Below are 288358 nucleotides of genomic sequence, written 5' to 3' on the forward strand. Positions count from 1 at the left end.
AAACCTTAAGGTCGAGGAGAGAAAGGCTTCGTCACCTGCTTCTCTGAGACCATGGCTGTCTGCCCGCATCCCTGGACCAGGGGAGATGACTAAGATAGCTCTTCATTCTGAAGGAACGAAGTTACACGAGATTGTCATCGTTTGTCTTTTTTTTTTTTCCTTAAATATTTTTCAGCTGCTGGTAGTGCACTTTTTAGGACAGGCGGCTTGAATTCTGAGTAGAAGGATTCTTATATATAGTGGCTTTTTGTGTGGTGTAAATCAAGGTAATTGAGAGGTTTTTTTTTTAAGTTATCTTTTCTATTTTTGCAACCAAAATTGCTAGCGTAGGAGGAAGGGTTTTGCAGGGTTTTTTCTTTTTTCTTTGTCCTTATAAAGGAAAAGAAAAAGAAAAATGCATCCTTCAGAAAACACCACCAAGATGGCTTCAGTTAGGTTCATGGTGACACCAACAAAGATCGATGACATTCCAGGTTTGTCAGACACCAGCCCGGACCTCAGTTCTCGATCCAGTTCCCGGGTAAGATTTAGCTCCCGGGAAAGTGTACCTGAAACAAGCCGTAGTGAGCCTATAAGTGAGATGTCTGGAGCCACCAGTTCACTGGCGACTGTTGCACTGGATCCAGCTAGTGACCGGACTTCTAACCCCCAGGATGTTTCTGAGGGTAAGTAGAAACACAGACAACAAAATATTTCCGTTACTGGCTTATTTGTCCAGGATGACAATATACTGGGAAATCATTTTTCCATTGTAGAATAATCATCAGGAACCAAGGTACCTCTTTTTGAGATGCTTAGGAACCCTTTGGAATAATGGTTAGCATAGTGGATCTCTGCAATAGTAATTTGGCGTGTGCGAAGGTATATGACAAGAAGGAAAGTAGATGTATGTTTTGACTTCCTCATTCTTGTATTCTTAGAATTGAAATGGGTATTTTGGTTAAGGATGAATATCAAAGAATTTAACAATTTTCCAGCATGGAGAATCCTAAATTGTAAAATTTAGTGGAGAGTTGTCTTTGGGGCTCCAACTGTTACAGTTTGCTTTTAAGGCCAGTTATGAGGAGTAGTTATTGATCATATCTTAGTTACTGGCTTTCCTGTAAAGACTTCAGATACTGTATCACAAAATTCTTTTTAAAAAATTATATTTTACAGAGACAGTGTGGTTCGAGTAGCACAGCTCACTCAGGGTGAGGCTGGGTGGATCTGAGGGGGCTATCCTGTCAAATGGAGATTTCTGATTCCCACATAATTTCTTCACTTTGAAGTTTAGATGGAATGTACTGAGTGCTGAGACTTTGTAGTCAGGAAGTAGCACACAAGCTACTTCTGACTTATATTGACCACTGCAGACGTTCAGCTTCCTAAACCAATTTGTGTCTGCGGGCTTGGAGGTTTTCATTGGGTTTAGTGAGAAAGAGGTGATGAGGTAAAACAGAGAGGTCATAACATTTTTCGGACTCTGAAGTAGAAAAGTTTGAGAAGTGCCGTACTGCTTTATATATTTAGTTTTATGCTATGTTCTAACTAACGTAGATCTGTCAGGTAATGAAAACTTCTCTTAAGAATCTTCAAGTTTCTTACAATGATATTCTACCCACATTTGAAAACCGTAGCTTCAGCCACTGAATTGCCATTTTCCGGTGTCAGGAAATATTGTTCCCCCTAACCTAAAGCGTGCAGGAAACCAGAATGATTTTAGTTCCTTATTTCTGTTTTTTAATGTCTGGAGACAAGGTAGATTTGGTAAAGTTTATAGTCCTGGAATTCACTTATCCTTGACTAATCTTTTTTTTTATGAAGACATTACAGGTCGATTCTTGGACTTGTAACAATTTTCAACTTCTTGACAGACTTTACACTATGTACCATGGTGTTAAAATTACATTATGGAATAAAAAATAATTCATCATTTTCTCTTCTTACAAATTAATTCTAAATTGTAGTTTTAGTTTTTACACATCATACTCTATTTAGGTTGTAAAAATACCAGATAAGACTGTAAGTGTTAATTTTTTTAATGCTGTAATTGTCATTAGGTAATTTATAGTTAAATGTTGTTGGGTTTCTGACTTATATATTATGGAATTGTATTTTTATTCTGTTTTTAAAAGTGGACTTATTTCAGTAATGTGTTAGTTAGCCTTGCAGAAACGGGATCCTTGTCCAGGCTTCTGTCCTTATCTATAAGCATTCTTTAAGGTCTAGAGTGGTATTGCTTTACACCATAAGGTAAAACTGGGGACGTGTGTAGGTAAAATCTATCTCGTTTAGCTGGGTACAGAAGTTAAAGCTTGGTTCTCTACCTAACATCTTCCTTAATGTTTAAATAGTCTCTGGTACTAGAGAAAGGGAAATTAAAATCCAGCCATTAGATCGCACTTTTCCCTAGAGTATTCTTGGGAATCGAGTTTCCTACTTTCCCAATGACCTATTTTTCTCTTATTGTCTTTTAAAAAATTTCTTATGATGATCATCCTGTGATATATTTTCCACACCATCAGAGGGAACTGGTTAGAAATGTAATTATTTCACCTTTGGCCTTGTAATATGCAGATACCCTTACTGGACTTAGATGTTGATCTTCAAAGGATGCTGTTGTCAAGAAAATCAAGGACGTGCTAATCTACATTTGTCTCTGGGTTGGATTTAGTATATGAAAACAACTACTTCCTCTTCTACAGTGGACTCTATCCTTATCCTTAAGTTCATAATGTATTTCAGAATTGTGTTTGCTATTTTACCATTTAGAATTTTGTGATTTTTTTTTTTGGTGGGGGGACCCTTTTTACATCCTTCAGTGGTTGTGACATTGGTATCATTCTCTCTCCTTTCCCCACAATTCCCATGCCTCCCACATTTCTTCCCACCTTAAGTTTCTTATCGTGTCATATACCTTTTATTCACATTACATTGCACAACCAAGGTGGGGTGACACACCAAATTTTAAATATTTATTTCTATCTGTGTTTTAATTTTTTTCTACTGTTGGCCTTTTGAGTAGTAATTATCTTTCTGCTATCAAAGTGTTTATAGTTCTTTTTCATTTTGTCAAGGTTCCATTAGAACTTATGGGACTGTCAAGTTGGTAAATAAAATCAGCGATCTTAGCACTGTACTTGCTTATGCGTGAAGAATGCCTTAAAGGTACAGAAGGAACTGCTGAGAGTGGATACCTCTGGACAGTTATGAAAATAGGGTGGAGACTGGGAATTTTCCTTTATCTAAACAATTCAGTAGGGCATGTACAATCTTTTATATTGAGAGTGTATCACTTTTGTAATTAAAAAAATTTTATGAGCCATAGCATGTTAGTTAGGGAACCTCAGATGATCAAGAATCAAATTCTGGTCAAAGCCCATTTTAATAAATGAGGAAACTAAGGCTTACAGAGATAGTTATTTGTAGATCATGAGTGGCAGAGCCAAGACTGAAATGCAGGCCTCCTGACTTCTGTCCAGGGCTTTCCATTACATCATTTTGCCTCTGCCATGATGAACATCGTTTACATTTGCCTCATAACCATTTGGTTAACTTAAATGATTGTTAAAATAATAATACCAAAATAGAGAAGAGAACATATTTTTATATGTCTTACACATTTTCTAATAACATTTCAACCTTTTACAATTCAACAAATGCTCCCTGAGGCTCTGATGTGTGTGAGGCACTCCAGTAGGAACTATAGGAAATGCTCAGGTAAAATATAGGTTCTGCCTTTGGAGCGCTCATGGCAATAGTGGTGAAAATGACAAGAACACTTGCACCAACATTTACTGATCAATTATTATGGGCCAGGCTCTGTTCTGGGTGCTAAGGATGCAGGACTGAGAAAAAGAATCCAATTACTGTTCTAAGGAAAGTTATGATCTAATAGAGAAAGCAAACAAATTTTCATATAAATTATAATGCTGTATGATAAATGCAGGAATAGAAGTATACGTCAAAATACAAAAAAAAGAAAAATACAGCAAATTTTAGAATAACACAGTAGAAAAATATAGTTAAGGAAAATGATGAACTGAGGTAAAATGGAGACACCGAGAGACTGGAGGACTTGACGAGGTAAAAGTGATAGTGAGTGATGTAGAGGGATTGAAGACTGTGATCAGATAGATGAATGTTAGGGTTAATGGATTCAGAGGTGGGGCAGTTCCAGTGTTAACATGATCGAGTGTGCAGCCTTGGGAGTCGGTTTCTGAAGTGGAGTAAAAATAAAAGCCAGTTGAGTCAGGACCTCTAAGTGTACCAACTTGGAGGCTGGCTGTCACCAAGTTTTACTGAGGGATGTTAACTGGTAGAGATGCAAAAATTATTTAGATAAGCCCCTCCTTCATGGAGCCACCTCTGAAACCTTTTCTCATTCAACCCGACACCCAGATAGATCAGATCAGTTCTTTAAGTCCCTGTATCTCTTATACAGACTACTACTAGAGCACCTATTTCACTGAATTTTGGTTTTTTATTTGTTTGTTTACATATTATTTTCCTCGGTTAGGCTGTAGGTTCTTGAGGACAGGGACCTGAAGAGCATAATGCTGTCGACTGAAAAAAATGCACAACCTAAAAGTTGAGAATTACATTTTACTTGACAGACTTACTGAGGACTTAAACCCTCAGTAAGACAACCTCTCATACAGCTCTGAGGGACTGTTGTGAAGATGTAAGGGAGGAGCCAGGATATACAGGAGTTTTTGCAAAAAAAAACAAGTCGTGGAAACATCAAAAGATTACTGCTAATTAAAGAAAACCAGACATCTCAAGTTATTGAATTTAGTGCTGTTCTGTGTATGAGAAGATTCAGGACTCTGGGCTTATTGAAATTATTCCTTTGAGATGAGCCTTAGCTATCTAGGGCCAGTATCCTGTTTTTCTCCATCTTGAATCCCCTCAGGGTGCACCATTGGGGGTGGCTGCAGTGACTGATGGCTCGATGGCCTCAACGTCCTTTATTCACTGATATGGCAGGCAACATTCTTTGTCCACAGTATTTAAAAGCTCTTCAGCCAGAGTTGGAGACCATAGCTCAGAAGGGAAGAGGGATTAATCTTATATGCATGGGAAGAACTTTCCTACCTGAGGTGGGCTGCGAAGGGTAAGCAGAAGTTCACCAAGTGGACAAGGCCCAGCAGGCTTTTCCTTAAATGCCAGTAGGTCTTACAGAGTATTTATCTGCACTTGGTGCCATTATATTACACATGGACGTTTAGCCCACTCTGCTGGTCTACCAATTCTGTGTGTTATTCATAGGTCACATCAATCTCTCATGCTAGGGTTAAATAACGTTTGACTAAGAATCAGAATAGTGTTGCAAAGCTATCTTTTTATTTTTCATAAGAGCATGTTTCAAAGTACCAAGCAATCTTTTTATACTTTTGGAAAAAAATTCTAGTTTTTTGCCCCAAGCAAAAATAAATGAATTACATTGTATTGCCAATTGCAGGTGACTATTACCTTTCTTTTAAATATACCTTTCATATTATATGGTTATTGAATACTACCATTTCATTTTGACACACTAACAGAGAGCTGTAACTAACATTGTGTAACATAGTAAAATGGATAGTTTTGTAAAAACACTTCTTAGCTTTCCTGATAGCATCCTCTGATAGATTTTTTTTTTCCAAGCTCGATTCCTCCCCCCACTTTTTTCTAAAGACAAGTAGCACTTGTGTGACACGTTTTGGTTACAGACCACATCTGTTTTTTCCCCCTCTTCTCCATACTGCAAAGCCAATGATTAAACTTTATAATATACTACTTTACACCACAAGTAGCAATCAGCTAAATCCAGAATGTGGGAAATTTTATTGAATAACTAGACTTTTCAACAAATAAATGGCATGGAGTGGAGGAGGAGAGAACAAAGGGGGGGGGAGCTGTTACAGATAAAAAGCTGTCAACCAAATGCAATGTGTGGACTTTCTTTGGATCCAGATGTGAACAAAACAACTGTAAAAAGCCACTTTTGAGAAAATCAGGGAAATTTGACCACGTACTTGGTGTTAAAAAATACTAAGGAATTATTGTGAATTTTCTTAGGTATATTTATGACATTGTGGTAATATAAAGCCCTTATCTGTAGAGATACATATTGACATATTTACAGGTGAAACGAAGTGTACTCCACCCTCCCTCCCCCCACGCCACAAAACAGTTGAGGAGAGATAGATACGATTGGCAAACATTTATAATTGGTTGAATTGGATTAATGAGGATTCATTTTACTGTTTTTTCTGACTTTGTGTATATTTGAAAATATCTGTAATACAAGCTTTTAAAAGGTTGGACTGCAATCCAGAAAGTTACGTTATTTATTTATTTAAATAAATTTTATTTATTTATCAATTTTTGGCTGCATTGGGTCTTTGTTGCTGCACGCTGGCTTTCGCTGATTGCAGCGAGCAGGGACTACTCTTCGTTGCGGTGCGCGGGCTTCTCATTGAGGTGGCTTCTATTGTTGCAGAGCATGGGCTCTAGGCGCGTGGGCTTCAGTAGTTGTGGCATGTGGGCTCAGTAGTTGTGGCTCGCGGGCTCTAGAGCGCAGGCTCAGTAGTTGTGGCGCACGGACTTAGTTGCTCCGCGGCATGTGGGATCTTCCCGGACCGGGACTCGAACCCGTGTTCCCTGCATTGGCAGGTGGATTCTTAACCACTGTGCCACCAGGAAAGCCCCAGAAAGCTACTTTAATAGAAAGGAGTTTCTTTTATAGATTCTGTCCTAGAATACTCTAGATATTTGATTAAATATTAGTGATTGGAAGAGTGATTGCTTCAACTTATTGTCTTTTATCTTGGGTGGTCTCTTCTGTATCCTCACTAATTCTTTCCGTGCGGGGCCTCATTCTTTTCCTGTCAGAAGCATGTTTCTTGATTGCAGATTCTCATAAACTTTGCTTTGATATTACCTGTATTGGAATGGAAAAGAAGGAAGAGGACACTCCTGGGTACCTAAGAATCTTATAAAAGTCATGCTTTTCTAATGTTAAGGCTCTTAGAATAAGGGGAATGTTTCTAATGCTGACGTTTAAGGCAATTTGTACTGACCTAGAAGGACGATATTTGCTGTAAACTTTTGAATCGTGGTGCTCCTTTTGCCTCCTCTGCGTAATAAATACTTCTGGACTAGCAAGCTTCACTGGAGACGGGCAAACTGGATTTCAGTCCCCCCAACGCCCTTGCCCTTTTGGCCTGATGTAATCTGCACAGCTGCACTTGGTGGGCTTGTTGACTCAAAATAGTGCAGATTTTATGTGTTTAAGTTCTTGGTGATGTGTTTCTTAGCAGTAGGTATGAAAATTTGGAGAGCCGTATTGTAGGAATTATGAAAGCATTTTATTTTGTGATTGTGTAAAACAATGTATTATTTTAATGAAATTTTATAAGTAAATGGAAAACCAAGAAGATATTCCCCATTAAAACCCTGTTATTAATGCTTTGGTGTACTTTGTAGAATCCCTGCAATTATGTATAAAGATATGAGCACAAGACTGCAGAACATACAATACCACACACACACACACACAGCACCTTGCTTTAACTGCAGAAGTTTAATAGTTGATTAATAGGAAATATTATTACCATATTTGCTCAGTTCTAAGGTGTACATTTGTCATATTTTTAACATTTCTGATATTCAAGTGCATTTTACTTTTGAAGAATTTTAAGCTACTGTTAAATCATGGGTGGAATTCACAGTTAACAAGATTTCAGAATCAAACCAATATTGTACAATTAATAAGTCAATCTGAGAGGCTATGCAAAACTTGGAAATTTGAAATTACCACTGGATGTTTTAACTGAAAAAATGTAAGGTCTAAAACTTTTTTTTGTTTTTCCTTAAAATTTAAGTTTTTGTACTTGGAAAGGACAGAAATAGAAAACAAAAGCTGTATTAAGTTGTTAGGAAATGGCAGGTATACTTAGGTCTTAATCCTAACTTTAGTTTTTTGTTTTTTTCTTTTTAAAATTTCGTATTATTTTAACTGAGAGCTGGGTTTCAGTCTTCTGCTTTGTATTTTTGTTACTGCATTGCTAAGCCTTATTACATTTCATATGGCCTTGAGAAATCCGTGCAAGATATTCAGTTGATAGCATTCATCTGTTTACAGTTGGAACCATTTGGTAGATAGCTTTAATTTTTGGCAAAGTGACGCCTAAATTTCTTCCATTTTACCAGACAAGGCTGTTTTTCCTTTTGGGGTAAGGGTATTCATTTTTCATATTGCTAATTTTACAAAAAGAAAACACTAAGAAGTTTAAAACTCTTGTATACACATGTACATTTTCACTTCGAGGAGCTATGATAATTGAATCCAATTGAAATTTATCTTTATTTTGAGAGCATTTGCTTTTACTATTTAAGCTCGTTTTTTTATATCCAGAAATAATACTTATTTTCACAACAGTTAATTTACATCCCAAGGTGCATGTAAAAAATTCTGCTTTTGATTTTTTTTTTAAATAAATTTATTTATTTATTTGTTTTTATTTTTGGCTGTGTTGGGTCTTTGTTCTGTGCGCCGGCTTTCTCTAGTTGCAGCGAGTGGTGTGCGGGCTTCTCATTGTCGTGGCTTCACTTGTTGCAGAGCACCGGCTCTAGGCGCGCGGGCTCAGTAGTTGTGGCACACGGGCTTAGTTGCTCCGCGGCATGTGGGAATCTTCCCAGGCCAGGGATCGAACCCGTGTCCCCTGCATTGGCAGGCAGATTCCCACCCACTGCGCCAGCAGGGAAGCCCCCTGATTTATTTTTTTTCTAATTTAGCAGTGTTCTAATTTCCAAATAAAATTTTAGGAATTAATAGGAAATAGAGAACAGGCTTTCCTATTAGATTAGGTTAATTCTTTCCTTTGCTGAAAAATCATCAGTTCTGATACTTTTTCATTTAAAAAAAAAAGTCATTTTCTTCTGAGCTAAGGTGGATTTCTTCTCCAGGAAAAAGCTGAAGCTGATAAGGTTAAGTAACCTGCCCAGGGTCATACAAGTAATAAATTGAAGAATAGTGATTTGAACCCAGTGTTTGTGATTCTAACACCAGTATTATTGTCATTACACTTCCTCTGCTAATGGTGGCTGGCTCTGTTGAAACATTTATTCAGCTTCAAATGTATAATAGAGCAAGCATAAGGAAATGCAGTCTTTATCTTCTGGGTACATTTTTGCAATTATTTTGCCTGGGATTGGGGGCATGAAAGGAAATGGTTTTTTTAAAAAAGTAGTAAAATGACATGTTTCCAAAATAACTTAAGGTTCTGTGTTCCTAACAAGAAATCTGGCCTAACAATGTGTATTTTACTGTCTTTTACACAAATGATCTCAGATAACTAGGGCAGTATAATCGTGCTGAATTACATGAACAGTTACTGATTTAGTTACATTAGTCCATCTAAAGTTAATGAATATTCATATTTTGACCCCTGTCTCGGTAGATCTATTTTAAAATGGAGTTTTGTTTCAGGGGAGGAGGGAAGCAATAACTTATAAAAACACTTGTTCTCTGAGGAGAAAATTAACAAGGAAATTTTGTTTCAAATTATGTTTTCATTTTCCTTTCTTTACATTTTTAGAAATATGTCCTAAGTTTTGACAGTATGGTGCTTAACATCAGTGTTATTTTCTATACAGTATTGCTAGCCTTGACTAGAAGCCCATATAGCGTATTTCATAGTTAAAGAATGAAATGTCATACATCAGAAATGAGATTCTGAGTTACTGAGTAGTCCATGTTAGTAGCTGCCAGTGCTTACCTCTGGTTGGTGATTCTTGGGTCCTATCATACCTAGGGTATGATGACATTGAGATGAGCAGTCTTATACAGGGAATTGCAATATTGTGAAAAAGTTAACAGTAGAAGCTGAGGGCTCTAAGTGCTCAGAGGCTTTTGATAATGCCTTCTTTAGAATTTGGATCAGTAACCAAAATGGAAGGCGTAGCTAGCAAATTAGCTAGCCATCAACTATCCTACTACATTCTTTCCTCTAGTGAAGACTCACAACTTTAGGTCCCTGTGGAAGTAACTGGGCAAGGTAGTGCTGTGTTGTGCTCTCAAGATTCTTTCTATGCTTATACTGTATTACAGTATATTGTTTTATATTGCCTTTTATTGGATAAATAATTGGATAACAAGACTGCGAACTCCTTGAGGGCAGGAGCAGTGTCTTGTTCTCCATTGTATTCCTGTTTCCTGGCACATAGTGAACACTCAAATATATATTGAATAAATGCATGATTCCTTCAGCCTCAGTAAAGAATAGATTTTTCTGATGTTTTGATTTGGAGAACTCTTTGTCATCCTTACCCTACAATATTACGAATCCATCAGAAAATAATGTCTTTTATGTATTTACTGTCTTTCAGTCATTAGCCCCCAAATACATTATTCATCATTCATGCCATTTTATAAAAATCTATTCATAGACAATTTTATGTAATTTTGAGATTTAGAAGTTTTAAGTCCTTACTATCCATGATAGTTGGTCCTCATCAAAGTAATTGATTCATTTAAGTCTTTTTATAATTGTCTACATAGTAAGGCAAGATTTAGTTTGTGGTCATTTTTATATTTTAAATTAATATTTACTGTCCCAGTGTCTGAAGGAGAAAAAGGTTTTGCTGAGTACGGTAAATAGGAAATTTGTATATACATAATGAGAATCTGTATACTTTTCAGACTCCAACTATATCTCTAAATTTAGGTAGTGAACTGCTCATTCTCTTCTAGCAGAATGTTTAGATCATTCTCTAACAGAGCCATTCAGAGTGTTGTATGCAGACGGTGCTGGACCATGAGCTATTTATTATGTCTGTGAGGAGATGAGTTCAGAAATTCAGAGTTTTTAGAAACTTGCATAGCAATTTGTTAAAGCAGGTTTATGTCTATTGAATCTAATAATAAAAATTGGAATTTGTGTTTTGTATATTTTTCATTTTCTAGTAATTTTTATTATTATTATTGGGGTTTTTTTCAAAATTTTTAGCCCACAATGAACTGGAAATTTAGAGGAAAATAGTCCTTTACCAGAGATAATTTGCAGTGAGATTGTGTGGTTCTAGATAATTTGCATAGCTTTTGTACAATACAGTTCTCAGTTTCTGCAAACCAAGAGGAAATACATATATGATTTGCTTTAAAATTGAATGGTTTTTAGTGATGGCATATAACAAAATATTAAAAACTGATAGAGAATCCTTATGTCGAAAATAATTTCCCACTGACTTTCCCTTGTTTCAGTCTTTTCACTGAACCTAATTTGATAAATGGGCTGAATAAAATAAAATGCTGGTTATCATGAATTGTTAGCCATGATGAAAAATTGAATTGTTAGCCATGATTAAAAATTCATAATAGAATAGTGTAGAATGGTAAATTTTACTTTCAAAATATTACCCAAAGTAGACACATTCTTTTAAAGAATGGGCATGCTTTTTTAAAAATACAGACATAATATAGTCACAAGTGTTTTAGTGAAACTAATAAAATAAATATAATATGTATAATATTTAGCCTAATGTATAAAGCACTGTGGAAGTAATACCATAAGAAATGCCCTTTTTGCCGTAGCCTGGCCTTATATCTTACTGCTTCAAAATACCATAGATTTTTTTTTTAATTTATTTTATTTAAGTATAGCTGATTTACAATGTCGTGTTAATTTCTGCTGGACAGCAAAGTGATTCAGTTATATTATATATATATTCTTTTTCATATTCTTTTCCATTATGGTTTATGACAGGATATTGAATATATTAATAGTTCCCTGTGCTACACAGTAGGACCTTGTTTATCCATTCTGTATATAGTAGTTTGCATCTGCTAATCTCAAACTCCCAATCAACCCCTCCCTCACCCTCTCTCCCCACTGGCAAGCACAAGTCTGTTCTCCCATGGATATTGCTGTTGTGGTGGTGGGGTTTTTTGTTTTGTTTTTGTTTTTTGTTTTTGTTTGTTTCTTTGGCCATATGCCATGCAGGATCTCAGTTCTCCGACCAGGGATCGAACCTGGGAACCTGGGTCCCTGGCAGTAGAAGCGTGGAGTCCCAACCGCTGGACCGCCAGGGAATTCCTTGGTTTTTTTTTTTTTTTTTTTAATGTGAAACTATAAGTATTTCAAGCCTGTATGATGATTCTCATTTCAAACAATATTCAACACTCTAGAATCAGGAAAAGCATTTATGCAGCTGCCTGAATTTTATGTGAAATGAAATTTGACCATAAGTGACTTGTTTTATACTCAGATCCAAAGTTTTTTAGATTTCAGTAAACTTCATTCAGTTCATTATATTTTTTTCTGACATTTTTTAAATGAAAAATTTCAAACATATACAGAAGTTGAAAGACTGTATGATGAACACCCATATCCATATCCTCCATATGCTACAATTAACATTGTGCTATATTTGTTTTTTTTAAAAAAAAACACATTTTAATTAATTTATTTAATTTATTTGGTTGCACCGGGTCTTAGTTTAGTTGCAGCCGGCGGGCTCCCTTAGTTGAGGCATGAATGTGGGATCTAGTTCCCTGACCAGGGATCATCGAACCCAGGCCCCCTGCATTGGGAGCACCACGTCTTAACCACTGCACCACCAGGGAAATCCATGCTGTATTTGTTTTATCACATATTCATCCCTTCCATTGATCCATCCATCTTTGAAGCATTTCAAAATGAGTTGCAGACATCAATGTGCTTCACACCTAAACACTAAAGTGTGCGTGTAATTAATGTGTGATGTATAATTTCTAATGTTTTTGAGATTCAGCCATGTTGTTGAATGTATCAGTAGTTCATTCCTGGTTATTGTTGGGTAATAGTCTATTGTATGAATATACTATAGGTTGTTTATCTTGTGATGGATACCTAGGCTCTTTCCTGTTTGGGCTGTTAGGAATAAAGCTGCTAAAAACATACATGTTCAAAAGTTTTTTTTGTGGATTTAGCTTTTATTTCTCTTGGGTAGATACCTATAAAAGGAATTGCTGGGACTTCCCTGGTGGCGCAGTGGTTGAGAGTCCGCCTGCCGATGCAGGGGACGCGGGTTCGTGCTCCGGTCCGGGAAGATCCCACATGCTACGGAGTGGCTGGGCCCGTGAGCCATGGCCGCTGAGTTCCGCAACGGGAGAGGCCACAACAGTGAGAGGCCCACGTACCGCAAAAACCAAAAAACAAACAAACAAAAAGGAATTGCTGGGTCATAGGGTAAGTGTATGTTTAAACTTATTAAAAAACTGCCAGGGCTTCCCTGGTGGCGCAGTGGTTGAGAATCCGCCTGCCGATGCAGGGGACGCAGGTTCGTGCTCCGGTCCGGGAAGATCCCACATGCCGCGGAGCCGCTGGGCCCGTGAGCCATGGCCGCTGAGCCTGTGCATCCGGAGCCTGTGCTCCACAACGGGAGAGGCCACAACAGTGAGAGGCCTGCGTACTGCAAAAGAACCCCACAAAACTGCCAGACATTCTTCCAAAGTCATCACACCAACATTCACATCAACATTTGCTCTACATCCTTGCCAACAGTTTTTTTTTTTATAGATTTATTTATTTTATTTATTTATTTTTGGCTGTGTTGGGTCTTTGTTGCTGTGCGCAGGCTTTCTCTAGTGGTGGCAAGTGGGGGCCGCACTTCTTTGTGTTGCGTGGGCTTCTCATTGCAGTGGCTTCTCTTGTTGCGGAGCACGGGCTCTAGGCATGCGGGCTTCAGTAGTTGTAGCACGTGGGGTCAGTAGCTGTGGCTTGCCAACTCTAGAGCGCAGGCTCAGTAGTTATGGTGTATGGACTTATTTGCTCCACTGCATGTGGGATCTTCCCGGACCAGAGCTTGAACCCATGTCCCCTGCATTGGCAGGCGGATTCTTAACCACTGCACCACCAGGGAAGCCCCTTGCCAACAGTTTTAATTGTGATTTTTTTTTGTGTGTGTGTGGTACGCGGGCCTCTCACTGTTGTGGCCTCTCCCGTTGCGGAGCACAGGCTCTGGACGCGCAGGCTCAGCGGCCATGGCTCACGGGCCCAGCCGCTCCACGGCACGTGGGATCTTCCCGGACCGGGGCACAAACCTGTGTCCCCTGCATCGGCAGGCGGACTCTCAACCACTGCGCCACCAGGGAAGCCCTTTAATTGTGATTTTAATTTGCATTTCCTTGATGGCCACTGAGCAGTTTTTCAAGTGCTATTAGCCATGTGTATAGCTTCCTTTGTGAATTGTCTGTTTGAATCTTTTGTTCATTTTCTTTTTTAAAAATTTATTTTATTTATTTATTTTTGGCTGCATTGGGTCTTCGTTGCTGCGCACAGGCTTTCTATAGTTGTGGCGAGCAGGGGCTACTCTTTGTTGCGGTGTGCAGGCTTCTCATTGTGGTGGCTTCTCGTTGTGGAGCATGGGCTCTAGGTGCACGGGCTTCAGTAGTTGTGGCATGCGAGCTCAGTAGTTGTGGCCCCCAGGCTAAGTAGTTGTGGCCCATGGGCTCTAGATCTCAGGCTCAGTAGTTGTGGTGCACGGGCTTAGTTGCTCCGCGGCATGTGGGATCTTCCCGGACCAGAGCTCGAACCTGTGTCCCCTACATTGGCAGGCAGATTCTTAACCTCTGTTCCACCAGGGAAGCCCTTGCTCATTTTCTGTTGAGTTGTCTTTTTATTATTAAGTTGTAGGGGATTATTGTATACTCAAAATACAAGTCCTTTGTCAAGCATATGTTTTTTTGTTTTTTGTTTTTTTTTGCGGTACGTGGGGCTCTCACTGTTGTGGCCTCTCCCGTTGTGGAGCACAGGCTCTGGACACACAGGCTCAGTGGACATGGCTCACGGGCCCAGCCGCTTCGCGGCATGTGGGATCTTCCTGGACCAGGGCACGAACCTGCGTCCCCTGCATCGGCAGGCGGACTCTCAACCACTGCGCCACCAGGGAAGCCCAAGCATATGTTTTATGAATATTTTCTCCCAGTCTTTGACTTGCCTATTCATTTTCATAATGGTGTCAGTTTATTGTATTTTTTCAACATTTTATTATAAAAATTTCAAAAATACAAATAATTGCAAGACTTAGAGTGAACACTTGTATACTCACCACCCAGAATCTATCATTAGTATTTTATAATACTTTTCCTGTCGTATGTCTATCCATTTATCTTAGTATATGCATTTCAAGGTTTCAAGTTTCAAATTGCAGATATCAGTTCATTTTTCCCAAATACTTCAAAATCAGATTGTTAGTTAGAATTCAGTATCTGTTTGCAGCTTTTTTCTTTTGAGTTAAACTTTTCATACCATGAAATACACAATTTTTTTTTTTTTTTTGCGGTATGCGGGGCTCTCACTGTTGCAGCCTCTCCCGTTGCGGAGCACAGGCTCCGGATGCGCAGGCCCAGCAGCCTCTCCGCGGCATGTGGGATCTTCCCGGACTGGGGCACGAACCCGTGTCCCCTGCATCGGCAGGCGGACTCTCAACCACTGCGCCACCAGGGAAGCCCAAATACACAAATTTTAAGTGAAGATTGACTGAATTTTGACAAATGCATATACCTGTGGAACTTTAAACTCTATCAAGATGTGGAATATTACCATCACTCTGCGAAGTTCTCTCATGCCCCGTCTCCACTTCCATTCCCCCAAAGGCAACCATTGTCCTGTTGGTTTTGCACCACATTACTTTTGCCAGCTCTAAAACTTCCTATTAGTGGCTCCATATATTATGTACTCTTTTGTTTAAGTACTCTTAACAAAAAAAACATAAACAAAAGCTTTTGTTTATGTACTCTTCTTTCACCTAGCATAATGTTTCTGAGATTCACCTATATTGTTGTAGGTATCACACTGGTTCATTCCTTTTTATAGCTGAATAGTAATCCTTTGTATGAATATATCAGAGTTTATCCATTCTCCTGTGGATATACACTTGGGTTTCCAGTTTTGGCCTATTGTTAATAAACTGCTGTGAACATTCTTATACTATTTTCATTCAGGGGGGTAAATACCGAGGAGTGCAATTGTTGGATTATAGGGGAAAGTACCAGACCCCTTTCCAAAGTGGGTGAACCAATTTACACTCCAGTAACAATGTATGAAAGTTCCTTTCATTCCACATTCTCACCAAAATTGTCAGTCTTACCAGTTTTAGCCATCATGGTGGCTGTGGAATGGTATACTCTTTGTGGTAGTTTGTTGTACTTTAAATAGCTGTTTCTTACATCCCACCTTCTCTGTCTAACCACTGTTCCTATATAGCACTTACACGTCTCTTCTTTGCCACTTTCCCCGCCCGCAACATTTTCTATATTACTTTAACCTTGCCTTGAATATTTTATGCCCCTGCACTGTTATCTACCGTCCAGTCTAGGAGAGAACTATTGGTAAGTTAGCTCTCTCTCAAGTTGGTAAATAAATTACTCATCGTTTTAACAGGAATTTGTTACATTCCTACTTGTTTAGTTTGGGGGTTTTTTTTAGAGGGGAGAGGTGACAGGATAACATTCGTACATAGGCTTATGTGTACAAGCTGTACATAGATTTATAAACATGAGTCATTGTTTCTGTCCACTGACTATAAAAGATTAGCCACAGTTCAACTCTCTTAATAAATTAAATATGAAAAGTAAGATCCCATTGGAAATATCCAATGGCACTAAGGTATTAATAAATTTGGAACCTAGAATATAATGTTGAACTCTGACAATTTGGTAGACAATTTGAGTAAATCAGCAGAGTAGCTACCTGAGTTGTAAATATGGAAAAATCACCAAGGGCACTACCACACCTGATTTAGTTTCTATCAGAGATAAAAAGCAGTTTCAAAGCCTTCTCAAGTGACAAACGTTTCTCTTGTAGTATTGATAGTTCTCAACCTTGGCTGCCTGTTAGAACCACCTGAGGGAACTTTTACAGGTCCTTTTGCCCAGGTTCTACTCCAGAGGAATTATATCAGAATAGCTGGGATGGGACCAGGCATTAGTTGTTCTAAAATCTCCCCAGGTGATACCAATGGTGCTGCCAAGATTACAAACCAGTGTTAAACAGGAGCCCATGAAATAAAATGAGGTAAGTGTATATGAGTTTTCTTTCTGTGAAACTTCTATGCTGCCTACCAACAAGAGTATTAGAGGTTTTTAAGTGGGGCTTCACCATTTACAAACTCTGTGACTTTGGGCAAGTTCCTAGCCTAATGTTTCTGTTGCTGTGATGATTAAATGAGATCATAACAGAAAGTTTCTAGTGCAATGCAGAGCACAGAGTAGGTCTTTAACAACTATTGGCTTCATTCTCTTTTAGAAGTGGTATATACTGGAATAAATGGGGATTATAAACCATCATTCTTCTTTAAATTTAGTGCAGTCTTGTTTGTCAGGTGTTACTAACAACAAAGCCCTCATATTACATCATTAATGGAAAATAGCACAGAGCTCAAGTTACTGAACTCCCTTGTCTAGGTGCAGAGATAGGGCCTTATACTCTGTAGTTAAAGTCATCAACTGAGAACACAGTTATCTGATAAAGTTAAGTATGTTATTTTAAGTGTGTACTGAAGGAACTGTACACCTCTTAATCAGGGATTTTCTTGTTTTTTTTTTTCCTTTAAAACACAATGTTTAAACTCTGTACAGTACAAAAAATTCTGAACTCTTCCCTTTAAAAATATTTTGCTCTTTTAAACAACTTGGACTTTCGGGAAAGTTAATGTCTCTTCTTGGATGTCCTTGTATACACTATAGCATCTAGAACTATATCTTGTATAAAATATATAGATATTCATTAAATACTTGCCAAGTGAATGTTCTTATCTGAAAGATAAGAAAAAACTTTTATTGATTTGTATGAGTAGTTTCAGTATGCTTTGAAATAAAGCAACAGAAGCTTACAAATAGTTTGATTTTCTAAATTAATGTAAGTGTAAGTCTTTCTTTAAAACGAAAAGTTTACAAAATGAACTGTTCCCTAATCTTCTTTCTCCTGTGAGATATGAGAGCAGAGGTTGAGATCCCGACGTGCAAATAACTTAAGGAAACAGGAGGGTGAGCACACAGTGGGTGGAGTTCCATGCATTCTGCCCACTCTCCAGCCATTGGCAGCTCTGGGAAAGCAGCCTAAACAGTTCTTGGGATTCTTAGAGTTTAATAACAATAAGCAAGAGGTGGAGTGCTTAATCCTTTTAAGTGAATGGTAAACACTGTGGAAGGCGTGTCTTCTAGGTTCCACTCCCTTGGGGCTGTAGGTCACGTGAGCTGAAAGTACTTCCCGATTCCCAGGCTAGGTCTCCTGTGGGCAGTGATCAGAGTCGGAAAGCGCACAGCAAGGAAGAGGTAGGCAGGGAAGGTAGACTGGAAGGAAGCTTAAATATAGGGAGAGCACGGGTTCCTAACTACAGCAATGCCGCACTTCACCGTGACTAAGGTAGAGGATACAGAGGAGGGGGCAGCAGCATCGGTCTCCCAAGAGGGGGAGCCCAGCTTAGCAGAAATAAAAGCCCGGATTCAGCCTTCAGATGAATCAGGTGAGTACTCAATGTGGGAGCATTGGGAAATTGGGGGTTTTCGTGAAAGAAATAGTAACTAAAATATTCAAAATGCCTCTTTTAAGAATGGAGAAAAGGTATTGTGGTTAAAGTACTTTTCAATCAACTGTTTCACTCCCTTGTATATCTGATAACTTATCTTACTTTTTTCACATTCTGGTTTGTTTTTCCCCACAATGAGTTCTGTGTTCATTACCTACAGGTGAAACTGAATCGGTGGCAATGTATGAAAAGCGTTTTCAAGCAAAAAGAAAGGCACAGTTAGAGGCAATTTATGCGGAATTTAGAATTCATCTTTTGCTCAGTTTAAATTATATCTGGAAGAGTACATAAACAGGGAGCCTGGTTCAGTAGTTTTGTACAGTGGACTTTGCACTTGTGACTTTGCAAGTTATTCAGTATTTTGCCTCAGTTTACCAGTTAAACAGTAACTCAATAGTGAATGGTCTGAGAATTCTTTAATGAAAGAACAAAAGTACAGTAGGTCATTATGGTGACTAACATAGCTTCAGGTTAAATAAATTTGACAAATGTGATTATCCCTGTTATTTTCTCTAAATGGTAATGGTTACATTTACTGGGGGGAATTGTGGTTTTGAATTTTTAACATGCCATTAAAATCTGAGTTAACATTATGGTATTAAATACAGCCATAGTTTGAAGCCCTTTATATTTTAAGTCTGTAAGTTTATAAATTGTCGAAAACTCTTCTAGTGCGTGAATAAAGGTTAAGGGAATAAAAATCTCTTACAATTCCTTTGGATTTCATGATTGTAACTGTCCCCTGTAGCAAGTAACATCACAGTTCTTTGCTGTAAACTGCTGTTGACCCTCTCTTGTCCTTGCAAGCATTCATGAATTTTTAAAAATCTCTAACTTAAAGATAAGGCTTATCAAGAAAAGTTCCGTTTGTTTATCTTTTCCTTTTAGTGAGAGAATTTACTAGGGGAAGATAAGAAAGGTTTTGTGGAAACTCTTTGCCCACCAGGTTATTTTTTTTTCCCACCAGGTTATTTTTCATTTTGCTAAATAAATAGGGTGATAAGTTGAAAGTAAGGTTAACCTCAACAAGGACCTAAGGTGTAGCACAGAGAATTATACTCAATATTTTGTAATAACCTATAAGGGAAAAGAATCTGAAAAAGAATACATATAAAAGTGTATGTGTATATATATATATAAACTGAATCGTGCTGTACAGATGAAAATAACACATTGTAAATCAACTATACTTCAATTAAAAAAAAAGAAAAGAAGGTTAACCTACTTTGTACTTGAACCCGATTCTCTGCAAACTCTAGGTTAAAGAAGTTAGGTTCTCTTTTGTGATTGTGTGTTCGAAGCTGCACTTTCTTGATTGTTTGTGTTTGCTGTCCTTAGATTTTAATCCCATTAAGCTTTTGTTTTTGCTGTTGTCTCACTAATCCCACAAAACGCAAACAAGTGCATTCCTTATCACCTCTACTTTATTTTATTATTTCATCCTTACTGGTCCCATAATGTTTGGGGAAATCTGCTTTCTTCAGATTAGAACAGTGTTGAAATCATTTAATCTATTAGTAACCACCTAGAAAACTGGTAAAAAAATTTTTATAGCAACCAACATTGTAATAAGTGACAGTGCTAGGCTTAATTTATTTTCTTTCATAGTAATTGTTTTGGACAAGGAAGAAGTGACAGATATAATCTAACTCGAATTTAATAAGGCATTTTATTTTGACGTTTTCCATGACAGCCCAGAAAGTATCCATTTGAATGAACTATTGTTTGGTAAGTGAACAACTGATGGAAATCCATTATCTAAATTGTATACCATTATTGTAGGGTTAAATTAGACGGGGGGGAAAAAAGGAAGGAAACGTATATGGGGAAAACCTCATTTTTTTTTGTTTGTGTTATTTTGTTTTTGTTTTGTTTTGGTTTGGTTTTTGCTTAGTAAAATGTTCTTGAGGATAGATAGTGGTTTTGGAGCAGTTACTTGAGATGTGATAAGTTGTAGCCACTTGTTCTTCTGAGTTAAAATCCTAAATGGATTGTGGTTTTGTTGCAAGCACTTCTCATACTAGCCAGTTATGGAACCAGTCCCTTTTTTTTATTGTTTCTCCTTTGTGAGGAGAGAAAAATATGATGTACTGTCATATAAATTGAACATATTTAGAAAGCAGATCATCCTTTAAAATGTGTTTTTTTAGAAGATGATATTTATTTGAACTAGACAGGTAATTTGAGATAAAATAGAAATATAAATGTAGACATAATCTAAACTAATTTTAAAAAGATGTACGTTGTGGTGATCCTTTTGTAATGTATAAAAATATCAAATCACTATGTTGTACACCTGAAACTAATATAATATTGTAAGTCAACTATACTTCAGTTTTAACAAAAAGTACATTCATCCCTGCCATGCCAGCTACTAGAATGCCAGTCTAGTAAAATCCTACTTAATTTTGGTTTTGAAGAGAAAAGCAGAAACTCAGACTTAACCTAACATCTTTCTTGACTATATTCCTCCTCCCATCCAGTTTAGGTGCCCTCTCCTATGTTTTCTCTGAAGCCTGTCCATATAAATAGCATGTACCACACTGTAATGCAATCACCTATTCACTAGTCTCTCTCCCAGATAGACTGACTGTAGGCTGCTTGAGGGTAGAGATCTTGTTGGATAATTTTGTACCTCCACGTCCAGGTGAATTACACACAATAGGCAATTCAGTGTACAGACTTGTTCTTTTCCTTTTTTTACTCACTAAACACATGTTCATGCCAGGTGTACTTTTTTCCTAAGGCTACAAAGGCAAAGGAAGTATAAGTTCCCCACCAAAGGCAGCAGAATGGCTTTGGAGCCATGCACCTGACTTTGAATCCCAGTCCTACTAATTATTACTAATTAGGAGCAGTGCTAATATGTATTAATTATTACTTGAGTGACTTTGGGCAAGTTATTTAACTTTTCTAAGCCTTACTTTACTCATTGATAAAGGGAATAACAGTACTACTTACTTCACAGGGTGGTTGTGAATTAATGGGAAAATGAACATAAAGCACTTAACATGTGTGTGACACAACACTCAAAAATAAAAGCTACCATTTACTTATTATATTGTGATTAATGGTTTAATAAAAACAAAAAGAAACCACTTTGGATCACAAATTCTGGAGAGGATTATAATATTGCCCAGAGGGGACCCTGGACAGGTACCTCAGAGGACGGGACACAACTGATTCTTGAAGGCAGGTCTAGACAAGGAGATTGCAAGCAGTAGGAACAATTAGAAAGAATAAGAGGAAGGTGTAGAGCAAGAGGGAAACAGAAGTTTAAAGTAGTTAGCACATTGGTCATGTGGTAAAAAGAGCTAAGGGATGAAGCTACTTAGTGAAGTGTTAATCAATTTTATCCTCTCCGCAGTCTGTGGGATAGTGGGTGTTATTGCCTTTTTTTTTTTAAATCCCTGTTGTGGTGGTTTTATTTTTTTTAATATTTATTTTATTTATTTGGTTGTGCCGGCTGCAAGTGGAGGCATGAAGGCTTCTTAGTTGTGGCTTGCTGGCTCTTAGTTGCAGCATGCATGTGGAATCTAGTTCCCTGACCAGGGATCGAACCCCGGCCCTCTGCATTGGGAGCTGGGGGGTCTTAACCACTGCGCCACCAGGGAAGTCCCTGTTATTACCTTTTCAGAGATAACGAAACTGAGGCTGTTGACAGTAACTTGCCTAAAGCTACGTGGTGAGTAGTAGCAGAGCCTGTGTTCAAAATTACTAAATTTTATGTGCTTCCCATCTCACCATGATGCCAAGTCCTGGCTTTTGAAAAATAAGAGAAAGTTGCTTTATCTCTTAATGTGCATGGGTCATAGGGTTTGATGTAAACATTATGCAATCTGTGATTTTTTTTTTTTTTTTTTACGGTACGCGGGCCTCTCACTGTTGTGGCCTCTCCCATTGCGGAGCACAGGCTCCGGACGCGCAGGCTCAGCGGCCATGGCTCACGGGCCCAACCGCTCCGTGGCATGTGGGATCTTCCCGGACCGGGGCACGAACCTGTGTCCCCTGCATCGGCAGGCGGACTCTCAACTACTGCGCCACCAGGGAAGCCCTGTGATTTTTTTTTACAGGAATAATGCAAGAGTTTTACTGTTTATTGCATTTACTTAATCAGGTATAAATGTTACATTCATTCATTTATTTAAATATTTATTGAGCTTAAATATTTCTGTGTAATAATTGTTCCAGATCTCCCTCACTCATCAGATTTTTTTTTTTTTTTTTTTAACACCGCACTGTGCGGCTTCTGGGATTTTAGTCCCCCGACCAGGGGTTGAACCTGGGCCTCTGCAGTGAAAGTGCCGAGTCCTAACCACTAGACCACCAGGGAATTCCCTCATCAGATCTTATAGTGTCTATGGATTGGGCAGATTTTAACTGCTGGACTTGCCTTCACGTGATACAGATAGTAGATTGAAAGATTTATAGGGAAATTTTCAGAGACGAACCTATAACAGAAAAGAAGGGAACTTTATATTGGTATTGAACAGCATCTCCAAACATTAACTCTTAGTAATCCAAATGGCATGAGTGCATATTATGGAGAGAGATTTCATGTTAAATGGAGTTTAAATTTTATTAAGAACCCTCAAGATGTTAAACTGTTACCTAAACATTAGTTCTGCTTGTTACCCGTGAAAGTTTATGTCCTAAGGAAGGTGATATGTCTACCTTTTTATTTACTAATATTAAAATAAGTTGAAATAGACAACTGAAGAGCTTCTTTGTATTGACAAAAAAATCTTTTCTGTAGTAAAGATTTAAAAGCTTTTTAACTATTCACATGGGTTTTTTTTTTTTTATCAACACAACTAACAGAAATTCAGATCTGCATATTTTAAAATCTCAGGGTCAAAAGTTTATCCTTAAACTCGGCTTCATGAGGCATGTTTTTCTGCCCCCTGCCCCGCCCCCCAATATTCCATCATTGTCAGAAAGACTAACACCTCCCGAAATATCTTCCCAATTCTTTTCACCATGTTTTTTTTTAACTCTAAGACCTTAATACAATACAAATTTGAGACTGATTGCCTTCAGTTCTGTACATCGTAAAACTTTGTTTAGATCGTTAACCCTTCTTTGTCATATTCATGTTATGCACAGACAATGAAAGTGACAACACTTTCGTTCCCCATTTCAATACTGTTGTCACCAATTTTTTGTTTATTTAGGGTTTTTTGGTTGAAGTATAGTTGATGTACAATATTACATAAGTTGCAGGTGTACAATATAGTGATTCACAATTTATCACCGATTTTTTTAGAATCTCTCACTCCCCAGATTTTTCTTGCTTAACATACTGACCCTCTGTGTACTCAGCTACTTGTGCCGCATAAAAAATATACCAGGGATTTCCCTGGCGGCCCAGTGATTAACACTACGTGCTTTTGAGCTGAAGTTCATCTTAGTCAGGCTGGATAAACCTTAATTATTTTCCTGTATTTTCAGAATAAATAGTTATGGAGTAGGTGCCACAGTAGTGACCAAGGAGGTTTTTTGTTTTGTTTTAATTCTTCCTTGTTTTTGAGTATCATTATGGGCTTAAGGTTTTTATTTATATTTTGTATTACAATTAGTTAGGATAGTGATTATTTTCAATATTCAGATTGTTCCCAATTTGTCCAGTGGAAGACAAGAGGTTTTTGTTTTGTTTTTTTAAAGAATGGGAGAAAATAAAAGTATGTTTGTATTCTTTTTTTTAAAATAAATTTATTTATTTTATTTATTAAAAAAAAAAAAAGACTCCATGCTTTGCCCTACAGGAAATATACCAGGGACTTCCCTGGCAGTCCGCTGGTTAAGACTTCACACTTCCAATGCAAGGGGCGCGGTTTCCATCCCTGGTCAGGGAACTAAGATCCCACATGCAGTGTGGTGTGGCCAAAAAAAAAAAAAAAAGGAAATATACCAGAGTAGAACTGGTTTAAATTGATAAAGATAAAATTTCTCCAAAATATATACACATACATATTGCTTAATATTTTTATATTCTATACTCAAAGCAACATTTAGTTTAGGATTATAAAAACTTATTGAGTGTAATTTTAGCATATTGTAAAGTATTCAAAAGGTTTTCAAATTTCCAACTGAATTTGGACATACAGCATAGGTTACAAAATTGATTATAAGCTGGTAAGTTTAAAGACTGTAGCATCTCTTGATTTTGTCAGGTTGAAAGAGTAAACAAGTAAAAATGTCATCAGTACTATAGTAATAATTGTTGACCACCTACAGATGCTTTACAAATATTGGCTTATTTAATCCTCACAACAACCAGGACAGGTAACTATTATCATCATTTTAGAGATGAAGAAAGCGAAGTGCCAAGAAATTTAAGTAGTTTGTTTAAGTGGTAAATGTGGAATTCAAAGTAAGGTCTCTATGACCTTAAAACAGTTTTTCTTGTCATCACACCACACTGTCTCTCTACTTTAAACACACGTTTAAACATGTTATGTTTTCTGAAGTAGGCTGCTCTATTTTCTCAGTAGTTACTAATGCTTCTTAGGTTCTATTTCTTTTGTCTTCGTGGATTTTTCAAAATTAATTGAAAGTTACTTGTTGCTTCTAAGTTTCATGTGTTGGATTGCTTTTTTATTTGGTGTAGAATATTTCCAAATGTAGGATATTCTATCAAACGATGCTAAAAATTGAGAGATATGAACAGGTAAGGAACCTGGCTCAATCTGATAGTCTTTTAGTAGCCCTCCACTCCTTGACTTTCAAGGGAGATGCACCTAAGGGTTATTGGTGGGGAGAAAAACGAGCATATGGAGTAAGTGAAAGAAGTAAATTTTAATATAACTTTAAGAATAAATATGCTGCTAAAGGCATGAAAGATGTGTTTATTTTAGTGTATTAGAAAAAATTGTAGTATTTCATTTCGTGGATCTTATTTAGAATGAATCTAGGTAAAAACACAAGTCTGTTTAAAGAAAAATACTAATATAGGTAGAGCATAGACATGGCAAAGATTGAATGTGGTACATAAATAACATAAATGATTTTGATCCATTCCAAACCCTCATACACTGAACTGGATCTCATTTCCTTTCCTGTGTGTTCTTTACACTGCATCATATAACCTTTCTGTGACAAGAGATTTCCATGGTTGTATTAGAAATGGTGAACCAAGTCCTTTTCAGAAACTATCTTCATTTTCCACCACCACATTGCCTTTGTCCATATATTTTTCTTCATATGAACTCTCTTCTGCTTTCTACTCCCTCTCTGCCATTACCTCTGCCACATTACCTCAAGACTAGGCTCATACTCATTTCCTCCAGGATGACTTGCCTGATCCTCTACCCCAGCTTTGATCATTTCATCATTCAGTATTCATCACCACTCAAATATACGTTGCAGTGTGCTCCAAACGTGTGATAGCTTTGTAAGTATATTTGTATCTCTTCAATTGTATTGTGTATTGTATGAGGGTGAGGGACAGTGTTTTAATATTTTTTTGAAAATTATATGTATTTTTTATTATGGAAAATTTCAAACTCTCAAAAGCTCAGTAACTTTCTGTTCATTTCTCTTACCTGTTAGTGTTTTTCTTTATTTTTAGATTTTCTTTATATTTAGGGATATCAGCCCTTAGTGATGTAAATTACAAATGTTTTTCCCAGTCAGTACTTCTTTTGGGAATTCCCTGGTGACCCAGTGGTTGGGACTCTGTGCTTCCACTGCAGGGAACACGGGTTCGATCCCTGCTTGGGGAACTAAGATTCTGCAAGCCACAGGGCATGGCCAAAAAAAGCCCAAAAAACAAACAAACAAAAAAACCACTTCTTTTAAAGTTTTATTGAGGTATAATTGACATAAAATAAACTGCACATATTTAAAGTGTTCAGTTTGATGAGTTTTAACATAACGCTCCTGTAACAATTATCATAGTCAAGATAACATTTTCATCACCTCCAGAAGTTTCCTCTTACCCTTTTATAACCCACTCACCTAATTCCCTGGCCCCCAGGCAACCACTGATCTGCTTTCTGTCACTATAGTACATTGGTTTTCATTTTCCATAATTTTATATGAATGGAATCATACAGTATGCACTTTCTTTTGTCTGATTGCTTTTATAAAACATAATTGAGATTCATCCATCTAGTCAATATCCTTTAAATCCAACTAACATTAAGGTCTTCCTTATTTCTCAGAGTTTAACATTTAGGACAGTAGCTGAACATGATACAACCCTCTGGACCTCGCAGAGGCTTTTTAAAATGTTGACTTCTTTGCCAAGATTTGAATGTTTTTAGAATTAGTCTGTAACCAGGACTTACTTTTCAGAGAGGGTTCTGGGAAGGTGAAATCTCCCTATCCTTCTGTTACTAATTCCAGCCTGTATCTGCCACTCTTGAGTCAGATGACCCCTGGACCTGATGAACAAGTGAGGCCTGAGCTCTGTGGGAGCTCTATCAGGGAGAGCTGACCCAGGACTTGTTCCTCAAGGGCTGGAAGACCCTCAGAGTGAGGATAAGAATGGCAGATCCAGAAAAGAGCTTGGCTTGGTAGAGATCCATGGACTCCCCTAGTGGGGAGAAAGGGAAAGAGGCAGGGTCTGCTATCTCCCTATCCCTGAGGATGGGAGATGTAAGGAGACCTGAGAGCCGGGAGCCTTCCTCCTGGGCCTCCACAGGGCTGGCAGCTGGCCTGCTGCCCTGCCCATCTACAGGGGTAGAGGCTGCTTTGCCTTTCTGTTCTCTTGAGACTGCTCCTACCGGTGTCCTCCAACAATGAAACCTAAGCCCCTCTGAAGTAACAAAGAAAAAGTACTCATCTGGGGAAGCCAGGCAACCAGAAAGAGAAAAAGCACTTAAACAATGCAGTAGACCAACTAAATAGAAATGCCAGAGGAGACAGTAACTTGAATATGAAAATAATAAACAATAGGAGCACTTAAGGAAGTTCAAGTGAAGTACAAAAAAAATTATGGAGCAAAAGCATGATTTCCTATCTAAATACTTATTACCACCTGACTTTCAATCCATGCACATACACTTAAGAAAAAATCTCCACTAAAATGTAAGCACAATAAGAGCAGGAATTTTTCTCTTGTATACCTGCTGACCTTTTGTCAATGCCCAATGTCTAGAACACAGTCTTGTACATGGTAAGCACCCAGTACATAATTATTGAATAAAGGAATGAATATGATCATTTAATGGCCTGGAAGAGTCGAAGCCCAGAGCCAAAAATACAAATAGATTGAAAAAAAGTAAGAGACTTGGAGAATAGATTCAGGACACCTAACGTGGCTAATATAATTTACAGAAAAAGGAATAAATGGAAGAGAAGCAGTAATTAAATAAATAAATAAATTTTTCCTGAGCTAAAAACAGAGTTCATTATGCAGATTGATATTCCAGGAAAGACCTCAGTGTTGGAAAAAACACACCTAGGCTTATCCTGGTAAGGTTTTTGAACTCCAGGGATTCATTTTGGAGGCTTCCAGACAGAACATGGTATACCTATAAAGTATAAGGCTCACATCAGAATTCTAATCCACAACACTGGGAATTAGGAGACAGTGGAAGAGTATCCACAGATTACCAAGAGAAAAAGGCTATAATCAGAAATCCCTGTTTCCAGTGAAGATATCATCCCCTCTACAAGGGGGAACTATATCATAAATGTAACTTTAGAGAGTGTATTACCCGCTTAACCTCTCTGAGAATATTTAAGAAAGGTTTTTAACCAAATAAAAATGAAAGGGATAGAAAAAGTGGAAAATGACAGACTCTTTGGGAATGTTATATGAATGCTAAGTAAGGACTCTAATCAAAAGGGACATACTTCAGGGAACAATTCAATAATATTTATGATGTAAAAGTACTAAATAAGTCAAAGCAAAACCTCAAAATTGTGGGAGGAAAAAGAGGTAAGAGCTTTCCAAATGGGGATGAGAGGAAAAAGTGCCAGTAAGCACATTTAAGCACATTAGTCATCAGGGAAATACACATCAAAACCACAATGAGGTGCCACTTCACATCCGCTAGGATGGTTCTGATAAAAAAAATGGACAATAAAAAGTGTTGACAAGGATGTGGAAAAATTGAGACCCTTATATACTTAGGTGGGAACATAAAATGGTGCAACCACTTTGAAAAACAGTTTGGCAGTCCTTCAAGAAGTTAAATATAGAGTTACCATATGATCTTGCAGTTCCACTTCTAGGTATATACTCAAAATGAGAATATATGTCCACACAAGAAATAGTACAGGAATGTTCATTGCAGCATTATCCATGATAGCCCCAATGATAGAAACAACCCAAATGTCCACTAAGTGATAAATAGATAAATAAAATGTGGTATATCCATATAATGGGCTATTATCTGGCAGTAAAAACAAATGAAATACAGATGCATTGCTACTATATAGAAGAACCTTGAAAATGTTATGCAAAATGAAAGAAGCCAGTCACTAAAGACCACATATGATTTCATTTATATGAAATGTCCAGAATAGGCACATTTATGGAGACAAAAAAAGTAAATTCGTGGTTGCTGTGGACTGGGCAAGGTGGGAGTGAAATGGAGATTGACTGCTAATGGGTACAGGCATTCTTGGAAGGGGACAGGGGAACTAAAATGTAAAATTAGATTGTGGTGATAGTTGCACAACAATGTGAATATATTAAGAAACATTGAATTGAACACTAAGTGGGTGAATTATATGGTATGTAAAGTGTATCTCAATAAAATGTTTTTAAATAAAGAGACTAAGTACTGGTACATGAAACAACTTGCATGAATCTCCAAGGCCTTATGCTGAATGAAAGCAGCCAGTCTCAAAAGGTTACATACTGTAAGATTCCATATTTATATATATTTTTCAAATTATAGAAGATCATTACACATTTACTAATCAAAACACATATATGTATGTGTTCATGTGTATATTCACATACATACACACTAGAAACAGACTTTTTAAATTGCAGCATGTACAGTAGTTTCTATTTTAATTTCTCTGTATGTTTGAAAATCTAGAATATGTTAAATTCAGCTTGCATTAAGCAGTTGTCCTTTTACCAATGACATAAAATCAATAAAGACTCTTAAAATATCAGAAATGTTTACCATATCCTCTTAGTCCCCATAATGCAAAGCTTCAGCTTCTTAATTCCTTAGCTCTGTAGCTCCTTAGAATTTGAATGTTTGGGTCAATTCCCTTCCCTTTTTGTTAAGGAGGTAGTCTATATGGTCAGGCCTTATTCTTCCAAAACCATCTTTTATTGTAAAATGAAGAAAACATGAAATATGTTTGTCTACAGGGCGTGAAAAATAATTTGGATCATCCATAAAGCCAAAGAAGGATGTAAGGTATCAACGATCTCTTGAATGTTTGCAACAATCCCCAAACAATCTTTTCCTCTTTGTACTTCGTGGTGAGATTTTTCTATGATTTTTAACCCTCTTCTGTCATTTATACTTTTCTTGGCTAATCAGTTTGTGGATTTGGTCTAAGAAACTGTCTTTATCTTTATACTGTGAGCTTCATTAAATCTGCTTTTTGCTATTATTCTTGCTATCTTCCAAGTGTTATAGACTGCATTAAAATCACAATCATGTTCATTTCACATGAGCTCTTCAACTTCCAGTGGATTTACTCCCATATATTTTAGAAGAGTTTTAACAAAACTTATTTGTTGAATTAATAGGTTTGTTAATTAAAAGACAATACAAGGCAGTATATACCCTAAGGAAGAAGAAGCATTTGAATTGAGCCTTTGAAAGATACAGCAGTCAGGTAAGTGGAGACAAAAGAGAGGGAAATTTTCAATGAAAAAGTGATACAAACAAAAATGCATGCGTCTAGAATCAAGGCTCAAAGCATTCCAGAGAGTGTGGAGCAGAGAGTTCATGACTAAAAACAGCAAATGATAAGGTTAGAGAGGAGTAAACTAGTGCTAGATTATAAAGGGACTTGAAAGCCAGGATTAGGTTTTTGGAGTTCATCCTATAAGCCAAGGGATTCAAACAAGTAAACCGGGATCTATTTATGGCTGTTTAAGCCATTAGCCTCTGCTACCACCACCATTACCACCACTACTCCCAGCCTGAAAACTGACAGTAGGAGCGGAGACAGAGCCTGCAAAGGCAACCCTTTCCTTTCTGTGGAGGGACTTGAATCAGTACCCCACACATGATGTCACGATATATATAAACAAGAAGTGAGAATGATCGTCTCTTCACAAAATGGTTGGGCACTCCTGGCACTTTAACTTGGAGATCTTTGAAAGTGTTTATTTTTAAAACAATAAAGCAACCTGATAAAGGCAGAATTAATAGGGAGGAAAATGCAGAATTGTTTGACGATAGGAGAATCGGTGGCAGGGAGAATAATTGACTATTTTAATGGTCCAAGGTGTGAAGAATGAGACTCTAAATGGTGGCAGGGTAATGGAAAGAAGAGTTGGTGTGGAAGCCACAATTGACTGGATTTGATGAATGAGAAAGGGGAAGAATCAAAAGTTGGAAACATATATGCTGACTGGTTCTGCTTCTTATCTTACCCACTTTTTAAATCAATTTAAAAAATCTCCTTTCCTATCAATTAGGTATATATTATATGTTAGGTACAATACATTTATTTATATGTATGGTATTATAGACTAATATAACATTATATACTATTATATATTAGGTATAATATATACCTAATATTGTATACAGGTATATTATTATGTGTATATTTCCTATGTTATCTCCAGAACTTCTCAATTAGCTATGTCCTCATTGTCAATCCCTCTGACTAGAACGTCTCCCCTTGTCCATTTTCTCTCACCCATTCTGCTTTTTGATAAACTACCCATCCTTCAAGATTTAGCTCAGTTATCCCCTTGACATCATCCCTGATCACCACTTTATTTTGTTTAACTTCCTTTTTGATTCCCACAGTATTTGTACCTATACTATAACAATTATTTTTATTTTCATAATTATTTACATATTTCCTCTCGAAATTCTTGAGAACAAAGGGTTACTCTTTTGGTATCTGTAGTGCCTAGCACAGCACCTGACATAGAGTAGGCTTTCAGAGTATTGGTTGAACTAATACTAATAATAACAACCACCTAGAGACAGACCATGCTAGAGATGCGTGTTAGCACATGGAAAAACTACAGTGGCCTAGCAATGATCATGCCTGCTGATCTCTGATAAATCTGGAATTCATTTCATTTGCATATTACACTCTTATTTTCTTACCTAAAATACCACTTTTATTTTTAGACTTCCACACAGAGAATTTTAGTTGTTTTTCATCTCCCTTAGATGTCAAGACTTTTCCTGATAGGACCCAACCCTTCCAAGACGATCCCAGACATGTGCCGTGTTTATTCCTCTCCTATGATTTTGAGTTCTCCATGATTTTTAAGGTTTTTAAAAGTTTTACTTAAAGCTCCTACTGTCTCAGTCCATGTTACTCTTCTCCTTTGGACCCTTGCAGCACTAAAGGCAATACCACAGGTTATCAGCTCTACCACCTTGGGCAAATCATTTCCGTTTTCTGAGCTAGTTTCTTCTGGAACATGGGAATAATTCTTCCTCACAAGGTTGTTGTACAGGTTTGGTATGATGATAGTAGGAAAATTTCCCTAAATTGAGCCACTTAGAGACTATCTTTATAATCTTTCCATTTTTATGTATCATTTTTGCATTCTTTTTTTCCCTACATTGTCAGTGCTTTTCTGCTTTCTTTTATATAAGAAACTTTGTCACCAAATGAAATACCAGCAGTGCTTGCCACTCTATAAATAAAATATAAACTAAAAATAGATGTAATATAAATGATTTTAATCTTGCTAGATACTGTTGCCAAGCAGAGGCTCTGAGCCTGTTAAAAAAGAGATCATTGAGTTTTGAAGAGGTGTTACGGATATTCTAGAACAGACATAAGAAAATTCTATTTGATAAACTGCTTCAACTCGCAGGTAACAGGGTTAATGGTAGGGGTGTAGGGAAAAGGTGGAATCACGTCCTGATAATCTAAAATCACAGTTATAAAAACTTACCAAGAGGGCTTCCCTGGTGGCGCAGTGGTTGAGAGTCCGCCTGCCGATGCAGGGGACACGGGTTCATGCCCCGGTCCGGGAAGATCCCACATGCCGCGGAGCGGCTGGGCCCATGAGCCATGGCCGCTGAGCCTGTGTGTCCGGAGCCTGTGCTCTGCAACGGGAGAGGCCACAACAGTGAGAGGCCCGCGTATCACAAAACAAACAAACAAAACAAACCTGCCAAGATGTTTAGAACAAATGATTTTAATAAACTTTTAGTATAAAATTATGATAAATATTTATGAATGCTTGTATTCTTAGAGAAGTAATCAAAATATAAAAATAACGAAAGTGAAATAGTGTGGTTACTAAACGTTTTCAAATAGTAAAAATGGAACCATATTTACCATCCTAGGTAGGTGATCTTTATCTCTTCCTAATATCTCTACCCTTTCAGCCCTGACTCTGTCCATAACTGCATGGGCTTCTCTTTACTTTCTCATGCCCAGAGTGGGGGAGGGGTTCTTTTATAGTATTTTTAATTAATTAATTAATTTATTTTTAGCTGTGTTGGGTCTTCCTTGCTGCACACGGGCTTTCTCTAGTTGTGGCGAGTGGGGGCTACTCTTCGTTGCAGTGCGCGGGCTTCTCATGGCGGTGGCTTCTCTTGTTACGGAGCGCAGACTCTACGTGTGCAGGCTTCAGTAGTTGTGGCATGAGGGCTCAGTAGTTGTGGCTCAGAGGCTCTTGAGTGCAGGCTCAGTAGTTGTGGTGCGCAGGCTTAGTTGCTCTGCGGCATGTGGGATCTTCCTGGACTAGGGATCGAACCCATGTGTCCTGCATTGGCAGGCAGATTCTTAACCACTGTGCCACCAGGGAAGTCCCTCTTTCATAGTTTTTTATGTTGAATTTGACTCTTCCACCAGATTATGAGAGTCTTAATGTCAGGAAATATAGTCATTCTTTTATTCCTCACAGCATCTAACAGTTTTAGGTATCTTTAAAACTTACTGAATTAAATTATTATTGTTTGAGTTGATGTCATTAATAAACTTGTACGGGGTATGTAGTACAGGCACTCTTGGGTAATTACTATTGTACTTATCTAAAAATCTCAAATCATGTGTTAATGCATATTTAGTCCAAACTATAAATGTATCCAATTTTGAAATAAGTTGGGTGAATCAAACGATTAATACCATGTGCCCATACAATTTTAAGCCAGTGAACCCGAGGTTCACCCGCATTACTTCTATATTTTCCTCAGTACTATTGTACAATTGCAAAATGTTTAAAGTTCCAAGAAATATCTCCAGCTACCTAAATTCTAGTTTTTACCGTGATTATTTGCAGCATTACAATTTTTATTATTTCTCTTGAGGATCATTCCATGGCTCATCTCAGTTATCTTTATAGTTAGAATTTAATGCGTATCTACCGTCTCTAATCCTCACAGTAATTTTCTGTGGTGTAGTTTTATTCCTGTTGCATAGATAGTAAATTAAGGCTAAGAAATTATATCATTTTCCCAGAGTTACGTGAATAACATGTGGTAGAGCTGGAATCTCACCTGAGCTTTATCTGCTTCCAAATCCTATGTTGTCTTTTCTTTATGCCTCGTGTTTTCTCCGGAACAGCTGCACAGCTATCACAGAGGACCTCCTTTCACCACCTGCATTCCTCATCACCAGCACTGCTCTTCTCCCAGTCTTCCACAGCTCAGAAAATGGCATCTCTGTTCATCTAATTGCTTTGGAAAAAACTTTCACTCCTATCTTTCTGCTCTACCCCATATCCAATCCATCAGCATACTAATCTTGTGAATCCTTCCATTGAAACATACTCAGCATCTAATCACTTCTCAGCACCTCCACTACCACTGAGTTGATCCATGCTACCATTATCTTTTCTGGGACCATTGTGAAAGCCTTCTAACTATTTTCTACCTCCTCACTTGCCTCCTGCAATCTATTCTCCAGACAACAGCTAGAGTGGTCATATTAAAACATAAATCAAAACCTTCCAGTGGCTTTTTAACTCACTCAAAGGGAAATGGTAAGTCCCTACTATGTCCTACAAGGCCCCATGTGATCTGTGCCCCTCTGCCAACACACACATTCATCTCTTATCCCACATCTTATCACTTTTACCTTGCTCTTCTGTTTGGTAACTTAGCTCCCTTGCTGTTTATTGAACAGGCCAACATGTACCTGCCCCAGGGTCTTTGCACTAACTGTTCCCTCTACCCGCAATGTTCTTCCTACAGATATTTGTATGGCTAGAGGCCTCACTTCAAGTTTCTGGTCAAATTATCACATGAGCTGAGAGATCTTTTTTAGATTCGGTGTCTAAACTATAAATAGGCATACAAACCATGCCCCCACTAATCCTCTGTCTTCTTACTCTGCTTTTCTTTTTCTGTTTTATAACTCTTATTACTCTTAACACGTATGTTGTTTGTTTATTGTTTGTCTCTTCCCCACTAGCATGTAAGCTCTTTGATGGCAGGGATATTGTTACTGCATTTCTAGTAATTAGAACAGTGTTTCACATGTAGAAGGTGCTCAAAAAAATATTTACTGAGTAAAAAAATGAAAAGAACTACAAATTTTAAAGTAAAATGGATATTAGCTTCGAAGACTAACTCATGAGTTCTCTTTTAACCTTAGTATATTGATATGAATTAGTTGAACATTTCCCAAAGTGTATACCATAGAACACTAATTACACAAGATTTTTGATGAAAAGCAGGGTATCTCTTCTGATATATTTAGGAATGATGAATATTATATTCTTCTTTGGAGATAGGTAGCCTTTAGCATATTGGAGGGTCTGAGAAATTAAACATAGAAATCTACTTGACTATTAAATAGATTTGCCAAATTTATTTAACATTCCTGCTCCAAATCATTTTCTCCCCAAACCCCTATTAATAATAAGGAATATGCACCATACATGAAGTACAGTCCATGGTTCAGTGCTGCTACCCCTGCTTATTCTCTCCATGGTTAGCTGTCTACACAAATCATTTACATGGCAGATAGTTTGGACTAAACTATAAATTCCAGCAGAAACTATCTTTTTTTGACAGATACTTCTAAATACCTTTTAAAAATTATATTCCTATTAAAAGTTCAAATAAGGATCTTTTGACTTTCCTTTATGGCGTAGGCTTGAAGCATAAATAACTAATGATTTAATAACTTTTTGTATGCAGTGCTTTACATTTCCTTCTTATTGCTTAATTACTTTGCCTCAAATTGCCTGATTTTTTTTCACCCATATCTATTTACTTAAACCCAGCTACTCACATGTAAATTTTCTTAGGTCTGTCTAGTCTCATTGCAGTCAGTTCAAAATCTATGTAAAGAGGATAAGCTTTTCTGATTTTACCTTATTTCAACTTGTTTTCCCTCTTAAGTTTCCCACCAAAATTAAAACCTACTCATAATAGAGAGGCAGAATCTAATAAATGTGAATGTTAGAGTAATTGTCTTTGGTTCCATCTTTAATCATCTTTGCCTAATTCCAAGTCACAGTGGCTTCTTATGATGATGCTGCCTTGGTTTTTTTTAAAAGTTGGAGTCCAGAAAATTAGAAATGTGTTAAGACTGGTGATTTCAGGTATTTGGTATCTTTATTTCTTTCTTTTTAAATTTTATTTATTTATTTATTTATTGGTTGTGTTGGTTCTTCGTTGCTGCACGCCGGCTTTCTCTAGTTGTGGCTCGCAGGCTCTAGAGCGCAGGCTTAGTAGTTGTGGCGCACCGGCTTATTTGCTTCACAGCATGTGGGATCTTTCCGGACCAGGGCTCAAACCCGTGTCCCCTGCACTGGCAGGTGGATTCTTAACCACTGCACCACCAGGGAAGACCTGGTATCTTTAAATAGTTTTTGTGGTATGTCTAGATAATATAGACAGTAGCATAATAAGCTAATTGTCCTGGTGTATATGCCCTTGGTCATGCCTACTTCTTTTTCTAAATGTTTAGGCAACAGTTTCCACTATTGATTGCATTATTTTAATGAAATTACTGATCTAGCTTTAATGAAGACTTAAACCTTTTACACTGAGTTTTAGATGCAAGATATAGGCTAGCTTTATTTGCTTCAAATTCTCTGCCAAGAGTAGTAGATGAAGCGATTATCAAAGGAAATTCAGAAAAAGACTATTGCTATGGGGAAACTAAGGGAGATAATAAGGCTCTTCAGAAAAACTATTTATAGAGGCAGTTTTGCAAGTGAATACCACCCACAATCATTTTTTTCTCTCTGTGCTCCAAGGCACATGGCAAGAAATTAAATAAAATCTCTGTTCTTTACCGTTTGCCCAGGATAAACTAAATATATTGAGCAAGTGCCCATTTTGTAAAACTACCATATCATTACTGTTACGAGGAAATAGTTTCAGTTCATTTTTCTGATGACATTTACCTGTTGTGAAAAGGTGTATGTTTCTATTTTTAATTTGAACTACCATTTTGCCTGTAGAGTATCACAGGCTTTTGTATATAATCTGGTTGTATTATGACCTAGGAGTGGCTTAATTTAGGAAGGCCATCAAAGGGTTAAAATAGTCACATTATCGGCACATTGTTCCCATTACAGGAAGTAATTTGGTTAAAACAAGTATCCTTTTGAGTAATATTTAGGACAACACCCAGTATTAGGCAAACTTGGGTGTGCCCTCATTAGTGACACAGGCAGGAAAAATGTTAAATGGGAGAGTTCAAACATAGGACGATAGGGAGGTGCCCAGACACATCTCAGAGCACTGTTATCATGTTGAATACACAATTTGGATTGCGGCCCAGAAACGCCCTTCAACTTAAACCCATTTACCAATTGTGATTTTTTTACAGGCATGACTAGTTTCATCCTGGTGGGTTCATGAGCTTAAATTTGCCCTTGTTTCAGCTTTTACATGTATTAATGAAGCATTTATTTGCAGGTCCTTGAGGTTAGTCTTCATATAACCAAATAAGTATCAGGTAAAGATTGCCCTGCGTTCCTTTAATTATAATAAATGAAAAAACTTGTGAGGAACTATACAGTAGACTTATTTCTACTCATCTCAAATACAGTCGCCCCTCGGAATCCAGGTGAGTTTGGTTCCAGGACCGCCCCCCACCCTTGAATACCAAAATCCGCAGATGCTCAAATCCCTTATATAAAATGGCGTAGTACGGTAGGCCCTCCAAATCCATGGGTTCCACTTCCCTGGAAACAGAGGACTGACTGTATAGGAGGGTGTTCAAGGAAGAGTCCTGGCTTGACTAGAAAATGCACATACATCATGTATGCACAGCTCAGAAGGCAAGGAAATATACAGTAAAGAAGGTGGTAATTCTGGGCTTCCGTGGTGGCGCAGTGGTTAAGAATCTGCCTGCCAATGCAGGGGACATGGGATTGAGCCCTGGTCCGGGAAGATCCCACATGCCACAGAGTAAGCCCATGTGCCACAACTACTGAGCTTGTGCTCTGGAGCCCGTGAGCCACAACTACTGAGCCCGCATGCCACGACTACTGAAGCCCATGCTCCTAGAGCCTGTGCTCTGCAACAAGAGAAGCCACTGCAATGAGAAGCCCGCGCGCTGCAACTAGAGAAAAGCCCTCGCGCAGTGATGAAGACCCAATGCAGCCAAAAATAAATAAACAAAAATTTTAAAAAACAATAGCCCTGAAAAAGTTATTAAAAGAAAGAAAAAAAGAAGATGGTAATTCTTTTTAAGAAAAATAGTCATTTATATACCCCCCTCTAAAATCATACCTATTCTGTCTGAGTTATCTGAGATGTTTTTCTATTTTTTTTCATAGATACATTCCCTGGCAATTCCAGATAACTTGTTTTAGGCTATTGTATTTTACAGCAAGAAAAATTAGAATTACAGAGTATTGAGAAACACGAACATAGGTTCTCAAACATGAAGACTCTATCTCCAACCTTTCTCTTTTGTCAGTAGTGTGATATGTCTTTGGTCACTCATTAACCCAAGCATTCTTCTCAACTTTAGATGTTAAAATCCAAGGTTCTCAACTTTGTTCTGAAAGCACACCTGAGAGATAAAGGCATTCCCATTAGTGACAGTATCTGGGAATCAGAATCTTGAGAAGGGTATAGTTTTAGGGAGAATAGATGATGCTGATAACTCTTCTGCAACTTTGCCTTTGGAATCACTGGAGTAGGTCTAGATGATGACCAAGTTTCTTCTGGTTCTGAAATTATATGATTCTTTCTGTGCTCTTCCTTTCATGTTATTATGTACCTGTTTCTCTATAATGATAGGGCCCAATTTTCCCCCTACATGAGGGGACGGAGAGAGAGAGAGAGAGAGAGAGAGAGAGCGATCTAATACATTAACATGCTATAGAACTGTTAGTCCTACTTTTGTCTTACGTACAAGAACAACCTATATTCTTTATTTAGATAGGAAATAAAACTAGTTGAAATTAAAAACTGAGAATTCACTTTCCTAGTATATTGGCAAAAATATCTTTTAAAAATTTGGAATTTCTTTTTTAAAACCAAATTAAGATGAAGAAAATCTTCTAAAAATATATCATTAAATGTTCACATAGCATTTAAAACTTTAGTTATAGGAATCAGGTTTTTACCTTATTTCTTCCACTATAATATAGACTATATACATCAGAAATCAGAATTTGTTTAGTATTCTGATTGGTTCTTTCTGTCTGGGATGCTTAAAGTGTTAGATTTAATTATATATATTTTATATTTAGAAATACCACGGAAAATGTTATTTGAATTTTGTTTCAAATAGTAATTTTTAATTTTATTTTATTTTTATTTTTTTTGTGGTACGCGGGCCTCTCATTGTTGTGGCCTCTCCCTTTGCGGAGCACAGGCTCCAGACGCGCAGCCTCAGCGGCCATGGCTTACGGGCCCAGCCACTCCGCGGCATATGGGATCTTCCCGGACCGGGGCACGAACCCGTGTCCCCTGCATCGGCAGGCGGACTCTCAACCACTGCGCCACCAGGGAAGCCCTCAAGTAGTAATTTTTAATCTTTTTTATATTTTGGACCTCTTTGGCAGTCTTTAAACCTGCTTAAAGCTAGCAGCCCTTCTCATAACTACCATAATTTCAAAATAGTGTGGAACCTAAAAGATATTATGAGATATATGCAACAACTATAATGTGATAGGAAAATATCAGATATTTGTTGTTGACAAAATCACCGGTACTTTTATGTAATTTGTTGCCTACATCATATTTGGAGAAAATACTAAACTTCAATTAGAGGTTAGTGAAAATGAGAATGAAATTTTTTTTTCTATTGTTCATAGACCCCCAGTCTAAAATTATTTTTATTCCTTAAACGCATTCAAGGAATCCAGATGTAATCCTCAGTATCTCAAGAGATCTACTCTTTTTTAAAAAATTTATTTATTTATTCATTTATTTTTGGCTGCGTTGGGTCTTTGTTGCTGCGCATGGGCTTTCTCTAGTTGCGGCGAGTGGGGGCTACTCTTCGTTGCATTGCATGGGCTTCTCATTACGGTGGTTCCTCTTGTTGAGGAACACGGGCTCTAGGCGTGTGGGTTTCAGTAGTTGTGGCACACGGGCTCAGTAGTTGTGGTTCACGGGCTGTAGAGCACAGGCTCAGTAGTTGTGGCGCACGGACTTAGCTGCTCCGTGGCATGTGGGATCTTCCCGGACCAGGGCTTGAACCGTGTCCCCTGCATTGGCAGGTGGATTCTTAACCACTGCGCCACCAGGGAAGACCGAGATTTACTCTTTGAGGAAAGTGCAGCTCAGAGTCTTTTCCATATTTAGCCCTTAATGGTTTCCAAGCCTTTAAAATAAGCAAGTGATTGGTCGTTAAATGGCGACTGTCAGTATCTCTTGGATTAGGAACTTGGTTTATTGTCACTAATTTTATTATAGATTGCTGAAGAAAGAGATATTTATAAAAGCCAGTTTAGTCATTTTATCTGAAAGTCAAATCATAACATATCTGCTAGTAGTAATGAGTGCTTTACTTATGTCTTGACTTGCAACTGCTCTGGCCACATGTTCCTTTGTCATTAAAAACAAAATGTAATTCATGTCATAGGCCCTGAATCATCCTTCTACTTTATGGAACTAATATTGCTTGGCCAAATTTATGTGATTATTTGTTTAACTTTATATTGTAATAAAATATATATAACACAAAATTTGCCATTTTAACCACTTTTTAGTGCACAATTCAGTGACAGTAATTATATTCACAATGTTGTACAACCATTACCACTATTTCCAAAATTTCTCATCACCCCAAACTGAAACTCTGTTCTCTGTTGACCTAAATAAAGAGGTAAACTGAGGCAAGCTGGAAAAGATGAATTTATTCAGGAATAGCAGAGGAATTGCAATTTGGGACAAGCAAACTGTAGCAAGCTACAGGTGAGTCCGGTGAAAGTTTGGGGTAGGTTGTATTTATGGGCAGGGAATGTAAAGAGGGGAGAGTTCAGTCTGAGTCAGTTAAAATAAAAAACAAACAGAGACCAGCCTTGAAAACTTCCTGAGCAGACAGAATCAGTCTAGTCACACAAACAAAGCTCATTTCAGCCCACTTTGTGAGACTAACCCAACCTGGGCCATCTCTTGTTCATGCTTCTGGCGAAACTTACCAAGTTTGATAGGAGGCAACCTCAGATCAACTCCCATCATCTGAGAAAATTTTGTTTCTATAAATCAGGCATTTATGGGAAATCAGCCTCTTAGTTCAATTTTGTCTTCCTGAGGGCACATGGATGAGACTTGCCATTTTATATCCTCCAGTTCTATTTGAGAAATTTTTTTACAACTTATTAAGCAATAACATCCCACTCCCCATTTCCCCCCCACACTCCCCAGCCCCTGGTAACCTCTGACCTACTTTCTGTCTCTATAAGTTTGCCCATTTGCCTTTTCTAGATATTTCATATAAATGGAATCATACAGTATTTGTTCTGCTTCTGGCTTATTTCCCGTAGTGTGATATTTTCAAGGTTTATGCATGTTGTAGCTTGTATCCGAACTTGATTCCTTTTTATGGCTGAATAATATCCCATTGTATGTATATATAGATCTTCTTCGACTTACAGTAGGGTTACGTCCTGATAAACCCTTCCTAAATTGAAAATATTAAGTCGAAGTGCATTTACTATACGTAACCTACTGAACTTCATAGCTTAGTCTAGCCTACCTTAAACATGCTCAGAACACTTATATTAGCCTACAGTTGAGCAAAATCATCTAACACAAAGACTATTTTATAACAAAGTGTTGAATATCTCATGTAACTTATTGAATACTGAAATTAGAGAACAGAATGGTTGTATGGGTACAGAACGGTTGTAATGGTTGTTTATCCTCCTGATTGCGTGGCTGACTGGGAGCTGCGGCTCGCTGCGCTGCCCAGCATCACAAGAGAGTATTGTACTGCAAATCACTAACCTAGGAAAAGATCAAAATTCAAAATCCAGGGACTTCCCTGGTGGTCCAGTGATTAAGACTGCGCTTCCACTGCAGGATGCAAGGGTTCGATCCCTGGTTGGAGAAATGAGATACCGCATGCTGTGCGGCGCAGCCAAAAAAAAAAAAGTATATATGTGTATATATATGTGTATACATATATATGTGTGTGTGTATATATATATATGTGTGTGTATATATATATATGTGTGTGTATATATATATATACACATATATGTGTGTGTATATATTCACAATCCAAAGTATGGTTTCAGCTGAATGCATATTGCTTTTTCACCATCATAAAACCGAAAAATCTTAAGTCAAACCATCATAAGTCAGAGACCATCTGTACCACATTTTGTTTATCCATTCATCTTTGGAGGACACTTGGATTATTTCCACCTTTTGACTATTGTGAATAATGCTGCTGTAAACATTGTTGTACAAGTATCTGAGTCCCTGTTAGCAATTCTTTTGGGTGTATACCATGGGTCACATGGTAATTCTGTTGTTTAATTTTTTGAGGAAGTTGTGGAATTATTTTTTATAATAGTTCTATTTTTAATATCCTTATGTTAATGTTTCTTGAGCATCATACTTTTTTTTTTTTTTTTTTTTGCTTATTTCCTTGGTTGACTTTTGTTGCTGATTCTTAAGAAATTACTTGTTTTGGTCATTCATTTTTCTTTTCTTTTCAATTGTTTGTTTTTCAGACCCAAGTCAGAACTCCATCACAGGGGAACACAGCCAGCTGTTAGGTATAGTATTCCTGTGGGAACTGACTCTCTCTAAAGTCACCCTTTTCCTGCTTATACTAAGAGACATTACTCCCTTCTCTAATTCTATTTTCTGTACCCATTTTCTACTTTTCACTCCTCAGCTTTTTTTCTTGCTGTTTCTATTCCCAACTTGGTAAGTTTTAGGAATCTACTTCTGCAGTTGATTGTGAAGATTCAATTTAGTTACATTAAAAAGTAATTTTACATGGTCTATGGTTTAAAAAAAGGTCTGTAAGAGTTAGAGCTTCTTTTTTCCAGATAATTTTGAAAAGAAGATATAATATTCTATAATATCTTATGATCACCTTCGTTTTCATTCTTGAAAGTACTTCATAAACAGCACAACATTCAGCGAGCCAAAGAAATTGATGTTCCAGTCCTTATCTGTGAAATAAGTTATGGAAATGAATTGATTTCTTCTAGGTATCATTTATTTAAATTGCACTAAGCTTGTAATTTGACAAGAATTCCACATCTCAGAACTGATGAGTTTTTTAAATATAAAAATAAAACATACTCTGGTGAGGAATTCAGACAATACAAAAAGTACATATAAAAAAAAGAAAGGTCTTCTAAAGTATGTCTTCTCCCCACGACCTCACTTCTACTCCCCCAAGGTACTTGCTATTGACACTTTTTTGTGAATTCTTACAGAAATTTTTTATTACACATTTTTATATTATATACTATGACTATCTTACTTCCTTTTTCTATCAGTGGAGTTATACTATACAGACTGTTCCGTGATTTCCTTTTTTTTCACTTAATATTTTATCTTGGACATCCCATATCAGTACATAAAGATTTGCCTCATGTCTTTGTTTGTAGTAGAATAGAATTTCATTTATTCCTACACTGTAATTTTATTCTTGAGCATTTAAGTTATTTCAAGGTGTTTTACTGTTACAGATTATGTTGCAATGAACATCTTGTGCATATATCCTTGCATTCTCATTGCCAGTATATTTTTAGGATAAATTCCTAACAGTGGGATTCCCTGGTCAAAAGGTATATATATTTTCAAGAAGATATATCAACTTATACCCACCAATGAAGAATGTGGAAGCATACGCAGGTCCTATCATCAAAAGTAGATATTATCAATCTTAAAATTTTTTCTTTAACTAGTAGGTGGAAATGGCATCTCTCTAGTTCTTATTTGTACCTCTTTAATTATGAGTGAATTAAGTACTTTTAAATATATTAACAGCTATTTTATGTGTCTGTCTTTTGATTTGAAGTTTATTTTGATTTATTCATTGTTGAACTTTTGACGGTTAGAATATATGCAAAGCAGCTGTGGGAAATATAAGGTATCAAAAAGTCCAAAATAGAGAAAGTACTTGACTTGTTTGCTTATTATAGGTTCAGAGTATTAGTTGAAGAAACTGGGATATTCCTTTTTTGCTCTTTGTATGTTAAGGACTTAAGTTTCTGGTCTTAATTCTCATTCCTTTGAGTGAGTTTATGTGCTGGAACACTGACACCTTAGGCACTCAATAAATATTTGTTAAGTAAATGGTTTGACATGAACATGTAGCTAGAATTGTGATCACCAGGGTCTTAGCTTTGTGGTATTGAGGCTGTCACTATTCTCTTTTTTATATTTTTATATTGGATAGTTTATTTAAACTGTTCAAAATTCGTCTTCTCTGTATAAAAATTTCATATTTGGACCAGGAATGGTTAAGATTTAATCGAAAGATTTTGGTAGATTTCCCCCTAAACTGTTAAATTGCTTCTGTCTCTGATACATGCCTGATAGGTAGAGATGTTTGGAGAGTGGTTCATCGTCTGAGCAGGAACACGTGTGTAATGGAGGGAGGGAAGGACTTAGTTAATGAAATGGACAGTCAGGGGAGTTGGTACTGTTCCAGTGTTACTAAGCTGGGTTTTGTTTCCAATTAAGCACTTGTAGTAAAAGGTAGTAGATTAACTAATTGTAGGCAAAAAGAAATAGTATGTGATCGTGAAGAATTCTCTCAGTCAGTATTAGCTAAAAACCCTAGTATTTACAAAAAGACTACTCCAGACATTAATCTCATTTGGCAACCTACAATTGCGTTCAATTTTAAATAAACCTGGGGATTTATCCAGTTTAGGTAAGTTCATCCTGCTACCCTGTCTGTCTCCTAGGTTCATTAAGTCAAATTATATTCTTCTTTTTTCTCATGCTGTTAATAACTGTCATCCTCTGTCTCCCATCCTAAGTACATTTAACTACAGCCTCAAAATCCTTACTGGTTTATTTTTATTTTAATTAATCAATTTATTTTTGGCCACGCCATGCTGCCTGTGGGATCTTAGTTCCCCCACCAGGGGTTGAACCTGTGCCCTCAGCAATGAACGTGAGGAGTCCTAACCACTGGAACTCCAGGGAATTCCCCTTACTGATTTATTTTTAAAAATATGGAGTTTGCAAAAGAGTGAAAGATAATTTTTGTTATATTTTCTAATCATCTTATAGTTCCTCAGAAAAAGCTGTGGTAGCTTGAATTAAAATCTTGCCAGATTCTGTAAAAACCTCATTTAGGATAATTTGGCCCAGTAGTTGAAAAACTGCTTCAGTTGCCTTGCCTGGTGAAGGGAGTTTATAATAGGATCTTTTAAACCTTCTAAATGCTTTTCTTTTCCTGTCAGCAGAGTGAAGTTATTTTAATGTGTCTACTGTTCCCACTGACTCATCAGATCTCTTGCAAAACTCAGGGTCAGGCTGAGGAGATGTATAGAAGGGTGAAACTCAGTCATGATAAAGAATTAAGCTGTAGGCTTATGACTTATGAACGCTTATGTGTGTATGTGTGTATAATTTTCAATTTAAAACATTTTAGAAAGCAAGCAAGCAAATGAACAGTGGGCCCTGGCATTTTTACAGTTTTTACCAGACATTCAAGGAAAAACAATTTCACTCTTCTACAGCTTCTCTTAAGGAACAGAAAAACAAGTAAACACTCCCCAACTCAGTTTGAGACTTGCATAACCTTGATACCAAAACTTAACAATGACAGTATGAGAACAGTATAGGCAAATTTTACTTACGAACACAGATACAAATATCCTAAATGAAATATTTGCAATTTGAATCAAGCAATATACAGTTGACCCTTACAATGTGGGTTTGAACTTCACTGGTCCTCTTATACTTTTTTTTTTTTTTTTTTTTTTGTGGTACGCGGGCCTCTCACTGTTGTGGCCTCTCCCGTTGCAGAGCACAGGCTCCGACACGCAGGCTCAACGGCCATGGCTCACGGGCCTAGCCGCTCCGCGGCATGTGGGATCTTCCCAGACCTGGGCACAAACCCGTGTCCCCTGCATCGGCAGGTGGACTCTCAACCACTGCGCCACCAGGGAAGCCCATACTTGTATTTTTTTCAATAGTAAATCCTACAGTACTACACAGTCCCTGGTTGGTTGAACCTGTGGATGTAGAGGAGGAACCTCAGATACGGAGAGTCAACTATAAGTTATACTTCGATTAACCCCCAGCATTATTCAGGGGTCAACTGTATTTTTAAAAATTACTCCTGTGACCAGTTGGGTTTCTGCTAAAAATACATGGTTGGTTTATCATTAAAAATCAATTTAAAAAAAATCAATTTATATAATTTAGTATATTAACATATTGAAGGAAAAACATCATATAATTATCTTAATAGATGCAGAAAAAGGATTTGATTTGAAACATATCCAGTATTTAAATTCATGAGTTCATAAAAAACTGGTCACCATTGGAGTATTCTAGTAAACCAATTTATTATTCTGAGAATCGGTCTAAAAGGAAAGAATGAAGTATTTATCTTGTTTTTAACTATACCAATGGGTAACCAAATAGTAAATTAGAGGGAATGTCTCTTTATAAAAATATTTCAGCTAATAAATTAAGGAAGAATAACAGAATATCACCATTTTGTAACCCCTCATAAATTAATGAATCTAGGCATTAATCATCAACAGTTGCTAATATCTCAAAAAGAAAGACAGCCTGATGACATGTACCTCCTGATGGAAGATCAAAATACCACTTTGAAGGTGTTTTCCTCCCTCCCCATAAAAATACTGAATGTGGCTAAGCCTCTAGACCCAATTACAAATTTATAGGAAATAGAAGAAAACAGAGCAACATGTTAAACAACATCACATGGATGCTCATTAAAATGGAGACCGTCAGAAACTTTACTGAACACATGACATAGGTTCTTCAACAAATAAATTGCAAAGAAAAAGAGAAAGCAGTAGACTTAATTGAGAGATACAGCAACCAGTTGTAGCATGCCTCTTATTTGGCTTTTTAAAAAAATATATATATTTATTTATTTTTGGTTGCATTGGGTCTTCGTTGCTGCATGCGGGCTTTCTCTAGTTGCAGCAAGCGGGGGCTACTCTTTGTTGCGGTGCACGGGCTTCTCATTGCGGTGGCTTCTCTTGTTGCAGAGCACGGGCTCTAGGCACGCGGGCTTCAGTAGTTGTGGCGTGTGGGTCAGTAGTTGTGGGTCACGGGCTCTAGAGCACAGGCTCAGCAGTTGTGGCGCACGGGCTTAGCTGCTCCGTGGCATGTGAGATCTTCCTGGACCAGGGCTTGAATCTGTGTCCCCTGCATTGGCGGGTGGATTCTTAACCACTGCACCACGAGGGTAGCCCTCTTATTTGGCTTTTGATCCAAACTAAAAATCAAAAACATAATTTATAACATTTGAGACAACCTTTCATGTTCACTTAGTCACATAGTTCAGACCCAAACCTGTGCCAAGGGAGATTAAGTACACTTACTGCTCTTGTTCTGCCTAGCTCAGACCAACAAAGGCCATTAGACAAGCTCAGGAGTCTAAGGGAGGAATCTGAGGTTTATCTTAGCTAAGCCCAAGTTGTAGCATAAGTGGTAATTGAAAAAAAGCAACATTATAGAAATAATAGCACCACAACAATAAAATGCTTATAAAGAGCAAGACATTTGGTATACCCTTTTTCAGCTTGCAAAAAAAGTATGCCATAACAAATGGAAATCTGAAATGTTCAGTAGAGCCAATGGCACTCCTATCAGGTTTCATTTGAATTGTACAGTGAAACACCAGTAAGTTGCCCAATAATATCAGCATTATATGGTTGGTAAAATGAGAAAAAAGAAGCACAATAGTGATCTGGTGGGCTGTTTAATTCAAAGCATTACTGAGGCCAGTCTCAGTAGGTATCCTCCAAAGGAATCTTAAGATTCTGCATAATTCTAAAACAGCCCTAGGATATGGGCTTGGTTTTTAGTTCTTGCAGAGTAAGGGTTATTTGCTATTCAGAAACCAGAATTTCCATTCCACTTGGGATTTCCTGGGGTCATAGTAGTGACCCAGACTTCTGAAGGCTGTACATCGGAAGCAGCGTGATTTCCAAGATATTCAGACCAAGAACTGATTCATGCCCTTCAGTATAACCACTGCTGATTTCATACCTGGTTGATCTATGCCTTTCTGTTGAGAGCTTTGCTCCTTGCCTAGAAAACCCTGACCTTTCCTAATTGAGCAGGAGCTCTATTGGACCCTCCCATTCCAAAACACCACCACAGGTAGACCCTGGGTAAGACAATCTGGAGGGGATTACTGGTTTCATAAATGCATGCAAAATCTCCAGGGACATTCTTCCACCCCCCCCCACACCCCCCAAAATTAAGCAAGCAAGTGGAAGTTGGGCCAGAAACCTCCAGAACCAAAGTGTCTGAAAGTTAGGGTAGTTGCACCTGAAACCTGAGACTAGAGAAGCCCCAAACATAGAGGTCCAGGGGCTGCAGCAAGGGAAGCCAGAGCTGTGAGGAGGTGGCTTAGACCAGCAGGCAGTGGGATGGGGCAGGATGTTTATAAAGTCAGATTTTTATAACAACAATATTATAGTGCTACTGAACAGCAGGGAAGTAGTATGCTGAAGCTGGGCCTCCTTTCCTCCTGTAACCCTCGAGAGGGATGAAGTGCTATTGAGTCTGGGATATAACACTATTAAATGTCTAAATCAGTGAAGGATGCAGGAAGATGAGCATGGTACTCAGGAATGAAAGACTGTTTAAAGCGAAGGAAAACAAATAGTTGCTGATATTTTAAAAATGAAGTCTTCGCGGCCCCACACGGGGCCGCAATGTCGTCCTGGCCTGGGTGCGACGACTCGGGGGCTGGGGGCACGCGGCGGCCGCAGGAGCCTCCAGAACAGGAGCTGAGGCGGCGCCGGGAGCAGAAGCGGCGGCAGCTCAAGCACCTGGAGTCCTTTTATGAAAAACCTCCTCCTGGGCTTATCAAGGAAGATGAGACTAAGCCAGAAGACTGTATACCAGATGTCCCAGGCAATGAACATGCCAGGGAATTTGTGGCCCACGCACCAACCAAAGGACTTTGGATGCCACTGGGGAAAGAAGTCAAAGTCATGCAGTGTTGGTGCTGTAAACGATATGGGCACCAAACAGGCGACAAAGAATGCCCTTTTTTTAAATCAAAGGCAACCAAAAGTTAGAACAGTTCAGAGTAGCACATGAAGATCCCATGTATGACATCATAAAAGAGAATAAAAGACATGAAAAGGATGTAAGGATACAACAGTTAAAACAGTTACTGGAGGATTCAACATCAGATGAAGATGGGAGCAGCTCCAGTTCCTCAGAATGTAAAGAGAAACACAAGAAAAAGAAGAAAAAAAGCATAAGAAAAAGAAGAAAAAACGAAAGCATAAGTCTAAGTCAAATGAGAGTTCAGACTCAGAATGACAAGAGCTTGGCTTGTTCAACACTCTCTTCCCAAAAATCAAACACTGTGGCCAAAGATCAGAGGACTGTGGAATCAGCGAGGAATAGGAGAGAGAAATACCAAGAGAGGAGGAGATTTGGTGTCACAGGTGTGAATTCTCACCTACCTTCCAGTAAAGATGTGACCGCCACAGGAGAGTGAGTTGTATCTTGCCAGGTGCTAGCTCTGGACAGCGGCTGATTTCGGGCTGGAAAGCTTTTCTCATTGTTCTCCTCCCTGCAGATCACTGTGGGTCCTGATTCCTTAGAAATGCCTCTGGTAGGGTGGCCAGACTAAGGGAATCTCTGAGGAATCTCTTCCAGGTGCTGCCACAGCTTCTACCCTCCATGGTGGGGCTACTTAATGCCCTTAGATTTCAGGCTTGACTTTCCTCTGTTGCTAAGGATAAAAGCTCATTATTTTATTTATTTAAAAAATACTCATTTATTTTTGAATCATAATAACGTACTTACATGGTCCAAATTTAAAAGGTATATAAGGGGAATTCCTTGGCTGTCCAGTGGTTAGGACTCGGCGCTTTCACCGCTGTGGCCCAGGTTCAATCCCTGGTCGGGAACTGAGATCCTACAAGCCACGAGGTGCGGTCAAAAAAAAAATTATAAAAGGTATATAAGGTTTAATCATGAAAAACTTTCCTCTTCTCTTCCCCAGGTACTGAGTTCCCTTTCCCAATGGCTATCCATTTTACCAGTTTCTTGTGAAGTCATACAGAAACGTTTTGTGTATCACAAGCAAATGTTTTTTCTCTTTTTTAACACAAATACTAGCATACCATACACATTTGTCTGCATTTTTTTTTTCATTTTTTAAATCAGCAGTGTAAAGCATGTTGATCTTTGCTGCACACAGGAGTCTTGAGTTCATAAATCCCTGTCATGTTTGGTGGAGTTTTTTAGGGGGAAGTGCTACCCTATAATAACAATGAACAATCATGTCTATAACTTCCTTAGCGCTTATTGCCATTGTCCCATGATTATTATTATTCCCAGAATAAATTGATTCAGAAAACTTATAAGGGTACAGGAATTACTGTACTGGGTCAGCTACCCACATCCCCAAATCTGTCCTCCTCCTGTTGGCTAAGCACAGCCTGCACGAGAACTTCTGGCTTTGACTGCTGCAGCTGAGGCAGCTCAGCAGGTTGGGATTGTGCCTGCATCTAGGAGAGGGCGTCTGTTCTTGCTGAGCCAAAGTGGAGCCAGATTTTGCTCATGAGCAAGCGTCTTCCCTCTCCACCAGGGTCTCTTGCTGTTTTCATCACTCAGGGTCCCAGGAACTCACTGTTCCCACTTCCTGCCTTTTTTCCTAGGTGTTGGATTCCCCCCTCTTTAGAGAATAACCGATGCGGGCCAGGCTGACTCCTTCCCAGTTCTCCTCAGTAACAGCTCCTAGTCTTGGCCTTGGAAAGTTTATCTCAATAACACAATTGGCTGGAATGGCCCAGGACTTGTTCTTCCTGAAAACCCTAAGGCCATTTAATTCAAGCAATGCCTTACACTTATCCTTGGCATTTCTAGCTCAGCATGCAGCAGAAAATTCTCCTTCCAGGCATTTTCTTTCTCCTGCTGGAGTCCCATTCATGATAAACCTATTCTATTACAATATGGAAGAATAATATCAATGATTCTTGAGCTTATGGTGCATTAAAATGACTTAGAGTGCTTGTTAAAACAGATTCCCGTGCCCTACTCCTAGTTTCAGAATTTCTGATTTATTGTACTAATTCTGGAATGGACTGTGGAATTTGCCTTTCTAACAAGTTCCCAAATGATGCTGATGCTGTCAGTTTGGGGACCAGATTTGAAGAACCACTGATCTAAATGTTTAACCTCTTACTAAAGCCTTTCTCCACTTTCTGCTTTAATGAGAATCTCTCCATCCACTGTAGCCCCTGCAAGTTAACTCCTGTCCCTTCTCCCTCACTCCAGGTTTCTCTGTCTTCTATTTCTGGCCTACATTCTGTGGTCCATCAGTTAAGCCTGTTACCTCCCTTGACCTGTGGTTTTTCTGCCCAGCTTACCCAAAAGAACCTCAAACCAAACTCCTCCTCCTCTGTTCTAATTCCCAGAGTGCTGAGCCCATAACGCTGTCAATCAAATTCCTTCATCCTAAAACCTCTTTCCTCAAACTCAGTACTCTCTACTATTAAGGAAGTCAAAAGAAGCCACCAGACCTCCCTTTACCGAGGTATCTTATCAGCCTGCCATCATGGTTGTGGTAGGCGAAATTATAAAACAGCCCCAAGGTTTCCTACCAAACCTGTAGAACTGTTACTTTAAGGGATTTTACTCCCATGATTAGATTATGTTAAAAGATAGTTTGGCCTTTTAACGGTGACTGTTTGGATGATCTGAACCAAATCACATGAGATTTTTTTTCATATAAATTTGTTTTATTTTTATTTATTTTTGGCTGCATTGGGTCTTTGTTGCGGTGTGAGGGCTTTCTCTAATTGCAGCGAGCGGGGGCTGCTCTTCGTTGCGGTGCACGGGCTTCTCATTGCGGTGGCTTCTCTTGTTGCGGAGCACGGGGTCTAGGCGCGTGGGCTTCAGTAGTTGTGGCATGTGGGCTTCAGTAGTTGTGGCTCGCGGGCTGTAGAGCACAGGTTCAGTAGTTGTGGTGCACGGGCTTAGTTGCTCCGCGGCATGTGGGATCTTCCCGGACCAGGACTCGAACCCGTGTCCCCTGCATTAGCAGGCGGATTCTTAACCACTGTGCTACCAGGGAAGCCCTCACATGAGAATTTTAAAACCAGAGCTTTTTTTCTGACAGGCAGCAAAGTATCCTACCCTGGCATTGGTTCCCACAGAGGTTTCTGCTCCGGTAAGTTTTGACTCTGTATCTGCCCATCTCTCTAATTTTGGGGTCAGCGGTTTGCCCTGTGACCTCAATTCTCTGCTAGATTTAAGAAGATTTGATGATTAGTTTGTTCAGCTTTTTACTGGTTAGGACAGAGTGAAGACTTCTAATCTCTTTACATGCCAGACCAGAGACTGGAAGTTGATGGATATTGCTTTAAGCCACTACATTTGTGGTAATTAGTGCCTGCCCACGTCTGGAAGATTCTTGAGGGCAGAGACCATCTTGTTTCATGTTGTAGGCTCACCTTCTAACACAATGCGTCATGCATGATGGTGTTCAGTGGGATTTTATTAAAAGTATGGTTACATTTAAAAAAAAAAAAAAAGGGGGCTTCCCTGGTGGCGCAGTGGTTAAGAATCCGCCTGCCAATGCAGGGGACACTGGTTCGTGCCCCAGTATGGGAAGATCCCACATGCCACGGAGCGGCTAGGCCCGTGAGCCATGGCCGCTGAGCCTGTGCGCGCGTCCGGAGCCTTTGCTCCGCAACGGGAGAGCCCACAACAGTGAGAGTCCCGCGTACTAAAAGAAAAAAAAAGGAGTTAAATAGTAGATTAGTAACAGGTGAAGGGTGTTTGTGAACAAAAAGAAAACTACACCTAGACGTATCTTAATGAAGCTGCAGGACACCTAAGAAAAGATCTTGAAAGCAGCAGAGAAAAAAAACAGATCATCAAAGGAACGACAGAATGATAGAATTCTCAACAAACAGATAACAAAACTAATGTCTTAAAGTAGTTGCAAAAATTTTATTATCCTAGAATTGTGTTTAGCAAGACACTTGGGATTAAGGGGAAAATACAGACAATTGTAGTTAAGTAAAGCCAACAACGCTTTTTACCGTGAGACTTGCTCTAAACTCTTGGTTTTCAACTAGGGACAATTTTGTCCCCCAAGGGATGTTTGGAGACAGTTTTGATTGTCACTATTGGAGATGCTACTGGCTTCTAGTGACTAGAGGCCAAGGATGCCTTTAAACATCCTAAAATGCACTGGACAATCCCCCACAACAAATAATTATATTGTCTGAAATTTCACAGCACTGAGTTTGAGAAACCCTCCTCTAAAGGAATTCTAAAGAATGTACTTCCAGTAAAAGGAAAATGATCCCAGAAGACTAGTATTCTGAAATGTAACAAAGAGTATTGAACAAATGAAATGGTAAATGTGGACCTTGACCCAAGTCAGTGTTGTCAGTATGAAATAATTTCAGTGTCTTATTTGTGTAGTTAAAAAAAAAAGACTCCTGGAAATGGCAGATAGTAATATTATGTAAGTCAGGAGGAGAGAGTTGGAACTGACTAAAAGAATAGAAATAGAGTGTGGAAACTCCGAGAGAGGAGAGACAAGAAATGGAATAAGGGAAAACAAACCAGAAAATCCAGAGAGAAAATGAGAATGAATCATAGAGAAAGAAAGCCAAAGAGAAATAAAAAGATGGTAGAGTTCAGTCTGTATATATCAATTGCTAAGGTCCATAGACTTGACTATTAAGAAGACAGATTGTCAAATTTTTAAAAACACAGCTACTTGCTGTTTACAAGAGATCCACCTAAGGCATAAGGACCCAGGAAAAATGGAAAGTTGAGAGACAGAAAAGGACATTTAACCAAAAGACAGCTGGTATAGTTATCATTATCTTTTTCCTTCCATTGTCTTAGGATTTATTCTCCTTTCTAGCCTCTTAAAATAGGTACATGGCTCATAGAATTTTTATTCTTTTTACTTTGCTAATGTAAAATTTTAAAGCAATGACTTTCCTTTGAAGTGCTACTTTTGTTGCATCATACAAGTCTCAATAGGTAGTGTTTTCATTGCTTTCAATTTTTAAGGATTTTAATCTTTGATCCTTGAATTGTTAAGTAGTGTGTGGGTTTTTTTTAAAATTTCTAACTTCGCAACGTTTTTAAATTTATTTTTTTGTAATTAAATTCTAACTCGTTGTTATACACCAAGATCATGGCTTATATTATACCTGTTTGAAATTTGTTCAGTCTTCAAGATCTAGTACATGATAACTTTCCATATGTAAATTTTCCACGTATGTTTGATTAAAATGTATAGTCTCTAATTTTGCATGCAGAATGCTATCTCTGTTAAGGCCAAGGTTATTCATTGTGTTATTCAGATTTCTTTACCTTTGCTATTTTGTCTGCTTCATCTATCAATTATTGAGAAAAGTATGCTAAAAACCTCCCTGTGTGATGGTAGATTTATTAATTTCTTGGTATAATTCTGTCCCTTTTGCCTCAAATATTTTGAGGCATGGATGGATTGGTGGGTGGACGAATGGATGGGTGGGTGGATATGGCAGGCAGCATTTCTCCCTGTGTGATGGTAGATTTATTAATTTCTTGGTATAATTCTGTCCCTTTCGCCTCAGATATTTTGAGGCATGGATGGATTGGTGGGTGGACGAATGGATGGATGGGTGGACGAATGGATGGGTGGGTGGATACGGTAGGCAGCATTTTTTTTTGGCTGCGCCTCGGCTTGCAGGATCTCAGTTCCCTGACCAGGGATTGAACCCAGGCCACACCAGTGAAAGTGCCAAATCCTAACCACTAGACTGCCAGGGAACTCCCTAGGCAGCCTTTTAGACTGACTCTGTTGATCCTTTCTTCCTGGTATTCATGCCCTGTGTAATCCTCTCTCCTTTGCGTGAGGGCTGGACTTTATGACTCCTTCTAATGATTAGAATATGGCAAAAGTGACGTCATTTTCAAAAAGACTGTGACATCTGTCTTGTACTCCCTCTCTGGCTCTTTGATGGCTTGCTTTGAGGGAATCCAGCTGCCATGCTATAAGCTGCCCTATGGAAAGTCCCATGTGGCAAGGAACTGAGAAAGGCCCTTGACCAACAGCCTGAAAAAACTGATTCCTGCCAACTATGTAAGTAAGGTTGGACGAGGATCTTCCCCAGGCCTTCCAATGAGACCACAGCCATGACAGGAGACTGAAGCAGAGGACCCTGCTAAGCCATGCGCATATTCCTAGCTCCCACTAACTGAGATGATAAGTATGTGTTGTTTAAGCCACTAAACTTAAGAGTAATTTGTTACACAGAAAGAGATAACTATAAACAATAGATGTATGTTTAAAATTTATATACTTTCTTAGTGAATTAAGTCTTCTGTTATATGGTTATCCTCTCATCCCTAATAAAGTTTTTCTCAAAGAAAAATTTATCTGCTAATAATAAAATTGTGTCAGCTTTATTTTGGTTAGTATTTGCCTGATATATCTCTTTCCTTTACTTTCAGCCTTTGTGTGTGCATATTATGTTTCTTGTAAACACTATATGCCTGGATTTTGTTGTTTAATCCAGTGTGTCAATCTTCATGTTTTAACTTGTAAATCTTGTCTGTTTGCCTTATTATAATTATTGGTATTATTGATATATTTGAACTATTCTGTCACCCTAAGTTGTTTGCAGTTTTTTCCACTTTTTGTTTCTTTTTTAATCCCTTACTTAAGAAAAAATGATGTCTATACCCCTGTCCCCCCCAATAAGGGAAATAACATTGATACACTCTCACATCACTCTCTCCTCGGCCCCAGCCCCCATGGTGGTGGTGTTATGTAGAATAGGTCGGTGGCAAAAGGAGGGACTACTCAACAAATGGATTCGGAAGAGCCATCCATTTGCTAACTACATGATCTGACTTCTTCCTATCTCTCCAACCACTCTGTCCTTTCCTAGCTCTATTTCAGCCATGTTATCTATTTTGTTTTATGAATCCATTAAGATTGTTTCTGCTTTAGGCTCTTTTAAAATTGCTGTCCCTCTGCCTGAAAGGCAGGTTTTTCCTGACCACCCTGTGCCAAGGGTATGCTGCAGCCCGCTAGCTCGTACCAGCTCATGAGAGCCAATTACATGCATCTCTCCCCAAAACCACGTTCAGTGACTTCACATTAGTAGTTTGAAATTAGCATGTGTAAGTATTTGCACCACAGAAATTGGCAAATACTATAAATCAGTATATATGTTTTTTAATTCTGGAGAGCCTGCTTACCAGCACCCTAAAGATCTTACCGAAAGTTGTCTGTTCTTCCCATCCCCAGTCATAATCTATCCCAGTACATGGTTCATTTTCTTCACGGAACTTATCACTTTTTTTTTTTTTTTTTGCGGTACGCGGCCTCTCACAGTTGTGGCCTCACCCGTTGCGAAGCACAGGCTCCGAACGCGCAGGCTCAGCGGCCATGGCTCACGGGCCCAGCCGCTCTCCGGCATGTGGGATCTTCCCGGACCGGGGCACGAACCCATGTCCCCTGCATCGGCAGGCGGACTCTCAACCACTGCGCCACCAGGGAAGACCTCATTGCATTATATATTTTTAATGTTCACATTATCCCATTTTTAGCCAGTGAGAACCCCTTCAGATTGACTCTTCTGTCCTTTGACATGACTCAGTTATTTTGATAGCTTGTTGGCTATTTCCCAAGCTCATCTTACATATTTAAGGTTATAGGACTTTAAATTAATTTCTTTAATTTTTGTATTGACCTCTGTTTCTTCAATATTTAAAATCTTAGGGTTTTGGTGGGGGTTTGTTTTTGGACCGCACCGCGCAGCATTCGGGATCTTAGTTCCCCGACCAGGAATCAAGCCTGTGCCCTCTACAGTGGAAGCGCGGAATCTTAACTGTTGTACCACCAGCGAGGGCCCTAAAATCTTCGTTTTTAATGACATTTACACAATTTTTAAAATTTTCTCTCTTTCTCTTCTGCCAGACAATTAGAACTATGTAACTTTTACAATAAAGAACCAAAGTTAAGAAAGCACTCAAACAACAGAAACTCTACTGTTTTAGGGAACCCAACCTCACTCTCTTTTTTTTTTTTTTCCTCATAGCAGGTTCACCAAATTCTTGTGGGGTGCCTCTTTTAACATAAAAAGATAGGTGGCAAATGTTTGTACAAAAATGTCATTTATAAAAGGTCAGATAGCCCTGAAGGCAGAGGGCTTTTATTGCCATTATCCACAGCAACAGTGTGGAAAGTAGCCCTTGTCTAGCACAGTGTTGTACACTGAGCAGGTACTCAGTGACTATTATTTTTTCATCCTAGATTTGGGTGACATTATTAAGGGTAGGGTCTCTATAGGCTAGGATCTTAAACGAATAGTGTTTCTAGAGGTCTTCATATTGTTAAGAAAAGGAATGACCCATGTTTACTTCTTAGAAATTTGCTTTTGCTCCTGTTCAAGAGGGAGTCACATTCTCCAAGCAGTGCTGGTTGAGTTCTGCCATTCTCAGATGAAAATCTGAATATGAAGATGGGTTCTGTTATTACAGGGGGAACATGCAGTTATTTGGTGCTGATGCTTCTTCAGTACCAATGAGGAACTAACTTGATTTACATTTTTTTCCAGATGATGGACATAAGAAAGCTCGAAATGCTTATCTTAACAATTCCAATTATGAAGAAGGAGATGAATATTTTGATAAAAATTTGGCACTCTTTGAGGTAATATTTGGGAGAAAACTAGGGCAGAGATTTCAGGAACAGAAATTTTAAGATTGCTGTTTTCCACCCCATTTAGTTTTAAAATAGTACAGGTTGGATAATTTAATAACTAACTGTTAAAATACAGTACTTACTATAGCTTGTCATTGTAGTTGATTTAATCTATATAATCTAATTATTGCTAATTAATGAATAACCATTTAGTCAAATTTCTATGAAATAAAGAGGAATGTTGACATCACAGGCATGTGGAGAACCTTGCCGTCTAATTTAACTAGTATTTAAATCTCTGTGTTGTAATAATCTACTAACTACAAAATTTTTCAACTCTGTGTTTGGGATGAATGTCATTTACCTTAGAACTACTAACCAAAAATAAGGGTAGGAAGCAGGCTGCTGGATTAAGAGGACCTGAATGTCTCATCTGACTAAGGTAGCATGGACTCTGAGGGGATCTGTGTCCTGGTTGTTGAAAGGAGCCTGGTTTAGTCCAGCACTGCATTGTCTTACATTGGACAATGATTCAAGGGCCACTTTCCTCAGTGTTCCTACTTTTTAAATGATATTTTCTCTTAACTTTCTTCAAGAAAAGTTCTGAGGTGAATATTTGGTTCAGTCACAAAAGATTTGCATTGACCTGGCCATGCTTGGTGCTATAAGTAATAGCTATAAATGTTAGTAGACTGTTAGTAGTACTGTAGTTAAAGATTATGTTATCAGTGTTCTTTATGAGGTTACAATTGTCTGTAGGGGCCAGTGTGGTTTTGTGTTTTCTGTAAAGTTAAGCTATTAGAAAGAATCATAAAGCTTTTCATTTAAGAATTTTATAAGAATGTGTGTAGCCCTGATTACATATTATAATATGGGGGGAGAATAAAGTCTCATTGATAAATTTTCTTAAAATGTTTACCTGTGAAATTTTTTCTTATTTACTTTGCAGTTTTCTGGTAGAGGGATCATTCTGATGCTTATTCCCAGTGTTCTTCAGTATTTCTTTCTTTCTTATTTCTGGCTCTATAGGAAGAAATGGACACCAGACCAAAGGTGTCTTCTCTCCTCAGCCGCTTGGCCAATTACACTAACCTGACACAAGGAGCAAAGGAACATGAAGAGGCAGAGAACATCACTGAAGGGAAAAAGAAGCCCACCAAGGTGAGGCCTTGGAATAACAAGGACAAATAAAAAGAGCCCCATATACAAGAAAGGAGGAAATGTCCAGGGCATCACTCTGTGCTCAAGAACTACTGAACGCTTGGTATATGCCAGGCACGTGAGGGAGTGAGCTGTGTAATTAGTAGCTGGGAGACAGGCATTCCGGGGAGAGGGAATAGCACTTCAAAAGAAAAGTGTCCACACCCATCTACTGATGCCATCTTTCTGTTGTGAAGCTGTTGGGTTTTTCAAAGACCAAATATCAGTTTTTCTCAACATGAAAATATGGAAGAATATTACAAGTAAGCTTTCTGGTTGTTCAGGAGTAAAATGACCCTCAGATGTATTTTATCAACTACGTTTACCAACTACTATGAAAGATTTATGCCAAATTCTGAAGGAATTCCATCAAATCATTATCCTTTTTTTTTTTTTTTAAAGAAAAAGCTATTGGCCTGAAGAACAGAAAATTTTAAGTTGTTGGGAATGCACTTAAAAGTTTATCTGTGATCAGATGCTTATGTAAAAATATGTGGAGAGCTATGTAAAGTTAAAATGTATATCTCTAGGAATAATAAAAAGTATGGTGATAAACATTTGTTAAGATGGAGATTTTATGTGCCTATTTAAAAATACTGCTTAAACATATCATCTCTGCTTTGCAATTAAAATGATAGGGTACAAGTTTTTATATAAAAGTAAAGGGATGAATCATCTCTTCTAGATGGCTACATGATTTTTTTTCTTTTGTCAACATCTTTCTTTCCAGACCCCCCAGATGGGTACTTTCATGGGTGTTTACCTCCCATGTCTACAAAATATTTTTGGAGTGATCCTGTTTCTACGCCTTACATGGGTGGTGGGCACAGCTGGAGTTCTGCAGGCCTTTGCAATTGTCCTTATCTGCTGCTGTTGTGTAAGTCCTGAGTTGGCCCCTGAAGATCACCTGGAACATTGCAAGAGCTCAAGAGTATCATGCTTAACCTATTTGGGCATAAAAGAAAGAATACGTACTGGGGAAAGACTCATGATCTCAACAGGGGAGATTATTTTGATACTAAAATCTAAAGGATTTTCAGTTTTTTAGTGTCAGTTATTCACTGCTTATATCTGTAATATGATGTACTCAAAATTACAAGGAAAGACTTCTGTAGGAAGTAGAAGATACAGTCCTTGACTTCAAAAAATTCAGAATACAAACCATTTGAACTCGATAACACTAGTGTTGTGACAGAAAATATGTTAGAAAATGTGATGTGCTACTCCAGTGTGGTACCAATAAACAAAGCTGGTTGTTGTTTGGGGGTAAGAGGTATTCGTTTTGTTTTGCAGTCTCATCCGTTATCCCTTCCCCAGAAATTGGGGTGTTCTTTCCAGTTCTTCTTTCCATTATACTGAGAACGTTCTGGTCTTCCTTTAATTTAAACTCCTCTTATCTGTGTATCCCAGCCACATCTCTCAATTTTATTGTAAGTTGATAGATTATTATAAAAATTTTTATTTTATTATTAAGCCGTCTACGGACCTCTTTTATTACTATCACCATTATACACTCCCTGTGCTCAACTGAGTGCCATGTAACGCAGGGTAAGCAGACATAGTCCATATCATTAATAACTTAATGGTATCACCATTTTTTCCCCCCGTTTCTTAGTCTTGAAACTTCAGGGCCGTATTTGGCTCCTTGATTGCCTCTCATATCTCATCAGCTATCAAAGCCAGTCAGGTCTCCCTCTGAAATCTCTTTTGTTCAACGCTGTCTTTATATTCCCACTTCTACCACTGCAGTCTTTACCTCTCACTGAACTACCACAATAGCCTACTAACAAGTCACTCTGCCTCCATCTACTTCCTATCTTCAGTCCATTCTGTACTCTGCTGCTATCAGGTAATGTTTTTAAAATACAGTTCTCATGATCTCAGAAGTCTTCGGTGGTTCCCCTTCTTACTGAATATTATTCTTGTTATTGTAGCCAGTCTTTAGTCAGTTTCCAATCTGTTTACCAAGTTTTTAACTAGGAGACCAGGGTGAGATCAGTGGTTCTTAATAGCACCTAACCTACTGATTATGATGTAGGAGTGTTTTAACAGAGTACTCAAGACACCAGTAGTGTGACTAGTGTAGCGTGTTGAAGCACATCTCATTTGCATACCATTTGGTATGACAGGCAACTCCCTCCATAAAAGTAGGTAGAATTAAATATTTGATAAGTGCTCTGAGGTCCACAGATGGGAAAGTAGTACAGAAATGTCGTCTTTATACAGTAACAGTCTTCTCCTTTCTCTTTCTTTACAGACAATGTTGACTGCTATCTCCATGAGTGCCATTGCCACTAATGGAGTGGTGCCAGGTCAGTAGCTAAGGCTGGATTTCAGGGATTGTCATTGATTACTGTATATTTCTACTATAAAGCCAGAGGTGCAAACTTCCAAGGCACAGAATACTATTTAGTTAGTGGCCACAGGCACTAACACTATTTGACTTCAGAATACCTTCTTTTAAAACTCTCTGTATGTTTTAAGCTAGAATCCGTAATTTCTACTGCATTCTTAGCTTCTTTTACTTAGAATATATATTTTATTCATCTATCTCATGCCTGTAGTAAATATCCTCTGATATTTTTCTAAGTAATACTGACAAATTGTGCTGATTTATGTGGAACATTAGATGTGCAGTATGCAGGTTTCATCTTTTACTCCCTACCAGGAAATCTACTTTTTATCATACTCAGGGTTTTCAAAAAGCCTGAAACATTTATCCTTTTTTACGACTTGTTTACATTCCTGTTACTTACATACTTTTTTTTTTATCCTGTTCACCTTCTGTTTTGCCTTTTAGCTGGGGGCTCATACTTTATGATTTCCCGAGCACTGGGCCCAGAGTTTGGTGGGGCTGTTGGCCTCTGCTTTTATCTTGGTACCACATTTGCAGCAGCCATGTATATCCTTGGTGCCATTGAAATTTTTCTGGTGAGTAATGACTTAATTGTGGTCTAAAGTATAGAAAAGATATAGATTTGGATTTATTTTGCCATTGGATATCAAAGCTTCTGAGAAATCAGCTACAGGAATCAATCAAGTGATTGACTGCTAACCTGTTATTGACCTTGTACTGTGAATATGAGTGAGAAAGGTTGAGGGTATCTTTTGCCTGCCTACTCCTTCCCCTCCACCCAATCACCAGCACCCTGCCACCTCAACCAAAAAGTTAAAGTCTCAGAGGCAAGACTTGGGCTAGTGGGGGAAAAATAAAAGAAAGTTTATCTCTTTTGATGTCTTTATCCCAATGAAACAAAACGTTTTTCATTTATTTATTCACTAGGATATATTTCTTACTATTTAAAGTAACGATAGCAGAAGTAGGACTCAAGATAATCATTACAATTATTTTGTATAACACTTTAAATAAATTATTAACACATTCCTTGTTTTTCCATTTGGGAGTGTAAGTATTCAGAATGGCACGTAGACTTTATTTAATTTATTTATTTATTTATTTATTTTTAAATTTTTGGCTGCGTTGGCTCTTCGTTGCAGTGCGCGGGCTTCTCATTGCGGTGGCTTCTCTTGTTGCGGAGCACAGGCTCTAGGCATGCGGGCTTCAGTAGTTGTGCCACGTGAGCTCAGTAGTTGTGGCTCCTGGGCTCTAGAGCGCAGGCTCAGTAGTTGTGGCGCACGGGCTTAGTTGTTCCGCAGCATTTGGGATCTTCCCGGACCAGGGCTTGAACTCATGTCCCCTGCATTAGCAGGAGGATTCTTAACCACTGCACCACCAGGGAAGCCCTGGCATGTAGACTTTAAAAAAAATCCATGATATCTCATTTCTGTAGGCATTTTAGATCGAAATATGAATTAGGCTATGTCTCCAGTCATTTTCTGCCTCAGTTTTGCTTTCCTTCGTGAAAGTAAATGCAAACTACAACAGCCCTTTTATTTGATTATTTTGAAGTGACCTTATTTTCTGCTTCTTTTGCCTAACAGGTATATATTGTCCCCCAAGCTGCCATCTTTCATAGTGACGATGCGCTCAAGGAGTCAGCAGCCATGCTAAATAACATGCGTGTCTACGGCACAGCCTTCTTGGTCCTCATGGTATTGGTGGTATTCATCGGTGTACGCTATGTGAACAAGTTTGCCTCACTCTTTCTGGCCTGTGTCATTGTGTCCATCTTGGCCATCTATGCTGGAGCCATCAAGTCTTCTTTTGCCCCTCCACACTTCCCGTACGTGTCTCTCTGACTAGCCATCATTATTTGGTAGTCATTAACAGTATCTGGTGATGTGATCATTTCAAGTCAGAATCTCACAGTTTCTCTGAGATTTCCCTCTTGGATAAGCCCAGTTAGCATCTGTGCGGGAAGCCTCCCAGCAAATTGTGTCGTGTTGATCCTCTTCTTTGTGTCCCAAGTATAAAACTGGCAGCCATGACAGTCATTTGGATATAGATAGTGGGTTTTTTCAAAACCTCCTGATAATGATTATGCATATTTGAACTATTCATAAAGGCCTTTTCAAACAGCGTAGTTTTGCCAGCAACCTTTATAAAGTATTTAAAGGTTAGATTCCTTTTATTGATGAAGAATCAAGAGATCAAGGAAACCTAGATTCCTACCTAAATATTTATAATTAAATTTTTTGTTCTGCTGTTAGTACAGTAATGGACTTTCTAGTCATAAAATAAAGGGAAATAAATGTCACATCTTTTGCATATATATCTTTCTATATATATATTATATTACATACCATAAGTAGTACAGGTACCTTAAGGTATATTTTTTCAATTAGCAATAATCGCACCTCAGATAAACCTCATTGGCTACGATACTGCCACTGCGCAAAGCTAAGGTATATTTTTTGAAGTAGAAATGGATTTGTACAGATGCGTGACTCACAGGCTCACCTGTTTTCCATTTGACTAGTGGCATAGGGACTAGACGGCACTGAGTGTTGTCTGTCACCTTATTACAGTGACTGTCTTTGAAGAGTCATCCTGATCACTCAGGGATCAAACTCATCAGTCTTATGTTGATTTAACCTGATTACAGAAAAATAGATTTTTGAAGATGAAAAAACAGGTCCATAGAGGTTAAATGACCTGCCCCAAAGTTAATAATTGTCAGAGCAAGAAATTGGATCCTGTGATTTCCTGATTCCCAGTTCAGTGTTTCTTCTGCTATGCTAAATGATGTCAGTAATAGATTCCATCATAAATTTTCAGTCTGGTTGTCTAGGGGCTGCCAAGCAACTGGAGACCCACTTGAAGGCTACATTCTGCCTATATCTTAACTTGGGAAATTCCATTTTGCCTCAAGTTCTCCTTTGATGCTTTTCCTCTTTTATGGTGGGCAAAAGTTCATGATGTGTGGTATTTTTGTTAAAATATTTCAGCAGAACAAGCCAAAAAACCTAGAGGAATGCATGAAACAGTACTGGGAAATGTTGAGAGTTGTTGAAGCTGAGTAATGGGTACATGGCTTATTGCATATGTATGCTATCATTTTGCAGATTTGAAAAGTTGCTTTTTTCCTCCTGAGAGGTATTTTTAACTGTGGGTGTATTATTCCTTTATTCATATTTATATCTCTGGGTGAATGAAAAAAAATAAAATCAGCAGTTTGTATTTGTATTATCCTTAACTACCCTCACCCCTACTGGGTCTGGGCTTAAGTTCAAAAACAGTTTTTTATTAGGCCATAGACGGATGGCCTAATTCTAGCCAAGCTGTCTTCCTTGAAACAGAAGACAGAAGCTCTGACCTTTAGCATAACATTTTCAAGGGAGTTGTTATGAACATAAGGCTTTTTCTTAGGCCAAAGAGAAAGGGGTAGATGTGTGTGTGTGTGTGTGTGTGTGTGTGTGTGTGTGTGTGTGTGTGTGGAAGAAGAACAAATGGACTCTAAGATTCTTTTAAGACCTAACAATTGGTTAATAACCTAAAAATTCTGGAAGATGACTCAGCACAGCGTCTTCAGACAGTTCTTCTATTTGAATTCTGTCACTACTGCCTACCACCTGTATGACCTCGGGCAGACTCCTTTTTCTCCCTAAACTTCAGTTCCTCCATCCACAATGTAGAAATACTAGTACATATTTTGTGAGATCGCTGTAAGGATTACACTGGCAGAAAATGTAAGACACCATTCACAGAGCTAGTCATTATTAGTTCTTTAACCATCTATGACAGTAAAAACTCTTAGAGATGAGATTTTTTTTTTTCTTGAGCATACCTATATACTAACCTGTTTCTAACCTATTTTCTTTTTTAAAATACTTTTTTCCCCTTGCTTCATCTTTCTCCTCCCTGTTTGTTCTCATTTAGGGTCTGCATGCTGGGCAACCGCACCCTTTCATCAAGGCACATTGATATTTGCTCGAAGACCAAGGAAATTAACAACATGACAGTACCGTCAAAGTTATGGGGCTTCTTCTGTAATTCAAGTCAGTTTTTCAATGCCACCTGTGATGAATACTTTGTTCACAATAATGTCACTTCAATCCAGGGCATCCCTGGATTGGCTAGTGGTGTCATTACAGGTGAGTTGGGAGGGTTGGGGACACATTTTTAAAATTTTTCTCTGAGGAGGGCTTTGCCATCTTGTTGAGCCTTTATTTTTATTTTTTGGTCATGCCATGCGACTTGTGGGATCTTAGTTCCCCAACCAGGCGTCGAACCCACACCCCCTGCGGAGACTTAACCACTGGACCTCCAGGGAAGTCCCGAGACTTTGCCATCTTAGACTCATCTATTGTCCATCAATACTGCCACGGTGCCACTTCCCTTCTTAAGTTCAGCACACAGCTCTTAATTCAACATCTTTCTGCTTTTCTGTTAGTGATTTTATCCTTTTTCGGGACTCCCTTGCAGTGTTGTCTGCTAAAATGTACTGCTCTTGAATGCAGAGCTGAGCAAATGACTTTTTAACTTAAGATAATAAAGTATTCTCTGTGTTATTATAAAATTGCCAATGTTTTCCCCACAGTGACAGCTAGAATTATTTTAATGTCATCACATCCACATGTGTGTTTTCCTAACTCATCTAAATTTTTGAAATTCTCCGTAAGTGACTCCTATTTTAACTGTTTGGCCCACAAATTTCTTTGCACGTAAGCAAGTTTACACTTAGATGTTCAAAATAGCATTGATGCCTAATTTTTTTTTAAATAGGTTTTATAAGGCATTTAGCTTTAGTTCGCTTAACTTTTACTAATCTGCATTGGTAAACTTAGCTGCATTTGTATGTACCAAAGTATTTTGTCAAATTACATTTGAACCAGATGAGAAAAGGCATTAGGTTTTTATTTATGTGTGCTTTGTTATATGATATATATGTGCATATATCTGTGCTCATGTAGAAGCAAACATACCCTTAAAAGCTATATAAATGATGAATCTGACTTAGAATGTTGTTGGCTAGAACATTATCTAATTATGTCCTTTCCATAGTGCTGCTGCTTATATACCCTTTTTTCCCACTGCAGAGAATCTTTGGAGTAATTATATACCAAAGGGAGAGATCATTGAAAAGCCCTCAGCCAAATCTTCTGATGTCTTAGGCAGCTTAAACCATGAGTATGTCCTTGTTGACATTACCACCTCTTTCACTCTTCTGGTGGGGATCTTCTTTCCGTCTGTCACAGGTAAGCAGATGGGCTGTTGCCTATTTTACAAACAATCAGACCCAGGGAGTGATTTTCCTTACACGAAACTATATTCTCAGGATTCCCAGATTTGCCTGTAGTCTTTGATAGCAATGTGAATATCAAAAGTGTCCAGGAACTGAAGAAGTTAACTTGTTCTTTTTTCCTTTTCTAAAGGTATCATGGCTGGATCAAACAGATCTGGAGATCTGAAAGATGCGCAAAAGTCTATTCCCATTGGCACTATCCTCGCCATCCTGACTACCTCCTTTGTTTGTATCCTTTTGATGGATCCAGTCTGAGTCTTTGTCATAGGAACAGCCGTAGAACAAGGGTGATCAGTATTTTTATCCTGGTAATAAAGATATCTGCTTTTTACCACCTCACTTCACATCAGATAATCTACCCACCTCATCTCTAAAACTCAAGAAAGAATTTATGAGATAAGTGAATTTAGCCACTCATTTTACTGATAGAAGAAGTTTCCTGAGTGTTTATGTTCATATTAGAAGGTGAACATCAGTTTCCTTGACTCTCAATATCATAGATTTAAGCAATGTTGTCCTTTTTGGTGCATGTATTGAAGGTGTTGTTCTCAGAGACAAGTGAGTAGTTGATTTCTTTGTAACAATCGTGTGTCTATCTTCCATTATGTCTGATCATCCCAAACAGCCCCAAGACAGTTATAAACTCAAAACCCACCTGAGATATATATCACAACTAACAATTAGAAAATACATGTATATAGGTCCCCAAAAGGGAGCTGTATAATAAGGGCCAGTATGTTGTTGTATAAGATGCAGTGGATATAGGACTTCATAAAGCATTGAATTTGTCTGAATAATGAGGACTTTTCTGTACAGTAAAGAGAGCTGTTGGAAAACTAACAGTAAAGGAGGGCAAATCATAAAAAATAAAAATTTAAAAATTGTTTCTAGCATCTCCTCTATGAGACATAAGTGTCTCTGATTGGCATTCTAAATAAAATCTTGAAACTTACTTTCTTCATTTCCTTCATGAAGGCTGCTGAGTGTTTTTCCTTTCATCTGTGAATACACAAAAAAAGAAATGTTTTGCAAGAGATTTCTAGAAAACTCTTCCTCCAAAACCTGCTATATCTCTTCCCTTTTTCCCCATCTTGAGGAATTAATAGCCTTACCATTCATCCCTTTCTCAAAACAGAAACCTAGGTGTCATCCTAGACTTCTTCCATCAATTCCCTCATCCAGTTGGTTTCTAAGCCCTATAAATTTCACCCTTCATTCTTACTAGATCTCATTCTTTCCACTATTTTTATCCCCATCACTCTGTACAGGCCTTCAGGATCTTTTGCCTAGATTATTGTAATACTCTCCCTTTCAGTTTTACTACCTTCTAATCTTTCTTCTACACTGTCACCAGAATGGTTTTTCTAAAACACAAAATTTGATCATAGGACCTTCCTGCTCAGAGCCGGCCAAAGCCCCTTAATGCTCATTACTTCGGTCTTGCCCTCTCTACCTCTTTCTGATCTCATCTCCCACCGTTCCCTCAAAAACTCCCTAAGCTCCAGCCATAACACAGAGTAAATATTGTTGTTTCAACTCTCCATCCAGCCACATATTTGTGGGTTCAATGTTATTTGCTTAGAATGGGTTACTCCCACCTGGCAGACTTATATTCAATCTCTAAGACTAGACTAAGTGTCCTTTATCCTGTGAAGCTTTCCCAGACTCACACAACAGATAACCGCTCCTCCCTTTGTTCAGCCACTCTACTGAACATATTGTATTATTGCACTTAAAATACTGTATTGCAGCTACTTGATTTCATATTTCTGTCCCCTATACTAGATTGAATTCTTTGAGGACAAGAACTCTAATAGATGCTATATAAATATTGTTAACAAAAATAAATAAGTAACACAGTTTATTATTTCTATATGATTGTGATTGAAAATGGGTTTATAGAGCTTTGGTAAATTATAATATAAAAATTATAGAAAGTGTAAATTAGAATACCACTTCAGAAAACTGTTGGACATTATCTCCTAAAGTTGAACATATGCATACCTGATGAGCCAGCAATTCCACTACTAGGTATATCCAACACAAATGCATACATGTGTGCATTAAGAAGTGTGCACAAGGGTTCTTTCAGTGGAATTGTTCTTACGAGGCAAAATCTGGAAATAGTCCAAATGTCCATCCGCAGTAGAATGAATAAATTATGTATTCATGTGATGGAAAACTATACAGCAGCGAAAATTAATGAACCACAGCTATGTACCAAAAGAAAAAAAGAAAAATTTCACAATGTTGAATCAAAGAAACCAAACACAAAACATATATACTGTTTCATTTATATAAAGTTTAAAAACAGGTAAAACTATATAGCATTAAAAATTAGGAGAGTGGGGAGGGAGAAAGAGCTGGTGAGTGGGCATAAGAGAGGATTTTGGGTGCTGGCAGTGTGTTCTGTTTCTTGACTGGATGTTTTACGTGGATGTTTGCTTTGTGAAAATTTATTGAAATATGCATTTAGTTTTTGCACATTTCTTTTGTGTGCGTGATACATTGTAAAAAATCATTAAAACCATAAATAATTAAACAATGAGACGCCATGTTTTACCCATCAAGTTAGCAGTGACTTAAAATTTTAATACTCAGAGCTGGTGTGAAATAGGTATGTGCCGTAAGACATGAACCTTCATCTACTTCCAGTGGGAATAAATCCAGTATACCCTTTCTGGAAAGCACTTTGGTAGTGCTTTGAAATATTTAACGATGTTGAGCCCTTTTGTTGCAGTTATTCCCTCTTAGGAATCTACCATAAGGAAAAAAAATTTGAAATGTGAATGTGGATATGTGCATAAAGATGTCAATCACAGAATTTTCTGTAGTAGAAAATCAACACTAGAGGAATGGATAATGTAAATTATGATAATGTAAAGAAACGTGTAAAAATGTTTATTCATGAGTTTTTCATGACATAGGAAATTGCTTATAAGTTTAAAAAGAATACAGAAGGATAGGTGCAGTGTGGTCTCATCCATGTTTTTAAAAACATAGCAAACACTAAAATATGCAAGGTATGCAAAATGTTAGCAGTTACGTTATGATTATGGATTTCCTTCCTGATTTTTTTGTATTTTTCTATACTTTTACAGTTTTTCTGCAGAGTAGATATTTTGATAATTTGAGGGGGAAAGCTTTAATTAAAGCTTAGATTATTTTCTGGCCCTACAGGTTATTTTCTTTCTTAATATAGGCTACTAGTGCCTTTTGATCAGATCTACCTACGTTTATATTTATTATTATTCATGTCTATCTCAATTTTGATTCTCTAAAAATTATAAATAGAAAAATTGGGGGAATGTCAGTCTAGTTGTTTCGTCTAAACTTATTTCCAGGCCAAATTTCCTCACTCTGATTTCTCTCCCAGGTTTGGGGATGCTGTGAAAGGTAATCTCGTGGTGGGTACCTTATCTTGGCCATCCCCGTGGGTGATTGTTATTGGCTCCTTCTTCTCCACGTGTGGGGCTGGACTTCAGAGTCTCACAGGTGCACCGAGGCTGCTACAGGCTATAGCCAAGGATAACATCATACCCTTTCTGAGGGTGAGTGACCCTGTCCTATGCCCTCTTCCTGTTTTCCCAGGTTTTACAAGAAACAGTGTGATCTTCATAAGGCCTAGGAATTACTGGATCGTATAATATGAAGACGTGGGTTTTTAGCACAAGACCCTCTAAATCTCTAGTATGAGTTTACATGTGAGTGGGGTAAAGGCATTTAAAAGCTACCACAGTTGTAATACTATTATTTTTCAGAGCTGTGAAACTATAGCATAGAGGAATCAGGGAGCATTGACTCAAACCCTCCCCACACTCCTGTGTCTGATATTTCCCTTCTATGTACAGGTGTTTGGTCACAGCAAAGCCAATGGGGAACCTACCTGGGCTTTACTTCTAACTGCTGTCATTGCAGAGCTGGGAATCCTTATTGCCTCCCTGGATCTTGTGGCCCCAATTCTTTCCATGTAAGAGCCAGTTATTCTTTTCACTTACTCTTGCTTATGTGATGTATAATACATGTTGATTTCCATCAGGCATGTGAGAGTAGTGATAACAGAGAGAACCAAGTATAGGTGTAACTTCACCTAAATAATAAATATTCCTGAGACTTTTCATGTAAGGCTAACTTCATAAGTTGTCATGGTTTCTTTCTACCTGCATAACTTCAAAAGTTCTTTGCCTTCATTTCTGATTCGTTATCAACTGATTGTAGCTTTTACTACTAGTCATTCAACTTATTGACTTATTGATGACTTACTACCTCCCTGGCACTGGGCAGTATGCTGAGAATAAGCATAAGGTGGCTGAGACACAACCTCAGAGAATTGGTGGTAGATAGATAAAGAAACCAGTGATCCCTGTCTAGTGTGATGAGTACTGTGGTCAAGGTGAATACTGAGCACTATATGAGCTCCAAAGACTGAGACTCAGGAAAGGTTTTCTGGAAGAAGTGACACTTGTATCTTGAAGGATTGCTAATCAGTGAAGGGGTCAAAGAGATCCCAGGCAGGGAACGTGTGTGAAGGAACCGAGAGATGAAATAGTGCAGCACATCTGGAGAAGCGAAGGTTTGGCTTTGATCGAGTGGGAGGTTGCGGGTTGGAGAGGTGCAGAGCGGGGAAATAGGTAGAGCCAGATCACAAAGGACCTGGAACTTCTACCTGAAAGTAGTGGGTAATCCTTTGAGAACAAAATTATCATGTTTCTGTTTCATAATGATCAATTCAGTATAAAAGAGAGGTTAGAAGGAGGCCAAAATTGAGCTGGGAGTGCCAGCTGGAAGCTTATTTCACTAATCCAACAAAGAAGAAATGAGAGCCTCAACTATGCTCATAGAAGTAGAGGTGGAAAGGAGGGGGGAAAAGTTTAGAGATTTGTAAATAGGTAGAATCCATAGGACTTGATAAGTGAATTTGGAACAAGGTTGAGTAGTGAAGAGGAAACCGGGATTGTCCCAAGAAGAACTGGGTAAAGAGTGGTCGTGTCTTTCACTGAGAGAGAACTGCGGAGGTTGAGCAGGTTTGCGTGGAGGTTAAGTTCCTCTACACCCTAGTCTTAATTAAACGCTAGTGGCCTAGAACAAAGGCTTAAATATAGCGAATCTCTCTAGTTATCTAAAGTAACCTTTGAAGAATTATTTTACAGTAGTAATCATTCCTCTTACTTATTTTATTCTGCCAGGTTTTTTCTCATGTGTTACCTCTTCGTGAACTTGGCATGTGCCTTGCAAACATTACTTCGAACACCCAATTGGAGACCCCGGTTCCGCTACTACCACTGGTGAGTCAGCTTTTTTTTCTTCTTCTTCCCCACATTTGGAGAGAACCCATCATTGAACTAGAAAACTAGGAGATTCTGAGTTCTCGATACAATTTTTTCTTGGTCACCCATTTCCTACTGTCTGTTGCAACTTCCAGTGCTCACATGAACTTCCACCATCCTACTGTGGTTTTTTTTTATATATGGTTTTATAATAACTTATAATACCCACTTGAGAATAAAGATCAAAACTGTGAAATAAATACTTCCAGGCTGCTGTGTTCTTCAGGTTAAAACAACCTACCCTTTGCATATCTGATTGCCTGTTTCCCTCTTAGCTAAGCACTGGGCTTCATTTCTTTCCATTTATCCTCGTATTCGCATCAGTTTTCATCAGTTTTGATTCTCAGACTCCCTTCCTTAATGTGATTTTATTTAGTAGTTAAGAGCATGAGGGGACTTCCCTGGTGGTCCAGTGGTTAAGACTCCACACTCCTGATGCAGGGGGCCCGGGTTCGATCCCTGGTCGGGGAACTAAGATCCCACACACCTCAACTATTGAGTCTGCGTGCTCTAGAGCCCATGTGCCGCAACTACAGATGCCTGCGTGCCGCAACGAAGACCCAGCCCAGCCAAAATTAATTAATTGATTAATTTTTTAAAAAAAAATTTAAAGAAAGGAGTATGAGCTATGGAGTCAGATGACCTGAGTTCAAGTGTCAGCTCTACTATTTCCTAGTTTGTAACTTTCAACAAAGCACATAACCACATAAAATTTCATTTTATTCATTTGTAAAATGGGACTAATAGTATTATCTATCTCATAGGGTTGTTTTGAGATAATGTAAAGTGCTGAGCACAGTGCCTGTACACTGTGCAGGTACACAGTGAAGCTCTCAATGAAATGTTGCTACAGCTGCTGCTGTTGTGTTCACGTCTCCTCAGTCCTAAAGGAGCCACCACGTTTTTAGCTACCATCCCATTTCTTTCCATTTCTTTTCTGTCACAGCTAGAGGTTCTTTAATATGCCCTGTATGTACCTGTTGCTCCATTCCTCTTTGCTGACTTTTTCCTTGATCCCTTTCTAGTTTCACTTACCAGTGGTGGGTAGTGATGTAACCTTTATCTGGCACAAATTTAGATCTTCAACTGATCTTAACACCTCTAGTCCTCCTTCTAGCTTTAACTTTAGTTAAAAGTTCATTATGGGCCTTCCCTGGTGGTGCAGTGGTTGAGAGTCCGCCTGCCGATGCAGGGGGCACGGGTTCGTGCCCCGGTCCGGGAAGATCCCACATGCCGCGGAGCGGCTGGGTCCGTGAGCCATGGCCGCTGAGCCTGCGCGTCCGGAGCCTGTGCTCCGCAAAGTGAGAGGCCACAACAGTGAGAGGCCCGCATACTGCAAAAAAAAAAAAAGTTCATTCTGAACTTTTTTGTGTTACTATTTTGCTTTTGTTACTTTTTCTCTTTCTCTTTACACTCTATATTTTCATTCATTAGATCCTAATTTTCTCCAGATTAACAACTGTTCTATTTGTTCTTTGAGATTTGTCATACAACTAAGTTCATTCTGTACAGAAAACAACTTCAGTAAGCATAGTTGTCTACCTATTTGATCAAAACAAGAATTTCGTTATTTTCTTCCATGTTCCTTATGTAAAGTAAAGAAACTAATGGGAGATTTTTCCCAGTGGGTTCTGCAGTTGTGTTAATAAATGTTCATGAAGTTTTTAGTCATATTCACGTGAAATACTTTTTTAAAAAAGATCAAAGAGTTATTAATAATTTTGACTACACATCCCATCTTTGCTTTCCCATGTAGGTATTAATTGTCCTCATAACTACAGATGACTTTCATAGCATCCCTATTCATTTATATGTTCTTCCAGCAATGGGAAACATCAGCACTAAGGGTGGTTCAGGACTCAGTGCAGATCTATTGATTGTTGCCAGTCCATGATAAGACAACTATAAAAACTGAGAAAAAGCATTTAGAAACTTTATAGCAATTTGACATTGTCACAACATCCAAGCCTATAATAGTTTTTCTAGTAATTCTTTTTTTTTTTATTTTTAAAATTTTTTTATTTTTTGCGGTACGCGGGCCTCTCACTGTTGTGGCCTCTCCCGTTGTGGAGCACGGGCTCCGGACGCGCAGGCTCAGCGGCCATGGCTCACGGGCCCAGCCGCTCCGCGGCATGCGGGATCCTCCTGGACCGGGGCACGAACCCGTGTCCCCTGCATCGGCAGGCGGACTCTCAACCACTGCACCACCAGGGAAGCCCTAGTAATTCATTTTTTATTGCATTTTACAGAAGTTCTATCTGCAACATATTGGAATTTTTAAAAATAATAATTTCTCATCAGTTTAAGAAGCACCTTTGGCACAGACTTCTTTTGCAGCTGCTTAGAAACACATTTAAAAAAATTCTTTTTGTTTTTAATTTTCTAGGGCCCTCTCTTTCATGGGAATGAGTATCTGTCTGGCTCTGATGTTTATTTCTTCCTGGTATTATGCCATCGTAGCTATGGTAATAGCTGGTATGATCTACAAGTACATCGAGTACCAAGGGTAAGTCTGGATATACAACCTTGATTGCTGCTAAAACTATCGAAACTGGCTAGTTTGGTTAGAGCCAGCCTGGTGAAAATTGCATTAGGGATCCAGGAAACTTCATTCATCTGTACCCAAATTTTGTACCCCTAATTCTCTTAGTCACCTTACAGACATAAGCCATTGATCATAAAGGGAACCTGTTGAGAAAGTATGAATGGATCAGGGAAAAGATAACTAAAAGGATGTACTGAAATAGTAATGATAGTGTTAAAGTATACTTTGCCGTACAGCAGAAACTAATACAACATTGTAAATCAACTATACTCCAATAGAAATAAAAAAAAAAAAATAGCCAACAAGGACCTACTGTATAGCACAGGGAACTCTGCTCAATACTCGTATATGTATAACTGAATCACTTTGCTGTACACCTGAAACTAACCCAACATTGTTACCAACTATACTCCAGTACAAAATTTAAATTAAAAAACAAAGTATAACACAAATATAAATATTCTTGCTTATCTCTTCAGGCAAGGAATTGTGTCTGAAATGGAAAATAAATTAGTCCTGAATTACTTTGTAACAACTAAGACTTCACTAACAACGTCCCAAAATTAGGAATAAATAACACTCTGATCTAGAAGATTACATTGAGTTTTGCTTTCTCTGCAATTATTTTTGAAATAATTTAAACTTGGGATCTGTAGTAATTTCCTAATCCAAATTGCTATTTTACATTATTGCTTTTGAATAGTTACATCGCAGGACAAGTTAAGTGACCCTTCCAGCCTTTATTCTGAACGGCTGTGTAGTGCAGTGTGTTGGTGAAGGGTAGTGTTGATCTGCTTACTGTGGGTTCATTATGTTAATAGAGATCATCATATAAATAATTAATATGAGCTTTAATATTCTACCTTGTGTGTATGTTACTTTTAGATAAAGAAAAAGTAAACTGTTTTTTGAGATTGTACTTATGGTTTAAATCTGTCTCTGCTCTTTTCTCCTCTCTCCCCCAGAGCTGAGAAAGAATGGGGTGATGGTATCCGCGGGCTGTCCCTCAGTGCAGCCCGATTTGCTTTGCTTCGGCTGGAAGAAGGACCTCCACACACTAAAAACTGGAGGTAAAAAACCAACAGAGCTTAGTGGTGTTTGGCACAGAGTTACCACACAGAAAGGTGTGCTTCATTGATTACAGGATAAGGAAATCATGGGGCTCAAGGAATTCATGAAATGGACATGCTCTGACTGATTCTAAATTCTTGATCCTCTGTTCCCTTTTAATCATGTGCTATATGATCTAGACTTCTACCATTTTCATTCTTCCTTCAAGACTGATCAATTTGAGGTAATACTGGGAAAATTCAGAATAACTATGCAGCCGCACCCTATCATTTTCTCTAATCTCTTCCTCTGTCAAAGTACGTGTTTTATACAGATCTCCTGAATTAAAGGGTAGACTTGTCATTCTGTCCCCAGACCCAGAGTGTTTTCTCATCCCACCCCCTTCCCCGCCAACCTCTTGACAGGCCTCAGTTGCTTGTACTGCTGAAACTAGATGAAGACCTACATGTCAAGCATCCTCGCCTCCTCACCTTTGCTTCACAGCTTAAGGCAGGAAAGGGTCTCACTATTGTGGGCTCTGTCATCGTGGGGAACTTCCTGGAGAACTACGGTGAAGCTTTAGCTGCTGAGCAGGTAAGAGTCAAGGCTTATTGACCTCGTGGAACTTAGCTTATGGTTTTGTGCTGTTGAGTCATAAGACCTCGGATTTCTAAATTAATCCCTTTCCTGAGTGATCTAGGAGGTGTCCTTCATAGTGCTGACTTGAATGGTCATATTCTCCCAAATACTACGATGAACCAGAAGATAATAATTTATTCTTCCCATTTAAAAAGCATTTCGAAACTATAAGATTATCAAGGCTAAGCACTATTTCCAAATAGACTCCAGACATTGACTCAGCCCTGACAGAAGTCATGTAAATAAATCATCCCTTGAACTATGGTGATGGTTCCTCTCAATCTTGTGACAACAAGGAGCGAAGAGCACATTTTCTTCCTCTTTGCTAATCTACATGGTGCTATGACCAAGATTCCTTTGCTACTTCTGATTAGCTTACGGGAGATTAAAGTTCTTCCTGAAGAAGAAAGTAGATTTCACTCTATTATAAATGATAGAAATCACCCTGGAGAAATTTCAGTTACATTTCAAAAATTTTACTGGATTTCATTTTGGAATGCTTTGAAACCCTAGAACTAGAAATGCTGAAGAAACATTAGTCCAGAGTGATCACAAAAATAAATAAAAAGCACAGTATTGGAAATCAAGAGACCCTGATTATCCTAGCTACACCGCTGACTTAATCTGTGCCTTTGGGAAAATCATATCCATTTTCCACACCATTATTCTCTCTACCTTTCTACCAAGAGAGTGAAGTAAGACTAAATGAAATATTATCTCCAGACTGGCTTGGATAAATAAAAGAATAGTAAAACAAATACAAGTTTCGCAAGTAATCACCATTAAAATATCAAAAGGGATGTGGAAGTAGCAAAAACAAAAATAGAAAACATACCTGAGATAATTCTAAATTGAAACTGAATCGTCATATTGAATTTCTAGTAATATGAGTCAGGGCAAGACTGGGACTAAGGAAGGAAGGAGATTATGTTCACACTCACCCTGGGCAATTAAGAAGGAATATTGAATATTCACTTTGTGACGATCCCTATTCTCAATTTGTTTGGTATGTTAGAAAGAAAAGCAGAAGAGAGGAAAAGGTAGAGGAACTATCAGTACATGTAGACAACTACCTACATATGTAGTAAGCACTTAGCAAGTGAAAAAGGCAAAGGATAATAAAATTTCATTGGGATAAATTAAACTTTTTGAATTGTTCTGTAGATCTTATGCAGAGTTTGGAAGGGGGAGGGGAATATAATACGGAGAAAGAGCAAGAAGTTAAAAGACCCAGGATGAAGTAATTCAGTGTTGAGATTCTGTCTCTCTTTCAGACCATAAAGCATCTAATGGAGGCAGAGAAGGTGAAGGGATTCTCCCAGCTGGTGGTGGCCGCCAAGCTGAGAGAGGGCATTTCCCACCTCATCCAGTCATGTGGCCTTGGGGGCATGAAGCACAACACAGTGGTGATGGGGTGGCCAAATGGCTGGCGCCAGAGTGAAGATGCTCGAGCTTGGAAGACTTTTATTGGTACAAAACATTTCTCATACTATCCTGAGGGCTCAAATAGAGGATATACCCTAACCCCACCCCCCAGCCTCCTAAAGTAGAGACGATGTCCTTGCTGAAGCATAGTCTCATAAGGGCACCTAAATAACTACTACTAGTAATAACCTGATTCTCTTCACCCCCTCCAGCCTTACATAATGTTCATCAGTTGTTTATCTTGCCAAGTCTTACATTAGGAATTACCTCTGAAATTGCCATATTTCCATGTGTGATCTCCCACATTGACATTCTCACAGGAATTGGAAGAATTGTTCTTCAGCATCAAAATCTCCCCAATTCATGTATCCCCCACTTAGAAATGTAGTAATCAGAATACACCTAGTAATGTAAATCATAGTTCTCAGTCTAATTCTGTTAGCTATTCAAATTTTTCTTAATGATTTTCGTTACTTGATTTGGTATAGCCTACTGTGTAAATAGGACACCTTGCTCAAAGAACTGTCAATGGCCATTATCCTTTCTTTGCTGACATGGTAGGAAGCAAGGTAAGCCTAAGGATTCATCTCTGCTTATCCTGATTCTGTTTTCTCCCTAGGCACAGTTCGAGTGACAACTGCTGCCCATCTGGCCCTGCTGGTCGCTAAAAACATCTCCTTCTTTCCCAGCAATGTGGAGCAGTTTTCTGAGGGCAACATTGATGTGTGGTGGATCGTGCATGATGGGGGGATGCTCATGCTCTTACCATTCCTACTGAAACAGCACAAGGTATTTTGACACCTTTTTAAAAAAGTCTTTCTCTCTTAACTTCTGTCCTGGTTCACTAGACAGAGAGTCTTCCTTTCATTCTATAGTGTTGGGGCTTAGAAAACTTGGGGATTATTCTTGGCTTTCCGTGATTCCAGATTCAACGTTATAAGAAATAGTTTTCTTTGTAGTTGATACCTATTTCCAAGGGAAATTCAGCAAATTAATAGAACTCCATATGAGCCCTTGGAAAAAAACATTAATAAGTGAATTAAAAAAAAAAAAAGACTGGGGCTTCCCTGGTGGCGCAGTGGTTGAGAGTCCGCCTGCTGATGCAGGGGACACGGGTTCGTGCCCCGGTCCGGGAGGATCCCGCATGCCGCGGAGCGGCTGGGCCCGTGAGCCATGGCCGCTGAGCCTGCGCGTCCGGAGCCTGTGCTCCGCAACAGGAAAGGCCACAACAGTGAGAGGCCCGCGTACCGCAAAAAAAAAAAAAGGAAAAAGACGAAAATACTGGAAACCTAAGAGGGTGTGTGTGTATCTTATACATATTTATGTTCATCCTTTGGTAAGACTGAAATTTAAAATAGTAAATATTATAGTCTGCACAGTGTCATCAGTATGCTATCTGAGTAAAGCACTCTCTTAATGTATCATGTGCCATCTTTTCTGTTTTGCCAGTTTTTTTCTTGTCATGAAATAAAAACTCCTTTAAACTATATTTTATGTGTTCCTTGGTCAAGCTTTTGCCCTAACAATAATATAGCAAGTAAGTAAAATAAATGAATAAGTAAATAAATAATAATATGGCAAGTAAGAATCTAGGAACATATACCCTGAAACTGTACAAGATTGTTCTAGGCAAAAGTGCCATTTATTTTAAGAAATAACTCTTTTTTGCCTTCTTGCATTTAATTTTCCATGTATATGTGGTACTTTCTCAGGTGTGGCGAAAATGCAGCATACGGATCTTCACAGTAGCCCAACTAGAAGACAACAGTATTCAGATGAAGAAGGACCTGGCCACCTTCCTGTATCACCTTCGCATTGAGGCAGAGGTGGAAGTGGTGGAGATGGTGAGAAAGCTGAGTTCGAGATAAGAGAGACTACCCTGTCATTCTAGAACCTCTTCTGGTTTGGGAATTTCTTCAGCTGCAAATGTGGATTAATTCCTTAGTTCCAACAAAACTCTCATATGTTGATCTAGATAAGTACAATGCATATGTGATGTGTATTTAGTGGTAGTTTTTAATTTTTGCTTTCCTGTTTGTTTGTTCCATAGCCCTTCTATTTCTGCTAGATTCTTATCTGCTTAATACAGTTTTATTAAGTTTCAGTTCATATATTCGTGCTAAAATCACACATAGCTTTTTTTAAAAAATAACTTGTAAGTATTAAAAAAAAATAAGACTGGGGTTTTTGTTTTGTGTTTCAAGGAAACACGTATGTCATGGTTAGATTGTGGAAAAGACTCAGGGCTCTGGATTTGATCTACAATCCACAATATTATTATATTTACGTAGCTCAATGACTGAACAAAAACTAAAACCTAGGTTGATATTGTGATACTTTCTCTGGTGTAATTTAGTAAGTGGAAATGAAAATATATGGTTCTTTCTCTTTTGTGCTTATTGCCTACTCCGTGTGATATCTACGGCAGCATGACAGTGACATATCAGCTTATACTTACGAGCGCACCCTGATGATGGAGCAAAGGTCCCAGATGCTCCGGCACATGCGACTATCCAAAACAGAGCGTGACAGAGAGGTGAGATTTTGCTGCGCTGACCTAATCCTGGCCCTGTGAAGTCTATCACTGAAAGGGATGATAGTATTGTTCTCAGCATGACAGATTCTTTCCTAATTGCTTTATTGGTTATTCCACTATAACCACATTTCAAAATAATTAAAGATGAAGCATGAGAGAAAATTGGGTATAGAGTCATAGCTATGTTGGGCCTTCCTCAGGCACAGCTGGTAAAGGATCGGAATTCAATGCTACGATTGACCAGCATTGGCTCTGATGAGGATGAAGAGACAGAGACCTATCAGGAGAAGGTGCACATGACCTGGACGAAAGACAAGTACATGGCATCCCGGGGGCAAAAGGCCAAGTCAATGGAAGGATTCCAGGACCTACTTAACATGCGTCCGTAAGTTTTCCTACTCACAAGCTTATCACTTAACATAGTATCCTAGTTAGTGCCACAGATGTGGCACTGCCTGAATACACAGGACAGAATCTAGTCTTCATTTCACCCCAAATCCAGCCATCTTTCTATTGTTTGCCTATGCATATCAGCTACCAGTTAATACTGTACACAAGCTAACCATCTTTCTTCCTGTCCATACTGTGTTCCTGGTATAAAACAAGCAAATGTAGAATGTGAAAGCTATGATATCAATATTATAAGGCAATCAATCATTTGTTCTTTACATCAATCATAGTTAAAGCAAAAAATCTCTAAAATCTCAAGTTTTTTAAAGTTGACGATATGCCTAGTTTTCTCTTTGCCTTAACCCACCTGTTTCTTCCCCACCACGCTCCCCTTCCAGGGACCAGTCCAATGTGAGGCGGATGCATACAGCAGTGAAGCTCAATGAGGTTATAGTTAACAAGTCCCATGAAGCAAAGCTGGTTTTGTTGAATATGCCAGGGCCACCCCGAAACCCTGAGGGTGATGAAAACTGTATCCTTTCTGAGAGCAAAACTTCCAGTAGGGAAAATCTTAGCCTGTGTTTTGTTTTGTTTTTTAAAATTATTTATTTATTTATTTGTTTTATTTTTATTTTATTTTTTTTTTGGCTGTACACCGGCCTCTCACTGTTGTGGCCTCTCCCGTTGTGGAGCACAGGCTCCAGACGTGCAGGCTCAGCGGCCATGGCTCACGGTCCCAGCTGCTCCGCGGCATGTGGGATCCTCCCAGACCGGAGCACGAACCCGTGTCCCCTGCATCAGCAGGCGGACTCTCAAGCACTGCACCACCAGGGAAGCCCTTAGCCTGTGTTTTAGATGGGACACTAAGTAACTGTAAAAGTCATTGTCTATGACTTCCTGTCTTGAGGAGGGAAGACTGTTAAAAGTCTCAGGCAAGGATCCTTACTTAGTAATACTACTCTCCTTCAGGGGAGTTGGGTATAAGATGTTCTCTCTGAACCCTAAAGAGACTTTTTAGGTGGCATATTTGCAACATGACTTTCAACATTCAGTGTATAGAACCCTTACTGACAGTCCTAGAGATGGAACACCCACAGCCCTTCTCCTTTCCAGGCTCTTCCCAGTTTGCAAAGCCTCTCTCTTTTGCATGGAGTTAGGGGAGAGGCAGTTGAAGTGGAAGTTCCCTCTGAGGGGGAAAGATAAGGTTCTTCTTCATACCCTAATTCCAGGATTGTTTTTATGGGACCCCTTCAGCACTGCAATGGCACAGACTGGTCCATTCCCACCAGTACCATTAAGGAAAAGAGGTTAAAAGAACGCGTAAATCAACTATATTTGAAGAAAAAAAAAAAAGAAAAAGAAACTGGCAGAAAAAATCTAACTTGAGCAGGTTCACTTGGAAATTACTGGGATTCTCTCCTGGAATCTTACAGGCTGCCCTGTTGTGGCTTTTTCTTCTTTCTGCCTTATTTGCTGTATAGTAGTAACACATTACTTCTGGGTTTCCCCCATTTTAAAATAACATTTAGAAAAAAATCTAACAAATGGGAGAGAGTCTTGTATTATTTATGCAAAGAGGCTAGATCCCCAGATTACTTCAGAGTTCGATTGAATCCAGAGTTCAGACTTCTCCAGTTCTGAATATATAATAATTAAAACAAGCATGTTGATTTTGCAGCTTTGTAGTCAGATAAACTCAGATTATCATGATGCCAGGTTTTAAATTGTGCTCTTCTGCCTATTTGTCTCCTTGACAAATTCTGAAGACATGGAGTTCCTAGAAGTGCTCACTGAAGGACTAGAGCGAGTCCTTCTTGTCCGAGGTGGTGGCAGTGAAGTGATCACCATTTATTCATAATCTACCCCTGAATGACTCTGCTGGGCCTCACCTTTCCAAAAAGGCTTCCAACCTCCATGCAAGTGCCAGCTCTTTACTACCACTCCCATCAACTAGAGACCTGTGTTCTGTGTACATCACGCTGAACTCTTAATGAGCTGAGCCTCAAGTACTTGTGCAGAAAAGTACAAACAGATCTGCTCTTTGCTACCATATGACCTGCTGTCCTTAAAGAAGAAGCAGATATTCCCTCAACCTCAGAACAATGCTCAAGTCCTACAAGCCATGCCTGTACCAGATAAAGGCAAGTTAGAATTAACAAGCTAAACCAATAAAATGAATTGGCAAAAGGGATGCTAGAAATTCAACTGAAGACAAAAGTACACGTCTAACATTAAAGATGAGTCTCAGAAGTCATGATTCAATGATGACACCATGGGGGTAACAGCCAGAGAGACACAGCCTCATCATACTAAAGAATTCATGGCCAAGTACACAGGGAGCTAACATCTTTGTGGAGACATCCGTGGCAAGCCAAGATGACAATTTTCGTCAGTGTATCCACTGCTCTCCAGGACTCTAATTTTATGTTAGGGTACTAATATATAAAAACGGAAACATGACACTGCAGCCCCTACTTCCTCCAAAATAAAATTCCCCCAAAATATGTTTAAGTACACATACTGTGTTGTATATTTCAGCTGTTTCTCAAACCCATCCTGTGGTTAGGATTGTAATACAGGCACTGTTACCACGGAAACTGTTTTTTAAAAGGTTGAGTAAAAATTATTTCTTTCAGGTTCTTTGCAAATGGACAAACTAAGCGAACTCCAAAAGGTAGCTATCAAGATTTACATAAATGCAGTCTGTGGTTACCTATGAGACATGGGCAAAATATATAAGCTGTTATCTAAGAAATGCAGATGATGATGCATACTAACCAATAGGTTCTCCTTTCCTTCTCCCTTTTATGCCCTCTGGGTTATAGGCACAGATCAAAAATCATAAGAACAAACACACTAGGAAGACTGGCTAAAATCCTTTGCTAAAACCTTTGGATTATCCTTCAAAGGGAGAATCCAGCAGTGGAATTCGAAGTTTATAGCCATATTCCTTCCATAGTGCCAAAGTTACTGAGCTGCTGCTACTCTTCTTGCCTACTTCACTGAAGTGGCATGCAATTGGCATTGGCCTGTTTCAAGAAACTTATTTCATTTGGAAACCTGTGGACTCATTCCCAAAGCCAGCCATAATGAAGACTTGAGGGCATGCAGCTCAGCACTAAGTATAAGCATTTTTTTTCCTTTCAATTTTATTCATTTTGACTGCAGAAACTTGGATCTGAACTAAGAGATTATCCAAGGTAACAGTCTTCTATTTCAGTTTTGTTTTCAGAAAGCTCTAAATGTGTCAAGGAAATGCTTCTGCAAGCTTAGCTTTTTATTTGCTAACTTAATGATCACAAAACACCTGCTTTTCAAGCATAGGGAAACTGCCCTGTGTGACTGAGTGGTAATTTCATATATGTGAAATCTTCATTTATTGTACAGGATAGATAGGGTATTCCAAGAAACTATCTTGCCTGTATTCATGTCTGCTTTTGAATTTCATTTTATTAATGATAAATAGTACCACTCTTTCATTACCAGTAGGATATGGAGCAAGCTGACTTGCTCCATAGTCTGCAGACTATTCATCTGACCCTTATGGACAGAGGAGAAAAACCCTTCAATATGGCTTAAGAAACTGAGTCATTTTGGTTTATTCCCTTTGCTCTTCTCTCAGTGTCCCAGCCCAGTCAGGTAGCAAAGCAGACAAGATCTTTTAAGTCTTTTTTTTCTGCTGCTTCCTGCAGAGGGTAGAAGCATTGTTTACAACTTTCATTGCAACACTCCATTGCTAAGTTGAGTCCAGCAGTAGTGGAACAGGTACCCTAGGACCCAAGCTATTAAAGACCCATGCTCTAAAGGTCAGCTTGCCCAGGAACTCCTTTACATTTACACAAAACCTCTGGCCAAATGGACAGAAAGTAAGGTTAGTTTTAGAAGAGCTTTTTGTGGCTGGAGCTCTGTAAGAATCCTTTAAAGGGATAATGGAATTAGTGGCTACTAATATAGCCCCTACTTTAGGCCCTAAAACACAATCACTGTTACATGGGGAAGTGGCTATTAGGCCAGATTTAAACTCATCTCTGTCTAGAGCATTTCATGTCTATGTGTTGCTTATGTTGTCTGCAAACTGTCTTTTCTCTTTTAATCACTGCAAATAAAGCAATACCGAAAACTTGATGAGAGAATGCACCTTAGGGGAAGGGGCTTTGTGTTTCATGCAGGAAGAGAAAGGAAAGACCTCCTCCTGCCTTTTGAAGAGATCCAGCCTTTAAGTCTTAGCTATGACTTTACCAGGGCAGGTTATGACAATATTCATTTTCCAACTGCTGGCCCTCTGCCTTTTATAGCTATCTTAAAAGCTTAAGTTTGAGTTGCAGCATCTGTCTGACAGATGCCAAGTTCCTTTTGGCAGGGCAAAGACCACTACTTTGTATCTTCCGTTGCCTCAGATTCCTGTGGCCCCTGAGATCCCGCGAATCCTCATTCTCCCTAAACATGCTAAAAATCCATTTTTGTGGATACTAAAGTAGCAATTACACTGTAAGCATTTTATGTGTTTTGGTCTGGTTTATTTTTCTTTTCATCATGTATAATCTGAATTCAGCATTAGTTTCTCACATTTCTCTAGTATCTCCAACAGAATTTTTATGTCCCAGCTTGTGTTAAATAGAAGTGAAATATATCAAGGAGCATAGATTTAAGGGATACTTGTGCAACTTTTTTTTAAAGCACTGTTCTCAACCATTTAATTTATTAAAAGGAGATGCTGCTGTAGCTCTTGATTTATCAGCAACCACTCTTTTGTTTACAGAGTTATGGTTTCATTTGTTGTTTTGCTCTCTACTGGAAACATAAATAAAGTTTTCTACCTTATTTTCAGTCAAGAGTTGTGGTATAGTTTTTTTGTGTTTGTAGTGATATGTACATTGTCTTTCTAGGATTTGTCTCTTCACCATGGAGAAAAGAGACCTTTTGGTCCTTTTCAGTGAGTGATAATGTTAAAGGTTGGTATGCTGAGGAGGAGCCACTGGGCATGAAGGCGGCTGTAAACGAGCTCCAGATACATAGGCACCACGTGCTTCTTTCTCAGGTTCACAAAAGCAGTCCTCCTCCACTGAACTCCATCCTCTGAAAAAAGAAAAAATGAATAAGTTAATGGTGAATGAGAAATAACTGAAATAACTTCCTGAATCAAGTACTTAATACTTTAATCATAAGCTCTACTTTGCTTTATCTTTAAAATATAACAATTTCCAAACTCCTAATGGATCTTATTTCTTAAGAAATGAGCTCTAAGAGCAACTGTGATCCCCCACCATCAAATGGATCAACTATTTACTGTACATTACATCTGCCCCAAATTTAACTTTCCTTTTGCCTTACCTCAGGGGGCTCAATGAAGGCTAACCAATCTGATGCATGTGTAGGCAAGAGTCCCATTGACTGGCACTTATAAACAGCCAATGCCAAACCCATAAGGTTCCCAATGAGATACACCAAACCCTGAAGAAACTTCTGGCTTGAACTTTCTAGCATCTTGAAAGCTGTTGGGGTAACAGAAAGTGTCAAAAACCAAAAAAAACTTTTTTTTTTCAATACGAATCAGGCCATATATTAATATATATAACACAGACAGTCCAGTCCCATAGTAAGAGTACAAATAGAACCATTAAAGGTGAACAAAAACCCACAAGCACCCTTTCCTCCTCCATGCCACCACCACTGCCATCACCACCCTGCACACACTCCTACTGCAACTAGGCAAGAGCTAGCTGTGCCAAAGACTTCCCGTAATGGGTTCTGCTGAAGAATTTGCCTTTGATTCTTAAAGCTTAAGGAGGATTATTATTTCAAGAATACTTACTGGCTGAAATGGCCATAAGTGCTTGAATGGGTCGCCAAGCCATCATACACACCATCATAGTAGGGAAGATGGAGATAGTATTGCCTGCCATGTACATGATGAAGAGGTTCATGGGAATCTGTTTCAGGGGACCCAAGGCAATGTCCCAGCAGCGCTAAAACAAACACAGTTTTAACCTCTGATCACTATCCTCAGTCCTACGTTATATCACTGGCGTTAAAGTCAAATGAACACAATTCCTGACTTCGTGCTTCTGAGTGAGCTGACTCCTCAATTCCACCACCTCTGCCCTTCTCCCACTTTGCCACAGGAAGCTTGCTCTTCTAAAGATAAGGCATCTTCACCATTTCTGTTTTTCCCCATGGGTTTCCCAAATACCATTTTTCCCCAAGACTTGTGGTAAAGAGAAGACTTCCCTATTTTTGTTCTTATACTTCTGCATCTATCACTGGCCCATCTACAACTGAAGAACTAGATAAATCCACATAGTGGTAGATTAGCATACCTCAATAACTAATAGAACAAACAGACAAATCCAGATATAAAAGATCTGAATGATATTATTAACCCAATTGACAAATAGAACACTGCACCCAACAGGTGCAGAAATCACAGTCTTTTCAAACACACATAGGACATTTACAAAAACTGACAACTTACTGAGCCGTGGAGAAAGTGTCAATAACTCTCAAAGAACTCCAATCATACAAAGCATATTCTTTGATTATAATGCAATTAAGCTAGGAATCAATAACAAAAGGATAACTAGAAAATCCCCTATGTGTTAGAGTGAAAAAATGTGCTCTAAATGATCCACTAATCAAAGAAGAAATTTCAGTGGAAAACAAATATTGTTAACTGATAACAAATACCATATATTAAAACTGGGACACAGAGCTTTGAGAAATTTACACCCTTAAATACATATTAGAAGACTAAATAAAAGTAAGCATCTATTTCAAGAAGTAAGAAAAAGAATAAATTAAACCCAAGGAAATGGAAAGGAAGGAAATCAAAATGAGAGCAGAAATTAATGAAATTTTCTTAAAATCAACAAAGCCAAAGGTTTTTTCGAAAAGATTAAGAAAATACTGGTGAGCCTGATGAATAAAAAGCAAAATATTCAACAGCAAGAATGAAAAAAGGGACATCTCTATAGGTCTTCCATATATTAAAGTGATCAATATTATGAATTTGGGGGAAATGGCTAAATTCCTAGAAAATATAACAACTTACCTAAATGGCATAAGAAGTTGGAAATTTAAATAGTCTTATAACTTTAAGAAACTCTATAATTAAGCCCAAATGGTATCCCTTGGCAAATTCTTAACATTTAAGGAAAAAATAAAGCTAATCTTATACAAACTCAGAGAAGAAAAAATGAATTCATTACTGTAATATGGGACCTCATAAATACCAAAACCTGCCAATGACATTATGAGAAAAGTTTACAGACCAGTATCACTCATGAACCTAAATGCAAAAATCCTAGGGGCTTCCCTGGTGGCACAGTGGTTAAGAATCCGCCTGCCAATGCAGAGGACACGGGTTCGAGCCCTGGTCCGGGAAGATCCCACATGCCACAGAACAACTAAGCCATGCGCCACAACTACTGAGCCTGTGCTCTAGAGCCCGTGAGCCACAACTACTGAGCCCATGTGCCACAACTACTGAAGCCCGCATGCCTAGAGCCTGTGCTCCACAATGAGAGAAGCCACCATGATGAGATGCCTTTGTGCCATAATGAAGAGTAGCCCCCCCCCCCCGCTGCAACTAGAGAAAGCCCGTGCACAGCAACCAAGACCCAACACAGCCAAAAAAAAAAAATCCTAAACAAAATATTTAAAGTAAATCTATGTATATAAACAGAATAATATACCCCTGTCCATTTGGGTTTATTCACATAAAGGAATAAATGGCCATGTGTAAACAGTTTCCTTATCTGTCATTTACATAGATCATTTATATGAGAGTTTATTTATAGAATTCTTGTTTTTTTTAAATTTTCTGGCCCTGCGGAGCAGCATGTGGGATCTTAGTTCCCTGACCAGGGATCAAACCTGTGCCCCCTGCTTTGGAAGCATGGAGTCTTTACCACTGGACCACCAGGGAAGTCCCTATCTGAGAGTTTAAATATCAAATCATCCATTCAACAGAATTGCTCTAAAATACATATTTTATAATAATCTGCCTTTAAAATCACGCCATTTTAGTAATACCTTACTATCATGTATTTATTATTCATATTATGCTTTGATGTACCAAGATGAAAAATGACAGGACACTTATCCAGAAAATCACTGACAACAGCTCTGTCATTTTCATGTTGTGAAAATCACTGCATTTCATGAATCAAAGTTCATTTAATATTGAACAATATTAAGGCTGAGAGGAAAGTGCCAGGCACTGTTCAAGGGACTTGGGAGACAAAATCTTGCTCTCATGGAGCTTACAAGAGTGAAAAGAGAGATAATAAAATAAGTAAACTATATATGAATGATATGGAGAAATATATATGAATGAAATGGAGAAATATAAAGTAAGAACAGATAGGGAGTGCCATGAGGGTAGACTTCACTAAGAAGGTAACATGTAAGAGACTGAAAGGAGATGAGACAGCAAATCATAAAGGTATCTGGGGGAAAAGGAAAGAACAAGTACAAAAAGCCTGAAATAGAAGCTTGCCTGGCATATTTAAGGAGCAGCAAGGAGGCCGTTCTGACTATAGGAGTGAACAAAGGGAAAAATGGTAGAAGATGAAGTGGCTTAGACCAGGATGATAGATTACAGCAATAAGAATTAAGATTTTGAATCTATTTTGAAGGTAAAAGCAACGGACTGTTCTGACAGGTTGGTTGTGTGGTATAAGGGAACTCCAGTAGAAAAAGATGACTTGAACTGGAACACATTGCTACCAGTAGCTAATTTTCAACCTACTTCCTTATATCTTATGTTCAAACGTCTTTTATTTTTACAATTATTGAGCACTTTTGGATCTGATATGTTAACTAATGTAACAGTAATCTCAAGCGGTTTAGCTATCAAATATTCGGGATAAGGGCCATCTACAGTAAGACATTCATGTGCTGCGTGGGAGAGGGTGGGTGTGTAGGTCAGGACTGGCCCAAGGACTATAGTGACATCTATACCTCTGTACCTTCTCCACTAGGATCCGGTCTGTCTCTTGCACGCTGGTATCAGGCACTTGCTTGTCCAAGTAACCAACTGGGTACAGCGAGTCTCCCTGGCCACCGCCCCGGTCACTTCGGCTCCTAGAGACCAAAACCAAGAAACTAAGGTTGCAGCCTTCCACACTTCATATTCCACATTTCCCGTTCGAATCACAGGAATAAAGATCCTCAGATGCATCTACCCAGATTAGACCAGCCCTCTCGTGGGTTCGTCAGACCCTTGCCTGTAGGGAGGAATGAAATAAGCATCCTTTGGTCATAGAAACCTCTATGGCAGAGAAGCCGCTAGCTCCCCAGGAGTCGTTTCTGGGCCACCCATCCTTTTCACGGAGTTGGGCCTGAGGGTTCAGGTCCTATTCCTCTGGGGTAGTTCTGGGGTGGGAGCTCTGATGTCGAACTTTGCCCAGGCACCTCACCTGCTGCCTCCTCCAGGTCCGCTCAGCTCAATCGCCCACTTGAAGCGCCGGCCTCGGTTGGCCACCAGGCTCCCCTGGGCCGTCATGGCAACGGCCGCCTCCCAAAGCTGCAGAGCTCGCGACCAAACTTCAGCCAGGCCTCAAGCCCAACAGCGTCCGCGACTTCTGGGGCTCACTCTGCAAGTCCACATCCGGCGCGTAACTATAGACGTCACTTCCGTCCCGGAAATTGTCAAGCGGCTGACCGAAGGGTGTGGTCGGAGGTACAGAAGGTGGGAGGGAAAAGAAAGAATGTAAAGGTACCTAAAGCGTCTTCCGCGCCTTCCCTCCTTTCTGAAGAAGGCCTGCAGGGTGTTCCCTCACCTCTGAGGTGCGTTTTATGGGACAAAGGGAAGTCCATACTGACTCTCCATTAGGGGTTGAAGCCCTGAAAAGCGTCTGGAGCTCTTACCCGTTCCCGGGAGCACAAGATTCAAATAATCTATTTAAATCCTGGCTTCACCACGGATTGTGTGACCTTGAGCGAGTTATTTAGTAGCTTCTGGGTGTTGAATGTCCACCGTGTACCAGGAACTTTATGTCTATTACTTCATTTAATTCTCACAGGAACCCTGCGACGTAGATAGTTCTGTCCCTGCTCCGCAGCAAACCTAGGAGGCAGTGTGGGCATGTTAAGGCTCTTGGGCTCAAGATTCAGACGGTCTCCGTTTGAATTCTGGCTTCGTTACTTAATTGCGTGATTTTGGGCAAGTTAGATTCTTTGTGTTTCAGACCTTTCCATATGTACCTGCTTTCGAGGCTTGTTCTGAGGTTGAATAGAGTGCTCGCCACAAGTGCATGACGTGTTTTTTAATGTCATTAATCTCCAACATTATTCGTGGTGATCGGGTTTTGTATTCAACTGTATACCTATATCATAATTAAACCTATCATTGGGTTTTTAAGTTGTTTACTGTTTTTTTCCCTTTTATAACCAATGTTGCTGTCACTGTCATTCAAATCATATATTCCTTCCCTTGTAAAGTACTCTCCTACTTGCTGTAAAATTTTTTAAGCTATAACAAAGTTTCTTTGGTCGCAAGGGTACTCCAGGTCTTTTATTCCTTTGTTCTAGGAATCCTCATAGTGTTACTTGCTAAAAACGTGTTCCAGAGAAGGTGAAGATGTTGAGACTGAACTGAGGAAAGGTTCCAAGGTCAGATAAGCTTGAGATATTGTATTCTAAACATACATCCCAGAGATTCTCGGTGCTACCGGTATAACATTAAAACCACAAGAAATAATTCAGTAAATAATCTCCTTTCATTTTGTTTCCCAATCTGCCTGAATAACAAGCCTCTTTTTTTTTTCTATCACATCTGTTAATGTCCAATGGAATCAATGTTCCATAGAACACAGAGGGCAACTTGCTATATATGTGCTAGAATTAAAGAGAAAGAAGAAGGCACTCTTTAAAGATCTGACTGATATTTTTTAAAGTTTGTTAGAATATCATTAGAAATAATAGATCCTTTATGGAAATGGAGTTTCAGATTGGAATTAAACTTTTTTTAAGGTTTAAAAATCTATAAAAATGTGTTTTTTTAACATCTTTATTGGGGTATAATTGCTTTACAATGGTGTGTTAGTTTCTGCTTTATAACAAAGTGAATCAGTTATACATATACATATGTTCCCATATCTCTTCCCTCTTGCGTCTCCCTCCCACCCTCCCTATCCCACCCCTCTAGGTGGTCACAAAGCACCGAGCTGATCTCCATGTGCTTTGCGGCTGCTTCCCACTAGCTATCTACCTTACGTTTGGTAGTGTATATATGTCCATGCCTCTCTCTCACTTTGTCACAGCTCACCCTTCCCCTTCCCCATATCCTCAAGTCTGTTCTCCAGTAGGTCTGTGTCTTTATTCCTGTCTTACCCCTAGGTTCTTCATGACATTTTTTTTCTTAAATTCCATATATATGTGTTAGCATACGGTATTTGTCTTTCTCTTTCTGACTTACTTCACTCTGTATGACAGACTCTAGGTCCATCCACCTCATTACAAATAGCTCAATTTCGTTTCTTTTTATGGCTCAGTAATATTCCATTGTACATATGTGCCACATCTTCTTTATCCATTCATCTGATGATGGGCACTTAGGTTGTTTCCATCTCCAGGCTATTGTAAATAGAGCTGCAATGAACATTTTGGTACATGACTCTTTTTGAATTATGGTTTTCTCAGGGTATATGCCCAGTAGTGGGATTGCTGGGTCATATGTTAGTTCTATTTGTAGTTTTTTAAGGAACCTCCATACTGTTCTCCATAGTGGCTGAACCAATTCACATTCTCACCAGCAGTGCAAGAGTGTTCCCTTTTCTCCACACCCTCTCCAGCATTTATTGTTTCTAGATTTTTTGATGATGGCCATTCTGACTGGTGTGAGATGATATCTCATTATAGTTTTGATTTGCATTTCTCTTGGAATTAAACTTTTGAGGATCCAAGTTTTTGCACAAAAATGTGTTTTGTAAGAAAAGTAAAGGGTAACATATAGTTTAATCCTGACTCCAAATGAACTTCTAAGAGAGGTAGGAACTCTCTTGGCCTACATTTCTTCATCTATAAAATAAGGGACTTGTACCAGATAACTTCTTAGGGTACCTTCTAGTTCTAAAATGTATTTTTTTGGAATACATATTTTGCATATTATTCTTTCATATATGGTATATTCATAGAAAGAAGACAAATCATAAACACATTAAGGAATAATGGGATTTCACATCATTTTTTAAAATTGTGCTTTCCCATACTTTTAGTAATTCTCTGCATTATGCGGGTACCACTTTTGGATTTAGAGAAATATAAATGTTATTAATTATAATATGACATGATTCTAAACCTAGAAGTGGAATGGTTCTGTCCTGGATTCAAAGGAGACTCATCTTGGGAGCCCTTAAAAAATACTGATGCCTTGGCCACACCCACAGAGATTCTAATTCATTTGCTTAGGGTGGAGCAAGGTCATCAGTATTTTTGTATGGCTCTCCAGGTGATTCTCCTTTGCAGCAAGGACTGAGAACCACTGACCTGGAGTGTTTGGTTGCTCTAAAATGACAAGGTTTGAATTTACACAAAGTAATTTAAGCAATCATTAGTTTTTAAGAGCCTCCTTTTATGCCTCCCACTGGGATAAACTTGAATTAGAAAATAATAGAAATACTGAAATTGTAAAACTAAATGTCAAACTTCCTTTACTTTGTGGCTTTGAGCAAATATGATTTTAATTAAAGAAACTGAGAAGGCAAACCATGATTCCACAGGTCATATGAGTTGCCTTGTTTGACTTTTACAATTTGTGCCACCTGCGCAGTTTTGGTATTTGTTTTTGTAACTATCTTCCCCGCCCCTGCCACCCCACCCCCCAACCTCTTTAGGAGTCTGAGAAGCTGACTCTTTCTAATACTTCATGCCATTCTCTTCAGAGCAGTTGCATTTGGATTGAAACTTGAACAAAGAAATTTCTATTTCACACAACCAGATTTGCGAGAATGGATCCCTTTAAAGGAAAAAAAGCTTTACAGCTATGTCTTAAGTTTTTGGTCTCTGCCATTTTACAGTGTCCCTATAATAAATCTATTGGGCTATCCTCAGCCGTCCAACCAGTTCCCCCAGCGTGCTCTAAAAGCTCCTAATCCTTTTGGCAGCTTAAATAAAATGGACTTCTATTGCAATCTCCATTTATTTGTGTTATTTAACTCTACTATCATTATTGCCTTCTGAAAAGGAACACCTTACTATTGCACCATTCATGATGCAGTTTATTCCATGTCAGTAATGGGGTTTTAACAAGAGGAAACTTTTTCCTCTGTTTTGTCTGTTTGCATTTTCAAACCTCTTAGTAAGATCTTAGTAAGATCCTACCTTGCTAGCTCTTGGGTATCTGCACTATTTCTATGCGGATTACAAATTTTTCAATTTCTGGTTCATGGCTCTGCAGTGTCATGAACTAATATGGTGCTGGGGAAAGATGTTGGTTAGTAATACCATTCTTCATTAGTAATTACCTTTTTTTAATTTCAGGAAGACTGTTGTGCAATTCACATTTTACCTGCAGTTCACAGGTTCCCATTATAGCACTTCCCTCCAGCACTTGCTTAGGAAGCTGGGAGGATTGCCATTCCCACAGATCCCATTGAAAGCTAAGAATGACAACTATAGCATAAGTCATAATGATATATCACTGATAGCCTAACATGTTTCTTCAAACTTGGTTACTCTGGATTCATGCTGGTGATTAATTTCAGCTGTCTTGGAGGTGGGCTAAACTGTCTCTACACCAAGGATCTGAATGACTAATCCAGGTCCTTTGTGGCATTTTTTCTTATGTGCTAATTTTAAAAAGCCTCGATTGGTTCCGTTATAAAGCATTGTTTTATAGCCTGAGTTTTTTGTAAGGAGGATTGTCCTCACAGAATTCATATGTTGAAGCCCTAACCTGCAATGTATTTGGAGATGGGACTTCTGGGGGGTAACTAGGGTTAGATGAGGTCATGAAGGTAGGGCTCTCATACTGGGATTGGTGTCTTTATAAGAAGAGACACAAGAGAACTTGCTGTGTCACTCTGCATGTGAGGACACAATGAGAAGGTGGCTGTCTACAGCCAGAAAGAGAGGTCTCGCCAGGAGCTGAATCAGCCAGCACCTTGATCTTGGACCTCCCAGTCTCCAGAACTGTGAAAAACTAAATTTCTGTTGTTAAAGCCACCCAGTCTGTGGTATTTTGTTATGGTAGCCCAAGCAGACTAATAAAAGGATGAAGTGGGATTCAGAAGACTTGAAGGAGAACAATAAGTACCTTTTGTGTTTATTGAAGTGCTTTTGAAAGGTAGTCATCCGTTAAAACATAAAATAAATGTAGGATTGTTTAATTTGTAGAAGTTTATTACATAAGTGGAAACATATTAAACACTGTGCACCGACTTGTATTTTCACTTAATCCATCTTGGATGTCTTCCATGTCTGTCACTCAGATCTACCTCATTCTTTTTAAAGGCTACAGGGTATACATGGCATGGATGTACAATAACTTAGTTAACCAGTCCCTAATTGATGGGCATTTAGATTCTTCCCATTTGTCACTGTTACAAAAAAAATGTTACTATGGACATCCCTGGGTAATTTGTCAGCACAGTCCTGTAGGAGAGTGGTACAATTAAGATTGCTTACCACAGAGGTTATACAGTTACAATATTAATAAGTTAAAATAGGCCCTCCAAAATGTGCTAATTTACACTTTTAAGAGTTTGTGGACTAAATTATTTTTAGTCTTATAGTGAGTTATATAGTGTCCCCCCAAAATTCACATCCACCTGGAACCTCAGGATGTGACCTTAATTGGAAATAGAAACTTTGCAGGTGTAGTTAGTTTAGATGAGGTCATATTGGATTAGGGTGGGTTCTAAATGCAATAACTGATATCCTTATCAGAGGAGAGGGCACACAGATAGATACATGGGGTAAAAGTCCATGTGACAATGGAGGCAGATTGGATTACTGCAGCTACAAGATGACGATTGCCAGAGCCACCAGAAGCTAGGAAGAGGCAAGGAAAGAAAGATTCTTGCCTAGAACCTGCAGAAAGATCATGGCCCTGCCAACACCTTGGTTTTGGTTTTCCAGCCTCTAGAACTGTGAGAGACTGTATTTCTGTTGTTTTAAGCCACCCAGTTTCTGGTACTTTGTTACTATGGTCCTAGGAAACTAATACAAGTTTCCTTCTGAAAGAGGAACTCATTCAAATGAATTAGGCTAACCAGGGTTAGCTTAAGTGGGAAATAATAGCAAATACTAAAATAATATTGCCAAGGCTGCCAAATCAAATCCTAAACTTTAAAACATTTGCACAGGGCTTCCCTGGTGGCGCAGTGGTTGAGAGTCTGCCTGCCGATGTAGGGGACGTGGGTTCGTGCCCCGATCCAGGAAGATCCCACGTGCCGCGGAGCAGCTGAGCCCGTGAGCCATGGCCGCTGAGCCTCCATGTCTGGACCTCAACAGGAGAGGCCACAACAGTGAGAGGCCCGCGTACCGCAAAAAAAAACCAAAAAAAACAAAAAACAAAAACATTTGCACAATTTTAATTTCCTAATTGCTGTAAATTAGTAAAGTGATTTTAAAAATTTATTTATTTTATTTATTTTTGGCTGCATTGGGTCTTCATTGCTGCATGCGGGCTTTTCTCTAGATGCAGCTAGTGGTGGCTACTCTTCGTTGTGGTGCACGGGCTTATTGCTGTGGCTTCTTGTTGCAGAGCATGGGCTTTAGGTGCACGGGCTTCGATAGTTGTGGCACATGGGTTCAGTAGTTGTGGCTCATGGGCTCTAGAGTGCAGGCTTAGTAGTTGTGGCGCATGGACTTAGTTGCTCCGCGCGCGGCATGTGGGATCTTCCCAGACCAGGGCTGGAACCCGTATCCCCTGCATTGGCAGGTGGATTCTTAACCACTGCGCCACCAGGGAAGCCCAGTAAAGTGATTTTTAAAAATTATTTTAATTAAAAAAGACATTTATTAGATAAAATGAAAAAATACAAATAAGTAAAAAAGAATTAACGAATCCTACCATGCAAAAAAGTGATAACAATAATAATTTTCGTGGACATTTTGATTTAGACTCTCCCAGATTCTTTGATTTATATTTTGACTTATTTAACATATGTTTTATAACACGCTCTTCCATGAAGGGCCATATTTTTATTTTTGTAAAAGGCAAAGGAAGAAGTCCGGCTGAATCTTTCAGTTTTCAAAAAAACTCTGATACTTCTGCCAGATGTTCAGTTTCTGTTGCTTTCATCCAGCTCTGGCCACAATCATGAGGCACCACCACGATGCCACTCACCAATTTCCGCAGTCCTCCCCAACCAGCCTACAACTGGAGCCACACCCCATTTCCCAGGACTGGAACTAGTCCTGCTACCCTTTGTAGATCAGATTATTTCTGTAGAATATGTGTGCTCTCGCCTTTAAAGGATTCAGAGTTTAGGTCAGTTTGGGCAGCACTGCTCTATCTTTCTATTTGTATTTATTTATTTATTTACTTACCTACCTACCTCGCCACGCAGCTTGCGGGATCTTAGTTCCCCCCACCAGGGGTTGAACCCAAGCACTGGGCAGTGAAAGTGTGGAGTCCTAACCACTGGACCACCAGGGAATTCCCTTTCTTTTAGAGATTCACAATTAATGTTAGTATTTTAAAGACTGAGAAATGCTACAGTAAAGAAATATTTGTTTTATCCATCAGTTACTGAACTTCTTTGGCCAAGGAAGCCTTTTTTTCTTCTCCCTTTTTCCCTCTCTTTTCAATGTATCAACATCTTGCAGAACGGGTGTTCTGAAGAACACAGCTAATTTTGGATAGCCAGTTTAGGGTCAGACTCAATTTTGTTACTGCCAGAGTACTTTGACCGTGTGTCCGGCTCCAAGAAATGGACTTCAGTCTTAGTGATCTTCCTGTAGCTCCAGTCTCCTGAGGCTGTAGACCTCCTTTGCCCTTTCAAGCCCCCTTCCCAAGGACATTATCCTGCTTCTAATGCTTGTTGTCCCGCCCATTTCATTTCCTTCCTGCCTGCACCCTGCCCTTGAACTCCTCTCTGCTATGCCTGTTTGTTATGAGGGCCCCGGAGTATCAAACCCTCAAGCAGCTGCATGACTGGACTTGTTTTGTGAAAGGTCATAACTTTCAGATACCCTGTACTGATTACCAGGCTGTCGACACCACAGCGAGTCTGTCTCCACAGCATTGGCCCCCCTCCTGGAACTGGTCTAGTTCCAAGACTGCTTTTCCAAGGCAGTAGCCAACCAAATTGTGTTCTTCTCTATCTTAGAAAAATCACTGGACAGGTAAAGTTGGGGGTGGGGAATATTTTGCAGAGAGAGAGCCACAATCAGTGTGCTATATACTATTAAGAGTGTTTTACATAGGTTACCCTGTTTCCCAACATCCCCTAAGAGGAGAGTTATCCTCCCTCTGCAGTTAAGGTAAAGATGGTGTAGAAGGGCCCAAAGGCAGTGATCAAGGCTTCTGATAGAGATGAACCTTGCTCCAAAGTTAGTGTTCTTTCCGCTCTAACATGCTGCCCCCTACCATCTTCCAGGTGACAGTGTATGTAATTGCAGGAAGTCTACTTGGGGAAGGAGAGAAACGGTCTCTTTGGCTTCACATTTGAAAATCTATAACAAATACCATCACCTGCTTTCCAGCTGTCGAAGTGCCACAGAGCTGCATCCAAAACAAACTGTTTTTAACAGGAGGATCCGCTACCATTCAACAGTCCCCCCCCAGCCCCCCACCCTCCACCTGCCAAACGAAATCTAGGAAGCTGCTGCTGCTTCCGCCACCAAGGCATCTGTACCGTGGTGGTATTTGAAACGACCGTGAATCTTGCAAACGGGGAGTGAGCTTTGCTCCTTTCCACTGCTACCGCCTTATCTGAAACTTTCTCTACTGCCATCCTTTCCTTCCACAGTCTGCACAGGAAGGTGGGGAAGGGAGGAGCAGAATAAAAGCGATTGACTTCTCACTTTGACTGCCAAAGTCAGCTGGAATTTTCCAAAGGCTCTGAGGCTGAGCAGTAGATGTAGTTAGCTATGGAATGGATGAGCTATTGTGTTTTACGTCTCTTCATGCTCGGTCCTCTACCAGGCCTGGCATCAGTCTGAGGGGATGAGAATGGCATCACCACAGTAAATGCTCTGGCTTCCTGAACCTCCGGCCCAAAGGACAACATTTTCATGCCTAAGGCTCATGGGCTCCCTCCCTCCCACTAGTCATCTTGCATCCTGATGATAGATTAATCCTCCTAAAGTACTGATTTAATTCTCATCTCCCCGCTCAATGCCTATGCCTTGTTGTTTTGTGTCTTAAAGTTTCAACTGCCATTTATATTATTATATGCATTTATAGTGATTGGCATTTCAATTAATATTATATGGATTGATCTATGTAATATGATATTTATCATAAAAATGCAGTTTACAAAGTTGTAAGGATATGATCTCATTTCTTAAATGTAGGTACATTTGCATAGTAAAATGTCTGAAAAAACATATGTTCAAATGGAGACAGTGCTTGTCTGTGAGTAATAGACTTTTAATGGTTTCTAGTAGTTTTTTTCCTTCCCAAACACCTTTGCTTGATTATTCCAGATCTTCACAACCTATCAGGTGACAGTCTTTCCTCCTGCTACTCCCCAGAGCTCTCCCCACCCCACTCAAACCGCGATAGACGGCGGTCCTGGAATTTATTTTGTACTTCCCCTGTCTGTCTGGAACACCCTGCCTGTCAAAATCCTGTCCAGCTTGTCAGGCCCGACTGCAGCCTTCCTGCATGATCCCTTCCCTGACTCTCCACTCAGAAGCATACATACAACTTTGCGTGAGTGTTCTTTTCTCACATGGGTGTTTATAGTCAGGGTTATTCTACACACCATCTCTGATGTCCATACCCCTGTGAGAGGGGGAATGTAGGGCAGAAAGGCTAATTCAGCTGCCTGTTCACTCAGATGGAAGGAATATCTAAGGCAGTCAGAGGAAGCAATGAGGGAATGGCTAGAGGGGTGCACTCCCTTGGAGACTGTCCACTGTGAGGGCTGGCAGGGAACCACCTTTCTGTGAAGGGCTGGTGGTGCAGGGACAATAAAAATATGTATGGAATGCACTCTTTTTTAATCCCTTAACAACAACAACAAAATTTTGATTGCACTCCAAGGGGAAAAAAAATTCAACTTTATTGACTGAAAAATATCAATGAAGACAACTGACCTGCATTTCATCACTAAAATGGTATATATTTCAAAAATAGCAATATGAAGGCAAATTTCTTTATTTTCACCGTAAGTTATGTTGACATTTGGCAGTCTTATGAGAACGATGGGCCAGAGATCTGTAAACCCCAGAACTAGAGTCTGAAGATGAACCTGCCTGAGACTCTTGCCCTAAGAAGCTCTAGAAATGAGAACATCAAGGTTCTCCTCTGGCCTTCAGACAACCTGGGACCTTGTTTGAGCTGAGATCCTTCTGTGTTAACACAGCAGATTCCCTGAGTCCTAGGACTCTGTTACTTGTCTTACCTCATCACCCAGCCTTCCTTGAGGGTAAGAACTGTTCCTTACACTCTTCACCCTCTTCTGGTGAGGGCCCAGCACAGTGCCTTTTGTATAGTGGGTCATCGAGAAATTCCTGTTTGTGACAATGGTGATGAAGAAATAGTTGGAGAGAAAGTGACTTCACCCATGTATGTTGAATTTTATTTTCTTTAAAACAGCACACCCACTTAATGGAAGTTATACTCCGGGAGTGTCTACGCTGCACACCACTGGAACCCAGGGCTTCTGCTCCCTTCACTCACTCACCCTGCTGGAGTCTCTCAACAGTCCCCTCTGTTGACAGGTATGGCCCCGCACAGCGGCATGTGCCTGCTTGTGCTTGGTACAATCTGAGAAGCTCGCAAAGGCATTGCTCATGCAAAACATATCCTAAAAATATTTCTCCCGGGCTTCCCTGGTGGCACGGTGGTTGAGAGTCCGCCTGCCGATGCAGGGGACACGGGTTCGTGCCCCGGTCCGGGAAGATCCCACATGCCGCGGAGCGGCTAGGCCCGTGAGCCATGGCCGCTGAGCCTGCGCGTCCGGAGCCTGTGCTCCGCAATGGGAGAGGCCACAACAGTGAGAAGCCCGCGTACCGCAAAAAAAAAAAAATTTCTCCCATCAATCTAAAGTAGTGCCTGAAATTTTCACCATTACTTAATTTTTTTGTATTAAGTAAGGACCTTGTTACTAGAGGGGAAAAATACATTGTTATTACTACCTAATGATATTTTAGCTCTGATTAGTTTATTGCCAGGCCTCCCATTGCTCTGAACTCCCACAGCCTCTAGGATATACCTTTTATCATTGCATTCACCACAATGTATTGGAATGATCTCTTTCCCTGTTTGTCCAAGCCACTGTGAGCTTCCGCAGGCTATCTCCTGGTACAATGTCAGCCTGGCACATGATGGGCCCGCAAAAATATCGTTAAACCCAACTTAGGTAGCCCTGGGGAGTTCTGAACAGAGTGCCTAAAGCAGTGAGTCCAGGGATGTGGAGTCTTGCAGTGAGCAACGGTTACACCAAATGCACTACTTGATAGGCTTCTGCAAGGGATGAGAGGCCCACCAGAGACAAACTTGCCCCTGTCACAATTTGGTTAATGTTGACCAGTAGCTTACCTGTGAAGATGGGTAGACTCTGTCTCCACTAAGATGAAGAGAATTATCCTCAGTAATTAAAAGCATGTCAGGGACAGATCCAACCCTAACCTCATCCTCTAGTGTTCACCATCCCAAAGAAACTGAGCCTGCTTCCTGGGGACAGGGTCCACATCATGCATATTTCTTGTGGTTTTTGGGTTTTTTTTTGCAGTATGCGGGCCTCTCACTGTTGTGGCCTCTCCTGTTGCGGAGCACAGGCTCCGGACGCGCAGGCTCAGCGGCCATGGCTCACGGGCCTAGCCGCTCCGCGGCATGTGGGATCTTCCCGGACTGGGGCTCGAACCCGTGTCCCCTGCATTGGCAGGCGGACTCCCAACCACTGCGCCACCAGGGAAGCCCTCTTGTGTTCTTAACAGTCCAGAACAGAGTCTGGCAAATATCAGGAACTAACAAATAAGAGCTAACAATTATATAGTGCTTACCATGTGCCAGATACATTCCTCTAAGAATTTTATATGTGTTAACTCATGTAATCCTCATAACGATGAGGCAGATACCATTAACATCCCCATTTTACACGTGGGGAAACCAAAGCTCATGGGAGTTTATATGACTTCCCTGAGGTCGCAGAGCTCCAGTCTACCCTTTTAAATATTTTGCCTTAGTGCTCTTAAATAGGAGTGAATGAATAAGTCTCTCCCTGCACCATATTTTTTAAAAATAAATTTATTTATTTATTTGGCTGTGTTGGGTCTTCGTTGCAGCGCAGGGCTCTTCTCTCTAGTTGCAGTGCCCGGGCTTCTCATTGCGGTGGCTTCTCTTGTTGCGGAGCATGGGCTCTAGGTGAGTGGGCTTCAGTAGTTGTGGCACACAGGCTCAGTAGTTGTGGCTCGCGGGCTCTAGAGCGCAGGCTCAGTAGTTATGGTGCATGGGCTTAGTTGCTCCGCGGCATGTGGGATCTTCCTAGACCAGGGGTCAAACCCGTGTCCCCTGCCTTGGCAGGCAGATTCCTAACCACTGCGCCACCAGGGAAGTCCCATCCCTGCACCATATTTTTATAGCAGATTATAGCAGATATAGCACCTCCTGGTGCAACACTTAAAGCACGGTTTCACCCACTAGACTGTGACTAGCGCAGGGTTATTCTTTGACTCTTATCCACCCTCAGTTCCCCGAGCGGTATTACTTGCCCCATCGTAGCAGGCCTTCCATACGTACCTGTGTCCGCCAGGGGGCACTGTGTCCGCACCACCTCCTCCTCCCGCTCCCTGCGCCCCTGCGCAACCTGAGAGGGGCGGAGGCAGCGTTGGGCGGAGCCTCCGAGACGCCCTAGTAGGAGCTATCCCGGCGGGCCGCGCGTGCGGCCGCGTTTGAATGGCTCAGAGTGGGCTCGGCCGGGGACCTGAGGGATAGTCTAGGCTGCCGGGGCGCAGTCGGTCAGCGCCTGGGCTAGGCGGAGGCGCCGCGGTACCATGAGGCGCCGGTAAGTGACAACCGGGCCTGCGCCATCCTCGCGCCGGCGGTTGCCCTGCGGGGGCCAGGCTTCTCCTCGGGCCTGACCGCGCCCTGGGCCCACCTGCAGGCCCCGCGGCGGCCTCTGCTCGGCCCGGCCCGCGCAGGGCTGCAGGGGTCAGGGGTCGGGAGTCGGGGCGGCGGGGCCGCGGTCTCCCGTGGAGCTCCCTACCCGGCCGCGGCGAGGAGGGTCGGGGCGGCGGGCGCAGGAGCCCGTCCGGGTGGGCGCGAGGGGTCCGGGCCGGGAGAGGCGTGGACGGAACCTGCTGTCACTTATTTATTTGCGGATGGAGCCGACTTGTGCATCCCAGTGAGCGGGGAAGGACGCCGGCGTCTGAGGCGCTCTGTTTGAGGACAGGTTTTCCCGAGAGCCGCCTAGGCCCGGCTGTGGTATTTCCTTATTTTCTGTCGGGTCCTTGCTTCCCTGACACATAACCTTTTGTTCAGCAGGACAAAAACTTGACATAACTGCATAAGAATTGCTGATTGCAACTTTAAAAACCTCATTGTATTTTCTGAAAAGTTGTTCTGTAACAGTACCTAGGCTTTTACCAAGGTCTTAAATGGGCTTAAATATGGAGAAAACAAAGAGTTGATTTGTTTCCTTGTGGCTTGTAAAATTCCTTGAAAACAGAGGTTTCTATGTCAGTTTCTTTGAGATTAAAAAAAAAAAAGAGAGAGACTAACAGAATTTAGGGCTGTAATAATCACCAGTTAAGCACTGGCAAAGATTATGAGAAACTAGTCCACCTAATCGCTTAAATTTGTGTAGTTTGTCCTGTTGTGTTGTTTTTTAAACCAGCTTCAGACTTGAATCAGAACTTTATACGTTGAGGCTTTTACTTGGCTAATAACTAGCGTTGTAATCATAACATTGGTTAATATTTATTTTGTGCTTTCTATATGCCAAGCACTCTTTTGAGAGCTTTGCTTTGGGACAGATACTATTATTATCCCCATTTTGACAAAGAGGAAACTGAGGCACAGAGACGTTAAGTAACTTGTACACGGTTACACAGCTAGTATAGTTGGGACCCAAGCAGGCTGGCTCCATGCTTTTAGCTATGCTGCTCTACTGCCTCATTTATATGTTGCTCTTTTTAGTTTACAAAGCAGTTTCATTTTATTTACTTCTCTCAACTGGGGAGATAATATACGTGTGAGGTGCGTTTGTGTACATGCACACAGTACTAAATCGAGTTCTCTGCTCTTGTGGACGTAACTTTTGTGCATTGAGCAGCAAAATCCATTGGCTATTTTAAGATAAATAGAATTTATAAAGTTCATGTTTGTATTGTAGGTTATAGTTTTAATCCCTTTGTGTCATTTCCTGAAAGTGTAGAGAACAGTTTGAAACCTATGTAATTCCTTAAAATATACCATTATATATTAATGATTCTTTCTGAAAACTTACTGAGTGGTTACTCTGTACTTGGAATGATTAACTTAACTAATAACTCCATGACAAGAAATAGGATTCAAAAGCAATTAAGAAATCAGTTTACACTTATTTACAGCCGAGCATTTAAATTTTTAATTTCATTCATCAGTTATCAAGCAATGTTAGGCCCAATTGGTTATACAAAAGAAATGTGCTGGGGCAACAAACCTGAGGAAAGTTAGTTTAGTTTGGGATATAAAATTAACAACAATCACCACCGCCACCACCAAAAAAAAAAAAAAGAAAGAAAGATATATGAGATATTCTTTATTAGTGCAGTGGGTGTGTGATGAATTGAACTGAATAGATCAGTAATGCTTCTGCAAAGAAGCCAAACTGAAGCATGGATGTAGGGCATTGAATAGAAGTGTGAATGGGGAATTTTAGTGAGGAAACAGTGTGTTCAAAGACTTGAAATTGGGCATGAAAATGATTTTTCTAGGGAACAGTAAGTCTGGTCTATTTGGAAAGTTCCTGTTGAGAAAAATAAGATTATGGCAGACTATGAGGAATGTTATATAAGACATATGTCAAAGAAGTTTAGGTTTGACATATATATAAAAAGAGATATGATTTTAGAAGTTTAAAAACTTTTAAATCGGTGATTCTCAGCTGCTGGCAGTTTTGCCCCTCAGGGGACATTTGGCAGTGTCACGCCTTGCGGGGTGGGGGTGCTATTGGCATCTAGTGGATAGAGGCCAGGAATGCTGCTAAACATCCTGCAATGGGTCAGCCCCTCCATGAGAAATAATTACCCCAAATGTCAGTGGTGATGAGGTTGAGAAATCCTCTTTTAAGTTGTTTGCTTATATGGCCAGCCTCTGTTTCCATGTGCTGTAGACAAATATGAATGATGAATTTTCAGAGCATGAGTACAAGCAATATTAAAGTTAAGGAGAAGCTGCCTCAGAGACCTCAAGAAGGCAGCTATTGTTGGAGTCCTGGGGGAAAGAAGCTATAAGGAATTAGGATAGGAGCACTGAGAGTGAACAAGTAGTGGTAAAAATGAGACAACTATTTAAATAATATTTTTTCCAAGTTTGAAAATAATGCATGTTCATTGTAGGAAATTTAGGAAATGTAGAGAAAGTGTAAAAAGAGCAAAAGCGGCTTATAAAATCCCCCAAGCAGAAAGAACAACTGTTACCATTTTCATGTGGTGTTTCCTTTCAAATCTTTTTCTATGTTGATACCTATTTTCCTTCATAAGACTAGGATTATACATTTTTCTCCTTGTGGGTTTGGTTTTTTTTTTGTTTTTGTTATTTTGACTCAGCATATCATGAGTATTTCCCATTCTTAGAAAAATGTTCTTTTTCATGGTCAGTCTTCTTTGTTTTTTGTGTGTGTTCTTTTCAAGTTGGGGATTTTGCTTTGTATTCAAAAGACACATTTTGGAGGAAGAAATATTAGAACATGATGACTGATTAAATATAGGAAACAATAGGGGTAAAAGTGTATGGTATCTCCAAGGTTTTAAATCTAGGAAGCTAAAATAATGGTGCAGCTATTGAAATAAATTGGGATTCTCATAATACTTTTCATCTTAGTTATGGAAACTGCTGTTTACAGAGATACATAATGAGATTTTAATGAGGATCCTTGATGCCTATCAGCTTACATTTTTCCTAAAACCTCTATAATAATCTTCCTTTTCTTTTCTTTCTTTTTTTTTTTTTTAACTTTTTGTTTTTTGTACTAAGCTTATTTTTCAGTTCTTTCTTTGCAAGTCTTCCCCTTCTTGGAAAGGTTTTTTGAAATATGTTTTCTATTAGGGTACTAAGTAAGGCTCAAGTTTGTTGGTCATGAATCTTTACTTTGAAAGATTAAATGACTAGTTCGAGTTTTTAAAATGTATAGATTGCTAAAGTTTATAAGCAAGAGGTGAGTATAACTCTTCCAGAGGAGGAGGAATTATCTTTAAAGATGCTTGCCCACTATGGGATGCGTCATTACATCACATCAGTCTATATTACATTGCTACTTTATCAATCATTATACTTGTTGATCTCTATCAGTTAATTTGGTGCTTTGTGGAAAATGTATTTAGGAAAGTAAATTTTAAAAAACCTTAAAGCTAATACAAATGGTACTTTTACTGGGACTATACGCTTTTCAAATTGGATAGGATATAATTTGACTTTTTTTTTCTACTGACTGTTTTAGTACTTCATGTTCATCCCCCACCCCCGGTATCTTCTCACTAATAGCTAATATCCATTAACTTTGGAGAAGTTTTGTAACTTCTTTGTTCTTGGGACATGATGAGGGTAGAGATGGGAGGAAAGGGTCTTCTGAAAGTTCCCCCCAGTTTGCCTCCCCTATAATCACCTGTCTGTCCTTCAGTTTTACACACTGCCTAAAATTCCTGAACAAGTCACTCAGGAACCTACCACCTATGTATGAATCATGAATACCCATTCTGGCATCTCTTCTAACTAGTGTAATCTTAAAACAGGCAGCCTGGTTATATGGGAAAGGCTGTAACACTGGAAGTTACAGTTCTAAGCCTGGTTCTCCTATTAGTGGCTGAGTGTTCTTGGGCAAATGCCTTAATCTTATCTGTAAATTGAAATTATCTCCAAGGTCCTTTCCAAATCTTAAGAGTCTGTGAATCTGTGAAGTATTTGCTTTTGTAATTACCATGGGGAGACTATTAGTCTTTTACATTTCAGCATGAATTAATCATAGATCATAAATGATTTCTTCCAAAGGCATTTGTAAAAGCTACTCCCATATCATAAGACTGGGGGAGGAATTTTAGAATGGAATTTAAATGGCACTAGAATACAAGCTCCAGGAAGGCAGGGAACTTTGTTTTGTTCACTTCTGTTTTCCCAGTGCCTAGAGTGGTAATTAGTATATAACATGTGTTAATATTTGTTGAATTAGTGAAGGAATGGGTTGTTTTTGAGGAAAGACAAGCTTGTTGGAGTACTGTACAGATCCTCTGAGTACCTTGAAAGAACTCAGAATACAAATCAACCAGATTACAACCCAATCATTCCTACAATATAAAAATACCTCCTAGATGTTGTAAAGCATCCATTGTTCACTTGGCTGCTTTCAGAACTATTAAGTAATGACTGCCCTGACTGCCCTTCATGCTCACAGAGTGCAGTTTTGTCCATCACCAGATCTTACTTTAGTGCCAGCCTGATTTTTCAATGTGCCTTTTACTCTTATTTGCAAAAATCTATGCTCTGCCTATTCCCTATACCACTTAATATTATCATTAATAGTATGTTTAGTGTTATTGCAAAAATAAATTATATATATCGATTAAAAATTGTCTTTCATCTATGGAGGATTCATGGCACAGCAGTTAGAAACTAGTACTCTTAGCCTTCCTATTCCAGTCATCCTAATTCTACAACTGCCATATAAAATAATCTTCAGGAATATTTTTAATCATATGATATACAAAGCTTCTAAGTAAGCCTGTTTTGTCTACAAACTAAAGTCCAAGATTCCGGACCTGGCATTCAGTGATTCTGCATTTTAGCCAGTCTGCCTTTTTAGTCTATCCTAGTCTTTCCCCTGCAGTGACCTGGACTGTAACTTTTTTTTTTTTTTTTTTTTGCCGTGCCATGCGGCTTGCAGGATCTTAGTTCCTCAGGGGGGAATCTGGGCCCTTGGCAGTGAAAGCCCAGAGTCCTAACCACTGGACCACCAGGGAATTCCCTGGACTCTAACTATTTAATTATTGAATAGTTGTTGTAGATAATAATGAAACAAAAAACACAATTATTCTTACCTAGAAAGTATGTTTTCAGATAAGGAGAGGCTGACAGACTGTTTCTCAAGAAGCCTTGTATTGGCTGGCATTGATTATTTGGCTGAATTATTAATTTACTGAAAAATAACATCAAGGAACAAGAATCCTTAAAACTCTACATAAACAATTTTTTCTCTCCTTGTTGGCAGATGTATCTGGAAATTAAGTATATGTATAGTATATATATTTAGTGGTATTAGTTGACTACTTAGTGAGACTGACTATATAATTCTGTGCCCACAGCATTGTTTGGATGGTTTATCAGTCTGGATGGGCTCGGTTATTTTGCAGTAGCAAATAACCACCATATCTTAGTGGCTTAAAATAACAAAGGATTATTTCTTCTCAATTCATATTACATGTGAGTTGTCTGGGGGCTCTACTGTGTGTTGTCCCTGCTCAGGAGTACTGAGCAAGTCATATGACCATGCCTAACTTCAAGATGATGGGCAAGTATAAACCTATCATGTATCTGAAAGGAGAACTGGAATATCATGGCACAGTTTTAATGTTTACCACAGTTGGGGCACCCATTGACTTTTTTTTTTTTTTTTTTTTTTAAGTTAGAGAGGAAAGGTTGCTTTATTCAGGAGGCCTGCAGCCTGGAGAGAAGGTGGACTCATGTCCAAAAACCAACTCCCCCTTTGACGTTTTTGAATGTATTGTTACTCTTTTCTCCTGTCTGACCGTTATCTTTCATGGTTGACATAATATTTCTTTAGATATGTTCCTTCATTTATCAGCTCTTCATTAAGTATCCCCTATATGTCAGGTACTATCCTAGATACAATGAATGTGGTTCCTGGTCTCATGGAGTTCACAGTCTAGTGGGAGGACATGGAAAATAAGCAAATAAGCAAGTTAATTTCAGACAGTGATAAGTGCTATGGAGGGGAAAAATAAGGTACTGCTATAGAGAATGGTTGGTGGTGAGGGTAGGGTTATCCTTGATCGGGTGGTCAGGGAAATCTGGGGTGGGTGACATTTGAGCTGGGAAGCAGCAGCCCTGAGGGTATATGGGAGAAATATTTTAAGCAGAAGGAATGCCACAAAATGGAAATGAGCTCAACATGTTTAAAGACAGAAGACCAGTATGGCTGGAGCATTTAGGAGAAACTGATACTATAGTCCAAGGGAGAGATGATGGTAGTTTGCTCTAGGATGGTGGTAATATATTCCCAAACTATATTCTAGTTTGGGAATATATTATAAAGGCATAATCAATGTATTGGATATAGGGAGTTTAGGAAAAGAGAAATCGAGGGTGAATCCTCTGTTTTGGACTTGAGCAACTGGGAAGATGATGGTTCCATTTACTGAGTTAGGAACAGTTAGGAGGAGCAGCTTTGAGAGGGTGGATATTAAGGGTTCTATTTTCAATATATTAAGTTCAAGAATGATGACTCTTCGACACCCGAGTGGAACTGACTTGTAGGAAGTTGGAGATACAACTCCAGAGTTCAGAGGAAACATTGAGACAAATGATTTTTTTTATTAATGAGGCTAATATGTTAAATTTGGTTACAGTTAAGTCTTAGACCTGGAAGTCATTATATCTCCTTAAAGCAGTATGCAATTCCTCTGGAGAAGGGAGTATTCCCTAAGAGAAGGGGGCGTTTTCAAACTTCAGTATGGTCTGATTTCAGCCCAGGATAATGGTGGTAACAAACCTTGTAACTGATGGGATGTACGATAATCCTCACAAGCATTCTAGTGTAAGAAGCATTAAGAACCATTGCTATAAAAGGATGCTAGCATCATCTTCTGTTGATTTCTTCATTTGATTCTCAAAGGACAATCTACCCTAATATTTAGGGTCTTAGAGTATACTTCACTCTACTGATTTCAAAATTAGGAACATGAGGCTTCCCTGGTGGCGCAGTGGTTGAGAGTCCGCCTGCTGATGCAGGGGACACGGGTTCGTGCCCCAGTCTGGGAGGATCCCACGTGCCGCGGAGCGGCTGGGCCCGTGAGCCATGGCCGCTGAGCCTGCGCATCCGGATCCTGTGCTCCGCAACAGGAGGGGCCACAACAGTGAGAGGCCCACGTACCGCAAAAAAAAAAAAAAAAAAAAGCAAAAATTAGGAACATGTATTACAGCAGACTGGTAATCCTAGTCCAAATCATGAAGATAGGTTGTTAAAATTAGTTTATATCAGCTTGTCTTTTTTGAGTGTTATGTATCTTATTGGCATATCCTTTCACATATATAGAGTCTGTCTATCTTGAAAGCATCAGGAATAACTTTAGTAGCTAAACAAGGGGTCAAAAAGGATCCTTAAGATGATGTTGTTATATATATATGTATATATATTTACATTTCTGAGTTTAAGAAGACAATTGGAAAGGATTAGAGTGGTTTTTCCTCCCTGTGAATATTTCCAGAAAAATAATGGAATGTTGTAACAGGGAGAGTAAGAGATATTCATCAGAACATGCTAAAATAATTATCTACGTGGCTTAAGAAACCCTAAGTCTTCCCAAAGATTCAGGTGTTTATATAGTCATAAGAAAAGAAATATATAATACATTTTAATTTAGTTAAAACATAATTAGAAGTTTGGGATTAACTCCTAATATATATACACACTACTATGTATAAAACAGATAAACAGCAAGGACCTACTGTATAGCACAGGGAACTATATTCAGTATCTTATAATGACCTATAATGGAAGAGAATATATATGTGATATAACTGAATCACTTTGCTGTACACCTGAAACTAACACAACATTGTAAAATAACTATACTTCAATTTTTAAAAAATGGTTAAAAATGAAACATAGTATTTGCATTTGATACAAAATTCAAAAAGTCCAAAAGGGAAGTCTCCCTTTCACCCCATCCCCCAGCCACACATATCCTCTCTCTAGAAATGACTTTTCTCCCCAGTTTCTTGTGTATCCTTCCAAAGATACTCAGTGAATATATAAGCAATCGCTCACGTACACTTTATTTTTCACTTAAGTAATAGCATACTGTTCTGTACCTTATCTCCCCGCCACCCGCCAACTTTTCAGTAAAAGGCATAAAGTCGCTAAAAAAATTAAGTCTGTATGTCCAAAACTATTGATAAAGGTGACGATAAACAAACACCTAGTTATCAGAATTTAGCTAACTTTGTTTTCCCATTATTAATCTCAGTTCCTTAATGTAGAATACTCAGTGGACTTAATTATTACAACTGAGGAGTAGGGACTTGCCTGGTGGTGCCGTGGTTAAGAATCCGCCTGCCAGTGCAGGAGACACAGGTTCAAGCCCTCGTGCAGGAAGATCTCACATGCCGCAGAGCAACTAAGCCCGTGCACCACAACTACTGAGCCTGTGCTGTAGAGCCCACGAGCCACAACTACTGAAGCCTGCGCTCCTAGAGCCCGTGGTCCACAGCAAGAGAAGCCACTGCAATGAGAAGCCCATGCACCACGCCCTCACTCGCCGCAACTAGAGATAGCCTGTGCACAGCAGCAAAGACCCAATGCAGCCAAAACAAAATATAAATAAATAAATAAATTTATTAAAAGAAAACAAACTGAGGAGTAGGTGGTGGGAATGGTAATTCCCACTTAGTATCAATTTTGTAATTTTTATTTCAGGGTGACTTAGTCATAAGAGAGTTGGAATTCAGTTTGGTCTAATTGATTGAAGTGATGTATCATGTTGTACCCACTGAATTGCCAGAAATCTGTATTTTCACGCTTGACCCACCTTCCTGAATTTGACATTATCTCTCAAACCAGCCTTCCATGGGAAACTGAATTAAGAGAAGGTGATGTGTTGAATCATTTAGCAAATAAAAAAGCCCTTGGGGTTTACTCCAGGTACTAGGGGTTTGAGTTGTTAAGAACATGGAATCAGAATGATGGTACTTAAGTTTTATGATTTGACTGTTTAATGATATTGGGCCCTGATAACTTGGTAAATTGATTTCCTCAATAGGAATAAACCTAGAAATGTACTAGAAAATCTGGGTAACTTGATGGGGCAGTCTTTCCCTGGACAGTGCATGAATAAGCACCAGCTGTATTTGTTTCTGTGCTTCTCTTTTTCTTCTCCGTAATTGTTCACCTCCTCTCCGCCTGTCCCCAATCCATACCCCATCTAATTGACACGTTATTTCAAAATGTTAACCTTCAATCAGATTAGAATCTAGAAGGGATTAAAAGGCTCCAAACAAAATGAAACAAGTCAACACAATGTATCATTACTCTGACAGTGTAATAGTTTCTCATATAGTTTATGAAAAGCACAGTTAACATGCCATTCACTTCGTCACTTTGAGTAGTACAAGTGTCTGCTGCCTTTGGAAACCACACCCCACCCACCCACCCAAATATGCTAGATAAATCAGTGTCACAGTTAGGGGATCATGTAATCTGTTTTTGAAACTGGCTTGACATTAAAGTATGTTGTTTTAGTTCTTACGTGTGATAAGTTGTATCTGCTTTACACTGGGTCACATAGTCTGTTCAGTGCACCATTTGTGTTGAACGCCCTGTTGGAATAGTTATGAGAATACATTTTACATGTTGATTAAAATTTAGTTAAACACTCATTGAGAGTCACTGGGTGAGTCCTACTGGCCTAAAAGCTATTGTTACTCTGTAAAATGACTCTCTAAATAGCTTTGCTTAAAACCATTCTATTTCATATTTTAACTCAAAGAGCAATTTTTCCCCATAAGCTCTTAGATAAATCATATCACTATGCTTAATGTATTATAATTGTTTGTGTTTCTCCCACTGTAAATCTTGTGGTGATGGTGAGAATTTTACAGTAGGAAAGTTTGGGAAGTTTACAGTTATAAGCAGGAATGAAGCAGAAAACTCCTAGTTACTATGATGTAGTTGTATGTAATACCAAGAATTCTTCTACCTAAAGTGATTCAAGTCATGAATTTTACAATTTTGTGTTGCTTTACATAACTTAGGAATTTATGTGTTTCGAGGCTTAAGAAACTTTATTTCTTATTACTGTATTGTCCTCTTATGTTTGAAAAAGAAAGTTAATTCTTCTATTTAAAATGTGAATTTTTTTACTGTAGAAAATTGATACAGAAAAATAAGCCAAAGAAAGTGGTTCAACCTTAATACTGTAGAAAAATAAATAGGAAAAAAAAAGGATTCAACTATAATAGCACTCTTTAGAAAGAACTTTTATCCTTTCAGTCTTTTTTCTTTTCCTGTGCTATGTGTGCACATATACAGAAACATATAACAAATTTAGGAACTGGTATTAAAATTTGCTGACACCACAAAACATGTTTCTCACACCAAAGGCAATTTTCTTCACTAGTGATGTTTATGTGTAACTTAATAAGAGCTAACATTTACAGTGATTAACCATGTGCTAGACATTGTGGTGGGTGGATTATTTTATTTAATCCTCACAACTCTACTCTGAAAATAGGAGGTTAAGTAACTTGCCTAATATCACATAACTAGTAAATGGTTAAAGCAGGACTGAAACCCAGGAAGTCTGACTCCTCAAGACTTGTGTTTGCCCCTTACCACATACCACCTAGTCCTTTCAGTTTAATCAGATAAGAAAAATACAACTTATATTAAATATTTCAAAAGCAAACTAAAAATACATACAAAATCCTAAAGATGCCACCAGAAAACTACTAGAGCTAATCAATGAATTTGGTAAAGTTGCAGGATACAAAATTAATGCACAGAAATCTCTTGCATTCCTATACACTAATGATGAAAAATATGAAAGAGAAATTAAGGAAACACTCCCATTTACCATTGCAACACAAAGAATAAAATACCTAGGAATAGGGAGACAAAAGACCTGTATGCAGAAAACTGTAAGACACTGATGAAACAAATTAAAGATGATACCAACAGATGGAGAGATACCATGTTCTTGGATTGGAAGAATCAATATCGTGAAAATGACTATACTACTCACAGCAATCTACAGATTCAATGTGATCCCTATTAAATTACCAATGGCATTTTTTATAGAACTAGAGCAAAATATCTTAAAATTTACATGGAGACACACAAGACCCCGAATAGCCAAAGCAGTCTTGAGGGAAAAAAACGGAGCTGGAGGAATCAGGCTCCCTGACTTCAGACTATACTACAAAGCTACAGTAATCAAGACAATATGGTACTGGCACAAAAACAGAAACCGATCAATGGAACAAGATAGAAAGCCCAGAGATAAACCCACACCCCTGTGGTCAACTAATCTATGACAAAGGAGGCAAGGATATACAGTGGAGAAAAGACAGTCTCTTCAATAAGTGGTGCTGGGAAAACTGGACAGCTACATGTAAAAGAATGAAATTAGAACACTCCCTAAAACCATACAAAAATAAACTCAAAATGGGTTAGAGACCTAAATGTAAGACCAGACACTATAAAACTCTTAGAGGAAAACATAGGAAGAACACTCTTTGACATAAATCACAGCAGGAAATTTTTTGATCCACCTCCTAGAGTAATGGAAATAAAAACAAAAATAAACAAATGGGACCTAATGAAACTTCAAAGCTTTTGCACAGCAAAGGAAACCATAAACAAGACAAAAAGACAACCTTCAGAATGGGAGAAAATATTTGCAAATGAATCAACGGACAAAGTATTAATCTTCAAAATATATAAACAGCTCATGCAGCTCAATATTAAAGTAACAAACAACCCAATCCAAAAATAGGTAGCAGACCTAAATCGACATTTCTCCAAAGAAGACATACAGATGGCCAAGAAGCACATGAAAAGCTGCTCACCATCACTAATTATTAGAGAAATGCAAATCAAAACTACAATGAGGTATCACCTCACACCAGTTAGAATGGGCATCATCAGAAAATCTACAAACAACAAATACTGGAGAGGGTGTGGAGAAAAGGGAACCCTCTTGCACTGTTGGTGGGAATGTAAATTGATACGGCCACTATGGAGAACAGTATGGAGGTTCCTTAAAAAACTAAAAACAGAATTACCATATGATCCAGCAATCCCACTACTGGGCGTATACCCAAAGAAAACCATAAATCAAAAAGACACATGCACCCCAATGTTCATTGCAGCACTATTTACAATAGCCAGGTCATGGAAGCAACCTAAATGCCCAATGACAGACGAATGGATAAAGAAGATGTGGTACGTATATACAATGGAATATTACTCAGCCATAAAAAGGAACGAAATTGGGTCATTTGTTTAGAAGTGGATGGATCTAGAGACTGTCATACAGAGTGAAGTAAGTCAGAAAGAGAAAAACAAATATCGTATATTAACGCATATTTGTGGAACCTAGAAAAATGATACAGTTGAACTGGTTTGCAGGGCAGAAACAGAGACACAGATGTAGAGAACAAACATATGGACACCAAGGGAGGAAAGCGGTGGTGGGGGGGGCGGTGGTGTGATGATTTGGGAGATTGGGATTGACCTGTATACCCTGATGTGTATAAAATGGATGACTAATAAGAACCTGCTGTGTAAAAAAAAAAATAAAATTCAAATATTCAAAAATAAAATAGAGAAAGAGGTTAACACTTCCCAATTAATTTTATAAAATCAGCAGAAAGTAATGCCAAAAATCTGACAAAGCCATTAAAAAAAAAAAGAAAGGTAGTGACTTACAAGGAAGGTAAGCAGAGTACAGAATTCATGTTTGGCAGTTTTACAATCAAAATGCCAAAATTCAAAATCAGCTCAGCAAATAAAGACCATGTGCATTTGGAAAAGTTTACAGTCTCTCTGTGGTAAAGTGATAAAGTGGTATGAAAATAATAATACCTACTTCACTGATTTGGAATTAAATGAGTAAACACGTGTGAAGGACTTAAGAGTTCCAGACATTTAGTAAACACTCAAGAAATGTTAGCCATTAAAATTACCTAAGATCCCATAGCTAGATGGTGACAGAGTAGGGAATTCAACCTGTCTTACTGAGAACAAGGAAGAGGGTAGGTGTCATGCTACCCCGGGATATGTAAATAGCACGTGTGTGCTCTAACTCCCCAATAAGCAGAAGGAAATGTCAGAATATTGTAAATTGTAAAGTCCTATGAACATACAGTATGATACTCTAAAATACATGTGTAAAAATGTGATGCATCATCTTTATAATTAAATGTTGCTGTTTAAAAAAAAAGCAAACTAAAACATGGTATTGTTTATTGTCAAATTTTCAAAGAGAAAAATTGATAATACAGAATCTTCTGTTATCCGGAGTGCTGATAGTGTTCATTCTCTACCTCTTTTGGCAGGAGTCTGAATCTAGAGGATCTAGAGGGTAGCTGTCCATTTCTGCCCCATTTGCCAAGCTTACGTAGTTACCCAGTGTAGAAAATATAAAAATTTAAAATAGGAGTTTAAAAACATTGTTTCTATGAAAACTAATTGGAATAGTTTGGATAGACTGGATGAAGGCAGGTGACTCAAAAACTTGCTATCAAATGCAGTGTAGGTTAGAAAGCTGAAGGTAAGTGAAGAAAATCGAACAGCTTAGGATTTTGCACTGATAATGCTTTGTGAGTATCATTGAGTTCTTGAGCCACTTTAAAGAAATCCAAAGTAAAAATCATAGATGATGCTTATGCATTATTTTTAGATTTTAAATTAAAATGTTTAAGGTGTATGTGTACATCTGTCACTTTTTTTCATGAACCCTCATTTTAAGTGGTTTTTTAAATCATTTTAAAAATAAATTTATTTATTTATATTTATTTTTGGCTGCGTTGGGTCTTTGCTGCTGTGCGCAGGCTTTCTCTAGTTGCGGTGAGCGGGGACTGTTGTTTGTTGTGGTACGCGGACTTCTCATTGCTGTGCCTTCTCTTGTCGTGGAGCACGGGCTCTAGCTGTGCGGGCTTCAGTAGTTGTGGCACGTGGGCTCAGTAGTCGTGGCTTGCAGGCTCTAGAGCGCAGGCTCAGTAGTTGTGGCTCACGGGCTTAGTTGCTCCGTGGCATGTGGGATCTACCTGGACCAAGGCTCGAACCCGTGTCCCCTGCATTGGCAGGCAGATTCCTAACCACTGCACCACAGGGAAGTCCCTTTTTAATCATGTTGAACGACCAACCATCACTCCCAGTCACATTATATGAAAGGGCTCTTACTATATATTTTAAGAGCTCGGAAACCATATTTTTCAACCCAGTAATATGCTTATCCAAAGGAAGTAATCAAATGGGTACAAATATTTGTGTATACAGATATTCATCAAGTATTTTCTGTAATAGCAGAAATAAAAACAAACAGCATCCATGTGATAAAATATATATTAATTTAAATCATTTTCAAAGAAACGTTTTCATATGTAGGAAAGTATATCTTAATGACAAAATGCAACATATAAACCTAACAGCATGAGAGGAGAAGCACCAGAATATTATTGGTGGTTGAATTACTGGTGATTTTTTATTTTAATTTATTTTAAACTAAGTAACATTTGTAATGAAATGCAAAATTTGGTATAAAGGGGGTTTAAAGTAAAAAGTTTCTCAGCCGGTCCCCAGCTTTGCAGTTCACCTCTGTGGAAACATTCAGTGTTTGCTGGAATATTCTAAAGTGAGAGAGATAATTTTTATCAACGTTTATTTCTGATTTTTTTTCTTTTATGCAGCACACTTCCTTCTACTCCCAAATCCAAGGATGTGGAGTGAGGGAGGGAGGGACAAGACATCGTCTTCCTGTGCACAGTTGTTTCTATCCCTTTCCCCCTCCCCTGCCTCTTTCCCAGTACTGTTGTTGAGACAAAGCTGACTGCATCTACAGTCATTAGAGGAAATAACGCCTCTAGCCCAAAGAGCAAGGACATGGCATTTTAACTATATCTTTGATAACATTGCATATATACATATAGCCCACATATAAGCTTTGCTCACTGAAGTAGTCTAGTATCTTATCTAGTTCTTTTTTTCTTCTTATTTTTTTAAAATTATATTTTGGCCATGCTTCGCGGTATGTGGAATCTTAATTCCCCAGCCAGGGATCGAACTTACGCTCCCTGCAGTGGAAGCACGGGGTCTTAACCACTGGACCACCAGGGAAGTTCCTCTTATCTAGTTCTTATAACATGTAAAATTTTAATCATGTAGAAAAATAGAGAGGATGGTATCATGAACATCCCAATTACCCAGCTTCAACAGTTACCAACATTTCTTGTTTTATTGATTTTCCCTTTATCTGTGCAAATCTTGTACATCATCTCTTGTACATCATCTGTATGATGTATGTATCTCTGAAAGACTCTCTTAAAAAAAAGACATCACAATACCATTCAACTAGAAATAATTAATAATAATTTCTTACTCTCATACACTGCTGTTGGGAATGTAAAATGGTACAGCTTTTAAAAGATTGGCAATTTTCTTAAAAAGTTAAACATAACACCTTCCCTATGACCTAGCCATTCCATTCTTTAGGTATTTACCCAAGACAAATGAAAGTATCTGTTCATACTAAAACTTGTACATGATTATTCATAGCAGTTTTATTAGTAATAACCAAAACTGGAAACAACCCAGGGATCCATCAGCAGGTGAATAGATAAACAAATTGTGGTACATCCATACAATAGAACACTGTATTGCTCTGCAATAAAAAGGCATGGACTATTGATACATGTAACAGTGTGGATGATTCTCAAAATAATTATGTTGAGTGAAAGAAACCATCTCCCTCCAAAAAAAGAGAGTATATACTGTATGATTCCATTTATATAAATTCTAGAAAATGCAAAGTAGTCTGTAGTGACAGAAAGCAGATGAAGTGGTTGAGGAGAAATTAAAAAGGGGCACAGGAAATTTCTGGAGATGATGGGTAGGGTCACTATTGATTGTGTTAATGGTTTAATGGGTGTATATATATACATACACACACTTTAATTGCAGTTTTATTATATGTTAGTTATACTTTAGAGTTATAAACAAAAATTATCCTTAATATCACATATCCAGTTGATAGTCAAGTTTCCCTGATTCTAACACATCTTAACAGGTTTTTTTTTCACTAGGACACATACTATATTCAGTTGATACAGCCTTTTTTGATATGTAGGTTCCTCCTCTTCTTTTTTTTTTTCCTTGCAAAGTATTTGTTGAGGAAACTGAGTTTTTTGTCCCAAAGAATTTCTGTATTCTGGATTTTTTATAATTACATCCTCATGGTAGTGCTTAGCAGATTCCTCTCTGTCTAGTGTATTTCTTTTAAACTGGTAGTTGGTAACAGGTAGTTGAGGCTTGATTATGTTCAGGTTAGATTTTTTGACAAGCATACTTAATAGTAGTGTTGTGTAGTATTTCCTATTGTATGTATCACATCATCACGAGGCATATAATGTCTGGTTGTCTCCTTTGTAATGCTAAAGTTGGTTAGTGATTTAGATGTTGTCAGCCTGATCTATCCGTTATAAAGTTCCCCATCAGCTTCTGTATCTTTTTTTGCTTTCTATTCATGCTCAAATTGAACAACCATTTCTGGAGAAGAACTGAAAATATGGAAACAAGGAAAGCTTTAGATTCTGATTTTTTGAGTACATAAGAGTTTTAATTTTTTTTACTATGGTTGCTTAATAGGAGCTTTCCTTCATTTCATTTTCACAATTTCCTGTTTATCTTCAGGACTCAGATCTAGTGTAACCTGAGATACATTTCTGGGTATTCCACTACCCCTCAAATTAGATGTACTGCTAATGCTTTTTTAGCAACGTGTACTGTTTCTCTTGTATAGCATTTATTATTTTATTTTTATTGGCTTTCTTTCCCACCAGGCTATGAGCTTCTTGAGAAATAAGGCATACACTTATTAAACTCTTGACACATAGTAGATGCTCAGTAAATGCATGCTGAATTAAATACATATGCTTTCTTTCCTTTAATCATCTAAAAAAATGAACCTTAAAATACTAGTATACTTTGATTTGTGATGATATTCATATGCTCACTGTTGCCTTATTGATTTTGTCTGGATGATTTGTCCATTGATGTAAGTAGGGTGTTAAAGTCCCCTACTATTATTATATTATTGTCAATTTCTCCCTTTATGTCTATTAATACTTGCTTTATATATTTACATGCTCCTATGTCTGCAAGTGTTTCTTATTCTTTTGGAGTAAGGCAGTAGTAAAACATCTTCACTTTTACGGATCAGTAAAATGAGGCTCTGATGTTCATGTAGTTGGTTAAGTGGGAAAGCTGAGAATTTGAACATGGGTCTGTTTGACTTAATCTTTTAGCTACACTAGCCTTTTAAGATTGGATGAGTCTCTAATTTTTCACCCAAATAATGAGTTGTGATTCCTACTGCATAGTGAGCAGAAAGATTTCTAGAGAGCTGAGTGAGACAGGAGGAGCCTTGAGGCCTTTGCAGAGTAAGCTTTTAACTCCCACTAGCCTCCAAGTGAGAGTACTCACCTCCCATTATCGCTCAGGGAGGGCACCGAGGGTATCTTGTGTCCTCAGGGCTGGACACAGCCCATATGGATTAGTAGAATAAAGAGAAAACCAGAAGGCGAGGCTTTAGTAATCATCTTTCAAAACAGATATATATATTCCAAATGCCTTGAGGAAGGTTTCTGGAACCTCTAGGCCTGAAGTGTGGATCTCAATATCTTGGAGAAAAAAGAATGGATGTGGGCCCCGAGCCATATTTCTCAGTTCCATCAAGTGAGTTCTGGGTGTACAAGGAGGCTAGTGAAAAGCTATTAATGACATGTGCTCTGCACTCCAGTTTTTTAAAGTCAGGTTATTGAGGTATTATTTACGTGGGCTTCAACATATGCACAGTTGTATAGTAACTACCACAGTCAGGATATAGAACATGTCCTTCATCACAAAAAGTGCCCTCTTTTTCCTTTAGAGTCAACATCTTCTCCCAGACTCTGGCAAGAAACTGATATTTTTGTTTCCCTATAATTTTGCCTTTTCTAGAATGTCATAAAAACGAGTTATAGTATGTAACCTTTTGAATCTGGCTTCTCTCATTTAGCATAATATGTTTGAAACTTATTTGTGTTATCATGTTTTTCAATAATTTGTTCCCTTTTTTTGCTGAGTAGTTGATGCAGAAAATCAATCTAGGGAAGTAAACATTTTAACTGGGGCAGGTTGGGGGTGACAGTGCATCCCAATTTGCTTGGGGTAAACCTGGTTTATGTCTGTTGACCCAGAGTAATTTTTAATAGTATTTCCTTTTACTCTCAAATATGTCCTAGTTTGGATGATAAATTATATGGCTGTTGTAAACTGAGTGACAAGATATGTTCATAGTTCATTGCTCTATAGTGTTGTCAGTTTTGCCTTCCAAAATACCAGAGTTGTATATATTTATATTTCATATAAATATTTTGAATGGTAACTTGCATGTAATCTTATTTTGATCTTCACAAGTCTCATTTTGCATTTGAGAAAACTGATTCAGAATAGAATAAATGATTTGCCAAAAATCATGAGATTAAAAGTGATAAAACCTGCATTGTCTATCTACACATTTACCCTTAATATCTCATATTACTTGAGAGACAGTATAGTGTATTGGTTAAGAGTGGAGGCAATGGTGACAGAATGCCTGGGTTCCAGTCCTGACTCTTACCGCTTTTTTGCTGTCTGACCTTAGGCAAATTATGTAATCTTTCTGTGCCTTAATTTCCTCGTCTATAGAAAGGGCATAATATGATATAACTACAATGCCTATGGCTAGCATGTGGTAAGCTTTTGATAAAGGCTGCTGTTATTTTTAATGATATTACCGTTCTTTCATTAACACCATTGCAATAGAACCTCCCTCCCTCAACAAAAAACCTCCCTTTCCCCCATATAAAAAAATAGTATGGAATGTTTTGCTCAACTTCCTTTATAATTAAAAAAAATTATTAATCTCTGATAGCATGGTACCTGATTATGGAGGTCTTCGATATTTAGATAACTATTGATAGTTTAGTCTTGATGTAGTAAATCAATTCCACAAACTCTGTTCCTTGGTACATCTGCATCTTTCAAATTTTATATGTATTGGTCAAAATTTTTAAAATTTTTTTAAAGTAGGATGGTGGCTAAGTTTGGGAATCAGAGTTAAATAAAATTATGCAGGCTCCTCAGAGCCTTTTTAATGTATTTAATTTCCAAGAAGCAGATTTAACATCTAGCATATCTAAACTTATGTGAACAGAGTAAAACATCGATTAAAATCTATGTGGATACTCTAAACATAATTTGGGAAATTCTGTAGTAAACAGGAGGGACCTTTTAGAGATTTGGGGGTTTTGCCATCAATACCATAGCTTGCAAAGGTTGATTTATAGGAACCAGGAAGAGACTGGAGGCAGGAAAATCAAATAATTCATATAGTAATTAGGCTTGAAGTGATAGGGCTATCATTTTGACACTGGGAAAGGAAAGGTCCAAATGGGTCCGTGAAATATTTTGAAGAAAGATTCAAGAAGACTTAGTGATTGATTGGAAGGAAGGAGAGGGGAGTCAAAATAACTCCTAGGTTTCTAGTCTGAGAGAAATTTGATGGCAGTAATTTAAAATTTGGTAGCTAGGAGGGGCAGCTAGTTGTCCTGATGTAGGAAGAGATTGAAGAGGTTTGTTCTAGATGTGTTGACTTTGACCTAGCAGTGGCAGATCAAGAAGTCAGATGCATAGAAGTTAGAGGAGAGTCAGGGACTACAGAAATAACTGAAGCTATGAAAGCATATTTTTCCAATTTTAGTGTAGCGAGAAGAGAGTTGTTGAAGGAAAAGGAACCAAAAAGGAGAAAGGGAACAAGGAGAGTCAAGATAGTGCTGTGTCCTGTGATCAGAAAGATTGAGGGTGGGAAAGATGAAGGGATGAAAAAGCTAAATGGTGATGAAGAATGAGCAAAGTCTGTAGAGTTATCGTGGCTGACCTAAGTGGGCATCATCAATGCTCCAAAAGGCTCCCTTATAGCTTCAAGTAACTTTGAAGGTGCAATTTTTTCAGATAAGAGGGCAGAGTAAAAACAAGGTTATAAAGGGTTAAAGAGAAAATGGAAACTAAAAAGCACTCATTGTAGAAATTTGGCAGGAAAGAGAAGTAGAGAAAGAGTATAGAAGTTGAGAGGGGAAACCTGAGCAAGTTTGAAAGCAGAAGGAGAGGAATCAGTTCAAAGGGAGACATTGAAGATATAAAAGTGTGTGCGGGAGCTAAGTCCCAAGTGAGGTGAGAAGGTGAGAATTGAGAAAGTTAGATGGAGTTGCCCTAATTTTGGAAAAGTTAAAATAAATTCTTCCCTAGAAATGTTACCTCTATGTGGTGGCATTTACACCTTTCTCACTTTTTTACTATAAGGTAGTTATATAATTTAGCTGCCTTTTGTAAGATGGTGACTTCATTAAGTTAGAATAGTATTCATATTATGAAAATAGTTCATATTCATTGTAGAAAATAGAGAAATGTGTAAATGAAGGAAAAAACCTACCTATAATTCCACCAGCAATAAATAACTTCTGCTAATTATTTTTTTTTGTGTGTGTGTGGTACGCGGGCCCCTCTCACTGTTGTGACCTCTCCCGTTGCGGAGCATATGCTCCGTTCGCACAGGCTCAGCGGCCATGGCTCACAGGCCCAGCCGCTCCGCGGCATGTGGGATCCTCCCAGACCGGGGCACGAACCCGTGTCCCCTGCATTGGCAGGTGGACTCTCAACCACTGCGCCACCAGGGAAGCCCGATAGCGCTCTTGAATGGATTGATTATATATATACATACAGCTTTTGAAACACCAGAATTATACTGTACATTCAATTTTCTGTCCTGCTTTTTATAATACTGTTATTTTTTGAACTTTCTTCCACGTCACAAGACATTCTTTGAAAATAGTGTTTTTAATATTCCATTGTAAGCACTGATCCCATTTGAGTCAGCTTTGGCATTCTCAATTTCTTTTTTTATCACCCTGTTTTTTAACTTGATCCAAATTCCATTATTCATCTTAAGTGCTAGATAGCAAAGCATTTATTGAGAGGCTGGTAGCTGAATTTTGGAGGAAAGAATCAGTATCCCCAGGCCCTAAAGATTGCCCCAGAAAATCTCATCTTTACCTTCTGTTTTTCTCCCCTGCACTGAAATTCTTGAGAGAAAAAGTCCACGTTCATCCTTCCCTTTCATTTTTTGTGGGGCAGCTGTGTCATGGGGAAACTTAAGATTTGTCCTTAAGCCCTATAAATTCCCTGCTGGGCGCTAGAAAAGAAAAAGTTACCCTTATAGGACGAGGGAAGGTTGGAAAGTAGGGCTCCCTTATAGTTTACGTTCATTTGTCCCTGTCTTGTCATCTCCTCAGAAAAATTAGCACTCTCATCTTATTTGACTTTTTTGGCTATTCAGGATTGAAAATGTTCACTTTATTGTAGTTGGGAATGAATTGGATTCAATTAATGAAAACAGAGATGTGGTAGAATGGCATAGATTCTGTGCCGTACACTCTGTCACTAACCTAGTTAGTGTCTTTGGGCAAGTTACTTGATCTCTCAGGGTGAAAAAATTAGGCTGAAGCTTTAAATTCGAAAACCTCTTTTTTTACTTATATATTTTATTACTCTGCCATAGTGGTCAGTTTTCAGCCTCAAGACTCTTAGGGAATACAGTTCACGCCCTTTGTGATAGTGAGAGTTGACTCTATGGTGGTGATTGGAAGAGAATCACTTATACCAGGAATACTAATTATTCAATATTATAATTCTTTGTATAACCATGCTTTGCTTTCCAAGGCAAGGAATGAAATTGCCTAATGAAATTGTAGAGTTAAATACAGTGCAAATAATTGATGTACTGTAGTATATTGATGTAAAAAGAAAGCTTAAGTTAATTTGATCTTGAGCTGTAACTTACTAGAGACAAAAGTCCAGACATGTTTCATTTCTGTATGATGAGCTTTTCTCATTGTCGTGAGTAGACAGGGAGTATCTATCTAAGTAACACTTAGAACTATTTAATCTTTTGATTTGGTAGCCATTGTAATAGATTATGTCAATAGATCCCTTTTCACCTTTCTAGTAGGAGATAAGTATTATATAAAGGGAATTCATCCCTCCAACTCCTTCTACATGCCACTATTCTTCTACCTTCTCAAGAAAATACCCATAAAAAATCACTTTAATGTCTTGATTTAAGAAAATATGCACTATATCCAAATTCAGAATAGTTATCAGTTAGTACTTTTTTCGCTTCTCAATATCTCCTAGCCCTTGCTTTTATTCTCTTAACGCCTTGTTTTCTTTTATTCTTTTTTCATTAAAAGATTTGTCCTTTCCAGTTTCTGTAATCACTGCCTTCAACCACTCTTAATCCCACTGCAGATTATTCTCTTTGTGTGTATTATCAAGTGGCACTTAGAAAACACCTAGAAGCCTCAATAATTGCTTTAAACCATTTGAATAGCACTATCTTATGCTCTTGGGGAAAAGGATGTTATTGCCCAAGAAAGGTGCTACCAAATGCATAAGACATAAAGCAAAATGGAATTTGTAGTGTAAAAAATCCTTTGTAATGAGACTTTAACTATTAGAACTTTGATAATTTCCTTCTCTTTTTTAAGGCTTTACTCAAGTATAATTTACATACCATAAAATTCACCTTTTTAAAATGTACAATTCACTGTTTATAAGTATATACAGAATTGTGCCGTTATCAACCCAAATCTAATTTTAGAACATCTCCATCGCCCACCATAGAGCCTTGTGCCCATTGGTAGTTATTCCCACTCCCAACCCAGCCGTAGGCAACCACTAATCTACTTTCTGTCTTTATAGATTTTACTTGTATGGGCATTTCATATAAATGGAATCACATAATATGTGGTCTTTTGTGTTTGCCTTATTTCACTTAGCCCAACGTTCATGCATATTGTAACATGTATTAGTACTTCATACCTTTTTGTTACTGAGCAATGTTCCAGACAGATATACTACATTTTGTTTATTCATCCACTAGTTGATAAACATTTGAGTCCTTTCCGCTTTTTGGCTATTCTGAATAATGTTGTATGAACATTTGCATACACGTCTTTGTGTAGATGTAAACTCTCATTTCTCATGAGTAAATACGTAGGAGTGGAATTGCCGGGTCATATGGTAAGTCTATATTTAACATTTTAAGAAACTGCCCAGCTGTACCGTTTTATATTTCCCATGGTAACGTGTGGGAGTGCCAGTTTCTCCACATCCTTCTCCACACTTGTCACTGTCTGTCATTTTTGTTGTAGCCATACTGGTGGTTGTGAAGTAATATCTCATTGTCATTTTGACTTGCATCTTTCTAATGATGTTAAATCCTTCGCTCTTAAAAAAATGCAACCTTGTTCTTTAATAAACTATTTTAGGGAGTTCCCTGGTGGTCTAGTGATTAGGATTCTAGGCTTTCACTGCCATGGTCCAGGTTCATCCCCTGGTTGGGGAAAGTGAGATCCCACAAGCTGTGCAGCACAACCAAAAAAAAAAAAAAAAACTGTTTTAGCCTATGAATAGATGAATATTTTTCCCATATGAAAGGGGGACAGCCTATCAATAAATAAATGCTATCTTCTAGAGGAAAAAATATTCAAATCTACAGACTTAATACATATATACATACACACGTTTGTGTGTAATAAACAGGGTTAAATCTGTGGATAAAGGATTCTGGTAGTCTGCTATGAAAAAGTTAGGCTAAAGACTAAAGGTGAAAGTTGTTTCAATTAATTATCATTTTTACATAGTATAGAATGGAGATTTTACTAATTCATTCAGTATATACACATAGAGCACTTTCTATGTGTCAGGCAGTGTTTTAAGCCCAGGGAATATAGCAGTGAACCAGCAGGCAAGATCCCACTCCTCATGGAGCTTACATTTTAGTGGAGAAGACGTATGATAAACAGACAAATAATATATGTCTAGTAGTGTAAATGTTATGAAGAAAAATAGGATAGGGTGAGAAGATAGAAGTGAAAGTAGGTGCTATTTGAGAGGAGAGGTCAGAGAAAGCACTCTGAGGAGGGCATATTGGAGCAAGAACCTAAAAATGTTGTAAGGAAGAAAGCCATAAGAATATATGAGGGGAAAGCATTCCTCAGATAACAGAGTAGCAAACACACAGAGCCTTCCTTGAGATGAGAAATTTTGTAATCCATCATCCGCTGATCAGGCAAATTTAGGCCTCAGTAGACATAAAACAGCTTTGGTACATTAGACCAAGTTACTTACCTTCCCAAAACTTTATTTTTTTAAAAAAAAATGAGGATTGTAATTTCTGCATCAGAGATTGTGCTGATGATTAAATGAGGTAACTCAATATAAAGCAGCCACAGTTCTATGGTATAATGATAGTAACTGTTATTTTCTTGGAAATTGTTGTTATTGTCACACTACCCATTTTAAGCTTTCAAAATTAGTTTTCCAACTACTATTCTGTAGTAAATTTTTTTGTTTAAAAATTTTTAGGATCTTAAACCAGATACTACCGTCTTAGAAATGTCATAGTCTTAATGAAACAGGACTATTCCTCCCAGCTTACAACTATTATGCTTTCAATTATCATTCTACTATATTTATTTATTTTAAAAATATGAATGACATTGAGAACTCTCTCTTTCAATTACTTTAATTTCCTAAGGTTTGTTTGTGATAGAGACAACTCCAGGTTTATTGATGAGTTGGATTCCAAAAAGTTGACTTTTTATTGGTTGTTTAGTAATCAGATTACATCTTTGACAGAAACAAAGGCCTACTCTAATAGGTGATTAGTTTCCAAGCTTAGGCCTTAATAGCCTGTTTAGAGCTGATCCAGTAGTACTGTTAATTGGATTTCTATGGGAAAATGTAACTTGAATCCAACTCAGGATGCTAAAAATACTTTCTTTAATTTAGCATCTTCGTATAAGAAAAAGATGGAGGGAGGCACCTTGTAATAAATGCCTGTTGTATATAGTGGATTTAAATTTATTCTTTGGATACCTATACTGGTAAATAACCAAGTTATTCCCACCTTGTAACCTTGTACAATATTGAGATATTTGGTATTTTTCCTTAAGCTCTCAGTTCCTCCTACCTGAATCCAATCCGTTATCAAAAGTCCAATTTAAGCCTTGCTTCTTCCCAAGCCTTTCCTGATCATGGTGGTTTTCAGAAATACGCTCTATCCCTCTTTGAACTCATGTAGAACTTAATTTTCTATAAGTTTAGTCTGTATATTATGTGAGGTATACAGCCTGGTAGAATTAGATAACTATCATGTGATTATGTCATGTGTCTCTAATAGAGTAAGTTTCTTAAGGGCAAGAATATCATCTTTGTTTTCCTTTCATCATTTTGCTTCATTGACTCAATTATTTGTTTTAAATACTATATTGACTGTTCAAAACTTGTAAGCAGAACTTTATTTTCCCATAAATCCAGACACCGTTCTTAATATATTTGTATCAGATTACAAATTAATTCTTTTTTAGTAAGTGGATTTTAGAAATCTCTTCAAAGCAGTGCTCAGTTCTTTGCATACTGTATTTTTTTTAATGTATGCCTAATTCGTATCTCTTAGAATAGAGAAAATGAATTAGCTAGTTCCTCTCATGTATTTTCTTCTAGTCTCTCCAGTTTCATAGAGACTTAAAGCAGTTCGACATTTATCTTCATCTTTTTGACTGTGTATCTTGCTCATTTTTACTCTGTTGAGAGGGAAAAGTTTTGACTACCATTGCAATTTCCCTAGATACCTAGTTTGAATTCAGAACTTTTTGGTGGGGGAGGGAGTGCTAAAGTAAATGGTAATGTATTTTTAATTTCAAATTGCACTTGCTCATCGATGATATATAGGAATGTGATTGACTTGTATTTTAACCTTGTATTCTGCATCCTTGGTGTGATCACTTACTAGTTCCAAAAGGTTTTGGGGTTTTTTTGTTTGTTTTGGTCTGTTCTTTCAGAGTTTCTACATAGATGATCATAGCATCTGTGAACAAAGTTTTTTTCCCCCTTTCCAATCTATATATCTTTTCTTTCCGTTTCTTATTGCATTAGCTAGGACTTCCAATATGATATTGAAAAGCCGTGATGAGAGGGGACACACTTGCCTTGTGCCTAATCTTAGCAGGAAAGCTTTGAGTTTCTCACCATTAAGAGTGATGTTAGCTGTAGGTTTTTTGTAGGTGCTCTTTATCAAGTTGAGGAAGTTTCCCTCTATTATTATTATTATTATTATTTCCCCCCCCCCGGTACGCGGGCGTCTCAGTGCTGTGGCCTCTCCCGTTGCGGAGCACAGGCTCCGGACGCGTAGGCTCAGCGGCCATGGCTCACGGACCCAGCCGCTCCGCGGCATGTGGGATCTTCCCAGACCGGGGCACGAACCCGTGTCCCCTGCATCGGCAGGCGGACTCTCAACCACTGCACCACCAGGGAAGCCCTCCTCTATTATTATTTTAATGAGAGTATTTATCATGAATGGGTGTTGAGTTTTGTCAAATACTTTTATGGCATCAATTGATATGATCATATGACTTTTCTTCTTTAGCTTGTTAATATCATGGGTTACATGGATTGATTTTCAAATATTGAACAAGCGTGTCCCTGGGACAAATGCCACTTGATTGTGGTGTATAATTCTTTTTTGTATTGTGAATTCCATTAGCTGATATTTTGTTAAGAGTTTTTATTTACAGCCTTGAGAGATATTGGTTTGTAGTTTTCCCTTTTTTGTGCTTTTTTGTCATATTTTTGCATCAGGATAATACATATTAGCTTCATAAATTGAATCGGGAAGTCTTCCTTGCTCTTCTGTTTTCTTGAAAAGGTTGTGTAGAATTGGTGTTCAGTCTTAAACATTTGGTTGAATTTTCCATTAAAATCATCCAGGCTTGGAGATTTCTAGTTGGGGAGTTTTAAAATTATGAATTGTTTCCTTAATAATTACAGGGCTATTCAAGTTGCTTATTTCATATTGAGTGAGTTGTGGTGTTTCTTGAGGAATTGGCCCACTTCTTTTAACTTGTCAAATTTATGTTTGTAGAGTTGGTTGTGGTATTTTCTTATCCTTTCAATGTCTGTAGCATCTATAGTGATATCTCCTTTTCATTCCTGGTATTGGTAATTTGTTTTTTTTCCTTTGTCAGTTTCCCTGGAGGTTTGAAAATTTTTTTGACCTTTCAATGAACTAGTTCTTTGTCTTGTTAATTTTTTCTGTTGTCTTTCTGTTTTCGGTTTTATTGATTTCTATTATTTATTATTTCCTTCCTCTGCTTGCTTTGGGTTTATTTTGCTCTTCTTTTTCTAGGTTCTTGATGTGGAAGCTTAGGTTATTGATTTGAGACTTTTCCTTTTTATGCATTTTAGTGCTAAAAATTTCCCTGAGCACTGTTTTAGCTGTGTTCCACAAATTTTAATATGTTAAATTTCCATTTTCATTTTGCACAGTGTATTTTATTGATTTCCCTTGAGACTTCCTCTTTAACCCATGAACTTTTTAGAAGTGCACTGTTTGGTTACTAGGCGTTTGGAGATTTTCCTGTTATTTTTCTTTTATTGATTTTTAGTTTGATTTCATTGTAGTTGGAGAACATGCTCTATATGATTTCGCTTATTTTTTTTTATTTATTTTTTTAAGCAGAGGTCTTCTTAGAAGCCCATATGATTTAAATTTATTTATTTATTTATTTATGACTGTGTTGGGTCTTCATTTCTGTGCGAGGGCTTTCTCTAGTTGTGGCAAGCAGGGGCCCCTCTTCATCGCGGTGCGCGGGCCTCTCACTATCGCGGCCTCTCTTGTTGCGGAGCACAGGCTCCAGACGCGCAGGCTCAGTAGTTGTGGCTCACTGGCCCAGTTGCTCCGCGGCATGTGGGATCTTCCCAGACCAGGGCTCAAACCCGTGTCCCCTGCATTGGCAGGCAGATTCTCAACCACTGTGCCACCAGGGAAGCCCTATTTTTTATTTTATTTTATTTTTTTTGGCATCTTGGAGTTTGATGTGTTTATATATATTTTTATTGAAGTATAGTTGATTTATAATATTGTGTTAGTTTCAGGTGTACAGCAAAGTGTTTCCATTATACATACATATATATCAATTTTTTTTTCAGATTGTTTTCCCTTACAGGTTATTACAAAATACTGAGTATAGTTCCCTGTGCTATACAGTAGGTCCTTGTTGATTATCCGTTTTATATATAGTAATATGTATATATTAATCTCAAACTCCTAATTTATCCCTTCCCCCACTTCCCCCTTTGGTAACCATAAGTCTTTTATGTCTATAGGTCTATTTCTGTTTTGTATATAAGTTCATTTGTATCTTTTTTTTTTAGATTCCACATATAAGTGATATCATGTGATATTTGTCTTTGTCTGACTTACTTCACTTAGTATGATAATTTCTAGGTCCATCCATGTTGCTGCAAATGGCATTGTTTCATTCTTTTTTACGGCTGAGTAATATTCCATTGAATAAATATCCCACATCTTCTTTATCCATTCCTCTGTCGATGAACATTTAGGTTGCTTCCATGTCTTGGTTATTGTAAATAGTGCTGCAATGAACATTGGGATGCATGTACCTTTTCAAATTGTAGTTTTCTCTAGATACATGCCCAGGAGTGGGATTGCAGGATCATATGATAACACTATTTTTAGTGTTTTAAGAAACCTCCATACTGTTCTAGATAGTGTCTGCACCAATTTACATTCCCACCAACAGTATCAGAGGGTTCCCTTTTCTCCACACCCTCTCCAGCATTTATTATTTGTAGACTTTTTGATGATGGCCATTCTGACTGGTGTGAGGTGATACCTCATTGTAGTTTTGATTTGCATTTCTCTAATAATTACCAATACTGAGCATCATTTCAATTATTTCAAATTGTTGTGGTTTGTTTTATAACCTAAGATATAGCCTATCTTGGTATATGTTCTGTGGCATTTGAAAATAATTATTCTGCTGTTGTTGGTGGAGTGTTCTATAAATATTGATTTGATCCTATTGGTTGATGATGTTATAACTTTGCTGCGTTTCTGTCTATTTGTCCTATCAGATGTTGAGAGGGGTTATTGAAGTCTCCAAGATTATTGTGGATTTGTCTGTTTCTCCTTTCAGCCATGTCAGGTTTTTTTTAATAATTAAACTTTATTGAGCTCTAATTCACATACCATACTTCACCCACTTAAAGTATATAATTCAATGACCTTTAGTATATTCACAGAGTTCTGCAGCCATCATAATCAATTTTAGAGCATTTTCATCACCTCCCGAAAGAAACCCCATACCCATTATAGCACTGCTGGACAACCACTAATTGACTTTCTGTCTCTAAAGATATGCTTATTCTGAACATTTCATATAAATAGAATCATACAGTATGTGATCTTTCATTTCTGGCTTCTTTTCTTTCACTTAACATAGTGTTTTGAGGTTCATCTATGATTGACCATATATCAGGACAAAAATTCATTTTTATGGCTGGATGATATTCCATTGTATGGATTTTATTTATTTACCACATTTTATCCATTCATCAGTTGATGGATGTTTGGATAGTTTCCAATTTTTAGCTCTTACGAATAATGCTGCTGCTATGAACATTTGTGTACAAGTCTTTGTGACAAGTTTTATTTCTTTTGGATGTATATGGTCATATGGTAACTCTTTTTAAACTTTTGAGGAGCTGCCAAACTGTTCTCCAAGGTGACTGGATCCTCTTACATTCTCACCAACAGTATGGTGTTATCTGGGCTTTTGCATTGATATTCATCAGTAAAATTGGTCCATGGTTTTATTGTGCAATCTTTATTATATTTTAATAACACTGGTATACTGGCTTCTTAAAAGAATTTGGAAGCTTTTCTTATCTTTGGAACCACTCTAAGTTACTACCATAGTGCTACATTACAATAATTTTTACCCCTTTATTTTAGAAGTTATGATGAAATTGTATGAATTTGGATTTAGAATACTCTTTAGCCATATGTATAGACTTTAGTTCCAGGTACCAAATGTCTGTATTTTCAAAAGGGGAATTTAAAGAGGGTGCCACTCCAGAGAAGTAATAGTGGACCCAAAGACAGAACTGATTAAGAACATTCCCCACTGGATCACCAAGGGAAAGCAGCAACATCACAGATGAACCAAAATAGTATTTCATTCATATGTATTCCTTCAAACAGATTATCTGACCAACCTTGTTGATTTTATCCTGAAATAAAATTAATTTACATTCTAGTCTAGGAATAAGGCTAGGAGAAAGGTGAGGGAGAAATAAAATTAGATCTCAATGAAATTTTTACCCCAGAAGATCTGTAAGATTGATCAACTACATACAGTTGAGAGTTGACTGTAGGTGAGATCCTATCCTTTCTTTGTAAGTACATTATGTATATAAAATAAACAAGAGAATACGGTGGATGGAACTGGCTTTAATGAATGGAAATCTGGACAACTTTAAAACAATGAGCACTACAGTATTTAATGAGAAACTTTCAGAGAGAACTCTAATTCAGTAGTTCCCAGGTGAGGTCTTCAGACCAGCAGCATGAGCATCACCCAAGTGCCTGTTAGAAATGCAGAGTCTCAGGCCCCACTTCAGTCTTTCAGGGGATGGGGCCCAACAGTCTGTATCATAGGGAGGTCCACAAATGATTCCGATGCTAAAGTTTGAGAACTGCTGCTCCAGCTTATCACTTCTATGTTTCTAGGCTGACTTTAAAGCTGGTCCCATCCTCTGGCTCCATGTTTTTACCTGTAGTTTAGCCGAAATAAACTTACTTCAGAGTCCAAAAGGAAGACATTTGCCTAATTTTAGGAGCCCCTGTGTTGGTGACCAGAATATTCTATACTGGTTAAGGAGGACTGGTAAACAGTTTTGAGACCTTGGAATGTAAGGTACTAATGAATTATTTTACTAATTATGTTTTCCATTTCAAATATCTCTGATTCTATGATTATGTAAGCTGATTAACTTACATAGTAGCAAAACAAAGTGACAAATTATGCTAATTTAATAGCAAATTACAACTATGTGCCTTTTGATATGAAATCATAAAATTAATTATTCTTGGTGTTTTCATTTACCTTTCTTCTTTTTTCTTTATTTTTCAAACTTATAAACTTGCAAGCATAGTGCATTTTAACAGAGGAATTTTGCTATTTCTTGCCAATTTCAAATTATAACTTCCAGCCTTGTCAGTTTTTGCTTCATGTATTTTTCACCTGTGTTGTTTGGTGTGTACATATTTAAGATTGCTATGTTTTCTTGATGGTTTGACCCTTTCATTTTTATTTTTTTATAAATTTTATTTATTTATTTTTGGCTGCATTGGGTCTTCGTCACTGCACATGGGCTTTCTCTAGTTGTGGTGAGCAGGGGCTACTCTTTGTTGCAGCACGTGGGCTTCTCATTGCCGTAGCTTCTCTTGTTGTGGAGCACAGGCTCTACGTGTGCAGGCTTCAGTAGTTGTGGCACGAGGGCTCAGTAGTTGTGGCTCGTGGGCTCTAGAGTGTAGGCTTAGTAGTTGTGGCGCAGGGGCTTAGTTGCTCTGCGGCATGTGGGATCTTCCCAGACCAGGGCTCAAACCCGTGTCCCCTGCATTGGCAGGTGGATTCTTAACCACTGTGCCACCAGGGAAGTCCTGGCTCTTTTAAATTAATATTTGCGTGATACATCTTTTTCTTCCTTTTACTACTTTCTTTTTTCTCCTGTGATGAGAACTTTTAAAGATCTATTAGGATCTTTCTTCTATGTTCTACTTTCCTTTATCATTATATTTGAAATGAATTTCTTATAGACAGAATATTGTTAGGTCATATTTCTTAATGTACTCTGCCAATCTCTGTTTTTTAACTGATATGTTTAGAGCATTCATATATAATGTAATTATTGATATGTTTCTGCCATTTTATTTTTTGTTTATGTTCTCTCCATTTTTTTGTTTCTTTTTTCTTGCCTTCCTATGAGTTATTTGTACACATTTTAAACATTACATCTCAATTTATCTATAGTAGTTTTTACTATGTTTCTTAATAAAACAGTAGCAATAGCTTCTAGCAATGGTTCTAGGTATTATGTTACACATCTATAATTTATCACAGTCTACTGATGGCATCATTTTACAAGTTTGAGTAAAGTGTGGAAACTTTACCTCCCTTTATATATCCCTTTGCCCTTCCGCACTTACAACATAGTTGTCTTAAACATTCTTCTACATATACTTTGAACCACATCAGATAGTGTTATAATTTTTGCTTCAAACATAATTTACCTTATAGTTTTCTTTTTGTCTCCTTGATGTTCTAATATTCCTTCTTTAATTTCCTTTTATTTGAGAATGTCTTGGTTTCTCCTTCATTCCTGAAGGATATTTCCTCCACATAGGAGATTCTGGGCTGACAGTTCTTTTCTTTTGTCACTTGAAACATGTGCCACTGCCTTGTGACTCCCTCAGTTCTCTCCATCTCCTCTCTAATGAGCCCCAGGTATTATAACTCAATTTCATTTATGTGATGACTTCTCCCTTCAGTCTGTTATCCCGCTCCAATTGTTGTCATGTACTCCTGGTGCACAGCCATCATCCTGGGATCTTTGTTCATAACCATCATGAGAATTCCCTTCTCATTTCTCTTGTTGGCTCTCCATTTCTTGTATTTCTCATTTTTATTATTTCTCAGATTGCTGCATGAAGAATTTTTTTTGGAACTTTGAATTTCTGAAGATTTTTTTTCCTACACTTGCACTCAGGTGGTGACTAGTCTGGATATAAAATTTCAAGTTTCCTAAGAATTTTGAAGGCATTGTTCTATGCCTTTATCATTTGTATGTGACTTAGTTTGGATTTTAGGGGGAGTTTGTTTATTTGTTTATTGTATGTTTTCCCCTTCTCTGGCTTCTCTGGTGCTCTGAAATGTGACAATGTGCCTTGTAGGTCTATTTTCATCTGCAGTGCTGACCCTCAATGTGCCCTTTCAGTTTGGGAATTCATGGCCTTCAACCGTGAACAGTTTTTAATTCTTTGCTTTCTTATTTGTTTTTTTCTGTACTCTTTCTGAAATTCTGTTTATTTGAATGTTGGTCTCTATAAACCAATCCAGGTTCTTTTAAAAAATCTTTTTACCCTACGTTCTAGGAGATACCCTCAACTTCTTTTCCAACTTCTATTGAGTTTTTCTGCTATCTTATTACATCCTATTTTTAATTTCCAAGAGTCTTTGTCAGCTTGTTTTTTTCTCATTTGTGTTTCATGGATGCAATTTGTTCTTATCTCTAGAGGATTTTTTGAAAGTTGCGTTTATTGAGATGTTTACATGCAAAAAAAAAAATCATGCTATTAGAGTTTTGACAGGTAACTACTACCATAATCAAGATATAAAAAGTTCTTTGGGGACTTTGACCATCACTGATGTCAGTATTTTTAGGAGTGTGTGTGTGTGTGTGTGTGTGTGTGTGTGTGTGTGTGTGTGTGTGTGTTTTCCTCTGGGACTGATCAGAGTTCCCAAAGAAGCATCTTCAGTACTCTTTCCCTGGAGTATTTAAGCCTGGCTACAAGCCTCTGTGAGGCATGTGGTAGAAAGAAGGTTAGAGGTCTTAACATTTAGTATGTAAACTTTCACTTGATCGCCCTGTTTAGAATATGTTCCTCTCACCCACATTTGTGCCTGGTGTTTCCCATCCCAAGGACTCTGTTTTAGATTTTCCATACAATAAAACTCCAGTTTTTTACTGAAATGGGGAAGGGGATCTAGGACTCTTAACTGTGTCGTAAATGGACATTCATTCATTGTACTTGTTCTTAAGCCCACCTTTATCCCACTTTTTGAGGTCCTTAGTATTGCCAATTTCTGAACCTTTGGGGGATTCTGCTTTTCACCTTTCCTCACTGATGCTTTAGGATTTTGCTTTCTCAGATCTGCTAAGTCATTTACCACTTATGCTTTGCAGTTTCCAAAATGTTGTTGCCATTGCCTCATCTTCTATTCTTTGCCCTTATGGGGTTTATGCCTTTAAAATCTTCTTTACTGTCATTGTAATAGGGTTTCAGGGAAAGGTAAAAGTAATTGCACGTGTTTAGTCCATTATCTTTAACTAAAAGTCCCCCTTTCTTTCAAAGACAAAACAAACAAACAAAAAAGCTTACCTTGTGCACAGAACCCTTTATGATCTAGCTTCTGCCTATCTCTCCAGCCTCATTTCTCACTCTGCTGCAGCACACCCCCAGCCTAAGCTCTAGTCACATGCATCTACTTAACACATTGCCAGGCAAATCATGTTGCTTCATGCCTTTCAGTTCTACACATGCTATTTTCTCAATGTGCTAAGACTTTTCCTCAGTGGAGATTTGCTGACTTGCATGGGTGCCCCTCTGTCAGAGTGCTTATTGTATTACTGCAATTATTTATTTACTTTTTTAAAAGTCTCATCCTAGAGGTTTAGTAACCTGGGGGCACAAGTGGATGGGCTGTCCCTGAATTAGCCGCAAGAAATCGTAAAATACCCTGAAATTGATTGCAGAATTTCCTGTGTTCGTGTATATTTTTGGAAAATTCTCTAAGACAGATTTTTTTTTTTTTTACTAAGAATGTGTATCAGAAAAACCTGTGGGGAGGGGCAGGGAGGGAGAGGGAGGGAGAGGGATGGACTGGGAGTTTGGTGTTGGTAGATACAAACTATTACATTTAGAATGGATAAACCACAAGGTCCTAATGTGTAGCACAGGGAACTATACTCAATATCCTGTGATAAACCATAATGGAAAAGAATATTAAAAAAGAATGTCTCTATGTGTGTAACTGAGTCAGTTTGCTGCACAGCAGAGATTGCCACCACATGATAAATCAACTGTACTTCAATAAAAAATTTTTTTTAATGATAAAAATACCTGTGGGGCTTTTTAAAAATATAATTGTTTTGGGCTTTTTTCCTGATACCTGCTGAGTTATAGTCTGAAATTAGGGCCCAGAAAGATGTATTTTCAGAAAGCTTCCTAAATGATTCTTTTTTTTTTTTTTAATTTATTTTTTTTTTACATCTTTATTGGGGTATAATTGCTTTACAATGGTGTGTTAGTTTCTGCTTTATAACAAAGTGAATCAGTCATACATAAACATATGTTCCCATATGTCTTCCCTGTTGCGTCTCCCTCCCTCCCACCCTCCCCACTAAATGATTCTTTAGAACAGGATCGCTGTCCGTCATCTACATTAACTCCAGGGCCTGGCATATAATGAATGCTCAATAAATGTTTAAAACAAGAATGAGGGAGGGCTTCCCTGGTGGCGCAGTGGTTGAGAGTCCGCCTGCCGATGCAGGGGACACGGGTTCGTGCCCCGGTCCAGGAAGATCCCACATGCCGCGGAGCAGCTGGGCCCGTGAGCCATGGCCGCTGGGCCTGCGCGTCCGGAGCCTGTGCTCCGCAACTGGAGAGGCCACAACAGTGAGAGGCCCGCGTACCGGAAAAAAAAAAAAAAAAAAAGAATGAGGGAGAAACTTGGTTTTCAGGGCATGACCTGAAGTAAATTTGCTATGTGAAACCTGAGTGCAAGTGGGAAAGTCACTAACATCCTCTGTTACATAAATGAAGTCACAGCATCTATTTTCTGCCCTTTGGATATAATTGGAGGAGCAAAAGAATGTGGGTTATATTTTTCAAAGATGGAAGAAAGCTAGCTGCACGAATGAAAGAAAAATTTAAAGGTTGGGCATAAAACAAGTCAGATATATATAGTCTGATTTTGGTTCCCCTGGCTGCTTATGGTTGTATACGACCCAGTGATTTGCTTCCAAAAATTTAGGCTTCCGTGCATTTGAATTTCAAGATACCACTACTATTAGACCTGATTTCATAAACTTTAATAATATATGGCTAGTGATATGGAAAATGGGGAGATTGACATGTTGTGTTGGCAAAAAGTACATGCCATATTATTGTAACTGGTTGCAACTTAAGAATGAGAACAGAAAGAACTTTACTGGAATCCCCTGCCTTGTGCTTCCTCTATGTTTAAGGCTTTTAAAAAATGTATAACTTAGAACTACATTCATACCTCAGAGATATTGCAGGTTTGGTTTCAGACCACCTTAATAAAGCAAGTCACACAAATTTTTTGGTTTCCCATTGCATATAAAAGTTATGTTTACACTATACTATGTGTAGTTTATTAGGTGTGCAGTAGCATTATGTTTAAACAAATGTACATACCTTAATTTAAAAATACTTTATTGCTAAAAATTGCTAGCCATCATCTGAGCCTTCAACAAGTCGTAATCTTTTTGCTGATGGAAGGTCTTGCCTCAGTGTCGATGGCTGCTGACTGATCAGGGTGGTGGTTGCTGAAGTTGGGGTGGCTATGGCAGTTTCTTAAAATAAGACAGCAGTGAAGTTTGCTGCGTCAATTGACTCGTCCTTTCACAAATGATTTCTCTGTAGCATGCAGTGCTGTTTGATAGCACTTTACCCACTGCAGAACTTCTTTCAAAATTGGAGTCAGTCCTCTCAAACCCTGCCGCTGCTTTATCAACTGAGTTTGGCAATATTCTATATAAATTCTTTCCCGTCATTTCAACAGTTTTCACAGCACCTTCACCAGGAGTGGATTCCATCTCAAGAATCCATCTTCTCTGCTCATCCAGAAAAGGCAGCTCCTCATCTGTTAAAGTTTTATCATGAAACTGCAGCAATTCAGTTACATCTTCCAGCTCCACTTCTAATTCCAGTCCTCTTGCTATTTCTACCACATCTGTAGTTACTTCCTCCACTGAAGTCTTGAACCCCTCAAAGTCATCCATTAGGGTTGGAATCAACTCTTCCAAAATCCTGTTAATGTTGATATTTTGACCTTTTCCCATGAGTCACAAATGTTTGTAATGACATCTAGAATGTTGAATCTGTTCCAGAAGTTTTTCAATTTACTCTGCTATAGCCTTACAAAATATATTTCGTAAATAATAAGACTTGAAAGTCAAAATTACTCCTTGATCCATGGGCTGAAGAATGGATGCTCTGTTAGCAGGCATAAAAACAACATGAATCTCATTGTACATCTTCATCGGAGCTCTTGGGTGACCAGGTGCATTGTGAATGAGCAGTAATATTTTGCAAGGAATCTTTTTTTCTGAGCAGTAGGTCTCAACAGTGGGCTTAAAATCTTCAGTAAACCATATTGTAAACACATATGCTTTCATCCAGGCTTTCTTGTTTCATTATAGAGTTCAAGTAGAGTTGATTTATCATAGTTCTTAAGGGCCCTAGGATTTGGGGAATGGTAAGTGATCACTGGCTTCAACTTAAAGTCATCAGCCACATTAGCCCCTAAGAAGAGAGTTAGACTGTCCTTTGAAGCTTTGAAGCCAAGCTTTGACTTCTCTCTTAGCTATGAAAGTCCCAGATGGCATCTTCTTCCAACAGAAGGCCGTTTCATCTCCATTGAAAATCTGTTGTTCAGTGTAGCCACCTTCATTCATTATCTTAGCTAGATCTTCTGGATAACTTGCTACAACTTCTACATCAGCACATGCTGCTTCACTTTGTACTTTTATGTTATAGAAATGGCTTCTTTCCTTAAACCTCATGAGTTAACCTCTTAGCTTCAAACTTTTCTGCAGCTTCCTTACCTCTCTCAACCTTTATTAAAGAGAGTTAGGTCCTTGCTCTGGAATAGGTTTTGGCTTAAGGGAATGTTGTGGCTAGTTTGATCTTCTATCCAGATCCTAAAACTTTCACCATGTCGGCAATGAGGCTTTTTCGCCTTACCATTCATGTGTTCACTGGAATGGCACTTTTAATTTCCTTCAAGAACTTTTCCTTTGCCTAACTTGCCTAACTGGTGCAAGAGGCCTAGATTTCAGCCTTCTCTCTTTTGACATGCCTTCCTCACTACGCTTAATCATTTCTAGCTTTTGACTTAAAAGGAGAGACTTGCCACTGCTCCTTTCACTTGAACACTTAGAGGCCATGGTAGGGTTATTCATTGACCTAATTTCAATATTGTTGTGTCTTAGGGAATAGGGAGATCCGAGGAGAGGGAGAGAGCGGGGAATAGCCAGTCAGTGGAGCAGTCAGAACACACACATTTATCAGTTAAGTTCACCATCTTATGTGGACAAGGTTCATGGTGCTCAAATACAACTACAGTAGTAACATCAAAGATCCCTGATCACAAATCGTTATAACAAATATAATAATGGAGAAGTTTGAAATATTGTGAGAATTACCAAAATGTGACACAGACATGAAGTGAACAAATGCTGTTGGAAAAATGGTGCCAATAGACTTGCTTGATGCAGAGTTGCCACACACTTCCAATTTGTTAAAAAAAAAACAAAAAAACACAATATCTGTGAAGTGCAATAAAATGAGGTATGTCCACATGTCCTTTGCTTTACTTGTAAGCCTCTTTTATATAGCGTAGAGCTGTTGTATTTTTATGTGTGTTAAGGAAAGGATCAGGCTCGTTTGCTTTTTGTATTTTCCATTTATTATTTTTATTTTTTGTCTAGGTATTTAAGAGATTATGGCATCTGAAACCCACAATGTTAAAAAACGCAACTTTTGTAATAATATTGAAGATCATTTCATTGATGTTCCTAGAAAAAGGGTCTCTAATTTCACTAATAAGAACATGAAGGAGGTAAGTAAGTCCATGGTTTCTAGGAATGGGTAAGACAGTATCTCAGTCTGTTTGGGCTGCTACACAAACAGAATACCATAGACTGTGTGGCTCATAAACAACAGAAATTTATTTCTCACAGTTTTGGAGGCTGAGAAGTCCAAGATCAAGGCCCTAGCAGAGTTGATATCCAGTGAGGGCCCACTTCCTGGTTCATAGATAGCTTTTCTCTACTTCCTCACATGACAGAAGGGGAGAGAGAGAGAATTCGCTGGGCTCTCTGTTATAAGGACACTAATCTTATTCATGGGGTTTTACTTTTATGACCTTATCACCTCCCAAAAGCCTTACTTCCTAATACCATCACTCTGGGGGTTAGGATTTCAACAGAGGAATTTTGGGGAGACACAGTCATTCAGTTTGACACAATTTAAACTGCTAAGTCTATAGATACTTCTGGTTATTAAAGTGTTTAAAAAATGGGAGGTTGACAGTTCTGCTCAATCTGCCAAAATTAAGTAGAATTAATAAAATAATTGAAATCTGTATTCCAAAAGCTCTGAAAACTTTTTGGCGGTATATTGTTTTGATATAGTATAATTTGAATATTTTAATTTAATTTTAGAGGAATCACAGAGATGCTTTTTGTTCACCCATTGCAAGGCTCATTAGCACTGATATAATTTCTTAAAATTCAACTCATTTATTTAGCATTCTGTATATATAATATGTGACTAGTAGCGTGGAAACTAGCCAGATGGGTATGTTGCGTTGTTAAAAATACCTACATACAGTGTTGTTGTAACCAATGATTGAGAGTACAGCATCAGTACAGTAAGAGCTTTAATCTGAAAAATTTAATAGTTCAATTTCAGACTTGTTGACATTAATCACAAAGTTTACATAGCTTTGTTAAGGAACTTAAATATGCTGCAACTATCTACTTTTATTTTTCAGGTTAAGAAATCTCCAAAACAGTTGGCTGCTTACATAACTAGGTAAGAGCTTCTTTAAAGTTTGTGGGAAACAGCAAATATTGAAAACTGGGTAAGAGTGAAAATGGGGGGGGGGAGTATTGTCTTTTAGTATAATAATACTAATTTATTGTCAAACAACTCCTTTGTGCCAGGTACTGTGCTAAATATATCAATATTAGATAGGTATCATTACCCCAAACAGTTGATGAGTAAAACTAAAGACTTGTGATTTCTTTAGGATTGTACATCCAGAAGGTGGTAAAAACGGCATTTACTGTCGGATCTGCCAAACTCCAAAGGCGCTTTCTACTAAACCACTGGTTCTCAAAGTGTGTGATCTGTGGACCCTGGAGGTCCCAAAGGCCTTTCAATGAGTTTGTGAGGTCAAAACTATCTTCATAACAATACTAAGACATTATTTACCTTCTTCATTTCCACTCTCTTACAAGTGTACAGTAGAGTTTTCCAGCAGCTACATGATATTTGATATCACAATATATGGAATGCAGAAGCAGATATGAGGATCCAGCTGTCTTCTGTTAAACCAGATATTAGAGATTTTGCACAAATGCAAAACAGTGCCATTCTTCTCACTATATTTTTTGTTCGTTTGTTTTGGAAAATAGAGGATTTAAAAAAATACATTCTATGTAGTATGTAATGAGTTTATCTTTTTCTTTTTCTTTTTTTGGCTGTGCTCTGAGGCATGTGGGATCTTAGCCCCAACCAGGGATTGAACCCATGCCCTCAGCAGTGGAAGTGTGGAGTCTTAACCACTAGACCACCAGGAATTCCCCCGAGTTTATCATCTTTAAAATTGATTAACAAATTTTCTGTTTTAGTTTCTGATTCATCAAATATCAGTAGATATTGCCCACATAAAAAAAATTCTTTTGAGACCTCAATAATTTTTAGGAGTGCAAAGCATCCTGAGGTCAAAACATTTGAGAACCATTATACTAAACCATGAGATGTGCTCAGTAGTATTTTATCTTATTCAAACAAATTAACTGTACTTCAGCTTAATCGAAATAAGTGTTCTCTTTTATATTAAAATATATATTCAGACTTGCCTGATTCAAATTAAAATATTCGAACTTGCTCACTTATTCTATCACTTTGTTAGAAAAAGATTAGGTGAATGGAAATTGTTAAAATTTTCATACTCCCTGAATGCCCTGTAGTTCGTTTTAAAAGCATCTAGTTATTATGCTTCTTCATTTTTTTTTTTCCTCTTTTGGTGTAAAGTACCATCCTTTTCATTGTTTTCCAGATGGTTTATAATTTCCCTTTTATTTTCCTCTTCAATCTAAGAGTTAAGATTTTAAAAAATTATTCTGCTTGCTTCTAATTTTAGTGGATTGTGATCACAAAATGTGGCCTACTAAATCTTTCTCTTTAAAAACTTTTAAAGGTTTTCATATGGTTCTTTTTCATTTAAGAAAATCCATTCTTTTTACAGAACAGTTGGACAAGCTGTGAAAAGCCCAGATAAACTACGTAAGGTGATCTATCACAGAAAGAAAGTTCATCATCCTTTTCAAAATCCTTGCTACAGAAAAAAGCAGTCCCCCAACAGCGGGGGCTGTGACATGGCAAATAAAGAGAATGAGCTGGCTTGTGCAGGCCGCCTCCCTGAGCAAGTGCGGCAGGGTAGTCGACCATATCTGGTTAGCCCCAGTGATTCTGGTTCTTCACAGACAGAAAGCCCATCATCAAAATATAGTGGGTTTTTTTCTGAGGTAAGTCATTTATATAAGCTTAACTTTATTCCTGTTTTAATACTGGCTTTTTCCTTTGCCATAGTCTACTAGCAAAATAGTTCACTGCTGATTAAATTCAGACTATTTGAGAGACTGTAACACCCTGAGACAATTTTCTAGATTAATTAAATTTGAATCAGTTGTTTATTCCATTTTTCCAAGTTAGTGATATCTGAGATGGAATGAAATGATTAACAAGCTGCTGTAAATATCCAGAATGGAAAGTTGGCCAGTAGAGACTTAAAGAAAAGGAAAAGAAGAAATCTTGCCTAACAAGTGAACCACGAAAGCCAGTTATCCAGGCACATTTTGCTGGGCTCTCAAAATTGCCATTGGAAAGTTTTTTAAGGCAAACCTCCTTAGTTTTGCTGTTCTTCTGGCTCAGGCAAAGTTAGTTGTTTGAACAGGTTCACGGGAATTGTTTTGGATGATAGAAATGTTCTAAAACTGGACTGTGATGATGGTTGCACAACTCCGTAGATTTATTAAAAATCATTGAATTACGTATTTTAAATATGTGTGAGTTTTATGGTATGTAAATTATACCTCACGAAAACCATTTTTTTAATGGTTATTTGAAAGAATGGTTTGTTAAAATTTATAAACACGAGTTTACAATAATAATTATTACATGTTTATTGTATATGTTGTAGAAAATAAATCCAAAGGAAAAAATTATCTGTAATTTCAACATTTGTAAATAACAGTATTAAAGTTTTGATGTGTATTTTTTCTCCATATTGTTTGATAATTTGATTTTTATGTTTAATAAATTTGAATATTTTTCCATGTAATTAAAATAACACTTCTACAATTTTTTCCCTTCCAGTTTTATTGAGATATAATTGACATACAGCATTTTAAAAGTTTAAGGTATACACATAATGGTTTGACTTAACTACATCATGAAATGATTACCACATTAAGTTTAGTGAACATCCATCATATATAGATACAAAATTTTAAAAATGAAAAAAAATTTTTTCCTTGTAATGAGAACTCTTAGGATTTACTCTCTTAACAGCTTTTATATATAAAATACAGCAGTGTTAATTATATTTACTAAGTTGTACGTTACATCCCTAGTGCTTATTTATCTTATAGCTAGAAGTTTGTACCTTTTGACTGTCTTCCTCCAATTTCCCCTCAGCCAAGCCACGTCCTGCCTCTGGTAACCACAAATCTGATCTCTTTTTTTGTGAGTTTGTTTATTTGTTTGTTTTGATGTGTAATAGACCTACAACACTATGTTAGTTCCTGGTGCACAGTGTAGTGATTTGATATTTCTGTACATTTCAAAATGATCACCACAATAAGTCTAGTTACCATCTGTCACCATACAAAGATATTATATAATTAATAGATACATAACATTACATTGATTAAATTACCTTAATTTCTTTAACTATGACTTGGTAAACTTAGTATTGTTTCTATCTGGCATGACAGTTTGAAAAGCATTTTCTGTGGCATACAAGCAAAAAAAGAATCTTTTTATATTTAAATGGTCATAAGTATGTAGATGAATGAAAATGAGCATCATACGTAGGATAATAATTACAAGTAAATGATACAAAACAAAGGTAGAAAACAAAGTGTTATTAACTAAAACCATAATGAGATGATGCAAAGATTCCATTTGCCAGTGGAAGTGTTCCTGTGTAAATAAGATCCTGGGGGAGTTCCCTGGTGGTCCAGTGGTTAGGACTTGGTGCTTTTACTGACGTGGGACTAGGTTCGATCCCTGGTCAGGGAGCTAAGATCCCGAAAGCTGCTCAGGGAGGCCAAAAGAAAAGATTCTGGAGTAATAGAAAGTTAGTAATGCTAGGAGAGATGAAGGAAGTGTGTATGGTATCTGTGAGAAAAGAGGGAGCAAGGAGAATTTAATAGTGAATTTTTTGAGCCCTGGAGAATAGGATACCTACAGGTACCTAAACCTTAGTGTTACAGAGGATCACTGTCATACTAAATCATTCACAAATATTTATTGATTGCTCCCTGCTGTGCAGTGCATTCTGCAGGCTCTGAGAAATGGATTGGTGGGTGAAAAACAGACACTACCCCTACTTTCATGTAGTTATAGAAGTGATGAGGCCGACACAGACCAGAAAATCAAAGAAACTACATACCCTGGAGGAAAAGAACATGTGACTATATAGTCCAGAAATCTGGCCTAGATTGGGACCTAGGTTGGTTCTTCAGTTGAACTGAGGGAATAAACATTCTCAGTGAAAATGCCTTAAAGCTGCAGTTTCACATTTGTATTAGTGCCGAAATGTGGCATTTTTTCAAGGGCTTCCTTTAACCTTGCTCCCATTTCACTACTTTTCACAAACCTGCATTAACCTCAACTAATGGGTTTATTGATTGTTCTTTTGTTGTTTCAGATGTTTTTTCCTGATTGACTAGTGCCTGCTCTAAAAACCTAAATTTAAAAGTGATGCTATATTATTTTGTCAAAGTTCAAATATACATAACCTTTTCACCCGACAGTTGCACTCCTAGGTATATACCCAGAGAATTGAAAACATAAGTCCACACAGATATTTATGAACAGATGCTTATAACATTTTATAATAGCCAAAAGTGGAAACAATCCAAATGTCCATCAATGGACTATGGGTAAATAAAGTGTCATATTCCATACAATAGAATATTATTTGATCATTAAAAAGGAGTAAAACACCAATATGCTACACTGTATATAAATCTTGATCTTTCACACATCATGCTATGTGAAAGAAGCCACACACAAAAAAAGGCCACATATTGTATGATTCAATTTATGTGAACCGTCCAAATTAGGTAAAGTCATAGGGACAGAAAGTAGATTAATCGTTGTGAGGAACTGTAGAGAGGGGAGAGTGGAGTCCAGAGTTTCTTTTGGGAGTGACGAAAAGGTTCTAAAATTCATTATGGTGGTGCTCGCACAACTCTGTGAATGTATATACTAAAAGTTACTGAATTGTACATTCAAAATGGGTATGTGAATTATATCTTAATCTGTTATTGAAAAAAATTGGATCTAGCTGTTCCAGTTCTAAAATTAATCCTACAGAAGGTTTTGTACAAGTGCACGTATTTATATACATAAGGATGTTCATTGATGCACAGTTTTAATAGGGAAAAACTAGAATCAATCTAAAATTATGATACATAAAGACTGGAGAATATGTAATTGTTTTTTAAAAATGAGACTGATCTATGTTCTGACGTTGAAAAATCTTCATAATGTGTGTGAAAAAACAAGGTTTTCAAAAATATAGATATTAGAATATTTTAATTTTATATCTACCTAATTTGTCTTTGTCTAGAAAGTGGTTTGAAAGATACTTACCAGTCTGTTAACTGTGATTACTCCTGAGTAATGTTAGTTGTTTCTGTGGGCAAGTAGAGAATATTCACTTTTTATTTTATAAAGTTTTGTGCTACTTGAACTTTTTTTTTTTTTTTTTTTTTTTTTGCCGTACGCGGGCCTCTCACTGTTGTGGCCTCTCCCGTTGCGGAGCACAGGCTCTGGACGCGCAGGCTCAGCGGCCATGGCTCACGGGCCCAGCCGCTCCGCAACATGTGGGATCTTCCCAGACCGGGGCACGAATCCGCGTCCCCTGCATCGGCAGGCGGACTCTCAACCACTGCGCCACCAGGGAAGCCCTACTTGAACTTTTTACAACAGGAATATATTACCTTAATTATACAGAAAAAAATGAATGAATTTAAATACTTGTCACAAAACTTAATTTCTGTGGTTCCCTACTCATGCTGTTCAGTTGGTAATGACTAGCCTATATGTTTACTTTTTTATTTAATACACATTATAAATTAAATCCTAGGTTTTTAGGTGAGTAAAAATAATTTATTCTATGAACTATTGAGATTTAAAAGGAAAATGGTAGCAAATAAGAAAAAGTATTGATAAAAAATAAACAGGTCCTAAATTTATTCAAATCATTTGTTTACTGTGTTCACTGCAATATTCTTTTTTGTGGGCCAGTAAAAGGAGTCATCTTTACCTAATTTTAAAATATGTCTACCAGAATAATTTAATTGAAAAAAATGGTTTCATGTCATATCTTAATTAGATTCCTGCCTTTCAGGTTTCTCAGGACCATGAAACAATGACACAGGTTTTGTTCAGCAGGAATTTGAGATTGAATGTAGCTTTAACTTTCTGGAGAAAGCGAAGTATAAGTGAACTTGTAGCTTATTTGGTGAGGTAAGTGTGACCCTTTATGGTTTTGTTCAGTAAAAGTAATTTCCAATGTATTATGTAGAAGTGCCTCTTCTTTTTTATGTTATACTGGCTAAAATTTTGAACTTCCTATGTTTAGCTTCAGTAGTAGCAGTATGGTTTAAATTACATTTATCTTCGGTCTAAGAGTAACCAAAATACAGAAAACCATCTGTTTTATCAGATTGAACAAAGCTGTTACCTTCTCTGATTAAGATTCTTATCTATAAAACTAAGAGATACCATTATGGGAAAACCAACCTTTAAAAATCCCCTTTGAGTGAAAATTTTAACCATTACCTTCCTCACTGTATTTAAGTCTCCTCAAATGTTACCTTGGTGAGGCCTTCCTTGACTACCTTATTTAAAAATACGTATTTCTTCACTCCCTATCCTTCTTTCCCATTTTATTTTTCTCCATAGCCCTTACCACCATCAACATGCTTTATATATTTCACTTGTTTATTGTCTGTCCCTGCCCTCTCCACCTCCTCCCACACTCACACACATATTGAAATACAAGCCCTATTTCTTTGTTCACGGCTAACAACTGACTCATCCCTAACAACTGACTCATCATAGACACTCAGATCAACAACTGACTCATCATAGACACTCAGATCATTTGTTGAATGAGTAAATTTCTCAAAAGCAGTGTGAAGGTTATAATATGAAAATAAATAAGGAAATCAGCTATCTAAGCAATTTTGTTCCCACAGGATAGAAGACCTTGGAGTTGTGGTGGATTGCCTTCCTGTGCTCACCAATAGGTATAAAGAATATTTTTCAGAAAAAAAGTACATTTAAAGAAGGACAAATGATGACCTGTTCATAATTTTATAACTTAGTGTTTATTTACTTTAGTTTACAGGAGGAAAAACAATACATCTCACTTGGCTGCTGTGTAGACTTGTTGCCTCTAGTAAAGTCACTACTTAAAAGCAAATTTGAAGAGTAAGTGCTAATCTGAATCTCAATTCTTTTTTCTCTTTCAGCATCCTTGATCTTGTGCCTTATAAGTGCATAGTGGTAGACTGAGCTCCATGAGACATACATGGTTTCTGTTTTCCAGGAGCTTATAGTCCAATTAGGAAAAGAATATGGAATGACTAGAGAACAATTATAAAACTGTCTATAAACATGTTACATAAAGTATAGTTTTGTGAAAGTAGTGAAATAAATTTTTTAAAAGGGAAAGATAAGTGTGTATGTGTTTTTTGAGGGGGGTAGAGTGTCATCTTTTCTAAAGGCTTCTTGGATGAAAACACTTGAATTTTGTAATGAAATGTCATTTCAGATATATAATAGTTGGTTTAAACTGGCTTCAAGCAGTCATAAAAAGGTGGTGGTCAGAACTATCATCCAAAACGGAAATTATAAATGATGGGTGAGTATACCTTTAAACTCATACTAATAAAGTTTTTTTTCAGGAAAAGCAGCTTGATTAAGCTAGGTGAGAATTTTATTTCATGATTATCAGTATGTAATACTTATTCTCTTCATTTTCAGAGAAATATTAAATTGGGATACTGTTCATATGTGAAAAGTTGAATTCCAGAGCCCAGTAACCCCCTGTATATATTGTTCTGGCAGAATCCTACCCTTCATTTGGGGAGGCAAAAGCACAGCAGTGGTTTAACCCTTATATCCATTAGAAAGGAGTGAGAGAGAGAAAAAGAGATGGCTTTTAGTGGAATAAGATTGAGGCACAGGAATGGAGTCATCCTGTGGGGTCCTTTGGCTCCCAGACATTAACATGAGAGTCCAGTGTGGATGATTACACTTCTAAAAACTGTATTATAATCATAATTTGAGTATTGCCTTGATGTGAAAATGTGTGGGTATTCTACCAAATGAGCCAGATTATCATGCAATTACAAAAAAAAAATCTCCCAACAGTTTCCTTTAAATCCATAATTTGCTTTCTAGGCTCTCAGAATTTTCCCACTTTCCCACTTCATACTCGATTGTCTGAATGTTCCAAATGCCTGTTGTTTTCTTACTTCCTCTAACAACTAGGTAACCTTTAATTTTCATGATTGACATGTACTAGTTTAAAGATTTGCTTGACTTCAAATGGTATAATTGTATCCTGAAAAATACTTGAAAATTTTAAAGCTGTTTTCATTAAGTGTATTTACTACCAAAGTCCATATCTTACTATATTTGCATTTTTTCTTCTTTTTTTCTCCTAGAAACATTCAGATTTTAAAACAACAATTAAGTGGATTGTGGGAACAGGAAAACCATCTTACTTTGGTTCCAGGATATACTGGTAATATAGCCAAGGTAATCTATATTTAAGCTTAGTTAAAAATTAGACATAATGTAATAGTATTATACATTCATAAACAAACTCTTTCAAATGTCCAATTCAGTACTACTCTAATAACATCTAAAGTCAATTTCATATTCATAAACGCTTAAGGTCCTCTGGATATGAATATGACTTTGGCAAGGAATACAGGAATTAGTCATTGAATGTGTTTCAGATACAGCCACAGAAATAATGTGGTAGTAGGTATTTAATGACCTAGCTCCAATTAGAGGAAAATATTTGAAAAAAGGTTAAGAACCCAAGTTAAAAAGGCAACTGAAAAGACAGTGCTACTCAGAAGCAAGGGGTGAGGAACATTATCAGTTTGGGGGTATTTTTACTTGGCTTTTGCTAATGTCATGCTTTTTTGGGAAAGTTAAATTGCTCAAATCACAGTATGAATTTGACATCGTTCTTTATTGATTTGCTTGTCTCAAAGGAAAAGGTACAGTGTTATTTTGGATTTTAATATTTAAACTCCAAAATAGTTTTGGTAGTTAAAACATAACTGCAGGAAAAAAATCACTGTTAAGAAATATTTCCACCCTTGTATTGGGCATACTGCTATCATATAAATTGGTATTAGCCAGAAATATAAAAACTTTCTTTAGTTTAAAAAAATACAATATTTATATTTATGTCTTAGACTTACTTATAAAATTCTTCTTGGAATACCTTCATGAAAGGAAGCATAATGATATCAATAAGAGGATTTATGTCTTGGGCTTATAAAATTCTTCTTGAAATAACCTTCATGAGAGGAAGCATAATGATGTATCAAGCAAGTGTGTTACCACTGTGTATAATTTTACTGTGTAGAATTCTTTTTTTTTTTTTTTTTGTGGTACGCGGGCCTCTCACTGTTGTGGCCTCTCCAGTTGCGGAGCACAGGCTCCGGACGCGCAGGCCCAGCGGCCATGGCCCACGGGCCCAGCCGCTCCGCGGCATGTGGGATCTTCCCAGACCGGGGCACGAACCCGTGTCCCCTGCATCGGCAGGCGGACTCTCAACCACTGCGCCACCAGGGAAGCCCTGTGTAGAATTCTTAATGATGAAAATGTTATGAACGGAAATCAATTTCCTGAAGTTTTTTTATTGTTACAATTTTAATTGTTCTTTTGATAATAGGAGGGAAAATGAAGTAAAAGTTGATAGAAAATAGAATACGTGATATATCACCTTTTTCTGGAAGTGCCTTGTCTTCTTAGTAGTAGAACTGAAAAATTGTTTCCTTAGAAATTTGCTTTCAATTGTAATTTTTTATAAAGGGAGAAGCTTTATTGTGAACATAACCTTAAGATACTGTATTTATTATTGCAAACAATATTGAGTGATTAAAAGATCTATGAAGTTCCTTAAGCTATGATAAAACCTCTTTTACAATATTAAACCCTCAATGCAATTTTTTGAGGGTAGAAATCAGAACGGCTATCCTCAAGCTGGTCTAGATTTTATATAGCACTGAAGGAGTTGCTGTGAATGATGTAATGATCTTGCTTACTCTATAAAAGCAGAGTTGTTTGATCACAGAAACTAAAACATTCACTAAGCACTTTGCAAACACTTATTGAGCACATGCTGTGTGCTACAAAAGTGCAGAGAAAATGTTGAGTAAGACAAATCTTTTGCCCTCAAAAGGTCACAAAGGGAAACAGGCAAAGCTAGTGACCAAAAGGGAGAAGAAAATGGGGTGTGTGTATGTGTTGTATTTACAGTACTGGCTAATGAAATGTTTTTGTTTTATTCTCTAAGGATGTAGATGCTTATTTATTACAGTTGCATTGAGAGACTTCATCTACTAAATAGCATTTGGTTATTCAAAACACCCCTGGACTATATGATTTCCCCAAAAATGTCTCAACTGAGAACTGTGAACTGTGGAAGAAATCAAAACCATTTTTTCCTTTAAAAAGCCACATAATGAAACCACTAATGAAACGCTAAGGATCTACTTCACATTGAAGTGGAAAAATATCCAAAAGGAGCAGCTTCAACTTCAGTGAGGTGAAAGTGCACTATGAAGATTGTTCACCTTTGCTGCAATTTGGGATTTATATGGTTATTTGGTAACATTGTTTAAGAACTACTGGGTCTTAATGCAATCCTGCATAAGAATATAATTTATACTATGTGAAAAATAAGACAGGACTTATTACTAGGAATTATAAAGACCAATCATCATTACTTTTTTTAAGATTGTGTTTTATAAAAAAACACTTAAATGTGTGCAGCTACTATTTTCTTATGTTGAAAAGACTTTGAAAGTTTAAACCATAGCAGATAATCAATACTAAAAGTTTTTTGTTCACACTGAGATACTGTGTATGCAGAATGCCTTAATTATTAATAAGCCAATGTGTATGATACCAATATCTGTTTAAGAAAATTAAAACCAACCATGATTCTGGCATGATAAAATCATGGAATTAAATCAGGGGTTTCCATTCATGTAGAATGTTGTTGTTTAAACTTATTCCACACCATTCTTAAAACTTGAGAATATTTTTAGTATCTCTGATTTATTTTTTTTTGCCAGAATCATCATGTCATATGTGTATGTGTTATCCCCATACATAAGAAAAAGGTGACTGTGTATTTGTATGAATGCTTAACTGGAAATGTCCATGGAGTTGGCTAATTTATATTCACTTTTTATTGTATATAGATTTCTAATATTTTCAGTTCTGTATCATTTAAGTTTTCTTCATTTGAGTAAATTCACTAAATATTTCTATTTTTTGCTTTTTTAAATTCTGATTTTATATGAATTCTGATTTTTTTCACTACATATGTTTAAAGAATTGCATACAATGCTTTAGAATTGTTTACACTTAGTGCTGACCTTGTATTTTAAATTCCAACACTTTACTACCTCCTCCAAAGTTTGGTATGAAATGCCAGCAGACTGTATGAGGTCTTTTTTTTTTAATACCACTCTTAGTATCAGTGAATGTCTTAACATTCTGGAATGTCTTAACAGCTGTATGCATTATCTTGAAAGTGGCTGGGGTTAAATGCCACTCTTGGTGGTTCATACATCATCTCATGTTTAATAAGCCTGAGAGACGTCTGAGCAAAGATTTTGAGTAATTGAATTTCTGTGCAGTAATCCTTCCAGCACTTGAATGTAAATCTTTAGCATTTATCCAATTAGCCACTACTGATAAGAATCCAAAACAAGCATCTTTCTTGCTTTAAAACATGTTATTTTTTCACTGAGTTCTATTTTTGTGTAGCTATATTTTGTATAGCTATGTATTCCTTACAGTGAACATCAATTGTAGTAACTGGTTACTCTCTAAAGTTTTTAGATTAGAATAATTTCAGATTACTGCACTTGTGAGTTTTGAGAGTTATTTAAGAAGTCATTTTTCAGGAGATGGGAATTTGAATTGTAAACCTGCGTCATCTCTGTGAAACCTTAAGATGATGAAATACAACCCTCCTTTGTTCCTATTCCTTTTAGTTTGCACTCTCTTATCTAACAGTTTCAACCAGTCAACGCAGTTGGTGCATGGTGCTAATGAGGCTAAGGACAAGAGTTCAATCCTTTTAGGTGTTTGTTAACTGTACACACATACACAGAACTATTCATGGCTACAGACTGCACCTTCTCTTAGGTATCCATCTCACAAATTCACTCTTGGTCACAAGGAAGATGGTGTGTATAGCATAACACAAACCCTTCACCTCAAATGGAAAGATAACTAATAATTGGCACATGGGATACTATAGACTTTAATCTAATATTTAAAATAATATTAAAAATAATGTAATATCTAAAATTCTGTGTCAATATAGTTTTCTCTGGGTAAGTTCAATGACTAAACATTGTCCTCTGAAAATCAAACTTAATCAAACTTCAGTAAAAATTAGGTACAAATACAAATGAAACATAGTAAAAAAAAAAAAGGTATTATCCTGTTAATGCTGAGTTTGGGTTTGTTAAAGGAGAGTAGATAATACTTCTTTTTTACATACTCAGAGCCATATAAGGCAGCAGTCTTTAGCTCACAAATATTATTCAATGGCACACACTCCCAATTTCTGTTCTTGGCCTTTGCAGTTTACCTTAGTACCTACCTCTCAGTTACCGAGTTATGATTAGTATTAGCTGATTTTAAGATTCTTGGATAAAAGGTGTTGGATAAGTAAATATTGATGAACTCTTAGGTTGTTATCAAGCCCTTCTCATGCTGTTTAATTAGAACAGTGTTGATCTCCAGAAAGAGCCAAAGAAAGTGTTTACAAAGTATTTTGGCTGTTGTATTGACCTAGATTAGGACAATTGCTGTCTGTCATCGCTCTTTTGTTGCCGTGTTGCTAAGCAGTATAACTGAAGGACTACCCATGGTCTCTATGCCTTTCTACCTCTTCTACCTTCTTCAGTTTTCTGTTCATGACTTTCTAACTTTGCAAGTCCAGGGACAGGTAGTTTTTTGAGATGGTAGAGGGTTATAATCAAGTAATTTGCTTCTTCTTCTAGAGATAAAGTAAATGGTTTTATAATGAGTGTTCAGAATAAAAGTTAAAAGTTAAGAAGCAAGCCTTGTCAGATGGTTTTTAAAACTAATCTTTTGGCAGTAATTTCAAAAGTAATTGACATACATTATTTACATGAATCCTGAGGTATGAGAATTTGGATATAAATATCTATATCTACTTTGAGGGATCATTAATATCAGCACTGAACTCTAAGGGCTACTGAGGAAGTAAATCCTAATGCCCCTAAACATACTTGGTACATGTCATGTCCTAACCTTAAAAATCCTTGTGTGGGTTCAAAGCTATATATCTGGACTTTGAAATAGTTTTCTCTCAAACTTAGAACATTTCTATATTTGGCAAGTTGTTGATATAATTACTATCAATGGAAAACTAATTTGAGTAATAATTATTAGCTATGAAATGCTGATAATAGAAATTATATCTAAATGTTTATTTAGTTACTTAAGTTAGTCAAGGAATTTGAAAAAACAAAATTTATGTTAATATTTTGGTGGGTCATTCCCAGTTATTTTTCTTCCTATTTAAGAACAAAATGGTAATGTCAATTGCCTTTGTTGATTTAAAGAAAAAAAAATAGAATCACAAGCAGCTGACTCAACTGGAGTGATCTATTTGGATACACTACTTATCTTTCAACACAGACTTTTATTTTCTAGATTATTTTCAGATGAAAATAGTATTGCTGGACATTTATTGGTAGGTATTTACTCCTATGTTATTCTTTCTCCCTTAATTTTTAATTCTTCTAGCTATGGAAATTGTCATAGAACTTTGTGACACACTATTCCCCCTCCTTTTTCATCTGTAACAGGCACATAGAATAAAAAGTTCATCCTTAAACACTGTATGGTTCTAATTTGTAATATAATTTGATTGATTCAATAACAGCACCAAGTATAACAATAAAAATAAATACTGCATATCATAAAACCAGGATACTGAGTACATTTTCCAATGCTGTACTTAATATATAGAATATTGTAGTCATCATAATTTTCTCTCGGTCAGATCATTGACTTAACAGTAAATGCTAAAATCAAACCTCAGTAAAAATTAAGTACAAATACAAATATATACCACAGTATTTTCTCTTACAGACTATAATTAATCATAAAACATGAAAAGACATAGTTACTGTGTACCAGTAGTTCTATGAAAGGGCAGCCCCACAGCTGCCAGTATTTTTTATAGCAATGCTTATTATATATTCTTTGATATACAGAATTACTATTCTCTGAACTACGAAGAACTTTTCTGTTGGTAGATGCCATGAGTCTAGATAAGGAGTCAGCCCCCAAATGTACGTTGTGTTCAAGTTCTGTGCTTTACAGTGTTCTGTATTTTCAATCAGATTTAAACCAGGATTTTTTTTTTAAAGGTCCTGGACCTGGCCAAGATGGTTGTGACACTATGGATTTATACAAAAGCTCAGAAGAGTTGATCCAGCTAGAGTGAGAGTCCTGGGATACACTGAATTGCTACAATTACTAGCTTCTAGAATTACTGTATTGCATTTATTAACCAAACTTGCAACATGGGGCCTGGATTGGAATTAGACTTCACTTTCCAGAAGTCAGGAGCAGAATTTGCATCCATTTACTTTTCTACTTTCATTTGAAAAAGAAAGGGGAAGGAGGAGAAAGAGAGAGAAATGTAAAAACTTCATTAGACCTCTGCATGAATTAGTTGAACCAGTGAATGAGGACCTGCGTCACCTCTCATTTGCCCTGCAGTAGCCCGCTGGTTCCTCTGTACACATGTAGCTTAGGCCCAACGACAGCAAGAGAAATGCAAGTTAACAACCTTCCTTTTAGGTAGGTTCCAAAGCTTACAAAAGGTTTAGAAGATGCTTATCTTTCCCCCCCTTTGCCATCCAGATTCCTTTCCCCTTACTTAGAATATAGATGACAAGAAATCAGTGAAGGGGAGAAACCAGTTCACTTTTCAATCTCTTGAAAGCCCCCCCCCACTCCCCCTCTCCCTTAGACATAGGTATTCTTCAAGGTTCTGTCTTAGGTTCTTTTCTCTTCTCCCTCTACCATTTCCCTGAAAAAAACATTGTTTATTCCCATGGCGTCCTTTATCATCCACATTAATTGTTCTCATTTGGGGAACAGAAGGGAGGTCATTTTTTGACTGATCAAATAGGCATGGATCTTTTTTTTTTAAGGTAGAGAAAACACTGAATTGTATGTTTATCATTCTCAAATGTATATCTTGCTCTAAACCCAACTCAGCGCATACACTATATATCCAATTGCCTACTGGAAACATCCACTGGGATTATCTTGTAGACATCCTAAATAAAGTGTATCCAGAATTGACCTCATTCTCCACCTCCACTCCCTTGCCCTGAACCTGCCCCCAACCCCCTCTCCTACCACCACTCAGGGAGATAAAAGTGTTGTGTCTGGGTGTTGGATTTCCATTCTCATTGAGTATTCCTAATATCAACAATTATCAAGCCACAACCCCATGAGTCATCTTTGAATCATCTCCAAATCGCTCATCACATCCTGTTGGTACAGCCCCCTAAATTTCTCTCATCTTGCTGTATCCCTCCACTTCTGCCATTACTTAGTCCACATTATTCCAGCAGCCTCCTGACTGCCCTCTCTGGCATTTGTCCCGCATCCCTACAACCTATTCTCCACACATGCTCCCCCAGAATAGTCTATAGAGCACAAATTTTTACCGTGTCACTCCTTAAGGCCACTTAGGAGAGATTCTAAACAGTATCGTTTACAATCTCGACAGTGCCACCTTTCTCCCTTCCCCTCCCGATGCTATAGCTAGAATGAACTTGTTTCAGTTTCTGAAAAACATTACACTTCCTCTGCAAGGGTGGTTTGCCTGAACACTCTTCTCCCAAAGTTCACCCATTTATCATGTTCTTAGCCTTCAGGTCTTAGCTTAAACACAGTATTTCTCGGAGACTTCTCTGAAGCCTCTTCAGCTGTTAGAGGACTCTGCCACAAGTCTTTCACCTCAACCCTGTTTTTAACTCTGTGTAGTGTATTGTAATTGCTTATTATCTGTCTTCCCAGGTAGACTGATAGCTTTATGAGGCCAGGGTCTGTGTTCTCTGTCATATCCCCAGTACCTAGCATTTACCTAGCCTACCAGTAGTAGGCATTTAATTCTTAGGAATAAAAATGCAAGGGTGTGGCATCTTTGGGCATACACTGTGGGAGGAAGTAATTTAGTAGTCCAAAGCTATTGTGCGATAGCATAGCAGCTAAAAATGAGTAGTTATAGAATCAAAATAGCCAATTTTCTTCTCTCGCTTTTTTGTTTTATGAAATTGGTTTATAAATGTTCATGCTGCAACAAAATACAACCTTAGCTAAAATGTGTTTCTTTTTTAAATTATTTTTGGCTGTGTTGGGTCTTCGTTTCTGTGCAAGGGCTTTCTCTAGTTGCGGTGAGCGGGGGCTACTCTTCATCGCGGTGCGCGGGCCTCTCACTGTCGCGGCCTCTCTTGTTACGGAGCGCAGGCTCAGTAATTGTGGCTCACGGGCCCAGTTGCGCGGCATATGGTATCCTCCCAGACCAGGGCTCGAACCCGTGTCCCCTGCATTGGCAGGCAGACTCTCAACCACTGCACCACCAGGGAAGACCCATGTTTGATTCTTAAAAGATGTTACATTTATTTCTCTATGGTATGGTTTTACACTCCACACAGGACCCACGCAAGTAAGGACCGTCTATAAAATTCAAAATTAAGGTATTTTCATGTAATGCGTAAAATACATAAATTTTCCTGGAATTGATGTTTTGTGTTTCTCTTCTGCTTTTATCTTAAAACAACTGAGAATCATGTGAGGGTTTTTTTTCTATTAGTTCCTTTTTAAATTACAATAGTAGTTCATACTTACTTTTGAAAATAGAATAAGAAAAAGAAGAAAATTAACTACCCATAATCTCATCCACCTAGAGAGGAACCACTGTGTCTGTCTTTCCAGATTTTATTCCATATGTATGCATATTTTTAATGCAAATGGATTCATACTCTACATACTGATGTTTGGTATATTGTTTCTTACTTTCCATATCCTGGAAAAGCTTGAAGGTAACTGAAAAACTTTTTTGCCTATTAAAGCTATGTGTTAAAAGCTATTAATTTCTTTGGGGAAATTGGAAGAGGTGAAAAAATATTTCAGAATTACCTTTGAAGAATTTTTAGTATAGGATTCTGTTTTGTTTGACCATTACTAATCATTACGTACTTTTTAAAAAATTTTAGGAAGAGAGCTTATAAGGAAAAAGAATATAATTTTCTGTATTTTGAAAAGAAACATAGGTTTGTTTAAATGATTCTAAGTATTTTGGAACAAAATTTCAAAATTTCAACTTCTACTGTAGTGTATTTCCCCTAGCCATCAAACTTAATTTTCTGAATAAATAGTAGTTCAGTCCTTATTTATGAAACTGACATAACATTAAGCAGTACTATAAATGTTGAGTCAGTATAGAACTAAGATTTGATATTTAAGATTCAGCCCTATCCAAATAAATGAATTCCAAATAACCTGACTCTCTCTTAAAACATTTTCAACAAAGAGTCCATCTAATGAGGTGCTTCTAAGTGAATAATTTTCTCTTCTGCCTAAATAATTGTTCGTTAGATTCTGTATTCTTAAATAAAAAGTAATCATTGCACTCTGTCCAGGAAGAAAATCACTTAATGCTGGAAATGGAGAAAAAATTAATGGTGAATAGGAACAGAGGTAGGTAAAGCTAGTTAATTATACATACACATATATATATAATGTGAATATTACCCTATGCCTAGGATCAACCTATTATCCTATGCTGTGATCAACCATAAAGATTATTATATCTTTATGCAGAGTAAAGGGAGGGGGGTTTTCTTACAAATGGACACATAAATGACTTATTGAATGAACATTCTCCAGTAATGGTTTAGTGTGTTTACACTGCTAACTAGGTGAAAGTCCTTAGTCTTCATCAACTCGCAAGATCACACTTTATATTGGCTTGCTTTCACAAAGAGGCATTTAAATGTTTGTTTTAAAGAACAGCAATAAAATTTTATTCTCCACATTATTTGAAAAGTTATTGGTGATTTAACCTAGTATAGTTTTGAAAAGTTGTTGGTGATTTAACCTAGTATAGTTTTGTTTTCTTTCACTTGGCACTTTTAAAGCCAATTAACAGCAAAAGAGATCAATAGAAAGTTATTTAGTACTCTTCCAATAATTTTTGAACATTCGAATATAACTTATTTTGTCATTTATGAGCTTTTTAAAATAAAGACAATTTTTAAAGGTGACTGGATAGCAATTGAAACAAACCTAACATGTTAGGCTTTCAAGAATGTCTGATAATATTGATTCAGGGCCATGTTATTGTTGCCTTAGTCTAATAATTTAATCAGTAATTTCTGCTTAGTCAGAATGTAGTTAGATTATTGTGTATAATGACTTCATTCTACAAATCTTCAAAATATGAAATAGCAAAAGTTTGCTTTAAAAGTTTCTCATGATAACTAGAAATTATAGATTGGTCAAATTATTTAAAGTAATCTTCTGTAAATTTTATTATTTAAATATTGACGTAAGTTTGGATTTAAATAGGGAAAACTGTAGTTACAATAATCAACATGTGTTTGTGTAGTCTTCAAGAGAGTAGCTAATGTTTTAGAAAAGTATGAAACCATATACTTAAGATTTTCTTGGACAAATGATACACTTTGGTAATTTGAACTAAATGAAAATAAAGACTTTCTTTTTCCGCTTTTATGAGGTAGTAGGACCTATTAATTCCTTGCAAATACAAGTTGATACGGGAGGACTCAGTTATAAGATTTGTGTTTAAATGATACAGCTTAGTGCTTTTTTTTTACATGTTAATTCAGCTGTTGACTAGTGTATTTGAGGAACTGCATTATATCTTTGAAATCAAATACTTTAATTAAAAGATATTTATAAAATATACACAGCTTCCATGAGCTGCTTGTAGCAGCTGGCCCACCCCCATTTGTCAAATCACATGTGTGAGTTTCATGTCTGCTACTTTTACCTCCTGATCATTGTTTTCCACCTCTTCTTTTAAGTAAAAAGCAACAGCTGACTATATGGAAGGAATAGCTTCCTCAAATACATACTAGTAATATTTATTAGTAGTGATCTAAGTAAATTGTAACAGATAGTTTAGAAATATATGTATACAACCACTATAAACAAAATGTTTACAAATACCAAAGAAACATTTGGTTCAACGTTCAACAATTAAGTTGTTAACAAGTGTTTAAATTTTTATAAAGTAGAATCTGTGGAATATTTTTTTTCCTCAAGAAAGACTAATACAATTTTTTTTTCTCCTGTTCCTCATTCTGATTATACAGCTCCCTAAAAGTCATATTTCAAGTAAGTTTCCTAAAACTTTTATTGGAAAATTAAAAAGTTGGTTTTATGTTCCAATGGATGCTGACAGGTATGATTGAGGTTATGTCTAAAGTTCTCTGTTTACTATATGTCATTGTTTCCAGATGCTAAACAGAGGCTTTAAGCTGTCAGATACCCAGTGGGTAATAAGATGTCAACTGATTGAGGTAGGGAGGCCATCCATAATCAACAGGTTACTTGCTATATGCTTGTTGATGTTAAGCAGAAAGGTTAGATACAGTCCCTGTCCTCAAAGAGTTGTTTTAAAATACTATATAAATGTACCATGATTCTAAAACCATACTATTGGGAAAGACTTTGAAAGATTTAGTTATTATCTATACGTTTTAGGGTGACTGACATGTAAGCAATTTCATACTCAAATGCATAAGGTAGTATATTGAACATTTTAGTGTTTTTTTCTTTATGTAGTGTATGTTACTTTTTACTAGATGACTAGCTGCAGAAGAGGGAAGCTATTTGCCCTGGTGTCAATAGATGACTCAGACCTTTATAATCGAAACCCAAGTAATGATTAAGCTTAAAAGAGAGTTTTGTATACCATGGCCATTCCTGTTTATTTCTAAGTTAGATGTATGATATTTATACTTATGTATTATTCTGCTGCTTTCAGCTGAATGCTCTGTATATATCAGTTAAATCCATTTGGTCTAATGTATAATTTAAGGCCAGTGTTTCCTTATTGATTTTCTGTCTGGATGATCTGTCCATTGATGTAAGTTGGGTGTTAAAGTCCTCTACTGTTATTGTGTTACTATTGATTTCTCCTTTTATGTCAGTTAATATTTGCCTTATATATTTAAGTGCTTCTATGTTGGGTGCATATATATTTACAATTGTTATATCTTCTTGAATTGATCCCTTGCTCATTATGTAGTGCCCGTCTTTGTCTCTTGTAACAGTCTTTATTCTAAAGTCTATTTTGTCTGATATAAGTATTGCTACTCTGGCTTTCTTTTAATTTCCATTTGCACGGAATACCTTTTTCCATCCCCTTACTTTCAGTCTGTCTGTTTCTTTTGAGATGAGTCTCTTGTAGGCAGCATATGTATGAGTCTTGTTTTTGTATACATTCAGCCACTCTGTGTCTTTTAGCTGGAGCATTTAGTCCATTTACATTTAAGGCAATTATCAATATGTATGTTCTTACCACTGTTTGTTAATTCTTTTGGATTTGTTTTTGTAGGTCTTTTTTCCCCCTTCTTTTTTCTTCTTTTGTGATTCAATGACTATGTTTAGTGTTATAATTGATATAGAGAGCATCTTATCCAAAAGCAGCAGAATATACATGGAATGTCCTCCAGGATAGATCACATGCTAGGCCACAAAACAAGCCTCAGTAAATTTAAGAAAATGGAATCATATCAAGCATCTTTTCTGGCCACAATGATGTGAAACTAGATATCAGCTACAGGGAAAAACTGCAAAAATATCCCCAAAACAAATATGTGTTGGCTAAGCAATATGCTACTAAAAAACCAATGGATCACTGAAGAAATCAAAGAGGAAATCAAAAAATCTAGAGACAAATGAAAATGAAAACACGACAATCCAAAACCTATGGGATGCAGCAGAAACAGTTCTATGAGGGAATTTTATAGCAGTACAAGCTTACCTCAGGAAACAAAATTTTCAAACCACCTAACCTTACACCTAAAGCATCTAGAGAAAGAAGAACAAAACCCAAAGTTAGTAGAAGGAGAGAAATCATAAAAATCAGAAATAAATGAAAGAGACTAAACAATAAAAAAGATCAATGAAACTAAAACCTGGTTCTTTGAAAAGATAAACAAAATTGATAAACCTTTAGCCAGACTCATCAAGAAAAAAAGGGAGAGGGCCCAAATGAATAAAATGAGAAATGAAAAAGAAGTTACAACTGACACAACAGAAATACAAAGGATCTTAAGAGACTACTGTGAGCAGCCATATGCCAATAAAATGGGGAACCTAGAAGAAATGGACAAATTCTTAGGCACAATCTCCCAATACTGAACCAAGAAGAAATGGAAAATATGAACAGACCAATCACAAGTACTGAAATTGAATCAGTAATTTTAAAACTTCCATCAAACAAAAGTCCAGGGTCAGATGGCTTCACAGGTGAATTCTACCAAACATTTAGAGAAGAGTTAACACCTATCCTTTTGAAACTATCCCAAAAAGTTGCAGAGGAAGGAACACTTCTGAACTCGTTCTGTGAGGCCAGCATCACCCTGATACCAAAACCTGACAAAGATATCATAGAAAAGAAAATTACAGGCCAATGTCACTGATGAACATAGATGCAAAAATCCTCAACAAAATACTAGCAAACTGACTCCAACAGTATATTAAAAGGATCATACACCATGAGCGAGTGGGATTTATTCCAGAGATGCAAGGATTTTTCAATATCCGCAAATTAACCAGTGTGATACACCACATTAACAAAAAATTAAAACCATATGATCATCTCAACAGATGCAGAAGAAGCTTTTGCTAAAATTCAACATCCATTTTTGATTAAAAAAAAAAAACCTCTTCAGAAAATAGGCATACAGGGAACATACCTCAACTTAATAAAGGCCATATATGACAGACCCACAGCTAACATCATACTCAATGATGAAAAACTAAAAACATTTTCTCTAAGATAGGAACAAGAGAAGGATACCCACTCTCACTTTTATTCAACATAGTTTTGGAAGTCCTAGTCACAGCAGTCACAGAAGAAAAAGATAAAACAACAATCCAAATAGGAAGGGAAGAAGTAAAACTGTCTCTGTTTGCAGATGACACAATACCATACATAGAAAATCCTAAAGACACCACCCAGAAAACCACTAGATCTCATCAATGAATTCAGTAAAGTTACAGGGTACAAAAATAATATACAGAAATCTGTTGCATTTCTATATACTAAACATGAGATATCAGAAAGAGAAATTAAGGAAATAATCCTATTTACCATCACATCAAAAAGGATAAAATACCTAGGAACAAATCTACCTAAGGAGGAAAAAACCTGCACTCAGAAAATTATCAGACACTGATGAAAGAAACTGAGGGCAACACAAACAAATGGAAAGATGTAACATGTTTTTGAATTTTAAAATGACCATACTGGGACTTCCCTGGTGATGCAAGCAGTTAGGAATCTGCCTGCGAGTGCAGGGTTCAAGCCCTGGTCTGGGAAGATCCCACATGCCGCAGAGCAACTAAGCCTGTGTGCCACAGCTACTGAAGCCCGTGTGCCTAGAACCTGTGCTCCGCAACAAGAGAAACCACCGCAATGAGAAGCCTGCAAACTGCAATGAAGAGTTGTCCCCGCACACTGCAACTAGAGAAAGCCCGTGTGCAGCAACGAAGACCCAACACAGCCATAAATAAATAAATAAATAAAATAAATTTATATTTTAAAAAATGACCATACTACCCAAGACAACCTACAGATTCAATGTAATCCCTATCATAATACCAATGGCATTTTTAAATAGAACTAGAACAAATAATTTAAAGATGTGTATGGAAACACAAAAGACCCCAAACAGCCAAAACAATCGACAACAAAGAATAGAGCTGGAGGAATCACACTCCTTGACTTTGGACTATACTACAAAGCGACAGTAATCAAAACAGTATGGTATTGGCACAGAAGCAGGCACATAGATCAATGGAACAGAATAGAGAGCCCAGAAATGAACCCACCTTTATATGATCAATTAATCTACAGCAAAGGAAGCAAGAACATACAATGGAGAAAAGACAGTCTCTTCAACAAGTTCTGGGAAAACTGGACAGCTACATATAAAAGAATGAAATTAAAACATTCTCTAACACCATATACAAAAATAAAGTCAAAATGGATACTATAAAACTCCTTGAGAAAACATAGGCAGAACAATATCACATAAATCACAGCAATGTAAAACCAGATAGTATAAAATTCCTATAGGAAAGCATGGGCAGATCACTCTTTGGCATAAATCACAGTGATATCTTTTTGGATCCATCTCCTAAAGCAAAGAAAATAAAAGCAAAAAAACAAACGGACCTAATTAAACTTAAAATCTTTTGCACAGCAAAGGAAACCATTGACAAAATGAAAAGACAGTCTACTGAATGGGAGAAAATATTCGCAAATAATGTGACCTATAAAGGGATTAATATCCAACATATATAAGCAACTCATACAACTTAACATCAAAAAAAAAAAACAATTAAAAAATGGGCAGAAGAACTGAATGGACATCTTTCCAAAGAGGAAATGCAGATGGCCAACAGGCACATGAAACAATGCTCAACGTTGCTGATCATAACAGAAATGCAAATCAAAACCATAATTAGATATCACCTCACACCTGTTAGAATGGCTGTCATCAAAAAGAACACAAATGACAAATGTTGGAGAGGATGTGAGAAAAGGAATCCCTCACACACTTCTGGTGGGAATGTAAATTAGTGCAGCCACTGTGGAAAACTATGGAGGTTTCTCAAAACACTAAAAATGGAACTACCATATGACCCAGCACTTCCACTCCTGGATATATTGTATATCTGAAAAAAACAAAAACACTAATTTGAAACAATTCATGCAACCCAGTGTTTCTAGCAGCATTATTTACAATTGCCAAGATATGGAAGTAACCTAAGTGTCTATCAACAGATAAAAGGATAAAGAAGATGTGGCATATATATACACACAGATACATACACACACAATGGAATACTACTCAGCTACAAAAAAGAACTAAATTTTGCCATTTGCAGCAACATGGATGAACTTGGAGAGTGTTATGCTAAGTGGCGTAAGTCATACAGAGAAAGACAAATACTGTATGATATCACTTATGTGGAGTCTAAAAAATAAAACCAACTAGTGAATATAACAAAAAAGAAGCAGACTCAGATACAGAGAACAAATTATTCGTTACCAGTGGGTAGAGGGAAGGAGGGAAGGGTAATGTAGGAGTAGGGGAGTAAGAGGTACAAACTATTGTGCATAAAATAAATTAGCTACAAGCATATATTGTATAACATGGAGAATATAGCTAATATTTTACAATAACTAAAGGAGTATAACCTTTAAAAATTGTGAATTGCTGTATTGTACACCTGTGACATACAATATTATTCAGCAAGTATACTTCAATTAAAATAACATATGCCTATGTATTAGTTAATTGTCCATATTGATGTTTTTGAGTACTGGCTTTGAGTACAGGTGAAGTACTGGCATCCAGTGGACTAAGGTACAACTTTAAAGGACATTTTGTCTTGGGTTCTTTCCACCCTTCCCTGCATACTATGACTTGTTTAATGAGTAGATGCTGGGACATTTTCCTTACAAGAATTTGACCCAGAAGAACTCTTGATTACATTTCCAGATCATTTTTAAACTTATTTTAATTTTTTACATCTTTATTGAGGTATAATTGATATAGCAAAACTGCACATATTTAATGCATACAATTTGATGTTTATCATACCACAATCAAAAAATAAGCATCCATGGGATTTCCCTGGAAGTCCAGTGGTTAAGACTTCACCTTCCAATGCAGGGGGTGCAGGTTTGATCACTGGTTAGGGAGCTAAGATCCCACATGCCTTGGGGCCAAAAAACCAAAAAACGTAAAACAGAAGCAATATTGTAACAAACTCAATAAAGACTTTAAAAATCATCCACATCAAAAAAAAAATCTTAAAAAAAAGAAAAGCATCCATCACCTCCAAAAATTTCCTTGTGTCCTTTGTGTGTGTGTGTGTGTGTGTGTGTGCGCGCGCGTGTGTGTGTGGCAAGAAAACTTACCACGAGGACTATCCTCTTATCAAAATTTTAAGTGCACAGGACTTCCCTGGTGGTGCAGTGGTTAAGAATCTGCCTGCTGGGCTTCCCTGGTGGCGTAATGGTTGAGAGTCTGCCTGCTGATGCAGGGGACACGAGTTCGTGCCCCGGTCCGGGAAGATCCCACATGCCGCGCGCGGAGCGTCTAGGCCTGTGAGCCATGGCCGCTGCGCCTGTGCGTCCGGAGCCTGTGCTCCGCAATGGGAGAGGCCGCAACAGTGAGAGGCCCGTGTACTGCAAAAAAAAAAAAAAAAAAAGAATCTGCCTGCTAATGCAGGGGACAAAGTTAGAGCCCTGGTTTGGGAAGATCCCACATGCTGTGGAGCAACTAAGCCTGTGTGCCACAATTGCTGAACCTGAGCTCTAGAGCCCACGAGCCGCAACTACTGAAGCCCGCATGCCTAGAGCCCGTGCTCCACAACCAGAGAAGCCACCACAATGAGAAGCCAGCACACTGCAACAAAGTGTAGCCCCCGTTCGGCACAACTAGAGAAAGCCCATGTGCAGCAATGAAGACCCAACGCAACCAAAATTAATTAATTTTAAAAATATTTGAAGTGCACAGTACAGCATTATTCACAATAGCCAAGATAAGGAAACAAGCCAAATGTGCACTGACAGACAGATGAATTTGCTGTATACATACAATGGAATATTAACTCAGCCTTAAAAAAGAAGAAAATCCTACCATTTGCAACAACATGGTTGGACCTGAAGACATGCTAGGTGAAATAACTGATTCTCAGAAAGACAAATACTACATGATGCCACTTCTATGAGGTATTTAAAATAACCAAACTTAAAGAAGAAGAAAATAATGATGGTTACCAGGGGATGGGGGGGAGGGGGGAAATGGAGACTAGTTGTTCAATGAGTGTAAAGTTACAGTTATACAAGATTAATATGTTCTAGAGGTCTGCTGTACAACATAGTGCCTATAGTTAACAATAATTGTCTCATTTAACCATTAATACCTTTGGAAGCTGAGGAGAATGCGCCCTTAAAGAAACTAATTCAAATTTTTGCTAAAAATATTCTTTTCACCTTCCTTTTTGATATTTTGCTTTTTAATTTTTTTTCCACATGTCATGAACATCCTTGTTCATATTCATTTAGATTGTAAATTGCTAGGCTCCATGTGCCCTCAGTGCTTGTGTTCTGTATCATCTGAGTAAATGGCTACTTGGTAAATTCTAAGTATCTGTTTTTCGCTTTTTCTTTCCTGAATTGTTGTATCAACATTCTTTCTAAATGGCTACTTTTGGCTCTTCAGAGAATAGTCCCATTTTAATTATAAATGGTTTGTAAAAGCAAAACTGTAGCTCTCCTTTGGGTTTGTCATGCCATTATCTTTTATAGAAAGTTATGTATAAATTAGGTAAAATCATAGCCTTTAAGTATACCAACAACTCACCTCCTCCCTGAGATAACTATTTTAGCTAAAATACCATTGCCTCGTGAAACTGGCATTGTACAGTGGTTATGCAATGACTGCAGATTGCATTCCTAATGCACAAGATGAAGCCATATGCCAAAAGCACTCCCTCTGCAAGGGTGTGGTTAGTCTGAAATAAATACATTCCCTGAACTATCTCAAATGAAATTGCTGAACTTTTCATTCCAAAGTTGCTTATGTTCTGGGGAATTTGAGTTTTTCCTTTTAAGGATTCAGAAGGAAGCTGTTCCTTAGCACCTGCAGAGTCACAAGTAGTGTGGCAGAGGGGAAAGAGTACTGGATTAGGATCAGGGGACCCTGAGTTTTAAACACTTGAAAACAGGCTCAGAGAGATTATCAGGTGAAGTAGTTTTCATTTATGTGGATTAGGAGAAATGGGTCTGACTTTAGCTCAATACCCAAAATAATAATTAACTCTGGTCCATGACAATTAGTCCTCAGCATGCTATACAACTTCTGCTTTGGCTCCACAGAGAAAAAGTATCTTGATAAAGCTATGTCAAATTTGGTTTGGAAAGGCAGATTTACACACTGTTTTATATCAACTGAGACTTCTTTTTTAATATTTCTGAATGCTGTGCCAGAAAATGAGCTAAATCCTTAATCCTTAATAAGCTTAGCTCCTTCACTGTAGCCCGATCTTCCCATTTTTTGTATATTAAGATATTAAAGATCTCAATAAATACACAACAGCTAGCTGATTAGTTTTAAGTTTCTGTTATTTATAGAAATATTACAACACTTTATTTGCAAGAGTACTCAATAAATGCATTGCCTTCTAACAGGATTTGCTGAGTCACTTGATTCAGTTTGGATCCCTTCAGCCCTTTTAGGGACTGCGTTGGGTCACCGTTGCTGTGCGTGGGCTTTCTCTATTTGAGGTGAGCTGGGGCTACTCTTTGTTGTGGTGCGTGGGCTTCTCATTCCGGTGGCTTCTCTTGTTGAGGAGCATGGGCTCTAGGCGCGCGGGCTTCTGTAGTAGTGGCACGTGGGCTCAGTAGTTGTGGCTCGCGGGCTCTAGAGCACAGGCTCAGTAGTTGTAGTGCACGGGCTTAGTTGCTCCGCGGCACGCGGGATCTTCCCGGACCGGGGCTATGAACCTGTGTCCCCTGCATTAGCAGGCAGGTTCTTAACCACTGTGCCACCAGGGAAGTCCCTTGCAGCTTTACCTTAATAAACATTTTTCTAATCATTTGACTTCTTGTTGATATTGTGCATATGTATGTCTTATTGAAGATCAGAAGTGATAATGCTAAGGAACACAAATATTTCACCCTTTTTAGAAGCCCTTGTTTTTTGTTTTTTTTTTTAAATTAATTAATTTATTTATTTTTGGCTGCGTTGGGTCTTCGTTGCTGCGCACGGGCTTTCTCTAGTTGAGGCGAGCAGGGGCTACTCTTGTTGCGGTGCGCGGGCTTCTCATCACGGCGGCCTCTCTTGTTGCGGTGCACGGGCTCTAGGCGCACGGGCCCAGGAGCCGTGGCTCGTGGGCTCTAGGCACGCAGGCTCAGTAGTTGAGGCGCACGGGCTCAGCCGCTCTGCGCCATGTGGGATCTTCCCGGACCAGGGCTCGAACCTGTGTCCCCTGCATTGGCAGGCGGATTCTCAACCACTGCGCCACCAGGGAAGCCCTAGAAGCCCTTGTTTTAATTGAAGGCCCTCAGAAGAAAAAGTTTCTGGAGATGATGATATCTAACACTTACTGAATACTAACTGTGTGCCAAGCAGTGATCTGAGCCCTTTACATGTATTGATGTTAACTCATTTTGTCCTCATAGCCACCATATGGTAGGTTCTGTAATTGTCCTTATCAGGAAATGGAGGTACAGAGAGTTTAACTGACTTGCCCAAGACTACACAGCTCATAAGTAGCAAAGCAGGCAACTAGACTCTAGAGTCTGTGCTCTTAACCATAGAGCTATTTTCCTCTCCTAAAATAGTAAAAGAGGTGGGGAAAAGGGGTGGAGGTGGGGCAGTCTAAGCAAAATTTGACATTTGAATATGGCATTTAATTAGGTATTACTATCATGCCTGACATATGTGAATTTTGTGATTCTTCAAAGAATGTTTTATTCTTCCAAAATATGTGTCTAATATTTTTATGATACATATTAATTACAGATGTTTTTGATCAGTTTCTGCTGTTTCAGTTGTTCTTAATAGCAGTCATTTCTCTATAAGATCTAAAATATATCTGTGTTCATACCTGTTATGTATACTTTTAACCATGTCTCTCTGCTACTGCAGCACTACACAACATCATTCCCATGGTGCTATGCCTTTTCAGTTATAGGTGGAGCAAGAAAATTTCCATTTAAAATTTATTGTGCTAAATATAGCAAGAAATCAAAGGTGTTCCTGCTTATATTTTTCCTTAATTATGGAGGTTGTAGTAGACATCAAAACCTCCTTTGCATCAAAATTGACAAGATCAGGTCTAATCTGTGACTAAATTATAATCTACCAATACCCTAATAAATATAAGCAAAACTATTTAAGAAAATTGATGCTAAAATAACTCTAATAAGCCTGTGTGTTGAGTTAAGGCAGAGAAAAGGAACAATTATGTTGCTATTATATCTAAAGTACTTTGTTTTTACCACAGTTTAATTTAGATAATTTGTCTCATTGTACATTCCTTGTGTATGTGAAACATATTCATTATTCAAATATAGCCATAAAGCAGAAAATCTGTAAAGAGTAATATGGAAAGTCCTTTTATCATTCATTCTGTTTCTAACTAGGACGCTCTATAGTAAGGGTCACAAAACGAAAATAAGGCTCCTAATTTACGAGTTGTATCAGCCTGGATGGACTAAGGTAAAGTGTAAACAATCCAAATGCTCACCAACTAATAAATGAATAAATAAAATATGTATATCCATACAATGGAATATTATTTGATAATAAAAAAGAAATGACACACTAATATTTGCTACAGCATTGATGAACCTTGAAAATATTATGCTAAGTAAATTAAGCCAGTCACAAAAAGCCACATTGTATGATCCCATTTGTATGAAATGTCCAGAACAGGCAAATCAATAGAGACAGAAAATAGATTATTGGTTTCCTAGGGAAGGGTTTTGGGGAAGGATTGGGAAATGATAGCTAAAGAGGAAGGATTGGGGGGAGTGGTAATGAAAATGTTCTAAAATTGATTATGCTGATGGACACACAACTATGAATATGCTAAAAGCCACTGAATTGTACACTTTAAATGGGTGAACTTACATAGTATGTGAATTAGATCTCAAATAAAGCTGTTTTTTAAAAAAAAACACTTAGTGGCTTAAAACAAAACTATTTTATTACTCTCACAATTTGGGGAGTCAGGAATCTGGGCAGAGTACAGCAGGAACAGATTATATCTACTCTAATCATGACTGGATCATAAGTGGGGGTGAATCGACTGTCTTGAGTTGGTTGGTATGGCTCAACTGTGATCACATGCAATGGTATGCTGCAACCAGCTTGCACCAACTTCTGGAATAGCCAGTTGTGCACATCCCAACTCCACCTTCCCTTCAGTGGCATGACATAATAATTGTCATTGGTCATGGTGAGAGTATTTATACCACAAATATTAGAAAATACTACAAATTAGGATTTCTTAATTTGAGTATTAGAGCTAAGTACAAAGAAAAAATGAAATGGAATGATATCAGAAGCCTCTCTAAAAGAAGCTTGCAATCATTTTGTGCTTTGTTTTTGTTTGTTTGTTTCTACCTAATATTTTAACATAAGAAATAAGTTGTTAATGTGTATCTCTCCCTAAGATGGCAGAATGAAAATTAAGCCTAGAACATTCTCATGTTGCAGTAGGCAGCCTTCTGCCAACCTCTGTCTTAGGTTTTCCATGTGACCTGCTCTTTCAGAAAAGTAAAGGATAGTAGCCTAAGTCAGGAGTACCACAGAGCACCATGAAAAGCCCAGGAATCTATCATTTACTCTTCAAGGACAGCAATTATCATTTTGTTACCGAGTCAAACTTGGGTCTGCTCACCCATGTGCAGTACAGCCAATTTACTGACACCAGATTGTGGTGAAGGAAAGTGCAGCATTTTATTGCAAGGCCAAGCAAGGAGTACCGGCGGCTTGTGCTCAAAACACCCGAACTCCCTGATGGCTTTCAGGGAAAGGTTTTTAGAGACAGGGTGAGGGAGAGGGTTGCAGGATGTGTGACCAGCTTGTGGACATTCTTCTGATTGGTTGGTGGTGAGGTAGACGGGAGTCAACATTATCAACCTTCTAGTTCCAACTGGTCTGGGGTCTACGTGCTGGTGGTCAGCATGCAGTTAACTTTTTCCACCTCGTGGGGGTTTCAGTATTCACAAAATATTCTGGATATATCCCAGAATATTATCCATAGCCCTTGAGGAGGAACTAAAGGTCCTTGACTTTGTTTAATGGCTTAAATATTATTTTGCCTTATTTGACTGTTTCCTTTGTTTCTGCATTTTCTCACTTCTCTGATTAAATTTGCTCTTTGGAACTCAGGGAAGGCCTAGGAGGCTAAAGTTTTTCTACTAACAGGAGGCAGGCAGAGGACATGGAAGCCTCTTTCCCGGGAAGGCCCCATAGGGTCCGATTACTTTAGTTTGAAGGAATCTGGGAAACATGGTCTCTGTACTCAAATTGGCAATTTCAAGCAGTACATACCAAATACCAAATTTGTTCAGATGAAACCTTTATCAACTTACTGTGGATAGAAATTCTTTATGTGCTAATTGGAATAGTTTTATTACTGATGTCAACCAAACTGCTGTGTTCTTCATATTTTACAGTTGATTGGGATAGATGGGCTTGAGAAAGGTAAGGGGTGAACGCATCAACAGCTGCAGTGGAAACAAAAATGCCTAACCCCCTTCAGTCTGGCTCAGAATCTGCTCAGATTTAATCACTTCAACTCAATGTTGCAACTGACCTCACTGGACCTTCCTGGCACCTTCACATGATTTTAGTAAATTTGAAAATACTAAGGTAAAGCTTTATGAACCTATTTGGCAAGTTGTCTTTGAGGGAGGAGATGAAGGAAATTACTAAATCTTCTCCCTTATCTTTTGTAGCAAATAGCTAGAGGGATCTTTCTAACATGCAAGAAGATCAAGATTTGAAATACTTCGTAGTTGTCCATTGCCTCAGGATAAAATACTTTGGCTTACTAGGTCCCTCATGTTCTTGGCTTTGCTTTCATCTCCAGCCTCATCTCATCTTGACATCATACCCCCACTGGGGGCCAGTTTTTTCTTCAGCTAGTTCATCTGACACACCCTGCAATTTCAATTCCAAGCTTTCAAACTCGCTGTTCCTTCAGCCAAGAACACTCCTCCCTCCCCCTCTGTTTTTTCCCTCCAACCACCCTCTCCACCTCCTCTGAAAATAACCCTTCCTTGAATCTTTGCTTCTTAGCTTACTCTTCACATTTTTGTTTGTTTGTTTGCGCCTTGTGGCTTGGGGAATCTTAGTTCCCCAACCAGGGATTGAACCCAGGCCCTCAGCAGTGAAAGCACAGAGTCCTAACCACTGGACCACTAGGGAATTCCCCCAATTTTTGTTTATGTCGGGTGATCCTCTGTCTGCTTGGAGGGTATTCTGCACTGCTTCTACCATGGTACATAAATATTGATATGATTGGCAATACTTCATTTTATTTACTTTCTTGTCAGTAGCTCTTAGGTAGTATCAGTCTGTTTAACTCACCATTGTATCCTCAGGAACCAGCTCCATGCATCCTAAATAAGAAGTGTGCAATACAAATCTGTTGACTAAATGAGTAAACAAAGGAACAAAGGGCTACTGGGTGTTTTTTACTGAACCAGAATATTCAGATAAGATCCAGGTGTCTGCACGTATCAGTCATCCATTCTTCTTGGCTGTAGCCGCCTAGCCGCCAACTCGCACCTGTTTTTCTATCGGGGACAATTCATTCAGTAACAGAATTCCTGTAACAGGACCCTGCCATGTTGTCATGAACACATCTGCAAACCCTCCTCTGTTACTGCCATTGGGATTTGCTGCCTAACACAAGGATCATTAATTGTAAGACTGTATATTTTGTTGCAGAATTAATGTAAAGTGCTTGCTCAGTAAGGTACCCAGCACATTACCCTTTACAGTTTCACTGTTTGGTAGATGTGTGCTGATAATTAGGATAAAACCCAGGGGACCTCCAGCAGCTCATCCGTATTTCTACTAGTAGATCAGGCATGAATGTTTTTGGTCCCACCCTATCTGTTTCTCCTCTGACAAGTTCCCACACAGGGATGGGAGCAGGGAGCTCAGTAATTCTATTGTCAGCACTATCTACCTATGTTCAGGGACTTCACTGTTAGCTCCTGGGCCTTTTCTGGCCTCACCTCACACCCCCTCCTACCCATGCAAAATCATAGTGTCTGGAAATGAAAAGGTGTTCTTTTAGAAAAAGATTGGGGAGCTTTGAGAACCAGAGTTGGGTAAGTCTGGGATAGGGGAATTGAACTGCTCTATTGGAAATCTAGTTGCTGAAGACTGTCTGAAAATTGTGCATATTCATTTTAATGTAATGGGTCAAAGTACTCCAGCTGAAAGAACAATGATTAATGCTGTTTGCTGATTACTGTTATCAATTTTCTCTCTAGAATTAGGACATAAGCCTCTCACCACTGTAAGATTACTTTATTTTTTGTTTTAGAAAAGCATTCTGAATCTATAAAAATATTGAATCACTATGTTGTACACTTGAAACTAATATAATATTTTAAGTCAACTATACTTTAATTTAAAAAAGAAATTAAATGCTTAATTTAAAAAAAATTCTGGTTTTGAGGGAGAACTTTGGTCTGGGATATAAAATTAGTCTTCCAAATCTTGGATTTCCATCGCTTGTGTCTGCTGTGTGGCCTAGAATATCACACAGGTGGGCATTTTAGGATATTAATTTCTTTCTGTAAAATGATCTCCTTATGTGACTGTAAGGGAGTTTATTTCTAAGTGATACAAACAAATGAAGAATGGAAGGGATCTGATAAAGTTACTTTAATATAGATAAAACATTTGATTGTACTGTGTGTAATGGAAACACATCTATGTTTCACCCTTCCCTGGAACAAATATATGGTCACAGAAAGCTCATTAAATTGATTCTATTTCTTATCCTGCATTAATCACAGCAAGGTCACACTGAAATCATCTAGGATTGGTCACCATAATAATAACAGTCCATTTATTGACTAGCTGTCACTTCCATTATTTCATTTAATCCTCATAACAACCCTGTGAGACAAGTACCCTAATCCCTGTTTTTTCCATATGAAGAAATTGAGACTCAGCAAAGTGAAGCCACTCTACCAAGGTCTCACTGTTCGTAATTGACAGCCAATACTCAATCCCTACTTTGACTCTAAAGCCTGTGTGTGCATTTTTTTTTTTTTTTTCCGGTACGCGGGCCTCTCAGTGGCCTCTGCCGTTGCGGAGCACAGGCTCCGGACGCACAGGCTCAGCGGCCATGGCTCACGGACCCAGCCGCTCCGCGGCATGTGGGATCTTCCCGGACCGGGGCACAAACCCGTGTCCCCTGCATCGGCAGGCAGGCTCTCAACCACTGCGCCACCAGGGAAGCCCTGTGTGTGCATTTTTAACCCCTAAAGTGTTTTTTTGTTTGTTTGTTTTTAACTTTATTTTTGGCTGCATTGGGTCTTCTTTGCTGCCCGCAGGCTTTCTCTAGTTGTGGCGAGAGGGGGCTACTCTTTGTTGTGGTGCGCGGGCTTCTCATTGCAGTGGCTTCTCTTGTTACAGAGCACGGGCTCTAGGCGCGCGGGCTGCAGTAGTTGTGGCGCATGGGCTCAGTAGTTATGGTTCACGGGCTCTAGGGTGCAGGCTCAGTAGTTGTGGTGCGTGGGCTTAGTTGCTCCACAGCATGTGGGATCTTCCCGGACCAGGGCTCGAACCCGTGTCCCCTGCATTGGCAGGTGGATTCTTAACCACTGCGCCACCAGGGAAGCACCCCTATGGTGTTGTTAAGTGTTGAGTTGGAGCTGGAGAGAAATTAGTATCCTGATATATGGACATCATAATTTCTGCTTCTGGAAATTTGCTAATAATTAATAGCTGCATAGGAAGCATTCTGCTTAAAAGAATAAAGCTCAGCATTTATATTATACTTTGTTGTCTAAGAGCTTTACTAGACTACTTATTTAATGCAAATGCTTTCTCCTGAGATAGGTCAGCAGCTCTCAAACTTGAGGTGCATCAGAATCACCTGGGGAGCTTGTAAACGTGAAAATACCCAGGGTCCCATCCCAGACCCACTAAGTCAGAATCTCTGTGGGTAGGGACTAGGCATCTGTTATTTAAAAGGCTTCCCAAGTGATTCTGACACACATAGAAGTTTGAAAATCACTGATGTCTGTGAACAGTGGGAAGATTTTTTTAGGAATGATAATTCTCAAGTTTGTAAATTTACTTAGGGCCTCACAGTAGTTTGGGAATGGCTAAATTATAACTCATGAATTCCAAACCATCATCCTGTCTAAATTCAGATAATAATTGTTAATTGGCAATGTCTATGTTATGACCTATCATAATGTAACTGATTGTCATCTCATTCTTCTTTTTTCCTGTTTTCTTTTTTCCTGATTGTTTATTAGTGATAACAACTAGCACTCTGTTTTGTATGTGTTGAGTCTTTTTCACTTGGTATGTGAAAGATATTTCCTGTAACCACTATTAATAAAATCTCAAGCAGTTTAAAACAACAACTGTTCAGACTCCAAATAAAGAATCACAAAATCCCGAGATTAAAGCCATCGTGTACAGCCATATGTTACTTGAATTCTCCTTTACGGCATCTCCACCAAGTGGCTAAGTGGCTTATTTCTGCTAGATAGCTGGTTCTTCCTGGGAACAGCCTGTTCTGACTTAGGAAAATTTTCCCTATAATGAAGTGAAATTGATTTCTCTAGGGCTTCCTACATTGGTCCTAGTTCTAACCCCCTTATCAGAACTTCTTAGTCAAATCAAATCAGCCAAAACAAAACCTTTGGTCAAGAAAGTCACTCCCTGATTGCTATTTTCTGAAAGTTCACAGGATGCCTCTCTGAGACTGTTTGTTCCATGGTCAGGTCATCATCTGTCAGACTATTTTCTGTAGAGTTGCACTTACAATTATAGGACTCATTACATTCATTGATTCATATTGGTTTTTTAAAAAATAACTTTTAGTAATTCTATATATGGGTATTTATTTATTGAAGTATAGTTGATTTACAATGTTGTGTTAGTTTTACGTGTACAGCAAAGGGATTCAGTTAAATATATACATATACATATATATACACACATATATATACATATAATTTTTCAGATTCTTTTCCCATATAGGTTATTACAAAATAATGGGTATAGTTCTCTGTGCTATACAGTAGGTCCTTGTTGGTTATTTATTTTATATATAGTAGTTTGTATTGGGGGTATTTAAATATAGAGGCCCATATGACAGGAAAAGAAATGTGATCTTACATTTTGTTAAAGCATTCTAAGTGTTCCATTTTATGTTAATGTCATTAGCATGATATATTAGATGTAGCAGCCAGATTTAAAGTTTAACACGTTGTTTACTTTCTCTGTGAGTTGTTCAGAACCTTCTAAAAACCTGGTAGTTGTTAATATGTCTCTTCTAAACGAGAAATATACTGTACATCAAGTTCCTATGATTCATTTGTTCCTTTGAAGCTCAAAAGAAAAAGAACGTTTGTGTCCTCACTGCTCAAGAACTTCTGATTCTAACATTCCTTCTTTGAGATATACGTTTCCTTTTCACCATCCTTTCCCACAGACCAGAACTTGATCTGGAGCCCAAGAGAAAAACAGCGAATGTGTCACTAACCAGTGGTGCAGTTGCCACCAATGTTAACTTTTAATGGTCTGGATTCAATGAGAGTCAAATACAGGTAGAAGCTAAGATAGTAAGTTAGGTCAGTGTTGGGAAGAGACATTTTCCTAGGACTTCCTTGCTGTAGGTACTCTTGGATATAAAGTCCAAATTTTAGGAGATAAGCAAGACAAATGTTAGTTACTAATATGACCATTCAGATGGGCTGGCCAGGGTGAAAGAAATTTTAATACACTAATCACAGATGGAAACAACACTCTATATTAGCATATACTAGCATAGAAAATCTGCAGTTCAATTACAATTTATGGTAAAGGTTAGCTGTGTCCAAGAGACAGTCCCTTCTCCAATATCCTTTTCCTGGGGCCAGAGTGAGAGACCAGTATTCTCCTCTATCTCCCCTGATGCGTCCAGACTTTTGTCCTTCCATCATGGATCTTCTTTCCTGAAATTATTGTGATCTCTTTTTGTCACTTTTAACCAACCTATTCAAGATATTTTGCCACCACCTTTTTAGCTTCTGGTTCTCTCTAGACTCCTACCATCATTGATGACATTTTCAACATTCAAGTTGATTCTTCAGATGTAAAACAAAGTACAAGAAAAACCATTTTGTCACTTGTATTTATTTTATGAGAGAAGAATATGAACTTATGGACAAGCTCTGACAACTGAAAATTTTACTGTGGGAAACTATACACCTGTTTAGCAAAAAGGGACTGAATGACATTTGAACTATAATAACATGTATCTTATCTTAAAGTCTGATTTTTGGAAAATTATAGGCAAAAATATATCGATTTGTACATTAAACTTTCTAGGGTTAATTCCCACACAAACTAACAGATAAAGTGTACTAACAGTAATTTATTATAAGCAAAAATTAGGATGAGCAACAATTGAAAATTATGACGAACGCACAGCACTGCTAATGTGTTTCAGACAGTATCCCATCTAAAAATTGCAGGAATTCCAACTATCTGCCTCTGCTCATTAATTGTGGGAGCTCAACAATCTGCCAAGTATTGTATGGCTGCCAGTCTTCCTCATGGAATTCTAATTTAGAATCTATGGTAAACCAAGGCCAACTCATGTATTAGACACAGTAGACACAGTGCCTAGGGCCCAGGATACTCTTAAGAGCCCACAAAGGTCTTAATATCTTTTAAAATAGAAGAAAATAAATAAAACAATAATGATTCCACAATAATGAATCTTCCTGGATTATATCTGTCTTTATACCAATGCAGTCATAAAATAGAATTTAAAATTTTTTTATGGAGGAAGGGGTCTACAAAGGCAAGAGTGCCTAGGGTCCCCTAAAATCATGATAAGGCTCTGTTGTAAAGTCTAATACTCTGCTAACGTTGCTCACGGATCCACATTTTAATGGCTCTTAATAACTCACAAAACATAGCAATTAATGCTATATGAAATTCTACGGAACTGCTTGTCACATGATAAGAATTAAAGAAAGAACTTGTACTTTCGCATCTGAATTGGAAGATTGTCATAGACAACCCATGAACAGAGGGCCATACTTTGATGATCACAGCTCTCCCCCACACCTTCCTACTCAAAGTATAGTCCATAGGACAGCAACTTAGGCCCTACCCTGGACTTGCTAATCAGAATGTGCATTTTACAAATCCTCAGGTGATATGTATGCATGGGAAAATTGAGAAGCACTGTCAGTTTTAGAAGACTCTGTACCTAGGAAATATTCTGCATTCTAATAGGGAGGACTTCTCCAAAAGTAATACAATTGAGTTTAAAAAACAAATCCTTAATCAACAGCTCTACCCATCAAAAATGAGTAGTTTAGATTTTACAAGCAGCAGAGAAATCATCCAGAAAATGTGGAAGATGGTCAAAAAAGACAGTAATAAAACTCTTAGAAGAAAACACAAGGGAAAAGCTTCATGACATTGGATTAGGCAACGGTTTCTTAGAGATAACACCAAACGAAAGTAAAAATAAACAAATTGGACCACATCTAAATGGAAATCTTTTGTAATACATCAAAGGACACTATCAACAGAATGAAAAGGGAACTCATGGAATGGGAGAAAATATTTGTAAGTCATATATCTGATAAGGAGTTAATATCCAGTTATATGAAGAACTCCTACAAGTCAACAACAAAAGAACAAGTCTCTTGAAAAATGGGCAAGGGATTTGAAAAACTTTTCTCCAGAGAAGATATGCAGATGGCTAACAAGCACTTGAAAAGATATTCAACATCACTAGTTGTCTTAGTCCCGCTATAACAAAGTTGCACAGACTGGGTAGCTTATAAACAACAGAAATTTATTTCTCACAGTTCTGGAGACTGGTTAGTCCAAGATCAAGGCACCAGCATGGTCTTGCTCTGAGGCAGTCCTGCTTCCTGGTTCATAGATGGCCATCTTCTCACTGAGTCTTCACATGGGGGGAAGGGTTAGAGATCTCTGTGGGGTGTCTGTTGTAAGTACATTAATCCCATTCATGATGGCTCTATCCTCATGGCCAGATCACCTCCCAAAGGCCCCACCTCCTAATACCATCACCTTTGGGAGTTAGGATTTCAACATATGAATTTTGAGGTGACATTAACATACAGACCATAGCACTAGTCAAATCAAAACCACAATGAGATACTGCTTTTCATCTACTAGGATGGCTATTTAAAACAACAACAACAAAACAGAAAATAAGTGTTGTGGAGGATGCAGAGAAACTGGAACTTTTGTGCATTGCTAATGGGAATGTAAAATGATGCAGCTGCTAGGGAAAACAGTATTGTGCTTATTCAAAAAATTAAACGTATAATTACCATATAATCCATCAATCCTACTTCTGGGTATGTACTCAGAAGAAGTGAAAGCAGGGACTTGAATACATATTTGTACACCCATGTTCACGGCACCACTATTCACAATAGCTAAAAGGTGGAAGCAATCCAAAAGTCCATCAACAGTTGGATTAAAAAGAAATGTAGTACATAAATACAATGGCATATTATTCAGTCTTAAAAAGGAAGAAAATTATGACATACTACAATAAGGATGAACCTTGAGGACATTATACGACGTAAAATAAGCCAGTCACAAAAGACACATACTGTATGATTTCACTTACGTGAGCTATCTAGAGTAGTCAAATTCATAGAAACTGAAGGTAAAATGGTAGTTCCTGAGGCTTGGGCCTGAGGAAATGGGGAATTATTTGATGGGTATAGAGTTTCAGTTTTGCATGTTCAAAAAGTTCTGGAGATTGGTTGCACAACAATGTAAATAATACATTTAACACTACTGAACTGTACACTTAAAAATGGTTAAGATGGACTTCTCCGGCAGTGAAGTGGTTAAGAATCCGCCTGCCAATGCAGGGGACATGAGTTCGAGCCCTGGTCCGGGAAGATCCCACATGCCGCGGAGCAACTAAGCCCGTGCACCACAACTACTGAGCCTGTGCTTTAGAGTCCGTGAGCCACAACTACTGAGCCCACGTGCTACAGCTACTGAAGCCTGTGCGCCTAGAGCCCGTGCTCCGCAACAAGAGAAGCCACTGCAATGAGAAGCCCGCACACTGCATCGAAGACCAAATGTGGCCAAAAATAAATAAATATATTTTTAAAAAATGGTTAAGATGGTAACTTTTATATTATTGTATTTTACCACAATTATTTTTTAAAAAGGCAGTTAGACTCAAATCAAGGCATGAAGACTATCCAACTTTCAGGCTTATTATGCACAGATGTAAATAGAAGGCTACTGGTTTGTAAGGGCTGGCACGTGAGGCAGGCAACACAGAGAAGGCACCAGGAAGACTTTGGGATGACTTGTTTGAGCCTAGAGTTCAACTACCGTTACTTCTCAGGTACTGTGACTGGGCTTGGAGCCAATCCCTTAGCCTTGGTTCCTGTGGTGCATTGAACATTCCTACACTGCAGCCACAAGCCAGTGGGAAGTGGGTCTACCAGGCCTGAAGAACCCAAAAGCACAGAGGGCAGTAAGTGTTACATAACACCTTTATTCTAACACTTTGGCTTCTCTTTCACTATTGTTCAAATACACTAACTAGCAGTATGTATATTTTAGCATTGACAAAACACTTGCTAGAACATCACGGGATGTTTAAATTTTTGCCTCTTTGCCTTTGCTTAATATTAAAGATGATTGTTTTCTCCTCATGTTTATAAGTTGTTTAGCGTATCTTCACACTTCCCTACTTTATTTTACTTATTTTTTCACAGAATTTGGTAGAAGGGATGAGAATTTAGGGTAAAACAAGAAAAGTGAAATCTTTCCATTGTAATTTATTTTTGTAGGACATTAAGGCAAGTTAGATGCCTCTTGAACTCCATCTAAGTCCATTTCAGAAGGCTTCCATAGGGAACTTGAGAAAGCCAAACCTCGGGTCCTAGTGGATGATAGGCATTTTTAAATTGGCTCCAGTTTACTTGAGTGAAAAAGATTAGCTAATCTACTTGAAGTAAATGAGGTTTGAAAACTCAAAGGGCAAAAATCACTTAAAGTAAGTAGCAGGGTATTTGGGGATTAGCACAGCTAAAGTTTCCCAAGCATTCAGGTAGTATTACTCTATTTTTAAAAATAAACCCACTGACTTAAATATAAGCAAAGCAGCTAAGGGTATGATCCCCATTACTTTGTCATCACACCTTATAACCTATTATGACAGCCAAAGTGTGAAGAATAGTTTGAAAAGCACCGTGACACTGAGAGATGCTGACAAGCAGAATACTGAGATGGGGAAAAAAGATCAAAATCATCACCAAAGATGCCACTTTAAGTGATCATCAAAACCCTAGATAAGAATGGCAACTGTTTTTTGGCTGATTCAAATTTTAAGAGTTCAAAGTAAATTCTATTATATATAGTTTAGCAATTTTAGCTTCTTTTATTTTTAAAAATAGCTTTATATTTTAATAATTTATATATTTATAATATATTTATGATTATAAAAATATTTCAAAAAATCAGACACATAACTCTGAAAAAGAAAAGAAAGATTACCTGTAAAACCCAGAGTCAACCTCAGTTGGTATAATCCAACATTTATAAAAATTCCTTGTGTGGTTTTTTTGAGTGTTGCCTCTGTCCCTATCCTTGCTCACCCCCTTGTGGCCATGATATGAAGAAGCCAAGAACCAGGGAGCAAAAAAGGAAGAGAAAGCAAAAATCCTGAATGATAAACTGATCACCTCTCACTTTAACAGTATTTTCCATAATTAAGATAACTAGGTCTGCCTGAAATCCACATGGGTCAGGACCTTTGAGGAAATAGATGGAAGACTTAAATGGTGATTGTAAATTATCCCTTCATTAAACTTTCTTGGAAGTATGGGCATTGGTAAGGGAAACTGAAAGGGATGTCCTACTCATACTTCCTATTGGCTGAACCCAGCTGGAAGCACTCAGAGGGCAAAGGAACCAAGCTTTTGCAGTCCTTCAAGGTCCAGCCTTCCAGGGCACAATGCAGAGTGAAGGGTAGAAAGTGGATTTGACTGGGCAAACAGAGCAAGTCCAGTACAAAATCTTTCTCAATTATTTCATTATAATTATAGTTTCTTTCATAAGGCACGAGTCCAAGGGCTACTTTATGGAATAACTCTTGTATAATTTGGAGCTGAATATCTATGCAATTCCTGTGGTTTACCTGGAAAACACGAGAGATAATAGAATTTCACACCACCTGAAAACATTACTTAGGCTTCTCTCCTCCATCTAACGCCTCTGCGGAGGTATAAGCCTGGCAATTGAGGGGTCAAATCAGTGGATACTTTTGTATTAGAATGACTATAAGGTAGGGGCAGAAAGAGAAAGGCAGAAATGGGGATACAGAGGGTTCAGTTCCTGTGTGCTGCTGGTCCTCTCCCACCATTTGCCCCACAGAAAAAGTAAACTTCCCAGCTTCTACCTGGAGTATTAAGACCAACACTGATGACCTGTTAGTCAAACTGAACGTGTGCCTTAGACACCAGCAAAGCAGTGTCACCAAAAATATGTGAAAGAAAATAAGAAAAATTTGGGATGAAGCTATTTCTATTTCTGTATATTTGTATCATTTTAGAAAAGTGAAATTTAACTTTATAATTTAGCATAGTTTTGACGGTTGGTGTTGATGGGGAGGGTTGTAGCACATGATCTTTTTTAGAGCATCCCTCCTCCTTCCAAAGATTAAATGTGAAGAAGTGGCCATCTTCAGAAGACTCGGGGAAAGTACCCCTAAAGCAGCAGATGCCGACGCTCAGAAGAGAGTATGGGGTGGTCCCCGAGGGCTGCGTCACTACCCCACGCCAGGGGTTCAGAGTCCTCGGCTCTTTTATCTTTTTTCAATTTTTGGTTACTCCTCTCTGGGAAGCTAACTCTAAGAGTGGCAATGTCTAAGGCCACCAGAAACCCTGGTCAAGCCACTTTCCTTTCTATCATCAAGAAATTTAAGGATTGGAGCAGATGTTCTCTGAAATCTTGGCTTAGCCCTCTTGATCAACATTGGCAGGTTCCCCCCACTCATCTGTTATCACAGTAAAGCATTCAAAACTGGACGAATGGTGGATTATAGATAAATAAATGCAGATAAATGTCCTCCAACTCCTTCCCTTTTCACCAGACGCAGCCCTTAGTAAACAGTTTACGTATTTTTCCAGCTATTTTTCTATGCAGAGGTGGTATCTCCTTCAAACACTCAAGCGGGAGCCTTTTCATCTTAATACGTCTTGGGGAATCTAGAAGCTTTTTAAACGCTCTCTTCCGGACTTGTTTCTACCTAAGTCGGCGCCTCGTTTGCAAACGCTACTTAAGATCCTCGTTCCTCTCGGTTTTAATCATCTTTCACTCGCGTGAGGTCCTCAGCCCCCGGCGGCCACAGCAACACACACCTCACTTTCACCTGTGGGCGGCCCCCTTAAGCGGCACTCTTCACGCCGCACTCCAACCAGGAGCGCGCGAAGGTATCCGCAACTCTTCCGCCACGCAAGTGGATTAGCTAAGACTCCTGCGCTCGGGTTTGAGCCCACAGCTGGTGCCCGAACCCGGCGCGCAGGGATGACGACATCAGCCTGCGGAGACGGCGACGGCGAGAGACGGGGAGGGCTTCCGGGGCTCCCGGCCTAACCGCCGAGAGCTGCAGTCATGGCGGCCGCAGTGTGGGGCTTCTTTTCCTTCCTTCTGCTGATGCTCTCAAGGGATGCCCAGAGCTCGGAGGTGTCTGGGGCTACCTCCGAGGGCTCAGGAGGGAGTGGGGTCAGTATCGGAGATCGCTTCAAGATTGAGGGGCGTGCGGTTGTTCCTGGTGTGAAGCCCCAGGACTGGATCTCGGCGGCCCGAGTGCTGGTAGACGGAGAAGAGCACGTCGGCTTTCTTAAGTGAGCATCCTGAGGGCAGCGCGAAAGTGGTTGGGTTGGGAGCCGGGAGGGAATTCCCCATAGTGGAGCTGAGTGTCAAGACCTGACGACGTCGCTGTCCGAGGGTGACCCTTGCGAGGCAGTCGACGCTTTCCCCTTCCCGGTCCCGTACCTCAGAAATGAGGATGGCTGGCGCTCGTCCCAGGGCCGGAGCAGTGGAGTCGGTTATCTTCAACTCCATTTTGGCCCTGAATGGGGACGACCACTCCTGGGCCCTGGGCACAGATGGACCCCTTATTTGTCTTTTGCTGAATTCTTTCTTTTGCATCTCATCTGGTTTCCCTGGAATCTGGCCCCTTTTTGCATCCATTTCAGTCTTTTGGTAGCTTCATGTTGTGTAGAAAGATACTAAGCAAGTGGGAATTCTCAAAGCCCACAGGGCTTTTCGTGATGACACAGACTGGGAGGCTAATGTTGCTGCTTCTAAAATTAATGGGCCCTGAAGTCCCTAATCAAAGCACCTTTTTTGCCTGGAGGTGAGATTGTTCTTCTTTTTTACACTTGAATTCATCGAGGGATTTGCGACATCACTATTGTCATTTATGTGAGACTCCACAGTGCTTGCTTACTCCCTTCTGTCCTTTCTAGCTGTTAGTAGAAATAGGATTTGAGCCTATATTAAAAGACGTGGTAGATTTATTAGCAGTCCAGTTCTGCAGCAGCCTGCTTTTCAGATGTCTAGGCACAAGTATAATGTTTTAAATCTTTCAATTGCTGCTTGGAAAGTGAAACTTTGAACTGAAAATTCATTTGGTAAAGGAAGCGTTTCTCTGGTAGGTTTGTATACCAGCAAGTGGTATCTGAAAACCAGACAATTTAAGTGTGGACATTTAATTCTAAATCTGTTTTGGAAATATTCAGAGTATCCAGGTGCCTTTGAATGAGAATTTCAACCTCAGATTAATAAATAGTGACAAGCTTACAATCATTTTTTTTTTTTACAATCATTTTTAAAGTGCTGTATATTATTACAAATATGGCATTAGGGCATTCTTTAAGTTTTACCCTAATAAATGAACTTTTAATAATAAAACTCATTAAGCTTTAGAAAATTAGCCATAATTAACCATTTGACCTCTTTTTTTTCTTCTGCAGTATACAGTTTTTTAAAATAAACATTTATTATTTTTATTTGAAAATAATATATATGTGATATGTCTATTGAAGAAAATGTAAACAAAGTAGAGATAACAAGCCTTAGCATTTTATTGTATCTCTTTGGAATCACATGACCTACGTTTTTAATAGTAATATACAATATACAGTGCTTTGTAACCTGCTTTTTTTTCATTTAATATTTTGTGAGCAGCTTCTGATACCATTTCATGTTATTTCATTTCATGTTATTTCATTTGTATGTAGAAAGGTTAATTGAGAATTAATATGAAGAGCTTATGGTGGCAACCTTTTTGGAAGAGGGATAGGTAATTTGTCTTGTACCTGTTATGCATAAGTAACATGCAATTTTGACTATGTTTATGCTTATTGGAGGTGGCTTGGGACTTGGCTAAATGGACATCAGGGGAGTTTCAACTGAGGACTCCCATGCCACTTCTTGCTCTCATCACTGTGTATGTAAACCATAATTTATTTATCTAGTCCTCTGTTTGGGGGCACTTAGGTAGTTTTCAGTTTTTTGAAATTATGTGCTATGCATTATGTACTATACGTAAGATTACATACTATAATTTTTTGAACTTTTTCTTATGGAAAATTACAGACATACACTAAAATAAACAGAATAGCTTAGGAACCCATCACAATTTACTGTTTGATTTTATATCTCCTCTGCACCTCATTAATTTCTTTCTGGAATATTTTAATATGATGATCTTAAACATAATATAATTTCACTTGTAAAAACACTACTATATATCTCTGAAAGATAAGGACTTAAAAAAAAACCCCACAGTACCGTTATGGATTTGACAAAAGAAATGATAATGCCATAATATCATCTAATACCCAGTCCATTTTTATGTTTTCCCACTTATCTCAGAAATAGTTTTATGTGATTGTTCTTTCAAATCAGGGTCCAACAAGGTCATTGTATTGTAGAGTACATTTTAAAAGCCAAGTTTTAAAATTTCATTATACAATGTCTATGTTATCTTTTAAAGCAAAATATTTACCTTAGGAGGAAAAATATATTTGCTTTTTCTTTACGCCATTAGTTCTGCTATTATTTGTGTTGTGCTGGAATTAATGCTCTTTTTTCTGGACCTAGGAAAATGTTTTGAAATTCATTAAGTTAGGATCCCATCAAGAAACTGAATAATTCAAGGAAAGTTTAATGAAAGGATTAACCAGGGTAGTCATGGTGTAGGGAAACAACCAGATTATGCAGTACTCCAGAGTTTACAACCTCAAGGCTATTGTCACCTCTAAGCCTGAAAGGAGGTGGGGAAGTAAAGGTTACTGGAACCTAGAAAAGAGGAAAGAACTGCCTTGAAAGGAGCTGTGTCCCTTGACAAAGCCAGTTAGGGGCCTCTCACGGGAGCGAGCTGGGGGGGGGAAGTATACTAAGCTCATTTTCTTCCCTTCCTGCTGTGGGGAGAGACAGGTGGAGAATGATCTGAAGGGCAAATAGAAGACATCCAGCTCAGGAAGAAGTTAACTTGATGTTTGCACTTCGATTCTGTTTCAGCTCAGTGTGTACTTTGAAGTAGTAAGGAACTTTTTCCTCTTACTTTTTAGTAAACATTGTGGATGTGACAGAATCAGCTATTCCTTTAACTGTGAAAGAGCCTAATGATTTAAGGAGCATTATTTTAACATTATTGTGAGACTGGCAATTCTCTGATAAAGTCAATCCCTTTAGAACCATTTGTTCTCCTGAAACAGAAACTTCTTTTTCCTCGGAATGGCAGTTTCTCATTAGCAAAACAAATTAATTTTGGTCTGTGAACATGAAATTATCAGTTCTTGATGGGGTGGTTTTCTAAGTCTAGAAGTTTAGAAGAAAGCAGTAAGGAAAAGGTGGATGGTTTTAACTACATAAACATTTTAAATTTCTACGTACCCAAAAAGAAGTAACCAAGGTAGATGGGAACTATTTGTAACAAGTGGAACAAACAGTACTTAATTACCTTTTCCGAAAAAAAGGAAAGAAAACAAAATGCAAATTAAACCTAGGAAAAAAGGCCATTTTTAATTAAGAAATTGTTGGAGGGGATCTGCAAAATTGGACCCCTAAACTTGTAGGAATGACATATATTATTCATTCCCTTGAATAAAGACATGGCTTTAGAATTGGACCTGTGCTCCTGTCACCTGTCACTCTATTTCACAGAAGGAATAGAAGTACTTTCTATGTCTCTGTGGAATGGTCTGGGGCGTTTTCAGAACTCGTGCAGTGTTAATTATGGAAGCTGAAATGTGGGACAACTCTTGCCAGTTTGGGGTTTTTTTTTTTTTGCTAATTACTCTGACTGTCGTTTTGGGAGGTGTTGGTTTGGGAGTTAACAGATGGTTTAAAACATAAGAAAAGCATAAGCTATTGATCAGAAGTGACTAAATATGATAATTTCATTGTTCCAGGACAGATGGGAGTTTTGTGGTTCATGATATACCTTCTGGATCTTATGTAGTGGAAGTTATTTCTCCAGCTTACAGGTTTGATCCTGTCCGAGTAGATATCACTTCAAAAGGCAAAATGAGGTGAGGACAACTGATTTAATTTTTACCAAAGGCTAGGCTACTGAATACCTCATTATATATATTCCTTTTAGAATTTATAGTTAAGGTTGGAAAGTTTCCTATTTAAACTATAGGTATCCCTTAAAATATTTAAAACATCCTTATATTGTTCTAATCTGAGCATTGATAATATTGTACAGTTGAACTTTCTCCTGCTCTGGCTTAATATTTATTTTAAAGCTGCTAATATGATTATATAGAGAAGAGGTAAGGTTACTTACTATAGGAGCAAAAGCACTGTGAAAGTTTTAATTGAAATGTGATTATTAAAGTTGGAAATAATTTAAATTTTCTAAGTTGAAAATACTCATCATTGGGATATTTTGATGATACCTCTTAGTATATTTGATAGGATGTTGATCTAGAAATTTCTATAGTTTTTCCTGTCTGGAACATTTAGTGTGCAATGGAAATTTAGTATTTCTTTGGAAAATGGTAGATTACATCATGGAGTTTACTTCAAAGTGAGGATCATAATAAAAAAAAGAGAAGTACAGTATTAGAGGCTGGAAGACTAGGGAAAAGTTTCAGAAGTTCTAAGTAGATGAACACATGCTTTGAAGTCGAGGTGAAAAGAATTTTGGACTAATTCAGGCTCTGATCCTGTAATACCACAAACCCATTTGAAGTTAGAATCAGTTGTGTAGATGTCCACAGTGTTCAGATTCAGCCTTATGCTCTTATAACCCCAATTTATTTATTTGTTATTAATCTCATGCCAATAGTGCTCTCTTTAGTCTAATCTGACCAGGAAGTATAGGAAGCAGTTTTCTTGCTTGCTTTATTGAGGTGTAATTGACAAATACCAAACAATTTTAAATGGTAATGTCTCTTCTTTGTTTGAGCTATCACAGAATTACTTCATGTTGCAGTAATAACGAAGAGGTCATGCAAAGGCAAAAATAATTTGGGGGTTAGAGGAGCTGTATTTTACTACTGACCTTTTCGTTATGTGCCTAGCATATTTAGGTTGATTTGTAGAGACCCCAAATTGAGCTGACATAAGAGAGATGTTCGGTTAGTACTGTAATATTTATATTTGAGTTAGTGTTTACTCCTAAAATGCTTTCCCTCTTCCTTTGTTTTTTTTGGTCATTGAAAGTTTTTAAAGCGTAATGTGTAAATATGCTATAATTAAAATAGTGAGTCATATATTGAGCTGTGTCATCCTTTAATATCAGCTGCATATTAGTCCAGTGAAGTCAGCTCCTGTTGACAGAGTTTTCTTTTTCCTCTTTTAGGATGTGTAGTGAACAGAGATGGTTATTCTGTGGTAATTTAAATTCTTGATATTATTACGAAACCAATACTGTGATGCTACTAAAAACACGTTCTTTAGAAACAAACTACTTTCCCCTCTATTTTTGAAATTAAATTGTCTCAGAATATTCTACTTTGTCCAAATGCTAATATTTCTTGCTATTGGCTGTTGAGAGCAAGGTGGAGCATGAATTAACGGTAATACCTTGCAAATATGTTTATAAATATTTTTGATGTAATAAATGGATTGTTTCAAAGTAACTGAACCACATTAGCTATTGACTTTCTCATGTCTTTTTAGAGGCATAAAAGTTTTTTAAAATATATGTATAAAACTCTAGTATGTTAAAATCTAAACTGTAAAGGACTTATCATGACTTTTTATGTATTTTAGAATTGCAAGCTTGGAGATGGGGGTGGTTTGTAGATTTACCATATGAACTTTATATAGGTTTAAAAGTTTTTTAAAAATACTGAAAATACTGGGAGTTCCTTGGGGTACAGTGGTTAGGACTCTGCACTTTCATTGCTGTGGGCCCGGGTTCAATCCCTGGTTGGGGAGCTAAGATCCCACAAGCCACGTGGCCTGGCTCAAAAAAACAAAACAAACAGAACTGAATACTGGAGGGAATGAAAGTTGTTAAAGGGGGATACTTGTCGATTAAAAACTATAATTTATTTTTATTTATTCTTTTTACTTTGAATTTTGAATAAAGTAGTCTAAGCAATTAGTTTTCTAAATATAAAGTTTTATTTGCTTTTTCACTTTGGGTAAAGAGTACTTCCTGCTTTAGTATTTAAGGACTGGTTGCAGCAGTTGGATTCATGTTCTCAGATCCATCCCTGATGATTGGATGCCTGAAGCATAGGTAAAAAAAACAAGGCCCTTATCATTTTAATAATTGGGGAGGACAGAGTAGACAACAAAGAGGGATCCATATAAGATACTAATATTCTTGACCAATATTTTGTATTCTTGACCAATATTTTGCATAAGTTAGTTTCAAATATATGTGAGACTTACATTTCTGACATTTTGTCAGAATGAAAAATTTTAGAAATGCTGGGTAAAGCATGATGAACATTTCCTTTTAAATGTATAGCTCCCAAAAAAGTAGGGGAAATCCTCAGAGGATAAACTGTAAACTACTTTCCTACCTGGGGGTTTTGTTATTCTCTCACCAAAAGCCTTAGATTTTATTAGCAGTGTGTAGGTGGGAGGCAAGCCTTGGGCATGCTTTGAGTCAGAATTAGATCTAAGACTTGGTTCCCCCTTTGACCCTTGGCCTGAAATCCAAAAGATCAGATTCCCTGGCTTTTGGAGGGAAAAATCTATCCTGAAAATTGATAGTCACACCCTCATTGAAATTTGGATATGAATTTGTTCTTGCATGATCCAGAAACTTCCAATCTGAACAATTAATAAGGTGGCCCCTGGTCATAATCCCCCACTCCTGGCAGAGACAAATGCATAACTCTCTGTCCCAGTCCCATGCAAAAATAAAGTCTACTTAACTTATAAAATACCCAAGAAAACAATGTATGTGGAGTCAGCAGATGAATCAGACCTCTGAGAACTCTAGTTAGTAGGCTTATTGGATATAGACTATAAAATTGTTTAAAGTATATTTAAAATGCTTTAAACAAATAAAAGAAATGCTTTTACCATAATATCAAAATAAGCCATAGATATTTGAAAAAAGAATAAAATTGAACTTTTACAAAACTCAGTGGATGTGCTAAGCAACTGAACAGAGGTTTGATGAACTGGAAGACAGATCAGAAAAATTACCCAGAAAGTAATACAGATTAAAGGAAAGGACACTGTGAAAGTGAGAATTTAACAAGATGTGGAGTAAAGAATGAAAAGGTCTAACATGTGTCTAATAGAAGTTCCAGAAGGAAATGGTAGAAAAAATAGGGGAGGCAATTTTCAAAAAGTAAACTGGAATATGTCTGAACATGGCTGATTAAAATTACTGGCATGTCTGGTAAAAACGTAATGTTACCTATGGCACTGTTGCAGGACTTTCTTAAATCATTAAGTTTTTCTTGCAAAATACCCTTTAAAATTAGGTGTACTCAACAATGCATGTTTCAGACAATCAAAAAAATTCCAGCATTTTTGTATATTTATAACAAAATAAATTTATTATTAAATAGAATCAAAGAGCTTTAGAGCTAGAAGAATTCCAGGAGAACTTCTGATATAACCAGAAAAGTTAAGAACTTAAGACCACAGGCCTAGGTAATAACAGAGCTATAGCTAGAAACTAGGTCTCTTGATTCCAAATCTAGTGTTCTCCCTCTACATTTTGCTAAGTATTTTAGACATACAGATAAAGCTACTTTGATCAGATTTTCAAGATCAAAAGTTTAGATGCCAAAGCATTTTGGAAAAAGCTAAAGGTAATTATAAGGCATTGCTAATATAAGCATTTCTTTTAACTAGTAATGCTTTTAGTAGGGTTACTGATGCTTTTTTCATGTTGCTTTATCAGAGCGAGATATGTGAATTACATCAAAACATCAGAAGTGGTCAGACTGCCCTATCCTCTCCAAATGAAATCTTCAGGCCCACCTTCTTACTTTATTAAAAGGGAATCTTGGGGCTGGACAGACTTTCTGATGAACCCAATGGTATGTATCAGGCTACAATAAAGTATCTTTACTAATCTGTAATTTGCTTCCAGGCAGTTGAAAAATTCTAACCCCTGTGAAAGGAAAGCTAGAGTCAGATTGTTGGATCAAAGGATTACTGTGAACAGTTCATGAATTTCATGAAAATAGTAGCTTTGGGAATACATAATGAAAAAGATAGTAGTGAGAATGGCACAGTAGATTTGACATTGAAATATGCAGCAGAAATTAGATAAGTACTTACGTTTAAAATTAAAATAGAGTAAGAGTATGTGGTAAGTCACACACGGAGCTAGCTATCTCATCCTTCATACTACCTGAATGTTAGTCCATTGGTGAATGTGCCATCAGTTAATAAATTTCCCCTCTTGATGGCAGAAGTAAGGTTTTTACAAAGGCTTTTTTTGTGTGTGTGTTATGAACAGAGAAGTTATTCTGTAATAATTTAAGTACTTGGTATTTTCATGAAACGATTTTATGGTGTCCACTAATATAAAATACTAATAGCATATTTAGAAACAGCTTGACTTTTTTTTCTTTGCTGTTTTTGAAAGTTGAATTATTACCTTAGAATTATCTAAATGTTGATCATATTTCTTGCTGATAGCTATTTAGAACACAAATAGGGACGTTTCAGGCTGTACCTCCTTTGAGAGGAATAAATTAATACCTGGAATCTGCAGTTAGGCATAAAGAGGCAGGAGGGTAGAGTGGATGGGTGAAGTTAGCAATGAGACTCCAAAGCTAATTGAGAAATATCTTCCATGTTCTCATTTCTGAAATTCCATGGGAACATGCAGTGGTAGAAACTCCTAGGTCATTTTTTAAAACTTGTCTGCTATAGTAGTTGCCTAGTGGTATATTGTACATTAGAGGGGGGATGTGGTGTTTTCTCCGAGAACCACAAGTCATCTGGAAAGACTTGTGGATCCAACTGGCCATCAGGATCACCAATCTCAATGCCAGACTGCAGACTGAAGAAAGTGAATGAATAGTTCAGTTTGCAAACTATTTGTGTTAGATAAAACTCTAAACTGCAAAATGATAGGTAGCACAGACGTGAAGCAAGGTGTCTATATAAAGTCCACACACTTATAGGTAAGACTCTTATATTACAACAGTCAGATACTGAGGAGCACCTTGCTGTCACCAGGGCTTGTTCAGTAGAATTGAAGTGGTGGCTGCTAGTTTTATTCTGTTTACAATATTTAATTCCATCATTGGTTGTTAAGTGCAGATGTTGTTCTGCAGTTAAGTAGGAAAAACATTTTCTGAATTTTTTTCTTTCACAGGTTATGATGATGGTTCTTCCATTATTGATATTTGTGCTTCTGCCCAAAGTGGTCAACACAAGTGATCCTGACATGAGGCGGGTAAGATGACTGAACCATGTTCTGATGCCTGGTCTGTCCGTTGTGGCTGAATGGCTTGGGTTTGTTCAGCCTTATCCTAATTACCAAGCCAAATTCATCTACAGGTTGTGTTGATACAGTATTATGTTCCTGGCATTTAATTAATTGTTTCCACTGGACCAGATAAATTCAGTTGGTTCTGCCTGATAAAAGCCTGGGTCTTTTCATATAGTTAAAACATTCTGCTTAGTACTTGCCTCTTTGCACCTCGCTTGTTTAATAATTGAAAAGCATAATAATTCTGGTATACCTAATCCAAATATTTCGCAAAATGGTAGCTTCTTATAATCTATCTTTACTTTACAAAACTCTTCAAAGTACACATTTAGTTTATGTGTTCAGACACACAAAAGAAATTCGGATAGACCAAGGGAGAAAAATAGAATAGTGGTTTTCAAACTCTCTACCGCAAGATCATACTGTTTGGCAAAGGGGAGAGGAGTTGCCAAGTAAGATGCTTCAAATTTTTAGTGCCACCACTTTGTCTCTTTTAAATATTTGCTTCCGTATAAAATCTTCAGAATTAAAAGAAAAAAATTATCTATTCTTCCACCCAAAAACCATCAACAAATATCTCCTGAATTCCAGGTTTTTCTGTTGTACTTAATATATATGTATTTACACTTTATTCATCACTGAATAAACATTTATTAATCAATTTTTACGTTCTGGATACAGGGGATACAAAAATGGATTATATGTCCTCCCTGTTGTCAACAAGCTCATAGTCCAGTTAAATGTAGGAAGTAGAATGGATTTATAAAGCACTCTTCTTGCCATCAGAGGATTGTGTTTGTGTGTATGTGCGCATGTGTGGGTTTAAGTGGAAAAATAAGATATACATAAATAAAAAATGTTTGCTGAGGTACTAGGTGATTAAGTTCTGTAGAAGGTAAGACACTTATCCCAAGCTGGAATGGCAGAAAAAGCTTCATGAAAAAAGAAAACTTCATGATGTTTCAAAATGTATTATTGCTAAATTTTGGCATCTTTGCCTCAGTGTTGGTCAGAAAGTGTACATCCTATATCCTTGTATCTGTTAAGGCAGTTAACTCTGTGGTATCAATAGAAGGAAACATTAGAAGTCACATTGGATTAAAAATTCATTTCTTGCAAAATGCTTTGCATATATAGTAAGCAGTGTAAAAAGTTGTTCATTCAAGAGCTTCAGAATTGAACAGCTTCAAAAATAGAGTTGATGATATATTTTTGCGGGGACTCAACACCTGTTATATTTAAAATAAACATTTAATTCTTGATTACTAGGGCATGTTAACATAATGTTTCTTTCCTGGCCATATTTGTAAAGGTGCTTTCTCCCTGAAAACTCATGTATATATTCTACATTTGGGGAGAAAGCCCAAGCTAATAATTGAACAAAAAATTCAATTTTAAATAATAGATAATAGAGTATTTGCTATTTTTTTCATGTCCGAACTAATACAATTTTAAGTTCACTTTTGGAATGTCACATATAATTCAAATGAAGCAGACATTACATTAATATTGTCAAAAATGGAACAGTACTTTATAGATTGTTGGCTCAGTAAGGGGGAGGACAAGAACCTCAAAATAAAAGTGCCATGTCCTTAGGTCCTGCCAGTGACTGTTTGTAACATTTTAACATTGGTGTTGCTTGCTTTAGATGCTGTAACTGAGGTCACCCAAGTCATACAGTATTCATAGATTTACTACTAAGGCCCTTAAGAATCAAGTCTTGGAAATGCTACAGTTACCTTCCAGACTTTTCTGATAACTTGATACATGGTTAAAGATTGATGTTCTGGTTATATGCATCTAGAAAAAACATGAGTTTAAGAAAACACTTGTTAAAACAATAAGAAAGCATTCTGATCAGAAAACAAAATAAGGTGGCAGGAATATGATCACATATGTCCATTATCCGAGAAAATGCCCTTTATTTATATATATATTCGGCTATATAAGCCGAATCAAACCCCAGGCAACACTTATCGGACATTTACTAAGGGTTGAAATGCTTAGTGATATAAAGGAGGCATGAAACATGGTTTCTGAAATGCTGTTGGGTATGACATTACATCATTGCTCAGAACCAGTACCTTTTACCTGTTCTATTTCTCTCCTCCTTCCTTAAGGGAAGTGTTGTTAAATGACATGTGCCTTTCATATCATTGTGCTTTGTCTTCCCACAGGAGATGGAGCAGTCAATGAATATGCTGAATTCCAATCATGAATTGCCTGATGTTTCTGAGTTCATGACAAGACTCTTCTCTTCAAAATCATCTGGCAAATCTAGCAGTGGCAGCAGTAAAACAGGCAAAAGTGGGGCTGGCAAAAGGAGGTAGTCAGGCAAGCCAGAGATGGCATTTGCACAAGCATGGCAACACTGGGTGACATCCAAGTCTTGAGGGAGAACCGTGTGAAGCAACTACTGTAAACTTGAGTCATCCTTAAAGTTGATCTCGTATAACTGTTGTATGTGATAACTCTTCAGCACATGTTTTGTATTTGGTACACAAGAAAACCCAGCTTTCATCCTTTGTCTGTATGAGGTCAATATTGATGTCACTGAATTAATTACAGTGTCCTATAGAAAATGACATTAATAAATTATATGAAGTACTATACATTATGTATATTAAAATAAGTCTTAATCCAGAGATAAAATTATCTTGTCATTTTTTTTCCACTTAATGTTTCCTTTATTTCTGACAATTTTCTTCTATCTTTCATTATCTGCGGCTTGAAATTGATTTTTCCTATTTAAAAAGAAGTGGTTGATATTTTTAGAGCAGCATGCACTGTGGGTTTTTGTGTAACTAGACCTTTCAAAATTCTTAGTCCTGCCCTGCCATTTAAGATTCCCTGATATTTGAAGTAGAACCACATGTTCCGGATGTAGTTTTAATTTTTATTATTACAGTTAGTTTCAGAGTGTGGATATATGAATTAGGATAGGTGTTACCAATTTTTAAATTCTGGTTACCATCTCTGGTTTCATTTTACAATTATTGAATATCAGCTATGTGCTGTGATTCAAGGTAAGATACAGAGATGGATAGTATCCAGTGCCTGTCCTCTGTAGAGCTTATTATGTAGGGAGGAAGCACAAATAATAACAGGGAGTGAATGGCCAGGGGAAAGAAGTGCAGCAGTAGGAGAGCCTTGTAGAGTCTGAGGATGGAAAATCAACCTTAGAGCTCCATATTGTAATGTTGGTAGTATAGCAGAGGTAGCTTATAAATCCCCTCATCTTCCCCACTATTGATTCTCAGAGGTGTTGGAATATCCAATCAGGATATCTCATATATCAGGAGTGTCTCAAAACCTTTTTATTTCAGTAAGTTACAACACCTTTTCTTTTGGATTTTGGTTGGTTTTTTTTTTTAGCAATCTTTTAAATATTTATTTATTTATTTATTGGCTGCGTTGTGTCTTCGTTGCTGCACACAGGCTTTCTCTAGTTGCCGCGAGCGGGGGCTACTCTTCATTGTGGTGCGCAGGCTTCTCATTGCGGTGGCTTCTCTTGCTGTGGAGCACAGGCTCTAGGTGTGCATGCTTCAGTAGTTGTGGCTCACGGGCTCTAGAGTGCAGGCTCAGTAGTTGTGGCGCACGGGCTTTGTTGCTTCGCAGCATGTGGGATCTTCCCGGACCAGGGCTCGAACCAGGGAAGCCCTGGATTGTTTTAATTAAAGAATGCCGAGGCTGCAGTATTGCTTCTATTAGGGCTCCTATCCTCTCCTATGTTAGAGAACTCCCTGTTGCTTTCTTGGGGTTATTAAATCAGCAAAAAAAAAAACAACAACAAAAGATTGGTTCCAAACTCTTATTTTCCCTTTTATTATCCTATTATAGGTGCCATTTTTCATTTTGAAATGAGGTACATGAGTTTTCTTTTAAAGAAATGAGTTCAAAAAAAAAATTAAAGGAAATTGGGGACTTCCCCGGTGGTACAGTGGTTAAGAATCTGCCTGCCAACGCAGGGGACACGGGTTCGATCCCTGGTCCGGGAAGATCCCACATGCCACGGAGCAGCTAAGCCCATGTGCCACAACTGCTGAACCTGTGCTCTAGAGCCCATGCGCCACAACTACTGAAGCCTGTGCGCCTAGAGCCCATGCTCTGCAACAAGAGAAGCCACCGCAATGAGAAGCCTGCACACCACAACAAAGAGTAGCCCCCTCTCGCCACAACTAGAGAAAGCCTGTGGGCAGCAAAGAAGACCCAATGCAGCCAAAAATAAATAAATATTTTTTTAAAAAAGGGAACTCACTTGCGGTCCAGTGGTTAGGACTCTGGGCTTCCACTTCAGGGGGCACAGTTTTGATCCCTGGTGGGGGAACTACAGTCTACAATCCTGCATGCTGTGTGGCACTGCCAAAAAAGAAAAAAGAAAAAAATAAGTTCCAATGCAGGACATTTTAAAAGCTGTATCTCTGATTATATTACGTACACTAAAGCTACCACGCTGGTTAAGCTATGAATGAATAAGGTGGGTAAACTGGTTAATGGTTAGAATCCTTTAAAATAGTTATTTACTGAAAATAACTAAAATATTAGAACACAGATTGCATAAAAGTTGAAATTCAAAGCAGCCAGAATGTAGTAAGAGTCATAGTTGTACAATCAGAAATCATATTAAAAAATTTCAAAATTTGGATTGTCAAAATTTGCACATGGAATACGTAGTAAACTAGAAATTAGAAAGCACTTCCAAGGAAATTACCATTTCATTTGCTAATTAAAAAACTCGTTATTTTATGTAGGTTTTAACACTGAATATAATATAAACATATACCTTATTACAGAATGTTATTACATCAATTGTATATGAAAATCTTATCTTTGCACAGCTCCTTCATCAAATGCTTAGTGTATTTTCAGGTACAGAAAAGATTGTATATTATTAGACAATTTGGAGTTGAGTGCAAGCAGCCCGTTTAGTTGCTAACTTGCTTAGTGAATTTGGGCAAGTCACATTCCCTCTTTGGACCATGTCTTGTCTTGTTCATTGTTGTATTTCCAGCATTGAGCATGTAGGCACATAATAAATGTTGTTGAATGAATAAACAGGCCTCAAGTTTCATCATCTATAAATTGAGGGATTTGGATTAGACCTGTAAATCCCTTTTCAGATCCAAAATTCCAGTATAATTTTAACCCAATACTATTATTTCCTACCTTTGAGAACCATATGATTGGTGCCAAGTTTTTGAACTTCCTTGGGTTCTTTCTGCTATTCCTCTCTCAGAGACAAAGTGTTTTGCTCTTCCTTAGGGTATTTCTTAGATTCAGTTTACATGTATCTCCTTTTAAATGTAAGCTTTGTGGTTAAAATTTTTTCAGTTCTGCTAAATTAAACCTGAGTAGTAACTTTGTGCAAAACAGATCTTTGTGGCCCATTCTTGCCAGGAAGCCCAGAGTGCCTGGGATGGATCCATAGCTCCCAAGTTTCCAAGCATTTTTTTAGGAGTCAAATCCTCAGAACTCATCTCGAGACTGGTTAACATTTTGAAAAAAATGGGCATTTTACCTAACATGCCCAGAGTAGTAAAGTCTGTTATCATTTTTTTTCTTATGTTTCCTCTGACAAGAGAGAGGAAGCAACCATTCAGCTTACTTTTCAGTAGCTGGAAGAGTTTCGAAGTCCTGATGAGGTCAATAATAAAGAAGACCTTTTTCATTTAAATAGTTACTCAAACTTTCAGAAAGTTTGGGGGTTTTTTTAAGTGTTCAACTAAAAATAATCTATTGAAAATATTTTTATTAAATATCCTAAAGAAAAAACTAAAACAACTATTTTCATTTTTTAGAATTGCCTTCCAGGTCAAAAATAGTCATATTTTTGCATGGTTACAATCAGTTCTTTAAAAATTGGGCAAAAAGTTCACCTTTTAGGATGGTTTACATATGCATTTTGCATTTTAATCCAACAAAAATTCTGCTAAGCACTAACATTAGGGAACACAATAGAAGCTAGCGACCCAGTCCTTTAGTGTTGTTCAAAGAGTATGTTGAGGCAGGACCTAGTTGTGCTCTCCCCTTAGCATTTTAGGTGTGATTATTGTCGTCACAGTCAATTATTTTTTAATTTGAAAGTATATGAGAATATCCAATTGGTACAAATGTTTATTTAGGAGAACTTGAGGGTAGGTTTTGCAAAATTCAGATGTTGCCTATAAATTATGAACATTGTTTTAATATTCCTGAAAAAAAGATGATGAAATACTAAAATAGCTATTTTAGATAAAAATCCCCCCTCCCCCAAATAGCACCATGTATTAGCTTATCTCCTTTCCCACAGTAACACAGCTTCATCATGGGAGCACAGGGAATTGAAGCTTTTCACAGCGGCTGCAGTCTGATAGCATTGAGCCAGCCTGGGCAAACCTGAGAAGAGGGAGGAGTAAATTAATAATGTCAAGTGGTAAACAGGAGGAATGGGTAGGGCCGTAAAAACTATCTGGGCACAGCATTTCCAATAGAAAACTTTGACAAGGCATTTAATTCCACTAAAATTTAATGAACTAGTAATGACTGAAGATTTGTATCTGTACCTCCTTAGTAAACAAAAATTTCCATATACATATGGAAAACATGTATATATAAAGTAATCCCACTCGAAGTAATCCCACTCCTACTACATATATTTGGATATTTTAAAGCATATTTCTAAATAACTGTAGTAAAAAAAAATTAGAAAATCTTCAGAATTAAGTGATCATGAAAATTTGGCATGAAGATTAAGAAACGGAATCATTCTAAAAGTTTTATGAGGTGATTCATAAGGGACCATGAGAAGATATGTAAGAAAAGCTTCCTTGCAATCATTGCTGTCACGGTATCTTGTGCATTATACACAAGAAAGAAAAATTTCATTTTGCATTTGTCTCTTCACAGGCCTGGATGGACCTGCCTTCCCATCCACAGCTGGTTGGACTGAGGGTGGGACTTGAGCCAGTCAGTTGGGTGGTACTGTATCAGAGAAGGCGGTATGTTGATCCTGAGCCACAGGTAAGCAGAATCAACAGTCTAAGGAATCTGGCCCACAAAGAGAGTATGGCAGAGATTGGTGGAGCAAGTAGCTGCTGGACAACCTTTCAAGTCCATGGAGGTTCAGCTGCAATTCGTGCAGGGATTCAGTGAAAGCCTCTTGAATCCCTTCCCCCACCATCTCCAGCCTAGCCCCTTACTTATCATTTATCCTGATTTGGAGAGTACTGTGTTCAGTTTTAGCCTCTATAATAAGATATATAGAGCAGGTCTAGAGAAAAGCTGCCAGCGATTAATATTCATACTTTTCTATACAAATGATTCTACTGACCTCATGACTATATTAACTAGATATACTTTAAGAAGGATTAAAGTGGCTGTAATTTTTAGTTTGGTAAAGAGAATGCTGGGGATTTTTCAAAGGCTTGATAATCCCTTTAAAGCAAATTCTGATGAGCTGTGTACCACTCTGTGAAGTCTGAGAAAGGAAATGGACTTAAATACAGCAGAAGGAATTAGTTTCTTGTGAAGAGGAATTTCTTGGCATAGTAAACAAGATTGTGAGGTGCCAGTGACCGTGAGATTTACTTTTCTTGGCGTTGTTAAAAAATTGGGCAGAAGTCACCTCTTAGGAGGTTTATATGTGCACCTACCTGATGGTCTCTCAAATTTCTTTCTATCCCCAAAAGTAAATTATTTTATTCCCAGAATGTGAGGAATGGTAGGATTGAATCTTTATGGAGGAGAAAATGAGATATATTAGCACAATTGGAAAGTGGGGAAGGGCAGAGGAAAATCTAAACTCTGACAATGAGAGCCTGCCTTCCTTTAATGTACATCTGTTGAGCTGTCGCCCAGCTTACCCCTGTAACTGGTTCTCCCCTGAGAAGGGGGTGCAAAGATGTTGTCCCAGCAACCATATTTGTGCTGTGCGGCTCTGCTTTTATGGGCATCTCATCCAGGTTAGGCCAAAGGCTGTTCCTGGGGAATTTAAAATGAAAACTCAGGGACTAAACGCGTAGATTGCAACATATAAACTTGCAAGATGTTCATGGTCCTTTATTCTACCATGTACACTACAGAAAAGGAGAAAACAGCTTCCAAGCTGAAGTGGAAGATGAAATCTGAGAACTGTACCTTTTTTCAAATCCTTTCCTGAGGTCGCTGCATTCTTGCCCTTGCGTTCCACGGAGCACTGGTATATCCTCTAGTATAGTGTTTATGTGTTTTACTAAAGCTAGTTCCAGTAGGTGTCTATCACTTGAACCCAGTGTCCTGACTTATGCACTTATCCAGAACTGACCAAAATGATCTCCAACCTGCTGAAAGCCTTCTCTTTTTCCCTCAGTCAATGCAAAATTGGCTGTGTTGCCTCCATATCCATCTTGAATGAATGGGTCAGAAGGAACTTTCTAACTTAAGGGAGAAATCGGGTGAATACATGTCCTGGCTCCATCACTTACTAATTGTATGATCTTGGGAAAGAAACCTTTCTGAGCCTCAGTTTCATCATGAGTGAAATGGATCAAAGGTTCAGCTGTAAAATGGGGGAAATATCTACTTCATAAGTAGAACTGTTTAGAACACTTTACATGTATTATCATCCCACTTAATATTAATACTAACCCTATTCATATAAGTGCTCAGTGAAAGCTCATAATTATTAATATTCTTACTTTTCAGATGAGGAAACAGAGGTTAAAATTTTCCCAAGCTCACCTGCTGGTAACCTAGAGCAAGTCCTGTTAACTACTTCCTACAGTGCTTCTCTCATAAGCTAAACTAAAAAAACTAAACATTCACATACCCATGATCAACACATAGCCATACATCTATTCACTTGCCCACCCTCTGCCTACAGCTGTTGGCATGATCTGGGGACTTGCCTCTCTCCTTCCAAACACTCCTCAGAAGGGGTGGTGTAGTCAAGAGAAACTGACTTCCAAGGCAAAGCAGTTCTAGTCCTAATGTCTGGTGCCTAGAGTTTCAGACACTGTAAACCTAAAGATCTTTCTAAAAGGCAAATCCGACGGGGTCATTCCCTTATTAAAAACCCTTTGTAGACTCTCCATAGACTTCAAAATATGGGACCCTGACCGTGGTCCCTCCAGATTCACTTCTTGCCACTTTGATCCCACTTACATCTTGAGTTTTCCTCATTTCCCCACTCTTAAGTTCTATATGTTTGCTCACCTCTGGACCTTTTTGATTATTTCTTCCTCTCAACTCTCTACCCCACCCCCATCCCTTTCCCTTGTCTACCTCTTACATTTTCTTCAGGACTTAGTGTAGAAATCACCTTTGACAAAAATCTTCCAGATGCCCCAAAGGCTTGGATAAGAACCTCTTTTTTGTCCCCTTTCGTGCCTGTGCTTACACCGTTATAGAATTTCATTTTATCGGATTACCTGTTTACTTCTCTGACTTTCCTCTCTGGACTCTAAGCTACCTGGACTGGAAAGCACTAGTAATACAACAGTCCTGTTCTCAAGGAAGGGTGGGAAGAATCTTAATTTCTCCACTATAACAGTTCTGGGTGGCTGCCACATACAGCTTCATCATTTTTAGGGATCCCAACTCAAATCAGACAAAAATGGAGATCAGAGACTCGTGGTGAATTAAGCTACTTCTCAGGGAAGCACAAAGATACTAACCATGCTAGAAAAAAGCCCACAAAACCCAGGAATCTTACCTTGCAACCATCGCTTATCTCAGGTATGCACTTACTGTTTAGTAAAGACTACATTGTGAAGCACCTATACTCTTGAATGTGCCAAAGGCTATTAGGTGAGGGGGCACAATGATGAGCAGAATAGCATGACTCTGGCTTCAGAGCTTAGAGTTTAGTGGGAGAAATAGACATGAATAACCAAACAAATATATGTAACGAAAACCTTGATAGGTGCTCCACGGAAAAGTCCTGGGTGCTATAAAAGCTCATAACATGGGAATCTGGATGAGAGGGTAGAGGGCAAATGTAGGACCACTTTGCTGAGAAAGTGACCCGTGAGGTAAGACGAAAGACTACATAAGAATAAACTAGGCTGAGGCTGAGAAGAAAGGATGAGAATGAGGGGCTTCCCAGTGTGAGCTGAGGTGGGAGGGAGGTCGGCCCCTGAAGGAACTGTGAGAGCCATATAGCTGGACCACTTCTGGAAGAGGGGAGCGGAGAAGGCCTGGACAGGTAGGCAGAGGCCGCCTGGAGGCCTTGCAGGCCTGACTTCGCCTTATCTTCTCGAGGACACACCTCGCTCCTCTCAGGACAAACGGTAAGGGAAAATCCTGTGTATGGCATTCCATGGTCACCTGGTGTGACTGATTACTGTTAAGCAGTCTCTAAACTAACTGTGGTATATGAAAATCACTGCCCCAAAGCCTAGAGTCTTTCGTAGAAACCTCAGGTACCCAAAACCTTTGAGATAATATGTTAATGGAAGAAAAACAAGCTTTGCCTTCCCTCCTGACTTGCTCTCCGGCCCAACCTCACATCTTTAAATGATGTGGCCCAGCAGATGTCTGTGACATAAAGCAGCTTCTCTTTCCCTTCATCTTCTTTGGGGCTGGTGGGGATTGGTTGGGAAGGAAGTTCCTGCTCTTCTTCAAGGCGTCTCGAAGGACTCTGAGCTCCTGGTAGGCTCTCAGCCCTCCCACTCTGAACCAACTGCTTGAGGCTCTTTTCCATCCTCACTGCTTCAAGTTTTATGTATGTAAATATGTGTGTGATTGTATGTATTTGATTTTGAAAGTGTCCTTGCAGAATCCTACTGACAACTTCTCCAATTTCTGCATTCCTACCTGACCTCTACCTTGAGAAGGGATTGGATTATGGAATAGGAAGGTTAGGCTGTATCCTGACAGGGCAAGACTCCTTTCTGAAAGGCCTGGGAACCAAACTGGATAAAAAAAGACCAGAGGATTGCTTGTGAGAGCTTCTAAGTGGAATGTTGGATATAATCCACATTCATCTTGTTACTCTTCACTCACTTTCTCTTTTCAATCATACAAGGGTTCTACCCTCTGCAGTTCAGATTTTGGTGCTAGTTTCCCCTTCTGCCAAAGAGCAGGGAAAAAAAGAGGCCTAGAGAAGGGAAATGTTTGTGCTCGGGGAGGAGGAGACCTGGAGGCCTCCAGCCATCACTGGGGTGATTCTCTTTGTACTGTCCCTCATTCTGTTAGTCTGTGTTCTTGGAGGCCGGGACAGTGTCTTGTTCCCCTCTGAAGTCACGTGGTTCCCACAGAGATAAAAAATTATCTGCTGAACAAATGAGTAACCAAACAAAGGAGTAATCAGGTTGCCTGGATGGTGGTTCTTGGATCTAAGAAGATGGTGAAGGAAAGAGGGTACAAAGATTTGGGGCATTTGGAGAAGGTGGCGCCAGTGAAAAATAGAGGAAAGAAAAACAAAAACAAAATGACTGTGAGTAAAAATGAAACAAGGGTTACTGATTGTTTTTTTAACATTTAAAAAAATAAATTTATTTATTTTTGGCTGCGTTGGGTCCTCGTTGCTGTGCATGGGCTTTTTCTAGTTGAGGCGAGCGGGGTTACTCTTCGTTGTGGTGCATAGGCTTCTCATCGTGGTGGCTTACCTTGTTGCGGAGCACGGGCTCTACGCGCGCGGGCTTCAGTAGTTGTGGTGCATGGGCTCAGCAGTTGTGGTTCATGGGCTCTAGAGCACAGGCTCAGTAGTTGTGGTGCGTGGGCTTAGTTGCTCCATGGCGTGTGGGATCTTCCCGGACCAGGGCTTGAACCTGTGTCCCCAGCATTGGCAGGCGGATTCTTAACCACTGCGCCACCAGGGAAGCCCCTGTTGTTTGAATTGCAGATGTCAATATGAACTCATTGTTTTTAGTAAGTATACACATATACATATTTTTTAGTTCCATCCACTGAAAGGGCCTAATAGCAATGAATACATCCTGATTCTAGAACTGAGTCAGGTACCATTCTCTACTTAATGAAACCAGGGCTCCTTGAAGAAATGGCTGGTTCTTGGGTTGGGGTGGGAGAGTAAAGATGAGCCTGGAATATCTTCTTGTACCAGAAAGTAAGGGAGTGCTCAACAAATGTTTGAACTATGTCAAAGGGTCACAGGAATCATCTTGAAGGGGCTCTTACTGCATAAATTTGTGACAATTTTAACATTGAAATAATGACAGTAATGGGTTTTAACCAATTATTATGAGTTTGTTAGTCTATAATAGTAATAAGTAAGTAAAAAAATAGATAATAAAGAGGGAACAAGTCTTCCCTACAGTGGAATGCCAACCACTTGGCAATCATCATAGGAATAACTTGATGAGAATAATAAAGATATGCTACAATTATTGAGTGAAAACCTGATGACCCATAGGACGTTTATAGAGGCTTAAAATCTCTTTCTCAAAATTATTAGTTGCAGAGGGAAAAATAGTAAATTTATAGTGGAGAAACGTGGAGGGGTGGATGGAAGTTACACTTTAACCAAGCGATCCATGTTAGCGTCACCACTACTGGGATAAAACATCATGTCTTGCTAATGTGAGGCACTGAGGACACAATATCACATTTGTGACATTCCTGCCCAAATCAAAACAAACAAACTGAATCTGATGTGAAACATCAGACAACCGCAAACTGATGGAAATTCTTTTTTTTTTAAACTAACCCTTTAATTAATTAATTTTGGGGGCTGTGTCGGGTCTTAGTTGCGGCATGCGGGATTTTTGTTGTGGTGCACGGGCTTCTCTCTAGTGTGGCGTGTGGGTTTTTTTCTCTTCTTTAGTTGTGGCGTGCATGCTTAAGGGCGCTTGAGCTCTGTAGTTGTGGCGTGCGGGCTCCAGAGCGCGTGGGCTCTGTAGTTTGCGGCACGGGAGCTCAGTAGTTGTGGTGCGAGGGCTTAGCTGCCCTGTGGCATGTGGGAACCTAGCTCCCCGACCAGGGATCGAACCTGAATCCCCTGCATTGGAAGGCAGATTCTTTACCACTGGACCACCAGGGAAGTCCCTGGAAATTCTTTTTTAAAAATTGGATTGAATGTACGCTAAAGAAATGACCATAGCATAAAAGACGAAAGAAAGCTGAAGACCTCTTCCAAATTAAAAGAGTCCAAGAGACATGACAACTAAATGCAGTGTGTGGTCCTCGATTAGATCCTAACTGGAAAAGAAATTCTTATAATGAAAATTGTTTGAACAACTGGTAAAAGTTGAGTATGGACTGTATTACATAATTATGATTCACATAATAATATTACTGCAATGTTGAATTTCCTGATTTTGTATTTGTATTGTGGTAATGTAAGATAATTCCTTGTTCTTAAGAAATACCCACTGGAGTATTTAGAGGTCAGTGGATGTGATGTCTGCAACTTACTCCAAATGGTTGAGAAAAAAAAAAAAGTGTACTCACACACACAGCACAAATGTGTCAAAATGTTAACAACTGGGGAATGTGGGAGAAGGATATCAGAGTACTATTATTGCAGCTTTTTTTCTAAGTTTAAAATTATCCTCCCCCCCAAAAAAAGTTGTATGTTTTAAATAATTTTTCTTCTGGTTCCTTCCTGGATGCTTAAAAAACGTATTTCCCTTCCTCCTCACTCTCAATCTGGGGCTCTTATCGGAAAGAATTATATAATCTCAAACTTTACTGGTAATATGAGTGGGGGGAGGTGGGAATTAGTATCCCTTACAATGGAATGAAATGACTGGGGCACCAGCTCTTCGAGCAGTTAGAGAAGAAATGCTGCAGTTCTGGTTCGTTGCAGGGTCTGTATTGGCTAACGTGCCCTGGATTGAGGTCTGCCTCACCTCCCTCGTCCTGGAGGGTGATGGGATCATTTTAGTCACAGGAATCTTGTCATCATTATTTCATCTTAATTTGGTCATTTGGTAACTGAGAGGAAAGGGGAAAATCACAAAGGTGGCAAGAGGGACATGTATCTACATTGTATATCAACCCCTACTCCCTTAAAAGGCCAGGCAATGCGAATGTGTGTGGAATCTCTAACATAGATGGATCTGTCAAGCTCACTGAGACCATTTTCTTTCTTTTTTTTTTTCAAATTTATTTATTTAATTTATTCATTTTTGGCTGCATTGGGTCCTCGTTGCCGCATGGAGCCTTTCTCTAGTTGCGGTGAGCGGGGGCTACTCTTGGTTGCAGTGCGCGGGCTTCCCATTGAGGTGGCTTCTCTTGTTGCAAGAGCACGGGCTCTAGGCGCGCAGCCTTCAGTAGTTGTGGCACATGGGCTCAGTAGTTGTGGCTTGCAGGCTCTAGAGCACAGGCTCAGTAGTTGTGGCGCACGGGCTTTGTTGTTTCATGGCATGTGGGATCTTCCTGGACCAGGGCTCAAACCCGTGTCCCCTGCATTGGCAGGCAGATGCTTAACCACGGTGCCACCAGGGAAGCCCGAGACCATTTTCTTATTTAAACACTTTGCGTTGGACTACTGTGTGGTTAAATTTCTTTAATATCTAGAACAATGCTAGTATGATACAGAAAAGCAGTCCAGTCCCCACATCCTTTGCTGTGATTCCAGTATTTACAGTAGACAATGGGATTTTTCTCTCCAGAGATTAGGTACAGATTTCACAACGACAAAGAGCCAAACATCAGCATCACCCTGAAAAGGCATTCACCAGAGGAGCAAAGCAGAGACCAGGAATACTGACAAAATGCTTTAACCAAACATTGTACTGAAAACAGATTCCTCGACAAGCCATCAAATTCACAGCGAGGAGAAACAAACCACAACGTTAGCAACATAGCAGTATCCAACAGGCCACTAATCAAAGCTGCACATAGTGTACCACAAAGAGAGCTTTGGAGACGGGGCGTAAGACGGCCTAAGATCCAAAGTCAGTCCACACCCTACCCATCCACCCATCAGGTCCCTGTAGTTTACAGTTGGATCTGTTCATTCTGAGGACCCCACCAGAGGCCCTATTCTAAAGAAGTCTCCTTTCCCCTAGTAGTTCGGGGCATTCTTTTTGTCTTTGTCAAGGGGCATAGGTAGTCTTCATAACTGGTTGCCTCCCAAAGCCCGTGATGTAGGAGGCATAGGCCTCTCAATGAATTTCACAAAAGACAAAAAAGGCTTAGTTCTAGGCAGTTGTGGAGTGAGAAAAGTGTGCCTCCACCAGCCCACCCCCTCAGTTCTGTGTTCTTTTGTTTGAATTAGGTTGTATCTCTGTCTACTGTGAACAGTGAGTGAGCTCAAAGTGCTATTCTCTTGGAGGGATTTTCACTTTTGTCAAAGCCTTAAACTCAAAGAATCAACTGTTTATCCAGAGCGTATGAAGCCACGTCCTGTTGGCATCTTGTAGACCTGGGAGTCTCTGTCTTGGGGAATTGAGCCAGTTAATATTCTCTACCAACTTCTTGGTGGGTGTCAACCTGCCCTTCATAAAGCCTCAGCAGCTACATTGCTTCAAAGATGTTCCATCTCAACATCAAGTCCCTACAGGGCTGGAGAGGCCTGGGTTTCCACTTCCCTGAAGCGTCCTTGGTACTCTGTAGAAGAGGCCAATTCACTCTTCAGTGGAAAGCTTGAAACTCTCCTATACTCAGGTACGTACCAAAGTCCCAGGACAACTAAACCAGCTATTTTTACATCCCTTTAGCAAACGAGGCTGAAAAAGAACTGGCCCACATTAGGTGAAAAGAAGCCCAGAGATTTTTATATACAACTGCAGATGTAATTAACAGGTTAAATACTGAATTTCTGTCTGACAGGAGTATTTCATCTTTAAAATCCTTGTTGTATGCTATACTGCTGCTTTCTTTGTGGACTGTTCATTAATTGTATGCATTATTGTATTGTTTTGATTTCTTGCACATTGGTTTATTTTCAGAATTATCAAAGAAACCTCTTAGATTTGGTCTGTTTATATACACAGAGATTTCAGTTAAAATTTGGTTTTTGGATAATCCTGATATTTAAATGTATGTTGATAACTTTTATTTTTATACATTATTATGGCCTACATTTTGTTTTTAAAGAAAACATGGTCATTTTTAATGACCATGAGGTCATTACTGGACCTCAACTGTATTTTTCTGGGCTTCTCATTTTTGTGAATTTGGAGAGGAATGACTAAGTAAGTCATTTTTTAAAAAAAATAAATGTATTTATTTATTTATTTTTGGCTGCATTGGGTCTTTGTTGCCGCACACAGGCTTTCTCTAGTTGAGGTGAGCTTGTGCTACTCTTCGTTGCGGTGCACGGGCTTCTCATTATGGTGGTTTCTCTTGTGGAGCACGGGCTCTAGGTGCGCAGGCTCAGCAGTTGTGGCTCGCGGACTCTAGAGCGCAGGCTCAGTAGTTGTGGCACACGGGCTTAGTTGCTCCGCGGCATGTGGGATCTTCCCAGACCAGGACTCGAACCCATGTCCCCTGCATTGGTAGGCGGATTCTTAACCACCGTGCCACCAGGGAAGCCCAGTAAGTCATTTCTGAGCCATGATTTGGAGGACCTATTTTTTTTTAAAAGAGCCTTTCCCCTGCTGTCCCTCTAAATAGCATTTCTGGCTGGAGACAGCAAAGTGACCTGCTTGTGCCTGGGTGTGAATTGAGGGTCTGGATGAGGGCCTGCAAAAGGGCCTGGAAGAAGTTCAAAAGCATGGAGCGAAACCAGATTTGTTTTGCACATTTTGCCTCAGGTTTGCCTTGTGAAGAGATTAGAAAGTAAGACCTCTGAAAATAATTTAAGAGAACCATGATTAAACAGACTGCAGAAGGTCTTTACCCAGTGAAGAGCTGTCATACAATTAGTCTTCCTGAGGACAGAGCATAAATAAATGGGTTCAAAGGGCACAAACTACAATACATAATATTTGTTTACATAAAAGGAAAAAAATCCCCACTGGTAAAAACAAAATAAATGACTGTGGAGACCTGATTACCTTTATTAGCAGAATAGAGGCTTCTCTGTAGGACTGGGTGTGATCAGGTTCCAGTGTCCTTTCAGACCCAGGACTCTGAGAGGAAGGGTGGTTCTGTGGGGACCAGCCTGGCCTCAGTGGGTACCAGGAATTGGCATCAGTTGTGAAAAGGAAGAGCAAGAGCTTTGCTCAGATGTAGGGACAGGAAAACATACCACAGTACAGAACACATAATAGCTGCATAATAAATACTGTTCAGTTCATAAAGAAATAGAATCTTAGAAGCCAGTTGAATATCACTCTTGTTAACAGGTGACACTGACTTACATTCTCCTCGTTCTCACTGAAATGAGACAACTTCACAGATACATACATACTGCACAAAACTCTGTGACAGGTTTCCACCGGTCCTGCTGTTGCCCACAGAAGGTTGGACAGGAGCTCCCTCAGTTGTTGTTTGCTGTGACCAACTGCTCCTCCTCCTGTGAAGGGTCATGAGTCTGTCTCTTTACTTTGGTGGCAAACACTCCAGCAGCATCAGGCGACCCTGGTCATGGATAAGAATCATTCAATATGGCAGTAACTGTGACAGCTGTGACTCTTTCCTTCTGGCGACGGACCTCGAGGCTTTCCATGTCCTCAGGGACTCAAAAGGTCTTTTTGAAAAGTAAAGCAGAATCAGCTCACCCGTCCTCAGAGGACCTTGACCTTGGTCATTCTTCTGAGGGGAGTCGTTACTTTTCAGGGGAGCTTGCTGTTCCCCTGCCAGTACAATTTCTCTTCCACTTTTTTCTTTTTCCATCGGCAGAGAAGCAGCATCTTAAAGGTCTTCCTGAAGGTTCTGTTGCAGAGGGCATAGCAAATGGGGTTGACAGTGCTATTGACATAACACAGCCAGTAGCCCAAGTGCCACAGGGTGACTGGGACACACTTGTCGCAGAAGGTGGAAACCAGGACCATGATGTTGTAAGGGGTCCACGTGATGATGAAAGCCAGGAGAATTGCACTCAGGGTCTGGGCTGCTTTCCTCTCTTTGACGAGGACCATCCTCTTTCGTTTGGTCATCTGATGGCTGAGGTTGGCATCAAGGCCTTTCGTTGAAGGGTCCTTGGACACCGGGAAGGAGCAGGGCATGATTTTCACCTTGCGACAGCCGTTGTTGGTATCCTGGGTCCCATCAGCTTTCACCACCAGTCGGAACTTATAGGCCATGCCCTTCTGACTCTTGGGTCGATGAGCAGCAGCTGGAGACTGGAAGTATTTTTGGCTGTCATAGTCATTTTTTTCAGTTTGAGCGTTCACAAAAGTTTCCTTGACCTCTTCAGCACTGAATTCTTCCCTTGGGCTTTCCTTGGCCTGACTCTTGTAGACCACTTGAAAGACAGGGTCAGTGGTGGGCTTGTCTTCATCTTCTGAGGAGGGGTAGCTGCTACAGGTGGTCAGCTGCTCAGCTTTGCCCCACTCAGTGCTCGGGCCAGTGGCTCGGGATGGCTTCCCAGTGACGGAGGTGCTCCTGCAGGAGGATGGCCAGGAGGCTTGGTTCCTTTCCCTCTGGGCCAGTGTGGGCTGGGGGCAGCAGCTAAAGCAGGACGTGAGCAGAGCCTCGTGAGCTGGCTTTCTCTTCTCAGTTTCAGCCATGCAGTCAGAGCCCTGGAGGTCGGCCAGGTCCTTGGTTCGCTTCTCTGTTTCCCGGTAGATCCGGCAGTAGAGGATTGTCATCACAGAAACAGGGATGTAGAACGCAGCGATGGCAGTGCCAAAAGTGATGGTGGGCTCCGAGAGGAACTGGATCTGGCACTCATCTGGTGGGACCGTCCGCTCCCCAACCAAGTACTGCCAGCAGAGGATCGCTGGGGCCCAGAGGATGAAGGAGATCAGCCAGGCCAAGCCAATCATGATGCCAGCCCTCTTTGGGGTACGCTTGGCCCGATACGTCAGGGGTCTTGTGATAGAAAAGTATCGGTCAAAACTGATCACCAGAAGGTTCATGACAGAAGCATTGCTGGCCACGTAGTCCAGTGCGAGCCAAAGGTCACAAGCCAGACTCCCGAGAGCCCAGTGTCCCATGAGGATGTAGGTGGTGTAGAGGTTCATGGAGAAGATCCCAATGATGAGGTCTGCACAGGCTAAGCTGAGCAGGTAATAGTTATTAACTGTCTTCAGCTGGCTGTTGACTTTGAAAGAGATCATGACTAAGACGTTGCCCACGACGGTGATCAGGCTCACCACAGCTGTCACAGCTGCGATGGTGATGACTTCCCACAACCTGTGGCGTTCCAAAGGCTGGTGATTCACTGGGGTGCCATTGACGGTAGTAGCATTGTGGTAAGATTCCCCTTCCATCCTGGTGCAAGAGTTTACATTAGGAGTAAGTCTTAGGTTCTAGACTGTTCTCTCATTTCTCTGGCCAGTTTCTGGAAGAGAGGGAAATACATTAGCTCCACTCACCAGCATGAATTTCTTTTCCACTCATTGTTTATAATTTCTAACAGAACATTAAATGTGGTTCCACATCTATTCAGAGCAAGATGCTGAAATCTCTAAAGTTTGGTAACACTTTTTATAAAGGCATCTCCTCCCTTTGCTTTTTATGATTACCAATGCCTGAGAGCCTTTCTTGTACATGAGGCTGCTGCCCTCTTGTGGTTCTAATGGGCAATTTTTAAAAAAGGGCTGGGAAGATGACAAGGGCAAACAAAAAGAAAAGAATCAGATTGTTGGAAAGCAGGGAAGAGGGGAAAACAGGTGATGTTAAGTTATCTTAGACTATGGCCTTGAGGTCAGACCCTCTGTTTTGTTTTGTTTTTTTTTGCGGTACGCTGAGCCTTTCATTTTTGTGGCCTCTCCCGTTGCGGAGCACAGGCTCAGTGGCCATGGCTCAAGGGCCCAGCCGCCCCGCGGCATATGGGATCTTCCTGGACCAGGGCACGAACCCGTGTTCCCTGCATCGGCAGGCGGACTCTCAACCACTGCGCCACCAGGGAAGCCCCAGATCCTCTGTTTTTTAAGCTCCTGGTGATAAGTATCTATTTTGTCATTCACTTGGGAAAAAGACAAGTTGTATCTAGTTTATAGTCCAACTTTATTGAGTTTAATTATAAATTCAGTTATTAAATATTACTGAGGCACTGTTGTGAGCCAAGGCTGTATTACAGCACTTCTCCCTGACTTAATGCACACACTCCCCATGAGTACCTCGTTTTCATCTAGAGGGTTTAAAAGTTGCCCCAGCTGCTGAAGATGATGACCCTCCCTCCATTTTGGGGCTATTTGCGTTGCCACAAATGTTTTAAATTATCTTTTTTTCTGATTATAAAGTAATATGCTCCTTGTAAAAGTTCAAACAATGTCAAAATATATAACTTAGAAAGCGAAAGTTTCTTCTAATTCCATCTTGCCAGGGTAATCAATGCTAACAGGTGTATTTTGACAGCTTTTCCCTATGCATATACATGCTAACAGGTATTTAAACACATTTTTTTCTAATGGGTGGATTTTTAATGTTTACACTCTAAATTTTGTTTTTTACTTAAATAATCATCACGGACATCTTTGGATCAGTACATCTTTTGGATCAAAGCTATCTTTCTCATTTTAATGACTGTACATTATCCCACTTAATGGATGTACTATAATTTATTTAACCAACAGCCCATTGACAAATTCCAACTTTTAAAAATAAAATGAAAAATTTTCTTTTCTACATTAAAGATGTATGTACATGATAAAAAGCTTCAGTGGGTACAAAAGTGTAAATGGTAAAAGATAGGTTTCCCTCCCACCTCTGACCTCCAATCTCCTAATCCCCCTTTTCCAGAGGTAACCACTGTTACCATGACTTATCTTTCCTTCCAGAGATATAATATGTGCATACAAATTATATGTGGTGATATACGAAAAGTACCATTTTAATTACATTTCAGGTACCTTGACATGATGATAGATCGTGAAGGAGAAGAGTCTTTTTGATGACCCTCAAAGCACATCGTATAGGCAATACCGGTTCTGCCTGCTGGCCAGTTTTGACACTTCTCTGATAACAGGAATTGATATAAAGAATTTGTGAAGGACGGTAGATCTTCTTGGCTTTGTTTTATATTTTCAGCTGTATTTTTAGATGCTTTCCTAATACCTCCAATTAGTATGGAATTGATGATATTGTCTTGTACCAGAAATCAGATTCTCCCAGCTTCCTGATCTTGCACCCTTCTCCTTCACATCCCAACGAATGCAGTCCAAATTAGCCATGAAACATCCCTTTATGGGTCCCTTTTCATTCCTGCTACCACCCTGGTTCAGCTTCTTGTTACTTTACACCGATAACTCCCTGGTGATATCAATGTCCAAATGACGGCAAAACAAAACCCCAGGATGCCAGGTCACTCGATAGAGACTCCCTAGCACCTGAAATGACCAAATTTGCTCTACCCCCTGCAGTTCCCTGGGCAAATTTCATCACAGACTGTTTCTAATAGTCAGATCTCAGTCATGCAGTGCAAGATAGGCCCTACAGAAATCCCTTCCTTTTTCCTTCATTCCTCCTTTTCTTCCTTCCCCCAATAAATATTTATTGAATGTCTTTTATGTGATACACTCTAACGCTGGGGATACCATTAGTGGGGATATAGATAAATAAACAGTACATATCAGGGGTTGGTACTGCATGCCATAGGGGTGCATGGGAAGGACATCTAACCCGGTCTGGTAGGGGCAGGGGCATTACCTGAGGAAAAGATGTTTCAGCTGAGACTTAGCATGACTGGGCTTTAACCAGGCAAAAGGGATGTGTGTGTGTGGAGGGGTAGGGGGTTGAGGAAAGAGTGCCGCAGACGGAAGAGCATGTTTGCAAGCCCAGAGGCAAAAGGAGGCATCAAGTTGGAGGAGGCCTGAGAAGTGACAGGTGAGACTGGAGAGGTTGAGGGGGTGGGTAGGAGGGACAGGAATGAACTTGAGAGTAAGTCCGCTTTGGGGGAGAAAAGTGTCAGCTATTTCCAGACTCCCCATCTGCTCTGAAAGTAGTCCCCACATCCAGCATGTGGGAGCATTAGCCTGGAGAGAAGAAATAAAATGGACTGTTTGCTGAATTTTTCTAATCAAGTCTTCAAAATAAAAATAAATGGTGTTTTGGAGGGCTTTAATTTTTCTACTTAATTGTATTAGAAGGTAGTGAGCAACTTATGAAAGGTTCTGCGAATGTGGGTGTGCATGTTCTCCTGTGAACGCATGTGTATCACTGGGTGCCTATCCTCTCTGATCTGTTTTCTCATTTGCAAAATAAGGAAATTGGACTATGCAATCTAGGATACCTACGTTTTTTTTTAATTTTTGTTTATTATATAGTGTGATGGTTAATTTTAAGTGTCAACTTGGCCAGGCTACAGTACCCAGCTGTTGGTCTAACACCTGAGTCTAGGTGTTGCTGTGAAGGCATTTTGTAGATGTGGTAACATTTGAATCAGTAGACTTTGGGTAAAGCAGATTGTCCTCCATAACGTAGGTGGGACTCGTCCAGTCGGTTGAAATCCTTAAGGGAAAGGACTGAGGTCCCCAGAAGGAATTCTGCCTCCAGATTGCCTTCAGACTCAAGACTCCAGCGTTGACTCCAGCTGGGATTTCCAGCCTGCTGGCCTGCGCTGCACACTGCAGACTTGTTAGCCCTCACAGTCCTTAAACATTTCTCCAAAAGCTCTCTCTCTGTCTCTATCTCTCTGTCTCTCTCTCTCTGATAAATGGAATACACTCTGATAAGTGGAAAAGAAGATCATTTATAGTGGCAACATCATGTCATAATCACATAACTGAATCTGGCATTGGGCAGCTTCAGGTTCAAAACCTAGTTCCACTACTGACTGTATGACTTTGGACATGCTACTTAACCTCTTTTAAGTCTCAGATTTTTAAACTTTAAAGTAGGGATACTAAGAGTCCTTACCTCATAGGATTGTTTTAAAGATTAAACAAGATTATCCGGGTAAGTGCTTTGCCTAGTGCCTGACACAGGGATTTGCTCATTACAAAGTAGCAAACCAGCAAGAAGGACATCACAATGACTTCCTATTGGGGGAATGGGTCTGAGGCACGGTCTATTAAGGGACAACGTGGAATAAAATGATGAGGCCATACTTTTGCAGCCTTGAGCTGACTGTTTTAGATGTCTTGTGGTGCTAATGATACTTTTCCCTTTAAGTATTATAGTTGGTGCCCTAATTCTGAGGGCATAACCTTGTTTCCAACCCCTCAAGCAGAGTAGCCTACAGTCCTCCTCAAGGTCTGCTTATTTGAATAGGACTATTTCAAGATTCTTGACTAAAAAAAAGTGGTTCCATAGTCAAATAAGTTCTGGAAATGCCATATATTACATAAAGCTCTCAGAGACTTGGAGGACACATGAGCCCAGTGAAGGCCGAGAAGTCGTGAGGTCAAGGACACTATTGAATTTGTTTTAACCCACATGTGGCTTAGCATATCTAACCTTTTTCAGTGGAACATCTGTTAGTATCTTGTGGAATCCCACAAGATGGATCATGCTTGGGAAATGCAATTTAGTGGGAAACATACTGAACTAGGAGCGTGGAGATCTGAGTTCTCATTTCAGCTAAAATTTGTGGTTTGAGACAAATCTCTGGGCCTCAGTTTCCTCACATATAAAATTAAGAGATTGGCATTGGTGATTTATCCTTGAAAATGAGTTCAGGTTTTTCCTATAGACTCACAGTGGAAAACACTGGATGTTGTATTAACTTTAGACCTCAACTTTCCGCTATTCTCAACCAGGGAAATAGCAGTTATTTAGCTGCGCCCTAAGTTAGTGTCGTGAAAGCAGCTCTCAGCTAATTTTCTTATCTGTTAAACAGGTGTAACAATATCTGCTGTATCTACCTTACAGAGTTGTTTTGAGGACTCCCAAATGAGATAAAGTAGGGAAACCACCAAGTCCTATTCTAATGGCAGTTTGGGGTTTTAATTATTAAAAAATGAAGAGTTAGTCTAGGTAAATGGATTTCACCACTGGCCACTTGTTAGAGTCATCTGGGAGCTTTTGAAAAATACTAATGTCTGGGCCCCACCCCAGACCTGTTAATTCCGAATCTATGTAGGAGAGACTCAGGCTCATGTTGTTTTGAAATTCCTCAGGTGATTCTCACTTGCAGCCAGGGTGGAAAGCCAGTGCCTTCTCTAGATCCTTGCTACTCAAGGTGCGGTTGATAGAGGGGCAGTGTCGGCATCACCTCAGAGCACATTAGAACTGAAGGATGACCAGGATCAGTGCTTCTCAAAATGCTCGTGAATTACCTGGAGGATCTTGTTAAATTGCAGAAGGGCAGGGCTTGCAATTCCACATTTCTCAAAACCTCTCAATGCTGCTGAGCCATGAGCCATACTTTAAATAGCAAGGCTGAGGGTAATTTCTGAACTTCTTAGAAGAGGGGAACCATAGCTTACAATGTGCTGTTGAAACCAACTGAAATGTTCAATAACAATTGGGATCCCCCTCTGCCTTTCAAGGACAGTTGAGGGACTTCCCTGGTGGTCCAGTGGTTAAGACTCCACACTTCCAATGCAGGGGGTGTGGGTTCTTTCCCTGATGGGGAAACTAACATCCCACATGCCGCACTGCAAAAAAAAAAAAAAAAAAAAATTAATCACAAGGACAGTTGAGTTCTTCTTATTTGAAATTAATACGTATTTCCTTTCCAGCTTTGCTTCCCTCTATTCTTTCCTTTTTTTCCCCTGCCTCATTTTTGAGAGTGATTTTCCTGATTCCTAAACTGCTGGGGATGGACAGACTTTCCACAGACAAAGGCATCTGGGACATGAGGTAGGTTCCATGACTGAGGATTGATTTCTTTTTGTTCTGATAGCTGGATGATAGTTGAGGGTGAAAACTGAGTTTCAGGCATCTTAGTCTTCCATAATAAACTTTATGAATCATTAAAATGTTTTTGACTGAAAGATTGTATTTATGGAGGGGAAACTCAATGTTTTTGTGTGTGTTATGGAGGCAAATGAAATAGAAGTGGTTATGGGGAGGAGTGAGAATTCTTCTGAGTTCTTATTTGGTCACTCAAACTTTAAAAGTTTCCATTTTTCACCACAGTGTGGAGAATATGTTTATTTCTAGGGTGCCTGCATCAGCAGAGAACAGATAATCATCCCTGGTTTATTTTCCACTACTGAACAGAAAACAAGAATCTCAGAGTAATAAAAGTGTCCTTGTTCCCAACCTTGGTAGATTGCTTCTTGCTTCTTTGTTGTCAAATTACAAATGGAGCAAAACAACATAAAAACCGAAAAAGGTAACACTGTGTACCAAATGAATTCCTTTCCTTGTGGAGTGGCCTTGATGACTTCTGGGGCTTTGCTTTTCTGAAACACCTTTTCTCTGAGAAGCTTTATGCCCAAACCACTCTTCACTGTTTCCATAGCAACCACAGTGGAAACCGTTAACAGCATCTACAATCCAGTGATATCAGGACACCATCATCACCAGCTTGTGTTGTTACGCAGACTATTCATGTGCAGCTCCTCCTCTCCTTCATTTTCAAGGCTAAATCATAGAAAGTAAGCTTAGACTCATGGTACCATCGGGTTAGATACCAGGAAGAACTTCCAATGACACAATGTGTGAGTAAGGGAGGTTCTGGACTTGTCTTTTTTGGTTTCTACTTTCAAGTAAGATCTATCTAACCTTTGACTGATAGAACAGAATACTGTCCAAAAACGTATGGCGATTAAGAAAGGACTTCTCGGCCACTCTCGCCTCCTGAGACAGACTGCATCTGCCTATGGGATGTGTATCTCTCTAAATAAACCTGCTTTCACATAAAAGAAAAAAAAAAAAGACGATGTTGCTGAAGCAATAGTATCTGGCACAGAATTTTATTCTGACATATTTTAAAAAATATGTACTGTGTTCACCACTGTGCTAGGTGCTGCAGGGCATGTAAGAGGGATATACAACAGGCCTTGAACTGAAGGAGTTAAACTTCTACAATTCTGAGAACTGAGCCTTTGCACCACATTTATGCGACAGAGAAGTCTATGACCAAGGCCATCAGATGACTGTATTTTCATTGTAGCCCAAGAAAACAGAGGTGCGTTGCTTTACATGAAGGCATACATTGGAGCCATTCAAAGCACGTGTTGTGACCCTCAGGCCTTGGAGTTGCCTAGGTGGGTTGTCTTCTGTTGGGGTCGGTCTTGTCTCCTTATCCCGAAGTACGGGGCAGGTGTTATCATCTTTTTACGTGTGCCTGGACATGAAAACCTCTGGGCGGTACCGCCACAAATGGATTTATGTGAGACTCTGGAAGTCCAGAAGCTCTTGACGGTGTTGTCCAAGTCTTCCTAACAGACTTGGCGGCATGGATCATATATTCATCTTTGAATTCCCAAGGATAGTGTGTCATTCTGGAAGCAACAAGGGAATGTTTCAAGGAGGGGGGAGTGATCGATCAACTGTAACAAATGAAGCTGATAAAACAAGAAAGATTAAGACCGAGACCTGACTAATGGATGTAGTTACATGGAGAGCGTAAGTCATGTTGGTAAAGTGGTGGGCATGAGAGCCCTGTGGGGTGACTTCAAGGCTGAATGGGAGGAGAAATGAGACAGTGCCGTAGATGACTCTTCTGATGAGCTTTGCTGTAGAAAGGAGTGGAGAAATGGGGCAGAAGCTGGATTAGAATGTGGGACCGAGTGTTTTAGTTTTTGTTTTTAAGAAAGGTGTAAATTATAGCATGTTTGCAGCCTGGTGGGAGCGATCCAGTCATTAGAAGAGAAGAACTGATGTGTAGGAGAGAGGAGGGGTAGTTGCTAGAGAGATGTCCTCCGATAGGTGAGCAAGGATGGGACCCAGCGCCGTACTAAAGGCACTGACCTCGCACTGGAGCAGAGGCCCCCCTCAGGAACAGGAGAGGAGGAAAGGTATATGTGTGCAGGCACAGGTAGGCTGGGACTTGTAGTGATGGCAGCGGTGGAGAGTCTTTTCTGATTGCTCCCATTTCTCTATGAAACAGAAAGCAGGCGTGGGAGTGAGGATGGAGGGAGAGAGGAGAAGGGATCAAGTCATGAATTCTGTATGTTCGGAGTTTGTTCCGTTCATTTTTGGGAGTTCTCTACCCCTGACACCAGCTCTGGAAGCCAAAGCACCATTGTGAGCTGACAGGCGGTTCACTTGCCCTCATCATCCCCAGGTTACAGGCTGGGGAACCTGGCCTGAAAGAGTGACTCCTGTCAGACTCCCTCCCCCTTCAGCCAGACAGCACCCCTCACTGACGCATGCTGCTGTTCAAAACACAAAGTAGATAAACGGACATAAGAGACCTTATCAGTGTTTTCCAATTTGCATTGTTCATAGACGAAGCATCAACTAGACTGTAGAAAATCTGCCTGCCTATAAAGAGAAGAATCAGGAAGACGCTTTTTTTCCCCATAAGAATTCTATTTGCAAGGGCACAGTGCCTTTTAAAAAAAATCCTATCATAACAGCTACTTTCTGACAAATACCATATGATATCACTTATATGTGGCATCTAAAATATGGCACAAGCGGACCTATCTACAAAGCAGAAACAGACTCGAAGACACAGAGAACAGACTTGTGGTTGCCAAGGGAGACGGGGGGAGGGAGAGGGATGGACTGGGAGTTTGAGGGTTGGTAGATGCAAACTATTACATTTAGAATGGATACACAATAAGGTCCTACTCTATAGCACAGGGAACTATATTCAGTATCCTGGGATAAACCATAGTGGAAAAGAATATAAAAAAGAATGTCTATATGTGCATAACTGAGTCCCTTTTCTGTACAGCAGAGATGGGCACAACATGGTAAATCAACTGTACTTCAACAAAAAAAAGTTGAAAAAAAAGAAGAAAAATAACATCTACTTTCATCAAACAGTGAGAGTTTATAAAATCTTGGACTAGGAATTAGGAGGTATTCTTGTGGTGTTTAAATGCCCAGTACTACCTTGAGATGGTGATTCTCAAACTTGGGCACGCATCACGATCACCTGATGGGTTTGTGAAACTCCTGATTGCTGGGCCTTATCCCCAGAGTTTCTGATTCTGGGGTGAGGCCTGAGAATTTGCATTTCTAATAAGTTCCCAGGTGATGCTATGCTGCTGTTCTACATTTTGAGAACTATTACCTTAAGGAATTGGCTTCATTTAAAAAAATGAGGTCATATATATTTTATTTTATTTATTTATTTTTGTTTTGCGGTACGCGGGCCTCTCACTGTTGTGGCCACTTCCGTTGTGGAGCACAAACTCCAGACGCACAGGCTCAGCGGCCATGGCTCACGGGCCCAGCCGCTCCCCGGCATGTGGGATCTTCCCGGACCGGGGCATGAACCCGCGTCCCCTGCATCGGCAGGTGGACTCCCAACCACTGCGCCACCAGGGAAGCCCGGTCATATATATTTTAAAATATGCAACAAATGCGGTTTATTTTCTTAGGAGTTACCTATGTAATTCAGGACTTTGTTTTAGATATCTCATGAATACTACCTAAGGGAAAACTGAATTTTTAATTCATGCAATGGCGTATATTTAAAATCAGGACTATCATGTCAAAGCAGTTACAGAAAATGCTCCTTCCCTTTGTTATTTATAAAACTAAAAGCTCTCTGTTTTTTTTTTTTTTTTTTTTTTGCAGTGCAGTAGGTATTTGTGTGCCATTTTCATCCGTGATGACACTTTTCCCATGTGGATCAGAATCAAATGAGTAAAGCATTCTCAACATACTGGTTAAAAGAATTTCTGTCAGTGATGTCCTCCAATTAGGAAGTGTTAGCAGGAGACCTTCAAATTCTCCATATCCTAAACACTCCTGGTTGAATTGAAAAAACCTTGAACTCATAGATGGGGAGGTCAGAGTAATGTAGTCCCTGGACTTCTGATGGCATCCGCAGCATAGACATAAGGGCACAGATTCTGAAACCAGACTGACCAGGTATGAATCTCAGTTTTGTCACTCATAGCTTGAGCAAATGATTGAACTCCTTTGTGACTCAGTTTTCTTATCTGTAAAATAGGAATAATAGTATTTACTTCATAGAAATATAAATGAAGATTAAATGCGTTAGTGTGTGTAAAGTGCTTGGAATTGTGCCAGGCACAAAGTAAATGTTAAATAAACGTTACCTGTTACTACCCACAAACAAGTCTGTCTGCTCGAACGAAGTTGGCTTAATCTGAAACCCACTGATCTTATTTCCCCGACCAGGGATTGAACCCACGCCCTCGGCAGTGACAGTGTGGACCCCTAATCACTGGACTGCCAGGGAATTCCTGCTCCCCCCGCCCCCACTGATCTTTTCAATGTCGTAATTTTGGAGGCTTCTTGAGGGATAGTTATACAGTTAAATCCATTTTTGCTAGTGGTTCTCATGCAGGGTGATTTTGCCCCTTGGGATGAATGTCTGGAGACATTTTTGGTTGTCATAACTGGGGGGAGGGAGGGTCGCCAGTGGGTAGCACCTAGTGGCTGGAGGCTGGGGATGCTGTTAAATTCTACAATGCTCAGGACAAGCCACCACCACCACAAAAAATGACCAAGTCCTAAACGTGCCAGGGTTGAGAAGCCCCGATTTGCGCTGTCTGGTGTGAGATTAATATGTGGATCTTCATCTTGGTGACAGCCTGAATCTGTGGTGTGTAGATAAATATTTAACAACCTGTTTCCACCCCCACTGATTTGCAGAATTTTGCCAATTTCCGTGGTGTAAAAATTCCCACTGTAACCCGTTTCAAGCAACCAACTTTATGTCACTGCACGTAGAATTAGGAAGAGATAATGCAGCAGACCATTACAGTTCCTGGCCACATAGAGGATGGGGGCCCAGGTTGTCCAAGGGGTTCTCCTATTGGTTCCTTTATGGGGCGCAGAGAAAAGGATAAAATTCTTGTTACTACTCCCATCTGCTTGTTTAGTGTTTCTCTAGGGGTGGGATTATGAATTTGAGCATGAGGATGAATAACTTAATTCTGAGTGCCATTGACTGTTAATTTCACAAAAAAAGATAAGGTAGAAAAACAGAGAAATAGGATGTGGAGGAATAAAAAATGGGAAGAGTAGAGAGGGAAAAGAAAGAAAAATTGATGTACTGTGTGAGAAGTGACAGTGTCTATTGACAAAAATGTTAACTATTAAGACAATGAATAGAGAAAAATATATAATACAGTGTTAAAAAAATACTATTATGCTGACACATCTCCTCTCCCAACCCTGTATTTCCTCTCTTGACTAATAGTATCATTAGCTACCTGGTCACTTAAGCAAGAAACCTGGGCATCACCCCTAACTTCTCACCCTGACCTCCCCACTTAGAATTAGACACGAAGTCCTATCAGTTCTCCCATCTCCTATCTGTCCCATTATCTTCCTTCTTAGCTCTCAACTTAATTTAGGCCCTAATTATTTGTGGCTTGGACTCTTCCAGTAGTTTCCTGATGGCTGCCTGGAATTCTGATTCTCCTCTACAGAATGGTTTTCTGAGTACAGTGGTTAACAGCATAGAATCTGAAGCCAGACTGCCCTGGGTTCCAATCATTCCATTACTCACTAGCTGTGTGATTTGGAAGTTACTTTACGTTTCCGTCTTAGATCCCTCATCTGTGAAACAGGGATGACACTAGTAGTACCTCATAAGGCTGCTGTGAGGTCTAAAGGAAGTGCTATATGGGAAGTACTCAGAACTGTGCTCTGTGTTACTTTGTTCAAGATTGCGGTTTACAACCCTTCAGCAGTTCTCTAGTCCCACTTATCAACCAGGCAAACTCCTGATCAACCATCAGGATTTGGCTCCTGGGTCTGTTTCTCATGAAGCCCTGGGAGACTCATTTAGGCAGTTTAACTTTTCTTCCTTCCAGACTTCACCTTGAATCTCTCACTGCACTCAGCACAATAGTGCAATCACCTGCTTACAGAGTTATTATCTTCCTTCTGGGAAGTGAGCTATTCATACTTGAGAGCAAGGATTGTGGCTTTTCTTTCTTTTCTTTTTTTCTAAATTTTCAAGACCAAGCACTGTGCCTAACACAGAGTAGATAATTAGAAGCAATGAACAGTGTTAACTATGTATGAATGTAAGAAAGCGACACAAAGGATTGGGAAAAAGACACCTGTTTCACCACACTGATTGGATGATGGATGTTTTAACCCTTCTCTGTATTATTTTCATGTGGTTTCTACAATACAAAGTTTTTTTAAAAAAATAATTTTATTTATTATTTTTGGCTGCATTGGGTCTTCGTTGCAGCGTACGGGCTTTCTCTAGTTGTGGCGAGTGCAGGCTTCTCACTGCTGTGGCTTCTCTTGTTGTGGAGCACGGGCTCTAGGGTGTGCAGGCTTCAGTAGTTGTGGCTCGTGGGCTCTAGAGTGCAGGCTCAGTAGTAGTTGTGTCACACGGGCTTAGTTGCTCCACGGCATGTGGGATCTTCCCAGACCAGGGATCAAACCTGTGTCTCCTGCATTGGCAGGCGGATTCTTAAGCACTGTGTCACCAGGGAAGTCCTGGTAATACAAAGTTAAAAATTGCTCCCATGTAACAAAAGGTCCTTTTCCCCCTTGGTTAAAATACACTGGATCCATAAAAGGAACTACTGCTTAGCAATAAAAAGGAACAAAATATTAAATCATAAGATATGGGTGAGTCCCCAAAACTGTCTACTAAGTGACACTGACACACAAACATGAATAGACTGAGCTTGCCTGAATTAGAATGTCATTTCCACCACTACCGTAGCTGTGTCACATCAGACAAGTGGTTTAACTTCTCTAGGGGTATTTCCTTATCTGTAAAATAAGGATGACAGTAGTACCTACCTCACAGGGCTGACAGGAGAATTAAATGCTCATGTGCTCAGTAAGTGTGAGCTAAAGCAGCCATTTCTATAAAAATTCTTTTGACGTCCTGGGAGCCCCTTCTGTCCATGACAGGCTGCACTGTTCTCTCTACTCCCAGTGGCTTGTTGCAGGCCACACCTCTCACCTGAGGGCTGCCCCCCCCTTCCTTCATACCTCCTCCTGAACCCAGAGGTATGAAGGAATTTTAATAATTACACCTATTCATTTTTGATGATCAGAAGACTAAATAGGAAAAAAAATGGAAAAATTAACTCACTGGAAGTCTCACCCCGCAGTTAACCACTAATGTAATAGGGAAGAACCTTCTACTCTATTACAAGTTAGTCACTAAAGGGCTGTTGCCTGTAAGCTTCAATTATACATAATGGCCCATCTCTGGGAACCCTGCCTCCCAGGTAGTGAGCATTAAGCTAAAATACCTTTTTTTTAGCTCTCAAGATAACATCCTGACCAGGCCCACCTGTGAATGACTGCAGGGAGGAAGAGAACCTGTTTGACTTCGCCCGCCCTCTCCCGTTTTAGTATAAAAGAAGCCTGAGTTCCAACACAGGCAGCTGGTTCCTTGGGGGCAGAAGTCCACTCTCTTCTCGGTTTGCTGTGTCTCCAAGTAAGTCTTCACTCCTTGCCCCAACAAGTCATCTCTCGGATTCATTGGCCTGTCCTCTGCAGCGTGCACCAGGAGCTTGGACTCGGTAACACTAATGTTTTGGTATATACTTTTTAAGACCTTTTCTTAGGCAAATACACCGTATCAGTATGTCTTTCTTCTTTTAATTAAAAAACGAATTCATATTATATAAACTTTATTTTATAACCCATCCTTTTACTTACACTACGGCCCTTCCCCCAGAAACACCACTGTCTCCCACTTGCAGCTTCTACTAGTCAGGCCTTTCCTCTGAGCCCCCGGCCCTGCCGGAGACCAGGTTCCGGCCCCACCTGCCAGGCCCCGGGGCCGCCCCGCCCCTGCCGCGGCCAGCTTCATACCCGGCCCCGCACCCCGCGCTCGCTGTCACCGGGGGCCCGTCGCTCGCGGCTCCTCCGTGCGGCCCGTTTCCGGTGGGGCAAGGGCGTCTCCGCGGCGGCCCGGCTCCCGCGCGCTTAGCACCGCCGGCGGCGGCCAGATGCAGGCGGAGCGAGGAGCTCGGGGCGGCCGAGGACGCCGACCCGGCCGCGGCCGGCCTACCGGGGATCGCGACCGCGAGCGGGCCGGCGCCCCGGCGGCGGTGGCGAGAGGCGGCGGCGGGGATGGAGGCGGCCGCCGGGGCCGCGGCAGGGGCTTCCGGGGCAGCCGCGGAGGCCGAGGAGGAGGAGGTCCGCGAGGCGGCCGCCGAGAGCCACGAGGCTGGGGCGCCGGGGCCAGTGCGCCGGTAAGAGGCGACAGCCGGTGGGATCCTGGTCGGGGTCGGGGTCGCGGCCTCGTGGGACCGGGGCTGGTGTGGGTCCAGGCCTGGTGGGGGTCCGGGCCCAGAGTCAGAAGCCGCGAGCGGCGTGCAGGGAATGCGCGAGCCGGACGGCTGCAGCGCCTGCGCAGGACGGGTGGAGGGCGGCGGGGGCGTGCGCCGGGGTGCACACGTGGCGTGGGGGGTGGGTGTGCGTCCCTTCCTCCCTCTCTGCTGGGCTGCGGTGAGGTTCAAGGCCATGGGTTTCCCCAGCCTGCCCAAGAGGTCTTGGCCCAATTATTAAAGAACCCAGCGGCCGCGGCTGTGTCCGCAAGTCAAGGGGGCCGGTTGGGTTCGGGTGCGGGTGTCAGTGTGATTAACCCTTTTGGGGTAGGGACAACCAGGGCTTGGTCTCCCAGTGCCTAACCTCACAGGGAGACATTCCTATTATTAAGAAGGGAGGGATTTGGGGGTCAGTTTTGTTCACTGCCTGTGCAATGCGTGGCACACAGTAGGCACATAATGTTTACTCAGTGAAAGGATGACCCCGACGAGCTGGACTCTATAGTATTTGGGGGCGGGATCGGATGCATAGTTCTCTTTTTTTTAATAGCATAGTTCTCGTTCATTGTACATGTGTAGGAATCAGGGGGCGGTGGCCTTCGTCTATTTGAATTTTCCATCTGTAAATGTTTCAGCAGTCAGGTCTCAATTTTACTAGCAATATAATCGTCCATATTCACACATTCATAATTGGACGTGTCCTAGAGCTTGGAGCAGGGAATGGTTTGGGGGCAAACTGTTACTCTACTGATACCCTAGCTAAAGGAGTTAAATTACTTTCTTTATGAGCTGTTCTGTTATTTTAACATTTGTAGTACAAAACTGTCTTTATATTTTGAATTCCCATGTGCATAGATTAAAAAATTATTATAGTTTTGGGTTGAGTTAAATTTCCTATTACTGAAGTATTGATATTTGTAACATCTTAAGGGCATAGTAGGTAGGATGTCCCTAAAGATAGGAGTTGTGTACAGAAGTAGAGTTGGAAAAAATACAAAACTTAAGTGTGCCACATTTAACCTTGTTAGGATTAAGGCAGGTAATAAGTAAAATTTGAGAGAGGTATGAAGAAATTCTTAGAGTCAGCTCATCAGGAAATGAAGGAAACTGACCAGTCTAGTGCACATTATATATCACATCTTGTTTTTATAACATTATTTACCTATATAACTTTATTACAACTTAATTTTTTTAGTAACTTGAAAGTTGTTTAAACAACTTGATAAATTTTTTATATGTATACTTTATAAAATCTTCATTTTTGTAGGTTAACTGACTTGCCTAAGCTGTTGAAGCCAGTGGCAGAGCTGGGATTTATACCCAGCTGCCTTTGACTTGACTGTTTTCTCTCTTACATTTTTGTGAACCAATCACTGCTTTACTGAGAATAAAGGGGACACTCCTTGGTTGCAGGGATCATGTTTTAACAGTAATTGTAGTAATGGTACCTTTGGTATTTGGTCTCTGTTGAACTAAATTGAATGAAATGATGGTGTATCATTTAGAGATGAATAATGTATTTTTTGATTTATGCTAATATTGTAACCATTGTATTAAAACTTTAGGCTTTTATCCTTTTTTACAATGGTCTGAAAAATTCCATCTTGTGTTTTCTTTTAGGATTTTCTCACTTCACAGTTTAATGATTCAGTGTGTCAGTGAATGTAGATGCTTTGCACAGTGCCTGGGGCATAGCTGCAGCCACTGTTACTACCACCATCATATTTTTAGGCAGAGGTGGATGAAGAGTGGTTGGAAAGATTATTCCTTCATTTTGGTTTGGGTTGGTGGCCTGTAAGGTCACTTTCACATCTCAGATTCTGAAGTGCTCTTCCTGTTTAGGCTTGCTAAGAATACCATTTCTTGGTGCCTAAAGACTAAGTGGGACAAGGTTGATTAAGGTGCCTGAGGCCTCCTTGCTCTCATATCCTGTGGTGCATTTGTGCCCCAAATGGAGATTAATTGAAATGATTAGAAAGAAAAAAAGTTCACAGTGGAGTTTTAGCTGTGTAAGGACCAGGTACCTAACTCCAGAATTGAATACTGTCTATTCCCTTTGCTTCCGTAGACTACTACGGATACATGGCTTATAAGTGGAAAACAGGCCAAAATAAAACGAAACCAAACAACTTCTTGATATGTAATACTCCAAGGTAACTTAGTTGAGTACATTGCATCTGCTAGTCTCTTGCTCTTAAATCATTTCCTCTATAGATGGTATGAACCCCAAGCCTATGGAGTTTGGGTAAGCATGTCATAAGGCTAATTATCTTCATTGAATACCCACTAGGTGTAATATTATACTTAATGCAATCATTAACTTAAAAAAAACCCAATACTAGGATTTGCTTAGTATTATATTAATATTTTTGATGAACTGTTAACAGAGAGGAAGTCAAGACCTATTGGCAGTCCTTGGAAATTTTTTTCTTCCCTGTAATATTAATAGTAACTTACTTAATAGTAACTTACATTTATTGAGCACTTAGTATGAGATGAGAAAACTGAGGCACAGTTAGATTACTCACAGTTAGGAGAGCTTAGGTGATTTACCCAATATCACTCAACCACCAAATTAAGGAGTCTGAATTTAACCCAGGCATTTCGGCTCCACAGCTGAATCTTTTAACTACTACCCCAAATTGCATCTGGAGTGATTCAGAGATGTGAAGAGCGGATGTATGGATGACTTGAGTGATACCTGTTTTCCTGATGTTTTGATATGATTATAGGTTTTAAGGTAATACAGATACCATATTCAATTATTGTGGGTGTCAGATCTTTGCTTTCTTGCTCCATGTTAATGTGTCAGCTGCTCTTATTCATTTTTTTAAATAAATTTATTTTTTTAAATTTATTTATTTTTTTTTCTGGCTGTGTTGGGTCTTTGCTGTGTGCGGGCTGTCTCTGGTTGCGGCGAGCGGGGGCACTCTTCGTTGCAGTGCGCAGGCTTCTCATTGCAGTGCTTCTCTTGTTGTGGAGCACGGGCTCTAGGTGCACAGGCTTCAGTAGTTGTGGCTTGCGGGCTTCAGTAGTTGTGGCACATGGGCTTAGTTGCTCCGCGGCATGTGGTATCTTCCCAGACCAGGGCTTGAACCCGTGTCCCCTGCATTGGCAGGCAGATTCTTAACCACTGCGTCACCAGGGAAGTCTCTGTATTGACTTTTTAAATAGAAGTGTCACATCATTCTTATGCATGGTCTAAATACTATAGTCATTTAATATTCGCCATCATTATCTATTTTTCCACCTTTTGCTTTTTCCGATGTTATTTTTTAAAATTTTCTTTTCAAGGTTTTCTTTTTTAAAAAAAAATTTATTTTTGGCTGTGTTGGGTCTTCATTGCTGCACACGGGCTTTCTCTAGTTGCGGCGAGTGGGGGCTACTCTTCGTTGCGGTGCATGGGCTTATTGTGGTGGCTTCTCTTGTTGCAGATCATGGGCTCTAGGCACACAGGCTTCAGTAGTTGTGGCACAAGGGCTCAGTAGTTGTGGCGCACGGGCTTAGTTACTCTGAGGCATGTGGGATCTTCCCGGACCAGGGCTCTAACCCGTGTCCCCTGTATTGGCAGGCAGATTCTCAACCACTGCCACCAGGGAAGTCCCTCGATGTTATTTTTTTTCCCAGTTTGAGTTATAAATGATGTATAGCACTATATGAGTTTAAGGTGTACAGCATAATGATTTGGTGTACATACATCATGAAATGATTATCACAATAAGTTTAGTGAGCAACTGTCATCTCATAGATGCAAAATTAAAAAAAATAGAAAAAATTTCCTTATGATGGGAACTCTTAGGATTAACTCTGACTTTCATATGTAACATACACCTGTGTTAATTATATTGCTCATGTTTACATTACATCCCTAGTATTTATCTTATAACTGGAAGTTTGTACACCACCATCCATTTAAGAATCACATTAATATTAACAGTGAGAAGACTTACATTATTCCTTATTCTTTTTAACTTGTTTTTTAATTCCACATCTCCCTTAGAGCTTGACCCAGTGTAATATATATATATATATATATATATATTTTTTTTTTTTTTTTTTTTTTTTTTTTTTTTGCGGTATGCGGGCCTCTCACTGTTGTGGCCTCTCCAGTTGCGGAGCACAGGCTCCGGACGCACAGGCCCAGTGGCCATGGCTCACGGGCCCAGCCGCTCCGCAGCATGTGGGATCCTCCCAGACTGGGGCATGAACCCGTGTCCCCTGCATCGGCAGGTGGACTCTCAACCACCGCGCCACCAGGGAAGCCCGTAATATATTTTTGAACTTGACAATCTTTTAGTGATTACCCTTTCTGCTTCCTTGTAACAACTTGTGATTTAAAAAAATGTTCTGTAACCTTAAGGCTTGGGTATAAATTTTTCTTTTAGATTAAATTAAAATCACATTGATTTATATACAATCTATTTTAATTAGCAGTTGTTAAACATGTAAAATTTTATGTAAATTTTATGTAAAAATATCATGTAAATGATCTTTTTCCCTAATGAGTTTAGTTGGGTATCCATGAATGAATATTACTTATTGCCTGAATGAGACAGGATTCACTGTCAATTTTCCTCCTAATTTTTCTTTTTATAGATGTAAGTACTGAGAAACATAGTTCTCATAAATTGGTAGATGGGACTGGTTGGAGTTTTGTCATGTAAGTGTCACTCAATTCTTTGAACACCTTTCTGATTATATGCTGAAATCATTACTGTAAAACATTTGAATGATCTGTCAGCTGACGACTAGATTAGGTCCTCCTTCAATTTTGTTGAAAACAAGGAATTGGAAACTACTGATTTGTGAAAGGGCTCAATACTTTCTCAGTATCTACACCTGTATTTCAAATTACCCTTTGCTTGGGCTTCAGGGAATGCACCACAGTCAGACTGAGAATGGCTGAGAAGGGGTTGCCTTGTCCTCAAGTGCTAAGTGTCCTGTATTTCTAAGATAGACTGCTCTTAGGAAAGAGTATGGACATTGAATATCTGGAACTGAAACTTGATTCTTTTAAAAACGTGCTTGTTCAAAAACCCTTAGGAAAATCTATATGACCCCCCCCCCGCCAGGCCTATGCCTGCTCCATCAGGGGCCTGCTGAGATCACATTACTTACGAGCTCTGCTTCCTATCAGGAGCCTGTGTAGAGCCCTGTGAAAAAGGGTAGTACCAGGGAAAAGAGGAAATCGATATGTGAAGGCTCTGCTAATTGCACTACTGTCAGAAGGCCCTGTTCAGGATCTCCTTCTTAGGGATGATTTCCCGTCATCTCCTCGTGACCTGAACCCTCTCTCTCACTGAGTTCGGTGCCCCGTCTTTGAGCTGCCTTAGCCCTTGACTTTCTGCTTTGTCCTAGAGGACAGGAGCTTGTGTTGTTCACTGTTAAATTGGGGAAAAAAAAAATCACATTACTTACTTTTTTCTTTTCTTTTCTTAGTAAGATAGTTTATTGCATGTATTCACCCAAAAGGTTGGAGCGTTTTTGTTTTTCTGGGTTTTTTTGGGGGGGGTTTCACACTGTGCAGAGTATGGTTTCCAATTTTTTGTCATTCTTAGTAGTGTTACTGTCTCTGATTTAAACTACTGCTAGGATGGAAAATGGCAACCTCATAATTCAACACGGCTACATTTCCTGGGGAATTACGTAGTAAGCCTTTTCTGCTTTTTCCTTTTTTCTTCAGAAAAAGTAGTGATCATGTTTCACAGTACCGGTCACTGTGCAGGTGACCTCTAGAGAGGCTGTGTAAGAAGTCGTTTGGTCTTAGCCACACCACAGCATGACTGACAAGGCTTTTTTAAGAAATTAATTTAAGTGGTTGTAAAGGTGTTTTCAGATGTCGCTATTTCCTGATGCACTTTGAAATACCAAAGGGAGAAATAAAGACCGTACTGACACAATTATTTCTATTTTATAGAAGCTCCCGATTAACTTATTAGGGCACTGCATTCATTCTCTTTAAAATTTCTTTTTCTTTTGTTAGAGCCGTTTGTGCGTGTGTGTTGAGGTACCAAGAATAAATTCTTTAATGCTTTTTCCTTTTGGATGGAAATAATCAACAACTTTGTTGGTCTGAATATTTTCTACAGAGTTTTCATGGGGCAGTGCACTGATAATTGTTATAGATAATATCACACTTTTGAGTGGATTTTGTCAAAGCGTGTTGAGAAATACAAATTGATATGCTTAGTTTTATCCTGACGTTGCTAGGATGCTGTTTTTAGAATTTGACTAACCTGATGTCTGTCAGCCTTAAATTACTTAAAAGACAATTTCTGTAAAGAACAGTACTCCCAAGGATGCCATTTCTACCATCCATGCACATCATTGGTATGTGCACATAGCATGACAATTAAAAAATTTGTAAGAGACTGATAGAATGAATTCCCCATTGTACATATTTAATTCGCCTTTTTTCTTCTTGCTATTAAGGACTGATACAAATACGTCTGATCCATATTTCTTTAGTACCAAGTCAAACCTATACTGAGGGATAGCAAACACATTTTAATATTAACCTAAGCAAAGTATTGGGGTGACAGGATGTTGCCCCAAATTCATATATACTCTTGGATTATCAGTGCTGTGATCCCTCCATTTCTCTGTTTAGCTGTGGGAAGTTACTAGCGCTGGGAGATTTTTGTCAATGGATGTGTATTTTGTGAAATAATTAGTCGCCAAATTTAGATGTCCGTAGTCTCTGGCTTGAAAGGACCATTAACAGCTGCATTTTGGGAAAATGTAAAATACTTAGCCTTCTCTCTCAAAGTCTAATGCAGTGTGAATTTCATTTAAATCATGGGTTTGGCTCTGTGGTTCTATTATGAATCTAAAGTTCACCTCCCAGTAGCTGGATTCACGATATTGAAGACTAGGATATTTTGCTCTCATTTTTTTTCTTTTACTACAATGCTGATGATAAAATAACATGTCTCTGTTTAATACTTGGACTAACTAATGCCTAGTCTTATTTTATACTGCTGAAGAAGGCTTAATCCCTGTTGCAGATACACAAACTTCAGGTCCTTCTGAAGAACTTGTGAGTTCTCTGGGAGCAAAGCCTGATTAAGAAATGAGTATTTTTCTAAAGGCAAAGCTTGGCTTCCTATTTTCCCTTACTGTCCTTCACCCCACTCCCAGGTTGTATTTTGGTTTGCTGCTTCTTTTTTTATGTCAGTAGTATTATGATTTTGTAGAACAATTCCTATTAAGTTTCTCTTAATTTTTATTTTATATTGGAGTATATTTGATTTACAATGTTGTCTTAGTTTCAGGTGTACAGCAAAGTGATCAGTTGTACATATACATATATCCTTTTTCAGATTCTTTCCCCATATAGGTTGTTACAGAATATTGAGTGGAGTTCCCTGTGCTATACAGTAGGTCCTTGTTTACCTATTAAGTTTTAAAAAGTATTTTTTTTCACAGTCAAGAGAATCATTGAATTAAGAGGTTAATAGAAAATGTTATTTTAAGAGCAATTATTTTATGTATATTGGAGGGGAAAATTAAGCAGGTAAGTTGGTTTTTCATTTTTACCGTATGGAAGTAGACTTAAAATGGAGGGTTTTTAGAGAGAATTGGCAGGGAGGGGAGCTTCAGGTTTGCACCTCATCTGTCTCCTGAGTGGCTTCGTGGGGGCAGGGAGGAGAGGGGAAAGTGCTGTTGGAGGCTGAGGATGGGTGTCCATGCTGGTGGGGGCATCATGGTGATCCCATGTGGGATGGGGTCTCTGAAAACTTAAGTATTAGAGCTGAAGCATTATGGACAAATAGGAATTACTGTTTCAAGGTGGTAGATAACAGGACTTTAGAGACAAATGAATAGTTAGGGTATAACTTCTCAAAACCCACCTAAGTTCTGCTTTTTGCCTGTCTCTCTTCCTTCCTTTCCCTCCTCCCCCCCAGCCCCCACCCATGTTTTTTGTTTTCTGTTTTTTCATTTTTCTTTCAGGGGCTATATCACGTGGCGGTCAGTGATGTGTGTTTTGCAGTGTAGCCGACTGGCTAGAAACCTACCTTCCAAACCCCTACTTACTAGTTGTAAAACCTCAGGAAAGTTGCATAAGCTTTCTGAAACTCAGTTCCCTTACCTGTAAAGGGTGACTAAGAGTGTCTACCTTACAAAGTTGTAAAGATTGAAATTAGATGAACACAGTCAAAGGTGGTTCTTTTATCTACAGTCGTGCTGCTGTCCTCCCTCATGCAGAGTGTTAATCTTCTTAGAGCATGCAGGTCAAATGCAAAACTACACTTAGTCACACACAGGAACTTACAGATGTATAGAATATTTAGAATTTGTATTACTTATTGAATAAGGTATTATCTTTTTTCATTTAGAATTTCCTTAAAAGCTTTGAAGCAGTAAGTCTCCCAGCCTTTACGGAGAGGCTCTGTGCGTGTGTTTTTGGGTATGTTTTCAATGCTCTATCAGGAAATTTACAGCTCTGCCTTAACGTTCACTTCCTGCTTGTGCAGAGCCTCAAGGCTGGCCTGAGGGAAAAGATTAGGGCCTTCTCAGATCTTTCCTGGGCATGCCCACAGCTTTGCACATGTGCATGGCCTCCTAGATTTTTAGGAATATGTCAAAGCTTTACAATGCCCTCTTGGGCATCTCATTCTCCAGTTTTACCTTATAAGTTTCAGCCTCTTTTGAGCCCACCTGGTATCACTGCTTCAAGTGGCTATGATTTTAAACTTTTGCTGCTGATTTTTTTTCTTTTTTACAAACTTCCTGGTTTATATGACTGTTTACCCAGGGTGAGTTCTAAGTCTGCTCAAATAAAAACAAGATCTGAGGGTTCCCCTGGTGGCGTACTGGTTAAGAATCTGGTTGCCAATGCAGGGGACATGGGTTTGAGCCCCGGTCTGGGAAGATCCTGCATGCTGTGGAGCAACTAAGCATGTGTGCCACAACTACTGAGCCTGCGAGCCACAACTACTGAGCCCACACGCCTACAGCCCTTGCTCTGCAACAAGAGAAGCCCCTGCTCACTGCAACTAGAGAAAGCCTGCGTGTAGCAATGAAGACCCAACACAGCCAAAATAAATAAATTATTTAAAAAAAAGAGCAAGATCTGAGAATGGAGCTTTTCACAGAGCTTCCAGAAAAGTCAAATAGTGACAGCTCTCTGGGGATGGGACTTTGGCAAGCTCTTCTACCCTCTCCAGTGGCTGCAAGCCTGCTGGTTTTCACAGTCACCATTGTAGTGAGGCTTTTGGTTTTCAGGGCTATCGTAGAGCTGGGTAGAGTGGGATTGGAATAAGCAAGTTGCTGTTCTTACGGAAATGTAACTGTTTTCCTTGAATAAACACTCATTGGGTTGTTGCAAAGTTTTGGTTAATTTCCATAGCTCTGAAAGTGTTGGTTTTAACAATTTTTTGTCAGTGTTCTTGTTGCTTTTGTGGCAGAGTGGATATTCGGAAGTCCTTACTCCGCCATTCTGGAAGTGCTTCTATCCTACTGTTTTTTGAAGCAGCCGTTGCTACTCTTTCTAATTGTTGGAAACTTCTTTTTCTTTTTGTGACAAAACATGTCTCCCCTTAACGCTGTTACGTGTAGGACAGAGTTCTGTTCTCTGGAACAACAGAATTTTTTTTTTTTTTTTTTTGCTGTACATGGGCCTCTCACTGTTGTGGCCTCTCCCGTTGCGGAGCACAGGCTCCGGATGCTCAGGCTCAGCAGCCATGGCTCACGGGCCCAGCCGCTCCGCGGCATGTGGGATCTTCCCGGACCGGGGCACGAACCTGCGTCCCCTGCATCGGCAGGTGGGCTCTCAACCACTGCGCCACTAGGGAAGCCCCAACAACAGTGTTTTTGACTGAGCCAAAACATAGGAAGAATTCCCTTGAGACTAAAAAAATGCCCTGGGGGACTTTTTAATGTTTAATTTGAGAGACTTTTTTTTTTTCCTGAAACTCAACTTGGGATTGACCACATATAGTCAGAGTATGGTAAGTAGGCAAAAATGAATGATTTTTAATTATTTAGTCAAATATGATATTTTATCATTTTATGAGACTATTTTCATGATTGATTCCTCTGAAGATTTTGGCACCTAATTTACAGTTTATATTTTTTAGTACATCCTGGGTGACACTCACTTACATGGGATTGATACACACCACATCATGGTCTCTATCATGTGATTTCTTCAATTCTAAACTTCTCAAATTTGACTTCCAATATTCCTCCCTATGTTGTCAAAATTAATCTGTTTCTTTTCCTTCCCTTTTGTATCAGAGATACAGGTATCTCCTAAGATCAAAAGTTCTACCTGTTCTGTTAAATAACAGAAAAATACCAAGAAGAAAATAAAAATTATGTGTAATATCATTACCCAGAAATAATCAGTCAACATTTTGCTGTATGGTCTTTTGATATAAAACTGGAAAGATGTCATGATAAGACTTTAAGGAAAAAAGATAATATGTATTTATGTCAAAATTATAAGATGTGTACATTCATTTAAAATCCTGAGAGGGTGTGAATACGTATCAAGCTATTAATCTGTGTTTGGAGTGGGGAAAATATAGGGACTATGTGGAACTTTGTCTTTCTCTTTATTCAAATTTTTTATAGTTGTATATTATTAGCAACATAAATACATTGCATTTGAAAAGAGGATTCTACAAATAAACTTTGATTAGAAAATATGACAAGATGGACAGGCAAGATGATGCATATACAAGTAATAGGGATTATCTCTGGGTGAAGGGGCTGTGTGGTGTCATGCACTGTACAAAGGACTTTGTGCGGAAGACAATCACTTTAGTTTGGACAGGTTATATTCCTGTCCCTCTCCTATTTCTCTCTCTCTCCACATACACACACACTATTGTTTTTTTAACATCTTTATTGGACTATATATAATTGCTTTACAATGGTGTGTTAGTTTCTCCTGTATAACAAAGTGAATCAGCTATACATTTACGTACATCCCCATATGTCCTCCCTCTTGCCTCTCCCTCCCACCCTCCCTATCCCACCCCTCTAGATGTACACAAAGCACCGACCTATTTTGTTTTTTCTTAAAGATTTTATTTTGAATCTTTAAGAGTGAATGGTAGACATGATGTCCCTTCACCCCTAAACACTGCAGTGTGTATTTTCTTTTTTTAAAAAAATTAATTTATTTTTGGCTGCCTTGGGTTTTTGTTGCTGCTCGCAGGCTTTCTCTAGTTGCGGTGACTGGGGGCTACTCCTGGTTGCGGTGTGCGGGCTTCTCATTGCGGTGGCTTCTCTTGTTGCTGAGCTTGGGCTCTAGACATGCGGGCTTCAGTAGTTGTGGCTCCTGGGCTCTAGAGCGCAGGCTCAGTAGTTGTGGCGCATGGGCTTAGTTGCTCTGCAGTGTGTGGGATCTTCCCAGACCAGGGATCGAACCCGTGCTGCCTGCATTGGCAGGCAGATTCTTAACCACTGCGCCACCAGAGAAGCCCTGTATTTTCTAAAAGCAAGGAAATCTCGTACATAACTATAGAACAATTATTAAAATCAGGAAACTAAATTGATACAATACTATCATCTAACTTGATTGAGATTTTTCCAGTTGACCCAATAATGTCCTTTATTAGGCTTTGAATCTTGAGGAAATGACATATAGATGTAGGATAATTAGAGATTATTTGCTATAGCAATGATCATGGCATCCTCACTATTTCTGTTAGGTGACTGAGTTCTTAGTTGCTCGTTTCCTGCTTGGGTGTTTTGGGTTTTTTTTTTTCCCCCAGCCTCTAGACTTCTTATCTATTTTATAAGCTACTCGAAATTCTTTTAGTAAATTCATTTGCTGCCCAGGTTTGCCAGAATTGATTTCTATAGTTTGCAGCCCAAACTTTGACTGATATATTACATTTCTCACACTCTCTGGTTTTCAAAATCTTGTTCATCCTCACATGCTAGTTCGAATGCCACCTTCAGTGAAGCTTCCAGTTTTCCTCAGTTAGCAATGTGGTACTTTGTAAATAGAGCACTTATTTTTAGTCTTCATTTTATTATAGTCAGTTATTTACTTGTATGTCTCCTTCATTAATTGTAAGCTACTTGAAGGCCTGTACATGATATAGCACTGTGGTGTTCAGATGAGTGATAGGATTTATCAATAGAAGGTAATTTAGAAGGTAAATGGAGCAAGCTAGAGAGTGTGTGTTTTTAGACAGTGTCATTTGGGAGTTCAGGTCAGGGGAACCCTTTATGTTTCATTTGCCTTTGTTATGCTATTTGAAGTACCCTTCATTGGTGGTTGAGAGCTCAGTAACTAAAAAGTTATTGCTCTCCCAAGGGCCAGATCTACACAAGAGCTTTAAATCACATTGGATTTTATATTTTCCTTGTTCTAAATCTTTTAAACTTTCCAGTGTAATGCAAACCACAGATTTTTTAGACTGTGAGAATAAAACAGGAATTATAGTATCCAGAGGTCTTATATGTATAGCGCCCCTTTTCACTCTTTTGTTTTCTATTTATGTTTTAAACTCATTTGTTGTATGTATTATTCAGACTTGATTCTTATTTCGTCTATACTTTGGAGTCCTTGCCACTTTTATCTTTGCCATTTTTTTGGTCAGTTATTAAATAGAAAAGTTTTTTTTAAAGCTGTGTGATTTATATGGTTCTGTATATTTTAACTTATATTTGAAATGTTAGCGTCCATAAGAAATTTTAGTGTTTTTGTTTTTTCTTAACTATTTCCTAATCTGTTGCTAATGAATTGACAAGAGTACATGTTTGTTAAATTTAAACTAGAATTTATTTATAAAAATGTGCTGTGTTAGTTCTATGTATAGAATAACGGGATTGGAGAAAAAAAATTTTTTTTTACCTAGCAGGGAATAATGAAAGTAGCTTTTTAGTAGTGTTTCTTTATGCTGTAAAATTAGGTCAGGACTAACCTAGGACAGAGCATTTCTTGTGCCCTAACTTTATTATTATTGTTACTTTTGTTGCTTTTGCCAAGTAGAAATTGTAGGTTCTTTATTTGCTTCAAAGAGATGGTAGGAACATAAATTAGGTTGCTTACAAATATTTAAAAATCTATGTTAGGGACTTCGCTGGTGGCGCAGTGGTTTAAGAATTCGCCTGCCATTGCAGGGGACACAGGTTCGATCCCTGGTCCAGGAAGATCCCACATGCTGCAGAGCAACTAAGCCCGTGCGCCACAACTACTGAGCCCACATGCCACAACTACTGAAGCCCATGCACCTAGAACCCCTGCTCTGCAACAGGAGAAGCCACCGCAATGAGAAGCCCGTGCACCGCAACGAAGGGTGGCTCTGGCTCACCGCAACTAGAGAAAGCCCGTGCGCGGCAACAAAGACGCAACGCAGCCAAAAAAAAAAAAAAAAAAAGATGTTAATTTCCTTGCAGATAAACTTCCTAATGAAAGCATATACAGAAAGAACCTTTAAAACTATGTTTTTTAAAAAAGTGTTGATCATATTCAATACTTAGGTAATCTTCTCTTGGTGGGAGTTGATACAACTCACTAATGAAACCATTTGACATCAGGGTTTAGCCCGTGACCTTAGATACTCTTCTCTTGGTGGGAGTTGATACAACACATTAATGAAATGATTTGACATCAGGATTTAGCCCGTGACCTAGCAATTTATCTTACAAATATGTCTGAATAGTTAGCAAATGTAAGTAGATGATTGTTCTTTGCAACACTGTTTAAAATAAGGAAAATCTAGAAACAACTTCCTAAATGTCTGTTAAGAAGGACTGGTTAAGTAAATCATGGTATGTCTATGCAGAGGGATACCATGTAGCTATTAAAGAATGGGGTAGATGTGGAAAATGTCTAATATCAAGGGAAAAAGTTACTTCAGAAAACTTAGTGTTACATTTGTGTAAAAAGATATTCATACAAAGGCATACAATGGAAGGCTGTATAAGAAACATGAAGTGGTTACCTTTGGGGAATAAGAATAGGAGAAAAGGAGGATTTTCCTTTATATATTTCTGTACTATTGAATTTTTATTTTGTTGCCATGAACGTGCATTACTCATATGAGTAAAGAAACAAACATTAAATTACCTAGAACTGCTTCTTCGTAGGCCCTGAAAGGCATCCTTACATTTAACTGATCAGAACCTCCCTGTGAAGGAGGCTGGCAGTGTTAAGTATAGTTTTTTTTAAAAAAAAAAATTATTATTTTTGGCTGCACTGAGTCTTCATTGCTACATGCAGGCTTTCTCTAGTGGCGAGAAGGGGCTACTCTTTGTTACAGTGTGTGGGCTTCTCATTGCGGTGGCTTCTCGTTGCAGAGCACGGGCTCTAGGCCTGCAGGCTTCAGTAGTTGTAGCATGCAGGCTTTAGTATTTGCAGCATACAGGCTCGGTAGTTGCAGCACACGGGGTCTAGAGCTTAGGCTCAGTAGTTGTGGTTCACGGGCTTAGTTCCTCTGCAGCATGTGCAATCTTCCCTGACCAGGGATCGAACCCGTGTCCCTTGCATTGGCAGGTGGATTCTCAACCACTGTGCCACCAGGGAAGTCCTAAGTGTAGTTTTATAGATGAAGATATTAGTAGTTGGGTGGATTTAGGCCTTTTAAAAGATACAGTGAGGTAGTTGGTGGTGGAATGAATACCTGAGGTTTCTAACTTCTAGGATGGGACAAGTTTTTTGTTTATGAATGAACAAAACAATGAATTGTGAATTGTTTTTTTTCCCCCTCCTAGAAAGGGGGTTATGTACTTTTCATGCTCTCCTATCAAGCATATATATCTTTTCTAATATAGCAAATGGTTAGGCTATATTGAATTGTAGTTTATCCCTTAGATCTGTTGACTTAAGTTTTTTTTAGTTTATTCAATATGTATCTCATTGCTCTTACAGATAGCAAATGTGGGGTAGTAAAATGTGGAGATGGGAATTTAAGATTTTCACCAAATGACACAAATGGAGGTTTCCGCCCAGTATGCTAGGTCTACGTGTGTGGCTTCACCACACTGTACCCCCTAGGCTGTAAGAAGCCATGCTTCTATCCCTCAGTTTCTAGTTCCTTAAACATAAGGGGTTCTAAATGGGCTGCTGTGATATTAAAAAGACTGGGAAACTTTTAGCATCCCACTTACCTTCCCTTCTCAGTTTCTTTTTCTAAAATTGGGACCTCTATAGCAAACAAGTATTTATTCATTCTCATTCTCTCTCTCACTTATAAAACATTTAAGTGTGAAAAGCTTTTAAGAGACCACTCAGTTTTATAATGCCATCATTATAGTTTATAATCAATTAAATCATCCTGTAGCTTAAAAAAAAATCGTGTAAGATTCCGATTTGCTCTGTAAGTCCACATTCTGGAAGTGCAGACTGCTTACAAATGACTGTGAAATGGTCACGCTTCATTTCTCTTTACAAAAGTTAAAGGATTTTTTTTTTTTTTTAATAAGAAGTGAATAGTAGAGAGAAAAGCAAATGTGTAAGTGCTCTTTGGCCTAATCAAATAAAGGACAATTGAGCCATCTGTCAAATGCAGGTTGAACTAGGTGTATGAACTCCAGTGCCCTTGTCCAAAACAGGAGTGAAAAGAAAATTCCAGGCCACTCCCAGGCATCATCTGCTGCACAGAACGTGTGTCTGCTCGCAGCCGACGTGAAACCAGCAGCCAAAGTACAGTTTTAGCCTTGAACAGCAGGTGGGGTAAGCAGTGAAACATTTTTCCAAATGGGAGTAACGTTCATTTCATACCTAGTCATTGATTGAACGACCATGGAATGCGTGCAAACCCGAGTGGGTTCAAACCTTAGCTGAGTAGACTAAAACAACAGCAACAGCAACAAATTCTTCACTGTGATTATAAATCTTCTCAATTCTGACTATTTCCTAGATTGTTGATATCATTTCAAACCAGACTGGAAATCTGGGAAATGATGTACACTCACGATTCTCTTTTGTGTTCTTCCTCCCCTTGTTTTGTTAGAATCATACCGTCTTACCCATAGAGGAAAAAAGAGTGGGAATCAGAGAGACAAGTTGTAGGAGAAAATCTTCTTTATTGAGGGGGTTTCTTATCTCTTGGGTGTGTGGGCTTTATCTCTGATTGTTGGTGTGTATGTCATGGCCAAGGGTAATTCAGGCAAGGATAATTAGCAAATGTGTAAGCTTAATAGGCTGCTTAATATTTTATCCTTAACGTAGGTATTTCTAGATGAAAATGTTGCCTGAAACGGACTTTTGCAGTATAAACTCCAGATCTGGCATGTATTATCATATTTGTGAAATTTCAATATAGTTTCATTGATTTTTCAGCATTAGTGGCTTAGAGTTAAGGTAGAACTTAGAGAATAAATTTTGTGGAATAAACAACAAACTTAGGGAGTTGTTCTTTTATTTTGCGTTGAGTCTCTTCTGATATGTGGACTTTCGTTTATGCTACTTCCTTCATTTTCTGTATTGTAGAAACTGAGTTGATATTTGCAGTTTATATATATATATAGTGACTTTTGGTGCCACAGCCATTGTACTTCTCCACTACCAAAGCCGGTATATCTTTAAATACACATTTATTTTAAAAGAACAAATTAAAGGGGCACCTTTCTTTTTTAGTGCAGGAGCTGACCGTCTGTGTTCTGTCAACACCCACAACCGGCATGTGCCCCTCTCTGTATCTACACATATATATTCATTAGCATACTCATATAAGTTGTATATTAATATGCTATTTGGAAGTGCTTTATACTCCCAGTTTTTTCCTTTTTGTTTATGGTAATTTATATGACTTAATAGTTTTCCCTAATGAATATTCTCTGGGCAAAATATCTTTCTTTTTTGTTTTCTGACCTAAATAATGATTACTGATGATGTTATGAAGTGAATGTTTCTGTTTCCCCCCAAATTCCTATGTTGAGGCCTTAATTCCCAGATGACTGTATTTGGAGATAGGGCTTGTGAGGAGGTGATAAATGTTAAATGAGGTCATAAGGGCGGGGCCCTAATCTGATAGACCTGGTGCTCTTGTCGGGAAAGGCAGAGAGACCAGAGCCCCCTCTCCTTGACATGTGAGGATACAGTGAGAAGGCAGCCATCTGCAAGTTAGAGCCGGTCCTCACTAGACATCGTCTGCTGGCACCTTGATCTTGGACTTTCTAGCCTTCAGAACTGAGAAGTAAATCTCTGTTGTTTAAGCCACACGGTCTGTGGTAATTTGTTTGGGCAGTCTGTCTGGCTAATACAGATGGCTAACTTTCTAACCATAAATAAATAGGTATTTTTTATAGTGGGTAATGTGAAGACTTCAGATGAAATAGATTAAGAAACTGATGGGAAATTTAATGCAAACTAAGAACCACTCAGACTGTTACTGACGTGAATAGCCCAGTCTGCTTTTTGTTGTAGCTTACATATATCAATTCTTTTAGTTACTGATCTTTGGATTTTCTTATTTGTGATTGTTGACTTCACATGCGAATGACACATTTTTTTCCCCCTTTCACTCGTCTGTGGTAAAGACGCCCCCTGATACCGGGTTAAAAAGGGCTTCTCTCCTCGAAGCAGGGGAGTTCTTTTTAGAGGAGGCGTATTTGTTTTTTTTTTTATTGTAGCTGTAACAACTTGCCGTAAAGCTTAGTGGTTTAAGACAATACAAATTGATTATCTTATGGTTCTGGAATCCCAACATGGGTTTCACTGGGCTAAAATCAAGGTGTCTGCAGGGCTGCATTCCTTTCTGGAGGCTCCAGGGAGAATGTTTCCAGTTTCTAGAGGCGGCCAACGTTCGTTGGCCCTTGGCTTCTTCCTCTGTTTTCGAAGGTAGCAACGTAGGGTCTGTCTCACTTTACTTCTGTGATCACATCTCTTTTCCTTTCTCTCCTTTTTTCTGCCTCCCTCTTCCATTTGTAAGGATTCTTGTGATTACAGTGGGCCCACCTGTATAATCCAGGGCAGTCTCCCTGCTTTAAAGTCGACTAATTAGCAACCTTAATTCCCTTTTGCAGTGTACCCTAACATTCACAGATTCAGGGGATTAGGATGTGGGCATCTTTGGGGAACAATTCTTCTGCCTATCACAGGCAGAAAGTGATATATTTAATAAAGTATGAGAAAACTTTGCTTGGAAAATTATTGGAGCTCTTGTGTTTCAGCCTGTCTTTTATTGGAAGATTCATGGTCTATTTTTCAACTGTTTAAACCTATGTCCTCTTTTGAGAAACAAACCTCGTCTGTTCTGCGGTCGATAATAAACACATTTGTTTTTTCCCCTCTAAAATATTCACATAACCCCCGCATCCCCCAAGTGTTTGAGCTAAATAAGGTTTGTCACACCTGTACTTCGCCTACATCTGGGCCATTGTTTCAGACTTCTGGAGTACTTTAGGCTCTGGGATATAACATTTGCCCTTTTGTTTGACTTAAAAATCTGCCTAGGGTTTACTTTATTCTTATTACCGGCTCCATTTCCCCCATAATAGTAATTATTTGCTATTGCTATCGTGAACTTATTTAAAGAGGTAAGCATGCCTAACATATTTTCTAAACATGTCCATATACTTAAGAGGTAGGTAGAGTATGGACAGTGCTTGTTCAAAAAAAGTGAAATATCTGCAATCTTAACTGCTTAGTTGATTTGAAGCTAATTTTCAGTTTCATTGTTGTATCAACTGAAATAACTCATAGCAGTAGGATAAGGTGATTGCTTTTGTTGGTATGTGGTGTCAGAGCATATTATATCCTGCCCTGAGATTTTATATATTTATCAATATATGGAGATGTTATATATCTCTGTATAACTATATATTACCTCTAGATAACTATATATGACTATATCTATATATATAGTTTTAAAATAGACTTTATAGACTTTTTAGAAGAGTTTAGATTTACAGAGAAATTGAGAGACTAGTATAGAGAGTCCCCATAGATCCCATACCCAGTTTTTCCCGTTACTAACATCTCACATTAGCATGGAACATTTGTTACAATTAACGAACCAATATTGATATATTGTTATTAACAAAAAGCCATGATGTCAGTTTTGTTTTTTAGTAGAAAAGGAATAATTTGGCATTTGAGAATATTACTTATGAAATATAAATAATGTGTTTTTGGGGGGTGAGTTAATTATGCTTTATTCATCTTTAACTTTGTGATTTGACTTTGTATTGGCTTCTTGATCTGTGAAGACTGACCATGAAGTGGATTTGAACGTTAGATTTAGCTCTGAGTTTGAAAGTAATTTTTCTGGTTAGGACTGAGAGATGATCAGATTATACCTTGCACTTTTCATGTCTTTATGGATCTGCCTTCCCATCACATTTAGAATAAAATCTGAATTCCTTACCCTGCCCTGTAATGCTCTTCTCTGACTCCTGTGAGCCTCTTAGGCCTCATTCCTTCACTCTTTCCTCCAGGTTCAATGCAGTGTAGCCGGGATACTGGCTTTACTTCTGATTTTTTTTTTTTTTTGCGGTACACGGGCCCCTCACCGCTGTGGCCTCTCCCATTGCGGAGCACAGGCTCCGGTCGCACAGGCCCAGAGGCCATGGCTCACGGGCCCAGCCGCTCCGCGGCATGTGGGATCCTCCCGGACCGGGGCACAAACCCATGTCCCCTGCATCGGCAGGCGGACTCTCAACCACTGCGCCACCAGGGAAGCCCTTTACTTCTGATTTTTGAATGTGGCAGGATTGTTCTCTCCTGAGGGCCTGGAATGTTCTGCCTTTCTGCCCCAGATCCCAGCATGGCCTCCTCCCTCATTTTTCTGGTTCTCTGCTTAAATGTTCTGTCTGAAGATGTTTCACTGATGATTCTGTATAAAATAGTGCCCTCATCCTTCTCCAAGCCATTACCCTGCTTTATATTTGTAGGGTTTTATTTGTCACTACCTGAAAGCACAGTGTTTTATGCATATATTTATTCAAACACTGTCTATCTATTTATCTGTTGGTTGGTTGACTCCTACAGTAGAATGTCAGCTCCAGGAGGGCAGGGAATGTTCCATGCACACCAAACAGTGCCTGGCATAGTATAGGCTCTCAATAGATAATTGTTATGTGAGCAAAGAGTGGGTTTTGTGTTTAAGCATGGCATTAGAATATTCTGGAAATATTCACATTTATTTTTTGTTAGCAGCTTTATGCTTTTCCTGTTACAACTGAAAGTAGTGAAGGGAGGCTGGGTGTAGCTGTAGTAACTCTGAAACCAACTCCACTGTCTGGGCTCCTCTCTGCATTATAGTCCTCTATTTTGCCATCTGTGAAAAGAGCCAGAAGGAGTTTAAATGCCTCTGCCAAAGAAATAAGCAGCTGTCCGCTTCCAACAGGTGTTTTGTCTTTCAACGCCCTTAACGGGGAATGTGTGTAGATTACTTTTCTTTAGTCTCTAGCAATATACCTGATGAGCAGCTGTTTACAATGAATAATTACCCACCCTCCTGGCCTCTTAAACCCAGCCTGAGTGGCAGGGAAGGTAAGAGGTGAGGCTTACAGAGTGGGGACTAGAAGAGGAGAGTGTTCCAGAGGTCAGGAAGTTTTGGTTTTCTTTCTTTTTTTTTTTTTTTGAGGGTATTAGATAAATTGTGACACCTAAGAGGAGAATAAGAAATGTGCACGAATATCACGGTTTTATAAGAGTCAATAAAATGGCGATACCATCAAATGGAAGGTGAGAAATGGGCTGGCCCTCAACTCAGGTGTGTGGAAGCTCTCATAATCCGAGAGGCTGAGAGAGATGCTGCCTCAGCAAACCACGGTGGAGTCACTGGGCAGACACGACCAAGGTGGAGTTGGCCCACTACGGCCTGTTTCTTCTGCTGAGTGCAGCTCAACACCATGGACAGATTGCCCGAGGACTCAGAAAAGCAAGGAAAAGCTGGCAGGTGGTGAAGGGAGTGAAAACCCGGGTAAGCGACCTGTATGGGGACCAGGGAGGCGAGTTTCTCATCGTTTTCCTTTTCTCTCTGGCCTTGAACCAAAGGCAGGCTCTCAGCAGAGCTGCAGCCATGGCGCGGAGGTAGCTAAAAACCAAGAGAAAGTCCATCTTTCTGACCAGAAGACTAGGAAAATGCAAGTTGGGGAGTATGGGGTGGGGGGGGGTCCCCTCCTTCTTTTGAATCATGGGATGAGCGCCGGGGTCGGGGAGCATCAGACTCTTTGGAGAGTCAGGCTGGCTGGTGGTGCTAGCAGCTAAAACGTGTAGAAGTCTGTTTTTCTGGCCAGAGGACAAGGAAAATGGGTTCCTGCAGTCAAAAGAGTATGGGAAAATGCCCGTTGTTTTTGTTTTTGTTTTTTTTTGCGCTACGCGGGCCTCTCACTGCTGTGGCCTCTCCCGTTGCGGAGCACAGGCTCCGGACGCGCAGGCTCAGCAGCCATGGCTCACGGGCCCAGCCGCTCCGTGGCATGTGGGATCTTGCCGGACCGGGGCACGAACCCATGTCCCCTGCATCGACAGGAGGACTCTCAACCACTGCGCCACCAGGGAAGCCCCCGTTTTTTTTTTTTTCCTCTTTCTTTTTTTTTTCCCCTTTCTTTTTTTTCCCCCTTTCAGCTTTGCCCTCTGAGGGGCAATGTGGGCGGCTAGAACTCTAAGAGAAACCCGACCTTTGGGCCAGAGGATTGGGAGAATCCTAGAGAGGAAAGAGCTGGAAGGGGATCCTCTCTGTGTGTGAAATGTCCAAAGGCAGGGGCTCACCCTGAGCTGCACATCGGGGAGACAGACTGGAAGTAGCAGTGTAGCAAAAGCCTTGAGAAGTGACATGGGAACTGTTGCCCACAGGAGATGAGACAGAACTTACTGTCTGGATCTAACCAGATTGGTTGCCTGATAAAATGGAACAAACAAAACCGTAACATTCTCCCGAGGATTTTTAATGGGATCCAGAGTCTAAACAACTTCGTATTCACAATGTTATTCTACATCTAAAATGTCACAGTATACCAGCAAAATGTGACCGATTCTTGAGGCAAAAGACAATCAATAAAGGCCAACCCCAAGATGGCCCAGATAATGGAATTCTGAGCCAGAGACTTCAAAGCAGTTATTATAAGTCTGCTCCCTCCATGAGTTAAAGTATCTTGACATGAATGGAAGGATAGCTATTCTTCTTTTAGAAGAAACCGTAGGAGGAAATGTTCGTGACCTCGGATTAGGCAAACATTTCTTAGGTATAGCACCAAAAGGATGATCCGCAAAGAAAACAATTGCTAAGTTGGACTTCCTGAAAAATAAAAACTTATGCTTTGGGAAGGACACTGTTGAGGAAAAAAAAAAAGCGACATAGGAATATATGGGAAATTGCTGTACCTTCCATGTAATTTTGCTGTGAACCTAAAATTGCTATAAAGAATAAATTCTATTAAAAAAAGACAAGCCACAGACTTGGGAGAAAATATTTTCAAATCACATATCCAACAAAGGACCGGTAGCCAGAAAATACACAGAGCTCTCAAAACTCAGTATGAAAGTCAACAATTTGTTTAAATCTTTTCCCCATTTTTAAACAGATGGTTTACCCAAGAAGATATATTGATGGCAAATAGCACAAGGTGGTCAACGTCATTTGTTATTAGGGAAATCCAAAGTAAAACCACAATGAGAAACCACTTTATGTCTATTAGAATGGCTTAAAAAACACCCTGACAGTACCACATCCTAGCACTTTATTATCAAATTAAACGTACGCTTTTCATATGACCCTGCAGTCCCACTCTTAGGTATGTATTTACTTACCCCAGGGAAATGAAAACTTTCTGTACATGAATGTTTATAGCAGCATTTTTTTCATAATTGCCAAAAGCCAGAAACAACCCAAAGATCCTTTAACTGGTGAATGGAGACACAAGCTATCCATGCAATGGTCTACAACTTGGCAGTAAAGAGGAATGAACCACTGTTACTCAAAACAACATGGATGGATCTGCCACTAATGTACTCGGTTAAGTGAAAGAAACTTGGAGGGTGGTATGAAGGGAAACTTTGGGATGATGGGATTGTTCTGTATCTTGATCGTGGTGGTGGTTATATTGATTCCATTTGTCTAAGCTCACAGTACTTTGTATTTTACTATATGGAAATTCATAAAAGAAAATAATTATTGGGGACTGTCTAGTTATAATTTTTAGCAGATCCTAAAAAGGTAAGTATTCCAGACCAAGAGGGCTATTATTTTTCACGTGATATACTTTGGCTTTGAGGTAAGTCATCAGCCCTCTTCAGTGGTGAGAGAAGAGCGTGTCTGTTGAGTAGACTTGTAAACCCGTGATGTCTTTTTAAGTGAATTGTGTGCCTCAGCTAACGAAATCTACCACTCTGGATCTTACTGCTTTTTGAGTGGCTTCAGGACCATTAGAAACAATGAGAGGAATTTCCCTTTTTCTTTTTAACGTTTAGTGCACTGAATTGCTGTGAATAATGCCTGAAGGCTGGTCTCGGGATTGTGTGCAGAAGGAAGCAAGGTTTATCTTGCTGGTGATTGTGACATTTTCTTTGGGACAGACCCAGGGCCTTCTTCCTGTTGCTTCTGTCCTCTAGGGTTGTCTCTGAGGTAGCCCGTTCAGAACTTTTTTTTTTCCCTAACATCTTTATTGCAGTATAATTGCTTTACAATGGTGTGTTAGTTTCTGCTGTATCACAAAGTGAATCAGCTGTACCTATACCTATATCCCCATATCCCCTTTCTCTTGCATCTCCCTCCCACCCTCCCTATCTCACCCCTCTACGTGGTCACTGATCTCCCTGTGCTATCTTAATGACAAGTCACACTCCAGACATTTTCTTTTCTTCTCCTCTTGTCAAAATTGTGATAATGACAGTGTGTTACTCTCAGGGAAGGGCTTTGAATTTCGAGTTTCTTTAATCTAGTCAGTGTGTTGCCTTTTTAGACATCCCAGTGGGGACACTATTTGGGGACACTTTTTGTGCTGAGCATATTATGGGAAGATACAGCATTTTCCTTCTGCCAAGCCTAGAGCTCACGTTCTAATAGGCAGTAGCTTTTTCATATTTATTCCTCTTGAGAGTTTCGATTACGATTTTAAACTCACAGGCTGCCGTGTTAGAGGAAAGCAATACTACGAGTTTAATTTGTGCTTCCTCCACAAAAGAGTATTTGGACACTGTGGGTGGGGATCTAGAGAAGGTGGAATTAAGTGTTGCTTTACATTTCTATGAAGCGGAGATAGTCTCACGCTTACACAGAAGATGAGGCACACGTCACGTCAGTACTGCTAACTCCAAGGGAGTTTTACCGACACGCGATTATTCAGGCTCGCTGTTCCGTGGCCCAGCTTCAAGGCCCTTGGCTTGTGTGCACTTCAAATCCTGGTCCTGGGATTTGCGTTTTGTCCTTGTGGATTGAGGGCTTTGAGAAAATCCACCTTTCTTTAATGCAAGGCGAAAAGCTCTCTCCCTTCCTTATGTGTCTTTGCTGCCCTTTCTTTTAATTAAAGTTTTTTCCTCCCTAATGTTGGAAGAGCTTCCTAAAGGTCACACTTGAAGAGAGCTGCAGAAGGGAAATGCTGATTATAGTATTCTGTCCTTTCACAGGGGAAATTGTCTTGCGAACCTTTCTGCCTCCGGAAAGTGCATTTTCTTTTTCTCATTTCTCAATTTTGGTTAAAGTGGTGCGGATGGGAAGGAAAGAGTTTTTGCTGACATGTAGCCATGATGTCATTCTGTTGATGCCAGAGGAACAGAGAAGGAAGTTCAGCCCGAAAAGAAGAGCGTGGCGGCTTGAGCTCCTTGCAAATGTCACGCATTATGGGGCAAACGTAAGCCTTGCGTTTAACGCAGGCGTTTGTCTTCATTGCAAACAATGCCATCTACAAAATATTTGCCCTTGAAATCTCTAAATACGATGTTTGTAGAAGTTGTCATCCGATTTTTATGGACGTTAAGGGAGCCGACTGACGGGAGTGCTCCGAGCGTCCCAGTCCTTTTCTCTTCAGACTAATATTGTCATGTGTAAGTGCTCTTGAAGATAAAAGATTTTAGTGTTAAAAAATCAGCCAGCCCACAAAAGAGAAATGATATGCATTTTGTACAGATTCCATTCATCGGGGAAGAACTGAATAGGGGGATAAATTCAAAAGAGGCACTTCAAATGGTAGAAAGCGAGAGACCGTGGAAGCATACGTTAAATTATGTGTCAGATAAAATACATGCACAAAGAAACACTTTTCCAATGATTGGTCGAGTGATTCATTCCTCCTTATTCGGTCAGTGTGTGCATGGGCTGCCCCACATCACGTAAGGTAGGGACTTAACAGGAAGAGAATTCTCTTAGGTCCGTTTGTTCTTCCATGTGAAATGGCAAATTCAACAGCTTTCACTGGGTAAGGCCTGGGTTTAGCCCTTGTCTTTAAAGAGAGAACAGCTAAAAAGGGTAGCTGTTGTCTTCAGAAATTTGACCCAGAGGTTAAATTTATAGGTTAAGCTTATAGGTTTTTGCCACAAGGAGAGTAAGTCTGTAATTCAGTCAAGGGATCTAAATGAGGTGATGTGCAGAACTTGTATGAAGGCCCACAAGTTTCTAGCTGCACAGCTGTAACTTAGATCAGTCACTAAGGAAAGTGCAGTCCACTTGACTGAGTTGTGAGGTGGTGTGAAGTGTGTTCTACCAGATGGTAGCATTCGTCCTTTAATTAATATAGATTGTATAAGATGTAAATCACACCTATTTGCTTATTGTTTCCTTTTTTCCACATTTTATCAGTTTGTCACCCATTGACATCATCTTCTATTTTACTTTCGACAATTTTTGCAAAAGCTCATCAACTCCCCTGTTTAATTGCATATTTTTCTTCATGTCGTTGATGTAGGGAAGGTAGTTTCACACATCAGAAGATGATTCTTGAACTATCAGTCTCTGGCTGGTTACATCTCTTCTGCCCGTTAAACAGTCTCATTATTTTTCTCTGTTGGTAGTTAGGAGTTTTGAGCAGGACCTTCACAAAAGCTTTAGAAACTAAAAGACTAAAAACATTAGAATGATTTGTTTCACTAAGATTTTGCTCAGTGAAGAGACATATTTGCAAAAGCACTAAATTGCATCTCAGGCAGATTGTCATTCTGCCTCTGCCAGTAAGACCTTGGGCAAGTTCTTTTCTGAACCTCATCTCATCTCCAAAGCCTTGGGGCTTAAACCAGATGATCTACAAAGATCCTTTAAGAGAAATACTGTTATTTCAACCAAATTTTCAATTTGTCTCCTTGGGTTGATTATTGTGGAACAAGTTTGTAAAGGTATTGGTAAGAAATTCTGTTCTAAAGGTAGAAAATGACATTATCTAGTAGTAAAACGTGTTTTGAGGCATGGAAAAGGGTAGATGACTTCATTAAAAAAATAAATTTATTGACTCTTATGTGCACAGGATAAAGCACAGCAGCATACAAAAGAACTGTATATGACTTTGTGCTTCTTCTAAGTGCTGCTGGAATAAATGGTTGCCAGGTAACAGTTTTCAATCCTTTCAGAATCTCTGAATAAGGCTTACTGAAATCACTTACCTTGGTAATTGGCATCTTATTAGAATTAATAGCTACGTGGTAACAGGGACATTGTATGAAAAATTAAGTGATAAATGTTTCAAAATAGCTAACTTCTTTGAGGAAGCCGCTTAGCATTACTGAAACGAGGATGAGATCTCCATGCTGTTTAAAAGGCAGGTGGAGGCGGTTACTTTGTCTCATTTCGTAGGGAGAGTGTAGCACTCCATTCTAGGCTCTGTGATGAATTGTTAACAGGTGGACTGTGGGTGAATTTGGGATGGGTGGGTGTGTGCGTAGTTGGTGAAGAGACACTTGGCAAATCATACACAATATTTTGATAAGCCCAAGAGATTATTTACAAGACAGTCGTTCAGAACTCTGAACGTAAAGAAGACAAAAGCCTTGTTTTTGTCTCAATACCTGTGCTCACCAGAGGAGGGTATTCACTAAGTATTTAAACTGTTTCTTCATTCTCCCGGACTCTAGCGCCCAAGCACCCAGAGACACTTGGGTTTAGCTCACAGGGGGTTCACAAGTTTGATGGAGAAAAGTTTGTTAGCTGGACCAAAAACTGGTAGAAATATTTTAGAAGAGATTCAGTTTCATTTTGCAGCTCTGGAGATAAATAGTGCTTGAGATAACTTTTGACTAAAGTGTAATATGAAAGAAAGGGGGAAGCTTGTGAGCAAAGAGACTGCCCCATGCAAAGAAGGAAGTAACAAGGAAATGTGACCGTGTGAGACAGATACCCATCAGAGTCCATCTCAGAAGCTATCTTTAATATAACGTTTATTAGGTAATTTTGAAACAATCTGTTGTGCTGATCCGATAGTGCTGTGAACTTCATTCTGATAAGGAACCTAGGAAGTAGAAAATTTCGCCCCATTTTGTGTTCACATAGTGGTTACTGTTCAGATCTGGGGTGTATCGTTTGAAGGAAAGGTGCAGAGCCTCTGAGGAGCTAGGAATGGAGATGAGCGGTATGGCCCCAGCTTCTTGACTTTGCTAACAAATGGTAATCAGTTTTTCATACCTCATTTTTATCAGACTCTGAACCAAAATAACACCAATGAGAAAGAGATAAGCTGGAGAAGGAAAGGGATGGCATGAAGGGCCCCATGAGCCGAGTCACTGAACAGTAGCTTCATGGGTTGTTTTTTTTTTTTTTTCCATGGGTTGTTTTACCTTTTTTCTCTGTTCTCAGATTCTTTCCGCCTCACTTTTTTTTTTTTTTTCTTTTCATGTATTGACATCTCTGATCAACACTGAGACTGGACAGCTCTTCTTTTTTATCCTTTGCCCCAAAAGACTCAGGGTAGAATTTCTAGTTACATACTTAAAACAAGTGAAATTGTATTACGATAAAACACTTCTGGATGCTGTGTGGGATTTATTGTAAAAATGCGCTTATCCTTAGTATGTTTGTCCTTTACAATAACAACTTTGTATGGGATTTGATCATGATCCTCGGTTGTTCCTGATTTTCATGTGAAAGCAGTTTCCGGAACTTTTAAAAGGGAGACACACTTAAGGTTGGCTTTTCAGATTTCATGTCTCTGGAGCCCCCTCTTCTGTTATTTTGTAGTGTAAAAATATGGACGTCTTGGGCTTCCCTGGTGGCGCAGTGGTTGAGAGTCTGCCTGCCGATGCAGGGGACATGGGTCCGGGAGGATCCCACATGCCGCGGAGCGGCTGGGCCCGTGAGCCCTGGCCACTGAGCCTGTGCGTCCGGAGCCTGTGCTCCGCAACGGGAGAGGCCACAACAGTGAGAGGCCCGCGTACCGCAAAAAAAAAAAAAAAAAAAAAATATATATATATATATATATATATATATAGACATCTCACATCTGGTATATCCCTGCGTCCTCACCACCCCTACCCCCAAACCTGGACCTTCTTTTCCCTCCCTCCCTCCCTCCCCTGTTCTGCTCAACTGTGACTCTACATCCAGCAGTTTCTCCAGAGTGGAGTCTTGTCCTGCAAAGCTTTGTTTGCCCTGTTACTTTTGAGAGTTCATAAGGCCCTGGCTTACTCAGCCCCTTCAGGCTTTCCTGTGAACGCCTTGTACACACCCACTACTGGAATACAAACGACCCAAGATTCTTAGCCGCTGCTCTCCACGGACCTCTTCTGGTGAGCACCTGTTGTTTATTTTGGGATGCTCAGGTCTCCTAGGTGCTCCATTGCTCTCTTTGCTTCCTCTCACAGGTGCTGGTACATGTGGGGCTTGTGACTGCTGGTGATTGGTTTCTCCCTGTTCATCTCTGTCACTTTGTGGCTGTACCTTGCCACCTAGGTTTTTGTGGATGTTTTCCGTGTATTTTTGATTTTTCTGTCCTCGTGGTTCTGTGTGGACTTTATGAGGAGATTTGGGAAGACTAAAAAACTGCTACTACTGCTACCATCTTCCTCGAATCCTCAAACATGTTTTTCTTTTTTACCCTTTCCCATGATTGACCTCCCTGGGCTGTGCTTTGAACAGCTCTCATCCCATAGTTAGAAGCATGTTTTTTGCTAATTCTCCTTGAACCTGAGGACCGCCTTCCAGCAGGAGATAGCAGCTGTTTCGTTTACTAGACTAATCTGAGGCCATGTGTTCACAGCTAGAGCCGAGGTATACCATTCCCTCAACCTTCTTGCCTTCCCTGAAGTGCAAGACTGTTCCTGCAAACGTCCCCCATCCCTGTCCTTCCTCCATTTCTGATGCTCTCTTGCTCCCATAGCGTCTTAGGTTTTTTTTCAAAGCACATATCACACTGCTTTAAGTGTATGTTTGCTTCTCTGATTTCCCCACAGAACAGCGGTTCTTAAGGCTAGGGACCTTGTCTTGTTTTTTATATTCCCAGTGCCTGAGCTGGTGCTAGGCACTCAGCAACTACTCAAGAAATGCTTGTTGAAGGAACACTCGCAAACGAGTGGTGCAAGGAACAAAAGCAGTCCTCTTCAGATATATTGTAAGATAGACAGAGGGAAAGGAAAGTGCCACTTAGGCTTGTAGTTAAAGAAAAAATGTGTCTTGGTATGGAACTCTGAAGATGACTATTTTAATTTTTATTTTCAAAATTTCCGGTGGGGAGAGGGTGGCAGTGGTCAAACCACATCTACCAAGTCCATTTTGATTATAACCACGAAAAATGGTCATGGGGAATTTAAGAGATGTCGAACAATCAGTGATAATGATTAAGGAATGAGAACTTTGTCATTATGAAGGAAGAAATATGATTAATTTAGGTAGAGAACATAATCATAGACCCAGGTAGACTGGCCCAATGTGATTTCTACATGATCTTGCTTGAGGGCAGAGGGTGGACCAGGGCTACCCAGGTTCCCTTTAGCTTGATAATTACTAATTTAATTACATTCTCTCTGGTGTTTTGAGGGTTTGGGGAGTGTCTTAAAGTTGGCCAGATAAACAACAGCTATTTAGTGGTCTGTGATTTTTCTTGAAAATGAAAGGTGATGACATTAAAACCTCAGTAACTAAGGAAACCAACCCTGTGCTGGTAGAGAAGTGAGATGAAAATTTAACTGAGACAGAGTTGAAAGAAAATCTGGCCTATAGAGAACGAACTAGTGGGGAGGGGGAAGAGGAGAGGGGCAAGATAGAGGTAGGGGTTTAAGAGGTACAAACCACTGTGTATTAAATAAATAAGCTACAAACAAGGATATGTTATACAGCACGGGGAATATAGCCAATATTTTATAATAACTATAAATGGATATAGCCTTTAAAAATTGTGAATCACTGTGTTGTACACCTTAAATTTTATAATACTGTACATCACTCTGCTTCGATCTAAGAAAAAGAAAATCTGATTTCCAGTGTTAAGCCCATGCAGTGTAATCCCTGGGACGATGGGACAGAGGCAGGTGCACCTGAAGTACCATTTGCCTTCTTAGGAAGAGTAAACTGTCAATGGCTGTGATAGAGGGGAATATGTTTTGTACACTGAGCTTTACCCAGGGATGCTTGGTCTACATGCACTCTTTATACGAAGGTTGATTATTTTTGTGTATGTAAAACCTTTCAGTCAAATGTTTTGGTAAAGCAGGGTTCTTACTTGAAGGCCTCTTAGTTGCTTTTCTGGTTAATTTGTGTGACTTAGAGCATAACCACAGCAAGAAGCAAATTGTCTTCCTTATAGTTGCATTTAGTGCCTTCTCTACCGGAAAAATTGTTGATGTTACTTCGTAGAATTTTACCTGGGAGTTGGGACTTACAAGGTGGATTAATTTGGTAGTTTTTAAACCTTTTTTAAGCCTGAATTCTTACATGGAGCTCAAGATGTAAAGCAGATAAAGCGAAACTGATTCGTTCTATTGCCACTCCCGCCCTCCTTTCCATAAGGACTCTATAAAAGGACAAACACGAAGTAGAGTTTAAAATCACCAGTTGGAACGAATGGATAAATAAAATGTGGTCTATACATACAATGGAATATTATTCAACAGTAAAAGGAATGAAGTACTGACACACACTACAACGTGGACGAGCCTTGAGAACATTATGCTAAGTGAAAGAATTCAGCCATAGAAGTGATTTCATTTATAGGAAATGTCCAGAATAAGCACATCTGTAGCGACAGAAAGTATATTAGTGGTTTTCTAGAGCTTTCTAGAAAATGGAGAGTGACTGTTAATGGGTACAGACTTTTTGGGGTAATGAAAATGTCCTAAAATTGATTGTGGTGATTGTTACACAATGTTGTGAATATACTAAAGACTATTGAATTACATACGCTAAATGGGTGAATTGCATGGTATGTGAATTATACATCAATAAAGCTACTATTTTAAAATTTGAAAAAAAATAAAATCACCAGTTGGCCCAATGAAAGTTACTGCAGTCTAATTTCCCAGACTGCCCTTAAATCATGGAAGCAGTAAACTCTCAAGGTCTTAGGTGGGCTGCCAGCAAATGGTAATTGGCTTTCTGTGCCTCCTGTTTTTAGGCAATGTGCTGAAACAATAACACAGGTGAGAAAGAAAGACTTGAGAAAGAAAGATATAAGGACTGGGGTGAGTGAGGGGGCCTGTGGAGAAGTGTCACTGAACAGCTGGTTTGAGGGTTGGGTTACCATTTTCTCTGTTCTCAGATGCCTCCACCCTCTCTTCTTTCCCGTATACTGATCACAAAGAGGGACAAGAAAAGAGGCTGTATATCATTCTCTTGCTAGAGAAACAAGCAAATTGAATACAAATTGAATGTGAATACAGTCTGGATCACTTTTTTTCCCATTCTTAATGGCCACAGTATTTTGGAGCTCAAATACTCCGTACGTTGTTCTGGGATAGATAATTTATATATATATGCCATATATTGCATTTACTAATTTTTTCAAGTATGATCATGCTGTAATGTGTATTTTATTTAATACACAATGACAAATGGAAATGTCCTTCTTAGTATACCTGTATACTAGGTATATACTATATTTTTAATTCAATCATTTATTAAAATTTAGCTTCTTGAAATGATATATAAAAGTTATTTTTGCTAGCACACTTTTCTAATACCGAAAGCTGTCATTGAACTCTTTAACCATGATGGCGTGTGAATTTTTTTTTATTAAAAGCATAATTCAAAAAAATAGTGATGCCCAACAAGGACCTACTGTATAGCACAGGGAACTATACTCAGTATTTTGTAATAACCTATCAGGGAAAAGAATCTGAAAAAAGTAGATAAATATGTAGGTGTAACTAAATCACTTTGCTGTACATCTGAAACTAACACAACATTGTAAATCAACTACACTTCAATAAAAAATAGTGACGTATCAGTTGCTGCTTAGGGTCCAAATGATTATGTGAGAAAAAAATAACCTTAATAGGGTTAAAAATATAAAAGTTGGCAACTAGATTATTAACTAATGATATATTTTAAAGCTTGATAACATTTAAAAATTTTATAGTAGGATGAATTAATATAATTTTCAAATTATACACAGTGTAACATTTTTGGTTGGATATATTTGACATTATTACTTAATTACTGAAATCAGTTTCCAGTTACTTTCTGTAGGAGGGTTTCCTTAAAAGTGTTCTTTCATATTTTTCTATCCCACCTGTTCGCTTCTGTGGTATAATTACATTTTGTGAGAAACATACAAGTTTGTTGAAAAATGTGTGATTGACTATTTTCAACCTCCTTATTAGGTTCAAAGCAGGAAAGCTTTTTCTACACCCATTTACTCCAGAAGAAAGTAGAACAGGGACCTTCAAAAGCTAGGTTCCTGAGTATAAAAGGCTTTAAATAGGATCTGTTGTCTAGCTGTTATGTATTAGTAACTTCCCAGATTTTACTGGCTTATCTGCAAGCTCTTAATGATAAACATAATCTTTAAAGACTGTTGCTTTTTTGAAAGAAAAGGTAAGAGGATATTTAAAAAATAATGTTGCCCAAACATGATGTTCATAGGCTGGCCAGTTAAATTAAGCTGATTGCAAGTTAATGTAAATTATTGTCGTAAGTTAAATAGGGCTACAGCTTCAGTGAGTAAACATTTTTATTTGTTCTGCTGTGTGTATTGGTACCTTTTGTCTAGTTGCTCTAGCCATGATCAAAAATGAGGTGTTGAAGTTTCCAAATATTGTTGAACTATTTTTCCCTTCAATTCTGTCAGTTTTTGCTTCATATATTATGGGGTTCTATCTTTAGGAACATATGTTTAAGTGTTTACATTTATCATCTTTCTGATAGATTGACCCCTTTTCTCCTTGTATAGTGTCCTTTTTTGTCTCTTATGACAGTTTTGCCTTGAAGTCTATTTTGTCTCATATTTGTGTAGCCACTCTAGATCTCTTTGGCGAACTGTTTTGCGTAGAATATCTTTTTCCATCCTCTTACTTCATTTTAATGATATTTTTATCTTTGAATCTAACATGTCTAGTGTAGACAGCATATAGTTGGATTTTAAAAAATCTATTCTCCTAGTCTCTGCCTTTTTGATTGAATTGTTTCATTTAATCTATTCATATTTCATGTTATTATTGATACAGTTGGATATTTGTATCTGCATTTTACTTTGTTTTCCACATGTCTCATGTATATCATTCCTCTGTTCCTCCTTTACTGCTTTCTTTTGCACCAAGTGAATACTTCCAATGTAACATTTTAATTCCTTGAATGATTTTTTTCACTTTTTTGTAGTTATTTCCTTAATGGTTGCTCTAGGGCTTACCATATACCTTTTAATTTATTAGAATCTGCATCAGATAAGTTAATTCCAATGAGGTATAGAAACATTACTCCAATACATTCTAGTCCCCATTTCCCCTTCTTGTGGCATTGTTGTTATACATATTACATCCATGTTACAAAACCAGTAACACATTGTTATAATTATTGCCTTATATAATTTTACATCTTTTAAAGAATATGAGAGAAGAAAGAAGAGTAAGTATATATTTATGGCTTTTGTTACAAGAGCCTTCTTATTTCCTATTTCTAGTCTTTTTCATTTGTTTTTGTGTATTCCCCATATAGAGTTATTATTTCCTTAGACTAATACAGTTTTGCTCCCACTCACATCCTTTTTGCTGTTATTGGCAAATGTATTGTTGGGTCTATAACGTATAGAAATATAACTGTGCACATATTGTTTTGTACAGTTGCTTTTAAAATCAGTTATTGGAAGAGAGGCTGTATCAGATATGATTTGCAAATATTTCTCCCATTCTGTAGGTTGCCTTTTCATTTTGTTGGTAGTTTCCCTTGCTGTACAGAAGCTTTTTAGTTTGATGTAGTCCCACTTGTTTATTTTTACTTTTGTTGTCGAATCCAAAACCTCATTCCCAAGACCTATGTCAAGGAATTTATCACCTATGTTTCTTCCAGGAGTTTTATGGTTTCAGGTATTACATTCAAGTCTTTAATCCATTTTGAGTTAATTTTTGTGTATGGGGTAAGATAAGGGCCCAGTTTCATTCCTTTGAATGTGGCTCTCCAGTTTTCCCATCACCATTTAAAGAAGAGATTGTTTTTTTCCCCATTGTATATTCTTAGCTCCTTTGTCATAAATTACTTGACCATATATGCATGGGATTATTTCTGGGCTCTCTATACTGTTCCATTGAGCTATGTGTCTGTTTTTATGCCAATACCATACTGTTTTAATTGGTATAGCTTTGTAATATAGTTTGAAATCAGGAAGTGTTATGCCTCTAGCTTTGTTCTTCTTTTTCAAGATTGCTTTGGCTATTTGGGGTCTTTTGTGTTCCCTTACGAATTTTAGGATTGTTTGTCCTATTTCTGTGAAAAATGCCATTGGAATTTTGATAGGGATTGCACTGAATCTGTAGATTGCTTTGGGTAGTATGGACATTTTAACTATTAATTCTTCTAATCTGTAAACATGAACTAGCTTTCCATTTATTTGTACTGTTGATTTCTTTCATCAGTGACTTATAGTTCACAGTATACACCAGACTTATTTCATAATGATGAGGTTAACATAATAATGATGCCTTCCTATTTAGTTTTCACATTGCTTTCATCAGTATTTTCTTATTTGTTCTGTTCTTTCTCTCCATCATGGGGCTATGCATATTTTATTTTTTGTCCCAGATTTTTGCCAGATGAACCAAACATAAAATCTGTAGGAGTTTTTAAGATACACCTTTCTCTAAGTTACATCAAATGTATTCTAAACTTTATTACTTTTACTACCCTCTTGTGATGGAGGCTAATGACGACTTTTCTTGTCTCCACTGTTGGGTGGAGGTAATGAGATCTTGTTCAGTGATTCTTCTAATTTGGGAATTAGTGAGTCATTCAGCTGTGTGAGGCCCAGCCTATTATAAACACTCTGTAAATATTAAATGAGGTGATGGCAGGGTCATTAATTCTATCTAGGTCTCCAGTCTTCCATTTCAGTGGTTATTTCTGTGTTAATACTTCCTCGGGTGTTTCAGATCATAATCCTTTCACATCAAGCTAATTATTTTGCTCAGGGTTACATTTTTGCTATGGCTATATCTGTGTTCAAAGTTTTTTACTAACTGGAGAAGACTCTCTGAACTCTGTTTACCCAGTGGGTCAGCAAAAGAATATTGGATTTTCTCAAATTAAACCCTGCAAGTATTTTTCAGCTGTAGTTCTATTCCCCAAATTCTCATCAGTTGGGAAGCTATTTTCTTTAGAATGTTCCTGGTATTTGTTATTTATATAGCAGATATCATTCAGTCACATACCTTTAATCTGCCAGCATCTTATGGTTCTGAGAAACTTGCAGGAATGGTAGGAAACCTCTAGGTTTCAGGCAGTGTCTGCAATTTCTAGAATATAATGTGAATTGCCATTTTTTTGTGTGCTGTCAAGGAGGTTTATGATGATATTTGAGTGCTGAAAGTGATTGTGAAAGGTCAGTTACTCCATTGTTTCATGAAAACTTATGAAATTTGATTCAGGTGAGGACTGTTGACTGCTGTTAAATTTGTTACGTGAATGGTTGATTGGGGAACTAGAAATTTGTAGTGGACCAAAATAACACTACACAGACAATTTCCTAGATGTAACAGGGAAAACATACCCATACAGTGGGTGGATCAGGCTTCATCATGCAAATTCATTGGTTAATCTTAGCTTTACTTATGTTGGCTTAGCCATTTATCATCTGTCATTTGATGTGATGTAACATAAGGTTCAGAGCACCATCTGTGATGTATTTTAGCCAAAAAATCCCTGACTCTATTGGGTGTTTAGATTAAAAAAAATGTTTTATCCACTATTTCCTGTAAACTAATATACTAACACCACAAGGAAGCAGCCAGACAGAAGATGGGTCCTTTTGCATTCTACCTGTACTGGTCTCTTCAGTAAATCAATGTCATAAAAATAGAGGTTGTACTAGATTCAAAGAGACTTAAGGGACAAGCACTGAGATGCAACGCATGATCTTGAATTGGATACTGGCTTAGACAAACCAACTGTAAAGGAAATTTTTTTGGTCAGTTAGGGAAATTTGGAAATAGTCTGGATGTTACGTGAAATGAAATTTACTGAAATGCAGAAGTGGAGAATAACTCTGGTGACCAAGGAAAAGTGTATATAAATATTTACATAGTAAAAGATCTGGAAGTATATACACTTAAGGTGTTAGTAGTGGTACTCCCAGGTGATGGGAATGTGGAGTTTTAATATTTTTACTTGTTTTTCCCTCCTAATTTTCTGCAATGTACATGCCTGTTTGTGTTAATAAAAACTTACTTTAAAAAAGTGTAACTCATCCTGTACAGATGGATTATTTTAATATATTTCACAAATTCTTTTCTTGGTAGGGATTTTATAATCTTTGGGATACTCCTTTGAATTGTATCTTTAGATTCTATATACAGCTTTTTAAAAATTTAATCTTTTTTTTTTTTTTCGGTACGCGGGCCTCTCACTGCTGTGGCCTCTCCCGTTGCGGAGCACAGGCTCCGGACGCGCAGACTCAGCGACCATGGCTCACGGGCCCAGCCGCTCTGCGGCATGTGGGATCCTCCCGGACCGGGGCACGAACCCCTGTCCCCTGCATCGGCAGGCGGACTCTCAACCACTGCGCCACCAGGGAAGCCCCTAAAATTTAATCTTTTATTATGGAAAATTTCAAACACATATTAAAATAGAATAATATAATGAATTTCCATGTACTCATCATCCAGCTTCAGAAATGATCAATTATGCCATTTATTTCATCTCTACCCACAATTCCTCTCCACCTATTATTTTGAAGCAAACCCACATGTCATATCTTTGCATCCATAAATAGTTCAATATTTATTTCTAAAAGATAAATACATTAAAAAAAATGGTATCACACCAAACAATAAGTAAATAAAATAACAATATTTCCTTAATATAAGAAAATGTCTTGTTCACATTTCTTCAATAGTTTTATAAGTGAGTTTCTCTAGTTATAGTGTTTGAATCAGAGTACAAATAAGTTCCCAACATTACAATGGTTACGTGTCCATTAAGCTTTTTTTTTAGTGTTTATTTATTTTTACTTGTTGACAGTTTGCTTTATTTATTTATTTATCGCTGTGTTGGGTCTTCGTTTTTGTGCGAGGGCTTTCTCTAGTTGTGGCAAGCGGGGGCCACTCTTCATCGCGGTGCGCGGGCCTCTCACTATCACCGCCTCTCTTGTTGCGGAGCACAGGCTCCAGATGTGCAGGCTCAGTAATTGTGGCTCACGGGCCCAGTTGCTCCGCGGCATGTGGGATCTTCCCAGACTGGGGCTCGAACCCGTGTCCCCTGCATTGGCAGGCAGATTCTCAACCACTGCGCCACCAGGGAAGCCCTAAGCTTTTTTTTAAAACATTTTTATTGGAGTATAATTGCTTTACAATGGTGTGTTATTAACCTCTTTTAATCTATAGGTTTCTCCCTCCTCCCCCATCATTTTTTTTTTCCTTGCAATTTGTTGAAGAAACTAGACCCTTTATCTTTTGTAATTTCTCACATTCTGCATTTTTCTGCATGCTGTCTTAACATTTTAATGCCCAAGTCTGGAAACTGTTCTCTGGAATGCATCTGAGTAGGTTCCCATTTAAAGCTTATAAAATATACTTACGGAATGTGTTTGTAAAATCTGTAAACTGGAAGAACTAATTTCCGTCCTAAAGTCTTTTGAATTTAAGACTCTTACAGCCTTGACTATTTCAGTAAGAAGAAACAACTCTTGAAATAGGATTACATTGGGGGTAGACTTCAGTGATTCAGTTACACAGATTTTAGGTAGGATCTCATCAGATTTCCTTTTCACGGCTAAATGAAGAGTTTACACTGAAAGTACATTCTGATATAGTGGGGTTCTCTTGAAATATTATTTAATACTTGCATAAAGCTTGGTTTATAAGATGTGCTCTTTATCGTGATATCTATGTACTATTTTTTTGTTTTCATTTGTTTTTAAAAATTTTTACTGCTAAGGCTACTAAGGTTAAGATTTCCACTGCCTGCTTATCGATTTGTCTCTAATGATTGCAGGTCGAAGATGACAGTGATGCAGAGACCTATGGAGAAGAGAATGAAGAACAGGGAAATTATTCTAAAAGGAAGATAGTTTCTAACTGGGATCGATATCAAGATACTGAAAAAGAGGTCGATAATGAAAGTGGAGAATCACAGAGGGGGACAGATTTCAGCGTTCTCCTCAGCTCTGCAGGTATGAATTCCAGTTGCGTGCGGGCTGCTTAGTGCTATGAAAGTTGCATAGGCATTTATGTTCCTTTTTAAATAGCATTTTAATAACTAGAAATTCATCGTTTGTTCTTTGGATTTTAAATCCAGGTAAAGGACAGTGTGTCCAATGGTTGGCAAGGAAAAAGTGACATTTCTTTAAATGGAAATCTGGATTTCCATGTACTGATGTAGAAAGACTTCAGTCCTGGTTGAAAGGTAAAAGGCTTTATAGGAATGAAAAATGCTAAACTATGCCCCTCTAAATTGGGTAGGCTGAGAAACAGAAGTGTTTTCTTTGATTTCATAGGAATTAGTACTGAAGTTTATACAAAGGTTTACAAAGTTTCTAGAATATACATTCTTTTTTCCTTTTATACTCAAGAACGTACATATTAGTGGGTAGGCACATATTGTAGCCATATGTGTCTGAGTACCGATACTTTCTTTGTTGGTTTTGGACAGTCTTCTCTGTCAGCAAGGGGAGACACTCATCCCTTCTTTGACCAGCTGTTTTAGATTGACTCCGTTGAGCAACGCACAGCAGTGTGAAGCCTGAGAGTAGTAACAGGAAATGGACCAGAGCTGGTTGTATAGAGGGCTATTCCCTACCAGCGTGCGGCATAAGAATTCAAAGGAAAAATGGTGGCTAGACTTCTGGTTTTCAGGAGTTACGGATGGGGAGTGGGTGGGAGGTGGATGTGCTCATGAAAGGGCAACACGAAGGATCCTTGCAGTGCTGGTACCGATCAATATCTTGATTGTGGTGGTGGACACACAAATTCTTATATACACACACGTAAAAGTGAGTGCAAATAAAACAGGAAATCTGAATAAGATTAGTGGATTCTATCTATGTCAAATGTCAATTCCTGGTTGGGATATTATACTATAGTTGTGCAAAATGTTATCATCGGGGCCAACCGTGTAGGAGATCTTGCTGTATTATTTCTTATAACTATCTGAATTTACAATTACCTCAAAAAAGTTGCCAGGTTAAAAAAAATTTAGAGGATGAAGCTATGAGAAACAGAAATAAAGTGAAAGTAATATTTTCAGACAGTTGGCTTTGAATTTCTTCTTCTCCCCAGCTTTTATGTTGCTGTTGAGTTGTGCCTTTCTTTTTTCTCATCTGCCTGTATTTTTGAATGTCTGCACCAAACTAAGTATCATAAAGTGATGAATTGTCTTCCAAGTTAATAGAATAAACCCTCTGAGTAGGAAATGAAGAGGTAAGTGGAGAGAGTATTAGATTTGAGTAGGAGAGCAGATTCAGCCTGGGGTCGTTATGTTTATGCCACGTAGCGTAACCCCCTTGTTTGGATGATGGCATCCAACTCATTGTTCAGGGACTGGTAGCTCATCTTTTTGCCACTCAGATGAGTGTTTCCCTCTCATTATCTGCATTTTGGCCAGTTATGGATTTATAAGCACTTGTTTTCAAGATAGGAGAAGGATAAAATGTGGGCTCATCAGTTTCAATTTTTACCAGCTGTTCCACTAAAAGATTTAGGGGGCAATTTGAAGTAGTGCATAAAATTAACATGTGGACTGCCTACCAGTGGATTTAATTGAATCAATTGTGTAGTCAAGTTACTAGGACGGTATCTGGCAATAAAAGAGACTGCATAAATGTTTGAAAGCAATTCAGAATGCTAGTTTAATCCAACAGTTATGCACATTGGTTTATGATTTTGGTTATTTATTGTAGTGTTTTATTTATAACTAAAAGCCTGGCATGGTTTGGGTCTTATATGTATATTTTCCTTGTAGTCTGTCTTTGCTTACTGATTTCTTAAGTGGTTTATCGGTGATTAGTTTCTTGGGAGATCACAACTGTCACATCTTGATATGTGCTTACATTTCTTTCCCAGTTTGCTGCTGATCTATCATTTTCTTTTCACTACGGCATAAGCCTGAGAAGAGCTTCCGTGCTTTCTTCCTCTATGGTGGGGTAGGCTATATTGGATTACTTTTGAGAAGTGGAGTTCATTCTGTGATCATAAAATATTAAGAATGTCCTCTAGATAGGCTGACCATATTCCTTGGAATGATTCTGATTTTTAGTATACTGTCCTTATTTGTATAAATACATATACAACCCAGAAAAAATATCACTGACCATACTCCTTGGAATGATTCTGATTTTTTAGTATACTATCATTGTTTGTATAAGTAAATATACAACCCAGTAAAAACATCATAGACGTGCGCATCGTAAACTTTCCTAGATATTGCCAAAATGCTCTCCAAAGAGGAGATGAGCTGAACTACCTAGAGTCCGCCGTCTTTGCCAATATGTAGCACTGTTAGACTTTTTTTTTTTTTTTTTTTTTTTTGCGGTATGCAGACCTCTCACTGTTGTGGCCTCTCCTGTTGCGGAGCACAGGCTCCGGACGCGCAGGCTCAGCGGCCATGGCTCACGGGCCTAACTGCTCCGCGGCATGTGGGATATTCCTGGACCGGGGTACGAACCCGTGTCCCCTGCATTGGCAGGCGGACTCTCAACCACTGCACCATCAGGGAAGCCCTGTTAGGCTTTACAAAATTTGTTTTATTGTGGCCAGTTGATTGAGTGGTATCTAGTTGAGGTTCCTTCAATTATTGGAGCACCCACCATTTCCAGGTACCGTTTCAGAGGCTGAGCATACACAAGTGAAACAGAACAGACGCAAACACCTGCCTCGTGGAGTTGACATTCTAGAGGGTGCAGACACCGAATAAAGAAAAGGAAACTATGTAAGATGTCAAATGGCTATAATTGCTTAGGGTAGAAGTGAAGTGAGGAGGGGCCTTTACAATTTTAGAAAGGTGGCCAGAGAAAGTCTTACCGATAAGATGACATTTGAATAAAAGACCTGAGGAAGGTGAGGGAGCAGGCATTGAGGGTATCTGTGGGAAGAGTGTTCCGGGCAGAGGCGGGAGCAAGTTCAAAGGCTTTGAGATAGGAGTAAAGGAAATAGCAGAGAGGCCAGCATGGCTGGAGCAAAGTGAGCAGGCAGGCGGTGAGGTCAGAGAGGCGTCGCGTGGCCAGATCGCCTGGAGGCTTGTAGGCCATTCTAAAGATGTTGGCTTTTACTCAGAGTGAAATGTGCAGCCACTGGAGGGTTTTGAAGAGAAGAGTGATATAGCGAACTCTTGTTTTAACGGGATCATTCTGGCTGCTGAGTTGGAATAACCTGAAGACTGGTGAGGGAGGGAGCAGGTAGACCAGTGAGGCTACTGAAATACAGTTGTTCCTCGGTATCCATGGGGGTTTGGTTCCAGGACCCCCAGTGGATAACAACATCTGTGGATGCTTAAGTCCCTTGCATAAAATGGTGTAGTAGAGCTAGCCCTCTGTTTCCGTGGGTTCTGTATCTGCAGATTTCTGTCTGTGGTTGAATCTGCGGATGTGGAACCTGCAGATATGAAGGGCCGACTGCAACGCAGACAAGTACTGATGGTGACTGGGGCTAGGGCTGGTAGCGGCGGAGGTGGTGAAACATGGTTGAGTTTCGGATCTATTTTGAAAGAACTGCAAATGTAGGGTATAAGATCAGACTTGCACATGTGGGGTGTGAGATTAAGAGATGCACGAGGATGACACCAAGATTGTGGCCTGCAGAGCTAGAAGAAGGGGTTTGACATTAAATGAGATGGATAAAACTATAGGAGGTGCTCAGTTTGCACGTGTTAAAATTGAGATGCCAGTTAGACATCTGTATTAGTCCAAATCCTGTAGGAACTAGATGGTACAGTCAGTATAATTGTAAAGAAGTTTTAATGAAGGAAGCATTTCCAAAGTTACAGGTAGCACGTAGGGAAAGCACAAAGATAGTACAGCATTGGGAGGGCAGGTGAAGGCAGAGATGTTACCACCCCTGTTACTAGAACTCTGAAGGAGAGCTTCATGTGAGAAGTTTGCCTTGAGAGGATGAATCACCTTTGGTCTAAAGATGTAGCCAGCAAAGGTGACTCTACAGGGAGAGGGGCAGGGGAAGAAGTGCTCTGGTCTTAGACTCCTTTTCTCCTTCATTCTCCTTCCAAAGCTCCCCCATAAGCCTAACCTACTGGAAGTCAGAAGGCAAGGGAAGCCTGAAGCTGTGATCCATATAGATCAACCTCCTAGGGCAGAACAGAGAGGGGACGGGTGGAGAGTGAACCTGGAGTGATAACTGCAAGAGACCTAGCACAACACCCAACAGGAAGTATTGGAAATATTTCCAAGTAGCTTGTTGGATAAAGGTATCTGGGGTTCAGGACCCGGGTTTGGACAGGAGATAAACATTTGGGTGATGCCAGATGGTATTTAAAGTCATGAGAATGCGTGAGGATGACCAAGGGAGTTATTGAGTAGAAAACTACTGAGCCCTGGGTACCACAGTGTCTAGAGGTTAGGGAAATGAGAAAAAAACAGCAAGGAGAATGAAGAAGGAATGAAGGAGTGTTTCCAGGAAGAACGAGGGATTTGTGTCAAACACAGCTGACGACAACCAAGAATTAACAGTTGAATTTAACAACATAAGGTTACCGGTGAGTGGTGGGATAAATTCTTTCTTGGATTCAAAAAGAATATGGAAGGAGAGACATTTGAGACAAAGTATAAACAACTATTAATATTGAGGAATTTTGTTTATAAAGGGAAGGAGAATAATGGGCTGGTGGAGGAAGTGGGTCAAAACATATTTTTTAAACATGGGACAAGTGATTGCATGTTTATCTGTTGATAGAAAGATCCAGAAAAGAGGTCAAAAATAATGTGAGAAGAGGTGAGAATTGCTGGATCTGTGTTCTTTGGTCCACATGAGGTGATGGAATCGTTTGTACAGATGGAGCGATTGCCCACTGCCAGGGGCTGGGCCAGTTTTTCAACTGTAATTGGAGGAAACCCAGAATATTTGGGCATAGGTGTAGGTAGTAGGTGGGTAGATGTGATGGGGGCTTGAGGAAGCCGTCTTCTGATTGCTTCTGTTTTCTTAGTGAAATGAGAAAGCTGTCAGTGAGAGTCAGGGAGGAGGTGTTGGAAATGTGAGGAGAGAGTAGAAGTTAAGAAATAGTTATCTATAGAAGACAAACTCATGTTTGCCAAAGGGGAAGGGAGGGGGATAAATTACGAGCATGGGATTAACAAGTACAAACTACTGTACATAAGATAGATAAGCAACAAGGATTTACTGTATAGCACAGGGAACTAGATTCAGTATCTTATAATAACCTATAATGAAAAAGTCTGAAAAAATAGACTGAATCACTTTGCTGCATACCTGAAACTAACATAATATTGTAAATCAACTGCATTTCAGTAATAAAAAAGTACTAAAAAAAAAGAAACAGCTGTGTAGAGAGTGGGAAACTGAATGAAATAGGAAAATGTGGTATGGTTGCTGGGTGCTCATGGGTGCTCATGGCCGCCCACGGGAGGTTGATGGTCATGAATTTAAGGTGAGAAAAGGTGTGTTTTCCCCCCATTCACATCGTGCTGTGTGGGTGCAGGTATGGAGGGATGGAGAGTAGGATTTAATCATGATTATATCGTTGTTCAGCCCAGCAAATGCAACGAGGTGAGAAAATAAAAGGGGTGATTAGGATGATTGCCGTTGCGTTCAAGCTGGGTAAAGAGAGACGGGCAGGCACGAGAGAGGTGAGGGGCAGAGGAAAGACAGTGGGATCAGTGGACTATAGATTTCTCTGTGCAGAAGGATTGTTGACCTCCTTGAAGGGGTATGAGTCGGAAAGTGGGGAAGAGGCGGCCATAGAGTGGAGCATTTCAAGTTTGGGTCTAGTGGGGCAGAGGTTGTAAATGATGGTAATGATGTACTCTAGTATAAAATCGTGAGGGAGTGTCTGAGCTGGCGTGGAGGCCTGGGTGGTTGCATTTCCTTAGCTAACTGTTGAGGCCGAGCATCTTTTTTTTTTGCTGTGCTAGCTTGCTTCTGTGGACGGCCTGCACACATTCACTGACCATTTGGCTTGTTTGCTTCTCATTGACATATATTTTTAATATATTCTTGATACTTTGGATGTTTATTTTTACAGATATCTTCTATTATGGGATTTTTCTCTTACTTTTGTAATGGTATCTTTTGGTGCATGGTTTTATGTTTTAATGTAATTGAATTTATCAACTTTCTGTCTTACAGTTTGTGTTGTTTTGTGCCTTGTTTGGGAAATTCATCTTTCCCTCCAGATCACAAAGATATGTTCTCTTATATTTCCTCTTACAAATTCAAATTTTGCTTTGTTTTCTGAAGCGTGTTAAATTTTATCAGTTGCTACATTCTTTCACAACCTTTAAAAAAGAAAAACCTTATTGAGGTATTATTGACATATGAAAAGCTGTTCATATTTAACATATACAACTTGATGAGTTCGGGGATTAAGTTTGTACCTGTGAAATAGTCACGGCCATAGACTGTCCATCAACCCCCCAAATTTCCTCCCATCTGCTTTATCTTATTATTAATTTTGGTGGTAAGAACACTTAAGATCTACCCTCTTAGCAAATTTTAGGTATACAATACAGTATTGTTAGCTACAGGTACTCTGCTGTGTAGTAGATCTCTACCGCTTACCTATCTTGTATAACTGAAACTTTTACAACCATTTTTAGATTAGTGGAGTGAGGTGGCATGATTACTCCACCTTGCATTTCAGTCTTCTAAAGAGTATATAACTTTTGACGGTAGAACAGATCTGGATTTGAATCCTATTCTATCATGTTTTTGTCTAAGGCAACGCTATTTCTCTCAGTAGGAAATGCAGGAATAGTAGGAAGTAACAGTGTTTGATTTGGTGATGTCAGCATCTTATCCCAAATTTACCACTGATTTTAGTTCTGCTTAATGTGTAACCAAGGTACCTAGATTTAGTATTTATCTGAAATTTTTTGTTGATAGAAGCTTAGTTAACTGTGTTCAGTAAAATAAAGTCCAATTTCTTTTTTCCTTGAATGTTAGACATAATAGCAGTGGTTGCCAACAGAATTTATATATCTTTGTTTTCCTGAGAAATTAAAAGTTATCCTTGGGTATAATATAACTTACTTATTGAGTCTATTTCTTGAATAATCAGTGGTGGTGATCTGAGTTACTAAACATTTAAAAGTTGGTGGCCTTAAGTTAAGTCATAAAACAGTCTTTTCCCCTTTCCAGTGCTTTGTTCCCTATAGTTATTAATCTGCTTTTCTCCCCCATCTCGGTGTCCGCCACATGTCATGAAAGGATCACCATTGCCATTGCAATGTGTCATCCAGACTTGGTTTTCCAGTCAGGGGCTCTTTGCTTTGGACTGTTCTTTAGACATTATTTCCTATTCCAGAATTAGCTGTGCTTTGCGTACACCTCTGGTCCAATTCTCAACTGCCATTCTGAAGGCAGACCTTCTGCTAAGAGTATACCTAGCTTAATGGGGTGTTCTTCTCCTAGTAGGATTTCCATTACAGTGGTGAATTTTTGAAGACCATGAATGAATTCAAAGAGTGAATTTCTGTTGTGCACATAGTTGGTGTATACGTATGTTGGTATATTAACTTTGGAAGACAGTTTGTCATTTTCCAGTAAAGTTGACGCTCCAGTACTTCCAACCTTGGAAGATACTCTAGAGAAATTCTAGCACGTGTGTATCAGGAGACATGTGCATGAATGTGCATAGCTGTATTTGTTCAGAAGAGCCACAAATGGAAGCAACTCAAATGCCCATTAACAGTGGGATGAGTACATAAATATTGTAAGTGGATGAATCTCTGAAACCTTATGTGAATACCTCCAAAATACCTCAGTATGATTCTATCCATAGAAAGTTCAAACACAACAAAAAGTAAACTGTGTTATTTAGGGATGCATGTTTAAATGGTAAAATGAAAATCAAGGACATGATTATTACAAAAATCAGGGCTGCGGTCACCTCCAGTGGAGAGATGAGGGGGAATGATTGGGGAGGGCGCATAGTAGGTGTGCGTTGGGGTTGGTAGGGAGGCTTCTGTGGCGTCGGTGGTATTCTATTTCTTGATCTGGATAATGGTTCCTTGTGTTTGTTTAATAATCCTTTAAGTTGTCTATATCCATTGCCTATTCTTTACGTATCTCTCTATACGAGGGAAAAAAAAGGTCTAAAAATGGACTTCTCACGGTAGAATTTCAGTTACTACCATAGACCATGGGAAACATTTTGGGAGAAGCAGCCCTTTTCAGCACCTTCAACCTGTGTCTTCAACATGCAGGTGCTTTCTGCTTTGTTTGAGTTTCTGGCCAGGGGCAGTGGCATCTCATTTTTATAAATGGAGGATATGGGAAGGGGACTAGTTTGCTTGAAGTCCTTTTTCTGGTAGGATTGGGAGTCTTCAGACATCTGTTTAGTACTCTTTCTGGAAGCCTTCGTCTTATAGCTAATCATGCCTACAGCTTTTCTTTTTGAACAGTATTCTTGCAGTTCTAGGTTATGTTTCAAAACCTTTGAAAATGACACCATGCTCTCACATTCAGGCATAAAAACTTAGATCTTTAGGCATTTTTTCTGCCTCCTACTTTGTTTTTCAAATGGTGAGTTATTGAAACCATGCCATGTGCTTTATTATTTTTCTTTTCAGATGTCACAGATAACCAGAGTTAGACAGATGTTTACAGTGTGAGCAGGATGCACTGAAGCAACCTTGAAGATAAACATGAGGAAAACAGTCTTTTATGTGCAAGTCTATAAGCTGTTTATTTATTATTTATTTATTTATTTATTTTTGCGGTACGCGGGCCTCTCACTGCTGTGGCCTCTCCCGCTGCAGAGCACAGGCTCCGGACGCGCAGGCCCAGCGGCCATGGCTCATGGGCTCCGCGGCATGTGGGATCCTCCCGGACCGGGGCACGAACCCGCGTCCCCCGCATCGGCAGGCGGACTCCCAACCACTGCGCCACCAGGGAAGCCCTAAGCTGTTTATTTTAAGTGGAACAAATAAAAATGATTAGACTACAGTTTGGTCAGCATAGTTCTCTAGACATATTTTCATTTCATTCATTTCATATTTCATTTAAATTTTCATTTAAAGTTATAGGAAAAGCCCATCTATCCTATAGATGGGATGCTGCCTGATTCATGAATCATTGAATAAAGCCAATTAGACCTTCAAAAAAAAGCTACTATGTATCTTCCTCAGTGTAATTTTAAGAAAAGTTGATTTTGGGGGGAGATTTTAATTATAATATTAGATTTTCTTGCCTCTGCATCCTTTTGCCAGCAATTAGACCGAAAGGGAAAAGAAGGCTGTCACTCTAGCAGCCTGTATTTTTTCATTAAACTTTGAACCTTTTTTCCCATGAAGCAGTGGGACAGTTTGAGTTGTATTTGCCCTCTTTGATTGAGTTCTTTTGTTTTTTTCTTTTTATTTGATATGTATTTTATTAGTTTTTACTAATATATTCTTATATTACGAAGGCAATTTAGTGGAAATACATTCCCTTTGATATTGGAATCATTTGAAATAACACAAGCAGAACTATACATTAAAAAAATCTTTATTTGAACAACAACAACAAAAAGACAGGTTAAACCACACACACAGGTTAAAACACACACACACACACACACACACACACACACAAATCTTTCCTTTCTTACAGCTGGACATTGAAGTGGGTCTAATTTGATTTTCTTATTTTCAAACCTCCAAAGATAGAAGCAGCTGAATACCTAGAAATTTGTTTGCTACCCTACTGGTCTCCTGCACCATTGTGTTTTCTATTGTTTTGATGAAGACTCTTTGTCTACTTTTACCGTCCAGCTGCTTCATTTTTATCATGTTTATCATTAACTGTCAATTTTCACCCTCTTGCTCTGAAACTGTAGTTTTCCTTAAACAGACGCAGCCTAGGCAGCTTTAATTCCTTTTCCTTTTCCTTTAAATCTGTGACCTTTTGATTTCCATTTGTTGAGGGATTCTGGTTGATCCACCACGATTGTTTCCAGCGCTGTGTTTTATCTCTCCTGGTACTCCCCACCTCTCTTCTTTGTTCTTTAATTGGAGGTTACCGTTATTGGCTTCTTCGGCTATATCTAGTGCTTCTTCGGCTTTCTCATGAAATAGAATTATTTCTCTCTTTTGCACCTCTGATAAAGTCTGTCCACTTTATCTCCCCACAATGTGAGGAAAGGAAGTGTAGACCTTCTCTACAGGTCGGATCATCTAAGTCATCCAAAAAACTCAGCAAAAATCTAATCTTCTAGAGATTTCATTTCAGCATTTATTGCACTGCTGTTTTTCTTCTTCTTTAGCTCTCAATTTAGCTTATACTTCATTTTGCCTTCTCTCTCTCTCTTATTTTTTTGCAAATTAATCTTTCTCGAAAAGTATTAGAGAGTCTCTCTTTGTGCTTTTGGTCAGAGGTCTCAGTTTCTCATTTGAATATTTTGTGCTTCACCTTTACCTTCTAATCTTTCTTTTGTCACCTAGGGTTGTACCAGTTGAGAAGCCTTTTATATAAATGGATCTGTTTTTACATCATTTTTTATGGTCATCAGTCATCAGACATTTTATACTCATCAGAGAGTTTTGCATGGAGAGCTTCTGATTTTAGCTTTATCTTTATTTATTTTCATGGGTTTTGACTTTGATTTTCTTACTACTTCTATTAAAGTCTGAGGGATTTTAACCTGTTGAATTATATTATCTCCAGAGGTACCCAGCTTTCATCCAGTTTGATCTGTTCCTTAAAAAATTTGTCTTATGGCAAACTGTAGTCAAATAACACTTGGTTCGATGACTGATTTTGGTCCCAGAGCAGCCATTTTCTCACCACCACCATTTTTGGCTGTTGTTGCTGTCTTCCTGAGCCCAGTCCTTCAGAGCTGAGCCGTGGTGACTGAAATGTCTCAAGTTCATTTTATGAACTGAATGTTTATTTAGACTATTAGATAGTTTAGATTATTCTTACTAGAAATTTTACTGAGAGAACATTATTGAATCTTTTTGGATTTGACTTGTATTCCAGATACTGTTCTGGTTGATAAATGTCTAACTGGCTACATCATCCAATCTGCATGTTACATTCTAACAGCATCTACATATTCCTCTCAACTCTGCTTTCTACCCTCTCAGTCTGTTTATTCTTGTGGACTCATACTTCCCTTTAAAAAATTACCCTCATTTAAAAGAGGGTTTTGGGAAGCAGAGCAAATAAATGCTCATGATCAATGTCATATTTAAGTGGAAGTTGATAAGTTCTCTTTACTTGCTCTAGAAAGAGAGAGAATAAAAGAGTTATTTTGGTAAAAGCTTTAATGAAGGTCAGGGTAGAACCTCTTCTAATATAAAGAGCATGGAACATGAATTTAAAGGCTATGAAAAGGGCAGACATAACCATAGGATTGTGATAACAAAGTCATCTATTTCAGTAAGTGTACCCAAAGTGTTGTATGTGTATTTTGGTTGTAGAATGGAAGGCGCATTGGATTGAAGGATGTCAGCTGAACTGTCTTGGTTCTGGTTGTCACTTTACTAACTACATGCCTTTGGGGGAGTGAAACTCTCATAACTTCCTTTTTTATTTTTTTAAACTGTAAAAAATAACACCTGCCTTGCTTTAATCCAGGATGGTTGTAGGGATCATGTAGAGCTATTAAATAAACTATAAAGTGCTGTAAAATGTTAAGAACTATTTTATAGGCAAAGACAAGCAAACTGTTGGGGTAGATATACAGTGTAAGTGTGACGATTGAGAAAATCTAGTTGTCTTTAAAATCATGCCATTAACATGGGGCCATCATTAAAGTAACAGCATAATACTGACATATATAATTAGAATATAAAACACAATGGCCATTAGCTCGTTTTCTCTCTTATGGAATTTGTTGACCTCTTTCAATCTCTACAACTACAGAGGTGACACAGGGAACTTGAAAGATGATTAAAAATGGGAAAAATTGGATCTGTGATGAAAGGTTTATGATGCTAAGGAAAAGAAGTCTGAGAAGTGATTTAATAATTATGTCATATGTGTTCCAGGCCCTAAAGACAATGGAAAAAACCAAATGGGCTCAACTACAATGTAAGGGAAATCGATTAGATATTCATGTACATTTTGTACATGAGATGTTAACTGGGCATCTGAGGGAGAGCTGGGGAATCATCCTAACTGGAAACCTTTCAGAATAGATATGATCTCATTTGACTGGAATGGATCCAACAATTGTCCTTCCTGCAGCACAGGGACCGGCAAGGTGATTTGTCAAGGAATTTAATTTTGTTATTTATTTATTTGGCTGTGCCTCGTGGCTTGCAGGATCTCAGTTCCCCTACCAGGGATTGAACCGGGCCACAGCAGTGAAAGCGCCGAATCCTAACCACTAGGCCACAAGGGAACTTCCAGGGAACTTTTTTTTAAATCCTATAATTCTGTTCTCCTGGCTTCTTTAAATTTTGCAATGATTCAATAGCATTTTACTCAAGCGCATTAAGTTAACACTTCCAGTGTTCTCAGAAGGGTTAGGCTTAAAATAAATAAGTAAGGGATGTGTGTGTAAATGGATCCCTGTGGCCATTAGTGACCCTGTGACAGCAAATGACCTTAAGCTAGCAAGCTGATGGCAATAAGTACTGCCATTTCCTGAATACCTACCAGGTGCAGGATGTAGGCTTTTTCTATATCATTGATTTGGAATGGTAACTACAGGGTAGATTTCATTATCTCTACATGTGTTGAAATTAAGCCTTAAAAACAATGTTAAATAATATATGCAACAGTCACACATCTAATATGCAGCAGAATAAGGATTCAAACTTAAGTATGCCTGGCTTCAGAGTTGGTGTCTTTCCCATTTGACACTCTCCATTAAAGTCTACATGTACATCATTATCTAAGATACACGTTCCCTTGTATATCTGTCTCTGCAAAAGGAAGCTTTATTGTTGACACTTGGTCTGCATCTTGGGACAGGGTTTGTGATTGGTTAAGAAGCTGCCATGGGGCTGGAGGCAGAAGTCCAGAGGCCAGGGAGCTGCAGCAGGGCCTTAGAAGGTGCGGCCCCTGGAGGCTTCTAGTCATGCTTACGGCTGAGCATTTCAAAGAGGCCTCGCCCAGCCCTGCCTCAGGCTGGCCCGAGGAGGTTGCTCAGGTGGTTGTCCTTCCTGATGAATTTCACCTCGTCTTCCAGGAAGTGTTTCTCCAGGAAGTCCAAGAGATGGGAGTCTCTGTGGGCAAAACCCAGGGTGTGCAGCTTCAGCAGGACCTGCTTCAGGGTTGCCTCTAGGGCCAGGGCCCCTTCCTTGCCACCTAGACTGTGACCTCACTCATCTTGAGGCCGCCTCTTCATGTCCTGGAAGAGGACTCAGCTGCAGCCCTGGTTCTGGATCTTCTAGAGATGTTTGGTGCCCTTGCATTTTCCCGGCAGCTCATCGCCAGCCACACTTTTGCAGCTGGAATGGAAGCCCAGAGAGAGGGAGGTGTAGGAAGCCCACAGATGCAGGTTGATCAGGTGGGTGATAGCAGCTTTGACCTTGGTGGAATAATTCTGGTGGATCTGGGAGCTCATGGTTGATTGGCGACAAGGAGCTAAGCACAAAATCTGGGGTTAACTGTTGTGGGAAGCAAAGGATGGCAAGGAGATGTCCTGGAGGCTGCAGCTGGAGAGGGGATTTGAGGGGTGATCAAGAGGCTGGAGTAAGGGGGCAAATCTTGGGTCTATTCCACCTAACACTGCTGAGACAAGAGACAGGTCCAAGGACTGCCTGGTGCTGTTGATTCTTTTGGTCAAAAAAAAAAAAAGCCAATATCAAATGAATTTGATGGAAAAAAACCTCAAATATGTCTTTTCCACCTGAAAGGTGACGTAACTCAAAAGATTAAAACCCATACAGGATACTGCATTGTATATTCTTAGTGTATCGTCATACTTGAAGGGAGTGGAAGGAATACCTTCGCATGATTTGTTACGAGAATACTGCATCTGTCTCAGCATTTTCAGTTAACCTAAGAATGGAACTGATGCTAATGAAATATCAATATATATACTGCTTAAGTTTGTGACTGAGTGTGGTGTACATTCCCCACATAGCTTTTCATAGTCTGTGGTGGGAATTCCTCTTGGAAATTAGATCTGTATCTTACACGTTTTGCTGGCACTTGCAGAAGGGACTTAATAGTCACGTGATCATTATCTACTATCCCTTAAATATTGCATCCTGTGTATTGTACATAGAGGGAGATGTTTCAGTGTTAATGACACTGCTAGTCTCTTAAAATCATGAAGTTTGAGAAGGTTTTTCTTCATCTATTCATCTATCATTTACTAGCTAAGTAGATAATTTATGTGGTTTTAATATTTACCTTGAGAATTCTGTGACAGTAGAGTTTTCTGCCTTGTTTTTATAGAGTTTAGTCTTTATGAAATTTTATAGTGAAATTTGAGGTTATCATGAATAACTTTGGATAACCAAAATTAGTAGAATTCTAAGTTTGTCATCACGAATTTCTACCTCCATGGTGGGAATGCAACGGGAATCACATCTGTCAGAGAGACAGTCAGGCACCCAGGCTTTCTGGCATCTCCTGTTTAGAAAATTATAGAAACTTTCAGTTTTAGAGATAGAAGAATCCTTGGAGGTATTTTTTCATTATCTTTTCATTTCCTTTCTTGAGTTTCTATTTTTGAACATTTTCTAGAAATTAAGAGAATGAAGCTTAAGGAGATTAAGTGACTGTGTCCATGGTCTTGATATTGAGCAGCTGTCTTTGGCTTCAAACTCAGGATTTCTAACTTGTAGTCATTCCTTTAGCAAACACTTAACAAGTGTCTACACTGTGTCCCATGTCATGCCAGGTGTTAAGGGTAAAGAAATGCCTAAAACATTCCCTGTGGTTAAGATTATGGTTGGAACCTCCTACACTGTTGGTGGGAATGTAAATTGATACAGCCACTATGGAGAACAGTATGAAAGTTCCTCAAAAAACTAAAATAGAATTACCATATGATCCAGCAATCCCACTCCTGGGCACATACCCAGAGAAAACCATAATTCAAAAAGATACATGCACCCCAGTGTTCATTGTAGCACTATTTACAATAGCCAGGTCACGGAAGCAACCTAAATGTCCATCAGCAGAGGAATGGATAAAGATGATGTGGTACATATATGCAATGGAATATTACTCAGCCATAAAAAGGAACGAAATAGTGCCATTTGCAGAAATGTGGATAGACCTAGAGACTATCATACAGAGTGAAGTAAGTCAGAAAGAGAAAAACAAATATTGGATAATATCGCTTATATGTGGAATCTAGAAAAATGGTACAGATGAACTTATTTGCAAAGCAGAAACAGACACAGATGTAGAGAACAAACTTATGGACACCAAGGGGGGAAGGGGGGTGGCATGCATTGGGAGATTGGGATTGACATATATACACTACTATGTATAAAATAGACAACTAATGAGAACAGACTGTATAGCACAGGGAACTCCGTGCTCTGTGGCGACCTAAACGGGAAGGAAATCTAAAAAAGAGGGGATATATGTATACGTATAACTGATTCACTTTGCTGTACAGCAGAAACTAACACAACATTGTAAAGCAACTAGACTCCAATAAAACTTAATTAAGAAAAAAAAAGATGATTGTTGGGAGAGGCAACAGGGGTCCTGAGCATTCCTGCATGTTCCTGCTGGACGAGCCAAGAATGCGGGACCCTGCCCATTCTCTACCCGAGGCAACAAGCAACCGTGAGGGATGAGGTAACATCTCCCCCAGGCAAAGGTCGGGCTTGCTTCCACTTACTGTAAGAGCAGTGAGTCTCCTAAGCTTAGTGTTCCTTTCCTGTAACATGACCCATAGCATGTGGAGGATTCCATGACGGGCTCTTTGAATTACTGCTCTGAGGCAGAGGGGGCCTGAGAAACCAATGCAAACGAACATGAAGCTTTGGCCATGAGTATTCATGTCCTTGGTCTCTGATCCAGGAGTCTCATGTCTTCTGCCAGCATCCATGGAACCGTAATAGGCTAACTTATTATCTTACAAATAGGATAGAATCTCAGACCCTGAATAGTACTTGGCAAGTATCAATCGTGGGAAAATACAGGTGAGAAAACCAACAATTACAGTTCAGCGTGGGCAGCACAGAACTGTGGAACAACCAAGGGAGGGCACCCAGTTCATCTTGGGAAGGTCAGAGAGGCTTTTCTGAGTGCATTGCCGTTGACCTGATCATACTGGATTGTGTGTCTATTGAGGGTAGATCTTTTTATCCTCAGTATTTGGCACGGTACCCAGCACATGGTTCATGGCTATAAGCTTGCCGAATGGATGAGTAAACTGTTACTTGTAGCTGCTGGTTGTGATTTACTGCATCGGTGGTCCATATATTTGCTACTACGGTTTGTCTCCTTTTTAAGAACTGTAGTCCTGGGAAGGTAGTCTTCAATGAAAAGCAACTCACTTCAACGCCTAGCATAAATCTATTCCAACAAGTGAGGAAGGTGGTCAAGTTGCAGGATATCTTGCATGTGGATTCATTTAATACTAAGTAATATTAAGGCCCAATTATTTATTTCTTGACTTTAAAATTTTCTAATACTACTTAGATTTTTCAGAAGAGTTGCAACACTAGTTCCCTTATACCCTTCACCTAGCTTCCCCTAATGTTAAATAACATCTTAGGTAAACATGGTACCTTTATCAAAACTAAGAAATTAATGTTGGTATACTACAGACTTTATTTGAATTTCCCCATTTTCTCCCCGCTTTCTTTGTGCTTTCTTTGTTTTGACTCAGGATACCACATTGCATTTATTTAGCTCCTTAGTCTCCTCCAATTTGTGACAGTTTTTCAGTCTTCTCTGGACACTTTCGAAGAATAGTGGTTAGGTATTTCATAGGATCCCTCAGTTTGGGTTTTTCTGATATTTTCTGGTGATTGGACTGAGGTCATGGATTTTTGGGGGGATACCACAGAGATGGTGTGCCTTTCTTGTTGGCACACATGCTGTCAATGTGACATTCCTGATTGTGTTGACTCTGATCCCTTGATGAAGATGGTATCTGTCAGGTTTCTCCACTGTCACGTTACTTCCTACTCTCTGTTCACTGAGTCCTCACACTGAAGGGGATGGGAATTAAGCTTCACCTACGTGGGGGAGGAGTGTCAAGGAGTTGGTGGGCATATGCTAAAATAGTGACAGTAAATAATAACTATCTTGGGGGAAATATTTTTAGGTTATGCAAATGTCCTATTGCTCCTTAAAGGCTCAGGAGAACCAGTTCTCTCAGAATGAGGCCAAGAGTTGCCTGGAACAAAGCATTTATATTAATTGAATCGGGTGAATGAGGGTACATTTGTTAAACAAGGTAAAACATCAATAATTGATTTTAATTTCTTCATTAATCAGTTACAAAATGCTTATTTATCTCTGAGGATGTGTTGGCTACCAATTAAGAAGGTACGTATGTATGTGTGTATATATATGTGTGTGTGTGTATGTGTATTTATGCATGTGTGTGTGTGTGTATATATATGAATAGCTTCATTCCAAATGACTTGTATACATGTCTAAAGTCCATTGATCAGAAAAACTTCATTTAAAGAATAGATATATATGTATAACTGAATCACTGCTGTACACCTGAAACTAACACAACATTGTAAATCTACACGTCAATTAAAAAAGAAACTTTTTTTTTAAATGTTGTGCTTCTTGTGCAAGAGACTGTCTTGATGTCCCATGCAATCAGGAGGTGCAGTCTTCCAAAAGGTACTGTAGCAGTTGATAGATGAGAGGGAGGCCTGCTTCTGTTAGCCAGCAGTCATCCCAGCACGTACCACCTATGTGGCTAATCTTCCATGGAAGTTGGGGTAATTCTAGGGTAGCCTTTGTTGCCCCAGGTGCTGTCCAAACAGGGGCTGGTCCAGAGAGAGAATCTGTTTAATGTGTCTTTAGATGGATAAGGGGAAAAACATCCTGACATTTTGATGTATGACATAACCATTTATCCTTACTGCTATTCTCAGCAGCCCCATAATCTGAAAGTACTCTTGTTTAGATATTTGAGTTGAGTAAGAGAAAATCTGGAATAGTATTTGGTACAGTGCTACGGTGCTAGATATGGGTAAGGACTTACAGCATTTAAAAAGAATTTGTGGGCTTCCATGGTGGCGCAGTGGTTGAGAGTCTGCCTGCAGATGCAGGGGACACGGGTTCATGCCCCAGTCCGGGAAGATCCCACATGCCGCGGAGGGGCTGGGCCCGTGAGCCATGGCTGCTGGGCCTGCGCGTCCGGAGCCTGTGCTCCGCAATGGGAGAGGCCACAACAGTGAGAGGCCCGGGTACCTCAAAAAAAAAAAAAAAAAAAAGAATTTGTAAAATCTTAAAAAAATATATGATCACGATTTGGCAGTGATCAAACCATTGGACTGAAATTTGGTTTCTTAACCATATGTTATTGCTTTGCTCCAGAACAGATTTTAGTGATGAGCTATTGTCAGGAATACTTTCATTTCTTTTTTCTTTCTTTGTTTTTTTTTTTTTGCAAAGCACAGCATTTCTAATTCTTGGGGTCATCAGAGTAGGGTTTAGATGAGAGGAGGGGGTATTCTTGCAGGAATTTGCAATGGAGAAGGCAACATTGTTGTGCTATGTATTGGGGCCATTTCATATTAATTTAGGTTGAATAACAATATCTGCCTTAATTTGGGGTGGAGGGGGTTGATGAGGTGTAGACATAAATTCAAATTTCAAACAAAATGTGTTAAAATAGTTCTTATTTGTAGAGCACTTGGCCAGGTAGTTGGTACTTTATGTACAACATTCTCTTTAACTTCAAGATAACCCTGCAAGGTTGGTACTGGACCGTTTTACAAATGAGGCCAATTAAGCTCAAGGAAGTTAGATAATTTGCCTAATGTCACATCACTAGTACATGGTGAAACTGCAGTGTAATTTTCTATCAGCCTGATTCCAAAACCCATCACTATTCTTTACTGAACTCTTACCTTCTGACTATGCACGCAGTTGGCTGTGTGGCAGTAGTCCCTTTTGGTATATTGTATAGAAAATGAGTCATTTCATGGTCTGGGAATAGTTATGTCCCACCCCCCTGCCCCCCTTGTAGTAAAAACAAACAAACAAAACTTTTAGCTACTTTAAAAAAGTTATCTTTGTTGTATAGTTTGTTGCCTTTCGATCTGCTCATGAGAATGGAAACATTACTCTTATTACCTGCTACTTGTTTCATTTATACTGAAAAGTATGGAAAAATAGGGATTTACTTCAACTCTCTGACTTATTATGACAGAGGTACTCAGGAGCTCTAACACGGAAATGAGTTTTTCTTGACTGCTGGTAATTAGCAGCTGGAGCAAGAGAATAATTGTGTTAACTTATTTATGCAGCGTATGTGTGAATGAAATTCATCTGCTTCACATTAGGAAAATTGACAAGGCGTCACTATTGTTAATATTTTTCACATTACCCTCTTGGATTTTTTATTTGGATGTCTTCATATAATTTTGAGAGAAAATCCAAAGGGATTGTTGGCAGGGCTTAGAGGAGTCTTGGAAAAAGTTGATTGTAATGTTTACACATAAACTCACTGTAACCTCAGTAGGCCGTTGAGCATTTTTACAACTTGTTGATCCCCATTTTAAAGTGAGAGAGTCCTTATTTGCAACACGTTTCTGAATCCCAGGTTAGTCTTTTTTGAATTTTGATTGGAGGCTGTCATGATGTCATTTTTAGGGTAGGCTACGGTTACCTATATGAGAACTGTATCATTTCCCTTATATTATTTATCTATTTATTTATTTGCCTGCGTTGGGTCTTTGTTGCGGCGTGTGGGCTCTTCATTGCAGGGCACAGGCTTTTCTCTAGTTGGGGCGCGTGGGCTCCAGATTGCGGGCTCAGTAGTTGCGGCGTGTGGGCTTAGTAGTTGTGGTGTGCAGGCTCTAGAGCACGCGGGCTCAGTAGTTGCAGCGCATGGGCTTAGTTGCCCTACAGCATGTGGGATCTTAGTTCCCCAACCAGGGATCGAACCCGCATCCCCTGTGTTGGAAGCGCAGTGTCTTCATCGCCAGGGAAGTCCCTAAATGCCTCTTTAAATGCTCCGGAATGAGTATACTTTAAAAGCCTCAGGGATCTTAACCACTGAACCGCCAGGGAAGTCCCTCCCTTATATTTTGAAGTCAGGATGGTATTGCACATGAGTAGTTTTCATACTGTTCTTGATGCTTTAATTTGCTTACGGTGTAAATGGAATTTGGGAACAGCTAAGGGAGTTGCCTATACCTCTCTTCAGAGCAGGAAGTAATTTTGAGCTCTGTGTATAGCTAATGATAAATGGACCAAGTTGTGGGACCAGTTTTATCGTTAGACCTCCGTGCCTTTTTTTGCTCTGTGGTGTTCCCTTTTCTTTCCCATTTAGGTACTTGACCACCTGTTGTAATGCTCAAGGCTCTTAGGTACTCACTTATGCTTTGCTTGCTCTCAGGGTACCTCTCCTAGGAAGCCCATTTGTGTATGTTTGATATTCGTATGTCGTGCTCATATCATATATGACCATCAGGCCACAGTTGGAGAAATCAGAGGGAGTGTTGCTTGAGGGTCAGTCCACTGGGGTGTTCATATGAGGGACTATACCAGGACACCCTTATATAAGTAAAGCAACAGGTAGAGTGAAATCATTTTAGAGCAGGCTGCTGGGTGAGGTCTTGTCAAGTTAAGACATTCCCGGTGCACTGGTACTTAAAAGGTAAGCTGCAAACAAAAAGATATTATTAAATCTGGTCTGTGTAGGAGTGTGCATGTGTCAGCTATACAGTATAATTCCTAAAGAAGAATTTGCTGTTCCTGACGTAACTTTAAAGCAATGTGTCTTCAGCTCTGCGTGTTTGATTTTCTTGTGCCTCATCTCTACTGTGCCTGGTTGCTATGAGCTGTACCAGTTTACTGTGGGATCATTAAAAAAAAAAATAGTACTTATTCAACCAGAATATCTTATTCAACCAGAATATCTTGTCTTTGCCCCTGTTACTCTTATGCTTTTCTTTTTCCCTTTAACACTCAAAATCATAGTGAAAAAGTGAATTGTTTCTTATTTTGAAACCCAGAGAATAGAACTATCATTACATAATGAATTCATAGCTAAAAACAAGTAAAGACTCACCTGAATGGTTTCTTCTAATAACCAGTCTTAAATCTCTTGGGTTGCTCCTGCTATTCCAGTAATCAGCGGCTGACATAAACATATACAGCCACGCATAAGTCGCTTTTTTCCTGACCACTTCAAGTCCCTATT

The 288358-nt window shown here is 38.8% G+C and overlaps 6 protein-coding genes, 1 long non-coding RNA gene and 2 pseudogenes across 12 annotated transcripts in view; 6 read left to right on the forward strand and 3 right to left on the reverse strand.

The window, feature by feature from the left end:
- Positions 1–258: 258 nt before the first annotated feature.
- SLC12A6 (solute carrier family 12 member 6) lies at positions 259–85478 on the forward strand. 2 transcript variants are annotated; one of them, XM_060146846.1, is made up of 25 exons: positions 259–665; positions 42731–42775; positions 57803–57897; positions 58918–59049; positions 59819–59965; positions 61346–61400; positions 61889–62019; positions 63031–63272; positions 65369–65583; positions 66529–66687; positions 66865–66963; positions 67235–67292; positions 70111–70285; positions 70586–70704; positions 71921–72019; positions 74448–74567; positions 75572–75676; positions 76082–76250; positions 77570–77765; positions 78340–78509; positions 79433–79564; positions 80149–80256; positions 80457–80641; positions 81045–81178; positions 82413–85478. In XM_060146846.1, the coding sequence occupies exons 1-25, from the start codon at positions 395–397 to the stop codon at positions 82502–82504; spliced, it is 3453 nt and encodes a 1150-aa protein (XP_060002829.1). In that variant the 5' UTR covers positions 259–394; the 3' UTR covers positions 82505–85478. The 2 variants fall into 2 exon arrangements, with proteins under 2 accessions (XP_060002829.1, XP_060002836.1); XM_060146853.1 differs by lacking the exon at positions 259–665 and adding an exon at positions 18265–18477.
- Positions 48908–49642, forward strand: LOC132531014 (retinitis pigmentosa 9 protein-like; annotated as a pseudogene).
- LOC132504993 (U4 spliceosomal RNA) lies at positions 63761–63891 on the reverse strand (annotated as a pseudogene).
- Positions 85142–90251, reverse strand: EMC4 (ER membrane protein complex subunit 4). 2 transcript variants are annotated; one of them, XM_060146826.1, is made up of 5 exons: positions 90066–90251; positions 89616–89730; positions 86459–86612; positions 85978–86138; positions 85142–85722 (listed from the first exon to the last, which is right to left on the reverse strand). In XM_060146826.1, exons 1-5 carry the CDS (start codon positions 90149–90151, stop codon positions 85687–85689), a joined length of 552 nt encoding a protein of 183 aa, XP_060002809.1. In that variant the 5' UTR covers positions 90152–90251; the 3' UTR covers positions 85142–85686. The 2 variants fall into 2 exon arrangements, with proteins under 2 accessions (XP_060002809.1, XP_060002816.1); XM_060146833.1 differs by lacking the exon at positions 85978–86138.
- Positions 90042–96153, forward strand: LOC132518804 (uncharacterized). The gene is made up of 3 exons (XR_009539964.1): positions 90042–90435; positions 91180–91260; positions 95955–96153. It is a non-coding gene; the product is annotated as an uncharacterized LOC132518804 (long non-coding RNA).
- A 6471-nt stretch (positions 96154–102624) lies between these two features.
- Positions 102625–153575, forward strand: KATNBL1 (katanin regulatory subunit B1 like 1). Of its 3 annotated transcripts, none has more exons than XM_060146868.1 (11): positions 102625–102773; positions 141444–141574; positions 142511–142551; positions 143993–144272; positions 145444–145491; positions 148391–148509; positions 149244–149294; positions 149389–149478; positions 149822–149911; positions 150720–150813; positions 152594–153575. In XM_060146868.1, the coding sequence occupies exons 2-11, from the start codon at positions 141458–141460 to the stop codon at positions 152624–152626; spliced, it is 963 nt and encodes a 320-aa protein (XP_060002851.1). In that variant the 5' UTR covers positions 102625–102773; positions 141444–141457; the 3' UTR covers positions 152627–153575. The 3 variants fall into 3 exon arrangements, with proteins under 3 accessions (XP_060002851.1, XP_060002857.1, XP_060002864.1); XM_060146874.1 differs by having other exon boundaries at positions 145444–145464; XM_060146881.1 differs by lacking the exon at positions 145444–145491.
- A 32372-nt stretch (positions 153576–185947) lies between these two features.
- Positions 185948–198003, forward strand: EMC7 (ER membrane protein complex subunit 7). 2 transcript variants are annotated; one of them, XM_060146892.1, is made up of 5 exons: positions 185976–186304; positions 189884–190003; positions 193804–193942; positions 195235–195315; positions 197529–198003. In XM_060146892.1, the coding sequence occupies exons 1-5, from the start codon at positions 186072–186074 to the stop codon at positions 197679–197681; spliced, it is 726 nt and encodes a 241-aa protein (XP_060002875.1). In that variant the 5' UTR covers positions 185976–186071; the 3' UTR covers positions 197682–198003. The 2 variants fall into 2 exon arrangements, with proteins under 2 accessions (XP_060002883.1, XP_060002875.1); XM_060146900.1 differs by lacking the exon at positions 189884–190003 and having other exon boundaries at positions 185948–186304.
- Positions 198004–212936: 14933 nt separating this feature from the next.
- CHRM5 (cholinergic receptor muscarinic 5) lies at positions 212937–214538 on the reverse strand. The gene has a single exon (XM_060168485.1). It carries the CDS (start codon positions 214536–214538, stop codon positions 212937–212939), a length of 1602 nt encoding a protein of 533 aa, XP_060024468.1.
- A 13576-nt stretch (positions 214539–228114) lies between these two features.
- Positions 228115–288358, forward strand: part of AVEN (apoptosis and caspase activation inhibitor) — a 193093-nt gene continuing 132849 nt past the window's right edge. Inside the window, exons 1-2 of the mRNA XM_060146934.1 lie at positions 228115–228443; positions 266918–267095. Coding sequence (XP_060002917.1) covers positions 228198–228443; positions 266918–267095 — 424 coding nt within the window. The 5' untranslated portion in view covers positions 228115–228197. The remainder of the gene's footprint in view (positions 228444–266917; positions 267096–288358) is intronic.

This window comes from Lagenorhynchus albirostris, chromosome 1 (assembly GCF_949774975.1).
Source record: "Lagenorhynchus albirostris chromosome 1, mLagAlb1.1, whole genome shotgun sequence".
In the NCBI taxonomy this organism is placed as follows: Eukaryota; Metazoa; Chordata; class Mammalia; order Artiodactyla; family Delphinidae; genus Lagenorhynchus; species Lagenorhynchus albirostris.

Bases quoted from the DNA above. Each gene is read 5' to 3' on its own strand.
- SLC12A6 (XM_060146846.1), top strand. From the start codon at position 395: ATGCATCCTTCAGAAAACACCACCAAGATGGCTTCAGTTAGGTTCATG. The intron at 61,401-61,888 runs GTCAGTAGCTAA...TTTGCCTTTTAG, and splicing joins CACTAATGGAGTGGTGCCAG to CTGGGGGCTCATACTTTATG. The intron at 72,020-74,447 runs GTGAGTCAGCTT...TTAATTTTCTAG, and splicing joins CGGTTCCGCTACTACCACTG to GGCCCTCTCTTTCATGGGAA.
- EMC4 (XM_060146826.1), bottom strand. From the start codon at position 90,151: ATGACGGCCCAGGGGAGCCTGGTGGCCAACCGAGGCCGGCGCTTCAAG. The intron at 89,731-90,065 runs GTGAGGTGCCTG...TTTGGTCTCTAG, and splicing joins GGACCTGGAGGAGGCAGCAG to GAGCCGAAGTGACCGGGGCG. The intron at 85,723-85,977 runs GTAAGGCAAAAG...TTCTTTTTTCAG, and splicing joins CCTTCATTGAGCCCCCTGAG to AGGATGGAGTTCAGTGGAGG.
- KATNBL1 (XM_060146868.1), top strand. From the start codon at position 141,458: ATGGCATCTGAAACCCACAATGTTAAAAAACGCAACTTTTGTAATAAT. The intron at 145,492-148,390 runs GTGAGTTTGTTT...CCTGCCTTTCAG, and splicing joins CAAATCTGATCTCTTTTTTT to GTTTCTCAGGACCATGAAAC. The intron at 148,510-149,243 runs GTAAGTGTGACC...TTGTTCCCACAG, and splicing joins CTTGTAGCTTATTTGGTGAG to GATAGAAGACCTTGGAGTTG.
- EMC7 (XM_060146892.1), top strand. From the start codon at position 186,072: ATGGCGGCCGCAGTGTGGGGCTTCTTTTCCTTCCTTCTGCTGATGCTC. The intron at 186,305-189,883 runs GTGAGCATCCTG...TCATTGTTCCAG, and splicing joins GAGCACGTCGGCTTTCTTAA to GACAGATGGGAGTTTTGTGG. The intron at 193,943-195,234 runs GTATGTATCAGG...TTTCTTTCACAG, and splicing joins ACTTTCTGATGAACCCAATG to GTTATGATGATGGTTCTTCC.
- CHRM5 (XM_060168485.1), bottom strand. From the start codon at position 214,538: ATGGAAGGGGAATCTTACCACAATGCTACTACCGTCAATGGCACCCCA.